The sequence below is a fragment of the Saccopteryx leptura genome, chromosome 7 (genome assembly GCF_036850995.1).
Source record: "Saccopteryx leptura isolate mSacLep1 chromosome 7, mSacLep1_pri_phased_curated, whole genome shotgun sequence".
Lineage (NCBI taxonomy): Eukaryota > Metazoa > Chordata > Mammalia > Chiroptera > Emballonuridae > Saccopteryx > Saccopteryx leptura.
The window spans coordinates 57,444,650-57,733,007 of record NC_089509.1 but is presented as its reverse complement, the minus strand read 5'-3'; the positions used below and the strand labels follow the sequence as shown (position 1 = coordinate 57,733,007).

The window sequence follows — 288,358 nt, the reverse complement described above, 5'->3', positions numbered from 1 at the left end:
GCATTGACCTTGAGGATTGTAAGGAATACCTGTCCTCAGGTCAATTCCAAAAGTCTGACAAAATATAGTAAATGCTTTTACAAGTAACACTCCTATACCTTTTAAAACATTTGTACCCTATTAATTAATAAGCAATTTAGAGAGCACATAAGGCTGAAAAAATCCAGTATGACCTTCATTATCTTCCCATTGTAAAAAACTGAAGAGCTTTGTTAGGGAAATTTACTTTTTCCTAAGCCTCCCAGCTCAATGACTGCTGCATAAGTGGGCCAAGAAGAAGAAGGTCAATGTTGCCTCTGAATTTATGCTTTTGCATTGTTAGTTCCATTTTAGGGCAGTAGAAGAGCCAAATTCCCAACTTCCTTGGGGCCCCTTTTGCAGGATGTGGCCTGACAAGTAGCTAAGTGCCTGAAGCAGCTTGAGACAAATTCTTGAAATGACTTATCAGGCCCTGCTTAACTTTGCTTAATTCCTCTGTTTCATAGACCTGAGTACAGCTTCACACACAAACAAGACAATCACAGTACAGAAACACATAACTTTGATTAATCTTAATACCTGAGTTGAACACACCTTAAAAAGCACCAATCAAATTAGTAGGTCTTTAGGATCCACATTCCATTCTATTTAAATTTAAATGAGTGTTCCTTACAAGTTCTAATATTAAAGCAAAAATGTAGGGATGAAACTTTAATTTTTTCAAAATAAGAGCTGGCATTTCCAATTTTTGCATGCAAAAACTTAATTCAGGCCTTAAAAGCAGACATATTTTGGACAGCATTAGACAAAAACTAAATAGAAACTAGAATCAGACAAACCAGACAGTATCAGGAAAAGCTGTAATTTTCCTAATACCTGAGTCTCCTATCCTTTCTCAAAAAGATGGCAGACTAATGTCACAAGTATGATTTTAACAATTGGATGTGGGCAGAGTTTTTGTTTTCTTTTAAAAATTTCCATTGATTTGAGAGAGAAGAAGAAAAGGAGAGGGGGAAGGGTGTGAGAGAGAAGCATCAACTGGTTTCACTTAGTTGTTCCATTTAGTGTGTACACATTGATTGCTTCTTGTATGTGCCTTGACTAGGGGTCAATTCCATGACCCCTGGGATACTGGGTTGATGTTTTATCCACTGAGCAACAGGGCCAGGGCTATGGGAGAAGTTTCTATAAGTAGGCGGTAGGAGGGGGAAAGAACAGAACAAAGGAATTGAAAGAAGGAGGTTGAGAGTTCTCTGTTGAGGAGACTACATACAACTCAGCACAGGATGTTCAGATAAATGGTTGAAGCTTGGCAATCTCACAAAGCTTAAACTGTCTTGAGGTTGGAGTCTGCTTCTTTTGAAATTCATAAGCAAACAGGTTATTTATCTTCTGTTATATATTAATAGGTCATCACTGACAGAAACAATGTTAAAAGAATAGTGGGGTGTGTTACTTCAGTCCTCCAACTTTGTTCTTTCCTTTCAATATTGTATTTGAATATTGCCTCGCCAAATAAACTTTAGAATCAATCTGTCCATATGTACAAAATAACTTGCTGAGATTGGGGGGGGGATTGCATTACATCCATAGATCAAGTTGTGCAGAACTGGCACCTTGAGTTAGTCAACATTGAATGCTCTCTGTATTCAAAAATACCTAATCTAGTTCATTAAGCATTTTACAAATTAAGTGTATTATACAAAAAGTCATATTTTGTAAACAAATATATACAGAAACAAAAATGTTTAGTTATGGAGTATCAGGCAGCATAGAACTAGAAATGACCATTTATTATTCCAATGGACAATTGATTGAACCTAAAACTGAGCCCATAATTGAAAAGCCACAGCTGTATTATAAAAGAGACTATTTGAAATCACGATGGACTTGGAAAATGAATATGTAGTTGCTATACTTAACCAAGATTGTATAATTCTAGGCCTAATTTCTAGATATTCTGAGTAAAGGAATGTAGGAATTTTATACCAGCACTGATCTGAAATATCTGAAGAACAATGGACATTACTGTAATGTAGGTTTGTACAAACAGCTTAACACTGTTGTGTGTGTCTCTGGCTTGCAACTATAATCCAAAATGTTCTGCACATGAGCTTGGTTTGAGCACCTTCACATACAATAAATATGGGCCAATCCTAAAATGATCTGGAATATTTTCCCTCTGAACCACTTCGTTCAATTACCAGCAATGGGCCCATTAACAAACCAATCATAGAGAAAGCATTCTTATGTTATGTAGGCAAAGCATAAAAATCTACTGTGATATGAAGGAAAATTTGACATCGGGTTGCCACTTGTCTGTCCTCAATGTTAATTCACTCATACACAAAATTTTAAAGACTACAAGAAAGAGAAAATATTTTTCAAACAGCACTTTTAGAATAAATTTTACAAAACTATTTCTGAGTGCTTTTTAAAAAAAGTTTTTCCCGAAACTCTGACCCTCAGACTAATTTAAAATGAAATCTGAAATGGTAGATACACAATGTGAAAAAAAAAAAAATGAGCCCAGCTTCAATTGTAAAGAATTATAGCCTAAAACCGGCCTTATTTAAAACAAAAACAAAAAACAAGAAACAAAGGTTCAACATAATTATGTAAATCTTAAATGCATCTGGCAGGAATAAACATCGCTCTAAACTATAGAATTCTTAGAGGTACTGTTGTTTTGGTAATGTTCCGTTTCGCCCACTCATCCTGAAGAGGCAAGGTGTCTTTTACATTAGTCAAGCTGCTTTTGGGCTGATTTGAAGGGAATAACAAACACCCTGAAAAGGGGCACAGTTCAAGTGCAACCGCTGGGCCACCTGTAGGCTCTCAAACACTGCAATCTCTACTCTACATGAGTATAACATTACAGTCTACACAACAGTCTCCCCGTATCCACGATTTTACATTTCATGGTTTCAATTACCCACGGTGAACTGCTGTCTGAAAATATTAAGTGGAAAATTCCAGAAATAAACAATTTGTAAGTTTCACAAGTTTTACACACTATTCTGAGTGGCGTGATGAAATCTCACGCTGTCTAGCTCCTTCATGCCCAGAACATGAATCGCCGCTTTGTCCCAACATCTCTATGCTCGCTATGCTTCCCACCAGTTAGCCACGTAGTAGCTGTCTGGGTTGTCAGATTGACTATCACCACAGTGCCTGGGTTCACATAACCCTTATTTTACATAATGATGACATGCTCACATAACCTTTATTACAGTATATTGTTATAATTGTTCTATCTTCTTCTTATTGTTAGTAGTCTCTTACTGTTTATAAATTAATAAATTTATAAATTAATCTTTGTCATAGGTATGTATGTATTGGAAAAAAATGTAGTCTATATAGGGTTTGGAACTATCTGCAGTTTCAGGCATCCACTGGGGGACTGGGAACACATCTCCCATGAACAACAGAGGACTACTGTAATCTAAACACTCAAATACTACAATCTCCAATTCAGGCGAGTAATAACATGAAGATCCCGCAAATCCCAGTGCAAAAGGTCGCTATAGGCAAATATTAGAGAGTAATTATTTAGTATACCATAGTTGGCCTAAAAGCAGCCACCCATTAAGAAAGCGTTCAAGCTCAACAACCTCCCCATCTTAATTACAAACATACTTAACAACTCCTAATACTAAAACTGGACTGTTTAGTATCCAGCAAACAGTACCGCAGAGCCAGTGACCACTCGGGCCAGTGCACTACTTTTTGTTTCCACCCTCAGCAGTTTCTCCAGCACCAACTTGAAATGTAGGAAAGAAAGGCTCTTAGCATAAGTAACTTTTAGCAGAACTTACTTTCTCTAAAACAAAGAGACTTTTGGCAGAATTTACTTTTTCTAAAAGACTCCCTATCCCTGGCCCTGAGGCTGGTTTTCCAGGCTGTGGCCTTGGGATAGTTCTGCAAGGCTGCAGATGTTCCCAGAATGTTTCTCCCTGAATTAATCTTACAGATAAACATTGTAAGAGAGCTTGTTACACTGCTTTGTTTTACTGCTAGGATTCCCCTCCTCCCCATTTCCCAATCAGTGTGTAATTTTGTCTTTAAATACCAGACCCAAACTGTGTTCAGGGACACATGATTTGAATGACTTAGGTCTCCCTGCAGTCGCTGGCTTTGAATAAAAGTCTCCTTTAAATTTGAACTTTAGTATAGAGAACATCTGTATACTCTCGCTGGTTTCCCTACAACAGAACTCAGATACCTCACAGAACTAAACTTTCAGATGAGAGGGAGCTTTCTTATTGGGACCTGAAGTTTCTTCTTGGTATGTCTAATATTACTCATTTTTTAACTCCAGGTCAGTGTTTTTTTAATTGACCTATACATTCAATCTGTGATTTATACTGAGTTACTCATCATTCAGAAACACTATATTCTGATTTGTATTATAAATAGTAATCATTTCTTGTCTTTCTTTTCCAAAGAATGTGGCTACACATAAGAGAGCAAATTTCATCAAAGCAATATTTTTAAAAACTATAACATTAAATTGGCAAGAATTTTTCAATGTCATTAATAAAGATCCACCCTACTCACCCATTCTCCCTTCTGCTCAACTTATGCTACCACCTTCACAAAAGTTGTTATAGAAACACCTCTCAGATTACTGTGGTTGGTTACAGTGACCTTATTTGTCTCTGCCTTGCAATGTCATTTGAAACCTTTAAATGATGTACTATATTATTTTCATTCACAGTGTCATATAATTAACAGCATTTTTGCACAGTAGAATACAAGAATAAATTTAGTGTTTCACATCCTCAAAACTGTAAACCTACCTTTAGCCTCACCATGTATATCTACTAAAATATATACGTGGATGTTCATAGTAGCATTATTCATATTAACCAAAGTGTTCATTAACTGATGAATGGATAAGCAAAATGTGGTACGTTAATACAATGAAATATTTGGTCATAAAGGAGTGAAATACACCACACACGTGCACACTCACACACAGGAATATCACTCAGCCTTTAAAAAGGAAGAAAATTCTGTCATATGATGAACCTGGAGAACATTATGCTAAGTGAAATAGCCAATTACAAAAAGAAAACTAATGTAGGATTCCAGTTATCTGAGATATCTAGAGTAGTCAAAATTGCAGAGACCGAAAGTGGAATAGTGGTTGCCAGGGGCTGGCGGGAGAGGGAGTGGAAGTTGTTGTTTAACGGGGACAGAATTTCGGTTTTACAAGATGAAAAGAGCTCTGGAGATGGGTGGCACAGCAATGTGATTGTATGCAATCTAACTGAATTGTACATTTGAAAATGGTTAAAATGGTATAGTTTATGTTATATGTATTTTATTTAACGAAAGTTGAAAAAAGAAAAAAAAAAGAATAAAATACTTAAATATACCATGACATGGATAAACCTTGAAAAGATTATGGGAAGCAAAAAAAGCCATATGCAAAATGTCCATATGTTGTTTGATCCCATTTATAAGAAACGGAAACAGGCAAATCCATAGAGACAAAAAGTAGGTTAGTGTTGCCATGCTGGAGGAAATGGGGAGTGGCTGCCCATGGGCACGGAGCTTTCTTTTGGCATGATTAAAATGATAAGGAATTAGAAAACAGTGAGTAATGGTGATGGTTGCAGAACTTTGTGTATATACTAAACACCACTGGATTGTATACTTTTAAAGGGAGGGTTTTATGGTATATAAATTATATCTCAATAAAGATGTTATTTTAAAAAATGCTCTAGTGGGTTTCAGAGCACATCAGTGTCTAGGACCCCAGTCCATTACATTCCCTGTGACGTGCAGTCTCATGGCTACCATGCGTGATACTCTATTACAATTGTATTTTTGGTGATCATGATAATAGATATCTAAAATACATTATGTGCAGCACTGAGCAAAGTAATGGACTAAGTAATTTCCCCAATGATTTCTTTTTCCAAGCTTCAGTCAGTGCATAGTCCTGAATTTCTCACTGAGATGGATGAGTTTTGATGCTGCTATTTTACTGCTGCAACCATTCTGATTCTAAGAGAGCAGAGGATATCAGTAGAAAATATGAAATGGTTTCAGATCCCCTTTGTGACCCTAACAAACATAAAAAGTACTATGAAACAACTTGTATTTTCAATTGCCGACCAGAACCACACTTACGCAAACCGCTACTGTCATCATCCTCACTTTGGGCAAATCAGATGGTAAGAAGGAAGGGTGGGACGTGCCCTACTGAATTAAGATGGGAATGCTTGTGGCTCACAGTACATGTTAATTTTTAAAGTTCCAGATTTACTAGTTTTAGTGGAATATAAACTAAAATCTATTTGAAAAAAAATGTCCCAGACAGGTGGAAGAGACAATAGAAGGGGATAGCGATACAAGTTAGACATTTCCGAAATCACTTTACTTAGACATTTAATTTTGGAATCATGTGAATGCTTTAGATGATTCAAATGAAATACCATAACTACAGACATAAAAAAATGAAAACAATGAACCCAACTGTGGATTGAGTAGGTATCTTAACCACATAGAGAACAGTTTCGAGGTATTTTAATACATAATAATTTGGAATGTATCTTGTGACCAAAAAACACAAACTTTAAAAATGAACAAACAAACTTAAAAGCTTTTCCAGTAGTCATCTTAGTCATAATATTGGTATAGTTATTCTCTATATATGTAATAGGAAAATGCAAAGAAATTTTGTTATATTTCATTAAGAGTCAAGATTTTCTATATAAAAATGTCATAAATATAAAATCAGAGAAACTAAATAAAAAGTATGTAATTCTCAATTTGAATTAGAAATATAAATGAATGGTGCACTTTATTAAACCAGTCTCTCTTTTTTGTATATGTCTGAAGTTTTTCATAAGAAATGGATTTTTGTTTTGCTCTTTTCAAAGACTAGTTCATCTTTTAGATTCATAGAGTAGGTCTGAATCTGTTTGGTATTTTCTGCTATTATATCTTTTTTATTCTCCAGGTCAGAATGGAGCAGAGGAATGGTGGCTTCACATTGTGCAGCTTTGACTAGCTCTCTCACCCTCTGACAAGTTACCTAAACCTTTTCTCCCTTCTGTGAGACCACATAGGTATGTGTCCAGTAGCCATTTGACATTCCATGTACCTTATGAAATGGCCATGGCATCCGAAGAACCATGAAAGATGGTTGTACACAGATTAAAAACAATACAGTTTTTGACTTCAGGGAGCTTACACTATCTTGGGGAGGTGATCATATACTTCATAATAAGTAAATGGTTATAATAAAGTAGGCACACAGTTTAAAGGGGCTTGAAGTAGGGATTGGTTACCTTATATCCTGGAGTGGAATTGAAGAAAGACTTCATAAACAAGGTGGACTTTGCACAACATTTTGAAAGAATGAAAATGTGTTTTCCAGGTTGACAACCTGAGCAAAGACAGACAGGCCTGGAGGAGTCCGGCACGTCGGGGGGTCTGAACGCTCAATGTCTCACTGCTCAGGAGGTGTCTGTTAGTGAAACGCTTGTGTGTTTCAAACAGTTACTGTCTTATTAACAGGGAACATGGGACAGGGGTGCATTGGGGGGACACTAGAATCTATGTAAACACAATAAATTAAAATCAATTAAAAAAAGGAAATTTCAATTCAATTCAATACATTTTCAGTTCAATTAAGTGAATACTTAGTCAAGCAAATGAGTAACTGAAAATATTCTCTCATGTAGGCACTTTCTGTGCTTTTATACTCTGCCAGTCTGTGGAGGGTCCAAAAGAAAAACATAATACACTCCTAAAGGATTTTCTGGTCTCGTTAGATAGGCAGGATTTACATGTGTGGAATAATTACAGAGAATGATCAGATAATACCTGCGGAAGGAAGAAGAGTTTCAAAGAGACTTAGGGTAAAAAATAGGCCAGGATTTTATTCTAAACTAATTCTGTCGGTAATGACGTTTAACACTGAGCGTTCCAGTACACGCCAGGCCATGTGTGATGCACTTATGCATATCACATAATTTAAGTGCATATTAATGAGGAGGAAAAATGTCTAGATCCCAGTGATTTACACAATGAATAGTTTTTTTCATATTTTAACTGTAGTTACTGAGAATATCATTCCCCACGTTCGCCTCACTTAACCTTACTTGGTCTGCAGGTTTACATGCATGTCTGCATTGGGGGTGAGGAGTGTGGAGAAGCTGGAGGGCTTATCAGGGGTGAGACTGACCCAAGTTGCTAGGTCCATGTGATTCCTTCTCCAGGAAAACTGATGTGCAGACACAGAAGGAATCCGATAGTTGGAAGAGGAGAGAAGGGAGCGGATACATGAAGAGCAAGAAGCTAAAGCACACGAATGGCCAAACACCGTGGGAAGTCCCTGCAGCCCAACCCACCTACCCGCTCTGCTTTTTCTAAAGTCGGATTATTTGGATCTTTTCATGTTTTTTTTTTTTTTGACACATTTCTCCCTTTATAGCTGGTATGAATTTTAGAGTCTTGGGATGCAGATGTACAAAGATGTTTTTTTCTAACTCAGCTGCTGTCCTTGGTTTCAACTCAGTCTCTTTTGAGTACTCTCACATCAAATATGAGATCCTCCCTTCCTCTTTTCCTTCCTTCCTCTCCGAGGAATATGGTTCCCATGTGGAGAGAAGTGGGCATGTTCCCGGAGTCCTGGCACAAAGAGGGAGCTCTGGTCTGTGCCATGTTTCTCCCTCCCCTGCCCACAGGGGGCCGGGGGTCCTGGGTGACATCCTTTCTTTTTTAATCACTGACTAGTGGCTCTAACTCTGACAGCTCTGAGACTGACCAGACACTGTGTCTTTACCTCCTTAAGTGGCCTAAGTAGTCACCCCCACTTCCTCTTGAAAGCTCTTGGTTGTATTCCCTGAACCATGTAGGAGTTCACTGGGTATGAGAGGGTACCCTAATCAACTCACAGAAAATCTAGAATCTTCCTGGATGCCTGCCTCGGCCATCACAGTCCACTCAGGAACAGCGCAGGATGGACCACTTCTCTACGAGACTTTTACCATGGGGGCCGGGCACAGCCCTGCTGTCCATGGAGACCCCAAATCTTAGCTTTCATTTAACAGTCTGCACTTCGTCACACATGATTTAGTCTGTGCTGAACGAAACCCATGCCTTGGAGGTGTTCTCCTAGAATCCTCTTGCCTATCCCCTGTTCAAAACTCCCCTGTGAGAGGCAGGTAACCTGCTCCGGTGTGTTCATACCTGCCTGCTTCTCCTCCCTGTGGGCGGGCGCACCGTGCTCCCGGGCACTGAGCCCTGGCAGGGAACACAACCAGTCTCTTCTCTCCCAACCGGTCTGACTCCTGCGTTGGAAAATTTACTTCCAGGACAAATTTCTGTTTCTTTTCTTAGTTTTAAGAATCTAAATTGCGACTCAAAGCTGAACAGTGATTTCATTGTTCTTTTTTTTTTTTTTTTTTTGTATTTTTCTGAAGCTGGAAACGGGGAGAGACAGACAGACTCCTGCATGCGCCCGACCGGGATCCACCCGGCACGCCCACCAGGGGCGACGCTCTGCCCACCAGGGGGGATGCTCTGCCCCTCCGGGGCGTCGCTCTGCTGCGACCAGAGCCACTCTAGCGCCTGGGGCAGAGGCCAAGGAGCCATCCCCAGCGCCCGGGCCATCTTTGCTCCAATGAAGCCTTGGCTGCGGGAGGGGAAGAGAGAGACAGAGAGGAAGGAGGGGGGGGGGGGAGAAGCAAATGGGCGCTTCTCCTATGTGCCCTGGCCGGGAATCGAACCCGGGTCCCCCGCACGCCAGGCCGACGCCGCTGAGCCAACCAGCCAGGGCCTGATTTCATTGTTCTTGACTTCAGACAGTCTCTTCTAATAGTGTGCATGGAAAGTGACCTGCTTGCTATATGAAGGGGAGAGTATAATTGTTACAAGAAAGCTTAAGAAGGAAACCTTAATTAATATTGCAAAATGTCACTTCGTATATTACAATACCCAAGTATCTTTTTTTTTTTTTTTTTTTGAGAGCAAGAGAAAGAGAGACAGGAACACTGAGCTGCTCCTGTATGTGTTGTGACTGGGGAATTGAACTGGCAACCTTGTAGTTCTGGACCAACTGAGCTTTCTGGCCAGGGCTTAATTTTTATAGATTTTTGAGAAGACAGAGAGAGAAAGGGAGAGGGGAGGGGGAAGGGAAGCATTTGTTGTTTTACTCAATCCTGTATCCTCGGTTTGCTTCCCATGTATGCCCTGACCAGGGATCAAGCCTGGAACCTTGTTTCAGGACGATGCTCTTAACCAACTGAGCTCACCGGCCAGGGCCCAATACCTGAGTACCTTGATGAAGTTTCTTGCAACCTGTGCAACACAGCACAGAAATCCCCTTTCAAATGCTGATATTTGAGCTCCAGGATAACTTATGGTATGGATTTCCTGTATTATACTGAGAAACTATCCACAGGTAACAATCTGACCTACATTACAGCCAATTCTTGAATTAGTGCCATTAGTAGATCTTTCTAAGTGACCAACTCTTTTCCATTTTGCATATAAGATAAGTAAAATCCACTGGTAACCTACTCACTTCATTTTTACCAGTATTTTCAACATCTATCTAAATATACCGTTTTTATGGGCATGAGCAATTATATCCAGTAAAATAATTAAAACAATAGTTTGGCATTTTCCCTTTTTGGCCAATCCTTTAGGAAAATACTAAGAAAGAAAGAAACAGAAAAAAAAAAAAAAGCCAGGACATGATAAAATGCTAGAAATTTTTAAAAATGACATCTATGCTGGGATTACAACTATGTAAAATGAATGCATAAAAATTCAGGGCAGAAAACAACTTAGATGTCTAATTTGAGGTCAGATCTCTTTTCACAGAAGACATTTTTTTTTTTTGGCATATGAACCCAGCACACGCCAGTGTCCCCTGCTTGTCCTCTCTGTGGATCGTGTGCTTATTCTGGGAAATGGAAGGATAGCACGGTTTGTAAACCAGCAGTTGTTATTCTTTGCCTGCATATCTGTTGGCTCTTTTTGTAAGAAAGATGACAAAAGAATATAAAAGTTTTTTGATGAATAGAAATCTTTATTTTTAGGAGAAAATGGCTGGAACAGTTTGAGGCTTTGGGGCTGCCTATTGCTCTGGTGTGGGCACTTCCCACTGCCTTGATTTTTTATTCCTGCGCACTTGGTGCCAGGATTTATACGGCTGCTGTGGGGAACAACTGGATTTAGCATAAGTAAGAATAACTGTTCTTCCCCTGGGGAGAGACAAAAAGAATAAGTGCGCAAGGCACAGAGACAATATTATCAGAAGTTATATTCCTGTTCGGCTCCTTTATTCATTCTGAATGCTGGATTCTGTTGCAAATAATAAAAGCAAGATGCCAGCTGGCTTAGAGCCAAAGTCTGGAATTAGCAGAAGAAACTATTTTATTTGGGGCTAAGTGTATGTTTGTCAGTGATGTTTCTATACATTACAGATATAGCCATTGGGGTGGGGGAGTGTGTTTTCTTTTTTTTGTTTGTTTGTAAATTGTACCACAAAAGTGCAAACTGATACTTTGAATTAGGCAGGAATCCAGATGGTGTTTTGTGCACAACTGTTACTGCTTGCCACACTTTTGCAGTTTACACTGGGATCTCAGAGTTTGGGTTGGATTTTTATTATTCTCTTAATCAACTGCATCTTTCTCTCTCCCTTATTTCAAATTGTGAGGTATTTTTTACTCTAACACTCTAAAACCAAATGACTTTTTTTCCTTTTGACTCTCATCACACATAACCACTCTTTTTCTTTTCATAAAATACATTGAATTGGTTGCAAGAACTCATTTTAAGTTTGAGCAAATGTGGGATTGAAATCTAGCTTCCCTGCATGCTTCCTACTTTTGTGGTCCTAGGGAAATCACTTAATTTTTATTTACTTTAATTTCCTCATTATAAGATGAGGAATAATAGCAGCATACAGCTCACTGAGTTTTGTGAAGACTAATGAAACAATACACAAGAAGCATTTTGCATTGCACCAATGTGTCCTCAGTAAAATTTTATTGATCATTATTGTGAGCTAAAGTGGTATTCAGAGGGAAATTTAAAGCTTAAAGATATAATAAATAAGAAAAGCTCAAATATTAAATAAACATTCATCTTAAAACATTAGAAAAAGACAAAGTAAATGTTTACATTATAAATATAATGATTTCCAGCATGGAACTAAAAATTCTGGATGAAATACATTTAAAAAATGTTTGACATAATAGTGAAACTAAGAGACATTGATAAGAGTGTGGTGGTTACAGGGGGGAGAGGGGAATGGGAGAGGGAAAGGGGGTGGGGAGGGGCACAAAGAAAACAAGATAGAAGGTGACAGAGGACAATCTGACTTTGGGTGGTGGGTATGCAACATAATTGAACGACAAGATAACCTGGACTTGTTATCTTTGAATATATGTATCCTGATTTATTGATGTCACCCCATTAAAAAAATAAAATTATAAAAAAAAAAAATGTTTGAGGGCCCTGGCCGGTTGGCTCAGCGGTAGAGCGTCGGCCTGGCGAGCGGGGACCCAGGTTCGATTCCCGGCCAGGGCACACAGGAGAAGTGCCCATTTGCTTCTCCAGCCCCCCCCCCCCCTTCCTCTCTGTCTCTCTCTTCTCCTCCCGCAGCCAAGGCTCCATTGGAGCAAAGATGGCCCGGGCGCTGGGGATGGCTCCTTGGCCTCTGCCCCAGGCGCTAGAGTGGCTCTGGTCGCCCCCTGGTGGGCAGAGCGTCGCCCCTGGTGAGCGTGCCGGGTGGATCCCGGTCGGGCGCATGCGGGAGTCTGTCTGACTGTCTCTCCCCATTTACAGCTTCAGAAATTAAAAAAACAAACTAACAAACTGAAATTAAATTAAAAAAAATGTTTGAGGACACTTGATTAACCTGTTGGGAAAAGGAGGAATATCCTTGCCATAGGTAATAAGAAAGTAAAAATTTAAAGAAGTACGTCCATCTGCTGCTGCTGTGTACCCTGGAGGCAGGAGGCTATCTTAGGAGGCCACATGGTGAGGAGATAGACAAAAATGTGAGGCCTGTAAAAGCTGAGAAGATGGGCTGGAAAATATTCCCATGAAGCCAGAATTCCAGGCAGGTAATATTAGGTTCATTCAAGAGGGTACTAGGTAGGGTGTAGTGGTCAGGGTGAGGGCATGAGAGAGAGAGAGAGATGGTGAGGTAAGTCACCTGTCATCGTTAGAGCTAAATAAAAAGTAAAACTGGGGAAAATATTTGGAGGATATCTAGCCGCAAATTTGTTATCACATATATTTGGGGTCAGGATCGATACCATTTCTTACATATCCCCTAATAAGTCTAAGCCAAATATTTGATTCAATGTGCTTTTAAATAATTGTCTAACAGGAACAGAACATCAAAATAAATCTAGGCCCTGGCTGGTTGGCTCAGTGGTAGAGCGTTGGCCTGGCGTGTGGATGTCCCGGGTTCAATTCCTGGCCAGGGCACACCAGAGAGGTGCCCATCTGCTTCTCCACCCTTCCCCCTCAACTTTCTCTCCATCTCTCTCTTCCTTTCCTGCAGCCAAGGCTCCATTGGAGCAAAGTTGGCCCAGGCAGGTGCTGAGGATGGCTCCATGGCCTCCGCCTCAGGCACTAGAATGGCTCTGGTTGCAACAGAGCAATGCCCCAGATGGGCAGAGCATCGCCCCCTGGTGGGTATGCTGGGTGGATCCCGGTCGGGCACATGCGGGAGTCTGACTGCTCCCTGTTTCCAACTTCAGAAAATACAAAAAACAAACAAACCAAAAACAAACAAACAAAAAACATTGCTGGGATGCTTTCCCCTAGAATACCTGGTTTAGTAGATCTGAGATGGAGTCTGAAAATTTGCATTTTTAGCAAGTTTCCAGTTGATGAAACATTGAGAAGACAGTCCGAGAAAATACAAGTTATCAAACACATTCCAGAGGATTTTATCCTGGGCCTACCTTGACCTACCAGCTCTGGGCAGCCTTAGTGGTAAAGGATCAGCATCTTGGGCTCACCTGTAATCCACACTGCCTATCATGTGCCTTGGCTCACCTGTTGGGAAGCTCTGTGCTAGGATTTGTACTCAGATATATTAGTTGTCTATTGCAGCATAAAAAATTACCTTCAGCAAATATGGGATGACAGAGGATAATTTGACTTTGGGTGGTAGGCACACAATAAAATATATAGATCATGGGTCATAGAAATGTACATTTGTAACCTATGTAATCTTATTAACCAATGTGACCCCAATAAATTTAATAAAACATAAAAAATAAAAAATAAATTATCAGAATTACAGCTTATATTTATTACTCACAATTTCTCTGGGACAGCAATCTGGGCGTGGCTTAGCTGGATCTTCTGGCTCAGGCTCTAAGGAGGCTGTGGTCAAGATGTAGGGAGGTGCTGCTGTCATCATCTGGGGCAGAATCTGCTTCCAAGTTAACTCACTTGGACTGACTTGGGTCAGTCCTCCCAGGCTGTTAGGCCGGAGCCCTCAATGTCTGTCGTGTGAGTCTCTCTGTGGCTACAGCCTGCTTCAACAACTTGCTTCTTGCAAGTAAGAAGAGACAGAGCGAATGAGAGCTAGGCAGAGTCAGTTTTTTGAAACTTCATCTCAGAGGCGACATCCTATGACTTTTGCTGTGTTCTATTGGTTAGGAGCTATTAGGTTTAGCCCATTTTTAAGGGGAAGGAATTACACGTGGAGGGTCAATGCATATGTTCAGCTTTCCTGGATAGTGTCACTAACTCTCTAACAGTGTATGATAGTTACCATTACTACAGACTCTCAGCAATACTTGCTATTGTCAGACTTTTTAATCAGTGTCAGTCTGGTGGGTATAAAACAGTAACTCATATTTCTCTAGTAACTAATGAGGTTGAGCATATTGTCGTATATTTATTTACCACCTAGATGTGTTCTGTGCAAGGCTGTTCATATTTGTCCATTTTATATTAAATTTTTGTCTTTTTCTTATTGATTTGAAGACACTATATCGCTGGATATTAACCCTGTGTCCACTATATGTGTAGTGAGTATCTTCCTCCAGTTTTGGCTTCTGTTTTCACCCTCTTGATTTCTTTTGAGGAACAGCAGTTTTATTATTTTAATGTAGTTGCATTTATGTTTCTAGTTTGGTGTTAAGAGATCCTTTGCTACCTCCAAGTTAGAAAGATAAATTCTACATAGTCTTCCAAAGTTTTAAAGTTCTGTCTTAAAGTCCTTTATCATCTAAAATTGATCGATTTTTGTGTATAGTGTAAGGTAGGAATTCACTTAATTTTCCCTTTATATGGCTAATCAATTAATATTTTAAAAATTATCTGTCCTCCTCCTCTTAATCTGCAGTGCGATAATTGGTGTCTTTACATACTCCTCTCTTTATGGGTCTTATTCTGGACTCTTGGTCCACTCTCTATCTCTGAACTAAAAATATGTTTATTATTAATGACTTCATAACATTTTAATATCATTGCTCTTAGTTGTTCTCCAAGATTGTTTTGGTTATTTCTGGCTTGTTGCTCTCTTATATTTTAGGATTGGCTTGTCAAGTTCCATGAATAGAATACCATTAAACCTTTAGTTCATTCTTAGGAAAATATTGTTCACATTTTCTTAATGTTCTTTTTTAAAAGTTCATGCTTTTCTGCCTAGATGGCTTGCAGATCTTTTGTTAGATCTATTCCAAGACGCCTTATATTTTTTGGTGCCTCTGTAATTAGCATCTTTCTTTTCTTATTTTATTTATTTATTTTTGCTTAGAAAATTAAATTTAATAGGGTGACATTGGTCAACAAGAGTACATAGATTTTGGGCAAACATCTCCACATCATTGGGACAGTCAATTATGTTGTATATCAGTCAACATAAGTCAGATCAATATAAGGCAATGGTGCATCTTTCTTGTAATCTTGACTTCTATATATTTGTTGCTGGTATAGATTTGCAACTATATATTTCTATTAATCTTATACTGGCCTGAAAGTTTCTCTTCCTAGTTCTTATCTGGTTTTAGTACCAAAGTTACTAAAGTAGCCTGAGATGATGAATTGGACCCTATTTCCTCTCTATTTTTCAAGATTTAATGTAAGATCGGCATAATCATTGAAATGTTTGCCTGTGCCTGCCTTTAGAAATAGCTAGTCCTTCTTATAGGGAGACTCATAACTACTATCAATAACTAAAATATCTTTATAGTAACAGTAGGGTTTTCTCTCTGGTGTACCATGTAAGTAAAGTGATGTGTTCTGAATGGGCTTCAGAGATTCTAAACCAGTGGTAGTCAACCTGGTCCCTACTGCCCACTAGTGGGCATTCCAGCTTTCATGGTGGGTGGTAGCAGAGCAACCAAAGTATCAATATAAATAAAAAGATAGATTTAACTATAGTAAGTTGTTTTATAAAGATTTATTCTGCCAAACTTAGCGAAAATCTGACATAAAGTACTTGGTAAGTAATTATTATTATATGCTTTAACTTGCTGTAACTCTGCTTTATAAATTTTATAAAGTCAAGTTACTTCCCTACTTTATAAATCACCATTACTGTGGAACCGGTGGGCGGTAGAAAATTTTACTACTAACAGAGATACAAAAGTGGGCGGTAGGTATACAAAGGTTGACTACCGCTGTAAACCCTCAGCCCTCCAAGGTAGGTAGCTGAGAAGGGACATGGGCTGCAGGAGCCCCTGGCCAAGATGCTTCTGGTCATAAGCATTTTCATCCCTTTACCCCACAGTGCCTTTGATATCTATCACTAAAGATTTTTTACTTTTTCATAAAGCGCTTGCTCATGTTTTATTGGATTTATTTTAAAGTGTCTTATAATTTGTTGTCATTGTAACTGGCATCTTCAACAGTCCTTTCTAAATATTTATTGCTAAAGTATTGATTTGCAATTATAGATTTTCTATTGATTTTATTTATGGTGAACACTCTTATTAATACTAATATATTTTCTTCTACAATAGCTATTGTATGTGTGTGTTGCATGATGGGAAGACAGTTGGGAAGCTTGCTTTAGAGAAAGTCTAGCCTTGGTTTCTTCATGGAATCGAAAGAGCTATCTGCTTCAAAGGAGTGTTATAAAGACTCAATGAGTTAGTCTAAATTAAGCAATAGAATAGTACCTTGGAAACAGTAAGTGTTTACCCCAGCTGTTATCCTTATTTTTACATTTTTCCTCTTCTTTACTTAAGACCTTGTGTTTCCTGCCCCCAGGCTCAACCTGATGCCCTAGGCCAGGGGTCAGGAACCTTTTTGGCTGAGAGAGCCAATAACACCACATATTTTAAAATGCAATTCCGTGAGAGCCATACAACGACCGGACTGTGTACCTTACGCATTATCCAATAAAAATTTGGTGTTGTCCCAGAGGACAGCTGTGATTGGCTCCAGCCATCTGCAACCATGAACATTAGGAAATGAATGGATTGTAATACATGAGAATGTTTTATATTTTTAACGTTATTATTTTTTTTATTAAAGATTTGTCTGCGAGCCAGATGCAGCCATCAAAAGAGCCACATCTGGCTCGCGAGCCATAGGTTTCCGACCCCTGCCCTAGGCCATCTTTTGTGGAGTCTTTTTTCCACAAAAGCTTTGGGTCCTTCCCCCAGGAAAATGCAAAAACACATAATTTCGCATATGATTTAAGGAAAGTCAAGATCCTCTTATCTATACGCAAGGGTCTCCCTCTGCCTCTGAAAGATTTGTGGAATCAGGCTAAGCACACCGCTGTAGAACAACCCTCCCGGTTTCCGAGAGGGGCTGAAGCTGTTCTGGAGGGACAGCCTGGGAGCTGGGATTACTTTACTTTGCTCCTAGTCTGGCTGTGACACTGTGATCCAGTTCTGACAAATGGGATTCAGTCCTGCTCTTCTGAGCCGCTTCTCAGCCCAGCTCTGGGGGTCAGCTCTTCCTTCCCTGTTCTTGAGCATGCGCCTTGGCAGACTGCTCAGGATCCCTAACTCCACTCCGCTGCTCTGCCATGTAAGCCTCTAGGGCAGGTTTTCTCAACACTGGCACTATTGACACTTTGTGCCCAATTGTTTATTGTGTGTGTCTGTGTGTAGGGGCTGCTCTATACATGATAAAATGTTTAAAGCATCCTGGCCTCTACACATTAGATGCCATTGGCATATCCCAATCATAACAACTCAACATCTCTCCAGACGATGCCACGTGTCCCCTAGGGAGCCAAATCACTTCTAATGGAGAATCACCACTCTAGGGTCTGAAGTCCTGTCTTTAAACTTCTGTTTAATGCATGGCATCATCTGTCTACTGACACACCTCCCTAATGTCAACCATAATCCTAGTTCCCAAATACAGCTTGCTCCTGGATTTCCCAAGTGCCAGGCTCTGCCTTCCTACAAAGAGGTAGGTCGCTGTCGTTCTTGCAGTATATTCCTGGCGCCATCAGCTTGCCTGGACTACCAATTTTTGTGTTTCAGAATACAGTTTTCTCTGGCTTGAGCAAATACTACCCCCCTCAGACACACACACACACACACACACACACACACACACACACACACACACACACACCAGCTAGCTTTTCTGCAGGGATGAGGTGGGACTGATTCCAATCTTTGGATCCAGTGCGTTCTCTCCGGAGTGTCTTGTGCCATGAGACAGGACAGTGAGAATGTGTTTGTTTTCCTTGGGAAAGTAATCTTCCCGGAGGTTTCATGTGAGAGAGCCCATCCTCTTCCTACGTACCGAGAGACAGAGTTTTCTGAAGGCAGTAAATTGCTCCATTCTACCATACAGAGAGTCAGTCAGGAATGAGCAGCACAACCACAGAATTGCAGCCTTAATAGACACCAGCAGCACAAAGGCGGTGAGCTAATAGCAGAGCCCTAGAGAGAGTGAGAGACATTGATTAATTGACTGAAAGCTGAAAGCAGAGAACAGAATGGGGAAAAGAACACTATGTAATGCTTTTCACAGAGAACATATCTAAGAACCGCAAGAGAGAGAGAGAAAGCAGAGAAAGTACAGAACAAATTGTACCTTGCAGGATGCGAAACCTGGCCGAGTTAATGAGAGCGGAATAGGGGCCGCTGGGAGGGCCCACCACCGGAAGGGGACTCAAGGGGCTAACACAGATACTGCCATTGGGAAAAAACCCACTCAAGTAAATAAGAAATGGTATTCGGCCCTGGCCGGTTGGCTCATTGGTAGAGCGTCGGCCTGGCGTGTAGAAGTCCCGGGTTCAATTCCCGGCCAGGGCACACAGGAGAAGCGCCCATCTGCTTCTCCACCCCTCCCCCTCTCCTTCCTCTCTGTCTCTCTCTTCCCCTCCCGCAGCCAAGGCTCCACTGGAGCAAAGATGGCCCGGGCGCTGGGGATGGCTCCTTGGCCTCTGCCCCAGGCGCTAGAGTGGCTCTGGTCGCGGCAGAGTGATGCCCCGGAGGGGCAGAATATCGCCCCCTGGTGGGCAGAGCGTCGCCCCCTGGTGGGCGTGCCGGGTGGATCCCAGTCGGGCGCATGCGGGAGTCTGACTGTCTCTCCCCGTTTCTAGCTTCAGAAAAATACAAAAAAAGAAAAAAGAAAAAAAAAAAAAGAAATGGTATTCAGTGGCTTTAACTAGTTTGAAGATTATTTCTGCCCCCTGTGAAAGTATTGTGGCTTTCCTTTGCAAACAGTCAAGGGCTCAGCAATTTCCCCTCTTGCTGCTCTAACATCTTTTGGGTGTTCTCCTCATCTTCATGACCAAGAAGGTTCATTTCCACACCAATATTCCCACTAGCAGCAAGGGAAAGAAGGGAAGACAAACCCCTTCTTGTTAAAGGCATAACCCAGAAGTTGCCCACATTATTGTAGCTCACATCCCATTGGTCAGAACTTAGCCATAGAGCCGTGCCTAGCTTCAGAGGAAGCCAGAGATTCTGGAAGGCCACCTGCCAAATAAACATCAGGGATTCTTGCTGAGAAATCTCTCTGTCAGGGATAACCTGAGTGCTTCTCGTCCTCGGTCTTCCCTCCAAATTCAATTTCCCAAGGGCCCCAAGAACCTGTCTGGTTGATCCGTCCTTGGAAGACAGATGATGGGAAGGAAAATAGTGGGCAAGGATCGAGTCCTTTTTAACAAAAAGGGGTTGCTACACACTCACATTTTGTGACATAAAAGAAAGGTGACTTTAAGTGTCATGCCACAGGCAGGCAAAGTGGCTGGATCTTGTGCTAAGACCCTATTTCTTTTTTTCTTTTTCTTTTTTTGTATTTTTCTGAAGCTGGAAACGGGGAGAGACTGTCAGACAGACTCCCGCATGCGCCCGACTGGGATCCACCCGGCACGCCCACCAGGGGCGATGCTCTGCCCACCAGGGGGCGATGCTCTGCCCCTCCGGGGCATCGCTCTGCAGCGCCCAGAGCCACTCTAGCGCCTGGGGCAGAGGCCAAGGAGCCATCCCCAGCACCTGGGCCATCTTTGCTCCAATGGAGCCTTGGCTGCGGGAGGGGAAGAGAGAGACAGAGAGGAAGGAGGGGGGGAGGGTGGAGAAGCAGATGGGCGCTTCTCCTATGTGCCTTGGCCGGGAATCGAACCCGGGTCCCCCGCACGCCAGGCCGACGCTCTACCGCTGAGCCAACCGGCCAGGGCCCTAAAACCCTATTTCTACTGGAAGAGTTGCCAGCTAATTATCTTTGGGAAATTCCAGAGGAGACTGGGGCCATGTTGTGGGCTCTAGGGCTGTGAGGGGACACATGCTTGTTGAACAGGGACTTGGGGTTACTGGTGTTCTAAGGCAATCGTCCTTAGAAATGCTTATTTTCTAGAGGGACAAAACTTAATTTATGTGTGCCAGCATCATTCTGTGACTGAACCCAGAGGGGAAATGTGTCTTTGGCCACACTGGACAAGGTGCTTCATTATCCTGAAAGACTTCGGACTGTGCAGGTTGTGGTCTCTTGGCTGGAAGCACTCAGCACTCCAGTCTTGCATAGCAAGGGGTCTGGAGGTCAGTGGTTTCAGAGCGTCACAGGATTCTAAAGCAGTAAAGGCAGAAACGGAAATTTTGAAAGAAATATAAAATATAAAAGATATTTAGACCCAACGTATAATTTTATAAGATTTTATTTTTTAAATTGAAATAAGCTTTTTAAGAATGGTAGTTAGATTTACAGAAAAACTGAGGAGTTCAGCATTCCATATATATCTTATTTATTTCATTTTCAGAAATAAAGGAGTGTATTATAGCACTTCAAGAAGCATGAACATATGCATATTTATATCTAAATTTAATTTAAAAATTAAATTTAACTGATTGCTGGAGAGATTGGAAGGGAGTGTGAGAGAGATACATTGATTTGCTGTTCCACTTATTCATGCTGTCATTGGTTGATCCTTGTATGTGCCCTGACCGGGGATCGAACTGGCAACCTTTGCACATCCAGACAATGCTCTAACCAGCCGAGCTATCCAGCCAGGGCTGTATCTCATATTTATAAATGAAGGCTTTTTTTATTCTGAACATTTACATAAAAAAATTAAGAAAAAAATTGGTCATTAGTAGAAAATAAAAAAAGGCACCAATTTCTCTGTTCTGCCACTTCCTGAACAAGAAATTTTTAGCAAATCACTTAACATCTTGAACCTCGGTTTTGTCACTTGTAAACAGAGATAAAAGTAATGTTTCGCAGAGCTGCTATGGGGACCACATAAGAAAGTACGATTGAAATGTCTGTATATGGACCTATTGTAAAGTCTGAAACATTGGTCAAGTTGTGGTTCTAGTATTTATTGTGCTGTGTTCTATGTCAGTGGTCCCCAACCCCCTGGGCTGCAGACCAGTACCGGTCCGTGGGTCATTTGGTACCGGCCCACAGAGAAAGAATAAGTAACTTATATTATTTCTGTTTTATTTATATTTAAGTCTGAACGATGTTTTATTTTAAAAAAATGACCAGATTCCCTCTGTAACATCCGTCTAAGACTCACTCTTGATGCTTGTCTCGGTCATGTGATACATTTATTGGTCCCACCCTAAAGACCGGTCCATGAAAATATTTTCTGACATTAAACCCGTCCATGGCCCAAAAAAGGTTGGGGATCACTGGCCTATGCTATTTTAACTGACGGCACACAGTGTGTGAGCTGACACGCCAGGCAAAATGGGCAGCCCCCTCGCTAAGGGAGGGCTGCTTAAAGGGATGTCAGAAAAAACTAGAAATCATCAATTAAATTTCCACTTGTGAGAGCAAGTGGAATAATTTCACTATAAAAATAAATATCATAAAAGTTTAGCTGATTTAATAATACCATTCTCTAAATAAAACATTTAGTATGACTGCTGAAGGATATGAGGAAGAAACTTGTCCCAATTTTCTACAACAAAGATGTGTTGGTCTTTTGTTTAAATGTTACATGTTGTCAGTATTCAAAGCAGATGGTAAGTTACCTTACTTTGTTAAAACAAAAACTGTTAAATATTTATTTCCTTTTTTCTGGTTAAAATAAAATGTCATGTTTCCCGGAAAATCCCACCAATTACGAAGCATGTTCTTTATACTTCAGATTCGTAAGATAAACCACCCATAAAAGTGGAAAGATTGCTATAGTAAATAGATGAAAGGGTATCTGCTTTATTTACTTCTGGGATTCGTGTTCCACCTCAGGTATAAAGCCTTGAATTCTCTTTCATATAATCACAAATTTTGAAAGATAACCTGCCTACAGGTACCTGGAAATGAGAGCAAACACTAAAAATACAGAGAAAACAATTTCTTTCAAAAGAAAAGTCCAAATGAAGTGGCTTGAATAAATACATTATTGAAAGTAGATATTCATTTCAACCCTGTCTATTTATGGAAGTCCTTGTGTTTTGAGAGCCCCAAAGTGGGACACAGGTATACCCAGGTGAAGGGGGATGTGAACTTAGCGCTTGCTTTTCCAGTGTGGTCCACTGACCGGCAGCATCAGCATCCCGTTAGACATGCGGAATTTCAGGCCCCAGACCAGATGTGCATTTTTTTTTTCTTCATTTTTCTGAAGCTGGAAACAGGGAGAGACTGTCAGACAGACTCCCGCATGCGCCCGACCGGGATCCACCCGGCACGCCCACCAGGGGCGATGCTCTGCCCCTCCTGGGCGTCGCCATGTTGCGACCAGAGCCACTCTAGCGCCTGAGGCAGAGGCCACAGAGCCATCCCCAGTGCCCGGGCCATCTTTGCTCCAATGGAGCCTTGGCTGCGGGAGGGGAAGAGAGAGACAGAGAGGAAAGCGCGGCGGAGGGGTGGAGAAGCAAATGGGCGCCTCTCCTGTGTGCCCTGGCCGGGAATCGAACCCGGGTCCTCCGCACGCTAGGCCGACGCTCTACCGCTGAGCCAACCGGCCAGGGCTAGATGTGCATTTTAACAAGCTCTGCACTTGACAGGTGATTTGTATTCACATTAAACTTTGAGAACCACTGATCTAGTAACCATTAGGCTAAGTTGTAGCTCCCCTACTTGACAATATTGGCTAAGAGATTCAGCTGTTAAGAGGTATTATGGAACGTGGAGTGTAGGTCATTTATGTCAGTACTTCCAAAAAGTTCATCTTTCTATTTGTTGATTCATTTAAAATCCTGCCTACCCCATGGTCGCTGGCTTGAACCCAAAGGTTGCTGGCTTGAAGCCCAAGGTCTCTGGCTTGAGCAAAGGGTCACTCGCTCTGCTGTAGTCTCCCGGTCAAGGCACATATAGGAGAGCAATCAATGAACAACTAAGGTGCTGCAATGAAGAATTGATGCTTCTCATCTCTCTCCCTTCCTACCTGTCTGTCCCTATCTGTCCCTCTCTCTGACTCTCTGTCTCTGTCTCTCTCTCTCTCACACACACACCCTGCCCAAACTGACCAGGGTAAATAGAAAAGAAGAGGTGATTATTCATAGAAATTCTCAGAAATTTGTGCAAAAATAAGTAAGTACACAAGAGTATTACAAAATTCAGTATTTTTTATAATAAGCAACACAATCTAATGTTAAACAATAAGAGATTTAAAAAATTGTGCACTTGAATCTATGTAAACACAAATTAAAATCATAAATTAAAAAATAATTGTGGTGCATCAAACAGCAGCACAGTCACTGAAAAAACAAAAACAAAATCCCCATGTCATAGAAGAAAGTTTATTGGCAGAGAAGATGTCTACATTATATTCCTGAGTGAACAAATGTTATATTCCCAAGTGAACAAGCTGGCTTACAAAACGTGGCCTGATTCCATATTCCTTTTATAAATATACATATATAACCAAGGAAAGAATAAACTGTAAAAGCCTGCCCCAATGTATTAACAGTGATTATAGGTTTATAGTGCTCTTTTGGTTTATTTTCATGTGTTTTTCACATTTCCTGCATCAAGCAATAGTTCTTTTATTTTTAATTTTTATTTATTTATTCATTTCAGAGGAGAGAGAGAGAGAGAGAGAGAGAGAGAGAGAGGAAGGGGGAGGAGCAGCAAGCATCAACTCCCAAATGTGCCTTGACCGGGCAAGCCCAGGGTTTTGAACCACAGATCTCAGTGTTCCAGGTCGACGCTTTATCCACTGCACCACCACAGGTCAGGCATGCAATAGTTCTTTTGTACAAAGAGAAAAAGAAGGGTGTCATAACAAAGAGTGGTTATTGAGACATATCCTGTATTTCTGGCCATAAACAGTAGAATATTCTTCAAATTAAAAACTCATTCCTACTTTGATTCCATTATAGACAATATTCAATGTGACACTGTGGGGAAAACAACCGTGTTAGGCTTGTTCACTGGCTTTCTGGCTGCTAGCACTTTGCCTGACTAGTGAGCGTGAGCACGCGGCAGCACCACATGCTTATAGCCTATCTAAGGCTACAGGTGTTTTCCCTCGGGACGATTCTCCCAGATCCCTCTCCCACCACTGCAAGGTGTGGTTTTCCTGATCCTTTGTCCTTCACTGTGAATGGCGGGTTTTCCTTTGTTTTTTCAATCGCCAGTCTTTGCGAGCCTCCAATAAACGGGTGAATGGCTTGATGTTTTCTGACGCTGCAATTCCTCGCAGGCATCCCCAAACTACGGCCCATGGGCCACATGCAGCCCCCTGAGGCCGTTTATCCTGCCCCCTGCCACACTTCTGGAAGGGGTACCTCTTTCATTGGTGGTCAGTGAGAGAAGCACTGTATGTGGCGGCCCTCCAACGGTCTGAGGGACAGTGAACTGGCCCCCTGTGTAAAAAGTTTGGGGACCCCTGGAACCACCAGCATTACAGACACTAACTTACTTTTGCATCCGAGCAGTGGTTCTCAATCCTGGCTGCTTGTTATTATCACCCATAGAGCTTTAAACCAACCAAATAACCAAATAAACGACAACACAAAATTATGGCTGGTTTCCAACCCCCAAACCCTGGGCACTAGTAATTTTTAAAAGCTTCTCAGAGTTCAGAACCACTGCTCAGTATGGATAAATTTCAGAGTTCATTTCTGAAAATCGTCACCACATTATCTGTTTTGGTTATGAAACCCTATGCTTATATATTTGGGGTTGTTTATTAAAGTATGGTTTTTATAGTCCTCTCGCTGTAATTTTATTTAACAATATTCAACAGACATTTACTTATTGAGAGACTAGATAATTTGTTCCTTTTGAGTTTCACAGTGACCCAGGAGGTCAGTAACAGAAGTATTAAGTTCATAACACAGAAAGGATATACCAGATCTCACGGTTCCTTAGAGAAAGGGCTCATTTCTGTTCTCAGATGCCAAAATTAGCGTTCTTTCTAGTATTCCACATTTATGTTCAGCTTAGAGAAGGCATTTTTAGAATTCATGATTCTATTTCTTTATACATCTCAAGCATGCTTAGAATGTTTACATCCGAGGGATGTGAGGTAGTCTTCCTCTACAATGAAAATCAGGTGGTGTCAGCTCAGATTTCTGAGGATCACAATCTAATCCTCCTTTGAGGGGCTTAGGTGCATAAGGGTTCAGGGCTTCCAAATCTGGGCACTGTGAGACAGAACAAGCAAACTAGAGACTTGATGTGACATCCCAGCAGAATCTGGATTTTGGCAATAGTGCCCAAGTAAACAGACCACTGGACCCTGCTGTCAAAAGATTCTTCCTCTTATAAAATGCAAATTGTTGCAAAATGTTTCTCTGAATATTGTAGATTTGACTTCCACTGAACCTTCATAATATAAATGTGTGTCTTTTTAAAAATTATTCACATGCCCAATGCACTTTGGGAAATAGGCATGTTTTAAAACTAAAGTATTTCACCAAGCATACTGGAAAAAGGAAAAAAGGGAAAAGAATGTGAAGCTGCTTATATCAGATATCAAATTATTATGTTAGTTGTGATTAAACCCAAGTAATTTTTCCACTGAAAATAGTCACGTTTTCTAAATCCCAGCACTAAAAGAAACAACCAAACCCACTTTCCAACCACAACTGCCCTGTGGTGATGAGGAAGTCAATGGAGGCCTCCGTTGCGGGTAAAGGCCACTGGCTGGTAGCCATGGAGTTGCTGCCACCTCGTGGATGTTCCAGATAGTGCATCCGGGGAGGTGGCCTCCTCAACGCCAAGCGAGTACGTGCTCCACAGCCCAGTCATACTTTTGATAATGCTTCAGCTGAGCTCACTTATTACCTAGAAAGACTGAAGGCTAGTGCGTTTTACTACGGGTTTATGGTGTTCAATTCTGATCCACAATAGTATTGTTTTTGATAAACAACTAAAAATTAAGGCTAATAAAGGACTCTGGGAAGGTGGACTGAATAATTTCGTTGGTTTGAGAACAAAGAAGAAAGTAAATAGTACCTGGATTCTCCAGTAATGACTCCATCGTATAAATTACTGTTTTCTCTTATTCCAGCTCACAGTCTGTCATTCTAGAAAGTATGATACATTAATTTTTCTTACAATATTTTGTATTTCTGTTGTGTCAGTTGTTATTTCTCCACTCTCATTTCTAATTTTATTTATTTGAGTCCTCTCTCTTTTTTTCTTGGTGAGTCTGGTTAAAGGTTCATTGATCTTGTTTACCTTTTCAAAGAACCAGCTCCTGGTTTCATTGATCCTCTGTATTGTTTCTTTAGCCTCTATGTCATTTATTTCTGCTCTGATCTTTATTATTTCCTTCCTTCTACTACCTCTGGGCTTTACTTGCTGTTCTTTTTCTAGTTCTTTTAGATGCAGGGTCAACTTGTTTATTTGAGCTTTTTCTAGCTTCTTAAGCTATGCCTATAATGCTATGAACTTCCCTCTTAGCGCTGCTTTTGCTGTGTCTCATAAATTTTGAGTTGATGTATGCTCGTTATTGTTCGTTTCTAGGAATTTTTTTATTTCTTCTTTGATCTCATTGTTAACCCACTCATTATTTAATAACATGCTATTTAGTTCCCAAGTGTTTGAATATTTTTCAGTTTTTCTGTTGTGGTTGATTTCTAGTTTTATGCCATTGTGATCAGAGAAAGTGCTCGATATGATTTCAATCTTCTTAAATTTGTTGAGACCGCTTTTGTGCCCTAACATGTGGTATATCCTAGAGAATGTACCATGAGCACTTGAAAAGAATGTATATTCTGGGCCCTGGCCGGTTGGCTCAGCGGTAGAGCGTCGGCCTGGCGTGCGGGGGACCCGGGTTCGATTCCCGGCCAGGGCACATAGGAGAAGCACCCATTTGCTTCTCCACTCCCACCCCCTCCTTCCTCTCTGTCTCTCTCTTCCCCTCCCGCAGCCAAGGCTCCATTGGAGCAAAGATGGCCCGGGCGCTGGGGATGGCTCCTTGGCCTCTGCCCCAGGCGCTAGAGTGGCTCTGGTCGCAGCAGAGCGACGCCCCGGAGGGGCAGAGCATCGCCCCCTGGTGGGCAGAGCATCGCCCCTGGTGGGCGTGCCGGGTGGATCCCGGTCGGGCGCATGCAGGAGTCTGTCTGACTGTCTCTCCCCGTTTCCAGCTTCAGAAAAATACAAAAAAAAAAAAAAAAAAAAAGAATGTATATTCTGCTGCTTTAGGGTGAAAGGTTCTGAAGATATCTATTAAATCGAGTTGATCAAGTATGTCCTTTATGTCTGCTGTTTCTTTGTTAATTTTCTTTCTTGAGGATCTATCTAGTGATGTTAGTGGGGTATTGAAATCCCCTACTATTATAGTATTGCTGTTGATCTCACCCTTTAAATCCATCAAAGTCTGCTTTATTAATTTAGGTGCTCCTATATTAGGTGCATAGATATTTATAACGGTTATATCTTCCTGTTGGATTGCTCCCTTTATCATTATGTAGTGACCTTCTTTATCTCTTACTATAGCCTTTGTTTTAAAGTCCATTTTGTCTGATATAAGTATTGCTACTACAGCTTTTTATTCATTTTCATTTGTGTGAAATATTTTCTTCCATCCTTTTTTCTTCAGTCTGTGCATCTTTTGTTTTAAGGTGTGTCTCTTGTAGACAGCATATGTATGGGTCCTGTTTTTTTATCCATGCAGCTACCCTATGCCTTTTGATTGGATCATTTAATCCATTTAAATTTAAGGTTATTATTGATATGTAGTTGTTTATTGCCATTTTATTCTGTAAAACTGTATTCCTCTTTTGCTATGTTCTTTTTCTCCTTTGATCTGTTTATAACAGGCCCCTTAGCATTTCTTGCATCCTTGATTTGGTTGTAGTGAATTCCTTGAGGTTTTTTTTGTCTGGAAAGCTTTTTATTTCTCCTTCAATTTTAAATGATAGCCTTGCTGGATAAAGTAGTCTTGGTTGTTGGCTCTTGTTCTGCATTACTTTGAATATTTCTTGCCATTCCCTTCTGGCCTCAAGTGTTTCTGTTGAGAAGAAGTTGGAAGTCATCCTTATAGGGGCTCCTTTGTAGGTGATAGTCTTTTTTTCTCTAGAAGCTTTTAGTATTTTCTGTTTATCACTTAGCTTTGGTATTTTAATTATGATGTTTTTTTGTTTTTTTTTCATTTTTCCGAAGCTGGAAACGGGGAGGCAGTCAGACAGACTCCTGCATGGCCCGACCGGGATCCACCTGGCACGCCCACCAGGGGGCGATGCTCTGCCCCTCTGGGGCGTTGCTCTGTTGCGTCCAGAGCCATTCTAGCACCTGAGGCAGAGGCCACAGAGCCATCCCCAGCGCCCGGGCCATCTTTGCTCCAATGGAGCCTTGCTGCGGGAGGGGAAGAGAGAGACAGAGAGGAAGGAGAGGGGGAGGGGTGGAGAAGCAAATAGGCGCCTCTCCTGTGTGCCCTGGCCGGTCGAACCCGGGACTCCTGAACGCCAGGTCGACGCCCTACCGCTGAGCCAACCGGCCAGGGCCATGATGTGTCTTGGTGTAGATTTCTTTGGGTTTCTCTTTAACTGAATATTATTTTTTTGTCTGAATATTTTATTTTATTTTGATTTAAAACTTTTTATTTAGAAAATTAAATTTAAAAGCTGACTGATCAGTAAGTGTACATAGGTTACATACAGTATAAGGGTTTTTTTTTGTTGTTTTAGATTTTATTTATTAATTTTAGAGAGAAGAGACAGAGAGACAGAGAGAGAAGGGAGGAAGGAGCAGAAAGCATCAACTCCCATATGTGCCCTGACCAGGAAAGCTCGGGGTTTCGAACTGGCGACCTCAGTGTTCCAGGTCAATGCTTTTACCCACTGCGCCACTGCAAGTCAGGCAGTATAACGTTTTTATAGCATTTGAACTGTTAATTATGTTGTATACCCATCACCCAAAGTCAAATCATTTTCCATCTGTAGGGAGAATGGCAGTGTTAGGCTTGCTCACTGGTGTACCGGCTGCAAGCACTTCTCTTAATTAGTGTGTGAGCCCATGGCAGGAGCACGTGTCCATAGCCTATATGAAGCTGTGGGTGCTTGCACTCGGGGGGGGGGGGTATTAGGGATTGCAGATGGAGGATTGTCTGCCTGCCACTGTAAGGGGCCATTTTGCTGTTTCTTTGCCTGAGAAGCAGTTTTCCTTGCCTGTTAGCTCATCTGCTGTTGTGTGACTATTAAAATGTGAATCGCCCAATGCTTTCCAGCTCCACAATTTTTCTACTCTCTGCCTGAATCCAATGTGGACATGCCTGATCTCGGCCACTGGCATTACACAGTCACAGTATATTTGTCCCTCTTTACACCCATCGCCCCACCCACTCCTCAGTACCCTTTCCCCACATCCCTTTCCCCTTGCTAACTATTTCACTTTTATCTAAGTCCATGAGTCTCAGTTTTATATCCCACCTATGTGTGAAATTATACGGTTGCTAGCTTTCTCTGATTCACTTTTTCACTCAGTATAATGTTCTCAAGGTCCATCCATGTTGTTGTAAATGGCAATATGCCATCATTTCTTATAGCTGAGTAGTATTTCATCGTATGTATGTATCACTTCTTCTTTATCCAATTCCCTATTGAGGAACACGTTGGTTGTTTCTATGTCTTGACCACTGTGAATAATGCAGTGATAAACATGGGGGTGCATGTGTCTTTATGTACCAATGTTTTTGAGTTTTGGGGTAGGTACCCAGTAGAGGGATTGCTGGGTCATATGGTAATTCTACTCTTAAATTTTTGAGGAACCACCAAACTTTTTTTTATAATGGTTGTATTAGTTTGCATTCCCACTAGCAGTGAATGACGGTTCCCTTCTCTCCATAAGCTCTCCAACACTTGGTATTACCTGTCTTGTTAATAATAACCAACCTAATAGGTATGAGGTGATATCTCATTGTAGTTTTGATTTGCATTTCTCTAATAGCTTGTAAAGATGAACATCTTTTCATATATCTGTTGGGCATTTGTATGTCCCCTTTAGAGAAATGTCTGCTCAGGTCCTCTCCCCATTTTTTAATTGGATTGTCTGCTTGTTTATTGCTAAGCTTTGTGAGTTCTTTGTATATTTTGGATATTAACCCCTTATGGGGCTGTTGTTTGCAAATATCATCTCCCATTTAGTCAGCTGCCTATTTGTTTTGTTGTTAGTTTCTTTTGCTGTGCAGATTTTTTTCTTTTATAATTTTTTGTATTTTTCTGAAGTTAGAAGCGGGGAGGCAGTCAGATAGACTTCTGCATGCGCCTGATTGAGATCCACCCTGCATGCCCACCAAGGGGCGATGCTCTGCCCATCTGGGGCATTGCTCCATTGCAACCGGAGCCATTCCAGCACCTGAGGTGGAGGCCATGGAGCCGTCCTCAGTGCCCGGGCCAACTTGCTCCAATGGAGCTTTGTCTGCGGGAGGGGAAGAGAGAGTTGGAGAGAAAGGAGAGGGGAAAGGGTGGAGAAGTAGATGGGTGCTTTTTCTGTGTGCCCTGGCCAGGAATCAAACCCGAGACTTCTACACACCAGGCTGATGCTCTACCGCTGAGCCAATTGGCCAGCGCCTTGCTGTGTAGAAGATTTTTAGTTTGATATAGTTCTATTCACTTTTTTCCTTTACTACCTTTGCTTTTGGGGTCAAATTCATAAATTGTTCTCTATGGCCATGGTTCATGAGCTCAGTACCTACGTTTTCAGATCTCATATTTAGATCTTTGATCTATTTTGAAATTTTGCGCAGGGGACAAACTGTAGTCAAGTTTCATTCTTTTGCATGTAGCTTTTCAATTTTCCCAGCACCATTTATTGAAAAGGCTTTCTTTTCTCTATTGTGTGTTTTTGGCTCCTTTGTTGAAGATGATTTGTCCATATATTATATATTTGGTTTTATTTCTGGGCGATTGGTTCTGTTCCATTGGTCTGTGTGTCTGTTTTTCTGCCAATACCATGCTGTTTTGATTATGTGGCTCTATAGTATAATTTGAAGTCAGGTAGGGCGATACCTCTGGCTTCATTATTTTTCCTCAGGATTGCTTTGGTTATTTGGATTTTCTGTGGTTCCATAAAAACCTGGTGATTTTTTTTGTTCTATTTCTTTAGAAAATGACATTGGGATTTTGATGGGGATTGCATTAAATTTGTATATTGCTTTGGGTGATATGACCATTTTAACCATGTTGATTCTTCCAATCTATTCACATGGAATATATTTCCATTTCATGTGTTTTTTTTTTTCAGGTTTTTTTCAATAATGCTTTGTAGTTTTCAGTAAATAGGTACTTCATATCCCTTTGCTAAATTTATTCCTAGATATTTTATTTTTTTGTTGCAATTGTAAAAAGAATTGTTTTTTCGAGTTCATTTTACCAAGTTTCATTGTTGGCATGTAGGAAAGCAACAGACTTTGGATTTCGATTTTGTATCCTGCGACTTTACTGTATTGGTTTATTCTTTCTAATAGTTTTTCAGTCTCACCCATGCTCCCATCCTTGAAGAACTAACTAGCCTGTCTTTTCACCACTTATTTACAATGTAGAGACAGATATAAGTCCACTTTTCCCCCCAAATCTCAAGGGCACATATTAAGCTCTCCAAGTTGTCCCCTGAAACTTCCTTTGGAATGAGGTGCCCTCCCCAGTCCCCATCTTGCTATGTACATGAAGGTGAATGGCTTTTGTTGAGAGAGAAATAGTAGAGTTAGGGCACTTAGAAACTAGGGAGGGAAGAGAGTAAGAAAACTGCCAGTGAACCGAAAAGGGGACATTTAATTCAGCCTAGGGCCCAATTCCACTGTCCCTACTGTCGATCCACAGGGGAACAGCAGCCTTCACCCGTTCCGCTGCCCCATGCTGGTTCTCTCTTGCCATTATAGTCTACTTATTTTGTGGATTAACCTTTCATAAACACTCAACAAATATCTATCTGGCCCTACCATAAGGCTGGCAGTGCAAACACCAACTCCTGAACACTTACAGAAGTCAGGGAGGGAGAGCCAGTGAGCAGTACATACAGTCTGATAAGAAGGGCTGGTGGCAGGAACCTGATTCTTTAAATTCCTCGAAGAGAAACGCTCCACCCAGACCAAGGGGTGGTGGGAGCAGGGGCAAAGGAGAAGCAGCAGGAGCCAGTGAGGGTTTTTCCTAGGTGAGGTCTATCTGAGTTTGAGAGGAGATGCTGAATTTAGCAAGGCAGATGTGGAGTGATATTTGGGTATGTTTGCCAGATCCTTACTATCTTTTAAGCAATTTCAGGGCAGAGGTTGGTTCTAAGCTTAGCAGTTAATATGCTATAGCAATATGGTATACTATATTAATATAACATAATATTGTATAGTATAGAATCATAGGCTGTACTATAATACTTTGGGTACTATTTGTATTTTATGAACTAATAAGTAACATTAGCATCACAAGATTTTTGCCCTCTACTTCCCTCTTCTATTCATCATCTTTTTTTCCCCCCTGAAAGAGGATATGACTTCTGTACTGAATATGAAAATGAACTTATCCCAAAGATATCATCTGGGACAAGATCTATATGCCTTTCTCAAATGGATATTAGATGATATTATGCACTTAATTTATTCCTAGGAAACACACACTGAAGTGTCTACAGCAGACTAAAGCAGATGTGAAAAATCCAAAATATAAATTATGATTGAACTGTTAGGGGTATATGTGTTTAATGTTCTACAGTTTAAAATAAAAAAAATTAAAAAGTTGGGACAATACAAATGGATTGCTCACTTGGAAAAAGTACTGAGTTGGTCAGGAGCCAGTTCCTTCAGAGTCTCGCCTTCACACGGTCGGTGCATGTTGTCTCACGTACCTATCTTTGTTTGTATTTGTTGTGTCTGTATTTCCATCGCAGAGTGTCAGGTTGCCAGAATACAATCTTATGTTCAGAATTTTTCTCTTTTCTAATGACACAAACCTGGACACTCAGACATTTTTAAGCAAAGATCACAATATTCCCTTACAACCTTTATCCTATAATGAAGGTCATACTCTTGCCTTTAATTGCAAAGTGTTTAAAGTTAGTATGTCTTGTACAACATTTAATTAGGCGAACAGTAAGTCGAAGCGGATAACAATCAAGGGCTGTACTTGGCGAGAAGTTGTAAAGGCACCTTGAGAAAGGCTGTTCTTTGATCAACTTTTTCAAAGAAAAGCAGTCATTCTGCAACTGCTTCATTAAAAAATAAACACACAAACAACAAAAAACCAAAAATATCTCTCTGGTTAAAATAAGTTAGTAAGATATTATATTGCATATCTTGAAGATTACATATTAGCATTTAAGTGTTGCAAAGTTCTGGTTTCTGGCAGTGAAAGAATAGCTTTCCACAATTAACAACCCAGAATTCTGGAGAAAATTTTTTTTTCTTTTTTGTATTTCTCAAGTTGGAAATGGGGGAGGCAGTCAGACAGACTGCCACATGCGCCTGACTGGGATCCACCCGGCATGCCCACCAGGGGGCAATGCTCTGCCCATCTTGGGGCATCGCTCTGCCATAATCAGAGCCATTCTAGTGCCTGCAGAGGTCACAGAGCCATCCTCAGCGCCTGGGCCAACACTGCTCCAATGGAGCCTTGGCTGCAGGAGGGGAAAAGAGAGACAGAGAGGAAGGAGGGGGGAGGGGTGGAGAAGCAGATGGGCGCCTCTCCTGTGTGCCCTGGCCGGGAATCGAACCCGGGACTTCCACACGCCAGGCCGATGCTCTACCACTGAGCCAACCGGCCAGGGTCGGAGAAAATATTTTAAAAAACTACCTGAAGGCACTGGAAAACAAAAATTAGACTAAAACCATTATTTGAAAGAAAGGAATGACACTGGGTTCGTTTCTATTTTTACTTTTTTTTTCTGAGGGAAGACCCTGATTTTTCTAAAGCCATTTAGTTGAAACAAATTCCTTGAAAAATACAATTTACCAAAACTGACACAAGAAGAAGATAATCTGAATATCCCTATATCATTTAAATAAATCAATTTCATTATCAAAAACATTATCAAAAACTTCCCCACAAAGAAAACTCCAGGTCCAGATGATTTACTGAAAAGTTTTATCAAACAGTATTAAATTCTTTCAGAAAATAGAGGAAGAAACACTTCCCTAACAACTCTGTAAAGCTAGCTTCATTCTGGTAGCAGAACCTGACAAAACTATTAGAGAAAAGGAAAGTTTCAAACCAATATCTCTTATGGGCATAGAAACAAAAAATCCTTAACAAAATTAACAGATTTAATTCAGCAATATATAAAAGAGGGAATGCATCATGACCTGGAGGAGAGTATCTCAGGAGTGAAAGTTGGTTCCATACTCATAAATCACTCAATGTATTCAACATGTTAACAGAATTAAGGAGAAAACCCAATATAATTATTTCAGTAGATGCAGGAAAATAATTTGACATAATTAACAATTTCATTCATCATTTAAAAAAACTTAGCACATTAAAACTTCTCAACCTGATGAAGATCATATATGACATATTTAATGATAATATATTGAATGTTGTTTGGGGTTTTTTTTTGTATTTTTCTGAAGTGAGAAGTGGGGAGGCAGAGAGATAGACTCCTGCATGTGCCTGACCGGATCCACCTAGCATGCCCCCTAGGGGACGATGCTCTGCCCATCTGGGCCGTTGTTCCATTGCAATTGAAGCCATTCTAGTGCTGAGGCGGAGGCCAAGGAGCCATCCTCAGCACCCGGGCCAACTTTGCTCCAAAGGAGCCTTGGCTGCGGGAGGGGATGAGAGACATAGAGAGAAAGGAGAGGGGGAAGTGTAGAGAAGCAGATGAGTGCTTCTCCTGTGTGCCCTAGCCAGTAATCGAACCCAGGACTTCCACACGCCAGGCCAACACTCTATGCTGAGCCAACTGGCCAGGGCCATATTGAATGTTTTTTTCTCTCTGATAGTGAACAAACAAAACAGATTCACCCAAACCAATTTACTGGTTCGCAACATTTTTAAATGTATCAAAAATTTGAGAAGGAATATTTGATGAATAAAGGAATAGATAGATAGAAATGTGATAAAGCAAATATAACAAATTATTAATTATAGACCCTAGGTGGTAAGTGTCTGCAGGTTCATTCTGTAATTCTTTTGACTTTTCTGTATGTTTGAGAATGTTCATGATATTGGGGGGAAAGTATGCAAGGTTCTAGATCAGAGAGAGCTATTTAACTTGAACTCAATGTTTTCCAAACTTCTTTTTCAATAAAGCAAAAAAACTTCAAACAAAACCACTTAAGGAATATGTAATAAACCCTCCAGAAATATTCTGTAAAACATTTTCTATTTAGATTTAGTCTATACCCATTTAAGTTTTAAAAATAATAATGGTGTGCTACACCCATTACTGCATCATAAACCACCTCAAAATACAGTAGTTTAAAATAACGATCATTTGTTATTTCTTTGTCTCTCACAGGTGGCCTTTAGGTGGTCTTGTCTAGACTGTCTCAACAGCATAATGGCCATTCTCCATGAGGAGTAAGTAAACAGAAGCTCTAACTTCTCTTCAGGCATGGGAGGATTCTCAGAATGTCATTTCTACATTCCATTGGTTAAAGGAAGCCAAAAGGCCAGTCTAGATTCAAGGAAAGAGGAAACAGACTCCACCTCCTGGTAGGAGGAGCAGCACGGGTATATAGGGAGAAGGGGAACTAATGATGGTCCTCCTGGAGATTATCACAGAGGAAATTTGGTACAAAATTTCTATTTGAAGCACAGATTGTATGCCTTATTCAAGATGTTTAAAATTTATAAATGGGCCCTGGCCAGTTAACTCAGTGGTAGAGCGGTGGCCCAGCATGTTGAAGTCCTGGGTTCGATTCCCAGTCAGGGCGCACAGAGAGAAGTGACCATCTGTTTTCCACCCCTCCCCCTTCTCTCCTCTCTCTCTCTCTCTCTCTCTCTCTCTTGTCTCCTCCTGCAGCCATGGCTCAAATGAGCAAATTGGCCCCGGGGGGCTGAGGATGGCTCCATGGCCTCACCTCAGACACTAAAATAGCTCTGTTGCCAAGCAGTGGAGCAGTGGCCCCAGATGGGCAGAGCATCAGCCTCAGACAAGGGTTGCCTGGTTGATCCTGGTTGGGGCGCATGTGGGAATCTGTCTGTCTCCTTGCCTCTCAGTTGATTTAAAAAATAAAATTATAATTAATAGGTGGTTGTTTATCTTTTTTTTTTTTTTTTTTCATTTTTATGAAGCTGGAAACGGGGAGAGACAGTCAGACAGACTCCCGCATGCGCCCGACCGGGATCCACCCGGCACGCCCACCATGGGGCGACGCTCTGCCCACCAGGGGGCGATGCTCTGCCCATCCTGGGCGTCGCCATATTACGACCAGAGCCACTCTAGCGCCTGGGGCAGAGGCCACAGAGCCATCCCCAGCGCCCGGGCCATCTTTGCTCCAATGGAGCCTTGGCTGCGGGAGGGGAAGAGAGAGACAGAGAGGAAAGTGCGGCGGAGGGGTGGAGAAGCAAATGGGCGCTTCTCCTATGTGCCCTGGCCGGGAATCGAACCCGGGTCCTCTGCACGCTAGGCCGACGCTCTACCGCTGAGCCAACCGGCCAGGGCGTGGTTGTTTATCTTATAAAAGCAATCTTTGATTTTTAGATTACAGAGCTTTGTTAGGTAGCAAATTTTCAAAGGGTCCTGTAGTGTTGATCTGAGGTGGAAAACCTCCTGAATTTAAGAGTCAGACGTTCAAGGTGTCTATTTGGACTTCTACTTACCAGCTGGGGAGCTTGGGCAAACACTTAACTTCTCTGAACCTAAATTCCCTTGTTTGTAAAGTGGTGTTAATGATACTTAACTTACTGAATTGTATGTAGGACCAAAAAGGAGGCAGAGATCTTCCATGATTCTTGAAAAGCAGTTCCCAGGAGACTGGAACCAGAACCCAAGCCGCCCTGAGGAATCCTCGGCAGGATCTCGTGGGTCTTTGTTCCAGCACCTGCCATGAACTTGAGTTGGCCACCCTTCCCAAGGCTGCTACACTGCTCACTGTGTCTCCATCATCAACTTCGAGTTCTCCTTCTTGACCATCAGTATTTCCTCTTTACCACATGGTTCTTGATCTCTCATCATTTCGGCCTACCATGAAGGGTCATGGCCAAACCCTGTAGTCCAGGCCAGGCATTGGCAAACTTAGGCCTGTGAGCCAAACATGGCCTGCACTCCTATCATAAATACAACTTCGTTGGAACACTGTCATACTCATTTATTTACTGTCGTCTGTGGCCTGTTAGCTACAAAGGCGTTATTGAGTAGTTGCAACAGAAACCATGTGGTTCACAAAACCTGTTTGGGTTTTTAGAGACAGGTCCCTGATGCCTCAGACACCATATGGTGTCTGATCAGATGGTGGTGCAGTGGATAAAGTGTCAGACTGGGACGCAGAGGACCCAGGTTTGAAACCCCGAGGTTGTCAGCTTGAGTGCGGGCTCATTCTGCTTGAGTGTCCTCTCACTTGAATGTCAGCTTGAGCACAGGGTCACTGTCTTGAGGGATCATAAACATGACCCATGGTCACTGGCTTGTGCCCAAAGGTCACTGGCTTGAAGCCCAAGGCCGCTGGCTTGAGCAAGGGGTCACTCGCTCTGCTGTAGCCCCCTGGTCAAGGCACATATGAGAAAGCAATCAATGAAAAACTAAGGTGCTGCAACAAAGAATTGATGCTTCTCATCTCTCTCTCTTCCTGTCTGTCCCTCTGTCTCTCTCTCTGTCTCTGTCATACAACAAATAAGGAAAGAAAGAAAAAAAGAAAGAAAGAAAGAAAGAAAGAAAGAAAGAAAGAAAGAAAGAAAGAAAGAAAGAAACAAGAGAGAGAGAAAGGAAAGGGAAGGGAAGGGGAGGGGAGGGGAGGGAGGGAGGGAGGAAGGAAGGAAGGAAGGAAGGAAGGAAGGAAGGAAGGAAGGAAGGAAGGAAGGAAGGAAGGAAGGAAGGGAGGAACCATGTAGTTCACAAAAGGAAGGAAGGAACCATGTAGTTCACAAAACCTGTTTGGCTTTTTAGAGAGATATTCCTGACGCCTGGCCTAGACTCTCTCTCATGGCTCCTATCTCTAGTCATTCGTTTAGCTTTTGTTTTCACTAACTCATTTTGCACGTAGTTCTCAGTTCAAAGTCCTAGAAGAGAAGTTGAAGTTCCTCTGAAATCCTTACGCCTCAATCTGAAATGAAGGGACCTCTTTTCATGCCAGGCCACCTCACCAGCTCTGACGAGGCTGTATATGGTGACGTGTTCTCTCCCATCCTGTAGGTAATGTGTAGTCAGGAAAACAGGGCTGCCTCAGAGGGGCTTAGGGCACAGGGGCACTACCACAACTGAAAATTAAGTTAAATGAGATAATACATGTAAAATGATATGGTAATGTACTTGAGTCATATATTTACAAAGTGTCAAAACTACTGGCCAATTAAAATCAATCTGAAATGCAATACAGTATCCCTGAGATTAATTATAAAAACCAGTGACAGAATGTAACGTAACATAAAAATTCAATTCACACACAATGTCACAATTCTATGGAATAATAAGACATATATTATGGTGTTATTACATGAAATATTATTAACATTTCCCAGGAGACAAAAAGTAGGTTAAAAAAGACTAAGTGAGAGGTTCAATTACAATTAGATGAGTACTGACACCACTTAGATGCTAAAGATCATTCTTATTCAGGAAATAAAAAAACCCCAAATTTGTCCATTATTAATTATGTACTTTCTCAAGGACAAGTAACTAGTAACTCAGAGCTTTGTAATCAGCAGCACTTTTCATGGGTTCTTCTTCCAAGCTTTTCCAATGTAAACTGCATCTGTTGACGCTGCCTACATCTGGCTGCCTGTTACACGACACAGCATGGCCCCTGATCCTTCTAGCATTGTTAAAGGTATGGTATTTACAGTACACTGAAGAGAGAAATCTGACAGCATTTACAATAAAGAAACTTAAAAAATATTCCATGGGAAATAAACTTTTAAAGCAATGCCTACACCTACTAGATTAAACAAATTGATACCAGAGACAAATAGATTCCAAAATAACTTTTATTACTATATAAAAACGAGCCAAGAAAAAATAGATGCATTTTTTTTCTACAAAATTTTAAAACATTCAGGCTAGTTAATATTTTTGCATAAATGCGCTGAGATAAAAAGACAAATTCAAATATAGAAATCTTTTCCAGGTACAATATAGGGAATAAAGAATATTAGTTTTCTTTCTTCTGTACTTCCCTATGTGTAGCTCTAAGACATAGCAGTAACAGTTTTCTGTTGGAATTATCTGAGAACGGTCCTGCCAAGATAAAAATTTTATCATATTGCAGTAAAATTAGCATAAAGCTCTATTTCTCTGAGCTTTTAGATTTGGCAGTTGTGGTCAATCAGCATTGCACTGGAATTTCCAGCTCAGCAGGGAAAAAAGCCTAATTAAAAACAAGACAGCTTCTTTATTTGGTCCTTTAGAAAACAGAAACCACTTGTCAATATCCCTTAACAGGTGCAATTGCCTTCCTTGTCATTTGATTATAAGGTCTGAGACGCTGTTTCTAATCATCACAGCCTAAATGAAACCACACAGGAAAAGGAAAGAAAGTGTTTTGGAGGGTGGATTCAGTCTGACACAAGGAGCACAGGAAGCTGTCCACTTTAGAGAAATCAAATCAAAAAGTATATTCATCTGAATTTCTCAATAAATGCTTCCAGAGAAAAGACTTTAGTGTTGATTTGCACGAGTGTCGAAATAAAGCTTTACCCTCCCCCTGAAATTAGATTATGGAGTAAACCAAGCCAGATTATCTCTGCAGGTGATATAAGCTATAATTATTTGTGGAGATTTCAGTCACTGTTTTGGAATTGATACCTGAGGCTTTCTTCTCCCCTATTCTTTTTGTGGGCTTATTAATGAGATATTTTGGGGAGAGATGCTTTAGGTAGAAAATATTGGCTTTTGAAATATAAAGGTACAATTATCATTAGAATAAAAAGCCCATTATATTTTACTCTGTGCATTGTTTCCATCAAGGCTGAGAAGGAAAGAAAAGAAGATTCTATTCTATCTGGAAGATTACCCTCACATTAGCACACAAGAAAGGTAAAATAGAGGGCTAAAATGAGCGGTGCTCAAATACTTCGCAATGGAGCAGAATAGTCTAGCACCAGGTCCGTAATTAGCTTTTCACTAGCAACCTCCTTTTTGGCCTATAGAAAATGGAATGGCAGTTTCAATTTTAGAGGGTGTCACTGACCCCTCTCTCCAAAACTCTTGGAATTCTGGGCCTCTCCATATAATAAGACATCCATTTATCAAGACATTTGTATGTGATAATAGAATAACTCCTACTTAGCACGCTTCTACCAATATTAAATTGAATCGTGCCTACTAGGCACTGAGCCGAGCACTGGCAGTCCTTCTGACACTGTTACCAATTTGGGGAATAGAATTACATAAGAGGAAAACAGTGTTTTGGCGAGGAAATCGTGAAGGGTGATCCACGCAGCTTAAGGAATGTGATGGACTGTATTCAATATTTAATCTATAGAAGTAATTACTACTTATCTCAAAAGGAAATCCACCAAACACCTAAAAGGTCAAGTGTGTTCGGTATAAAACTGTAAGGTTTTTATCTATATCCACAATAAAATGCTACAGTTTAACACTGCAAGGAAACCAAAAATTGACCCCAAAATGAAAAACATCATTTCAGCACAGGCAGTAGCCCAGGTTTTCATTTAAGTCAGCCCAGAGAGGTCTCCGTGCACAAGAGTTTTCGCCTCTGAGTCGCAGTTCCCTACTAGGAACACAGAGCCCAAGCTATGCCCTGACATTCCACCTTACTCGGGAAGGGCGGACCATGCAGTAAGTCTCTCCTATCTTCAAACCCCTCACTGTTCAGCAGCTGAAACCATGAAGAAAAAACAGTGGGAATTAATTATCTGGAAAGCTACCCAAACCTTTCTTTGTCATCAAGACATAATTTTAAGAACAAAGAGACATCAAGGTAGGCCCTGGCTTGTTGGCAGAGGGAGGAAGGGTACACAGATCTATTCTCGGGCAGGGCTGGGCTCTTTCCTTCCGTTATCTGAGGGGGAATCTGTCGTGGAAAAGAGAATGCGAACAGGAACAACTCGACTGCCCTCCAGCAATTGGAATTTATTCAGGGGAGGGTCAAAGTAGGTGCAAATTAGTATAAAACAGAAAAAAAAATAGCATAGTGAAGTGGTTAGACTCAATCAAGGCCGGAGGAAGAGGAACCAGACTGGCAGGTTTTAATCTCAGTTCCACCACTTATGACCTTGGGGCAAGTTACTAACCCGTCTGGGCTTCAACTCTCTCATCTGTACAGTGAAGATAATAATAGCACCTACTTCATAAGGTTTGTCTGAGGATTGAATAAGCTAATATGTATAAAGGGCTTAGAATAGTGTCTGGTATATAGTAAGTGCCATGGAAGTACTTCTAAAAAATAAAAACAGAAACTAGAGAAAAAGTGCTCTTTTGAGGTTAGTAGAGCAGTTTAGGCGGCTTAAGAATTCAGGCATATTCTCATCCTGATGAGGTGTGGAATGTGGATCATTACACATACCAAACCCCAGGGAAGCCTTGGGACTAAGTTGAGTTTTGGAAAAACTTCCAGGGCTGCCAGTTTGTCAGGTTTACCGACCAGCTACACACTGTGAGAGTCTGTTCTCCGCCAGGCCCAGGAGGCTCCGGTCCTCAAAAGAGGTAACAGAACCACAGTTTACAGCCGTTATCATTCACACTGGCCATCTCTTTTCTATATAATTCAGGTAAGTTCACAGGCCTCCGTCAGCATAAACTCTTTTCAAGAAATCCTACTTTATGGTGAAAACAAATATTAATTTTATGGAGCATAATCATCTTATGGCCCAATAGGAGAACCTAAGCCGTAGAGCTAGTTTTTAAAAGCCAAGCTACACAGCTACACCCCTGCCACATTTTACATGGTGGACCTCTGCGCGGCCTCATCAAAGACCACGTTTCTCTTCCTGGCTTCCGCTTCATTGTTTAACTCGGAATCCGACTTGCCCATGCTGCCGAAGTTGATCGCCATGGCGCTTTCCACTCCCTCCGGAGCGCCTCCGTTTGGTTGAAGGAGGACAGAATTGGGTTCTTTAGGACGTTTCCATTGTGGTCTGGTGACTATCCAAAAAATGAGGGCCCCAAACACCAGGATCAGAAGACCGAGGGTATTTGCAAAAACACCTTCTGGTGGCAATGTACTGTAGGCAGGGTCCTTCCTACAAAAAAGAAAAGAAGAGAGTGTCCAATTACAAATAGAATGAGATAGCAACATGCCAAACAGTTTTGAATTTATCTGCTCAAATGCACATTGATATAGCTTCAATGTAAATTCCCTTAAAGTTTGACAGCAAGAAGAAATTTATGCTATAATTCACTCAAGGGAACAGTATGAAATTATTAAAAAAAAAAAAAAGCATTAGTATGAAAATAAATAGCATCTGGAACACCTGTATCACTTAAAAAATGAAAAAAAGATGATATAAAAATGTACATACATCATTATTACAATTAATAAAAACACATACATCAAAAATATTGTAAGGGCATGCATAATTTCAATAAATTTTTTCTAAATTTACTTTATTTTTTTATTTTATAGTTGTTTTAAGAGTAGCACAATTTGATGGTCTTTTTGGTTCTTCAAGCATTTAGTAATGTTATATTGTATAACATAATAAATTGCATATTATTATTTTTATTATTATTATATACAATGTTATATAATAGTATATGTAATATAAATGTTTTACGAATAACTATTATTTTTCATGTTTATTTTATTGATTTGCGAGAGAGAGAGAAAGGGAGAGAGAGAGAGACAGGAACATTAATTTGTTCCTGTATGTGCCCTGAACAGGAGTTGAGCCAGCAACCTCTGAACTTCGGGACAATCTTCTAACCAACTGAGCTATCCAGCCAGGGCAGAATAAATACTTAAAGTTTTAAATGTTAACATTTAAAAATTTTTGTTACATTTTATTAGCTCTTTCCAATGAATAAGTATTTAAAGACAGGAAGGGAGGGAGATAAGAAGCCTCAACTTGTAGCTGCTTCACTTTTTTTTTTTTTCTTTTCTTTTTGTGGAAACCGGGAGAGACAGTCAGACAGACTCCCGCATGCGCCTGACTGGGATCCACCTGGCACGCCCACCAGGGGCGATGCTCTGCCCACCAGGGGGCGATGCTCTGCTGCGACCAGAGCCACTCCAGCGCCTGGGGCAGAAGCCAAGGAGCCATCCCCAGTGCCCGGGCCATCTTTGCTCCAATGGAGCCTTGGCTGTGGGAGGGGAAGAGAGAGACAGAGAGGAAGGAGGGAGGGGTGGAGAAGCAAATGGGCGCTTCTCCCATGTGCCCTGGCCGGGAATCGAACCCGGGTCCCCAGCACGCCAGGCGGACGCTCTACCGCTGAGCCAAACGGCCAGGGCCTCACTTTATTTGTTTATTGATTTCTTTTCATATGTAACTTGACCGGGAGAGGAGGTCCTCAAACCAAGCCAGTGACCTTGGGCTTCAAGCTAGTGGCTTTTGGGATTATGTGGATGATACCCTGTTCAAGCCGGAGACCCTGAGCTCAAGCCTACGACCTGTGGGTTTCCAACAAGAGCCCTCAATGTCCCGGGCTGACACTCAATCCACACTGCACCACCACTGGTCAGGCAACAATATTTTAACATTTTATAGCTTAAGTATACAATTAGGAAAACTATGTAACTTACAAGGAGAATATCAGTTTCTCAGTCACTCCCATCAGTACTGTTGCAATCACTGTTCCAAAGATGAGAAGTCCAGAATACACGTGGATGGGCATGAGAACTGCTCGGAGAGAAAGTGGGGCTATAGGAAGCAGGAAGATGAAAAAACCTAGGAAAAGCTAAACAGGAACAAATGAAAAGGTTATTATTTAATTTTAAGTTTTAACTGCAGTCATTTTAAAAATTGTTATTTTAACAGCAACATGTGCAAAAATGAGAACACATTTCATATAGAACTAAGGGCATAAAATGAAAAGTAAGTTTCCTCACTGCAGTTCCACTACTCAAAGGTAACACTTATTATCACCTTCTAGCAGGGGTCTTCAAACTTTTTACACAGGGGGCCAGTTCACTGTCCCTCAGACCATTGGAGGGCTGCCAAATACAGTGGTCCTCTCACTGACCACCAATGAAAGAGGTGCCCCTTCCGGAAGTGCAGTGGGGGCTGGATAAATGGCCTCAGGGGGCCGCATTGTGGCCCGCGGGCCGTAGTTTGGGGACACCTGTTAAAAGTATCCTTTCAGAAAATTTTTGTGCCTATATAAATGTGTCTATACATATTTGTTTTGCATGTTGTGTTTTATTTTTTCATATCAACATATGATTATCTAGTTTATTCTTTTTAATGGCTAATATTCTATTTTAAGGATGTAATAGAAATTATTCAGTTCTTTATTTATAGATATTCCTGTTTCCAGGAGTTAAACTAACAAGACTACAGTGAACATTAAACTAGCATTAAACTAACAAGGCTACAGTGAACATTTCAGTACTTTCTTGTTTGTTTTTATCAATTTACTTAAGGTTGCTAAGTAGTAAGGGAAATAAAAAAAATTTTAAGTCATTAAAACTAAATACGACAGGACACATTCAGTCAATTCAACCTAAAAAACTACATGGAAATTAGTTGACAATTTTGTTTTATGAGGAAGAAATGAGTTGTCTTCATTTCCTTGTTAACTGATTCCCTAGTAAAGTACTTCTCTGCAGAGAAGCGAGCAAGATTCCTACGTAAACTGAAATCTTAACATCTTCTATTTTATTCTGTTGCCTGTTAAGTATTCTTTTCTTTTCAAGAAAATAAAGATGACTTATTTAAGTTTAAAAGGATATTTTTTCAAGTACCTGTTTAGGATCTACCATCCTATTAAAACAAGTATGAGAAGAGGAGAATGGGAAGAAACACTAATACACCATTCAGCTTTCCTGATGGAGATGCTAAGAGAATGGAGACAAAAGGAGTCTGAGGCCCTAAAACACGTTTAGAATCAATGCAGAGGCAATGATAACAAATGGAGTGTAATAAAAAAATGCATTTGATAGGCTGGTTTGCATATTATATTGTCCACTTAATGGTGAAAATGCCTGAATACATTAGAAATGGTTCAGAAGAGACTCCTTGGTGATTCAGAATGTTACTTCAGAGTCATCATTTACTTTCAGGTCCCTAAACTTAATGGACAGTTTTCAGACTTTATTTTCCATGACTTCTCAAAAGCATTGACACTCCTCAAACCTCTTCTCCCCTTTTAATGTTTTCTTTCTCATCCACCCATTTACTCAAGCCTGCAAGTGATTCTCTTATCCCTTAATGCCATTTCTTTCCCAAATCCCATTAAGTTGACCTCCTAAATACCATTAGAAACAATCCACTTTTCTCACTGCTGCTACCTGTCCAAGACACTATCATTTCTTTCTCTCTCTCTTTTTAAAGATTTTATCTATTCATTTTAGAGAGGGAAGAGAGAGAGAGAGAAGGGGGGAGGAGAAGGAAGCTTCAATTCCCATATGTACCTTGACTAGGCAAAGCCAGGGTTCCAAACTGGCAACCTCAGCGTTCCAGGTCAATGCTTTATCCACTGCACCACCACAGGTCAGGCTGACACTATCATTTCTCATTTGAACATCTGTAAATGCCTTCAAGTATTTTTTTTTGCATTTACTCCTGTTCAGTCTCCAATTCATCCTCTGTACCCTACTCCAGGCAGCCTGACCTCCTTCCTATTCCTCAGAGAAAGCAAACTTTTACCCACATTCTATTCTACATACTCTTTCCCTGTTCACCACCAAGCTCATGACTTCAAGTCTTGGTCTGACTTCCTTTATCCACTCTACCATATGAGAGCTCTCCCAGAACACTCAATACACACCCTGCCCACCAACTTGTAAGCTTCATGAGGGCAGAGAGCATGTCTCTTTGGGCCTATGCTTGTCTTGTGAAACAATGTTTCACCGATAGCCTAGCAAGGTACCAATACATAATAGGTAATTAACTCTGCAGAATAAATAATTGGATTCATGAATAAAATTTCACTGACAATAAATGAAGTTCTCGTCCATTAAGGTACCTGTGATCTATAGTGGAAACAAAAAATGCCATCTTCAGGTCATAGAGAAGCCTATCAAAGACCTACATTTCTAATAACAACAGCTGACCAGCATCATTCCAGTATCTTAAACCCTACACTGAGCCTTTCCATGTATTATTTGGCTTTGATTCTTATGATGTGAAGAATGTATCAAAAGCCTCAATTTATAGGTGAGCAAACAGTCCAAAAACATTCAGCAACTTGTCAAAATAGACAAACATAATTCAAACTGAGGTCATACTGATTCCAAGTCCTGAGATGTTAAACACGACCTGCTTTCTGGACCTGAGCGAGGAAAAAACCAGAGGTCAGACATGAAGTTGTGAAATGACATTTCTGAGAAGCCTAATCAGCACACAAATAAAACCACAGAAGATAAGAATCTGGATATTTCAGAGAGCAAAAGAGAATCCTGAGACAAATAAAACTGTATTTAATTCACCCAAGTTTAACGTGAGAAAGTCTGTGGATGTACTAACTAACAACATTAATAGATTAAAGAAAAAAAATCATTTCAACAGACACAAAAAAAGCATTCAATAAAATTCTACATCCATTTGTGACTCACAAAGAAAAACAAAACCCTTTTCACAAACTGCAACAGGAAGAAATGTGAAGCATCTCTCCTCAATAGTAAACTATTAGAAGCATTCTCTTCAAAATAGGAACCAATCAAGATTCTCATCTCTTCCTATTCTGTACTTCTTCAATACTGCTACCTATTTCTATATGCTTCAATTCTTCTATGCTCTTCAATTCTATATTGTGCAGAGGAAAAGATATAAGATAAACTGGCATTGCAGGTCAGTGGCAAGGACAGGGACAACTGAATAAATGGTGCTGGGGACACAGTTGATTCAAACGGAGAGAAGTGAAGTTGGATCACAACATCACATCCTACACTAAGTTAATTCCAGATGAATTCCATGTGAATTAAGTACTTAAAGATCAAAGACAAAGCATTAATACTCAATAGAAAAACATACGAGAAATTAAGATTTTCATTAATGTCACTGATGTAACCTTTTGACCATTTTTGGGCTTTTCTCTGAGACCGATGGTTCTCAAACATTAGAGTGCATCCGAATCACCAGAAGGGCCCACGAAACCACATTGTTCTGGGCCCCGCCATACAGTTTCTGACCTATGTCAGGAGAACCTGAGGACCTGTTTTGACTTCAGGGTAAAGAAGAATTTCATAAACAAGTCACCAAAATAAAATAAAATAACCTTAAAAGAAAACAATTAATTTGTTTTATTAACATCAAGAATTTATAACAAAAAAATACTAACAAAAGAGAAAATCACAAGCTTCAAACTGGAAGATATATGCAATATATATAAATTAAAAGGAATTTGACACAGAACTCCTACACATCTTCAAGGACAAGGAAAAGAAACTCATTTTTTAAATGGACAAAAGACACAAACAGGTGTTTCTTAGAAGAGAAACATAAGTAATCAGTGAAATGAACACTAAAACCATAAGAAGACATCACATACTAGTTTGGCAACAATTAGAATGTGTGAAAAGTAGGCATGTTGGCAAGGATGTGCCATATGGAAACCCTTACATGCTGCTGACAGGAACATAATCGGGGTGAACCACTTTGGAAAACAATTCAGCATGATTTTTTCAGGCTGAATGTATAATTCCACTCCTGAGTATACAACCAGAGAAATCTCTGCATCTGAGAACCAGGAAACGTGTATCTGAATGTCCAGTGCAGCATTGTTGGTGACAGAATATTGTAATTGAAAACAGCCCAAATGTCTAAAAGCAGGAGAATGAATGATAAATAAATGTGTAGTATTTATACAATGGAACACAAAAGTAAGAGTGAGCTAGAGGAAACAATGTAGTTGAATCAGTGCAATGAAAAGAAAGGTTGCAAAAGAACTGAAACATAGTTGCATTAGAATACATTATGAGATTTAAAAAAGTTAAAGCAAAAATAAACAGTGTGCTGTTTAAGGATTCACGGTATATAATAAAATTATTTTAAAAAACCCAGAGGCCCTGGCCGGTTGGCTCAGTGGTAGAGTGTCGGCCTGGTGTGCAGAAGTCCCGGGTTCGATTCCCGGCCAGGGCACACAGGAGAGGCGCCCATCTGCTTCTCCACCCCTCCCCCTCTCCTTCCTCTCTGTCTCTCTCTTCCCCTCCCGCAGCGAGGCTCCATTGGAGCAAAGATGGCCCGGGCGCTGGGGATGGCTCCTTGGCCTCTGCCCCAGGCGCTAGAGTGGCTCTGGTCGCGGCAGAGCGACGTCCGGGAGGGGCAGAGCATCGCCCCCTGGTGGGCAGAGCATCGCCCCTGGTGGGCGTGCCAGGTGGATCCCGGTCGGGCGCATGCGGGAGTCTGACTGTCTCTCCCCGTTTCCAGCTTCAGAAAAAAAAACCAAAAAAGCCCCAAAAAACCCAGAGAATGAGAAAAATAAAACTTCGGAAAAATGATTACCTCTAGGGATTGGGATAGGTAGAGAGATGTAGGATCAGGTAGGCAGCGGTTCTGTTTTCTAAATTAGGTTGGATGGAGGAATCATGGCAATTAATTTTATTATGATACATAACTTCAATATACACACAATAAATAGTTTGTTGTATTTATTATTATTATTATTTTATTTTAGTGAGAGGAGGGGAGGCAAAGACAGACTCCTGCATGTGCCCCAACTGGGATCTACCCAGCAAGCCCACTAGGGGGTGATATTCTGCCCATCTGGGGCTGTTGCTTTGTTGAAACCAGAGCCATATTTTAGGACCTGAGGTGGAGGTCATGGATCCATCCTCAGTGCCTGAGGCCAACTTGCTTGAGCCAAATGAGTCATAGCTGTGAGAAGGGAAGGGAGAGAGAGAAGGGGTAGGGGTGGAGAAGCAGATGGTTGCTTCTCCTGTCTGCCCTGCGAATTGAACCCAGGGCATCCACGTGCTGGGCTGACACTCTACCACTGAGCGAACAGGCTAGGGCTATTATTATTTCTTTTTTAAGTGAGAGGAGAGATAGACTCCCGCATGTGCCCTGACTGGGATACACCTGGCAACCCGGGTCTTGGCCAATACTCAAATCAACTGAGCTATCCTCAGTGCCCAGGGCCAGTGCTCAAACCAGTCAAACCACTGGCTGGAAGGAGAGAAGGGGAAGGGGGAGAGGGAGGGAAAGAGAGGCAGATGGTTGCTTCTCATGTGTGCCCTGACTGCGGATGGAACCCGGGGCTTCTGCACACCAGGCCAATGCTCTATCCACTGAACCAACTGGCCAGGGCCTGTTGTTTTTAAAAACTGCCCCAGAGGCTAGATCTTACAAGTAGAAAAGAATTTTACACTTGAAATGTTTTATAATCCATAGATATACATGAGGAAGTGTGAAGAACTTTCAGCTCTTTTTGGTTGTTTGTTTGCCTCCCCCCTTCTCTCCTTCTTTATTTACGGAAACAACCTAGACACTGGCACATTTGGCAGGTAAAGTCTGACTTTGCACATCATGGCTAAACCAGACCCAGTATCACTAAGGGGAGACGATAAACTTTTGACAGTCTCTCCCATGCTCTTCATATTCTGTGGCAGGTTTGCTTCTTGGGTCATACTGAGCGGGGAGTGCCCACTGATCTCACAAACTTGGACGAATGATCTGCACACCATTAGCTTTTGTGAGCGAAGTGCACAGCACCTGTGGCTTTGTAACCAAGCTGCAAGCAGGGTGCTTCCCTTGTTGTATGTGCAACTTCCTGCTCTCCACCCACGGTGGCAGCTGGGAGAACCTCCACTTAGAACTTGGCTTGTTCAGAAAGAGAAACTACTTCTCCCTTTTATTCTTAACCTAAGAAATCTGATAGAAACACATTTCTGTCAAAAGTGTATTTTTATGGCTCATGCATTTTTGCAACTAAGAATATGGAGGCAGGCCTGACCAGGCGGTGGTGCAGTGGATAGAACATCAGCCTGGGACACTGAGGACCCAGGTTCAAAACCCTGAGGTTGTTGGGTTGAGCAGGGGGACATCTGGCTTGATCATGGGCTCACGAGCCTGAGCATGGGATCATTGACATGAACCCATAATCGCTGGCTTGAGCCCAAAGGTAGCTGGTTTGAAGTCCAAGGTCACTGGCTTGAGCTAGGGGCCACTGGCTTGGCTGGAGACCCCCCAGTGAAGGCACTTATGAAAAAGCAATCAATGAACTACTAAGGTGCCTCAACGAAGAATTGATACTTCTCATCTCTCTCCCTTCCTGTCTGTTTGTCCCTGTCTGTCTGTCTGTCTCTCCCACAAATAAAATAAAATAAAATAAAATAAAATAAAATAAAATAAAATAAAATAAAATAAAATAAAATAAAATAAAATATGGAAGCAGAATCTCTGTAAATCATAATAAGGACAGAGCTTAGCTCCTATCACAAGTGAAGAAATAAGCTTACACTTGTTTTTTTTTCCATTGGGGGAAAAATTTTTTTTTTGCCTATTATATTTCTTTCTGAGCATACCAGGCTGATCTCTTGTTCTGTTACTTGCATGAATAAGCAATGCAAATACTTAAAAACAGCTTTTACGCAACAACAAGAACAAAATACAGCTGGAATGTAGTCATTTTTTTTCACAATAGGAATAGAAAACCATTCACTCGGTTCCTGAAAAAACAACCAGAAGGCACCAAGGATGACATGAGTGTTCACAGCTGTGGTGAGTGGACTGTTTACTTAATTTAGTTTAAAAAGTTATGTATGTATACTTTTTATGTAATGAGATTTACTTCTACTTCAAACAAAAGAGGTACGTGGTCAAGTCAAACAAGATAAATTTAAAAATTAATAATCCTTCCAACCAATCTCACTGTCCCACCATAACAGCAGTTTGCTATGTCCCCTCACCCTTTTTTACACATCTACACATATATGTGTTTTTTCTTTTTTTACTCCAAAATGGCATTTTCTATACACATTACTCTTAAGAATTTTTTACACTGAAGTACACAGGGATTTCATATTTAGCAGTAGATACAGCTACATTTTTTGTAATAGCTGTATAATAGCCACCAGTATGGATTTTACCACAAATTATTTAACCAATCATTCCCTTATTTGGGCATTTAGGGTGCTTCCTGTCTCCTGCCTATCATACAAACAATGCTACACTGAAGCATTCTTAGAGTTCCTTATGTGACAGTGTTTTATGCCTGCTCCCACCCGAATGTGCAATTGCTAAATCGATAGATATTAACAAACTACTTCCCTAAAATTTTGTGACAATTCCGTTTCTCACCAGCAAGTGTAAGACAGCGCCCTCAATCTCACATCCATGGCAACAGTAAATGTTATTGTTTGCTGTTCTGTCGGTCACAGGGGGAGAAATGACTTTTACATTTCTGCTCCCTAACTTTTTAGTAAAGTTAGACATTTTATCTACTTAGTGTAGATTAATTTTTCCTTCTTTAAACTGCTTATTCAAATCTTTTGTTCACTTTTCTATTAGGTTGCCTTTTTATTTGATTTTTTAGGAATTTTGTACATTAAACACATTAACCGTTAACACCTGATGAGGTTATTTCCCTATTTCTTTGTGTAGTGTTCATTGACTTTGATAGCTTTTGTCATGTTTAATATTTTTTTTAAATTGTATGTAGTAAGTATATATTTCTTTTCTTATAGAATTTTTGGTCAAACTTATGGCCTCCCCCTACCTCATATTATACAAATTATATGCCTCTTAATTATTTATCTCTTTTCACTGGCCTTGGTTGTTTTATATTTAGACCTTAATCTATCTGGATTCTTTTTTCTTTTTTTGTGCATGATGTACAGAGTCTGTTTAATTTCTCCTAAATTGATTGTCAGTTATGATGGTAACAGTTATTAAATAAACATTCCCCACTAAATTGATATATCATCATGTCATAGAAAAAGTTCTCATATACCCTTGGACTGTTTCTGTTCTCTCTGTTCCTTTCATGAATGTACTTATTTTCCTGTGTTAACAGCTTGTTTTTAATAAGGCTGGTCTCCCTTCAGTTCTTTTTCAAAATTTCCATGGTTATCCTGCAATATTTGTTCTTCTGCATAAAATTTAAGACTTCCAGTGGGCTAAAAGTTAATGTCATATTAAGCGTAAATATTAGTTGAAGAGGGAAAGATATATCTAAGTTAATTTTTCTTTTTTTAATTTTTTTTTTGTGTGTGGCAGAGACAGAGAGAGAGAGAGGGACAGAGAGGGACAGACAGACAGGAAGAGAGAGAGATGAGAAACATCAATTCTTCGTTGCAGCTCCTTAGTTGTTCATTGATTGATTTCTCATATGTGCCTTGACCTGGGGGTTACAGCAGATCGAGTGACCCCTTGCTTGAGCCAGCGATCTTGAGCTCAAGCTGGTGAGCTTTGCTCAAATCAGATGAGGCCACGCTCAAGCTGGTGACCTCGGGGTGTCGAACCTGGATCCTCCACATCCCGATTCCAACGCTCTATCCACTGCACCACCACCTAATCAGGCAATTTTTCTTTTTTAGTAACATGGAATCTCCTAATCATACAATGTTTTGTTTTTCAATATGATTTTTTTTTTTTAGTTGAGAGCAGGGAAGGCAGAGAGACAGACTATGGCATGCGCCCCAACCGAGATCAACATGGCAAGCCCCTATGGGGTGATGCTCTGCTCACCTGGGGCATTGCTCTGTTGCAACCAAGCTATTTTTAGCACCTGAGGTGGAGGCCATGGAGCCATCCTCAGCACCTGGGGCCAACTTGCTGGAGCCAATCAAGCCATGGCTGTGGGATGGGAGAGAAAGAGAGAGAAAGATAGAGATAGAGAGAGAAAGAGAGAGAGAGGGAGAGAGAGAAAGGGAGAGAGAGGGAAAGAGAGAGAGAGGGGGAGAGAGAAAGGGAGAGAGAGAGAGGGAGAGAGACAGAGGGAGGAGCGGGAGGGGTGAAGAAGAAGATGGTTGCTTCTCCTGTGTGCCCTGACTGGGGATGGAACCAGGGATATCTACATGCTGGGCTGACACTCTACCACTGAGCCAACTGGCTAGGGCCTCAATAAAATTTTATAGTATTTTACATATTTTATTCATAGTTCTTATACTCTAATTGTTCATTTTATTCCTAAGTATTTTATAGCTTTTTTTTTAAAAAAAAAATCCATATTATAAACGTATTCTCTCTCTCTCTCTCTCTTTTTTCTTATCAGGAGAGAGGCAGAGAAGTGGAGAGACAAACTCCTGCATGCACCTGGACTGGGATCCACCCAGCAACCCCCATCTGGGGCTGATGTTCTACCCATCTCCAGCTGCTGTTCCGTTGCTCGGCAATAGAATTATTTTAGCACCTGAGGCAAGGCTATGGAGCCATCCTCAGTATCTGGGCCCAACTTGTTCATTTGAGCCATGACTGTGGGCGGGGAAAAGAGAGAGAAGGAGAGAGTGAGAGAGAGAGAGAAGGGGGAGAGGGAGGGGTGGAGAAGCAGATGGTTGTTCTCCTGTTTGCCCTGACTGGGAACTGAACCCGAGACTTCCCCATACCAGGCCGATGCTTTACTGCTGAGCCAGTAGGCCAGGGCCTATACTTTATATTCTAAGTGGTTATTCTTGTATTGGCAAAAGTTACTGGATTAGGCATGGTTATCTTGTATCCAATCACCCTTCCAAATTCTCTTATTACTTATAATCATCTCTTGGGTTTTTAGACATATATTATTTGATCTTCAGACAGAAAAAATGGTCACAAGTCTTCTATTTTTTTTTTCAGTCTTTAAATTTCAGCTTTATTGAAGTATAACTGTCATTTAAAATTATAAGGTATTTGAAGTGTACTTCATAATGATTTGATATGCGTATACAATGGTATACAATGTGAAAGGATTCCCTCCATCTAGTTCAGGGGTCGGGAACCTATGGCTCGTGAGCCAGATGTGGCTCTTTTGATGGCTGCATCTGGCTCACAGACAAATCTTTAATAAAAAAAATAATAACTTAAAAAATAGAAAACATTCTCATGTATTACAATCCATTCATTTCCTACTGTTCATGTTCATGGTTGTGGGTGGCTGGAGCCAATCACAGCTGTCCTCCGGGACAACACCAAATTTTTATTGGATAATGCATAATGTACACGGGTTGTTGTATGGCTCTCACGGAATTACATTTTAAAATATGTGGCATTCCTGGCTCTCAGCCAAAAAGGCTCCCAACCCCTTATTTAGTTAAATAACACATTCCTCAACTCATGTATTTATCTTATTTGTCATTGTTAATACAAGTTCTAGTCTCTTAACATTTCAATTATACAATACAGTGCTATCACCACATTTTACATTTGATACTCAGGCCTCTTATATCTTATAACTCTAGTTTTACACTTTCCTAACCTCTCCCTGTTTTCTCCACTTCCATAAAATACTTATTCCTTCCCTAAAATCTGTTTCTGTCCCCGGCTTCCCATCTCAGTGACTATTTATCCATTTCACTCAAGCCAAGACCCTGAGTTTTTCTCACCTCTCATATCCAATCTAAAAGTGCATGATGTTAGTTTTATCTCCAGTACCACTTATAGATGCAGGCAAATGGAGGGATCAAGATTTTCCCTCAGGGGACCCCAATACAAGCATCTGCTTGGAAATTTTCTAAATCTGCCCAAAGTGCCTGGGATAAGTCGGGGCCGGCAGTGCCATACTTGCTGGATATATCACAGTCCCTGTTTCTCTCCTTCGGAGTTCTCTACGTTCCTTTAACATCCAAACTCACCTAGGTTCCATCAGCTGCCTCCAGAAGCTCTGAGACCTGCACCTGTGGAGTCATCCCCAGGCCTGGGGGCCAGGCCCTCATCCCAGTAGGCTATCTCTGATTCCAGTCCGCTGAGCAGATCTGTCCTCCAGGCCTCTGTAACGGGCCACCAGAATCAAGGTGATACACTGATTTGGACTGACTACCACTCGCGTTGGAAACAGGACAAGTTAAGGGCTCGAGATATGTTGTAGTTTATGTGTAGACTCTCGCCATCTGTGTTCTGATCAAGGTGACACCTCTGCTCTACACCACCTGGAAATGACAGGAGGGGGAGCGGCCATCCCCTAGCCTGGGTGTCCCCACTGCTGTCTCCCTGGGGGTCCCCACTGCTGTCTCCCTGGGTGTCCCCACCGCTGTCTCCTTGGGTGTCCCCACTGCTGTCTCCCTGGGTGTCCCCACTGCTGTCTCCCTGGAGGTCCCCACTGCTGTCTCCCTGGGTGTCCCCACTGCTGTCTCCCTGGGTGTCCCCACTGCTGTCTCCTTGGGTGTCCCCACCGCTGTCTCCCTGGGTGTCCCCACTGCTGTCTCCCTGGGTGTCCCCACCGCTGTCTCCCTGGGTGTCCCCACTGCTGTCTCCCTGGGTGTCCCCACTGCTGTCTCCCTGGGTGTCCCCACCGCTGTCTCCCTGGGTGTCCCCACTGCTGTCTCCCTGGGTGTCCCCACCGCTGTCTCCCTGGGTGTCCCCACTGCTGTCTCCCTGGAGGTCCCCACTGCTGTCTCCCTGGGTGTCCCCACTGCTGTCTCCGTGACACACATCAGGCAGGCGCTTCCTTACTTATCCTCTGCTAGGGCCTTCAGGTTTTGTCCCGCAATGCCAACAACCGATGTCCTTTCTTGCCTTCAGTTGCTGTGAGGGTCTGAGGTTTCCTAGGTTGGTCTTCAGTCACGCTTGATGACGGCTCCTTATACAAATAAGACTACTCTTAAGACTTGTCTTCTTGCTTTCTTAATTTTGTCAAGTTAGGATATTTAATTTAAAAGAATATATCAAATTTGCATTCAAAAGTAATCCTTTTTCTGTCTTAAAAATATTTGCCTATCCCCCCCAAATCATTAAGACATTCTTTGGTTTCCCCCCCAAACTCACAGTTTTCCCCTTTACATTTAGATCTACAGTCCATTTGGAAATGCTTTAGTGTCAACTTGGAGTCAGACTCATATTATTTTTATATGGCTATACAGTTGACTGAGCATCATTTATTGACAAGTATATTCTTTTCTCATTGCTTTGCAATGTCACTTAACATGTCATAAATCAAGTCACCATATTTATGTGTATGTTTGGTTTTGGCCTCTTTAATCCAATTTACTGGGCTATTTCTCTATCTTAGCATCAACACCATAATTATAGTAGCTTTTTAATAAATCTTGATATATGGGAGTTTAAGTCCTCTAACTTTGGTGCACTACTTCAACAGATTTTCTATTATTTATACAAATTTTTTTTCATTACCTTGCACATTAGCTAAAACCTTTAAAACAAAGTTGAATAACAATGGTAACAAATATCTATGATTTATATATTTAGTTATTTACTTTTTGTGACAGAGATAGAGAGAAGGACAGATAGGGACAGACAGACAGGAAGAGAGACGAGAAGCATCAATTCTTCGTTGCTGCACCTTAGAACATTGATTGTGTTCTCATATGTGCCTTGACTGGGGGGCTACAGCAGAGCAAGTGACTCCTTGGTCATGCCAGTGACCTTGGGCTCAAGCCAGAGACCTTGGGCTTCAAGCCAGTGACCATGAGGTCATGTCTATGACCCCACACTCAAGTAAGCGATCCAGCACCCAAGCCAGTGAGCCCACGCTCAAGCCACTGACCTCAGGGTTTTGAACCTGGGTCCTCTGTATCCCAGTCCAACACACTATCCACTGTGCCACCGCCTGGTCAGGTGCTTTATTTATTTTTTTAATAGAAATATCTTCAGTATTTCATAGTATTTAGTTAAGCAGATGGTTGCTGTTGGATGTTAGTAAAAATGTTTGTTTTCTTCCAGTGTACTGAAATAGTTTAAAATTTTTGTTTCTTAGAGGTCAAAAGTATAAAACAATCTGGACCTAAATGTCTTTTTTTAGTGATATATTTCAAATGACCTTACTAATTTCATCTAATGCAATTGGTCTGTTTAGGTTTTTCAGATATTCTTGGGTCAAATTTGATAGTTCATATTTGGCAAGAAAGTAATCCATTTTTCTTTCTTTAAGATTTTAAAGTATATTACTATATATTAAAATTTAATCATTTATCCTAATTTAAAGTATTATTTATATCTATGATTATATTTCTTTATCATTCTGAATGCTGCATATTTCATTTCTCTAAAATCAGGTTTACAAGGTTTTATCTAGTTTACTTTAGTTTTTTAAAGAACCAGCTTTTAATTGCATTTATTATTTCTTCTACTTTTTATTTATAATTGTGATAGGCTGAATCAAGACTCCCTCCCCTTCTCAAAATATATCCATGCCCATAATCCTTGGACACTGTGAATATATTATGCTACTGGTAAAAGACACTTTGCAAATGTAATTAAGGTTATAGATTTTATGATTGGGAGACAATCCTGGATTACCTGAGTAGCTCAATCTACTCACATGAGCCTTTTTAAAAGCAAAGAACTTTCTCTTGCTGGAGGAAAAAAAGATGAGAAGGAAGAAGATATCAAAGAGGCATCAAGCCATTGAGATGGAGTCAGTGAAACACTGCTGGCGATGAGATGGAGGGGAACACAGAGAGGACTATAGGAACTGAGGACAATCCTCAGCTGACAGCCAACAAGGAACCAGGTACCTCAGTCCTACAACTGCAAGGAACTGGATTGTGCCAATAACCTGAATCAACCTGCAAGCCGACTGTACTCAAAGTCTACCCATAAGAGCCCAGGCCAACCAACATCTTGATTTTGGCCTTGTGAGACCCAGAGCAGAGAAACCAGCCAAGCCAACCCAGCCTTCTGGTATACAGAAACTGTGAGGTAATAAATATAATATGTGTTGTTTTAAGCCACTAAGTTTGTGGTAATCTGTCATGGCAGAAATAGTAAATGCTAGTATAACTGTTTATAGCTTTTTGGAGAGGGAAGTCTTTATTTTTCCTGGGTTTTTTTGCTATTCTTTTTTAGTTTCTAAAGTGAACACTTAGTTTATGTATCTTAAGTTTTCTTCCCACCAAAGTTTATATTTTTCTGAGAACCATTTTCGCTAAGACCCATAGATTTTAAACTAAGTATTCTCCTGTTGCTAAAAGCTAGATATATTTTAATTTGACATATTAAGATACAGAGAAAAGTATAAATTTATTATAAAATCCGAATTAAAAAGCATAAATTTACTAATTAAAAAGGGCATATCTGGTATAGAAAGCTTTTTTAGCTTTTAAAGCTTATTATTATTATCATCAGCATTACTATTTTAGAAATACATGTGTATTTAGAAGATTCAGAAAGTAAAAAGAAAAATAATCAACTGGAATCCAGCTACCTAGAGATCAACAGTGTTAATATTCAGGTGCACATCTCTCCAGATGTTAAAGAATGCCTTTTCATTTCACTAACCCAGTAAAGGAAATTTTTAGTTCATTTTAGCCAGTACACTCAGAAGCACAGGAGCTGTGAAGAGTCTGGGTAGTTTCCGCTCGGTTCCTCAGAAATACAGCCCTCCACAGAGAGTGCTCAAACCCTGAGTGATCATGGGGACATCACAGGAACAACAGAAGCAAATGCTTGTGGGGAGGGCTCAGGGCTGGGACAGACCTGGGTCTGAGTCCCAGCTCTGCCATCAGCTGTGTAACCTGTGTGTCCTCAGCGTCTGTACAGGCTATGCCACTTAAAGGGCTACGTGAGGTAAGCAGAATGCTTCACCCAGAGCTCAGGCTCTAGAATTCTGCATTCTGAGGCGGTGCACAGGAAGTGGAGCAATGCCCGAGGGCGAGCCGCTGGAAGCACAAGAGACAGCTGAGAAAGATACTGAAGAGATGGCAGTAAGTTAGGAGTGTCCCCAAAGCAATTGTCAGCATGTCAACGTTTCTTACTGCTGCCATCCTACTCTCTAAGGAAGAGGGTCCACCAGCCGGTGGCCGTGGAGGAAGCTGCCTCTCAGATGTGTGGCGGTGGCTGAGAACACTGAAGGAACATCACCACGTGGGCAGCAGATCTGAGCTAGGCTCACCCATCCACTTGGGATATCTTCCTTGTTTCTTCTCTATCAGGATGATCATGTTTGATGAGGGTTCTCCCCAGGCTTCTCTCCTGTCTGGCACCTCTCTATTCCCCAGTCCCTACCTCTGGGCATGGTAATGCGAATTTAAACAATTAACAGTGTCCATATAGATATTAACTTTAATTAACATTCAAAAAGCCTTAAGCAGAAAAACGACAAATCAATGTCTGATAAGAGGTCCTTTTTTGGGAGGACATATATTCATATATTCACATATTTTTAAATATGCCTTCTTATTTTATGGACTCACTCCCATTTCTTACTTCTCCATCAACAGAAGACTTAAGTTCACAATGATGGTAGTGGAATATATGCTGTACTAAGTAAAGAAGGGAAGTAAATTAACATAGTTTACAAAGACTTTTCACCAAAGTGGTTAACGTCATAAAGACTTTTTAAAATTTACCTTTACTTTAGGGACCTAGAATAGCCCAATTCTGATCACACTCCATTGATGTGAGTTTAAATACGGTGTTGTCAAAAGTATGTGTTTTAGTAAGTGAAAACAAAGGGAAAATAAAATAAACACTGAGTCTTCAAAATCCAACAAAGAAACAGAGATATAAATTCATCTTTTCACTTTCATAAGTTAAACCTAGAAAAGAGAAGTGACAGAATGTGGAAATCTATATATAGCTCTTCTCTATGCTAGTTTACTCAGCATATGAAATGTGAAGTCCCAGTGATAACAGTCTTGATGTGATCTGATGACAAGTTCCCTATACACATATGCCCATATTCAGAATTTTACATTCAAACTCCTAGACTATGAATGCTGCAGTTTCCAAGCCCCCACAGGGGAAAATACTTATATTGGAAACAAGTGAAACAAGGTCTAGTGGGAATGAGAAGATGATTTCTAACAAACTATTTATGTATAGAAAACATCTACAGTATCTGAATTGAGACACTGACCTGTTGCACGTAGAGTATGACAGCCGTCAGTCCAATCCAGCTATGCAGACTGTACATGTTGGGGATGTTAAAGGTATTGTGGAAATCAAAAACAGCCACCAGAGAAATAATTGCAAGAATGGTTGCAACGGCGTGTAACCCTGCGTGGATGGATTTCATCAGGAACTTGCTGCATTTCCAGGTCCATGGCAATCTATATACAATGATGGCTAGAGAGAGAGAAAAGGGAACAGAATGTTTTGTTTTGTTTTTGAATCAACACAAGATAAACAGCTTGACATGCTGATCACTGCCTTCCATGAAACCCTCCTCTCCTGGCTTCTTCTCCCCTCTCAGTGGTTCCTTCCTGGCCTCTTTTGCTGGCATCTTCTTTACTCCCAACTCGTGAACAAACTTTAGTGCTCTTCAGGCGGTGCTCGGACTTTTCACCTCCACTCCACACTGTCTGCCAGTGATTTCATTCACTCTTTCCCGGAGATGCTACCTCCCTGGCAGGGACTCGGAAATCTTCATCTCTAGCCCAGAACTTTTTTCTGAACTCCGGATCCGCCTCATTTAACAGCTTCTTGACATCTCCATATATAGATGCCTCCCAAATATTTCAAACTTCACACATCCAAAACTAAATTCTTAATCTTATGACAGGTGGTTTCATTATATAAATGTTTTAGTTTGATAAGAAAAAAGGTAGACTAAGGATTAGAAAAATATGCCAAAAGATTAAATAGACAACAAACTATATCCAAGTGGTTAATAAACATAAGAAAAATATATAAGCATCATCATTCAACAGAGAAATGCAAATTTAAATCAAATGAGAATACCTTTACTACAGAACTAAATGGCTAAACACAGAATGTAAAGAGTATTAAAGAGGATGTGAAGTAATCAAAACTCTCCTGTTATGCTGATGGGAGCATACATGAGAATAAACATTTTGGAAAATTAACAGTATCTACTTCAGCTAACCATATGCATATTTTATAATCCCAGCAATTCCACTCCTGGGCATATACCCCCAAAAATATGTTCACCAAAAGATATGTATTAGAATATTATTAGTAGTACTATTTGTAGTGGCCCAACCTGGAATGAATAAATTGTCATAAAGTCATTCACATCATGTACTAACTAATACAGCAAAGAGAGCAAATGATTTATAAGTAGAACTCCACCCAGCAATATGGATCAACCTACAATGTCAACCCCAAGAAATAAGACATAGACAAGTATACACTGCACGATTCAATTTAAGTATAAATACAGGCAAAACTCATCTCTGCAATAAGAAAAGTCAGGATAGTGGCTGCCCTCCTAAGGAAGGGGTACAGCAACTGACAGAGAATGCACAAGACGTCTCCGCTAATATGCGCTTGCCCAGTCTGGATGCTGGTTAGGTACCTAGGTTCTTCAAGCTCCACATTTATATGCATGCTTTCCTGCATGTAGGTTAAACTTCAACAAAAAATATTTTAATAACAGATATTTTTTAAGTGTCCTGGTTTAAACAATGGATTATATGGCCACTTGAACCTGCCTGCAAATAATTTTTGCCCTGAAGACAATACCCTGCCTCTACCCACCCTCACCCACCACTTCAGTCCATGTCAGAGAAAATTTAGATACCTGGAAACGTACAGCAGATTAAAAAAGTTTAAAGAATGCTTTCTTGGAAGATGGATTCCACTATATCAGCTGTGTATCATGAATATTTCTTAACTCCAGCAAGAAAAATGAAAGCGTCTTCCCACCAAAGCCATGTATAATTTAAATATATGAAACTTTATAAGATCATAAAAATGTAAGGAATTATCTAGTCATTTTCAGACAGAAACACATCAAAACCTATGAAGACAGATGTGAAGTCGGCTTCTTTACAGCTTTTAGCACAGCTATCAATCTTCCTGTTCGGTTCCATTCCAAAACTTGACAGCCCTCACCATTAGGACAGCATTCCTTTGATCTCATCTGAACTCTGAATGATTGTTACTTATTAATTTTAGTGCATATATGGTCTCTTATAAATGTTAAATGATTATATTTCCTTGATGACATAGAAAATTTTGGATAAGCAATTCTATATTCAATGAATCTTTTCCAACGTTTTAATGAAACAGCTTCTAGAGCATAGTTTTAAAGGCTAGTTCAAGGCCTCTTCTGATCCCTACTTCATCCTCTCTGCGGGCAGAAAACTATGCCTTGCTGTTTATCCTTGTATCCTCAGAGCCTAGGACAGCCCTGGGCTCCAACTATGTAGTTCTATAAGTATTTTCTTACTCTTATTTTGAGATAATTTTAGATTCAAATGCAGTTGTAAGAAATAATACAGAGAGATGCCATATACTCTTTATTCAGTTTCTCCCAGGGGTAACATGTTACATAACTATGACACAGTATCACCACCAGGAAACTGATAGCAATATAATCTGTGTGACCAGGCAGTAGTAAAATAAAAATTGTGCAAATAGTTTTTTCTCTTTTTTGCTCAATCACTCTATCCATTCCCACCAAGAGAGAGAGAGAGAGAGAGAGAGAGAGAGAGAGAGAGAGAACTCATGCACAGACAACAGTGTTGTAATTGCTGGCCAAGGGGTGGAGGGGAGATAAATGGTGACAGATGGACACCTGACTTGGGGTGGTGAATGCACAATGGAGTGTACAGAGGTTGTACAGTTATGCACCTGAAACCTGAATAATTTTGTTAACCATCGTCACCCTGAAAAATTCAATAAAAAAGAAAAAATGTGCACTATATGAAGACCTAAGAACACCTCTCCCCGTGTCCTCATTTAACCTCTTTGATTTTATAAACGCCACACACACATCTATGCACACACAATGGAGCCCTTGCTAGGTAGCAGGCACCGTGCTAAGTGCTTTACATGTTTCCATTTTAATTCTCACCTCAACTCTGTGAGGAAGGTATGATTATGGTTAGAGTTGTACAGAGGAGGAAGCTGAGGTACAGAAAGGTTAAGAAACTTGCTCTATTTCAGTTAGTGTTTTAAAATTAATATTATTGTCATCCTCCTATCATCCAAGCTTCACCCTGAGGAGAAGGAATCTTAGATGCGGAAATTTGATAGGTACTCAGGATGGGTTTGCTTGAAAAGCAAATAATGAACAGTAAATCACAATAGCTTTTCTCTCTTGGTCTGAATCATATCACACCAAAAATTTCCAGAATCAGAACTAATCTCTGATGTTAGAAGTCAAGAGTAATAATCATGTCTGAGAGGAGTTATAAGGGTCCCCCAGGGGGCATTCTGCTGTGCCGGGATATTGTTTCCTGATCTGGGTACATGAGTGTATCCATGTTATAAAAAGACATCACTTATGATTTAAGAATTTTTCTGCGTGTATGTGGTTCCTCAATAAAGGGTTTACCTAAAAAAAAATAGTTATCAAAGATTCAAAGACAACTGTATTCCCAGTGAAGACCTTTTAACTCTTCTCAATCCTACTGGCTTCAGAGAAGAATATGTCAAATATTCCATAAGACTGAAATCTGCCCCTGTTGAGCATCAAAACTTGATTTTTTTTTTTTTTGTATTTTTCTGAAGTGAGAAGCAGGAAGGCAGAGAGACAGACTCCTGCATGCACCTGACCGGGATCCACCGGGCATGCCCACTAGGGGGCGATGCTCTGTCCATCTGGAGCATTGCTCGGTTGCAACCAGAACCATTCTAGACCCTGAGGCAGAGCCATCCTCAGTGCCTGGGGCCAACTTTTGCTCCAGTGGAGCCTTGGCTGCAGGAGGAGAAGAGAGAGAGAGAGAGAGAGAGAGAGAGAGAGAGAGAGAGAGAGAGAGAGAGAGAGAGAGAGAAAGTAGAGGGAGAAGGGTAGAGAAGCAGATGGGCGCTTCTCCTTGTCCTCTGGCCGGGAATCAAACCCCGGACTTCCAAATGCCGGGCTGACATTCTACCACTGAGACAACCGGCCAGGGCAAAACTTAATTTTTAAGCCATTAGTTTACTCAAATGTTTTCAAATTGGTTGCACCCTAGCTTTCCTTCTCCAGCAGTAGCATGGATGGAACAAATATAATTCAATCTTTTATTTATGATTTGGAGTAATCAATGAAACATATTGTCTTAGTACTGTGAGAGTCAGCTCTTAAAGGCTTCTGCAAGAAGAGGGGTGTTTGTCTCTGACCCAAAAGGGCTCAGACAATTATGGATTTTTTTTTTTTTTGTATTTTTGTATTTTTCTAAAGTTGGAAACGGGGAGGCAGTCAGACAGACTCCCGCATGCGCCTGACCGGGATCCACCCGGCATGCCCACTAGGGGGCGATGCTCTGCCCATCTGGGGCGTCGCTCTGTTGCATCCAGAGCCATTCTAGCACCTGAGGCAGAGGCCATGGAGCCATCCTCAGCGCCTGGGCCAACTTTGCTCCAGTGGAGCCTTGGCTGCGGGAGGGGAAGAGAGAGACAGAGAGGAAGGAGAAGGGGAGGGGTGGAGAAGCAGATGGGCACTTCTCCTGTGTGCCCTGGCTGGGAATCAAACCTGGGACTCCTGCACACCAGGCCGACGCTCTACCACTGAGCAAACCGGCCAGGGCCAGACAATTATGCATTTTTAGCCCCTTTGTCTAGTTTAGAGTTTTTCTTTCTCTTCTTAGTTTCTTGCTCAGGTTAGGGTAATTCCTCCATCCTGCTTTATCTTTTATTCCTACCAGCTTTAATTTCTTGCTTATAAATTTTTATGTTGGCCAAAGTCTTTACATTTGTTCAATTTAGGTGGTGAGCACATAGCGACCTGTTTATTATTTTCTGTATGGTTGAAAGAATTCGTAACAGTTCCAAAGTTAAAACATTTTTGTAAGCTTGCAAACCCATAGCAAACTAGTCTAAACAACTAAATAGGCAGCTTGTGGAAATCTGAAGGGCTCTGATGAACGAGGCACGGAATTTTCAGCATCCATCTGGCAATAAGGAAGTTCTTCTGGATAGCTGAATTTGCTTCAAAACGCTCTCTGGATAAGTGAAGGATAATTGCAAAATGCTGCATTTGCAAAAGGTGTGTACCTGCTTTAAAAATGTATAAATACCCAAAATGTGGTGGACTTCAAGAGAAAAGGGCAAGCTTAACAAATCAAACCACATTCTTCAACAAGACTCTAGTCTCAACACTAAAAACTGCCTGGAGAGCAGTATTTAAATATTTCTTGCTTCTTTGGCTTGGCACTTACCTAGACAACAACATTCCTGAGGTTTAGTGGGAAAGAAGAAAAAGGTCTCACAAGCTTATGGGGAGGAGAAATGCTATCAAACAGCTACTTGTGACTGAAACAAGAGTTTTCTGTTAGAGATCCTAGTTGGCAAGACCCTCACTTCCCCCAGAAAATGAAGGGAAATATGAACACATACAGATGCCTGACTTACAATGGAGTTACATCTTAATAAAGCCATAAGCTGAAAATACTGTAATGCATTTAATTCAGCTAACCTACTGAACATCATAACTTAGCTTCGCCTACCTTAAATATGCTCAGAACACTTAGGTTGGCTTACAGTTGGGCCAACTCATCTAATACAAAGCCCACTTTATGAAAAAGTGCTGAACATCTCGTGTAATTTATTATGTGTATCACTTAAGCACTGTCATCAAGTGAAGAATCATAAGTTAAATCACCACCAGCTGGGGACCATCTGTATATGTGAGAAACACATTTAAAATCTTTTTCAAAAAAAATATTGATAGTGGGACATGCTATTGTGATAAATTTAAAAATAAAAAAAAATAAAAAAGAAATTGGGCAATGAAAAGGAAAATACAGCAACTTGAATTCTAATATATTATTATTATTTTTTAAGTGAGAGGAGGGAAGATGGTGAGACAGACTCCCACATGCACCCTGACTGCCTCAACCAGGATCTACCCTCAGCTCCCGTGGCCAGGCTTGGACCAACCAAGCCACTGGTTACAGGAGAAGAAGAGAGAGAGAAAGGGGATAGAGAGGGGAGAGAAATAGATGGTCGCTTCTCTTTTGTGCCCTGACCAGGGATTGATCCTGGGATGTCCATATGCCAGGCCAACGCTCTATCCACTGAGCAAACAGGTCAGAGTCTGAATTCAATTATTAAAAAAATTTCTCAGTTACTAGCTTGACCAAGTGGTAGCACAGTGAACTGAGCCTTGAACTGGGAAACTGAGGACTTAGTTTCAAAATCTCAAGGTCGCTGGCTTGAGCGTGGGGTCACTGACTAAGTTGGAGCACCCAGGTCAAGGCACATATGAGAAAGCAATCAATGAGCAACTAAAGTGACTCAATTATGAGTTGATATTTATCATCTCTCTCCCTTTCTGTCTGTCTATCCCTCTCTGTCACTCCCCCCCCCAAAAAAAATCTCAGTTCCTACATGAATAATCAGCTCAGGAATCTGAAAATATATATTCTCTAAGATGCAATAATCTTTGGTTTGACACCTGCTTTCAAGCCACATACCATTACAAAACTAACTATATATACATTTATCTCATAGCAGGTAATGCATATTTAGTATCTGTCCAAGCTTATGTGGGGAGAAGACTTTTTTGAGGGAGAAAAATATCCCCAAACACAGAAAACAGTTTAACTCTAGTTTTTTTTCACCATCACATCCCAGCATTTAGCACAGAGCCTGGCACATTGTAGGGGTCAGTGTGTGCTAAATAAATACATCTTAATAAAGTGCGCCAATTCATTCAACATTCTCCAGCAAATAAGCAGGTCCTCTTTTCAAATGCAACAATAACAAAACCTCAAGACAATCTGTACTGCTGACCCAAGTGTTAGCTCACATAAGACTAAAGGGCCCTTTCAAATAAGTAAAAAGTATTCTGCACTTAGACCCACCTAATAGATTCAGGTAAGCATTAAGTAAACCCTAAAATAAAATAAGAGTAGATTACTCAGTTTTAAATACACTGGAAATTTAAGACACTTATAAATTCTACTTAAATATGGTGAACCCATCACACTTTCCTTAGCTCTTTAAATAAAGTATTATTTTGCCTTCCTTGGTAGAACGGTCAGAGCAGTGTTACCAAGCTTTATAACTAATTTCCCTATGCACCCAAGAGTCTATCAGGACCTCAAGTTTAAATGTAAAAGCAGAGAACCCTCTTTACATAAACTTCTTGAAAAGATTCCTGCAGTGGCTATGGAAGAGAAACTGAACTTTGAAACATGCCTGTGCATTCATACTGCCTCAAAGCATAAATACCATGAAAAAGAAAACCTCTGGAGAATCAAAAAAGAAGGAAGTGATTGGGTGATTTGGAAGAATTATTTTAGCATCTTAGCACTAGAAGCATCTCTTTGAAATGACTGAAATCCTTATGAACTTGACTGGTTGGTACCAAATAGTATAAGAAAAGAGAAAAATTCAATTAATTAGCTAGACATATACAAATACCCCTTTATATGCTGCCCTTGGTTTAAAAGATTGGCCAAACTTTAATTAATTTAGTATATATTTATTGAATGCATATTATGGGTTATGTACTGTTCTATACACAATGAATATAGTAGTGAAATAAGCTCCCTCCTTCAGGAAGCTTACATTCTAGTAGGGAAAGATAAGCAATAAACGAATAAATAATTTAAGAAGTCAGTGGTCAGAATTTAGATAATATTGTATTTTGAATTTGGAGTCTATATAATTTGCTGATGAATTGGATGAGAATTATGGAAGAAGAGGAATCAAGGATGACCGCATAGCTTAGTCATAAACAGCTAGATTCTAGATTTTCAACCTTTTTCGTATCATGGCACACATTAATTACTAAAATTCTCTGGCACACTAAAAATAAATTTTTTTTTGCCTATTTGACAAAAAAAATTGGTATTATTTTAATTTACAAAAAAAATAATAATAGTAATTACTAATACTTTTTGCTTCAAAGTGACTTTTAAAAAAAATCAAGTGCCTATACTTACATATAAGGATTTCTGGTACCAAGAATTAGCCAATAAGATGCAACCTTATTATGTTGCATCTTAATAAGGTGCAATTCTGTTATATGATCTATGTACGTATGGGTCAAGACAGGGCATTCACATCAGATGGTTACTGTTGTGTTGGCTGTGGTCATTTTTCTCAGTTGACAATCTAAGGGTAAAGAGGTCCGTGTCACTGACTAAAAAGTCAGGTATTGTGTGTTTTAAAAACTCTGTGGCACACCAGTTGAACATTGCTGATCTAGAAGAATGAACTTATCGTCTACTGAGGTGGGAAGGCCTATGGGAGGAGTTGTTTTGGGGACATGAGGAAGATTGAGAGTTCAGATTTGGACATGTCTATGTGACATCCAAGTAAAGAGTTTGAGTAAACAGATGAATATTTGGGCCTGGAGTTCAGGGGAGAGATCCAGACTGAAATAAAAAAAAAAAACCCTAGAAGGTCTAATGAATAGATAGTGTATAAAGCTACGAGACTGGATAAGCTCATCACAAGAATGCATGTATCAGGAAAGAAGTGGTCAGAAGACGGAACCTTGAACACTCGAACCTTAAGTGATCAGGGAGGTGAGGAGGAGCCATCCAAGGAGACGAAAAGGAGTAGCCAGTGAGGAGAGAGGAGCCCAGAGAGCTGGGTGTCCTGGAAGTCAAATGAAGAAAGTGTCCCAAGGAGGAGGAAGCGGTCAGTTATGCCAAATGCTGCCTTCTGGTCAAGCAAGACGAGGACTGAGAACTGACTACTGGAATTAGCAATGTGGAGGCCATTGGCTACTCTACTAAGAGCAATTTTGGTGGAGCAGTAGAATAAAAGCCTGGCTAGAGCAGGTTCAAGGGCAAACAGGAGAGGAATTGGAAACACTGGTCCTGACAAAGAGTCCTGTGGTAAGGCAAGCAGAGGATTGAGGCAGTGCCTGAAGGGCAAATGTGGGGTCCTGAGTAGGGTTGTTTTTTTAAATGATAAAAATTATAACATGTTAAAAATAATTCATTTGGGAGAAACAATGACTCAGAAGGGAAAAGGAGAATTGATGACATGATGTCCTTAGGTAGGCAGAGGAGGCACAGATTGTAATTGGGCAGTACCATTTACAAGCTTGCGAACTTTAAAAAAAAAAATTTATTTTTTTATTAAGTGAGTGGTGGGAGATGGGGAGGCAGAGAGACAGACTTGCATGCACCCCACCAACCCACTAGGATCCACCTGGCAAGCCCCCTACAGGGGGATGCTCTGCCCATTTGGAGATGCTGCTCTTGTTGCTTGGCAATCGAGCTATTTCAGTGCCTGAGAAGAGGTCATGGAGCCATCCTCAGTGCCTAGGGTCAGACTGCTCAAACCACTAGAAACATGGCTGCATGAGAGGAGGAGGAGGAAGAGGAGGAGGAGGAGAGAGAGGGAGAGAGAGAGAGAGAGAGAGAGAGAAGGGGGAGAGGGAAGCAGTCACTTCTCCTCCTTGTGCCTTGACCAGAATCAAACCCCAGACTTCCACACCTCTGGTGGATGCTATGCCTTTGAGCCAATCAGCCAGGGCCATCCTGTGACCTTTAGAATAAAGATTTGTCTGTGATGTGATATAATGCCCATTATTTTGTGAGGTTGACTAATTGCTTCCAAACTTGCTCAACAGGAGACTCACTGAGAAAAAGAGAGGGTGCTTTTATTTTAAATGTTACTATCATTACACATGAGTGGCTGCAAAGTTGCATTTTGTTACTACCAATTTAAAGATGGTACAGAAATAATCACTCATTCTTTTAACAACTACTTATTGGCCTGCCATGTATCAGTTCTAGGTGTCATTCTAGGTGCTGGGGATACAACAGTGAACAAAACAATCACGTCTAAAACATTTTTATTAGTCATGTTATAAAGAGATCTTCATGCACATATTTGTAACAACAAAAAGTGTTTTGGATTGCTTTGCATTATCTCTTTATACTTTGTGAAAACCCTTGTTTCCCTAATATTGAAAGATTTTATTATCAACTGCATCCACATGGCTGGTTTTGGAGTAGGTATTTGGGACACTTTCTCCTTTTCTTCTTTGCTATGTTTTACCCAAGAGCTCTTTCAAATATATTTAACTTGTCTTAAAATTTGGTCACTTTTAGATGCGTTATTAGGATATCCCAACTGCCTTTTAAGAACTACTCTTAACTTCTTTTTGTTAGTCTTTGAAATGTTACTTAAGAATAGCTACATTCTCTCACAAAACCAACTTGGTATCATTATACTATTCAATTTCCCTTCCTTCAGTTTATACAGTAAAAAGAGTTCTACAAGTGGAAAAGTGAGGAGTGTAGAATTGCTGAGATGTCTTTTGCTAAACGTATAAACTTGAATTTTCTACCTTTTACAAAAGGACACATTCCACCTTGTCGAACCTTTTAAAAGGTCAACTGCCACTTTGAGAGTGCTCATTTGTTTCAGTCTTCTGTGGCCTTCTTTTCAAGGTTTGTTTCTCTGATTTCCTGGCAGTATACCTATTTCATGGGAAACATTCCTTTTAGAGAGGCACAAAGCCTCTTCTAAAGTTCTCTTTGAGACTCTTCCTCATTCATGTTCACTAGATTTCCTACTAGTTTAAAATTTTATTTTGGTTTTCAATATTCTATAGTCTGTCATACTTCATTTTAGAATACAAATATTTTTCCAAAGTATACTTAGAGAGGGAGCAGAGACATTTATTTTGTAACTCGACGTTAGCCTTGCTTTCTTTAGACTTCACTTTTTAAAGGTGTTTCAAAGGCCTCGCACTTGTTCTCACCGTTTCAACTACTGTTTACTGTTTAAGCATTTTAGGCTTAATCATTTGTATGTACTTTAGTTTTTCCTTCCTCCTCTCTAAATACTTGTGTATCACAGAACTCAATTATATCATATCCATTATTAGAGATCTGAAATAGCATAGCCTAAACATTTTCTCCCTGAAGCAAGCAATGCCACATAGAAAAAAAGTCTGTTACAACACGACTACTTTGTAACATTAAGTGTTTCTCTCCTGGCCTATAAAATCAACTATCTATTCCTAACCCCTCCCTGTATATAAGGAGGTGAAAGTAGGCCAAGATTTATAAGAACTTGAGAGTACTATGCATGTGCCTATATGTATGAAAAAGTTTATGTTCATGACAATTAAATGTACTAAATGTTTAAATGCTTTGCAAATCTGGAATCTAAACAGTAAACAGGATAGGTAATGTTGACAGGACAAACATTCCAAAACTAATACAAATAGAATAATGAAGCTAAAAGAAAACTAGGTTACTAGAAAAGCAGATGAAAATTTCCAAAACATACACTTAAACATTTTTTTGCCCCAAGTGAGGATAAACATATTAAGAAAAGTCCAAATTTTAAAGAACTAGAAATCCTTTTAGGAAAACTGTAATGAACTCCAATATGAATGAAATGTTCCAAAATGTATTTTAAATGAAGCCTTTTACTTCTCTAAAAAGAATTATTTTTCAGAAAATAAGCATATTTCCATAAAAGCAGAGAAATCAACCTTAAAAATAAGGCCATGGAAAAACACACTACTTCTGAGTGTTAGGTGCTTAACTGCTCTGTGCCTCAGTTTACACTTATATGTGTAAAATAATGCACTTAGTGAGCACACAGAAAGTACTCAATAAATGAAAACTTGTTTTTGACTTTGTCTCTCCTTTGGTTAAGTCAGGATACAATTAGTACCACCTGTGCTTCCCTTACCCTCAATTATGAAAAGACAGTCCACAACAGTTTGGAAGGTTTCTTGGTATTAGGAGCTGCTCTGAACAGTTGGCTGGAAGAGATGAAGAGATTGCTCCTACTACTTGGAGTAAACAGAGGTGGTGACAGTGTTGGCCAAACTTAAGGGCTCCCCCATAAGGAAAGAGTGCTTTTGATGACAGCGACTTTGGAACTTGAGTATGTGTTTTTCATTTTAGCTTAATGAGAAATGATAGGGACATAATGCAATGAAATAACTCACAGCCCAATGCCAACCTCACGCAGGAAAGCATGCAGACGGCGGCTAGGCATTAGCAGCAAGGTCCGTCACTACATCTCAGAGTGGGAGAACGGGGCGACACTGCCAAAGGCTGCAGCACGAGTTTTAAACAAAAACTAAAAATCTTTTCCGTAGGAATGAGATGGGCACTTTTTTGTTCGCTTGTATGTTGAAAGTTAAATATTGGTGAAGAAGTCAGCCTCCTCTGAGGCAAGGCTCGAGGGTGCAGCCAGTGGGTTCAGGTTTCCAAACCCCGTTCACTCCTCCCCACACCGATCCACCACATTCTAGCTTTTTCTAAATACTTCCTCTGCCAGGGCCCTGACTTAGTGCTTGGAAAGTGGTTTCGAATAAATAGCATTTGCACCACTAGCTAGACGTTCCTCCAGGGAAGGAAACTTAGGACATTGAGAGACACTATGCGATAACAAAAATTGCTATTCATTCTTGGTTGCCAGAGGAGGGTGGGGAGGGGGTAGGCAGGCGAAACGGGTGAAGGAGGTAAAGAAATACAAACTTTCAGTTACAAAATAAACAAGCCCTACGATGTACTACTGTACAGCATGGTGACTATAATTAACGATCAAGTATTGTGTTACTGAAAATTGCTAAGAGAGTAGATCTTAAAAGTTCTCAACACAAGAAAAAAATTTAAAGCTATGTGTGATAATGGATGACAACTAAATAGACTTCTTGTGGTGATCATTTAGCTGGATGTATATATATAATGAATCAATATGTTATATACCTAAAACTAATATAATGTTATATGTCAGTTATATGTCCAAAAAAGTAAATAAACTCCCATCGATTATAAGCCCTTCCTCCCTCCGCTCCCGCCTCAGCCGAGAGAATGCAGGCCCGGAGCTGGCACACCGCGCGCGGGCCCAACTCCAAAACGCAGCAATCTTCAGAGACATCCTGGCCAGAGGCCACGCAGCCAGGGACCCCTAAGGGGATCTTCCGCCCCGAGCTCGTGGCAAGCGCCCAAGAGGAAGCCCCGAAGAAGAAATGTGCCATCGTAGCCACATAAACAAGTTGGGCTTAAGACTGAACGAGGACCAGACGTGGGGCCGCGGAAACGCCTTTCGGAGCCCTGGCTGCTCCCCGGCGCGGCTGAGTGCGCGCTCTCTCAGGAGTGAACACGGAGCGGCCGCTTCACGCAGGCTCCACCGAGACGCAGCTCCTCGCGCCTCCGTCTCCCCGGTCGCCTGGTTCTCTCCATCTGGGGCCCCGAGCAAGTTCAGCGAAAGGCCTCCCCGAAAAAGCGGCTCTGCGCCCTGGCCGCGCAGGCCCCTGGCTTTCCCCGGCGCGTGGGGCCGCCGCGGCGGGGCCGGGCCGCACGGCGCTTCTCCACTCGCGTTTCTGGTGTGGCCGGGGCGCCTCCAGTGCGTCCCAGGCCACTCGCTGCAGAGGGTTAACCAAGTGGGGCTGCGCCCCCGCCGCCGCCCCCGCGATCGCCGACGTCGCCCGGTCGCGGCTCCGCGCGCCCCCGCCCCCTCTCCGGGCTCCCGCGTCCGGCCGAACCCCACTCGCCTCCGTCCCCCCGCCGGCCCCGGCCGCGCCCCGCACCACGCTCCCCGGCCCCCACGCGCCCTGTATCCCGCTCGGTTCCTGCGCGGGAGCCCCGGCCCGCGCCTCCCTCCCCGCCGCCCCCTGGGGGCCCAGTACCGATGCCCTGGATGAAGACGAAGCCAGTGACCACGAGCACCGGGTGCCAGTTGAACTCGAGGGCAGTCCCGTCCCAGCCGAGCCCCTCGCGGTAGTGGAGGACCCAGACGAGGGTGAAGATGACCGACAGGAAGCCGACCAGCAGCGCCGACACCAGCAGCCCCAGGAAGCCCCGGTAGCCGTCCATGGCCATCAGCGCCCCATGCTCCGCGTCGCGGCAGCGGCGTCGGGACTGGCCGGGCGGCGGTCGCGGGCCTGGACTCCGTGGAGCAGTCTCCGCCCGGGGGAGGGGCCTTCGTGACGGCCTGCCGGGGCTGTGGGGCCTCCAGGGGGTGGGTAGTGGCCCGGACTCAGAAACCCGCCCCTCCTCGGGGACCTCGTGGCGCCCGAGAGCGCTGGCTGCGAGGTGGCCGCCCTCCGGCTCGGCACCCAGGTTGCAGAGGACTGGGACATCCGATCCAGTTAGTTGCTGAGAGTGAGAGCTCGGAGGATTCCATACACACCTCTTTCTTTTAACTCTTCCCTTGTCTCTTATGGTGGCGTTGTGTATGTGATTTTGATTAACGAAGCGTTCTGAACCCCAGTGCTGGAGGACCGGCCGTCTTTGATGCCAAGAATGTGCCAAGGAGGAACCTTTGGGATGGGCTGGGCTTGACCCGGCCCTGGCACGGAAACTTCTTGCAGTTTGCGCTTTAGAGAGAAACCCTGGGCTTGCGTATGTAATGTGATAAAAGGGATCTGAAAAGCACCTCCCAGTTCAAACCTACCTGGACCAAAACCCCACCTTGATGAAGTGAAGGTCACCCCTGCCCTCTTCCCAAAATTATTATCACCCACTTTTACTGGACAAGTGTCTGTGTTACCTTTGCTATTAAAGAAAACAGGGCTCTGGCCGTTAGGACTTCTAGATTGCATTTGGGAACGTTCACTTCTAGACTTCTGTTGTAGCTCTTTTCCAAAAACTAGTTTACCATAGTGTCTTACTGCCATTTTGGAAGACCTTAGAATGTGTGGAAAATGTATAGGGGTGATTTTCAATGGAAAAGACAGGTTTTAGGCCATAAAAGTAAGAGTGCAAAACCCTAGTAGGATTGCAGGGTTAACAGCTAAGAGTAAGAGGATGCAGACCTCCTCCATGTCATTATTTTTCCCTTGGAGAGAGAAAGAGAGGAAAAGAAGCACATGGAATAGAAGGACCCTTCCTCAGAGTACAAGGCTTTATGTGGTCTGGGCCAGCCTAGCCTTCCACTTGAATCCTTCACCACAACCTGACTGGCCCTGATTCCTCTGCTGTAAACTTCTCTTCCAGCTCCTGACCACTCCCTACCACGTCCCTGCCTTTAAATTTGCCTAACCCCATCTCCACCCAGAAACCTCCACTGAATCTACCTATGTCCCCCACTTCTCCATGCAATCAATGCCTGTCTGCATCATTCTTTTTTTTTTTTGGATGGTAACCAAGTAATAGTTTACTCAGATTCAGCACACTTCCAAAAACAAGTAAATAATTCACAAATAAGAATAAGTAGTCAATGAGTGGGACAACAGATGTTGTCCTTCTCCCTCACCTTTCTCTCCCTTTTTCTCTCTGTCTTTATAAAAATTAATAAAAATTAAGCCCTGGCTGGGTAGCTTGGTTGATTGGAGCATCATCCCAGAGCGTGGAGGTTGCCAGTTATATTACCCCGTCAGTGTACATAAAGGAGCAGCTCCATGTTCCTGTCTCTGTCTCTCTCTCCTTCTCTCTCTCGGGCTCCAGTGGAGGGAGGGCTGAGAGGACTAGAGCTATGAGAAGAATGTGAAGGTGGTGGCCCAGGGAGAGACCCCGGGGGGTGGGGGGCAGCCACTGGAACTGCTGTACTGAGTCATTCTCCAATACTGCAGTTGCCATCTTTCTTGGGTAGAGCAGCTCTGGCATCACTTTTCAAGATGTGATATAACCATCTGTTCCTGTGGCTGTCTCCACTTCCCATATTGCCCCTTGAGGGTATTAACTGTCTGATTTATCATTTTATTCTCCTTGATACATAGTTACTCAGCAAATGTTTGCTGGGAGATGAATGGGACTGAATGTATCAGTCAGGGTTCCGGCAGGAAACTGATGGCACATTTCAATTGGGCAATTTAATAACGAACAGAACTAGTATATACAAAGTTGTGGGCAGGGTGCGGGGAAACCACAGCGTTTTGCAGTGACCAGGCCTGAAGGGGAGAGGGCTACTGCAATCCAGAGAGATAGGACCTTGTGGAGAGGTAAGTCTGTTTGGGGCTATGGCCTTGAGTTGAGGGATGCAGTTAGCCTGCAGGGACCCCACAGGGAGAGAGAATGGGAGCCTTACTCCCCTCCCCTCTAATCTCCTGCCCAGTCAAATGACTTAATTTAATCAGAAGCCAGAGGGCATTTGTATGGCCAGCACGTTGTGGTCATTCACACTTAGGTTCTCATTAGATTCAGGCAGACAGTAAAGAAACAGTGGAGCCAAAGAATGGTGGGCCATTCCTTTATTCAAGTCTTGCACCGGCCGACGAGCAACACACAGAGAAAACACTTCCCTTTCACTAAGGGCTTCCAAAGCCACTGACACATTATCTGGTTCCACAAACAGAAAAATCTTCTCCGGTCCCTCCTAGAATCAAAGGCCCCACCTGTCTCAGCGGAGCTTGCAAAAGCCCCTCAGCTCTGGTTCCCCATCTGCACACGTTTTCCTCTCTCTGCACAAACTGGCTTCTTCCTCAGCACTCTGCATTCTCTCCTCTCTCACTCTGCAAACATGGCTTTCCTCTTCCTCTTCTGTTCTCCAAAAACTTTCTGGCATGAAAACCTCTGCTCCAGCAAACATTAGCAAAACAACAGCTCTTCCCAAGCAGGAAGGTAATTGGCAATTTCACGGACCCACAAATACCTGGCGCTGCCCAGCCCCCAACTCAAACTATAAGTAAGGAAACGTGAAAATCATATTTTACAAACTTATTTGCCCAGCAGCAGTCGATGTAGTCCATCCAGTAGGTCGCCTTCCCAGGGCACACAGCAGAGTGGAGAAAGGTAAGAGGAGATCTGGAGGAATAAAAGAAACTCACTGAATCTTCCAGTTTGATCTTTTCAGACATTTTTTTTTTTTTGTATTTTTTTCTGAAGCTGGAAATGGGGATAGACAGTCAGACAGACTCCCGCATGTGCCCAACCGGGATCCACCCGGCATGCCCACCAGGGGGCGATACTCTGCCCCTCTGGGGCGTCCCTCTGTTGCGACCAGAGCCACTCTAGCGCCTGGGGCAGAGGCCAAGGAGCCATCCCCAGCGCCCGGGCCATCTTTGCTCCAATGGAGCTTTGGCTGCGGGAGGGGAAGAGAGAGACAGAGAGGAAGGAGAGGGGGAGGGGTGGAGAAGCAGATGGGCGCTTCTCCCGTGTGCCCTGGCCGGGAATTGAACCCGGGACTTCCGCACGCTAGGCCGACGCTCTACCACTGAGCCAACCGGCCAGGGCCTTTTCAGACATTTTTGGTTCCTGAGTGCTACAAAGAGTTTGTTTAATTTTATGCTGCTTCTCTCTCTCTTTTGGAACCCTTAGCTAGTAATTTTTAACAACAATGTCCCCTATCCCTATTCTTTTCTCTACAAGTATCTAGTCCTTGTCCTCAGTTAACTTCTTCACCCCCTTGACCCAACACCTTCACCCAGCTCTTGAATTAATTTGCTCTGTAGCAGCAGCGAATAATTTCTGGGATCCCAGACCCCACTTCACTAAAGCATAGCCGAATGGTATGGATAGTGTTGACTCATCTTGAAGTTATGAGCTAAACTGAGAGAATTTCAACTTTTGAGTTGTCCTTTTAGGACCTAACTTTGATGAAATTTGTCACTGAAACAGGAAAATTTTCACTAAATATTATTGTAATGTTAACAGCGTTTTAAAACAAAGTTGTCGATTACAAAGTTTCACTCAGGATATTCTGTCAGCAATACTAAGAATTCCTGATACGCGTGTAGAGGGAGAATGGGACATGGGGAAGGAGCATTGGACAACATAGCCTTCCTAGAAATCTGTGGTTCTGGAAACACGTACATGTTGACACAGATTTTTATTGTTCCTGATACAGACATTGAATGCAGAGTGAGGAGATAAAGTGGGAAAAGGTGAGAAAAGAAAATCCAGATGCCCCGTGCGGCATCTATAAACTTCCATGCAGTAATGTGGTGTTCTTTTGGTACAGACATCCAGTATTCTAATGTAAAGTACAGTAAGTTGTGCATGGTTGTTTACTTTGTTGGTTAAATGCAGAGGTGGATTTAACCAGGGAACACTGGGTGCACACCCTGGGCCCTGACTTCTGAAGGACCCTGCAAAACCCCAAACTTCACACTTTTTTCTAATGACACCAAGTTTGGTTTCATATGTGCTATTTTAACATTATTAGTACATAATATTTTTTATTTATTTAAAAATATGGTTAACATGTATTTTTATTTTCTCTATCTCTCTCTCCTTTTTTAAGGAGTCCAATATTTTCTTCTGCGCCCAGGGCCTCAACCACCTTAATTGGCCTCTGGTTAAATGGGCCATTTTTTAAACTTTTTTTTTTTTTTTTTGTATTTTCTGAAGCTGGAAACGGGGAGAGACAGTCAAACAGACTCCCGCATGCACCCGACCGGGATCCACCTGGCACGCCCACCAGGGGGCTACGCTCTGCCCACCAGGGGGCGATGCTCTGCCCCTCCGGGGCGTCGCTTTGCCATGACCAGAGCCACTCTAGCGCCTGGGGCAGAGGCCAAGGAGCCATCCCCAGCGCCCGGGCCATCTTTGCTCCAGTGGAGCCTCGGCTGCGGGAGGGGAAGACAGAGACAGAGAAGAAGGAGAGGGGGAGGGGTGGAGAAGCAGATGGGTGCTTCTCCTGTGTGCCCTGGCCGGGAATCGAACCCAGGACTTCTGCACGCCAGGCCGACGCTCTACCACTGAGCCAACCTGCCAGGGCCCATTTTTTAAACTTTTAAATGTTAACTGTGGCCCTGGGGGGGGGTATGCTCAGTGGATAGAGCGTTGGCCTGGCATGCAGATGTCCCTGGTTCGATCCCCTATCAGGGCACATATCAGAAGCAACCATCTGCTTCTTTCCCCCTTCCTCTTCTCTCTCTCTTCCCCTCCCACAGGGGCACTGACGATAGCTCAGTTGATTCAAACATTAGCCCCAGATGGGGGGAGGGTGGCGGGTGGGTCCTGGCTGGGGCGTCTGTTTGAGTCTGTCTCACTAACTCCCCTCCTCTCACTTAAAAAAATGTTGATTGTTCTATTCTCCACCTTTCTTTGCTTTACTGTGTGCCCTGACAGGTTCCTTGCCCACTGGCTTTCAGAGGGCAGGAAGAGAGGTCGAGCTGTATGTCCCACTGTGCCTCCTTGCCAGAACAAGATTTTTGCACTGGTTGCATTCCTTTTGCCACAACTTTCAAATGTCGCCTCTTCCACAGCTACAGCTCTCCTGGGTCTAGTAACACCAGGAGCCCTTGCTTCTACAGGCGTACGTGACCACTGGCCGCCTGCTCTCACTTGTGCAGGGTCTTCACCCTTTTTTGTTGTTTTTTTTTTTTTTAAGTCTGTTTGCACCTCTGTAGCTAGTCCTTTTATTAAATTCTCTTCCATTACATCCTTTGTGTAAACCAGCTGTTTCCTGCAGGACCCTGACGGAGAGAAATAGAAAAATACTCTTGCCTAATGCTGTTTCCTGAATCCCACTCCATTATCAGTGCTTTCTGAGGATACATTATGAAGGAAAGAGTATATGAAATGAGACAATCACAAGCAAGAGAAATAAGCTCATACAACTTCCTATCCTTCCTTCTACTAGACGAGAGACTTGAGGATTAGAAAGCTGTCCCGGATGACTAAAATAAAGCAATTTACAGCTGATCCCAGATGACTAAAATGAAACAACTAAGGTGACACTGTGACTCATGACATAAGCCAAGCTCAGACAATGGTCAAAGACTCCTTAGCAAAATAAAGCGAGAGTTACAATTTTGAAATGAACACAGTCAACTGATGTTAGTGGAGGAGTATACATTCCTCATGTGAGGCTAGACTGCTTTGTCTTCAGGGAGAAAACCCAGTGTCAGCTTTGCTGAGATGCTTCTCCCCTGAGGGCACTGGTGAGGAGATGATCCCCAGCACTGCCTGTGTGAAGACTGGTTGTGGAAGTGACCTCAACCACCTCCCAAACTCAGGAGGTTCTCAGGGTCCATGCCCCTAAGAGGGCAAGGCTGAAGCAAGCGAAGATTTCATTCGCATCTGGCTACAGCCCAAGGAAATCCAGTTTGGAAGCAGGCAGGAAGTAAATCTTTTTCCCTAGGGAGCAAAACAGCACACAGACTGGGATGCAGACACAAGGAAAAGCGGATGCCTGGGTGATCATGGAGAATGAGGAGAGCACTTTCAAAGGTGCCCAAGCAAAACACCTAACTCAGCAGAGCCTCTTCCCCTGCTACACTCAGGGTGGAGGGGGCTGGGGACTAAGAATAGGTCAAACCAAAGCATTACTTCTGTTCCTTCCGCACTATAGCACTTCGTAAGATCTACCTGAACCTTCGTTCAGTTTTTAAAATTGCTTCCATCATCATCCTCCTTAAGTTAGGTTTGGGGATAACTACCTGGTGAGGCAGAAAGCACTTAGGAAAGAGATTGATAACTCTTTCTAATTATCTTACATCTTCCTAATCTTCAGGCAAGACAAAATTACAATGACACCAACCCTCCCCTACATTATGAGCCCAAACTTGGTGGAGGTGACATTGATCAATAAAAGTATTGAATATATAGGTTTTAGGTAAACATTTCTATAGCATTCAAACTATTGATTATGTTATGTACCCATCACCCAAAGTCAAATCATTTTCCATCACCGTATATTTGTCCCTCTTTACTCCCTTTCCCCCACCTCTTACATTCCCCTCCACCTGGTAACTACTTCACTTTTATCTATGTCCATGAGTCTCAGTTTTATATTCCTCATGTGTGAAATCATACAGTTCTTAGCTTTCTCTGATTTATTTATTTCACTCAGTATAATGTTCTCAGTGTCTATCCATGTTGTCGTAAATGGCAATATGTCATCATTTTTCATGGCTGATTAGTATTTCATTGTATATATGTACCACATCTTCTTTATCCAGTCCTCTACTGAGGGACACTTTGGTTGATTCCATGTCTTGGCCACTGTGAATAATGCTGCAATGAACATGGGGGTGCATGTGTCTATATGTACCAATGTTTTTGAGTTTTGGGGGTAGGTACCCAGTAGAGGGATTGCTGGGTCATATGGTAATTCTATCCTTAAATTTTTGAGGAACCCCCATGCTTTCTTCCATAACAGTTGTACTAATTTGCATTCCCGCTAGCAGTGAATGAGGGTTCCTTTTTCTCCATATCCTCTCCAACACTTGTTATTACCTGTCTTGCTGATAATAGCCAATCTAACAGGTGTGAGGTGATATCTCATTGTAGTTTTGACTTGCATTTCTCTAATAGCTTCTCTAATAGCGTCTTTTCATATATCTGTTGGCCATTTGTATGTCCTCTTGGGAGAAGTGTCTGCTCAGGTCCTTTCCCCATTTTTAAATTGGGTTGTTTGCTTGTTTGTTGCTGAGCTTTGTGAGTTCTTTATATATTTTGGATATTAACCCCTTATCAGAGCTGTTCTTTGCAAAATATCATCTCCCATTTAGTTGGCTGCCTTTTTGTTTTGTTGTTATTTCTTTGGCTGTGCAGAAGCTTCTTAGTCTGATATAGTTTTTTTTTTTTTTAATACAGAGACAGAGATAGTGTCAGAGAGGGGGATAGATAGGAACAGACAGACAGGAACGGAGAGAGATGAGACGCATCAATCATCAGTTTTTTGTTTTGACACCTTAGTTGTTCATTGATTGCTTTCTCATATGTGCCTTGACCACAGGCCTTCAGCAGAACAAGTAACCCCTTGCTTGAGCCAGTGATCTTGGGTCCAAGCTAGTGAGCTTTTTGCTCAAGCCAGATGAGCCCGTGCTCAAGCTGGCGACCTCGGGGTCTCAAACCTGGGTCCTCCGCATTCCAGTCCAATGCTCTATCCACTGCGCCACCGCCTGGTCAGGCTAGTCTGATATAGTTTTATTCATTTATTTTTTCCTTTACTTCCCTTGCCTTTGAGGTCAAATTCATAAATTGTTCTTTATGGCCATGGTTCATGAGTTTAGTACCTATGTTTTCTTCTATGTAATTTATTGTTTCAGATCTTATATTTAGGTCTTTGATCCATTTTGAATTAATTATTGTGCAAGGGGACACACTGTTGTCAAGCTTCATTCTTTTGCATGTGGCTTTTCGATTTTCCCAGCACCATTTATTGAAGAGGCTTTCTTTTCTCTCTTTCTCTCTCTCTCTCTCTCTCTCTTTTTTTTTTTTTTTTTGGCCCCTTTGCCATAGATCAGGGGTTGGGAAGCTTTTTGGTGGAGAGAGCCATGAATGTCACATATTTTAAAATGTAATTCCATGAGAGCCATACAACGACCCGTGTACGTTACACATTATCCAATAAAAATTTGGTGTTGTCCTGGAGGACAGCTGTGATTGGCTCCAGCCACCTGCAACCATGAACATGAGCGGTAGGAAATGAACGGATTGTAATACATGAGAATGTTTTATATTATTAATGTTATTATTATTATTTTTATTAAAGATTTGTCTGCAAGCCAGATGCAGCCATCAAAAGAGCCACTTCTGCCTCGTGAGCCATAGGTTCCCAACCCCTGCCATAGATGATTTGTCCATATATATGTAATTTCATTTCTGGGCTTTTGATTCTGTTCCATTGGTCTGTATGTCTATTTTTCTGACAGTACTATGCTGTTTTGATTATTGTCACTCTATAGCAGTGGTCCCCAACCTTTTTTGGGCCACGGACCGGTTTAACATCAGAAAATATTTTCATGACCGGCCTTTAGAGTGGGACGGATAAATGTATCACGTGACCGAGACAAGCATCAAGAGTGAGTCTTAGATGGATGTAAAAGAGGGAATCTGGTCATTTTTAAAAATAAAACATCGCTCAGACTTAAATATAAATAAAAGGGAAATAATGTAAGTTATTTATTCTTTCTCTGCAGACCGGTACCAAATGGCCCACGGACCAGTACTGGTTTGCGGCCCAGGGGTTGGGGACCACTGCTCTATAGTATAAATTAAAGTCAGGTACTGTGATGCCTCCAGCTTCATTCTTTTGTCTCAGGATTGCGTTGGCTAATTGTGGTATTTTATGATTCCATAAAAAATCTGGTGATTGTTTGTTCTATTTCTTTAGAAAATGACGTTGTGGTTTTGATGGGGATTGCATTAAATTTGTGTATTGCTTTGGGTAATATGACCATTTTAACTATATTGAGTCTTCCAATCTACAAACATGGAATATTTTTCCATTCCATTTTGTCTTTTTCAATTTCTTTCAATAATGCTTTGTAGTTTTCAGTGTATATATGTTATGGATGCCTTGCAATGCTCTTGGCAAATATTGGAAGAAAAGAAGTCGTCGACCTTGCAGACTAGCCTGGACCAATTCTTTAAGAAGGTGGAGAGGCCTACAACAAATCCTGTACCGTCTACATCAGCTGCTTCTCAAGATGAAACACCTGTAATACAAGTGAAATTGCCTCCAGCGTCTCCTGCATGTTCCTTAGGCAATCCTGATTCACCTGACCCAATAGCTCCAGCACCTTCTGCAGATTCTCCTGCCTCCCCAGCTTCCTCCTCCCAATAGGTCACTCTCTCCCACCTTCCAATGCCCCTTCCAGTGTACAAACCAACCACAGGAATAACAGTAAGGATTTTTTTCAACTCTTTTTTTTTCTGTTACTACAGTATAGTGTACAGCAGGGGTAGTCAACCTTTTTATACCTACCGCCCACTTTTGTATCTCTGTTAGTAGGAAAATTTTCTAACCGCCCACCAGTTCCACAGTAATGGTGATTTATAAAGTAGGGAAGTAACTTGACTTTATAAAATTTATAAAGCAGAGTTATAGCAAATTAATGCATATAATAATAATTACTTACTAAGTACTTTATGTCAGATATTTGCTAAGTTTGGCAGAATAAATCTTTATAAAACAACTTACTATAGTTAAATCTATCTTTATATTTATACTTTGGTTGCTCCGCTACCGCCCACCATGAAAGCTGGAACGCCCACTAGTGGGCGGTAGGGACTAGGTTGACTACCACTGGTTTACAGTATAGTATATTTATGCCCTTTTCCTCTTTCTGTGGCGTAGTTATGTTTTTATGTTCTAGATTATGACTTGACAACTATGTTTGGATTCATAAGTGACTTAAGCTAGGGTGTGTTTCTTTTTTTTTTTTTTCATTTTTCCAAAGCTGGAAATGCGGAGGCAGTCAGGCAGACTCCCACATGCACCCGACCGGGATCCACCCGGCATGCCCACCAGGGGGCGATGCTCTGCCCCTCTGGGGCATTGCTCTGTTGCATCCAGAGCCATTCTAGCACCTGAGGCAGAGGCCACAGAGCCGTCCTCAGTGCCCGGGCCATCTTTGCTCCAATGGAGCCTTGGCTGCGGGAGGGGAAGAGAGAGACAGAGGAAGGAGAGGGGGAGGGGTGGAGAAGCAGATGGGTGCTTCTCCTGTGTGCCCTGGCCGGGAATCGAACCCGGGACTCCTGCACGCCAGGCCGACGCTCTACCGCTGAGCCAACCGGCCAGGGCTAGGGTGTGTTTCAACCTTTGGGCTCAAGCCAGTGACCATGGGGTCATGTCTATGATCCCACGCTCAAGCTAGTGATGCCGCATTCAAGCTGGTGAGCCTGTGCTCAAGCTGGATGAGCCCGCGTTCAAACTGGTGACTTCAAGGTTTTGAACCTGGGTCCTCTGTATCCCAGGCCAACGCTCTATCCACTGTTCCACCTACTGGTCAGGCAATCATAATGTATTATTTTTTTAATGTTTTGTTGTATTTGATTTGCTAGTATTTTGTTTAGGATTTTTGCATCTGTATTCATTAGAGATACTGGTCTGTAGTTTTCTTTTTTTGTGTTGTCCTTGCCAGGTTTTGGTATCAGGGTTATGTTGGCCTTATAAGATGTGTTAACAAGTATTGCTTTTCTATTTTTTGGAAGACTTTGAGAAACAAAAGTACTAAATCATCTTTGAATATTTGGTAGAATTCACTAGTGTAGCCAATCTGGTCCTGGACTTTTGTTTTTGGAGAGGTTTTCGATATTGTTTCTATTTTCTCCCTGGTTATGGATCTATTTAGGTTTTCCACTTCTTTGTGATTCAGTCTAGGAGGATTGGATAGTTCTGGGAATTTATCCATTTCTTCTAGGTTGTTGAATTTGTTGGCATATAATGTTTCATAGTATTCTACTATAATCCTTTGTGTATCTATGATGTCTGTGGTAATTTCTCCTCTTTCATTTCAGATTTTGTTTATATGAGTCCTTCCTCTTTTTTTCTTAGTGAGTCTAGCCAGGATTTTCTCAGTTTTATTGATCTTTTTAAAGAACCAGTTCTTTGTTGTGTTAATTTTTTCCATGGTACTTTTGTTCTTTATTTCACTTAGTTTTGCATTAATTTTTACTATTTCCTTTCTTCTGCTGACTTTGGGTTGCCTTTGTTCTTCTTTTTCTAGTTCTTTAAGGTGTGATGTTAGGTTGTTTACTTGGGATTTCTCTTGTTTCTTTATATAAGCCTGTAATGATATAAACTTCCCTCTTATTAGTGCTTTCACTGCATCCCAGAAATTTTGATATGTTGTGTTGTTATTTTCATTTGTCTGTATATAGCTTTTGATCTCTGCTTTTATTTCTTCTTTGACCCAGTCATTTTTTAAGAAGTATGTTGTTTAACTTACACATTTTTGTGGGTTTCTTTACTTCTTTTTTGCAGTTGTATTCTAACTTCAAAGCCTTATGGTCAGAAAATATGCTTGGTACATTTCAATCTTCCTAAATTTGTTGATGTTAGGTTTGTGGTGCAACATACGGTCTCTCCTGGAGAATGTTTCATGAACACAGGAAAGAATGTATAATCTAACATTCTGGATGGAATGTCCTATAAATGTATATTATTGTCCATTTGGTCCTGAGTCATTTACGGTCAATATTTCTTCATTGATTTTCTGTTTGGATGGTCTATCTAAACTGTTAATGGTGTATTGAGATCTCCAAGTATGATTGTGTTTTTGTCTGCTTCTATTTTTCGATCATTTAGTAGATATCTTATATATTTTGGTGCTCCCCCATTTGGTGCATATAAATTAAGAAGTGTTATGTCTTCTTGATACAATGTTCCCTTTCTTATTTTGAAATGTCCATCTTTGTCTCTGATTACCTTTGTTGTCTTGAAGTCAGCATTGTCAGATACGAGTATGGCTACACCTGTTTTTCTTTGGGTATTATTTGCTTGGAGAATCATTTTCCAACCTTTCATTCTGAGTCTGCTTTTGTTCTTGCAGCTTAGATGTGTCTCTTAAAGGCAGCATATGATTGGTTTTTGCTTTTTGATCCCTTCTATTGCTCTGTGCCTCTTTATTGGTAAGTTCAGTCCATTTAAGTTTAGGGCAATTATTGACATTTGAAGATTTCCTATAACCATTTTATGTTTTGTTTTCTGAAAGCTCTGTGTATTGTTTGGTTCTTCTCTTATATTTCTGTCAGTTGTTTTTGTCTGGTGATATTCATACTTCTTTCCACTGTTTCTTCTTTTTTTAAGCTGTGTTTTTTGGTAGTGGCTTCATAGTGGGTGGTTACCATTAGGTTATTAAGAGAAAAATTGTCATATGCACAAGAATTCTTTGCTTTATGAATGCTTCTGCACTCCATCCTTCTTTGTTACTGCAGATCTTTATCCTCTCCCTTTTTATGTTATTGTTGTCACAGAGTATACTTGTTGTATTTTTTTATTTGTTTTGTTCTTTGTTTCTGGCTGAATAACCCCCGTGAGTATTTCCAGCAGTAGGGGTGTTCTGGTGATGAATTCCCTCAGCTTTTGTATATCTGCAAAGGTATTTATTTCTTCTTTGTAGTTGAAAGATAACCTTGATGGATATAGTATTCTTGGCTGGTATTTCCTTTCTTTCAATACTTTAAATATTTGGGTCCACTCTCTTCTGGCTTGTAGAGTTTCTGCTGAGAAGGTCAATGATAACCTAATGGGCCTTACTTTATATGTTATTTTCTATTTTTCCCTAGCTGCCTTGAAGATTCTTTCTTTCTCGCTGATTTTTGACAATTTTATTACATTGTGCCTTGGAAAAAGTCTGTTTGGCTTGAGGTAACTTGGCATTCCATTTGCTTTTTGGATTTGAGGATCTAACTCCACAGGCTTGAGAAATTCTCATCCATTATTTGTTTAAATAAGCTCTCCATTTCCTTCTCCCTCTCTTCTTCTTCTATATACCCATTATTCTTATATTGCTTGTTCTGATGGAGTCAGACAATTCTTGTAGAGCTCTCTTATTTTTTTAAATTCATAAATCTCTCTCCTCTTCTCTCTGTAGCATTTCTAGTTGCCTGTCTTTGATATCACTGATTCTATCCTCTACTGGCTTGTTCTATTAGCTAAACTTCCTACCTCAGTCTTCAATTCATGTACTGACTTCTTCACCTCTGTTTTTAAAGTTTCAATCTCCTTGGTGAGGTATTTGTTTTGTTCATTAATTTGTTTACTGAGCTCATTAAGTTGCCTATTGGTGTCTTCTTGCATCTCAATAAATATTTACAGAACTTCAATTTTGAATTCTCTATCATTTAACTCCCAAGTTTCCATGTGATTGAGATTTTTCATTTTCTTCCTGAGCCATGTCTCTGTCTTATGTAGCCATGGATTTTGATTTCTTCTTCCTTGATGGCATTTGTGGGTGGTGTTGTTAAGAAACCTAACAAAAAAAAACAAATAAACAACAAAATCCAAAAACTAAGAAAATGAGAAATGAAAATAAAAAATACAATAAAAATTAAGAAAATTATGACAAGTAAAATAGAAAAACCACAGAAAACAGAATAAGAACCAAAAAGAAAACAAAAACAAACAAAATACCTCCCCAAAATAAGAATAAAAATATAAAAATTAAAGAAAATGAAATCAAAAGAGAAAGATGAAAAGAAAGGGAAGAAAGAGAGGGAAAAAATTTCAGTTTTGAGAGGTTACTGTTTTCTTTCAGTATATGTCACTGTATTACAAGTTTTAGCTCTGTGAAATTCTTGGGCTGACCTTCACTGAGACATTGCTGTCACAATGATGTAGCCAGGGCCACAGTCATATTGATGGGTAGGATGTGTTGTGAGAGCTTTATGGCTTTACAGATTTACCAATGGTGATCTCCAGGTGCTCTTTCCCACATCTCAACAGACCAGGAGACCAGACGCAGAGCACCTCTGTTCTTCAAGGAAGAGAGTGGCTCTGGAAAGTTAGCTTTGGGGTCTGTCTCTGCCACTTTCTGTACCCATGAGATGAGGAAAGTGGGATCTGAGAGGTTGTGTGACCACAGTTTGGTTTTCTCTGTCTCTGTGCCAAGTGTGGGCTGCGGGTTGACCATGGGAATACTGGCTGTGACCCCTCATTCTACTGCCACTTTAGTTTAGTATCTCCCTCTCTGCCCCTCAATCTGTCTGCTCCTTCCAGCAGGAGGCCCAGTCACTCCAGGCTTCTCTCTGCATATCCCCATCAGACAAAAACCAAAAAGTCCAAACTTCCTTCCTCACTGTTGTCCAGTGGAGAAAAAGAACCTCGTCTCTCCAGTTTTTCTCCAGAGTAGACCTCAAGTGCATTTTATCTTCTGCCCCCCTTTTCAACCCTTCTCTCCTTTAGTCGATTTGGTGTGTGGATCTTTCAGGCATGCCTGAGACCCAACTGGGGTTCCTTCACTGTGTTATACTTGTTCAAGTTGTTGAAATTTCAAGGGGAAAGATCAGGAGTATCTCTCATGCCACCATTACTCTGACCAGAAAGGTATTTTAGATAGGGATAATTTCTTCTTATCCTGTGCTTCAATGATTAGTAACACCAGGACAATTCATGTTAGATGTCTTCCCTGTGTTTCACCCCCACTGCCCACCACCACCACTTCTCATCTCTCCCCAACCCTCATCAGTTCTATTTATTTTAGAGCCCTTATTCCCATGCAAACTTATAAACCCTTTTGAAAAGTTGACACTGGTGGAGCCATTTTCTTTTTGTATTTTTCTGAAGTTGGAAACTGGGAGGCAGTCAAACAGACTCCCGCATGCACCCAACCAGGATCCACCTGGCATGCCCACCAGGGGGCGATGCTCTGCTGCAACCAGAGCCATTCTAGAGCCTGAGGCAGAGGCCATAGAGCCATCCTTAGCACCCGGGCCAACTTTGTTCCAATGGAGCCTTGGTTGCAGGAGGGGAAGAGAGAGACAGAGAGGAAGGAGAGGGGGAGGGGTGGAGAAGCAGATGGGCGCTTCTCCTGTGTGCCCTGGCCAGGAATTGAACCCAGGACTCCTGCATGCTAGGCCGATGCTCCACCACTGAGCCAACTGGCCAGGACCTGGTGGAACCATTTTTTTTTTTTTTTTTTTTTTTTTTTTTTTTTTTTTTTTTTTTTTTTTTTTTCATTTTTCTGAAGCTGGAAACAGGGAGAGACAGTCAGACAGACTCCCGCATGCGCCCGACCGGGATCCACCCGGCACGCCCACCAGGGGCGACGCTCTGCCCACCAGGGGGCGATGCTCTGCCCATCCTGGGCGTCGCCATGTTGCGACCAGAGCCACTCTAGCGCCTGAGGCAGAGGCCACAGAGCCATCCCCAGCGCCCGGGCCATCTTTGCTCCAATGGAGCCTTGGCTGCGGGAGGGGAAGAGAGAGACAGAGAGGAAAGCGCGGCGGAGGGGTGGAGAAGCAAATGGGCGCTTCTCCTGTGTGCCCTGGCCGAGAATCGAACCCGGGTCCTCCGCACGCTAGGCCGACGCTCTACCGCTGAGCCAACCGGCCAGGGCCTGGTGGAACCATTTTTAAAAAGAGCCAGAGCAGCCATACCAGAACTGCTTGCACATCTTGCTCTTTGAAACTTTGGAATGCTTGAGATGGGCAAAATAACTTTTAAACTGGGCCAAACCAAATTGTCTTCCAAACAACTGTTGGTAAAACTAACAGGAAAGCAGATATTGTGACCATCAGGACTGATGATTATGCACACTCTTTCTGAAGATGAAATCAGCAATCAGTGGTAGGTAGCTATAGAGTAACTCAGTTTATTAACACCAGTAGAAATTTTTTTCTTCTTTTTGTGTAATTATTTCCTCTCCTCTTGTCATTAAAAAGCCTCTTGCTTTCACCCTATAATTGGGACTTAATTCATGTTTCCTCCTGTATCTGTGCCCCTGAATTACAATTCTGTGATCTCAAATAAATGTTTGTTGCCTCTCACTTTGGCTTTTTATTGTTAGGTTAGCATCCTATATTAAAATATATGTTCCTTCAAGGTGAGAATTTGGTCCGTATTATTTGCTGCTGTTCTTCCAGGTCCTACTATATTTCCCCATGTATAAGACACTTCCATGTATAAGGCAAACCTTAATTTTGGGGCCTGACATTTGAAAGAAAAAGTATTACATAAAGTTATTGAACTCAAGTTTTATTCATCATAAAATTTATACAACTCCTCATCACTGTCAAAACTCCCATCCATTAGCTTGTCCTCATCTGTGTCTGATGATGGATCATTGTCTTCAGATACTGCCTTGTGCTTAGTTCCATCTATGGCATTTGAAATGCCACACTTCTACAAACACTATATAAGATGCACTCAGTTTTTAGACCCCAAATTTTTTGGAAAAAGGTACATCTTATACATGGGGAAATACGATATGTTCTAAAGAATGTGCTGGAATTTTTTTAAAGCAGTTGTAGGATAACACACGGACACAAAAATGCTTGCCATAAGGGATGAAGTTATTTTTTAGTACTCATAGTCCCGTGGAAACAGGAGGCATAGCATGCCATGCACTGCCACACAGGAATGGTCCTACACGAGATGATAAGGCAGGGAGAGAGGAACTGCTGGCAGGAGCCTTTATTGTAGTTTCTGAGAGAAGAAATGGCAGATACAAGGTAAGTAAGTGGAACAAACTTATAACTGGGTATTTTGAATAATTCCAATGGACTCTTGAGTAACAGTGTGGTCCACATTTCCTGGTACCTGGTCCTATAGTGTTTCAATCAGGGGCTGATGTCTCAGACTGTATATATTTCATAAAAGGAGTTAGGTAGGGGAATGGACTCAGAATTGGTTGTTCTGCATATCAAAGGCATTCTGGCAGGAAAACCATCACTCTAGGAATTAGTTAACTCTAAAAGGGGTAGTAGTTTTCCCAGTCCATAGGACCCAAAAGCATAAAAAATACAGAAAAAATATATAGTTACTACAACCTAGAACAATTATTGACAGAGGAAAGGCCTTTAAAAACACATTCATGGCCTAACAGACTGACTAGAAGTTTATATTGGAAAGCCTCAGATAAAATTAGAGAATTAGCAAGGGAAGGAATGCTCTGGAACACTATTCTCATAATCAAGCTTTCTTCTATATAAACCAGCTTTTATATGTATGCGGGACATTGTGTTATGTGAAGACCTGGGTGATACTATAATTAATGAGTAGCCAACAACATCATTTACCTTCAGAGAACTTTTATTGGGTGCTTCTTTGTTTAGCTCTGTAATAACAGGTATAAGTGCTCTAATTACAGTCCTCCCTGTCACTGATGCACCTTTTTAAATGGTGTTCACAGTCAGAGCGTCTCAGAACTAGATTTCCAAAATTTTGGCTCATGAATCTCATCTTACTAAGGAGCCAAGCAAGGTAGACCGGAGCCACAGGGCACGGAGGGAGGCGCTGAGTCCTGAGCACCCATGCTGCTGACGCTGGCCTGGGCGCCTTCTTCTTCTCCAGCCCTTCGTGCTCTGCACCTGGGACTGCACGGAGCATGCCCAGAATAGCCTGACCCGGACTGCGGGATGATCCGCACCGGGGCGCTCTCTTCAGCGCAGGCTGTGTTGGCCACCGGGTCGGGGTCGACATCATCCGCTACTGTAGAAACATGGTAAGTGACAGGCACTGGCTTGCCGGAGACTATGTCTGGTTTTTGAGTCCATGTATGGTCTACGACACCTATACCGTGTACCTCTGTGAATGGTACTGAACCAGAGAACAGAACCGCAGACACTCCCTCACCATTTTTCAAAACTTCCTAAGTAAAAACTGCCTCATGATAACGCACCATGTGGTCATTCTGTTGGCCCTTGTGCCAGTTGCACAGAGGCCTAGGGGAGACCTGGGGGACTTCTTTGTTGGCAGAACTGAGCACTCCCTTTGTGTAGCTGGGCAGAATTCTGATTCAGCTAAAGCAGCCGCACACCCTTCTGTACGAGGTGGAAGGAATCCTCTCACTAACCACCTTTATTTGCTGTGGGATCTTCCTTTCTCTTTTCCTGTACTGGTCCTATGGCTGACTAAGCCTGCTCCAATTGCCTTCCTCATTGCTCTCCGGATCTACTGTTCTCTTTGCTATGCAAGAATGCAGCCTGGCTTTCACACTGCCCCAGATGAAAACAGTGGATGAGTGCTCCCACGAGTCAGGCAGGAGGCTGTCTCTTCACACTAGCCGTCTCTTCTACTCAGTAGTCCATGGACCAAATTGTGCCCTGGGTGGCCTCAGCCTTTTGGGTATTGCTAAGCAGATAGCTTTAAGTTTTTCTAAATAGTATTTATGTTACCTCCTAACCTGCCCTTTTGCAAAAGTACTTTTTCTTAGTAACAACTATTGCATCCTATCAGACCTCCACTGGCAGCAAGGTGGTTTTAATGCAAGCCCAAGCATCTTCCCTTGGGTCCTATCTCAAGGGCTCTGGAAAGTAGAGCACCGGGTGTGGAGATAGGTGGAGCAGGATGATAAGAGTCTGGACCCTAATATTGGCGGCTAACCACCTTTCCAAATGCTCAGAGCAATATCCACATATACTGGGCCAGCAGAAGCAAGTGATGACTTGGTTCTTGAAATAATTTCTTACATTGTTGGCTTGGGAAAGTCATTGTGAGTGGGTAGTGTTTTTGTTTGTTTGTTTGTCTTTGTTTTATTGTTTACTAGATAATCTATTGTTCCTTTGCCACATCTTTCAGCCATGTGCCAACACTGAATTCTCATGTCTACTAACTTCCAATCAGAAGTCTATTATGTGGGCTGGAGGGCAAGAGGCAGAGACGGGAACCCGAAGCATGTGAGTAAGAAGGGAGGCTAATATGTCAGCATCTTAGCAGGCTGACTTTGCAGAACCATTGTCAAACTTGTGAGTTTGTTGTAAACAGTCACAAATGCTACTCCCTTTTTAACATATCCTTTCAAGCCCAGCTTTCCCCATATGCACAAACACAGGATGCTCTTGTTAAAAACTGTAGAGGTAAAGTGAAAAGATGACTAGTGAGCTATTTACTGGGTAATCCCACTCTTTGACACTATTCTTTTCACATGAAGCAGAAATGGACTTCTATATTTCAAACCATGAGAAGTTGCATCCAGACTGCCTCCTGATTAAGTCAGAGCTTGTGGTCCAAAACCTGTTTTTAGGTGAGTGCACCACCATTTAACCACAGAAGGCTGGAGGGCAAGACAGCCCTGACCAAAATACGTCCTCTGGACTGACCCCTTCACTACCATTTGCAAGTAGGATTCTCCGGTGCCAACACTAACCGTTCCTTATCAGCTAGGATGAGTCTTAGTAACCATGCTGCCATGAACTATTTTTCAAGTAGTGAAAATCTAGATTTTAAAAAATGCCTTTTAATTCATTGTTGTCCATGAACTTTTGAAGCACTGAATATATGACAGTGTCTCAAATTTTGACACACAAATTTCTTTAGCAGGCGCTATTTTAAAAATGCAAAGTGCTATAATTTTTTTTACTGTTTTTTTTTTCTCTGTCAGTATATCTTATATAAATCACCCCTGTGGTGATTAAATGGTACTAATATTTCCCAACTAATTCTTATTTGTGAAATACATCAATACTGACTTCCTTCAAAAAAAGAAAAAGAGACCTTATTGAAGTATGAAAGACTCATGTGTGTCCAAAAAAAAAAAAAAAGAAAAGAAAAGAAAAGAACTCTGAAAGTAGACTAGAGAGGCTCTCTTAATTGGCCACATATTTGGTGAAACAAATTTTACCTGCAAACAGCTTACACAGACCTTACTGGATTTCAGGAAGCCTTGGTTATAATTTCTGTTAGCAGGTAAAGCTCCTTTTAAACAGAACACCTACTAGTATAAGTCCAAATTTTACTTTTGTTCCAAAATAATTTCGCTTGGCTTCTGTTATTTATATTTTGCTTCTAAGCCTAGATCCTTGAGATTTTAGTCAATAGGAAGCAGTTTGGAATGAGGGAATATACACTCTTCTTGGTCTTCAATCTGCTACTAGCTTGCTGTATGTGTAATAGGACAATTTACAGGGACCAAAACATGAGTTACAGTTTGCTAATCTGTGACAGGAGCACTTCATACACTTAAGATCAGGGTTCTTAACCTCGTATCTATGGATAGAATGTGAACTGGGAAAAAAATTGCACCTTCATTTTCATTAACTTATAACTGAAATTAAGCAATTTCTTTAATTATCTCATAAATGCAAACCTCACCAGTGGGTATGACTTTTTCACCAGTACAAATCACTGAAATTTTCTTGTCCCATTAAGAGTTGTTGTAGATATCTCAATTTATCATTTATGCTCAGTGTTTCTTCAGAGGAGCAGCAATTATTAGACCTGTAGCTAGATTTTAATGCATCAATAATGAAGCATGTATATCATTATATCACAAATTCAGTTTTTAAAAACTGCTAACTTCTTTTAATTGGAATTGGTTTCCTTTGTAATTCTTTTTTTTTCATTTTATGTATTTTAAAATTTAGTTTTATTGATTGATTTGATTTTTTTTTTTTTTTTTTTTTTTAGCATGCATCAGAGAGAGACAGGAAAGGAGAGAGATGAGAAGCATTAACTCATAGTTGGGCACTTTAGTTGCTCATTGATTACACTGGGGAACAAAATTTTTGTTGCATCCACAAAAACACATGTTCTTACCTAATTCAAGTGTGCTGATCTCAAATCTGACATTAGTTTTTCTCTGTAAGCTACAGGTTTTTTGCAGTTCAAGATTTTAGGTTTTCATCTTATTGTAAAACTTTCAACATTTATTTTAACATAATGAAGTAGAATGTCTTCTTGGGAATCATCTTTGTGAAAATATAATAATTTATATAATGCAGTAAAATACATTAATACACTAAAAGATATGATTGCATCAGAATTTGTCTACAATTTTGAAATAGAACATATTAAAACACTTATTTTAATCATAAAATTTGCACAAAACTTATTTAAATTCTATTCAGGCAAAAATTTGTGTTTGTAGCTCTTGCATTTAAGTACTTATTGAGGACAATCTCATTTGATGCTCCAGCAGTAGTCTGCTCATCACTAACAGCTCCAAGATTTTCGGGAAACTTATCAAAGGTGACTGTTCAGGAAGTGAATCTTAACACTCATGTTACATCCAATGTTGCAGAAAGCCAACAGCATCCTTTGAACCAGAAGTTCATGGTTTTCTGCTTTTTTGTTGCCAGGGAAGTTCTTTGTAACTGCCACAAAAGACTGCCATGCTGCTTTCTCCTCCTTATTCATCTTTCTGGCAAATTCTTTATCATGTATGAGGGTTCAAATTTTTTTTGTTGTTGTTGTTGTATTTTTCTGAAGCTGGAAACGGGGAGAGACAGTCAGACAAACTCCCGGATGCGCCCGACTGGGATCCACCTGGCACGCCCACCAGGGGCGACGCTCTGCCCACCAGGGGGCGATGCTCTGCCCCTCCGGGCATCGCTCTGCCATAACCAGAGCCACTCTAGCGCCTGGGGCAGAGGCCAAGGAGCCATCCCCAGCGCCCAGGCCATCTTTGCTCCAATGGAGCCTCGCTGCGGGAGGGGAAGAAAGAGACAGAGAGGAAGGAGGGGGGGGGTGGAGAAGCAAATGGGCGCTTCTCCTATGTGCCCTGGCCAGGAATCGAACCCGGGTCCCCCGCACGCCAGGCCGACGCTCTACCGCTGAGCCAACCAGCCAGGGCTGAGGGTTCAAATTTGAGGTTCATTGAATACACCTGCTTTTATCTTCTCGAAAGACAAGGCAGGAAAAGCAGAAATAATATGTTGAAAGCATTCACTTTCTCTATTCAAAGCCTGAACAAACTGCTTCATTAAGCCAAGTTTGATGTGAAGTGGGGGAAAAATGATCCTGTCTCAATTAACTACAGGTTCATTCACAATATTTTGCATCCCTACTTCCAGAGCTTCACCTTTCGGCCATTCCTTCTGTGTCCAGTGTTTCTCCCGAGCTCGGCTGTCCCACAAACACAGAAAGCAAGGATACTTCGTGAAACCTCTCTGTTGTCCTACCAGGAAATTTACCATTTTAAGATCCATACAAATGATCTAGTTAAGTTCCTCATACTTTAGAAAGTTGAGGACAATTTTTATGTCATTCTTACTAAGTCATTTAATTCAGGTTGGCTAAACTGCTGAGGGGTTAATGACTGCTTAGCATCAGAAGAAGACCCTTCAGATTTTACAACCATTTCCTCATGCATCTTATCAAAATACACTTGATCACCATGTTCACTTTCTTCATCCTTAGAAGAAATAAAACCATTGAAAACTGGAACCGGGAGTGTCTCAGAGTGTGGGATAGGTCATATTGCTGAAGGAATATTAGGATATGTGATCATATGCCGTTTTTTCTTGCTGATGCCCTTTGTATGGATCAGACAGAAATAACAGTCACTGCTGTGGTCCTTAGGTTCACACCAAACCATGGGAATACCAAAAGGCATTCCTTTGCATTTTCCTTTTGTCCAGTCATGAAGCATTTCCTCACAATTATGACACACAATATGAGGAGCCCAATTCTTGTCTTGATTGCCAGGGGGAACTTGAAAATAGGCAATATATGCACGTGTCACAAATGATGAAGTATTGCGCCTTTGACATTGAAGTGTGTAACAGCCACATATATAACAGAAGGTGTCAGGACTATTCTTACATTTAAGCCTACTCGAAGAAGCCATGATTCAATCTTAAAACAAAATAAGAGGGTGTTTTTATCAGATAATAATTTTTTACATTTATAAACAACTACAATTATGTAAAAGTGATGTCTGTAAAACATTAATTGCCTTGTGGTTATGTTCAATCCAAGAGTCATTGCCCTTTAACTCCAATTTAAAAACCAATGCATGCCATTAACTGTAACAAAAAGAAATTAAAATTGCATAAAAACTAGAGCATGCACCAAAAAACGATTTCAGATTTGGAATCAGCAATGCAGAAATATATAGAAACAGTTCTAAAACCTCATGCAACAGAAAATGAAAAAAAAATTTGTTCCCCAGTATTACTTTCTCATATGTGCCTTGATCAGGAAGCTTAGCTTGAGCCAGTGACTCTTTGCTCAAGCCAGTGACCATGGGGTTATGTCTATGATCCCATGCTCAAGCTGGCAACCCCGTGCTTAAGCCAGATGAGCCCACACTCAAGCCAGTGACTTTGGGGTTTCAAACCTGGGTCCTCAGGTCCCAGGTCAATGCTCTCTCCACTGCAACACCAGTGGTCAGGCTCATTTTGTGCACTTTAAAACAATATTTGGAGGAGAGGTCTATTGGCCTTTTTAGTCTGTTTTTGCCTCTTTTATTGAAATATAGTTTGTTAAAGGAACGCATACACCCCAAGACTGAGAATCCCCAAGCCAAATGACCTCTAAGGCTTATTTCTGCCTTTAAATGTATACTTTGTACAATTGAACCCAGAAACTCAGAGGAAGACTATCAACTAAATCAAATTCAGATCTTAACAAAGTATAGTCACCATCCTATCATGATAGGAATGTAAAAAACAACAATTGAAGAACTTGATATAGCCCTTGGAAAAACCAACCTAGGAAACCTTATATCTTTTAAATCCAGAGCTATTGTTAAATGCTAAGTTGTCCAGAGCATTGTACTTCCTTGAGAATAAAAAGCCTGTCTCTTGATTGTTTAATCTTTATTTAGTGATGACATGGTCGAGGTGTTCTATAAGTATACTTAGGCCAGGCAAGAGTCTCTAACAGATCCTGTTTGTTATGAGTATCCTGGTGTCCCCCACTTTTATACCTTCTTCCACTATTTTGGCTCTTCTCTTCCCCAGCACCCACATTTTGTACAAGACCCCCAACACTCAGACTACCATCTACCACCATCAAGTTCTTGGATGGAAAATTAACCTTCCTTCACCTTCTACCACTATGGAGTAGTACAAGTTTTTTTCATGCTAAATAGTGATATTGACTGGTCATCTTAACCACGAAAATTATGAATACCTATGGATCACCTGGGATGTGCCAGGAGTAGTTCTGTGAACTCTCCATGCATTTATTAATTTATTCTCATAACAACCCCACTTTATAGATGGGGAAACTGAACCACACAGAAGGTAGGCAATTTGACTATGGAAGGAAAGAATTTGGGATTCGAAATCAAGTTGTCTGGCTCCAGAGTCCTTACTGGCAAACACTTGGCTGAACTGCCATGATTTATTTAACAAATTTCCTATTTGTTGACATTGACATTTATGCTGTTTAGAGTTTCACGAGTAGAAGTTGTCATCATAAAAGTCTTTATATATAAATAATTTTACACATTTTTAGTTCTTCAGAGCAAATGCCTAAAAATGAAACTACTGTGTTAAAATGTTAAAACAAATTGCTAAATTACCTCCCAGAAGATTGGGGCAATTGACCAGAACTGTATGATCATGTACCTTCACACCATTGCCAATAAAAGGTATTACTTTTTAATTTTTTTAATTGAGAGCAGGGGAGGCAGAGAGACAGACTCCTGCATGCACCCCACCCTGATGGGAATCCATCTGGACAGGGATCCACCTTGCAAGCCCCTTACCCGGTGACATCTGGGGTGTCTCTCCGTTGCTTGGCAACTGAGCTATTTTTAGCAACTGAGGCCAGGGAGTCATCCTTAGCATGGGGTGGAGGGCAACTTGCTGGAACCAATCCAGCCATGGCTGTGGAGGGGGGAGTGGTGAGGGAAGAGAGGCAAGCAGATTGTTGCCTCTTCTGTGTGTCCTGACAGGGAATTGAACCAGGAACATCCACACGTCCAGTTGATGCTCTACCATTGAGCAAACTAGCCAGAGCCTTACTTTTCTATATTTAAAAAAATGTCTGCTGATCTGATAAGCATAACATGATATTATTTTATAACTTTCAATTTAGTATACATTTTTCATGTATTACTAGCCATTTTTATATCTTCTTTTATGATTACTTCTTTGCTTTGACCATTTTCTTATTTTGTGTAATATTTCTTTCCTAATAAATTCTTAACATGGTGCTTTGGAAAGGTTTAATTGAAAATAATAAATGTTAGTTCTTCACTGAGCATGAGAAGACTGAGATTCCTCAATGTCTGACAATGTTTTAGTGTTGTGAGACCTGGGGAATCATTTGTGTTAATCCTTACCTCTATTTGAGTACGTTTGTTTGAGCAAGGGAACTCTTTCTGTTCCTGTATTTTATCCTTGGGGTTATCAAATTGCTTTTCTTCTGATTGCAATCTTACTGCAATAAGAAAACAGGAAAAATGATTCCCTACTAGGCACATTCCTCCTATCAACCTTTCTCTTGGTTTGTTTTGTATTTTTCTGAGGTTGGAAACGGGGAGGCAGTCAGACAGACTCCCACATGCACCTGACCGGGATCCACCCGGCATGCCTGCCAAGGGGCGATGCTCTGCCCATCTGGGGCGTTGCTCTGTTGCAACCAGAGCCATTCTAGTGCCTGAGGCAGAGTCTATAGAGCCATCCCCAGCACCCAGGCCAACTTTGTTCCAATGGAGCCTTGGCTGCAGGAGGGGAAGAGAGAGACAGAGAGGAAGGAGAGAGGGAGGGGTGGAGAAGCAGATGGGCGCTTTTCCTGTGTGCCCTGGCCAGGAATCGAACCCGGGACTCCCGCACGCCAGGCTGACGCTCTACCACTGAGCCAACCGGCCAGGGCCTATCAACCTTTCTCATACTGTTACCTTTTAGCAGTACTGATTGCTATTATCCATTTTACCTTAAATTACTCTTCCACAGAACATCAGTTTTGTACAATATGAGAGTCTACTTTCCATTTTCTTCAGAAATCACTGGGGAGAGCACCTCTTGTTTTTGAGGTTCTCTCCCCTTGTTAGCTCCTACATCCAGTTGATGGGTTTATTCCACCCCCTAGAAGTCATTCCTTTCTGTCTGCTTTAGCGCTGCTGCTTTGGTTCTAGCAGCCCTCATATCAAGTCTACATTAGCAAACAACCATCCAGTTTGTTTTCTTGCTTCTACCTCCTCCAGGCAATGCATGTCCCTATACTAGATCAAAATCTAATCCTAGAATTTTCAAGATGATCATTTCATAAGTTATAGAAATGTCTAGTCCTCATGTTGTACACCTGAAACTAATATAATATTGTATGTCAACTGTAATTGAAAAAAAATGTTTAAGATAATCCCAAAATACAAAGCTGAGTACATTTACCTAATTAAAAGTCTTTGAGTGGCACCAGGCTTAATGAAACCTCCCTTGGTAAGCCTGTCCAGGTAGTGGTGCAGTGGGTAAAGTGTTGGCCTGGGAAGATGAGGACCCAGATAAAAACCCCAAGGTCGCTGGCTTAAGTGCAGACTCACCAGCCTGAGCACAGGGTTGCTGGCTTGAGTGTGGGATTACAGATATGACCCCATGGTTGCTGGCTTGAGCCCAAACATCCCTCGCTTGAAGCCCAATGTTGTTGGCTTGAGCCCAAGGTCACTGGCTTGGGCAAGGGGTTACTGGCTGAGCTGCAGTGCCCTGGTCAAGGCACATGTGAACAAGCAAGTAATGAACAACTAAGGTGCTGCAGCTATAAGTTGATGCTTCTCAGCGCTCTCCCTTCCTATCTGTCTCCCCCCCCCCTCTCTCTCTAGAAAGAAAGAAAGAAAGAAAGAAAGAAAGAAAGAAAGAAAGAAAGAAAGAAAGAAAGAAATAAATCTCTCTTGGCATGGCATGCAAGGCCATTCTTTTTTTTTTTTTTTAATAATTTTATTTTTTTAATGGGGTGACATCAATAAATCAGGATACATATATTCAAAGATAACAAGTCCAGGTTATCTTGTCGTTCAATTATGTTGCATACCCACCACCCAAAGTCAGATTGTCCTCCGTCACCTTCTATCTTGTTTTCTTTGTGCCCCTCCCCACCCTCTATCCCTCTCCCTTTCCCCCCTCCCCCCCGTAACCACCACACTCTTATCAATGTCTCTTAGTTTCACTATTATGTCCCACCTACATATGGAATAATACAGTTCCTGTTTTTTTCTGATTTACTTATTTCGCTTTGTATCATGTTATCAAGATCCCACCATTTTGCTGTAAATGTTCCGATGTCATCATTTCTTATGGCTGAGTAGTATTCCATAGTGTATATGTGCCACATCTTCTTTATCCAGTCATCTATTGATGGGCTTTTTGGTTGTTTCCATGTCCTGGCCACTGTGAACAATGCTGCAATGAACATGGGGCTGCATGTGTCTTTACGTATCAATGTTTCTGAGTTTTTGGGATATATACCCAGTAGAGGGATTGCTGGGTCATAAGGTAGTTCTATTTTCAGTTTTTTGAGGAACCACCATACTTTCTTCCATAATGGTTGTACTACTTTACATTCCCACCAACAGTGTATGAGGGTTCCTTTTTCTCCACAGCCTCTCCAACATTTGCTATTACCTGACTTGCTAATAACAGCTAATCGAACAGGTGTGAGGTGGTATCTCATTGCCGTTTTGATTTGCATTTCTCTAATAGCTAAAGAAGATGAGCATCTTTTCATATATCTGTTGGCCATTTGTATTTCTTTCTGGGAGAAGTGTCTATTCATATCCTCTTCCCATTTTTTTATTGGATTGTTTGTTTGTTTGTTGTTGAGTTTTATGAGTTCTTTGTATATTTTGGATATTAGGCCCTTATCTGAGCTGTTGTTTGAAAAAATCATTTCCCATTTAGTTGGCTTTCTGTTTATTTTGTTATCAGTTTCTCTTGCTGAGCAAAAACTTCTTAGTCTGATGTAGTCCCATTCATTAATTTTTGCCTTCATTTCTCTTGGCAAGGCCATTCTGATCAAATCCTTTCTAGTTGCCCCAGCCTCATTTCTCTCACCTCCTGAATTGATTATTGTGTCCCCTAACGGCCATGCTTTCTCCTATCTTTTTTTAATTTTATTTATTTATTTATTTATTTATTTATTATTTTTTTTTTTTGAAGCTGGAAACGGGGAGAGACAGTCAGACAGACTCCCGCATGTGCCCGACTGGGGTCCACCCGGCACGCCCACCGGGGGCGATGCTCTGCCCACCAGGGGGTGATGCTCTGCCCCTCTGGGGCGTCGCTCTGCCACGACCAGAGCCACTCTAGCGCCTGGGGCAGAGGCCAAGGAGCCATCCCCAGCGCCCGGGCCATCCCCGCTCCAATGGAGCCTTGGCTGCGGGAGGGGAAGAGAGAGACAGAGAGGAAGGAGGGGGTGGGGGTGGAGAAGCAGATGGGCGCTTCTCCTATGTGCCCTGGCCGGGAATTGAACCTGGGTCCCCCGCACGCCAGGCCGACGCTCTACCGCTGAGCCAACCGGCCAGGGCTCTCCTATCTTTTTTTAAATGGAGATACAGATTTTATATATTATTGTACTTATTTAAATTTCACCTTAAAAACTAAATATAAGTATATGTTGGCTTTATGTCCAGATTTTTGAAATGTAAGAAGATAAACGGATGGATGGCTTTAAGAATGTGATATATTAGACACTGTATGATATAGTAAACAATTAAAGAATCTCAGCAGTGGTAAAATTCTGTCTATACATATTTTTACATTTAGTGGCACAAGTAAATTCTACAGGGAGAGGAACACATATGTAAAATATTGGGCTGTAATTGGAAGAAAAACCTGTACAGGACCAGACTGAAAGTTCTTTGGTTGCCGACAGAATAATTTCCCTCTGATGTCAGACTTTAGACAAACTAAGTCTTTGTCAGTATACAAAAAAACCACTTCACTGTACAACATCCTTACTAGTCAGGAGAAATAGTAGCAACAGGTTAGGTTCATAAATTGGCTCATTCCAGTTTGGATTGTGAGGTTGTCCAGTCTGAAGCGAGCACGGCTGTCTGGAGGCTGAAAATTCAGATGGATGTTGCAGTTTAAGTCCAGGACATACTTGTAGGGTAGGTCAGCAGGCTGGAAACTCAGTCTAGGGACAGAATGTTAGTGCATTCCTCAAACTTCATTGTTTTTCAGACAAATTCCTAGGATGCTTTCCTTGAACAGGGTCTCTTTTCTTCTGACCTTCTTTTGCACACACTGCTACAGATAGCAATTTGGTGATGTCTTCTGATGACTTAATCCTGCCTGTATAAATAGTTATAAACCAGAAAGGGCAACTAAAATTGAATCATGAGTCTTTCGCAAGTATGATCATGTTTCTCACCACTCTGATTAGACGTAGTTTTGAGGTCCATAGTAAAATAGTTAAGAAAATAACTGTGAAATGAATAAGGTATTTTTCCCCTAAATAACTGTTAATTTGATATAGCAAAAAAAAAAATTATAATGTTGAGGGGAAAAAGTGGAGTGATAAAAATAGTGCAGAGAGAGAAAGGAGTCCTTTAATCTCAGATCATATTCACTGTTTTAAATATGCATCGTGCTCACCTCAGCTATGCTAAAAACAAAGAAATAACATTCCAGTTTCTCACGGTTTGGATTCTGTTAGGATTACACTGGTGGAAATGTGGGATACCTACATAGGTTAAGATTTCAAAATCAAGCATCTGCATAACAAGGGGCAGATTATTTTCTTTTAAATCACTCTGTTCCAGGTGATAGCTTAATATATAATGAGTTGAGCATTTCTGAGTTAGAATTGTTGGTCATAGTTTGATCAGTTCAAGTGCATCTTATGCATATTCAGATTGATAGAGGGCAAATATAAATGTATAAAAGGTCACTTCATTGCAATATAGTGACTAATTAAAAACCTTCCTGCATGCATGGAGTGTATAATAAAAAGTAAGCGCTGTCTCCCCGGGCCAGTTAGCAGCCTAAATGAATAGCTTAGTTCTGCAGGTAGATTTGGCGCAGGGATGGCTGTGAGCTGCAGCGGTAGCCCAGTGGAAGACTGCAGTGCCCAAGAAGTGGCAGGAGAAATGTGTACAAGTACCTGTGAGACACTGCCTGGGAACCCCCAGAATTTGAGAAGCATAGATCATTTTAAAAGGGTCTAAGCTCTGCATAAAATGGGCATGAGCTAACAAAATTGAGCTTTCCTCCCCCTCACCCTTTAACCCCCACACTTTTGTCCATGTTGCTGAGTCTTATTTTTATGTCCCACCTATGTATGGAATCATATAGTTCTTAGTTTTTTCTGATTTACTAATTTCACTCAGTATAATGTTATCAAGGTCTATCCCTGTTGTTGTAAATGATCTGATGTCATCATTTCTTATGGCTGAGTAGTATTCCATAGTGTATATGTGCCACATCTTCTTTATCCAATCACCTATTGAAGGGCTTTTTGGTTGTTTCTATGTCTTGGCCACTGTGAACAATGCTGCAATGAACATGGGGGTGCATGTGTCTTTACATATCAATGTTTCTGAGTTTTGGGGATAAATACCCAGTAGAGGGATTGCTGTGTCATATAGTAATTCTATTCTTTTTTTTTTCTTCCAGAGACAGAGAGAGTCAGAGAGAGGGATAGAGAGGGAGACAGGAATGGAGAGAAATGAGAAGCATCAATCATCTGCTTTTTCATTGCAACACCTTAGTTGTTCATTAATTGTTTTCTCATATGTGCCTTGACCGTAGGCTTTAAGCAGACTGAGTAACCAGCGACCTTGGGTTGAAGCTGCTGAGCTTTGCTCACACCAGATGAGCCCGCGCTCAAGCTGGTGAGCTCAGGGTCTCGAACCTGGGTCCTTCCGCATCCCAGTCTGACGCTCTATCCCCTGCGCCACCGCCTGGTCAGGCAGTAATTCTATTCTTAAATTTTTGAGAAACCACCATACTTTCTTCCATAGTGATTGTACTAATTTGCATTCCCACCAGCAGTGAATGAGGGTTCCTTTTTCTCCACAGCCTCTCCAACACTTGTTATTACCTGTCTTGTTGATAATAGCCAATCTAACAGGTGTGAGGTGGTATCTCATTGTAGTTCTGATTTGCATTTCTCTAATAGCTTGTGAAGATGAGCATCTTTTCATATATCTGTTGGTCATTTGTATGTCCTCTTGGGAGAAGTGTCTGCTCAGGTCCTCTCCCCATTTTTTAATTGATTTATTTGCTTCTTCATTGCTGAGGTTTGTGAATTCTTTATATATTTGAATATTAACCCCTTATCGGAGCTGTTCTTCGCAAATATCATCTCCCATTTAGTTGCCTGCCTACTTGTTTTGTTGTCAGTTTCTTTTGCTGGGCAGAAGCTTTTTAGTTTGATATAATTTTATTCATTTATTTTTGCCTTTACTTACCTTGCCTTTGGGGTCAAATTTATAAATTGTTCTCTATGGCCAAGGTCTATGACAGGGGTCAGCTACCTATGGCTCGCAAGCCAGATGTGGCTCTTTTGATGGCTACATCTGGCTCGCAGACAAATCTTTAATAAAAAAATAATAACATTAAAAATATAAAACATTCTCAGGTATTACAATCCATTTATTTCCTACCGCTCATGTTCATGGTTGTGGGTGGCTGGAGCCAATCACAGCTGTCCTCTGGGACAACAGCAAATTTTTATTGGATAATACATAATGTACACGAGTCGTTGTATGGCTCTTACAGAATTACATTTTAAAATATGTGGTGTTCATGGCTCTCTCAGCCAAAAAGTTTCCCAACCCCTGGTCTATGAGCTTAGTACCTGTTTTCTTCAATGTAAGTTGTTGTTTCTTATCTTATATTTAGGTCTTCGATCCATTTTTAATTAATTTTTGTGCAGGGAGACAAACTGTAGTCTAGTTTCTTTCTTTTGTATGTGGCTTTTCAATTTTCCCAGCACCATTTATTGAAGAGGCTTTCTTTTCTCCATTGTGTGTTTTTGGCTCCTTTGTAAAAGATTTGTCAATATACATATATGTGGTTTTATTTCTGGCCTCTTGATTCTGTTCCATTGGTCTGCATATCTGTTTTTCTGCCAATATCATGCTGTTTTGATTATTGTGGCTTGATAGTATAATTTGAAGTCAGATAGTGTGATAACTCAGGCTTCATTCTTTTTCCTCAGGATTGCTTTGGCTATTCAGGGTTTTTTTTATAGTTTCATACAAACCTGGTAACTTTTGTTCTATTTCTTTAAAAAATGACATTGGGAAATTGATGGGGATTACATTAAATTTGTATATTGCTTTGGGCAGTATGGACATTTTAACTATGTTGACACTTCCAATTCATAAATGTGGAATATTTTTCTATTTCATTGTGTCTTTTTCAATATTTTTCAATAATGTTTTGTAATTTTCAGCATATAGGTTCTTCACATCCTGTTAAGTTTATTCGCAGGGTTTTTGTTTGTTTTTTTTATTGCAATTGTAAAAGAAATCGATTTTTGAGTTCATTTTCCAAAGTTTGAAAAATCGTTGGCATATAGGAAAGCAATAGATTTTTTTGTATATTAATTTTGTATCCTGTGACTTTACTGTATTGGTTTATTGTTTCTAATAGTTTTTTGGTGGAGTCTTTGGGGTTTTCCGTATACATGATCATGTCATCTGTTAAAAGGGATACCTTTACTTCTTCTTTCCTGATATGGATTCCCTTTATTTCTTTTTCTTACCTGATGGCTCTGGCTAAAACTTTCAGAACTATGTTGAATAAGAGTAGAGAGAGTGGGCAATCTTATCTTGTTCCTGATTTTAGAGGAAAAGCCTTCATTTTTTTTCACCATTTAGAATATTAGCTGATGGTTTGTCATACATGGCCTTTATTATGTTGAGGTACTTTCCTTCTATTCTGATTTTATTGAGTGTTTTAAACAGAGAAAGGGATATTGTATCTTATTGAGTGCCTTTTCTGCATCTATTGATAGGATCATATTTTTGTTCTTTGCCTTGTTAATGTGGTATATTATATTGATTGATTTTTATATGTTGAACCATCTTTGTGCTCCTGGAATGAATTCCACTTGATCATGATGTATTATTTTTTTAAGATGTTGCTGTATTTGACTTGCTAGTATTTTATTTAGAATTTTTGCAAATGTATTTGGGATATTGGTGTGTAGTTTTCTTTTCTTGTGTTGTTCTTGCCAGGTTTTGGTATGAGGGTTGTGTTGGCCTCATAAAATATGTTGGGGAGTATTTTTTTTTCCTATATTTTGGAAGACTTTGAGAAGAATAGGTACTAAATTTTTGAATGTTTGGTAGAATTCACTAGTGTAGCCATTTGGTCCTAGACTTTTGTTTTGAAGAAGTTTCTGATAGTTGTTTCTATTTCTTCCCTGCTTATAGGTCTATTTAGGTTTTCCACTTCTTTATGACTCAGTCTAAGAAGATTGTATAGTTTTAGGAATTTATCCATTTCTTATAGGTTGTTGAATTTGTTGGCATATAGTGTTTCATAGTATTCTACTATGATCCTTTGTATATCTACGATGTCTGTGGTAATTTCTCCTCTTTCATTTCAGAGTTTGTTTATTTGGATGCTTTCTCTTTTTCTTCAGTGAATCTAGCCAGGGTTTTCTCAATTTTATTGGTCTTTTTAAAGAATCAGATTTTTGTTGTATTTTTTTGTTCTGTTTCATTTAGTTCTGCTCTAATTTTTACTATTTCCTTTCTTCTGCTGACTTTAGGTTGCCTTTGTTCATCTTTTTCTGGATCTTTTTCTGCTGGAAGGAGCAATGAGACAGAGGGACAAAAGGGGAAAGAAACCAAAGTAGCCAGAGCAAGGTTCATGCCTAGTGTTCCCATGGTCTTCCTGCAGCCTGCACTCAGCAAAGACAGAGAAAGCTAAAGTGTGGACCCCCAGCCTCCAAAATTCTGCCTTTCTCAACTCACAGTATGGACAGTGGCAGAGACAAACCCCACATCTGGCTCCCCAGAGTTTCCTTCTCCATACCCCTGAGACAAAATCTAGGGAGCCTGAGCTTCCCTCCTCCCTGTAGTCCAAAAGAGAAAAAAAAACCCAGTCACTCCAGGTTTGTCTTCTCTTCTCTCCAAAGCCCACCACAAATGTGTTTTATCTTCCACCCCTCTTTTCACCCCATCACACCTTTAGTCCATTCAGTGCATGGATCTTTCAGGCACGCCTGTGAGCCTAGCTGGGGTTCCTTCACTGCATTACAGTTGTTCAATTTGTTGAAATTTCAAGGGAAGAGATCAGGAGTATCTCTCACACTGCCATTACTCTGATGTCATCTAAAAATCACCACTTCAAGGAGACTAGCTTCAGACAATTGCCATCTAAAGACTACAGCCTGCTATATCCTGGTCAACTATGATTTTTACAGATGCTTAGCCAGTGTGAGTGACAAGGGTCTGTGTTTTTCCAAGACTCTGTATCTCAAACCAGTGGGATTTCCTCAAGAACTAACCTTTTACTAAGATTTTAACTTCTTTGAATGCTCTATCCCTAGCCCTGCCCACCTCAGGTAGCTCAGTTGTATAGAGTGTTGTCCTAATACACCGAGTTTGTAGGTTTGATTCCCTAGTCAGGGCACATATAAGAATCAACCAATGCATAAATAAGTGAAACAACAAATTTTCTCTCTCAAATCAATCAATAAATAAAAATTTAAAAAAAGAAAACGAAAGCTCTATGACTAGAAAACTCAGCCCAATCATTGTCAAGATTTCTGACTAACCAATATCATTCCTCAGGGAATGACATAAGGTTGGAATTTGAGGGACAAAAGAGTAAAGTTGTCCTAGAATTTAAAAATTAGGATTATGTTGTGTGATTTATAAAAGATCAAGCCATTCCCTATACTGAAGAAATTATTTCAACATATTGAGACTACTATGTGCCAGGCATTCTTTTTGACCCTTGATATACAATAGTCAACAAAACAAAGGCTAGTACCCACATAAAGCTTACATCCTAGAGGTGGGGATGGAAGGAACGCAGGCTTCACCTGAAGAGTAAAGTTAACATTGTTAATCTCCAGATGCCTGCCAAATACCTGGAGAAAAGGTCAATCCCTCAGAATGGAACCCAGGGTTGGAGTCCCAAAACAGTCACAGCGGCCAGTGTCATGTCCAAAGATATAATTGGTTCATCTCCCATGTTGCAGGGCACCAGGTAGTCCCTCTATGTGAAAAAAGACTAGAGCTGCAATTTTCAACCGGTGTCAGAAGAATTTTTAAAATATCCAATTACAGGCATCCCCAAACTACAGCCCACGGGCCGCATGCAGTCCCCTGAGGCCATTTATTCAGCCCCTCACCGCACTTCCAGAAGGGGTATTTCTTTCCTTGGTGGTCAGTGAGAGGAGCACTGTATAAGGTGGCCCTCCAATGATCTGAGGGACAGTGAACTGGCCCCCTGTGTAAAAAGTTTGGGGACCCCTGATCCAATACCTAACTATTTATTCAGGGACACCAACCTCTATTTCTATAGATTGTCAAATAAAAAAATGACAACAGCCAATACAACAATAGCAATTCAGTGTGAATAAATCAAAATTATACCCATTTTTTTTACAGGGGGTTATTACACAGCGACTTTATATTTATTTTATTATTCATATATACAGAAAACAGTGCTCTAGTTGGTCGCCTCCCATCCATCAGCCAATAGTGTGCCATGTACAATCTCACGTGGCAAACTAGCTCAAGCAGAAGCGGCTGTAGCTGCATTTTCCATACGTGCAAGTTTTTGTCTACTCATCTGCTGTACACTATGTATTTTATTTTGATTTAATATTCTTTTAACATGTTTTAATTTATATTTTTTATTATTTTTTCAAATTTTAGGCTAGAAAATGCTTATTTTACCACAAATTAAAATAATAAATATAAAAATACCTATATACCACAAAATTCCTGCAATATAGCAAAAAATTTGCAATACAAAATTAGATATATACTATTTTAAAATCTGCAATACAGTGAGACTGCAAAAAGTGAATGGTGATATGGTGAGGGATGACTGTACCTTATTGGTTTTAGCTTATCCTGTAGGTTCCCAGTTTGAACCCACCCTCTCTTACTTTATGTGCATCTTCCCTTCTTAACTGTTGCCCTGCTGACTTCAGGCCTCGCACTAGCCAAAGGGCTTCAATCTTACATAAACTGTTCCCACAACTAGGTCCTACAACTAGTTCCCACAACTGTGTATAGTCTAATCTCTACACCAGTCCCTCTATACCACTCATAGTGGTTCTTTTTTTCTGATTAAACCCTGACACACATTCATAAATATTTTCTAGGTAGAGATATAGTTCCTTTCTATGTTTTCTTAAATATTTCCTTTTTTGGTAAAAATTCCAGCTTATTTTCTACTCTATTTAAAAAATCAAAATACGGCATTTTTGTCCACATTTGCTTTAATGGCAGAGCAGTGGACCACTGAAGTGCAGTTCCTGTGGCAGCAGCAAGAATCCAGAGGAGGTGAAATTCAAGGGAAGGTGGTCAGACTCACTTGCTGAATCACCCCTGATGACACCCCAAGGGGACAAACTTTAAATTTTTTTTTTTTGTTGTTGTTAAAGATAGAATTTTTTTAATGGTTCTTGCTGTTGTTAAGATTATATCTATTGACTTTAGAGAGAGGAGAAAAAGAGAAGAGGTGGAGGAGCAGGAAGCATCAACTCATAGTTGCTTCTCATATGTGCCTTGACCCAGCAAGCCCAGGGCTTTGAAACAGTGGCCCTAGCACTCCAGGTTGGCTCCATGTCCACTGCGCCACCACAGGTCAGGCTATGGTCCATCTTCTTAGGCTAGAGTCCTGCCTCTGAGTTCCTAACTATTGGTAGACCTCTGTTCTGTATCCCTATACCGATTGGACAACCATTTATTTATTTTTCCTGCATTTCCAGTGTCTGTGTTTGGTCTACATATTGAGACATACCATCTATGTACATGACACCATCTAAGGTTGTGCAGTGTATATGGACAGCTATATGTGGTAGCCTGGAGCAGATTTAAGTTACCCCAGGTTGCATCTTCCTGTTGCTGACTTGGTCTTTTTTAACTGCTGTTTGCGACCATAGCTTTTGGGTATCATGTCCTGTCTGCTGGCTGGACATCTACCTATGGCCATCATGGGTTAAGTCAGTTCCCTCAGTGTCTTCTCTAAACTGTAGGCAGATTAACTCTAGGAGTCAGCAACTAGAGCAATCAGTGCAGTGCATCCCAGACCATTGCAATTAACCAGGCCAAATCCAGGTACAGCTGTGTTCCAAGTTACAACAAACAGAAACTCCACTAAGCCTTTGTTCCTATATCTAGGTAATAAATGTGCATTTAAGGTGTGTTAAGGTGAGTACTTAAGTCTAAAGTGCTAAAACAAGGTTCTAGTAACCTCCTGGCTTCCCTTCTGTGACATCATAAAAGCTTTCTTTGCTTATGTACAGGTCATAAAAGCCACTAAATTGAGGACTTGATTTGGCTTGTTATAGATTCCACTATCACAACACGTTCTGACAAAGATACTACGTGCCAACTATGAAATGAGTTGTATTTCTTTCTCATGTTTTCGCTGACTCAGATCTTGACCAAATTTGTCTGTCTGGGAATAATCTATTTGGGGTAATTAAGAACTAATGACTTTTTAATTTGCATGACTCACTCAGGTTCAACTTATAAGGTCTTTTATGAAAATGTATACTGATGTGAAAGTCCAGATTTAGTTCTCTGGTTTGACATCCACATTGAAAATGAGAATACATCTATGCCTTAAATAGTTTTCCAAGATTAAACTTATAATGCTTTACATTGACTATAGGGTTGTATGGTTTTAGGGGCAAGAATATTTGCCATCATCCTTAAATTTGGAGTGGCAGCCTTTTAAGTGCTGGTTCTCCATAAGCATTAGAGTGACTATTTTAGTTGTTCAGAATTTCTTCTTAATTACTTAAATCCAGCTCCAAAGAATAAAAGGTTACTTTCCTTATATGATTGCTATCACTGGGGTCTTTTGTACATAAACAGTGAATCTTTGAACAGACTGATGATTCTATTAAAATGCTAGAATCAAACGTACTCAAAAAGTCTTGTATATTTGAGCTGCATTTATCTGTTGGACAGATCACAATATCTCTTTACAATTCCTCCATCCTAAAATAATTTAATCTTTTAAAAAGTAGTAGAGTGTCAGCTCAGCGTGTGGATGTTCCAGCTTTGATTCCCCAGTCAGGGCACACAGGAGAAGTGCCCATCTGCTTCTCCACCCCTCTTCCTTTCGCTTCTCTCTTTCTCTGTCTCTTCTCTTCCCCTCCTGCGGCCATGGTTCGATTGGAGGGAATTGGCCCTGGGCAGTGACGATGGCTCCATGGCCTCTGCCTCAGGTGCTAAAAAATGGCTCTTGTTGCAACAGAGCAAGGGCCCCAGATGGGCAGAGCATCCCCCAATAGGCTTGCTGGGTGGATCCCAGTCGGGGCGTAGGCGGGAGCCTGTCTCTGCCTTCTTTCCTTTCACTAAAAAAAATGGTATTTACCTGTGGCCCAAATGTTAAAATGTCTATTAGGTTTTCCAAGGACAAGTGATAAAGAGTATATATATTGTAAATTTAGTAACTTGAGATTAACTCTCAGATTTTCTAATCATAGTGTTAAAGTTAGTTAGTTTGGATGTATTCAAAAGGAGAACTGTCAAATCCTGTGTGGTTTAATCATATATAATGCAATCAGTAGCTCAAGCATAGAAAGCATAAGATACTCTGCTGGTCAAATACATGTAAGTTATCAGGTTCTCAAAGACATAAAAAGTCTTTGAAACAATGTGAGTGTGAACTAAGTTTACCTGTAGATATTCTGCAGTAGATACTGTAGTGTCTTAAACTGGAAAACCTGGAAGACATGAGAGTCCTTTCCTTTGTTTGCTTGTAAGGGAATATATACTACTCACAAAAATTAGGAGATATTTCAAAATGAATTTTTTTTTTTTTTATTAAACAAGAACATAAGAAAAGCAAATGACAAGTCAAAGAAAGTTGTTCAATTGTGCAAATCAGATGCAAAACCAACTTTTATTTCATTGGTGAAAATGCACTGTACAAAAGGCTGAAAGTACTGGAGTATCTGCACGTTCCCTGATCCCCTAATTTTTGTGAGCAGTACTATTCATTTCAGTTAATAATGTCATAAGTTAATAATTAGTATTTATAGTCTTAAGGTTTAACTACATTTAAGTTTATGAATGCTGAAGCTAATTTTCTACCATAAAAATACCACTAGTAAGTGCTATTAACTTTAAATGCAAAGGAGATAATAGAATGTGTTACCCATTTTAGTTATGTACCTTTAATTCCATGATATCTAATCTCTTATAGGACTTCAGACTTGCATCTTAAATTCATTTCAAATCAATGATTCACAAATTCATTAACTAGATTAAAAGCTTGGTAGTAATAAATCTTTGTAAAGCTTGGTTCTTGAAAGGGTAAGAAAAATAAGATATTATTTCATTTGTAAAAGTAATATTTGGAACACTTGAGACTTGCTTTATGGGCCAACATTTGATCAGTTTTGCTAATATTCCATGTATATTTTAAAGTTCTACTTTTTCTCTAAATTCAATAAAACTCTCCTTTGAAATGAGTTCAGTGAAATATCTAAATTGCAATACTGCATCTATGCTTTGTTAAAAGGTATTGTGGTCAGCCCTGGCCAGTTGGCTCAGTGGTAGAGCATCGGCCTGGTGTGCAAGAGTCCCGGGTTTGATTCCCGGCCAGGGCACACAGGAGAAGCGCCCATCTGTTTCTCCACCTCTCCCCCTCTCCTTCCTCTCTGTCTCTCTCTTCCCCTCCTGCAGCCAAGGCTCCATTGGAGCAAAGTTGGCCCGGGCACTGAGGATGGCTCTATGGCCTCTGCCTCAGGCGCTAAAATGGCTCTGGTTGCAACAGAGTGACGCCCCAGATGGGCAGAGCATTGCTCCCTGGTGGGCATGCCGGGTGGATCCTGGTCGGATGCATGCGGGAGTCTGTCTGACTGCCTCCCTGTTTCCAACTTCAGAAAAATACACACACAAAAAAGGTATTGTGGTCTGTTTTTTTAACTGCATAAAGCAAATGTTCTATGTATATTTCAGTATTTATTAAAGAATATTCTTTGAACAGAAATATGGCAGTAAAGCAACAAGACCTGCAAACTTTAGGATGTGTAAGAATTACCTGGAAAACCCAGTAGCAATAAAGGCAAAGAGTAGAATCATAAGTTCATAGAAAAGGAAAAATAAATTTCTATTAGGTCTATATGAAAATGTACTGAATCTCATTCACAGTAAAAAAAAAAAGCAAATTAAAATTGTGAAATCTCATTTTCATCTATCAGATAGAAAACTCTCAGTTTTATAATGCATTTGGTGAGAATTTGAGAATATAGGCAAGCTCCAACATTTTCGGTGAGAGTATAAATTGATAAACCTCTCTCTAATGGGGCGAGGGGAATGTGAACCAGTAATTTTATCTCTAGGAATTTATAATACAGATATATTTATATAGGTGTAAAATGATACTGCAACATTGTAAAAACAAATGATTAGATATAATTTAAAGGTCTATTATTGGGGAACTGGTTAAAAAAATTTCATACAATAGATCATTATTCACCCTTATAAAAGAACAAGAGGCTCTATATATAGTGACCTGGAGCAATACGCAAAATATATTATTAAGGAATTCCAAATACATTATTGATTGATTGAGTACAAATAGGTATCCTTCTGCTAAGGAACAAATATACCTTAGCTAGGACTCATTTTTTTTGAGGCATTGTTGGTTTCTTAAGAGATAGGGGAGGTCTCTGAAGACCCTGCCCCTCCAGGACCAAAACAAAATCAGAGTTGTACTGAGAGACATGATGATACTACGTAGCAACACTGTTATCAGGATACCGAGGCTTTGGCTAACCCATGGTTGGGAAAGATGAACAAGCCAAGAACATTTAGTGGTCCTGGGATGGTGGCATCCTTGTCTACAAGCAGAAGCAGAATCACATCCTCTCTGCAGGAGAGCTTTTCCAGTTTGGGGCTATGGGACTCTCACAGATTTAAGATCAAGCAATGAACTCACAATCAAAGATCATCAAGCTCATGCACAAGAAGGTAAGGCAAGCCACCATCAGTTAGAGTGTGCATAAACAATGAAAATATAGAAAAGCAATGGAAAAAAAGTTTAATAAACAAGGAACACAAAAGTCAGTTTCAGGTAGAATAAAGACCCAGAAAGTAAAGGCAAAAGTATAATGCTCTTAGAAAAAAAGTAGTAGAATATCTTCATGGTTCCAGGACAGTTAAGAATTTATTAAAGAAGGTGCAAATTATAACAATTGTAAAGATTAAAATTAAAATTAAAGAACTTCTGTTCCTCAAAAGACTCCATTATTATTAGGTATTATTAGAATAAAAAAGGAAAAGGATAGGAGAAGATATTTGCAATGCATATAATCAGCAAAGCCTGGTAAGCATTACTATGACAGTCTGATGGAACAACCAGCTAAATAGAAAGATGGGTAAGAGACTTTAACAGGTACTACACAAAAGGTGATCTCCAAATGACTAATATAGAGACAAAGAGGAACTCTACGTCTAGTCCAGGGGTCCCCAAACTTTTTACACAGGGGGCCAGTTCACTGTCCCTCAGACCATTGGAGGGCCGGACTATAAAAAAAACTATGAACAAATCCCTATGCACACTGCACATATCTTATTTTAAAGTAAAAAAACAAAATGGGAACCAATACAATATTTAAAATAAAGAACAAGTAAATTTAAATCAACAAACTGACCAGTATTTCAATGGGAACTATGCTCCTCTCACTGACCACCAATGAAGAGGTACCCCTTCCGGAAGTGTGGCAGGGGCCGGATAAATGGCCTCAGGGGGCCACATGTGGCCCATGGGCCATAGTTTGGGGACCCCTGCTCTAGTCATTAGAGAAGTACAACTTAAAACCACCTATCAGATTGGAAAAAAAATTAAAAGTCTGACATTATTAAGTGTTAGAGAGACAATGAGGCAACAAGAACTCTCAAAAACTGCTGGTGGGTGGTAAATTGGTATATATTTCTGAAAAATCACATGGCATCTAATAGAGTTTAATGTATACATACTACCTGACCCGGTGATTTAAATCCAAGATACACACACACACCTTAGAGAAATATATGCATATGTGCATCTGGATGTTTTACAAAAACATTCATGACAGTATTGTTAATAACTGACTTCAAACTGAAAGCAACCCAAATGCCCATCAACTGTAGAATGGATAAATAAATTTTGATAAAATTGAATATCATACAATAATAAAAATCAACTAAAATGTGACAAAAGGAACAAGGTAGAGCTACAGACAAAAACAAATGAATCGTATTTACCTAATGTTGAATGAAAAAGCACAAAACAATATATGAAATGTAATTATAGACTTAAAGTTCAAAAAGAGGCAAAAAACACTCTTCTCTTTAGAGAGGCACAGAGGTAGCACATTCATAAAGAAAACCCGAAAAATTACTATAAGCTAGAATAATGGTTACACTATGAGGGAGGGATAGAATTGTAATCAGAAAAAACATAGACATATGGCTTCTAGGGTGCTGATAATATTCTATATCTTGACCTGGAGGATGGGTTATGTGGTTGGTTGTTTTGTAGCTATTTTTTGAATTATGCTTTTTCTAATATGCACGTTATATTTTACAGTTTAATTAAAAAACACACCCAGAAAATAAAGGAAACCATCGCTAAGATAAATAAACCATAAGAGAGCATCAGAAATGAACAGGCAAATTGGGGAGAAAAGCAGAACTTTTCAAGTACAAGTGGAAAATTTAGCTATATTGACCAAATACTGGACTATAAAGCAAGTCTTAACAAATTTCAAAGAATCCTTAGATATTAAAAGGTCACAAAAGGATATTATAAACAAATTTATTATAACTTTAAAAAATTAGTGAAAGGGACAGTTTTCTAGCAAGACCCAATTCTCCAAAATTGACACAAGAAGAGAAACCAGGTAATTTAGAAACTTTTAAATAAGCTGAATCTTCAATTAAAAACCTTCTCAATGAAAAGATGTTTCAATTATTAGTATTGTCTCTTGGTCACTGATTATTTTTTCTGCTTCTTTATATGTCTAATTTTTTTATTATATGACAGACCATGTATGTAAAAGAAGGCTCCAGCTGTTATTGTCCGCTAATGATGGGTCCCCCTTTCCTCAGTTAAGCAGATCGATTGAAGGACAGATCACCTCAATCAAATCAGTAGTTGAGTTGACTTAGGGTTTTTAATTAGGTTTGCAAAGCCTTCATTTTCTTAGACTGAAAACCTGTAGTTCTATCTTTCTGTGGTTTGAACTTAGCTCTTTAGCCTCTAACCCCATGCATATGGTTAAGTCCTGGTTAAACTCACTTAATAATTTGATTATTAATCTGTAGATTTTATTTTCTAAGAATTTAAATAATTCATTTTTATTATGTCTTCTATCTTTAATCCTTTTTTTCCTTATTATATTGGCTAACACCTCCAATATGTTCCCAATTTTAGAGGAAAAGATTTTAACATTTTATCATTAAGTATGATGTTTCCTGAAGTTTTTTCATAGATACCCTTTAACAAATTAAAGAAGTTTTCTATATAGTTTGCTAAGAGTATATTTTTAGGACTTCATATAGAATTTTATCAATAAATTCTGATATAAAGCCTAAGACGAAAAAAGTTAATAACTGCTCAATAAGTCATACAAGCTTATAACATCATCACTATTTTGCTGTCACCTATTATAGTCAATGTATAAAATAACTATTGAATAGTATTAATTTCATTGGATCATGTAGTGTGTTCACTCATTGTAGGAGCATGTGAAAATTACATCCCTCTGAACTTTGGGGGGACATCCTTAAGAATTATGGAATAGATAACTGGACTGGTATGTTGTCAGTACCTTCGTATTTCCCTCACATTTCCTCTTAGTAGTGGATGAACTTACTCCTTCAGCTCTGCATGAGGCCAGTGGCTGCAGCATGTTTCACAGCTCCTACTGGGAATGGGATCCCTGCAATGCCCCTCATAGGTCTCATGCTCACCCCGCTCAGGGAAGTTCCCAGATTCACAGTTGTGAATAAACTTAGAATCAAACTGCTACTTGTTTTCAAACTGAATATTAGAAGGAGGAATAAGGGAATTAGCTCCTGAAAGTCTAAAGGTAGATGATATATGTAAGTATGCTAAGAAAGATAAAAAAAAAATACATAAACAGTATTAAAAAGGAAGCCAAGTTCCATTAAGAGTAATTACTGCCTGACTAGGCAGTGGTGCAGTGGATAGAGCATCGGACTGGGATGCAGACGACCCAGGTTCGCAACCCTGAGGTTGTCGGCTTGAGCACAGGCTCATCTGGCTTGAGCATGGGCTCACCAGCTTGAGTGAGGGGTCGCTGGCTTGAGCATGGGATCATAGACATGACCCCATGGTTGCTGGCTTGAGCAAGGGATTACTTGCTCTGCTGTAGTCCCCCTCGCCCTAGTCAAGGCACATATGAGAAAGCAATCACTGAACAACTAAGGAGCTGCAATGAAGAATTGATGCTTCTCATCTCTCTCCCTTCCTGTTTTGTCTGTCCCTATCTGTCCCTCTCTCTCTCTGTCTCTGTCAAAAAAAAAGTAATTACTAATACTGGTGGTTTGTTAACACAACAAACAGGATAGAAGTACAACTTTTTGTATCTTTTTAAAAGATGACTTTAACCATTGAGTGAAGAATTATCTCCCATGTCACTGTATGTGTAAATAGGCCAACTATATCTCTCTATATAAGCCAAACTTTGCCCAAATTTGTATAGTCATCTAAAATTTAAAATACTTAACTAGTATTTTCCTATGTACCTAACATTATAATTGTGAATATGTTATATATAGGATAAAATAACATCTTTTGCCTTTTGAGAGCTTCAGAGGAAATTTGGCTTAAGTTTTTGTCAGCCAAATCTGGATGTTTCCCTTCCCTGAACTTATTTGTGTGGGACCCTGGGCAAACTAACTTCTGCAATCCTCACTTTCCTCACTTGTATAATGTAGTTCATACCTCAGCTAGTTTATTTTGAATGTTGAAAAAATTCATTTTGCATGTATCATAATGACTGGTAGATAGAAAGCACTCAATAAATACAACTTACCATTTAAAAAATGTACAACACAAAACATTCAATTGGTGGAAGAATGTGGAGTACCTTAATTTGTTTAAATAGAACAATATCATCTCCTCACTAGGTAGTTCAAATAGTAACCAGCATAGGATTTCTTTTGTTTTCCACCAATATTGTGAGAAATGTTTTAGACTATCAAAGAACAATAATCTTGCTGCATTGATACTGTGAAAATACAGAACCTTAGGTCAAGGTGTGAAATGCGGAAATATTACCTCTTATCAGCTTAATACAAGGATGTGCTGAAAGAAGCCACCCTGCTTTACCCAGGCTTGCATTAAACGCTCTAAAATGTTACCCCATAATGATTTCTGCCTGGCGCTGGCACCTGTTAAGTAGGTGGGCACACAGTGAAAGTCTCCAACACAGTCAGGTAAAGAGAGGAGGGTTAAGGTGGGGTAGGAGACTAGTAACAGTAACTTCCCTTCACTGCCAGGAGAATGACAGTCTCATGCCTGGCAGGTGGCAGAATGAGCAGCTGGGTGCTACCCACCATGGGGAGCTGGGAAGCCTATACTTTCCTGGGAAGGGTGCTATATTATCTCCTGATTTATGTGTCATCTGTAAATTTCCCATATTCTTTGCTATCTTCTGTATCTTTTGCCATGTTTTTATCAACCAGACTGTTAACCAGTATGCAGCCCACATTCCCACATAATGTTGATATTGCCCGAAACTAAATAGTAGCAACTTGTCCTTGTCCTTTCAACTGGGGCATAGCCCTCCGGTTTGTCACATGGCCCACAATTCCCCACTGTTTTTCACACTATGTACATTTCCTGCCTGGCCCATATGGCATTTGGATCCTGGTCTGGTTTAAATGAGGCAGTGGTGAGACATTAGGAGTTTCTTAGTGGTCAGCTCAGACCTAGACTAAAGGTATGCCCCCCACCCCCCATGGAAAAAGCAGATAGGAATCTTGGTTCTCAGATGCCTTTATGAGTAGAAAGTTCCTTTCTAGCATTTCATAAAAGGCAATAACTTAAAGGAGGAGAAACTCAGTAAACCTCTCTGAAAAAAATCTGACAAGAATTTAAGTCTTAGGACATCCTTTTCTGAAACACTCTTGGAAACAGAGTAGGCTTTACCTTCATCTGCTTTGAAACCAACACAGCACAACACTGCTTTCTTTCTTTTCTCTGGTATTTTTAATTTATTCTCTCTTTTTCAAGATTTAAATTAACTAGGCAAAACCTGGTTCTAATTGGAAGTTTGGGGCTATATCTAGCACAATGAAACTATTCAACTGCTTTGTAATCACAGCATGTCTCTAAAATGCTCTGAAAGCTTCAAATATTAAGTAGCACTATTTTTTTTAAAGAATTTATTTATTTTTATTACTTTTACTAGGGTGACATCAATAAATCAGGGTACATATGTTCAAAGATACATGTGCAGGTTATCTTGTCAATCAATTATGTTGCATACCCATCACCCAAAGTCAGATTGTCCTCTGTCACCTTCTATCTAGTTTTCTTTGTGCCCCTCCCCTTCCTATCTTCCTCCTCCCCCACCCCATAACCACCACACTCTTATCAATGTCTCTTAGTTCGTTTTTATGTCCCACCAATGTATGGAATCATGTAGTTCTTGTTTTTTCTGATTTACTTATTTCACTTTGTATAATGTTATCAAGATCCCACCATTTTGTTGTAAATGATCTGATATCATCATTTCTTATGGCCGAGTAGCATTCCATAGTGTATATGTGCCACATCTTCTTTATCCAGTCTTCTGTTGAAGGGCTTTTTGGTTGTTTCCATGTCCTGGCCACTGTGAACAATGCTGCAATAAACATGGGGCTGCATGTGTCTTTACTTATCAATGTTTCTGAGTTTTTGGGGTATATACCCAGTAGAGGGATTGCTGGGTCATAAGGTAGTTCTATTTGCAGTTTTTTGAGGAACCACCATACTTTCTTCCATAATGGTTGTACTACTTTACATTCCCACCAACAGTGAATGAGGGTTCCTTTTTCTCCACAGCTTCTCCAACATTTGCTATTACCTGTCTTGTTAATAATAGCTAATCTAACAGGTGTGAGGTGGTATCTCATTGCAGTTTTGATTTGCATTTCTCTAATAACTAATGAAGATGAACATCTTTTCCTATATCTGTTGGCCATTTGTATTTCTTTCTGAGAGAAGTGTCTGTTCATGTCCTCTTCCCATTTTTTTATTGGATTGTTTGTTTGTTTGTTGTTGAGTTTTATGAGTTCTTTGTATATTTTGGATATTAGGCCCTTATCTGAGCTGTTGTTGGAAAATATCATTTCCCATTTTGTTGGCTGTTTATTTTGTTGTCAGTTTCTCTTGCTGAGCAAAAACTTCTTAGTCTGATGTACTCCCATTCATTTATTTTTGCCTTCACTTCCCTTGCCTTTGAAGTCAAATTCATAAAATGCTCTTTAAAACCAAGGTCCATGAGTTTAGAACCTATGTCTTCTTCTAGGTACTTCATTGTTTCAGGTCTTATATTTAGGTCTTTAATCCATTTTGAATTAATTTTAGTACAAGGGGACAAACTGTAGTCGAGTTTCATTCTTTTGCATGTGGCTTTCCAGTTTTCTCAGCACCATTTGTTGAAGAGGCTTTCTTTTCTCCATTGTGTGTTGTTGGCCCCTTTATCAAAAATTATTTGATCATATATATGTGGTTTTATTTCTGGACTTTCTATTCTGTTCCATTGGTCTGAGTGTCTATTTTTCTGCCAATACCATGCTGTTTTGATTGTCGTGGCTCTATAATATAGTTTGAAGTCAGGTATTGTAATGCCCCCAGCTTCGTTCTTTTTCTTTAGGATTGCTTTGGCTATTCGGGGTTTTTTATAGTTCCATATAAATCTGATTTTGTTCCATTTCTTTAAAAAATGTCATTGGAATTTTGATGGGAATTGCATTAAATTTGTATATTGCTTTGGGTAATATGGCCATCTTGATTATATTTATTTTTCCTATCCAAGAACAAGGAATATTCTTCCATCTCATTGTATCTTTTTCGATTTCCCCTAACAATGGTTTGTAGTTTTCATTATATAAGTCCTTTACATTCTTTGTTATGTTTATTCCTAGTTATTTTATTTTTTTTGTTGCAATTGTGAAGGGGATTATTTTTTTGAGTTCGTTTTCAAATGTTTCATTGTTGGCATATAGAAAGGCTATGGAATTTTGTATGTTAATTTTGTACCCTGTGACCTTACTGTATTGGCTTATTGTTTCTAGTAGTCTTTTTGTAGATTCTTTGGGGTTTTCGATGTATAGGGTCATATCATCTGCAAAAAAGTGATAGCTTTACTTCTTCTTTTCCGATATGGATGCCTTTTATTTCTTTGTCTTGTCTGATTGCTCTGGCTAGAACCTCTAGCACCACATTAAATAAGAGTGGAGTGGACAACCCTGTCTTGTTCCTGATTTAAGGGGGAAAACCTTCAGTTTTGTGCCATTTAATATGATGTTAGCTGATGGTTTATCATATATGGCCTTTATCATGTTGAGATATTTTCCTTCTATACCCATTTTGTTGAGAGTCTTAAACATAAAATTGTGTTGTATTTTATCGAATGCCTTTTCTGCATCTATTGATAAGATCATGTGGTTTTTGTTCTTTGTTTTGTTGATATGGTGTATTATGTTAACTGTTTTACGTATGTTGAACCATCCTTAAGATTCTGGGATGAATCCCACTTGATCATGATGTATTATTTTTTTAATATGTTGTTGTATTCAATTTGCTAGTATTTTGTTTAGTATTTTAGCATCTGTATTCATTAGAGATATTGATCTGTAGTTTTCTTTTTTTGTGCCATACTTGCCTGGTTTTGGTATGAGGGTTATGTTGGCCTCATAAAATGTGTTTGGAAGTATTGCTTCTTCTTTAATTTTTTTGTAAGACTTTGAGTAGAATAGGAACCAAGTCTTCTTTGAATGTTTGATATAATTCGCTAGTATAACTGTCTGGGCCTGGACTTTTATTTTTGGAGAGGTTTTTGATAGTTTTTTTCTATTTCTTCCCTACTAATTGGTCTGTTTAGGCTTTCTGCTTCTTCTTGACTCAGTCTAGGAAGGTTGTATTGTTCTAGGAATTTATCCATTTCTTCCAGATTGTTGAATTTAGTGGCATAAAGTTTTTCATAGTATTCTAATTCTATAATAATTCTTTGTATATCTATGATGTCCATGGTGATTTCTCCTCTTTCATTTTTGATTTTGTTTATATGAGTTCTTTCTCTTTTTTCCTTGGTAAGTCTTGCCAAGGGTTTGTCAATTTTGTTGATCTTTTCAAAGAACCAGCTCCTTGTTCTATTAACTTTTTCTATAGTTTTTCTGTTCTCTATTTCATTTATTTCTGCTCTGATTTTTATTATCTCCTTTCTTTGGCTGGTTTTGGGTTGTCTTTGTTCTTCTTTTTCCAGTTCCTTAAGGTCTGAAGTTAAGTGGTTCACTTGGGCTCTCTTTTGTTTGTTCATATAGGCCTGAAGTGATATGAACTTCCCTCTTATCACTGCTTTTGCTGCATCCCATAGGTTCTGATATGTTGTACTGTCATTTTCATTTGTCTGTATATATCTTTTGATCTCTGCACTTATTTCTTCTTTGACCCACTCATTTTTTAAAAGTATGTTGTTTAGTTTCCACATTTTTGTGGGTTTTTTTCCTCTTTTTTACAGTTGAATTCTAGTTTCAAGGCTTTATGATCAGAAAATATGCTTGGTACAACTTCGATTTTTCTGAATTTGCTGATGTTGTTTTTGTGGCCCAACATATGGTCAGTTCTTGAGAATGATCCATGTACACTGGAGAAAAATGTATACTCTGTCACTTTGGGATGAAATGTCCTGTAGATGTCTATCATATCCAGGTGCTCTAGTGTTTTGTTTAAGGCCAATATATCTTTATTGATTCTCTGTTTGGATGATAGTAGCACTATTAAATATGCATAAAACGAGAATGGATTTTTCAATTAGTGGATAAAAAAGTATTCAAATTTAATACATAAAGATAGTTTTATTGTCTTGCTCATGAGGTAATCACCCCTACTTTACCAAATGGTTATAAAAAATAGGATCAGATTCAGAAAGATTATATTTTTAGCCCAAATATAAATGTTTTTCCTTATTCTAAAATGTTACCAATTTTCTTTTCTGTGGCAAAAAAGATAATTTTAGGTTTGTTCCCTTTATTTCTTTTAAATTTATGAACTCCTGCTACTTATTTCTTGACTTTTAGAACATCTAATACCTCTCTCTCCTCAGCCCTGTTGATAACAATAAGCTTGAAATTTATCTGCAAACCAATTCACATCATTCTTAACATGGGATCAAGCCAAAATTGAAGGATTTTTATGTAAATCATCCAAGCTAAAATTCCTTACTTTTTAAAATTAAATTATTATTATTTTAGGTGAGAGGAGGGGACATAGTGAGGCAGACTCCCACATGCACCCTGACAGAGATCCATCCATCTGGGGCTGATGCTCGAGTACTGAACTATTTATACCACCTGAGGCTGATGCACTCCAATGGAGCTATCCTCAATGGCTGGGGCCATGCTTGAACCAATCGGGCCACTGACTGTGGGAGGGAAAGAGGTGGAGAAGAGGAAAAAAGAAGGGGGAGAGAAGCAGATGGTCGCTTCTCCTGTGTGCCCTGACTAGGAATGAAACCCGGGACATTCATACAGCAGGCCAGCACTCTATCTACTGAGCCACTAGGCCAGGCTCATTCCTTATTTTAACCTTATACTGGAATCAGCTATGATTTTTACTGCTGTTTTCTCTCCCTCTATTTTTACTATTCTTTTGAAACTAAATCAGAAAAATGTGCTGAATATGTGCATTGCAGGCAATTGGATTTCTCAAACAGAAAGCACAAAGAAATATTTTCTCCTTTATATTGCTTTTATTTAACACTCTGAAGAATGATTATCTGAATTCAAGAATCAATTCTAACAAAGTAGAAACACTACTCATTTCACAACTAAGATAAAGCCAAGTCTTTTCTAGCTAAGTAGTTAGTTGCCAAGGTTCTCCTGGAACTACCTTCTCTTCTACAAGGAGCAGAATTGATGGGACCCGGGATACCTTTATCTTACTGCCTAGGTATGAAAATATGACTACACACAATTGGAATACACAACAAATAAGAAGAATGGTAAAATAAGTATAGCATTTTTAATAATTAAGAGCTAAACAGGCTACACATTGGGAAAATATTTACTTAAAGTTTGCTTGTAATCTTTTACATTAGTCTATAATAGAAACGCAAATAATCAATGGGAACATCAAACCAAGAGAACAAATCCATGGAAGAAAAAATAATTTTTACAAATACAGAACAAAGATACATATATAAGATTAAAAAGAAAACAGTGATGACACATTTTTGGGTCAAAAGTATTTCACATTACGTATCTCATTTCTTATCCTTAAGCACAGTTTGGTCTAGAGGACACAGGATTTCTTTCTATATTTTTGTATCTTTCTTTTTATCTTTCCCTTCTACTCTTACCAATCAAATTTTTTTACATCTTCTAAGAGCCATGTTGAACACCTCCCCATCAATGACCTTCTCCCTAATGACTGAAATTAAACTGTTCTAAATATTTTATATTTATGTTGCCACCTAGCTAAAAGATCTAAAATGCTAGACCTCTTGGGAAAGCATTCTAAAAATCCTTGACATAAAAAGGTCTCACCATCTTGTATGGCAAGAGTTTTTAAAAAGAAGTCAGAGTCACCTGAAGTGGACACAAGATCTTTTCTGGAAAATACTGGAGAACTTGTTATGCAGGTAATAAAAGGGAGGACTGGACACAGTTGTTGGGGTGTTTGGCTAAAAGTCTCATATGTTATATCTCAAAATTTAAAATTATCTCACTCTTTTTCTCAACTTCTGTTTGTGGTTTCTTCTTCTTCCCCAGGGTCACATACCATCTGGTAAACATAGCAGCTGAAGACCCTGCTGGGTTTCTGTTCTATGTGTAGTACCAAGTCTCTGTCAAAATAAACTTCATGGCTATATGTCTGCAAAGAAAACATAGTCAAATGTAATCTCTCTCTCTCTTTCTTTTTTCTTCTATTCCAAATGAGAGGAGGGGAGATAGAGAGACAGACTTCCACATACACCTTGATCAGGATCCACCTGGTAACACCCGTCTTGGGCTTATGCTCTGCTCATCTGGGGCCATGCTCACAACCAAGTTATTTTTAGCACCTGAGGTGGAGGCTCCATAGACCATCCTCAGCACCTGGGCCTATGTGCTCAAACCAATCAAGGCATGGCTCTGGGAGAGGGAGATGGGAGGGGGAGGGATAGAGAGGCAATGGTGGCTTCTCCTCTGTGTCCTGACTGGGAATCAAACCCAGGATATCCATATGCTGGGCTGATGCTCTATCACTCAGCAAACTGGCCAGGGCTGGAATCTCCTCTTTTTATTACATTTACTCCTGTGTCACTAAAATGTCATAGCACCAATGCTAGTTAGGGATCTATACACTTGGAGGCAAAATAGTTGCCAGAAACGGTTTATTTTCATTATTTGTAGATATGCAGATTAGTTATGACAAAAGCATGACACAAAATGTTAAGAATGAAAAGAGCCCTGAACCTGGGAGTCCAAACACACAGATTCTATTGCCAGCACTGCAGCTGTTTTACTGTGTAACTCTGGGCAAGCTGCTAAATCTCTCAGGTTCACCACTGATAAAATAAGAATTGGATAAAATAATGTCTACTATTTCTTATAATTCTTATATTCTATGATATTCAGAAGAGTAGACAAATGCTTCTAAGAGTGCCTGGAAACTCCACATGCTTAGGTATGGTTTCTATTAATTAATTGTGGGGATTTAATACAGTATATTTTTATTTTTTTAAATATTAGCAAACTTTTAAAATGAAAGAAAACCCAAAGACAATGGTAAGGAAACAGCATATCTCCAGAAAATATCATAAAGCTTTATCTTTAAGGCCATTGGTAAGGTGACATACTCTAGATCAGGGGTAGTCAACCTTTTTATACATACCGTCCACTTTTGTATCTCTGTTAGTAGTAAAATTTTCTAACCACCCACCGGTTCCACAGTAATAGTGATTTATAAAGTAGAGAAGTAACTTTACTTTATAAAATTTATAAAGCAGAGTTACAGCAAGTTAAAGCATATAATAATAATTACTTACCAAGTACTTTATGTCAGATTTTCGGTAAGTTTGGCAGAATAAATCTTTATAAAACGACTTACTATAGCTATAGTTAAATTTATCTTTTTATTTATACTTTGGTTGCTCTGCTACCACCCACCATGAAAGCTGGAACTCCCACTAGTGGGCGGTAGGGACCAGGTTGACTACCACTGCTCTAGATCTTAGGGGAGAAAGTCTTACAGTATTCTGTCCTGCATGTAGTCTAATAACCTCTTTCATGTGGTCATTGGTCTAGGTGATCTTGGACTGACACAAACATAATAACATCTGACTCAGTAAATGCCACCTACAGAGAACTTTTACAACTTTGTATTCCATGAACTCTACTCACCACGTCCCATGACTCCACTAGTGGAATGCTTTTAAGTAAAGTTCCATATTCATTACAGTGGAAATCCAGGTGAGCTTTCCCTTCAGCATCTATTTGAGTAACAGCTACCACAGAAAGTAAATCCAATTCATCTTCATAGTCCACAATTTTGAAAGTCTTGGGGAATAGATGAATAAGGCAGAGGAAAAGAGGGACAAATCCAGTTATTCACTTAGGATTATCTCTACATTTGTAGTTTATTCTTTTACTTATAAAAACACGTAGAAAAAAGAATGAATGAATAGGAACAGAGGGAAAAATGTGTCTCTATCTATATGCCTAGTCAAACACCAGTCAAAAGGTTTTTAAGACCTAACCAGTATCCTACAGATTTGTACAAGCAGAACCAAGTTTTTGTAGATCTCAGCCAAACTAGAGCTGAAATTCTCTATTATGACAGCAAACCAAGGCTTCCCTGAATTCAAAAGAGGTATTAAACTTCTGTCTCTGACATGTGTGTTCACTGGTTCCCAGATACAATTAAACATATAGCTCAGTTAGGAAACCTGAACTTGCTCTCTGTGCTTGTAAGGTTCTTATGACAAAAACAAGTCATTTCAAGAAATGAAGTATACTATTTATGACTCCATTCATAATCTTTTTTTTTTTTTAACCCTTCTTGGTTCCTAAAGGAAGCAAAAAATTGCTGCTTATACTTGAGCGGGAAGATTAAGAACTGAAATCCAACCCACAAAACAAGAGTGAGGCAAGAGATGTTAGTTAGATTAATGATGGTAAAGACTTAAGGGAGAAAAGCCTAACACCAGAACTATGTCTCAGGGAAGATAACCTCGGACTCCGGTGGCCTCAAAGGGCAGCGGATCTGTGCCCAGCCATCCAGGGACAGACCACAGACAGACTCATCCTGACAGGCACAGCAAATTTCTCTTAATCCCACCACATACAAATCCTTCACTTACATCTGGTCAATTGCTTTTTAATTCCTTTACATTTTCTGCCTTTACCACCTATAACATAAAAATTTACATAGATTTATGACTCATGGTTCCTTTTCATTTACCTTTTTGCCTTAATCTAAACCTTGTCAAACTTCAAATGGTGCCTGCTTGAGTGAGTGTCAGTAATTTTATGGATTTTAGTCACAACCTCTTTCAGCTTTTCTTTGGTAGGCTAAAAGATTTTGTCTTCTCATCTTATGATGTAGAGTATCTCTCTCTTTGTTACTACCTTCTCCTTTATTCTTGTAACCTTTTGGTGATTTTAGTCTTTCTTGAATATAGCTTTATATACAGCCAGGAAACTTTTGCTTTGTTCTCAACATATTTCTGTGGTTCAGAAGAATAAATAAATATTTTTTCTTTTTTGACAGTGGCCACATACTGAGCCACCTCCAACCCATTTCTTAAAAATTTCAGAAACTATCCTTAGAAGGCTATGGTAATATTTCTACCTAGAAATAGTTACAGATACATTATAGTTTTATGGTCTCAATTGTTTTAGTATTTATGCAATGGTTATATATTCAAAGAATGAAAACTGTCGGTTGATTTCAAAAGTCTTTTCAATGACTCTTTTAAAAGAAAAGGATAAAAATGTATTAGCTCAGTGACTAGTAATGTCAAGTTGAGGCCCGAAGCTGAACCAATTTACTACACCTTCATACCCTTCTCCCCTGGCCCATGAACATTAACAAATATTACCCTGACTAGTAGGTAAAAAACAAGGCAAAACCCATAAAGTCATCAGGATATAACTCAAGAGTTTTCTATTAAGAGATTTCCCTAGAAAGTGTACACATTAACCAAACAAAACAAAACAATAAGCTAATGGTGTTTTCAAATTATCTCAGTCCTGTGAATCTTCCTGCAAATAAAATTTTTGCAGGAAGAATGATGGAATGAATAATTCCAATCTGAAAAGAGAGGATAAGGAGGATGCATTGGTTGAAATGGTATGCACAACCCTACCAACTAAGCCTGCATGGAGCTTACCCTGAACCTCTACCCCAGGGTCTCAGAAGCATAATTTAAAAACCATAGGGCAAGTACACACTAGTTTGCTTTGTTATCTCTGGCAAAAGTAATACCTCATGTTCTGGGTCGTCATCCAGAAGGGTATATTTTTTTTTTACCACCCGTCCAGAAGCAGTAACAGTGGGTAAATTTTCATTCTATCATGTGGAGAGAAAAAAAAATATATATGACAAGTCCTATTATATGCAGTCAATAGCAAAATTATATTAACAAATTTAGTTAAACTAAACAACCTTTCAGCATCCACAATCCTTTTTTTTTTTAATTGTTAAATTATTATTATTTTTTTCTTCTTTTTCCAAGTGAGAGGGAAGAAAGATAGAGAGACAGACTTGTGCATGCACCCTGACCAGGATCCACTCAGCAAGCCTCATCTGGGGCCGATGCTCTGCCCATCTGAGCTATATTTAGCACCTGAGGCAGAGCCTCCATGGAGCCATCCTCAATGGCCGCAGTCAATGTGCTCAACCCAATCAAGCCATGGCTGCAGGAAGGGGAGAGAGAGAAGGAGGTGGAAGATGGGGAGGGGTAGAGAAACAGAGGGTTGCTTCTCCTGTGTGCCCTGACTGGGAATCAAACCTGGGACAACCTAGCCTATGCTCTACCCCTGAGCAAACCAGCCAGGGTTTTGTTAAATCTTGAATCAGACTTCTGATCCTCCAATTACAAAAAATACTTCTTACAGTAAAGTTCTTAATGGATAAAATGCTAAAATAGGCAAAAATAAATACGAAGGTTACAGATTTGTTACTTCACTCTCCCTTTTGAGGTCTGCTTTATACAGCAGCGAATAGAATGGATCTGCTTTGGGAAATTTCTTTCTGCATAATTTTCTTCATATTCTGAATTTGTATGCAAAAGGAAAAAACCCATCTGGAGTGGTAAAAATCACACAGTATGTGATTTTTAAAGATTTATATCCCAATTTACTCTAAGTTTGCACAATTAGTTAAATCCAAAGTTCAGTAATTTACCAATAAAAACTTAAAGAGAAACCTGGAAAGGAAATAGAAATAAGCAAGAAATAAACTCAGTATAATCAACTTTCTTCAAATCTCATATGTACATGGGGCTAAGACCAGCTACCCATGTAGACAAAATGAACAGACTTTTATATAGGATTATGCTGTTCTTTTCAGCCACTAGAAAAGGCAAATTATACTCTTATATAGAAAGACAGTGGTATACAAAAGATTTGAAAATATTCCTGACTTACTTTGTTCTCTCTATTGGCCAAAATGACAAAATCTTCAGAGATCTGATGCTGGGCACTATTGTTTTCTACTTCATTTAGCTTTAAAACCCTGAAAAGGGAAAAAGGATTCTAAGAACCCAAGACTTCAGCACACCATCAAAATGCCAAAGTTGAACTACTGAAATGAAACTCAACAAATGAAAATTATAGCATCAATACTTGAGTTAGTTCTCCTCTCCTGATTAGTCTCAAATACTAATGTCTAATCACTTAGGTGTCCACAAACTCTTTCAAATTCAGGTAGGTAGTGTAGTAGGGTGCTGAGGCTTAAGCCATCTTCCAAACTGGCTTAATGAAAGTTACCTTTAAAGATCCTCCTATCTGCCATCCTGCAACAGGTCTTTAATGTTCCAGCTTTAACAATGGCATTATAGTACAGGCAAACCTCGTTTTATTGATTTTTGCTTTATTGTGCTTCATAGATGTTGTATTTTTTTATAAGTGGAAGGCAAGACCCTTCTCCAGCAAAAAGATCAAGACTCATTTTATTTCAATAGTAGCTTTATTGCTGTCGTCTGAAACTGAACACACAATATATCTGAGGTACGCCTGTAGATATTTGCATTTTTACTTCTAAAGATAGAATGAGGTATCGATGAACAACATTTGGAGTTAAGTATAAGACAGCCTGGATTAGCAACTAAGTCTAAACTAAGAGTTTCATGATAGAATAAAGTTTAAAAACGGCAACTGACTTAATACTTTTTTTCTTAGGATTATATCTAAAGATTTGGGTTTTCTGAGTGCAAATGGTCTCCCTGGATCAAAATAAAATAAAATAAAATAAAATAATTATGTCACCACCCACACAAATCTGTTCACAGCACTTACAAGCATCAAAAGCACAATGTTCTCAAAGCTTAAAGTCTTAAATGCCAGCAAAGAGAACAGCAGGGAGAAGCAGCTACTGTAGGAGCCAGAGGCCTTAGCATTTCCCAGAGACAGAAAAATCAGATTAATTTAAAATTACCTAATTAGTTATCTTAACTAGTGCTAATTATATTAAAGTGGCTATCTCTTAAAACCTAGCAAAGGGCACACATTTTTTGTGGACTTTATTTTCTTAAATTCAAACTAATGTAATAAAAGATGGGTGGTAACAAACATTAAAAGTAAGATTTGCTAAAGCTGAACCACAGTTTTTAAGACTTTTTGTGAAAGTTTACAATCTTATTTCATTAATTCCAGTCATCTTTCTTATACATAATCCAGAGGAGACTAATTAACACGAAGCATAAGGAATACCGAAGGCAGACACTGCCCTTCCTATTCAACACTCACTGAGCACCTCAGTCTGTGCTATATGTACTGTGTTCAGTGCTGGGATTACCGGAGCCAGAAAAAATGACTCTTTCCTGTATTTATGGAGCTCATGATTCCAAAGCTAGATATCTAAACAGATATTCACACAAATAATTAAAATTGCTGTAAGTTTACAAAGGAAGATTACATAGTAGGTGCAATGAAAATATGATGAGAGAGTTAATCTAACAAGGGTGTCAGGAAAGGAGACTGAAAAAGGGACATTTACGCTGAGGCATTAAATATGAATAGAAATTAGATAGGAGACTAGCTAAGGGAAATCAACTCCAAACAGTGGGGACAGTCCTCAAGCTTTCTGAAAAGAGAGCATGGCTGAAGTAAACTGAGTTGGAGGAAGGTTTTCTAGACCATGCCAAGAGCAACAGGAAGTCATAAAAAGGTTAAAGCAGAATTCACGTGGTTAGGTTTCTGTATTTGTTAACATTTCTAAAAATCACTTAGCTGCTGAGATTAAAAAAAAAAAGAGCACACACTTAAAGAGTGCAAAGTAGATTTTTGGAGTCCTGTAAGAAAGCTATTAAATTACTATAGTCCAGGCTAGTGATGAAAATGGTTTGACTAAGATGGTGACAGTGGCCAAGAGCAAAAAGAGGCAGATCCAAAATAATATTTAGTAGCAAAATAAACATCACTGATAGAATATATGGTGTGCGTGCGTGTGTGTGAGAGACAGAATATGCACATAAGAATGTTTAAATATATGAACTTTGATAAAACACAAGAAGGTTAAAAGTGCCATGAATGATTTCAGATTTCTAATGTGATCTTAGAGGAGAGGTTTAGGCTAGGATAAATATTTTGGAGTTTTGTATACGTGATCTATGAAGCCAAAGGAATATAAAATTCTGGAGGGGGACAAAAAAAGTAAGAAGAAAGGGTCCAAGTCCCAAGGACACCTAGCTGAAGTCCGAACAGAAGAAGAGCCTGGAAGACCACAGGCAGAGGAGAGCGCCGAGGAGAACTGTGGTGTCAGAGAAGCGAATGAAGAGTGTTTCAAGAAAGGATAGGACAACTGGAAGATGTGGGTGAACAAAGCAAAACAAGGGTTTGGGTTTTTTTTCAGCCTACTTCTCCTGTGGTAGGCTGTCATTTAGAACAAAGACAAATCATGTCCATCCTCATTAACCTTGGAGAACTAAGACCTGATGAGGGCGGGCCAATCCATCATCTTCTTTCACTTATGTATCACCCATCAAAGAGCTTATTCAAATGTAATACACACGTACAAATGGTAGTGACAAACTGAAAGGAATCAAGTCAGGCTTTCTAGATGCTAGTCTCTGAGAAAGCACCCTACAAACTGCTAATTATTTCCATAAATGGCTCAATACTTAGCTGGCAAAAAATAAAGATGCCAATACTATCAAAAGCTACTTTTAATTTTAAAGTAACTAGTGAAATTACTCACTTGACCTGTTGTGGGCCAACATGTATTATTCTACCTGAAGCATCAGGATGAAAATAGATCCAGTCAGATTCTAGAGAACAACACTCCATTTCTTGGATCCCATTTTTTGCCTGAAGTTGGGAAAAAACATTGAAAATAAATATTTAAGAAAAAATATATATTTTCAAATCTAACAGCAGTGACAGATCAGTAAGTCAAAGGTATAGGGAAGAGAAAATATTAGCTAGTTGACCTGGGATGTGTGTAAAGGCTGAATTAAGACATTCAAACTTGAGAAATTCAGAACACATAAATTCAGAAATCGTAGATTTACTCTGTATCATGTATTATATTTCACAAATATTAACTTCGTTACCCTATCTCAAGCACGACTAATTTGTGTCTGGCACTGCATTAGATGTTTTACAGTCGATCTTAATAACATTCAAAGCCTATATCGTTATCTCCATTTTATGGATGAGAAAACAAAGAATATAAATCACATGTTCAAGGTTTTGTACCTGCTAAACAGCAGGTCTGACTCCAAAGTCTATGAACTTTTCATTATATAGCTGCCACAACTATGCTCATGCAGTTCCCTTCAACTCCTTTCTCCCTCCTCCATCCCTAACAGACTCCCTCAGAAGAGTAGGTAGGATGAGAACAAACATGCAACCAAACCTAGAATCTCAGATACAGATCATATGATCTCCTTGGACAAGTCAGATATAACTCTAATGCTGACGACATGGTCTAATACTGCTTAGCCCTTAAGTAAGTGGAGAGATTTATTTCACATTAATATAGTTAGACATTAAAATAAAGATAAAGATACCTCCATGGTGTGATCACATATATACATAAATGCTTTACCTTATACACAGGAGCACTGGGAACTAATATGAGTATGAATACATTAACTTCACTATTTTATCCAAGTCATTTAAATTCTTTAAGTTCTCCAATTTAAAATGATAGATACCATATTTCCTATTTGATACTCATAAAAGATTTTGCAGTATTAGTGTATTTATTCTATTAACATATATTGACAGCATGCTATGCTTTAGGTATCACACTAGGCATTTGAACCTGACATAAATTTAACATAATCCTTGCCATCAAGAAGCTCATAATTAAAAGGGGAGGCATAAAGTAAACAGAGAATAATAAGGCAGTGTAGAAAACATAGTGATTGAGCCATGCACAGGATATTATTAAACATCTAACCCAGGTGAGCAGAATTTCAGGAAGAAAAAGCTTAAACTGAGCCTTGAAGGATGAACAGAAAATGATTAGATGGAAGAGACAGAAAAATCACAAAAACACATAAGTATTAATCTATATAGTATGTATGTGCATAAACATGAGTAGCAGCCAGAATTAAACTGAGACTGAGCAAGATCTTGAAAAAAATGGGTGTGGAATAAGCTGAGTTTGCCTCAAAAAAGTAAGTTCATTTGCTATAGCTGAGGTCACTGGTTCAAAATTCTGGGCTTGCCCGGTCAAGGCATGTGCGAGAAGCAACTACAAGGTGATAGAGCAAGTGGTTCCAGAAAGAAACAAAACTAAGTCAGCAATACAAAACAAAGATGGAAGCCTCTCCTCTGTGCACTTGCTCTTTTGCACTTACTGTACTTAACAGACAGCATCTAATTCACTATATGTTTGCTTTCTTTTGAGAGTATAAGCAACTTGAGGGAAGGAAGTGTGTCCTGGCCATGTCTGACATATAGTAGGCCCTAAACAACGTTTATTAAATGACAAATCAATGCCTAAATCACTTTTTAAACGAAGAAACACTGGTTTAATGGATAGAAATTTCTATTGTCTTATCATGTTCCATTTCTTCCTATTTTGCCATAGAAAACTTAAGACTAGCCTTGAAAGTTCAAAGTATTTCATGCTTACATTGTGAACATCAGAGTTATATCTGGTTCTGTTCTGGAAAGCAAATAGCAACAAGAACCATAAAAAAGCAGAACCAACAACACACTCCATCAGCACTTTCTGAGGCAGCCTGAACATATTGCATCAACAGTTCCCACCATGAGGCTTCAGAGACCTTCTGCATGGGACCTCTTGCTGGGAGATAGATAAGGATAAAAAAACTAAGTAATCTCTGGAGCCCTAAGAATGTTCAAATGTTAATGTTTTTAAATTCTAGGTAGTACATACAAGCCTTTGCTTTATTCTTTGTACTCTTCTGTACTATATACATTATTCACAAATTAATACAAACAAAAAAGCAATTCTTTAGGAATGTAAGATTAGAGAAATAGAGAAGAAAGAATTTCTGATGCTAATAAAAGGTCTGATCACTCATGATTTACCAAGGAATTGTCTTTAAGGGCACAAATATGGAAAACTCCTTTCTGTTTCTTCTTATTAGGTGTGATGATGTAGTGCCAAGGGTGGCCTCCAATCTGAAAGGCATTCTCCAGGGAGGAGACCTCAAAGAGCAGAGCTGGCGCGTCTGTGGAGATGGACAAAAGGAGTTTGTTAGCTTTCTCTGTTCTGGAACAGTACCCTTGGCACACAGTCATGAACTGAGTTCAGCCTCACTTTGCATGCATCATCTATGAGTTCCATTAATGAACAATTACTATGTTTAAGGAAATAAAACACAATTAGGAAAGAGGCTTATTGCTAAGAAAAAAGAAAGCTGGTAGGAAACAGATGTTAGGCTATGAGTCAACTTTCTAGACAGCTGTTTTCAGGGTATATGTGACTTGTAGCTGAGTGACGGCAAAATGACAAAAGCACAACCATTAACGCAGCTGCCATTTACTAAGCATCTGTTGTATACAGACTGGGTTAATACTATTTCTTACTCTCATAATAATCCTACAAGGTAATCAGGTACAATTCCTTCCAATGTGAGGAAGACATCTTCCATAACTTAAACTAACAGGTTGTACATAGCAAATTTACAAGAGCAGTCTTGCTTAGGATTTCCAGTGTAGAAGTGATATTAGTCATAAAGAATGTTACAAGTTAGGATAAGTCCTGTCACAACTGAAGCTTTACTAAAGGCTAGCCAGTACTACTATATTAACATTAGACAAGTTAACTTTAAGATAGTTTATGTAAATCCAGCCGTCATTTTCCCCTTTTAGAGATTGACACTGTATAGGAAATAAAGGCAAACCTTGTTTTACTGCGAGTTGCTTTATTGTGCTTCACAGGTGCTGTTTTTTACAAACTGAATGCAAGACCCTCCACCAGCAGAAATATTCTGACTTGCTTTATTGCGGTACTTGCTTTGATATGGTGGTGTGCAGCTGAACTCACAGTATCTCTGTGGTATGCCTGTACTTGCTTCAGTTGTGATGGTCTAGAATTGAACCCACAATATCTCCAAGGTATGCCCATATCTGTTGGAGTTTTGTAGTCTTCTCCTCTGGTGACAATTTTAGGTAGAGTGAAACAGTTTACTCTTAGAGAAATATGTAAGTGGAAGGTACAGCAGCTTTAGCTCAGAATTCCTTTTAGGCAGCCTTGTGAACCACCACATGGTCTGTATGGGCAGGTGACTAATCTATGGCTTCCTTGTTTACTCCTTTAATTGAGAATTTAATCTTTGGTTTATGAGGCCACCAATGTCAGTAAAGGGGTTTATCTTAAAGAAACAATTTCCTCGAGTCATGTTATTATAGAAATGTGGGATTTATTAGGCTTCTTCATAAGCACAATATAGTACTTAGTGCTATATATAGGGAAAAAGAACCCTAGGATGGGTCCTTGCTAACCTTGGGGGTATGAACCCCTAGAGCCCAAATTTTGATCTCTAATACTATTCTCAATTTTCAAAAAAATGTCCTAGAAGTTCTCAGAGAGTAGTCTTGTGGTGAGAAAATTCTAGGATAGGTGTAAACCATCCAATTGTGATTATAAAGGATATATCTACAAGGACATCTAGGTAGTGTTAAAAGAGTAACAGAGTCAGCAAAAGGGGCTCCTACTGGTTAGACTGTGAAAAGAGAGGCTAAAGATAAAATAATAATTATTAATTATAATGCTTTGAGTCTGTGAAAGATCAAACAATGATACTTCAAATGGAAGTTTTAACATAAAAGTGTTCAAAATGATTGTTGCATTGTTTATAAAATAAGAATATAATAAGATGTAAATTTTCTATAATTTTAAAACGGGGTAGTTACAATTGTTATTTTGTACACATGCGAATATATCTGGGATAAATTCTTAGAAATGGTATTGCTCAATGGGTATATATATATTTAAATTTTTGAGGTCCCAGATTCGAAACCCCAAGGTCACTGGCTTGAGCAAGGGGTCACTGGTTTGGCTGGAGCATCCTGGTCAAGGCACGGATGAGAAACAATCAATGAACAACTAAAGTGATGCAACTACAAGTTGATGCTTCACATCTCTCTCCCTTCCTGTCTCTCTCTTGCTTAAAAAAAAAATTCTAATAAAGCCTGCTACTTTTCTTAGCCAAATGTCTGAAAATTACTGATTTATAATGTTTTACAATGACAATTGACTTCATAGATTATGTTTTCAAACATTATTATTTTAAAGTTGAGAAAAGTGAGGCCCAAAGCAATTAGGCAATTTGCCTACAATGACACCACCAGTTAGTAAGCCAGGTTTCACTGTTACTAGTAGCAGACCAAGATCCTAATCCCAAATTCAGCCCACTGTCTATAAATAGGGAGCTACCTAAGCTAAACACAATCCTTCAGGTTCTATGAGTTTGTCCTTATAACCCTATTCCTTGTTTTACTAACATCTTCATTTCAACAAGAACAATGCTACCATTTTGGGAAATTCTTTTCAAAATAACATTTTTAGCAACCATTACAGCCTTTAGTTTTAAACTGCTTAATAGATTCCCGCTGGAGTGTCTGCACTGAATACAGGAAGTATTGCAGGGCGGAGCTATCACAAAATTGCCTAATTCAGCTGGTCCAACTTATTTAAAAACTTGGCTAACTTAATTGGTTATATCAAACTCTCAGTAATTTTTATAGTTTTTCATTTATTACTAAAAAAAAATCTTTCAAACAATTAAATTTATTTCTATTTCTTGATCTGTTGATATGATGTTAAATAATGATAGAATAAAATTCTAGTCTTATTCTGCCTATCTTAGAAAACCCTTTTGTATATCACCTAAAAATTTGAAGTTTATTAGTTGGAAATACACATCCTCAATATAATAAGAAATGACTCTTAATAAACTAAGAATAAAGATAACCAGATATCAGGATTATAAAATGTATTTTTAAATTTACTCATGTGATTTTAATATGTCTGCAAACATTAAACCATCCTTGTATTACTAAGATGAACTTTGGTCAGACATTGTTTATTTACTATAAAATACTCTGCTGAATTTGAGTAATATATTTTTTAAAAGATTCATTTATTTATTCATTTCAGAGAGGGGGAGGAGAAAGGTTGGGCGGGGGAGCAACAACCCTCAACTCCCATACGTGCCCTGACCAGACAAGCCCAGGGCCTCCACACCGGCAACCGCAGGGTTCCAGGTCATTGCCTTATCCACTGTACAACCACAGGTCAGGCCTAATATTTAATTTATTTTTTATTAAACTGCTAAATTTGATAAGCTAGTTAAATATAGAACAATTATATTTGTATAACTGTGTATAATTTTCTTTTTTGAGCTTCGTCATCCACTAAGTATGCTAGAGGTTCTCTCTGTGACTAAATTCTATGTTGACATAAATGGTAATTATATTTTCCTTGGGAAATAACTTTTTTAGAGGTGTGTGCAAATTTTATAGACTTGTAAAATAGTAAGTGATAAGGGAGCAAAGATAGTATCATTTGCTGCAACTCATCATTTTGTAGATAAGAAAATCCAGACTAGAGAGGATAAATAACTTGCCAAAGGTCACTGATCTCTGGCCAAGAAAGGCCCAGCATCTCCAAGCCCTCTGTTCAATGAATAAATGATAGATTTTTGTTGACACCAATTCAAAAGCAAGGAGTATGCTGTATAAGAGTAATAATATAAATTGAGTTCGTAATTAACTTATAAGAAAAACATTTGGATGTTTACAATTAATAATTTACATAATCACTTATTTTTAAGGTGAAAAATACTATATAGTAGCCATACCTGTGATTTTAATATTACAAGGAATGCCAAAAGGAGCCTCTCCTACAGTTCCAGTAGTCCCACCCCATCTGCATGCACACCCTAAGTCAAGTTTCTGTTGCATGAACTAAAAACAAAACAAAACAAAAATGGTGTCTTTAGCAGCTACTTATTTGTTTTCTGCAGAGAGAAAAAAATCAAATTCACATGTGTATGACAGAAAATGTCTTTATTGATTCAAGGGCCTTTCTGGTTCTCTTCCCACCCCTCTACTAAAAGTTAATCTGTCTTTCTGCATTTGATGGTTTCATAGAGTAGACATTTATACACGTCTTACTCTAAAAGCATCTCATTAAAAACATCATACCTTAGGCCAAACCTCAAGTTAACTATTAATATGGCAAATTCTAGTTGTCTCTACCTGTTCGGTGATGGCTTGGAAGCTATAGAGTCTGACCAGTCCTGAGCTGTACATCACAATCAGTATTCCATGAGATAAGGTAGCATCTGTAACGTTCCCGAAAATCTGAGGGGAAAGGTAGATATTACCTGAGAAAAGACCAGAAGGCCAATCCTCTGAGTGTTCACAGTGGTCTGTGCATTTGCTTACTATACAAGCTGTCACTTTAACACTGCTGCCTAGCCTCATATAGTAATTATAATTTAGAAACTTGAAATAAGGTGTTATCAGAGATGAGTGGTAAGCCTCCGGAGTCACAGACTGAAGTTCTAATGGGAGATGCTGCAGCATTCATTTCTTCATCCATTTGCTTCAGTTTTGTCAATAGCTTTTAATATCAAACTGCATTCCTAAATGAATATTTACTCTACCATGCATATCCGGTCAGAAACCTATTCTTTATGCTAACATGTTATTTATAAAGAGACTTTTTTTTAGCTTATTAGAGGAAGAAAGATTGGATCTAAAAAAGTAATTTTAATAAGAAACAGCCAGCTCCAGATTTTTATAATTACCTTGTTCTTTAAATCTTTAATAATGTTTAACCTCTAGTCATATAAAAACATAAAAAGTTACAGACCAAACACCTACTGAGCCATTAACTTGGCTAATCTTGAGTAAGGCTTTGGTTCACTGTTCTCTTTGTGTGCACTGGGTCCTGCCATAATTGTCCACAGAACTCTGAAGGAAGAACTTGATCTTATGCCTAGTTTAATAGTTAACAAAAGCCAACATAGACAAATATTCACAGCAATGAAAAAATAACTAGAAATTAATAATCTGTTTCTATTTCTACTCAAGACAAACTTAGTAAAGATTTACTACCCCAATAAATAGCTTAAAATATATTCCTGGGTAGCCTTATTATGCATGGAATTAGGTGAAAGATACACTTCAAGTCCACGTAACAAAATCAAAACCAAATTCCTCAAATGATAATCTGGACATGTGTGAATAAATAGACACAACCTATGACTCTGTAGACTGTAATAAGCATATACCATTACTTAATCTGGAAGCACAAAGAGAATAATTACATTCATGAGCACATAATGTAATTATGTGCTTGGGTCATCTCTTACAAGGTAAATTATAGTTTCCTTTGATCTTGACTAGCTCATGACTTTTTATTCACTGAACCTCCTTCTTCACTTTGAAGGAAGAACTTTTGTAATACAAACGTAGTTTCATATAGTGCTATAAAAAAGTAGCCACTCTATTTTAAAATTTGGCTTGTACTTTGGAATCAAATCTAGGTTAAAGTTCCAGCTCCTCCACTTACTACCTGCTTAACTTCCTAGTTGAATAATTTTGTTTTAATGTAAAATGCTCAAACTGCTTGGTACAAAACAAACAATTAATAAATAACTAATATTATTCTTTAGCCCTTATGCAGTTCAGTATATTATGCTTATACAATATAGACTTTAAAAAAATATATTCATCATGTTTGCTAATGAATATTAGTGGACCCTCAAGATCTGTCCTCTATATTATTTTAGGTGCTTAATTACAGACTAGTAGAATAGATCAACAAATAACTATTGACTCAGAATAAGTGATAATTTTTTTAAAAAAGAAAAGAGACTAATATTATATTTTCAGGGATTATTTCTATAGTTCATAAAAAGAAAAAAAGACTATTGATTCTTTTATTAAAAGGAAATTTATCCTTTCTTTCCTCCCATATAACCACCCCACAAATCAGAAGAATGGCAATAACAATAAACCCAAAACTGAATGAGTTGGAAGTTTAATTATAAGGCTTGTTTATATATCATAAGTTTTAGATATATACATTGCAATTAAAATGAGACATTTTGTTGTAGCTTTCTAGCTTTATTTTTTTTTCTAGCTTTATTTAATAATCATTTTCACAAACTTTGGAATAATCTCCTGAAAAAATACCTTAATCATTTCATAATTTTATAAAATAGTGGTTTGTGAATGCCCACAGCTATTTAACACTATCCACATGAGAGGCATAAAAACATGCAGAAAGATGAAGGGATGATTAAGCTCTCTTCCCATGTCAAATGTTCTCATATATTTTGAAATGAAATAAACTAGGTCAGCAAGCTTTTTAGAATCATGAGAACATTTCCAATCAAAACACCTAATAAACAAAAAATTAAATAATGACATTACACCTTATTGTCAAAATTAATGTTGCAATTAAATAAAAAACAAGTTCTTACCTTTTTGTTGATCTCCAGAATCCCTATGAGTGAAAAAGGTAGAACATGGAACACTGCAAGGTACAGCAAAACTGGCTGCTGAATGCCTGCCTAAAAGGAAAGACTAAACTTACAGGCAGCTCTCACGTGTGTTTCAAAAACACTGTTTTCATAAACTGAAAAACATCCATCTGTCCTAGGATGCAGTTATATAGATGTTTCCGTGGATTGAGAACATCCATCTATCTACACTGTACACTTATTTAAACAGGAAGGCATACATGTTCAAAATGTGCCGTCACATATATGCAAAGACACACAAAAATTTATAGAAGTAAACATAACACTAAACATTTCTTAGCAACAAAATAATTTTATATACTGTACAACAAAAATTTCATATACTGTATAACAATATATATTACATATCATATAACATTATAATATAAATTAACATATATTTTGTTGGTATAACATAACAATACTTTTTAATATAATGAGCATGTTATATTTTAATACCATAAATTAATGTATGTTTTAATATATTATAATAATTTATATTGTAAATTGGATTTCTAACAATAAAGAGCCTGATTGAAAGACACATAGTTAGCATGGTCATATGATCTGAAAGCATGTGACATAGTTATATGAAATGAAAAAAATATCAACAATAAAAGCTTGAGTAATTTCTCTGCTTGAAGAGGACTGCTCCTTACTTTGAAGAGCAAACTTCAGTCACTTTCTTTCTACTATGGAATATAAAATAATCGGTACTATCCTAGAATGGCTTAAAAGAAATTTCTTAAATTTGTGCCAAACAATTTTATAGTGTTTTTCAGAAAACAAAGGTCATTAGTTCTTTCATGAAAAGTCTCCAGACAAATTCCTATAAAAAAATTCTTCATTTTATTGAATGTTTAAAGATGTCTACCTGCTGGGCCAAAGCTGAGGCTTTGTTCTGAGCTGATTTGACTGCAATGACTTCTTGAGGAGTGTCCCAGCTCAAATATCTTTTAACAAAATGAAGCAAAGTTTATTCATTTGGAAATGGGGACAGGTTTCCTTGTATTTAAAATCGATATATAATAGGTATATTATAAGCAAAGTGTTTTAGTTACTTAAATTATAAAAGCAATTTATTTTAAAAACAAATAAATAGCTAAAAGAATTCCCTGTCAATCCTTATATAAATATATTCCTATAAAAATATATAATTTTAATCCTTCCAAACTTTTATGAATAAAAATTGTTTGTTGTAATAGTATTCAAAACTTAGAAAACAAAATAACAATTCTTGCTTTAAAATGAAAGTTATAATAAGCATAAAAATGCTATTTTCACATTTGAAATGCACATACTCACTCCAAAGCTTTACATTTAATTGATAAAACTAGTAGTTAAAAATAACAGTTCTTTGATTACTGGAGGCAGGTAAATTAACTGAAACAGATTAGTCTTCAGGAAAATCTACCATAAAGTATATTCTACATATAGAATATTACTTGTAGATGGAAAACACAAATATTATTTTTCAGTTTATCTACCAGCTACTATAGGTTACTTATGATACAAAGGAAATTAGAAAGGGTCTGGTCTCTACCCTCAGATCTTCAAATGCAGTCATGAGGAGTGAAAAGGAGAATAGGTTTGGAAGTCAAGATCTAGGAATACAATGGAAAACTTAAAAAAAAAAAAAAGCTTTGAATTTCCTGGGCCACAAGTATCAAATTTTTATAATAAAATCTTGGAAATAAAGTCACATATAGTACCTGAATTTACAATACGAAGCAAGATATATTTTCTCAAGGACTTTTCCCGTAGTTGCTGATATTCGAAGTAGCCAGTTATGAGCAGTCAGTGCTATGAGTGAGGATTTATAATCTGATGGGTTGGGCAGCATTTCCCCCTAAAAAACGAGATGTAAAAATGAAATTACTTGGCATGAACGATCTGCAGTATTCAATGTCCAAAGAAAACAGCTAAAGACTTAAAGAAATAGTCAATTCAGTAAACCAAAAAAAAAAAAAAAAAAGAAATAGTAAATGCTCAAATGTACAAATAGAGAATTAAAACAAGGAATGGTAAGACTGTAGGTAATAATATCCATCATTAACTTATTGAATTTATTCAGATAAAGCATTTAACAGTACATGAAATAACTTTTCACTTATTATTTATCATTAAGTATTCAACAAATGTTAACCAATCATCGTAACAGTAGTATCACTAATGCTGCTGCTACATAGAATAGCATAGCAATTAAGAGTTATCACTAGAATAGATGTTTCTTTATTCTAAGATTTGTTTTGCTTTTGATATAAGTCAAAACAGCAAATTATCCCATTATTCACTGTGGCTCTATTCTAACTCCATATGAAAAGCTAAAATCCAGAATTCAGTCAGCCAGACAAGAACAGAAGATGGACCTGGTTTTAAAGACAACCTATGTCACCAATGAACTGCACCCCTAAAAGGAAGAGAATAGCTGCCTGGGTGTACCTGCTACTGAACAATTACCACAAGGTGGAAGTCTAAGGCAGGAAGAGAAAGCAACCAAACGGTTCTACTTTGATTTGTGGAATAAAAACAAAGTTCTAAGAGGAAAGTTAAAAATAGGGAAGTTAAAATTAATCTAGTATTTGCTTAGGCTATAAAGGCTATAAGTGAAGAGGAAAAATGAAGGCATAGTTATTTTATACTTGCTCCTAAAGATTTGCCTTCTCTTTCAAATGTTGAGAAATGAAATGTTTTTTTTAAATCAATTTTTTATTATATAGTATGTTATATAAGTATCATCTCACAGAGATTTTTAAGTTTTTAAAAATGTACTATTTATACCTTGTATTAATATATTTAAAAAAAGAGTATGAAGCAGCATACATAAGTTTGAACTATTTTTCTAAACCAAGTTATATTCCTTCCACACACTGTCTCAGAAAAGAAGGGTGCTAATTTAAAAAGTTTCACATCAGTATGTTTTCTTTTTCAATTTAAAAATGTTTTTTTAAAATTTGGTCTGAGAGAGAGACAGACAGGAAGGGAGAGAGATGAGAAGCATCAGTTCTTCATTGCGGCATCTTAGTTGTTCATTGCTTCTTTTTCATATGTGCCTTGCCAGTGAGCCCTTGCTCAAGCCAGCGACCTTGGGCTTCAAGCAGGTGACCTTTGGGCTCAAGCCAGTGATCTCACACTCACGATGGTGAGCCTGTGCTCAAGCCGGCAACCTCGGTGTTTTGAACCTGGGCCCTCAGTATCCCAGGCTGACACTCTATCCACTGCACATCCTGATCAGGTTCTTGTCAGTATGTTAAAAAACAGTGTAATATGCTTCATAGTTTTTCTTAATGGAAAATCTTGCTTCACTTCAAATGAGTACAAAGTATCTAACGAGAAGTGAGACTAGGAACTAGGTTACCTGAAACTCTATTTTTACAGGAATGCTCTCTTTGGTGCTTTGTACTAGTGTCTTCAAAACTTTTCTCAGTTAAGAAATTGGTCATCTTCCTCCCAACACCAATTAAAATGGATGCAGAAGCTTTCAATGTTGGGGCGCAACAGTTATTTTTAGCTTTCAATAAGGATTTGGGGAAGAAAACTTAGATTTAAAGCTTTCTTATTTTCAAAATGGAGCCTTATGTGAACAGAAAATAAGTGTACAAGGAAAAATAAAGCAATAGCTACAGAAAACTAGAACTTTATGTAAAAACAACAGGGTTTTCTTTTTAATGATTTTATTTATTTACTTTTTTTTGTGACAGAGAGAGAGAGAGAGAGAGAGAGAGAGAGAGAGGGACAGACAGGAAGGGAGAGAGATGAGAAGCATCAATTCTTCATTGCAGCTCCTTAGTTGTTCACTGATTGCTTTCTCATATGTGCCGTGTCTGGGGGGGCTACTGCAGAGTGAGTGATCACTTGCTCAAGGCAGCGACCTTGGGCTCAAGCCAGCAACACTGGACTTCAAGCCAGCAACCTTGGGCTTCAAGCCAGCGACCCATGTGGTCATGTCTATGATCCCACACTCAAGCCCGTGACCCAGTGCTCAAACTGGGACCTAGGAGTTTTTAACTTGGGTCCTCAGTGTCCCAGTCTGACGCTTCATCCACTGTGCTGCTGCCTGGTCAGGCTAAAATGATTTAGATAGCCTATGAAAAATATAGCCTTCTTATCCTTTAAACATTATTTTTAGTCACATATTGTGACTTCTGTTTTTCCTAAAAAACAACAAACCAGATTCAAATACCTGATTAATCTGTTGTGGTATTTCATAAGTGCATATCTTATTACACTGATTCCATGGAAGACTAATATTTAGAAATGTTCCTCAAAAAAAGAAAGTTCTATGATTAAGAGTTTGGGAAAACAGTTTGACAATCACCATGCACTTTAGTAGTATTTTAGGCATTATTACTATTAAAAGCTCTGATAAGTAATTCTACAAATTTGTTTAACCTTTCAAAATCAGAATATCCCAAACTTAGGTGTCTATAGCCTAATTTCCCCAAGCTCCTTTAGCAAGTATAAGATATATTAACATCTAATGAAAACTGTGTCCTGAAAAATATACACTAGAGATACACTGATCTAATGGAATGAGCCTATCTTATTATTTTTTAATTCTTATCTTATGATTCTCCTAACAAGATTACTGAAGCAAACTCTTAAGAATCCTCTTTCAGCCTGACCACGCGGTGGTGCAGTGGATAGAGCAGGGGTCCCCAAACTATGGCCAGCAGGCTGCACGCAGCGCCCTGAGGCCATTTATCCTGCCCCGCCGCACTTCCAGAAGGGGCACCTCTTTCATTGGTGGTGAAAGGAGCATAGTTCCCATTGAAATACTGGTCAGTTTGTTGATTTAAATTTACTTGTTCTTTATTTTATATATTGTATTTGTTCCCGTTTTGTTTTTTTACTTTAAAATAAGATATGTACAGTGTGCACAGGGATTTGTTCATAGTTTTTTTTATAGTCTGGCCCTCCAATGGTCTGAGGTACAGTGAACTGGCCCCCTGTGTAAAAAGTTTGGGGACCCCTGCGATAGAGTGTCAGACTGGGATGTGGAGGACCCAGGTTCGAGACCCCGAGGTCGCCAGCTTGAGCATGGGCTCATCTGGTTTGAGCAAGGCGCACCAGCTTGAGCCCAAGGTTCCTGGCTCACTCGGTCTGCTGTAGCCCCCCGGTCAAGGCACATATGGGAAATCAATCAATGAACAACTAGGAACCACAATGAAGAATTGATGTTTCTCATCTCTCCCTCTTCCTGTCTGTCTGTTACTATCTGTCCCTCTCTCTGACTCTCTTCTGTCTCTGCCACAAAAAAAAAAAGAAAAGAAAAAGAAAGAATCCTCTTTCAAATAGCCATGTAATATAACTATTGCTCATAACATGTAACAAAATATTTTGTTTCAATATTGTTAAGTAGAATGACTTCTTAACCCCTAAGAATATCTACAAACTAGTTTTTATTTCTTATGGAACTTTTAATCAACTCATAACTTTTTCTAATTTTCAAGTTTTACAAATGATATTACATTTAAAAAATATATTTATAATATCATTATTTCATGAGGAAAAATAATAATCAAAAGATAAACTCTTTTGATTCAAGATTCTGGAATCACTATGATATTTAAGTTTTATTCCTTTATACAATATATTAAAACCAATCAGTGTAGACTAAAAACGCTTTAGAAACAAATGTCTAGTGCTCGCTTCGGCAGCACATATACTAAAATTGGAACGATACAGAGAAGATTAGCATGGCCCCTGTGCAAGGATGACACGCAAATTCGTGAAGCGTTCCATATTTTTTGATATTTTCAAACAACAGCTCAGATAAGGGCCTAATATCCAAAATTTACAAAGAACTCATAAAACTCAACAACAAACAAACAAACAATCCAATAAAAAAATGGGAAGAGGACATGAACAGACACTTCTCCCAGGAAGAAATACAAATGGCCAACAGATATATGAAAAGATGCTCAGCTTCATTAGTTATTAGAGAAATGCAAATCAAAACTACAATGAGATACCACCTCACCCCTGTTAGATTAGCTATTATCAACAAGACGGGTAATAGCAAATGTTGGAGAGGCTGCGGAGAAAAGGGAACTCTCATCCACTGTTGGTGGGACTGTAAAGTAGTACAACCATTATGGAGGAAAGTATGGTGGTTCCTCAAAAAACTGCAAATAGAACTACCTTATGACCCAGCAATCCCTCTACTGGGTATATACCCCAAAACCTCAGAAACATTGATACGTAAAGACACATGTAGCCCCATGTTCATTGCAGCACTGTTCACAGTGGCCAAGACATGGAAACAACCAAAAAGCTCTTCAATAGAAGACTGGATAAAGAAGATGTGGCAGCCTGACCAGGTGGTGGCGCAGTGGATAGAGCATCGGACTGGGATGCGGAAGGACCCAGGTTCGAGACCCGAGGTTGCCAGCTTGAGCGCGGGCTCATCTGGCTTGAGCAAAGAGCTCACCAGCTTGGACCCAAGGCCCCTGGCTCCAGCAGGGGGTTACTCGGTCTGCTGAAGGCCTGCGGTCAAGGCACATGTGAGAAAGCAATCAATGAACAACTAAGAAGTTGCAACGCGCAACGAGAAACTGATGATTGATGCTTCTCATCTCTCTCCGTTCCTGTCTGTCTGTCCCTGTCTATCTCTGCCTCTGTAAAAAAAAAAAAAAGATGTGGCACATATACACTATGGAATACTACTTAGCCATAAGAAATGATGACATCAGATCATTTACAGCAAAATGGTGGGATCTTGATAACATTATACGGAGTGAAATAAGTAAATCAGAAAAAAACAAGAACTACATGATTCCATACATTGGTGGAACATAAAAACGAGATTAAGAGACATGGACAAGAGAGTGGTGGTTACCAGGGGTGGGGGGAGGGAGGACGCAGGAGGGAGGGAGGGAGAGAGTTAGGGGGAGGGGGAGGGGCACAGAGAAAACTAGATAGAGGGTGACGGAGGACAATCTGACTCTGAGTGAGGGGTATGCAACATAATTTAATGACAAGATAACCTAGACATGTTTTCTTTGAATATATGTACCCTGAATTATTAATGTCATCCCATTAACATTAATAAAAATTTATAAAAAAAAAAAAAAAAAAAGAAACAAATGTCTAAAAACAAATCTTACCACTGGGCATTCCCATAATAAAGCATCCTCTATTTTTTCTGATTTGGAACATTTTGGCATTTCATAAAGTTTTCTTGGCTCTAATGCAACACTAGGAAAAAAGAAATATAACTGATTAATTACTATTCATCTTGATAACTGAGACAGTGTTTGCTCGGGTTTGAGTAATGTCTTTTTTTCCTATTCAGAGATTCAGACTACCAAAATACAATTTATTAGCTTACTTTCTTCTTCTTAATTACATATTAACATTTTTCTGATCATAAAATTCATAATAGTCATAGAAAAAAAAATTAAAACTATAATAAAATTTAGGCCCAGGCCAGGTAGCTTTGTTGGTTGGAGCATCGCCAATGTGCCAGAGTTGCAGGTTCGATCCCCACACAAAGCATATATAAGAATGAATGAATAAATGCATAAATAAGTGAAACAACAAATCAATGTTTCTCTCCCTTTCTTTCTCTCTCTTAAATCAAAAAATAAAAAATTTAAAACCACATATATAATAAAATTTAAATAGACTTATACTATAAAAATACCAAAAATAGCCTGACCAGATGGTGGCGCAGTGGATAGAGTATTGAACTGGGATGTGGAAAGACCCAGGTTCGAGACCCCGAGGTCGCCAGTTTGAGCGTGGGCTCATCTGGTTTGAGCAAAAAGCTCACCAGCGTGGACCCAAGATCGCTGGCTTGAGCAAGGGGTCACTCGGTCTGCTGAAGGCCCACAGTCAAGGCACATATGAGAAAGCAATCAATGAACAACTAAGGTGTCGCAACGAAAAACTGATGATTGATGCTTCTCATCTCTCTCTGTTCCTGTCTGTCTGTCCCTATCTATCCCTCTCTCTGACTCTGTCTCTGTAAAATAATAATAATAATAATAATAACCACTATTTTTTGGTTCATTTCCCTTTAGTTTTTCTTTATATATGTATACCTACCTACCGATTATTTTCTAGAACAAGATTATGAACATTTACTATGCATATGTCAGTTGAATTCCACGGTGTTCATATTTGTTACTTGAATACTTTTTAAATGAAAATAAATTAGTAAAGAGTCCTATTATTTTAGAGTGAAAATTAGCGAATAAAAAAGGAAACATTCCACCTGATCTGTGGTGGGGCAGTGGATAAGCGTTGACCTGGAACACTGAGGTCACAGGTTTGAAACCCCGGGCTTGCCTGGTCAAGGCACATATGGGAATTAATGCTTCCTGCTCTTGCCCTCCCTTCTTTCTCTCTCCATATATATATAATCCTCTCTCTAAAATGAATTAAAAAAAAAAGGAAACCTCTTTTAAGGGTTTTTTTCTCCCAAAATGCCTTTCTGAAAAGTTGAACAAATTTATACTTCTGCTGATATTGAACACTACATTTTTTATGTGAAAAATAGTCTCTTACCTTTAATTTATACTTCTCTGATTACTGCTGAAATGTGCTCATAAATGTTTTCATTTTCTTAATTGATGAACTTTAAAATTAAATTATTATTTAGACACAATTTTGAGGGTAACAATTTTATTTACTTATGATGTTCTCTTACTGATTCAAAAGTTTAAATCAAACAGAATTTCATAGGAATGAAAGTAATCTCAGCCTGACCTGTGGTGGCACAGTGGATAGAGTGTTGACCTGGGACACTGAGGTCCCAGTTTCAAAACCGAAGGTCACTGGTTTGAGCATTGGCTCATCCAGCTTGAGTGTGTGATCATCGACATGATCCCATGGTCACTGGCTTGAGCCCAAAGCTCAGTGGCTTGAAGCCCAAGGTTGCTGGCTTAAGCCCAAATTCTCTGGCTTGAGCAAGGGGTTACTGGCTCAGCTTGAGCCTCTGGTCAAGGTACATATGCGAAAAAAATCAAGGAACAATTAAGTGACACAACTACAAGTTAATGCTTCTCATCTCTCTGGCTTCCTGCCTGCCTGTTTCTCACTCCCTCTTAAAAAAAAAAAAAGATTTAGCCCTGGCCGGTTGGCTCAGTGGTAGAGCATCAGCCTGGTGTGCAGGAGTCCCGGGTTCAATTCCCGGCCAGGGCACACAGAAGAAGTGCCCATCTGCTTCTCCACCCCTCCCCCTCTCCTTCCTCTCTGTCTCTCTCTTCTCCTCCCGCAGCCAAGGCTCCATTGGAGCAAAGTTGGCCCGGGCGCTAAGGATGGCTCTGTGGCCTCTGCCTCAGGCGCTAGAATGGCTCTGGTTGTAACAGAGCAACACCTCAGATGGGCAGAGCATCGCCCCCTGGTGGGCATGCCGGGTGGATCCCGGTCAGGCACATGCAGGAGTCTGTCTGACTGCCTCCCCGTTTCTAGCTTCAGAAAAATAAAAAAAAAAGATTTAAAAGACTAGAAATAATGCAAAGTATGCTCTCACACCTCAGTGAAATTAAATTAGAATTCAGTAACAGAAAGGTAGCTGAAAAATCCCAAAATATCTGAACATTAAATGACACAATACTAATTAACACTAGTCAATGCAATCTCAAGAGAAATTTAAAAATATTTTGAACCAAATTAAAATATATAATATATCGACATTTGCTGGATGCAGCGAAAACAATGCTTAGAGGGAAATGTATAGCATGAAATGTCCAGGAGTGGGCTAAAGTAGGTTTATAGTTGCTCATATGGAAAATAATACAAGAGTTAATAAATAATACAAGAATAAACTGTTTCAGGTACTCACAACTGTAAACCTAATTTTGCCCACTCCTGTATACATGAGAAAAGGATAGGAGCTTCTGGGTTAGGGAACATGGGGGGAGATTCAGGGAGCATGGAAGCTCTGAGGCCCTTCCCTCATACCTTGCCCTATGCAGCCCAAGTTCCTTTATAATAAACGGGTAATCTACTAAGAAGTCAGTCACAAAAGAACACATACTATGTGATTCAATATATATGAAATAGGTGTATCTATAAAGACATAAAGTAGACTAGCAGTTGCTTAGGATTGAGGGTGATGGAAGAATTTGGGAAGTACCTAAAAATATAGGATTTCCTTATAAGGTAACAAAAATGTTCTAAAATGAACTGTAGTGATGTTTGCCTATATGAACCACCATTGGTTCCTCAAATTCATATTCATTAAATATGAACTTCAGTGAATTAAAAAAATAATTGAACTGTATATTTATAGGAGGTGAATTGTATATGTGAATTATATTGTAATAAAGTCATTAAAAAATGCCCATACATTTTAGAGAAGCAAACTTAAGTATAGCATGATGTTTAGAATATGTCTTAAAATTCTTAGCAAAGAGGAAGAGGAAAAGGAATAGGGAGAGGATGGGATGGATAAAGCAAATGTGGCTAATGATAGTTTTTGAATCTAGGTAATGGGTATATGGGGGCTGACTATAATATTCTCTACCTGAGCAAATTTGAAAATTTCCTCTTACACAAAAAAGGCAAGTACTGCCACAACAAAACACAGACATTCTTCTCAAAGCAGCGTCCAATTATTAGGTACCTGACTCTCCTGACTCTGACTACAGGGTACTCTGAGAGCTATTTATCATTTCGTCTGCACTACAAAGCGGTTTCATTTTAAATGGTATTTACAAAGATGAAACCTGGAACTTTAGATTTAACAAGATTTTCAAATTACATGCATCTTACCACCTATTTTGGATACATTTTTCCATTCTCCTGTTTCAGTAAGCTCTAATGTAGGCTTGCGGTTCTATAGAAACTAGAGTTAAGGTCAACAGTGAGGTGGTTGATAGGAAAAAAAAAAAATTCCCCCCAAAGATACCTGCTAACACAGCACCGATAATTATCAAAATATATTCTTCCTCTCTCATAGGCTATAGGTGACTTGGAATGAGTAGTCCAAACATTCTTAAACTTAGTACTTTCCTGAAAGACACAAGAATTTCGGTTTAGGAAATAACTCATAAGCCTGTGCACCAATTTAATGATGGATAAATTTAGGGTTTTCAAAGAATTTTACGTGTTATATAAAAATATTATGTTCAGTTCTTCCTCATTCTGACTCACTTTCACGTTTTGGTTTAAGTTGGGTGAACAACTTTTATAAAGATTACTGGGAGACATAAAGAGCTTAAAAAACTAAAAGCATTCGGCGGTCCTATTAATACCTATTTACGAATCCCCCAGGTTCGGGGCATCGATGCCCCTCGCCATCACATAACCACCTTCTTAAAAGGGGGCTCTGCTGCGTAAAACGTGCACCCCAGAAGGCTTGCCCACCAGGCTCCCGCAGCCCTTCGTCCCGCGCCCGGCCAGCAGGCGGTCACCTGGCACACCAGCGCCCGCAGGATGCCCAGGTTCGTCCTCTGCACCACGCCTGAGTCGCGCGAGAAGAAGCCCAGCGCCCGGCGACTCAGGCGGTGGCACACGTTGGGCTTCCGGGCCTGGTCCATAGAGGCACCGGCCGGGCCGCGCTCCGGGGTTGGCAGGGCCCAGGAGGGGCGCGCCCCTAACTCCCGCGCGGGGCAGCGGCCGCCACCTCGATACCTGCGGGGACCAGGAAAAACTAACACGAGGTGCCAGGCATAGGGCGCACGGACATGGAACAAGGGAAGACAGCTGGCACCGCCTGGGAACCAAGAAGAGGGATGGAAAAGACCCCCCACTTTCCGGCCTGTCCCCAAACGCTCTCCGCTTCTAGACCCGGCTGCGGACTGCGTCGGCCCACCGCGTAACGCGCAGCCTGACGGGGCCGTTCCCTCTTCGGGAAATGTAGTTCCCGGTGTCCTCTGAGGGAGCGGGGCTTGTTCGCAGAACTACAGTTCCCATCATGCCGCAAGCACCCAGCCCCGCCCCGGCCGCCCAGCCGGTCCTCCGCGGCCCGCCCCGCCTCTGCACCGTGAGGCTGGCGCGGTATCCGGTCGGCACGCGGCGGGGGCGGCCCGCGGAGCGCGTTGCCGCAGCCTCCGGGGCTCTGTGCTCTGTGCGCGGCCTGCACTTGCGGGTCTGTCCCTAACCACCCGGTTCCCCTACGCCTCTCATCCCCTGACTTTCGCGGTGAGAGGCGCTGTATCCTGTGCTAAAGGTACGCCCCGCGATTTTCCCTTCAGTGGCACTTAGAACAATGTAGATGAGATTTCGCGGTTAAACGTTTATGGTCCATGAACCTTATGCTTTTGTATTATGAAATGGTGGTGAAAGATGCCAGGCCTTTCCACCGAACTAGGGTTGAATTTCTCTTTCCCAGAGCCCGCCCTTCTGCAGCTTGCAAGGACACAGGCTGGTTTTGCGATAATTGCTGCATTTTTCTTTCTCTCTCCCCTCCACCTCAATTGGAGTAAAAAAAAAAGGGAAATGTTTACATTCTTACTGGACTGCCTAAACATTCCACTTTGATTCCTCTAAATAAAACTACAGTAAAATATCTAGTCCTGCCTGTAGGGTCAAAGTTGCCACTACGCTGCATTTTCAGTAATCGTGCCCCCTTGCTCTGCTTGGCCCTTGAGAGTGCTGTCTTGGCACCTCCCACGTGGGCTTGGCATGATACCTCTTGTTCAATACATACACAAGGGAGACAAGACACCTGACTGACAGCAAAAAGTACAATACTGAGTGGGTGCGTTGGGTCACAAAGGAAATGTTGAGTAAAAATTTGCCATATCTTTTTAACCCTGCTGAATTTCCTTAGGGGCCGGGCTCTTGCTGATTTTTCATAACTTATTTACAGCAGACTGTGGAGTGCTTTGTGTATTTTTAGACAGCGCTATAATAGTTAATTTGGTAATTCATGAAGGCAGCTGTCACTGAGAAAACTGGGACTCAAAAAAATAACTGAATTTTCTTTGGCTGAAATGAAATTCAAATCATTGCTGAATTGAATCCATCATCTCTTTTCTCTCTCCTTCTCTTTCACGGCCACTTATTTGTCTTCCTGTGGTATTTACCTCACCATCTAGTCATTCAAAGGACAGTCATCCTAGATGCCTTCTTTTTCCTCACCCACAACCAAGTCCGTTTGATTCTAACTCTTGTCCATATCCTCATCTACCCCCTGAGTAATTTAGAGTCTCACTATTTATCATATTATTTTATTAACAGCCTCCTTTCTGTCTGAAATTCTTTTAATTCCACCCCTCTACACTGCTGCCAGAGTGATTTTTCTAAAGCACAAATCTGCCAATTTTTAATTAAAATCTTTGAGTGGCTCCCACACAACCAGGCAGAATTTCTCAAACCCAAGTAAATAACCAGGATTCTCTATTGTTAAATTAAAATATTTTCAGTATGTTAAATATTTGCAAATATAAAACTACATACATATAATATAAGTTCCTTATTGTATCTTCTATGGAACTATAACTTATTAATTCAATAAAGCAAAACTTTGAAAGAAATTCAAATGAATACTATCCATTGTTAGCAATGAGATGTTTTTGCTGAGCCTAAGACATTCTAAAAACGAATGTTCTCTGTCCTCAGTGTTATAACTTCCTTATAGAAAAGCTTGCCCATACTGCCTTTGTGTTGAGAGATCATTCAATGCTCTCTTTTCTTTGTTTAAAACACTGTAAAACTTTCCTTTAATGCAGGGGTAGTCAACCTTTTTATACCTACCGCCCACATTTGTATCTCTGTTAGTAGGAAAATTTTCTAACTGCCCACCGGTTCCACAGTAATGGTGATTTATAAAGTAGGGAAGTAACTTTACTTTTAAAATTTATAAAGCAGAGTTACAGCAAGTTAAAGCATATGATAATAATTACTTACCAAGTACTTTATGTCAGATTTTCGGTAAGTTTGGCAGAATAAATCTTTATAAAACAACTTACTATAGTTAAATCTGTCTTTTTATTTATACTTTGGTTGCTCCGCTACCGCCCACCATGAAAGCTGGAACGCCCACTAGTGGGCGGTAGGGACCAGGTTGACTACCACTGCTTTAATGTGTAATGATTTTATTTGACCTTCACTTGACAAACATCATCATTCACATAAAGTAGTCCCCCTTGCTTTCTCATTAACTTATACCAGTGACAAATGGTGCCACTTGTTTACCAGTGCACTCCTAAACATAAATGTGAACTGAAATCTTGTGCAATAATTGATTAAAAGGTTGCCATCCAAGTGAACCAGTGACCTTTTGTTAAGAAAATTTTTTGTTTAGATTTTTGTCAAATCGAAAATAAAAGATTTCTCTAAGAGAAATTTCTTGGCCATGAGGTTTGTTGGGAAAACAGCTGTGTTAGGCTTGCTTGCTTGTACTTTGCATGATTAGTACATGAGTACTTGGCAAGGCCACGTGTCTATAGCCTATGTAAGGCTCTGGCTGCTTGGGCAGATGCTGATTGTGGATTGCCTGCCCACCACTGCGAGGAGCTGTTTTGCTATTTGTTCAAAGCTGCGATGAGAGGTGGTTTTCCCCTGCCTGTTTGCTCATTCACCGTTATGAGACTAATAAACAGGAATGGCCCACTGCTTTCTGGCTTCAAAGTTACTCTACCATCTGCCCAAATCCCATGTGGACCTGCCTGGCCTCTGCCACTGGCATTACATCTGGCGTAGTGGGCAGGATTCAGATCACATTGATTGGAACCACCAACACCCTTGAAGGTTGGGATAGAGGAGTGGCCATTGTTCCCTAGCACATGGTTCCTGGTGGCTCTCCTTTTGAGGGCTGTGGGCTGGGTGTTTTTTACAGCTCTGCAGGCAGAAACTGAAAGCTCTGTGAGAAAGGCTGCATGAGGTCAAAAGCTCCAGGATGAGCTGCAGACTGAGTACTGACAGTGCCTTGAACTGGAACAAGTGCCAGAAAAGGAGGCCAACTGCTATTGAGAGCTCCAGTGTGAAATACAGGCTGAGCACCAACAGTGCCTGGAACTGGAACAGTTGCTTAAGAAAGAAATATGGGCCCGAGAGCTGCAATTTGCCCTAGAAGCAGGATGCTGGCAGTGACAGTTGTTAGAGAAACAGCTGCGGGTTCAAAAGCTTGAGTTCCAGCTTCAGGCTGAGAGCTGGTAGCTTCAAGAGCCGAAGTGGGCACTGAAGAAGGAGCTGTATTCTTGGCTCTGACTCAGTGGCAGCCAGCATTGCCAGCTCCTCTGAGGAGGAGGTGGTTTGGGCTGAAACTGCTGTGGGCAGACTCAGAGCCCATGTCGGCAGACTCAGAGCCCAGCCACTGATCACCCAGAAGGTAAAAACCCAGCAGCCAAGAGTGCCTCAGGGAGAGGCACCCACCACCTTCCGCTAGTAGTTGAGCACTCTGTGGTCTGGCCCTACATTCAGAAAGAGTTGATTTAGTTAGGGGCAAAATTCAGGCAGAAAACCACCAAGTTCATGGCAGCTTGGTTGCTGCCATTGTGGACATAGGGGTGGATGGCATCATGCTCTCTGGAACAGAGATGGAGAAATTAGTTGCCATTATCACTCACTCCTCCTTAAGGCATCTTCAGAACTGCCATGACAACCCAGAAACCGTACCCTGTTAGAATGGGTGATGGCTGCCATTCGCACAGACTGGCAGAATGCTGGAGACTTGCTGGAGATAGTGAGTTGGTGGCAGTCATATACTGAGCTGTAGCAGGTCCTCCAGGAACTGGTTATGAGGAATACTGCTTTCAACCTGAGGTCCTGTGGGCCAGGTGAGGAAGTATTTACAGCAGGGATAAGGGACCTTCTTCCTGTAGCAACCTGTCAGCCTTTTTTGGGTCACTAGTGGCTATCTTGAGCCCCTATGTGGGACAGCCCGTCAATGTGGTTACACAGATGGTGGCAGGTTTGGGGGAACTGGAGGCAGCACAAAATCATAAGGCTATGCCGGCTGCTGCTTGTGGTGCCCGACCTCCCTCCTAACTCCCGACTAACAAGAGAAATGGGCCTGTAAAAGTTACCCAAATACAGATGTGGGTAGATTTGATTGCCGCTGGGACAGATAAAGAGAAATTAGATGGCAGGTCTAATAAAATTCTTTTAAAGCTTTGGCAGCAGCTTGAGCCGAACAGAAGTTCCAGCTTCTGAAAAAGCAGAGAAAGTGGGCAACCTGGCAGCTGCCAAGAAAATGGCTGGTGTTTGGGTTGCATTGTTGCAAGATTATATGATGTAGACAGCTGTGGGAGAGGAGGATTCCCCCAAGACCTGTTGTTCCAGTTTGAATAGGGGGAAGGCCGAGGGACCTATCTAACAGTGATGAGGGGGGCCAAAGGCCCCATCTGAAATTGGCAATCCACTAGTCCTCTTCTGATGTGCAGCAGATATTGGCCTTAGAACATAATAGGTGCTTTTTTGCAGCAGCAACTAAAAGAGCTGTTAAGGTGGCATAGGCCTTGAATGTGTTTGATCCCACCAGACCCTGTGAGCTTGGTGAGGAGTTTGGGTGGCGTTTGTGGCAATGGACAGAGCACTTAATGAAAGGCACTGAGGTCTGTTATCAAAGAGCTGGATGGCTAGTTACCTGCAATGGACCTTCACCTTGAGTGATTTGTACAGACAGCTGCACTAATCATTGAGTGTGTAAAGCAGTGGTCCCAACCTTTTTTGGGCCAGGGACCGGTTTAATGTCAGAAAATACTATATTCACGGACTGGCCTTTAGGGTGGGACAGATAAATGTATCACGTGACCGAGACAAGCGTCAAGAGTGAGTCTTAGACGGATGTAACAGAGGGAATCTGGTCATTTTTAAAAAATAAAACATCGTTCAGACTTAAATATAAATAAAATGGAAATAATGTAAGTTATTTATTCTTTCTCTGCGGACCGGTACCAGTCCGCAGCCTGGGGGTTGGGATATTTCAACAAGTGGAAAATATCTACTTTACAGTTAGAACATTTGAGATTTAGTATTTCTTCTTACTAATATTGTGGTTTCTTACTGATTTAAAGATTAAAGGGAAACTAAATCTGCATCTATGTTAAAAATACTTGGGTGATGGAAAAGATTATATATATATATCATATAATATATATATACACAAACATTGTCTTTAGAGTAGCCTACTCATTCAACATATATATGCATCCTTAACACACTGCCTAAAATATGGTTACTGCATATGTATGTTGAATAAATGAAGGATGTCCATAAAAACAATGGTGGAAAGTCAAATGACAATTCTAACATAGAGCCATGACCAACACATGCAGAGTGACATGTTAAAAGAAGGCAAGGCTATAGCTAACAAAGGGGAGGGTGTCAGAAAAAGTGTCAGAGTGGAGCTGGGATACCTGGGATGAGTCTTGAGATAAGTAAGAGAAGGAGAGGAAGGGAGCTCCAGGAAAGAAGTTTGAAATGTAAATGCACACTGGCTCGAGCAATTGAGCAATATATCAGAACACAAGAGCAAATGTGAAGTATAGAAAAAGAGATGAGGCTGAACTGTGGGCAAGACGCCAATAACAGAATTCTCTATAACGACACCAAGGGATTCAGATTTTGTCCTATAAGGTATCTATCTATACAGACCCCTGGAACATAGATGTAGTCTTGTAATGCCAGTGGCCGAAGTCAGGCAGATCCACATTGGATTCAGGCAGATGACAGAGGAACTGCGGAACCAAACCCGGGGGTAAAGGACTATGACAAGAGAGGGGCACCGGCTTCCTTGCTGGACGTACATGCTCTTGTGTACTGAGAGACCCTGATGGGAGGGCCGTGGCACCTGTGGAGGCCCTCCTGCACTGGGAACTGCTCTCACCCAGTTGCAGATATGCACCGAGGACACTTTACGTCTTCAATGGTCATAGCCCTGGACTACACAGGCCCTCCCACCTACTATGTGGTAGGGGGCTAGGTGGGCTCCAGTTAACTCCCTGGGCAGAGTGCTCAGGGAGACAGTGTGAAGGGCACCTTTGTAACTTCTGTTGTTTTTAGTATAGCTTGCACTTTTGTTGCTGTAGTCTCTGCTGTTTCTGTGATGTAATATACCTCACTCCTCACAGAGAGAACAGAGTGGAAGATACCTATCACGTAGATTGTGAGGTGAGCAAGCCTAAAGGGGTGGATTGTTGGGAAAACAGCTGTCTTAGGTTTATGTGCGTGCACTTTGCATGATTACTGTGTGAGCACGTGTGTATAGCCTTTGTAAGGCTACGGCTGCTTGGGCAGATGCTGATTGTGGATTGCCTGCCTGCCACTCACTGTGAGAGGCCATTTTGCTGTTCGTTCGCCTGCTGCCATGAGAAGCAGTTTCCCTTGCTTGTTTGTTCATCCGCTGTTGGGAGGCTGTAATAAACGGGAGTGGCCCGCTGCTTTTGGTTCCACAGTTCCTCTGTCATCTGCCTGAATCCAATGTGGATCTGCCTGACTTCGGCCACTGGCATTACAAGACTACATCTATGAGTTCTAGGGGTCTGTATAGATACCTTATAGGACAAAATCTGAATCCCTTGGTGTCGTTATAGAGAATTCTGTTATTGGCGTCTTGCCCACAGTTCAGCCTCATCTCTTTTTCTATACTTCACATTTGCTCCTGTGGTTCTGATATATTGCTCAATTGCTCGAGCCAGTGTGCATTTACATTTCAAACTTCTTTCCTGGAGCTCCCTTCCTCTCCTTCTCTTACTTATCTCAAGACTCATCCCAGGTATCCCAGCTCCACTCTGACACTTTTTCTGACACCCTCCCCTTTGTTAGCTATAGCCTTGCCTTCTTTTAACATGTCACTCTGCATGTGTTGGTCATGGCTCTATGTTAGAATTGTCATTTGACTTTCCACCATTGTTTTTATGGACATCCTTCATTTATTCAACATATGCAGTAACCATATTTTAGGCAGTGTGTTAAGGATGCATATATATGTTGAATGAGTAGGCTACTCTAAAGACAATGTTTGTGTATATATATATTATATGATATATATATATAATCTTTTCCATCACCCAAGTATTTTTAACATAGATGCAGATTTAGTTTCCCTTTAATCTTTAAATCAGTAAGAAACCACAATATTAGTAAGAAGAAATAACTTTTTAAAAAGTTAAATCTCAACTGTTCTAACTATAAAGTAGATATTTTCCACTTGTTGAAGGTCAAATGGCATAACAGATCTACCTAGTAGCTTAGGATTTAGGACATTTGGTCTTTTTTTCTTTTTTTTTTTTTACAGAGACACACAGTCAGAGAGAGGGATAAATAGGAACAGACAGGAACGGAGAGAGATGAGAAGCATTAATCATCAGTTTTTCGTTGCAACACCTTAGTTGTTCATTGATTGCTTTCTCATATGTGCCTTGACCGTGGGCCTTCAGCAGACCAAGTAACCCCTTGCTCAAGCCTGCGACCTTGGGTCCGAGCTGGTGAGCTTTGCTCAAACCAGATAGATGAGCCCGTGCTCAAGCTGGCGACCTTGGGGTCTCGAACTTGGGTCCCCTGCATCCCAGTTTGACACTCTATCCACTGCGCCACCACCTGGTCAGGCTAGGATTTAGAAATGACTTCTCTTAAGTTTGGGCGTAAACAAACATTAGTACCCCCCTTTTTTTTCAGTCTGTGTCTATGTGATGTTTACAGAATACATAACCATTTTTTCCATGATATTTTTAAAGACAGGAAGAGGAGATATGATATCAGAAGTTAATAAAATGCTTTTTGTTCATGTTTTATTTATAGAAACATGGTATAACCTAATAAATATATAAAACATTCAGATTACTAAACTTGAACGTTTGTTCAGAGACCAACAATATTTGAACCAAGGTCATTCATTCAACGTGTAATTATTTTTATGTACAATGTTCTGGGAACTACTTTGGCATAGAGTATAAGAGGGAATAGGGCAGACAAGGACCCAACATGTTGGGGGAGATGAACAAGATAGTAAATAAATACATTTTAAAAATAAGATTTCAGGTAGTGGTAAGTGTTGTGAAGAAAATAATACAGGGTGATGTGCTTGACAGAGTAGTTGTGAACCCTGCTTTAGTCAGAGTGGTCAGGGAAGGCCTCTGAATAATGGACTTTGAGCTGAACCCCAAATGATGAGAAAGAATCAATCTGCAAAGAACTAAAGTTAGACAGAGAGATTCTTGCTTGAATGCAGGGACTCAGAGGCAATAACAACTTTGGCTTATTCTAAAACTGTCAAAAGGCCAGTGTGGCTCTTTATTGTGCATGAAAGGGATGAAGTTGGAGAGCTAGGTTGGAAACAAGCTATGTCAGATGTAAGGAATTTCAGATTTTATTCTGTTAAAATGGGAAGCCATTGAAGTAGGAGAGTGATGTGATCTAATTTGTGTTATAATATACGGTTATAGTTGTAGAGGGGCAAAAATGGAAGCAAACAAGTGGCTATTCCATTGGTCCGGGTAAAAGATAATAATGGTTGGGCTGGAGTGCTAGCAGGTAAGCTGGAAGGAAGTGAACAGATTCAGGATATAGTATTTTGGAGGTAGAGATGACAGGACTTCTAATGTAGTAGTTATTAATGATGAAGAAAAAAGATTAAAGTGAAATCATGATAAAGTAAACCACACATAAACATCCCCCAATTCCCCAGAACAAATGAAAAACAGAAAATGATGTGTGTCAAAGAACAATGCCTACATTTTACTAAATGTACACATTAGTATTTTAGACATTAATGCTAAAGAATGTAGGATCTGTTGTGTGGCTGGGGCATGTGGAAAGAGGGGAATAAAATCAGTTCCCAGAAGTAGGCAGGGGGTCAGATCATGTGGGATCAGTGATGCAACAATTCCCTTTAAGACATAGTTGGGACAGCATCAGGAACAAGAGTGACATAGACCAGTGAGCAGGTAATTGTAGTAGTCCAGGTAAGAGTCACTTTTGGAAATTTATTTAGAAATTATTGAGGCTTTTAACCACAAGTTTGGTTCTTAAGTTTCTCTTTATATATTTTAATTATATTTATCTTAACATGTAGTACATTGATACATATATAAAAACCAGAAATATTTAGGCTTAAAGGATCAATAGCAAAGTTTGCAAACTATTCCTTTTATTTAAAAAAGCATTTTATTTATTTAAAGAATGTGTATAGATAACATAGCATAATACATAAATAATAATTATAAAATGAATATCCATATATTGTCAACTTAAAAAACAAACATTATTTAAACCTTGGCATCTCTTATGTTCCCCTCCTGATGCCCAGATCTCTTTCTCCTCTTTATGTAAATAAAATATAGCTGTTTTTAATGTTTTTGAACATCATATAAATTGAATCATACTGTATGTATGTGCTTTACTGCATATTGCTTATTTCTTTCAACATTATACTCGACAAAGTACCTTAGTTCATTTCATTTATTTTTAGTACTGTATAGTATTTCATTGTATGTATTTACCACAAATTATCCATTACCTACTGGCTAGGCTTTAGTGTTTTTCTGGGTTTTTATTCCTAGAAGAGTGCTGGTATAGACATTGGTAAACCTGCCTCCTGATATACTTGTTAACGCATATATTTGTTTTCTGTTGCTGTGTAATAAGTTATCAAAAACAGCATTTATAAACCAATACCATTTATTATCCCTATTTTTTTCTACATGAATAACCACTTGTCCCATTTTCTGAGGTGATTATACAATTGTTTTTATTAGATCTGATAATTTGGTGAGTTACACAAATACATTTTCTAACATTAAACCAAACTTGGGTTTATTTAGGGAAATTGTGATGTGTTTGGTTTTTTTTTACATTGTGGGATTTGGGCAGCTGATGGCATCAGTTTTTTTTTTGTGTGTTTTTTTTTAATAATTTTTTTAATGGGGCAACATCAATAAATCAGGATACATATATTCAAAGATAACAAGTCCAGGTTATCTTGTTGTTCAATTATGTTGCATACCCATCACCCAAAGTCAGATTATCCTCTGTCACCTTCTATCTAGTTTTCTTTGTGCCCCTCCCCCTCCCCCTTTCCCTCTCCCTCTCCCTCCTCCCCCCGTAACCACCACACTCTTATCAATGTCTCTTAGTTTCACTTTTATGTCCCACCTAGGTATGGAATAAGATGGCATCAGTTCTTACTCGGCTTTCTGGCCTTGGCTAACTTTTGGTCTCTGAAGATTTATTGTTCCTTCTTGCTAACTCAGTGATATAGTTAACAAGATATATATTTAAATGTATTTAACCAGCCTTTTAGGAGTATTTTATAGCAGAAAGGTTTTTGGAGTGTGAAGTTCAACAAATTATCAGAACTAGAATTTCACTTTCGTATATTTTTAGTGTAAAAGTTTCCATTAATGTAAGGTATGATCACTTACCATCCATCATTTCTGTCTTTCTTCTTGTCTCCATGCACATCCATTTCCCTTTCTACTGAAAACAAGGAAGCAGCACTGTGTAGTAGAAAGAGCCTCAGATCCCGAGTTAAAAGGCACAAGTTATAGTGTGCCAGCACCACCACTTAGGGAGATCTTGACCAAGCCACTTATTCTGAGTTTCATTCAATCATCTGCTAAGTGGAAACACTCAGGATTGAAATGAGAATCATATGAGTTTATAAATGTGAACACGTTTTGTAAGGGAAGAGGATGAGAAGGGATGATGTCAGGTATACTGTCTGTTAGGAAAATGTAACAGAAATGGAGTTTGGGGAGGGGAGAAGAATTGATTAGTAGAATGGAGGATTTTTTTAGGGTGTTGAAATTATTTTGTGTAATTCTATAATGATAGATACTTGCCACTATGCATTTGTTAAAACCCATAGAGCTATACTGCACAAAGAATAAACCCGTATGCCAAATTTAGAGAAATAATTAAGGGGAAGTAGGGATTCCAGGATGGAACGCAGACTATAACAAAAGAATCTAACTGTATTACAAATGTATGCAATACCTCACTGAAAAGGGCTAGAGGAAAGGTGCTGATCTCAGTAACTTTGAAAATGAAACTGTAAGACTGAAGACGATAGGAACTATAAATATGTACTGCACTGTACTTGATGGTTTCCTACAGAGGTTTGGGTTAACATTCTGAAACTATATATGTGTACGGGAATTGAATAATTAATAACTGGTTGGTGGATCATGGGAACCAGGTTTCTTCCTGCTGGTCTGGGAGGTTATAGACAAGCAAGAGGTGAAGGCTAGAATGATGCATCCACGTGATAATGGATTAGGGTTGGAGACATTAGTGTGAACTCTAATTTAGTTTATTATAGATACAGATGGATACATAGAGAAACATTTATAGATAAAGACATGTGTATGTCCTTGATTTAAAATACACAAAATATTTTTTTGCTTTGTCCATTGAGAGGATCTAGAAGCAACCTGGTATCAAGGAGCACACACAGTACCCACATAGTACTCCAATAAAAGGAACCAATGCTTTTTGGAGAAATAGCTGATTCTATGGGTCAAGGCATGTATAACATGAACCTGTAACATCTTGTAGTGCCAGAAAGTGAGGAAGTGCTAAAAAACAAAAACACAATGATGGGAGTGTGTCAAAAGGATATAGGATCCAACTGAAATAAATAAAGTAGTATTGGGTTATAATCCAAAATTTAAAATCCAAAGTTTAAAATAATTATCTATGAGTCGGTACAGATATATACAAGTGATTGAATAAATAAATAAATGGGGGAAAAGAGACAAATTTCCCATGTCAAAGAATTCTAGGCCCTGATTGGTTGGCTCAGTGGTAGAGCGTTGGCCTGGTGTGTAGGAGTCCTGGGTTCGATTCCCAGCCAGGGCACACAGGAGAGGCGCCCATCTGCTTCTCCACCCCTCCCCCTCTCCTTCCTCTCTGACTCTTCCCCTCCTGCAACCAAGGCTCCATTGGAGCAAAGTTGGCCCGGGTGCTGAGGATGGCTCTGTGGCCTCTGCCTCAGGCGCTAGAATGGCTCTGGATGCAACAGAGCGACGCCCCAGATGGGCAGAGCATCGCCCCCTGGTGGGCATGCTGGGTGGATCCCGGTCGGGTGCATGCGAGAGTCTAACTGCCTCCCCATTTCCAGCTTCAGAAAAAATACCAAAAAAAAAAAAAAAAAAAAGAAAAAATTCTAAATAGTTTATGTAGTTACTCTTACTTTGAAGAAATTGAGTATAATTCACCACTCCTTAAGTGTGGACTGTGCATAGCCATTTCCTTCCAAAGAATTCGGTGTGGAAAGGGGGAAAACAACTTTACAGTCACTACCTCAGCCAAGTGATCAAGGTTAATATCAATGGTAATAAGTTATGTTCATATCAGGTACCCTTGATATGACGTGGTAAGAATGGCAGTTTACCTCTGTGGTTTTCCTCCCTAAAACACATACTTCCAGTCTAATCATGAGAAACACATCTGATGAATATTTATTCAGCAGCATTCTACCAGATACCTGATCAGTACTTCTTAAAAGTAACTGTCAAAGTCATCAAAAACAAAGTCTGAGAAACTGTTAGAGCCAAAGGAGCTTAAGGAGGCCTGATGACTAAATTAATGTGGTACCCTGAATAGAATCCTGGAAGAGAAAAAGGACATTAGATAAAAATGGAGGAGAGATGAATAGAATATGGATTTATGTTTATAATGTAATGTATTAATATTGGCTTAATTATAACAAATATGCTAATGTGAGGTCTTAATAATGGGCAAGCTATGTCAGATAGATGGAACTCTGTACTATCTACAACTATCCTGTAAATCTAAAACTGTCCTAAAAATAAATGTATATTCTAAAAATACAACAAAAATGAAAGATACCACTGGATAGCAGCAGCATAGTGTTAATGATTGAGAAAATGAATTCAGATACCAGCCTGCTTGGGTCCAGATCTCAGCCTCACTATTTACTAGTTTGTGCAACCCTGATTATCCTAAATAACTAGAATTACTTAACCTCTCTGTACCTCAGTGTCCTTGTCTGTTAAATGGGTTTTTGGGAGGACTAAATGAGTTACTACATGTAAAGCACCTAGAGTATACCTGGCACATAGTCTGCACTATGTAATTCTTTGATTCTATTTATCATTTCTACTTTGCTTTGCTCTTTAGTTTGGGGGATCTCTGTGAGAATAGCTGAATTTTACTGAATCACTCTTCTTCTGCATACTGATTTTTAGCTTGGCACTCCAACAAAACAGTATCCATAGTGCTTTGTTGACAAGGGGGAAATCATTAAGATTATAAAAATTAAAGGGGAAGCAGGGCCTGAACTTAAGGATTCCCAATGCTGGTTGCATGCTGCATGACTAAGTGAATGCAGAAGCCAGAAAGCCGGACAGGATCTACTGTTCTGTGGTCATAGACATGCCATATCTAGAAATGCTGGAGGTCATTTTATTTGGTTGTCAGGAGATTCCTTACTAAAATATCCACTTCCTTTGTTAAACTGATGTTCCTTCAGGACAAAGCACTGCCTCCAGTTCAGACTCCTCAGATTTAGGATTCAGCATCTAAAATTTTGGCATTTGAAACAAAATGAAACATATTATAGAAACATATGTTTTAGGCCTTTTATTTCTCTGCCTAAAATACATACCAGCTCATTAGAAAACTCTTTCTAGATCAGCAGCACAGATAGAATAGTGTACCAAGTAGAATGTGGAATTTGGAGTTAGGAGGCCTGCTCAGAGTGTGACTCTGGCATGTGTGTGAACAAGACAACTGCCAGAACCTCTTTGAGTCTCATCTCCTCCATCTGTAACATGTGGTAATAAAAATGCTTGTCTTGCCTTCCTCCCTCAATTATAGGATTATTGTAAGGTGTAGGTGTACAAAGGAAAGCTTTTTGAAAATTGTAAAACCTATACAAATATTCTTATAGTAATTCTCAAGTTTTCAACTAGAATAAAACTCTAATGGGACTTTATAGTCATATTAAATGTTGCAGTCATCTGTATACTTTTATTTTTTTTTCTTTTTTTTTTTCTTTTTTTTTTTTTTTTTGCATTTTTCTGAAGCTGGAAACAGGGAGAGACAGACAGACTCCCGCATGCGCCCGACGGGGATCCACCCGGCATGCCCACCAGGGGCGATGCTCTGCCCACCAGGGGGCGATGTTCTGCCCATCCTGGGCGTCGCCATGTTGCGACCAGAGCCACTCTAGCGCCTGAGGCAGAGGCCACAGAGCCATCCCCAGCGCCCGGGCCATCTTTGCTCCAATGGAGCCTCGGCTGCGGGAGGGGAAGAGAGAGACAGAGAGGAAGGAGAGGGGGAGGGGTGGAGATGCAAATGGGCGCTTCTCCTGTGTGCCCTGGCCGGGAATCGAACCCGGCTCCTCCGCACGCTAGGCCGACGCTCTACCGCTGAATCTATATACTTTTATTTACTGATTTTGTAATAAGGTAAAGTCATTTGAATTTAAAGTGCTTTCGATGGTATATTTTCTCATAGGACTTTAGTTTTTATTACGTTTTTCTTTAGTGTAAAGAAAAAAGGCATTGTTTTCATCTGGAATTGTCTCTTGGGGGGAGGTGCAGTTTGAGGAAAAGGTTTCCAAATGCCACTGAAATTAGCTTTATAGAGAACACAAAAGTCTATCCCTGTGGTTTGGAAGTTTTCTCCTTCAGACGAAGACCCTCTTGTTCTGGTGTGGAGCTGACCGGCAGGGGGTGTGTGAGCTTTCCCGGAGTTAGGCGAGGTGGACCTGGCTGGTGCCGGCTGTGCTTGTTTCCTCCTGAAGATTAACAAATGCTTTAAATGAAAAGGTTCTGGCACATCAGAAACAGTTACCAAATGGAAAGAGAGAACAGCCACAATGTCAAACAATAATGTAGCAAGTAGGAAGTACCTGCCATAGCTGGTAAATAGGAAGTTTCTGTGTAACTGGAATTTGACATTCTAGTATGGGTTGTTTGTTTTCCACCTCCTCCTGCTACTCTGCTTTTTTCAATAAGTTCTTTCTCTTTCAGGATTCATTGCCCTACCTGCACAGCATCTGCAGTTGTCTATCTTACCTGGTCTAACTATGGGACCTTTTAAAAGTAGCCTTTCTCTGGACTTCTTTTTTTTTTTTTTTAACCTGACTTTTTTCCCCATCTAATAAATAATGGACTTCTTTACATATGAATAAATTTAGGTTTTAGCAACATTTGAAGTGCCTATATAATCTTCTATATTTGGATGTACAATAATTTAGTCAATCCTGTAGAGATGAATATTCAGTAGATTGGAGTTTTTCATTATAATGTACAAACAATGCTGTGACAAATCCTTAAAATCCTTCTGATTATATTATTAGGAGAATTTGCTATAACACTGTTACTTTAAAACTTTCCGTTTGTATTGCCACAGGTCCCGCAGGAAAGGCTTCAGTGTGGTCTCCCCTGACAGTGACTGAGGATGCCTGTTCCTCCATCCTGCTGATCACAACGTCTCACCTTCGCCAAAATGACGGTAAGCCACTGCAACTGTTTGTGTTTTCTTAATGTGGACTTTTCACTATCCATGTCTCCCCAGAAAATTAAGGCAGTGGTTCTCAAGCTTTTTGTTCTCAGGACCCCTAGACACTCTGAAAAATTTCCCCTAAGAGCTTTTGTTTATGTAAATCATAGTTAACCATATTCATTGTATTAAAAATTAAACTGAATCAAAGATTTTGGCCCTGGCAGGTTGGCTCAGCGGTAGAGCGTTGGCCTGGCGTGCGGGGGACCCGGGTTCGATTCCCGGCCAGGGCACATAGGAGAAGCGCCCATTTGCTTCTCCACCCCCCCCCCCTCCTTCCTCTCTGTCTCTCTCTTCCCCTCCCGCAGCCAAGGCTCCATTGGAGCAAAGATGGCCCGGGCGCTGGGGATGGCTCCTTGGCCTCTGCCCCAGGCGCTAGAGTGGCTCTGGTCTCGGCAGAGCGACGCCCGGAGGGGCAGAGCATCGCCCCCTGGTGGGCAGAGCTTCGTCCCTGGTGGGCGTGCCGGGTGGATCCCGGTCGGGCGCATGCGGGAGTCTGTCTGACTGTCTCTCCCTGTTTCCAGCTTCAGAAAAATACAAAAAAAAAAAAAAAAAAAAAAAAGATTTTAACATTTATTGTTATCTAAAAATAACAAATAGTACTAAACTCATTGCATGTTAGCTCAATAACATTTTTTTTAATTTAAAAAGAAATTAGAAGAATGTCATAGTTTTACATTAATCTGGCCTAAGAGAAGATGACTGGTTTCTTTTATCTATTGATATTTGCTTCTGCTAAGTCTGTGGTTGATATATTTGAAGAAAATGTGTTCTCATACAGATATATAAGGAGTTAGAAAGGAGGGGAGTACTTTAATAGTCTCTTCTGATGAGTGTGAATCTTCTCCTTCGATGCTACACCAAATCCTAGTAAGTGGTAGTTTTTTTTTTTTTTTTTCTGAAACTGGAAACGGGGAGAGATAGTCAGACTCCTGCATGCGCCCGACCGGGATCCACCCAGCACGCCCACCAGGGGCGATGCTCTGCCCACCAGGGGGCGATGCTCTACCCCTCCGGGGCGTCGCTCTGCCGCGACCAGAGCCACTCTAGCGCCTGGGGAAGAGGCCAAGGAGCCATCCCCAGCGCCCGGGCCATCCTTGCTCCAATGGAGCCTTGGCTGCGGGAGGGGAAGAGAGAGACAGAGAGGAAGGAGAGGGGGAGGAGTGGGGGAGGGGTGGAGAAGCAAATGGGCGCTTCTCCTATGTGCCCTGGCTGGGAATCAACCCGGGTTCCCCGCAGGCCAGGCGGACGCTCTACCGCTGAGCCAACCGGCCAGGGCGAGTGGTAGTTTCTTAAAGGTTAATTACAATATAACATTTGAAATGACATGAGTGAACTTTTCATACTGTTACATTGAAATCCATTGCTCTGTCTTGTACTTTGAACAGATCTTCTACCCATGCATGATTGTGTGATACCATGTATTGGTCATCTGAAAAATTTTGTTTCACTGAATTGTATAGGTCTTCCTATTGTTGATACATTTCCATATACAATATCTCATCAGAATAGTGTTTAAGTGTCAGAAAGCTTTTAAGCTTACACTGGTGAATACACAGGTTTTCCAGAATCCTAACTTTTTGTTTAAAAGTTTGAATTTTACCAATGGCAATAAATGATGTCTGTTGTTATCTTGACAGACTTACTTTGTTTATTTCTGAGAAAATGCCAAAGTGAAAATGGTGTTCTATGAAAAAATATTTTTAATGCTTAGTCAACAATATACTGAAGTGAAACTGGCTTTTCTTATTTTATTTTCTGTGAATGCGCATGGTTAGTGAAGAAGACAGTGACTTCTCCAGTGCAGTGTGGTGCCACTGCTTTGAATCAGACTAAGGTGTCAATAATTTTTTGTTGTTGTTGTTTTGGTTTCTTTTTCTTTTTTTAAGATGTCAACAATTTTATCCACCATTGCCTGTGCACTATCAATGCAAATGTCACCAAAATCAAAAAAGGCATAATAATGTACAAACATGTTATTAAACATGTTATTTTATAACATGTTATAAAATAATTAAAATAATGTTATTAAATAATTAAAATTATTTTAATTAAAATTATTTTATTAAACATGTTATTAAAATAAAATAATTCTGACATTATTAAAATAATTATTATTACTAAGATAATTATTAAAATAATTCTGACATTTTGCAGGCCTTGTAAAATGACCTGGGGTGTCCAGGGGTCCCTGGACCACACTGAGAACCTCTAGTCTACAGTAATCATAGAAACCAATTCTCCCAGAGTCTGATTGAGGACTAGTTTGGACCCAGTCTTGCCAGTGAAATTTGAGAACAGGTCTATTGAGGAATTTGTGAGAAAGTTCCCTCAGCCTTAAAAAAAGACATGAGAAAGCGATGGTCCTTTCTTTCCTCTGGGTGTTGTCGTGTCAGTGTGATGCCTAGAACCACTGTAGCCATTTTGTAACTGGCAGAGGGAACCAGCCTTAGGTGAAGGTAATGCTGTGAAGAACAGGATGGGGAAATGGTAGGAACCTGGGTCCTTGATGACATTTTGAAACTGTAGGCCCAACCTCTGGACTTCCAGTTATGAAAAATATTACTACCTTATTATTATTATTATTATTTTGCATTTTTCTGAAGCTGGAAACAGGGAGAGACAGTCAGACAGACTCCCGCATGCGCCCGACCGGGATCCACCCGGCACGCCCACCATGGGGCGACGCTCTGCCCACCAGGGGGCGATGCTCTGCCCATCCTGGGCGTCGCCATGTTGCGACCAGAGCCACTCTAGCGCCTGAGGCAGAGGCCACAGAGCCATGCCCAGCGCCCAGGCCATCTTTGCTCCAATGGAGCCTTGGCTGCGGGAGGGGAAGAGAGAGACAGAGAGGAAGGAGGGGGTGGGGGTGGAGAAGCAAATGGGTGCTTCTCCTGTGTGCCCTGGCCGGGAATCGAACCCGGGTCCCCTGCACACCAGGCCGACGCTCCACCGCTGAGGCAACCGGCCAGGGCCTGGCCAGCCCTTTTTGCATCTCCACCCTTTCTGCCAGTCTCTATTGGTTTCTTTAAATCCTTGGTTAATAAGACTTCTCTTCAGCTAGTCTTCAGCTGGTTATTCAGGATGATTTTTCTCCAGTTGAGTTTAAAAATTTTTTTTTTTAATTTCTCCAAAATCTTTTTTGAATTTTGATTATAACTAGCTTAATTTTATGGATGGTTTTGGTGAGAATTTATATTTTTAAAATATTGAATCTTCAACTCCGGAAACCCATGTACTGTCTTCCTATTTATTAAAATTATCTTCCATGCCCCTCTGGAGAGTTGAATAGCTGTCTTTATATCCATCCTGTACGTTTCTTTCTGGCTAAGTTTATTCCCAGGTATATCTATTATTATTATTATTGTTATTGTTTTGCAATCATAAGAGGGACCTTTCCTTCCGTATATTTTTTATTTTTGCTATCAATTTATTTTTAAAACTTTAAATTAAAAAAATGTAGCTCATATTTTCAGATAGTTTTGGCTTCTTAAAAAAGAATAAGCAAAAAGGATACTATCATTTGTGGTAGTACAGTTTGTACTGCATGAAGTTAATTTATGCGGTATGACTGTTTAAGACTGTTTAAGGAAAGGGAACATACCAGAATACCAGAAGCTGTATCTCAATGAATATGATTTTTCCAAGCTGGTTATGTTGGAAGTCTATACATTTATGACAGCAAGAACAACAAGCTACTCTAAAGACAACAAAGGGTATATATCTTAAAGCAAAGAGTTTGCCACCACTGAGGATATAAAAAAGAATCAATAAACTTGCTGCGTGGACATTACCTGAAAATGGAATTTCAAAGATGTTTTACTATTATTAGAGTAAATAGTAATTTCTTAAGGTGACTTATTTAAAGGGACAACACTTATTTTGATATACAGGTCTAATTTTTAGTTAAGTAACATAGCTTTATACAGACACCTTATCTTACCAGGTGGCAAAAAAATGGCTGGTAGGTATTATTGGTTTTTGTTTGTTTGTTTTAAAAGAATCATTTAATCAGATTGGTTTTGTATTAAATAAGATTCAAGTCGCCCCAGGCAGTGTTTAAGCTATTTGGGAAAATGGAATTTGCCAGTTTTCTAAGACCTATTAAAATAAACACATTTCTTTTCATTCACATGGATTTTTTAAAATGTGTGGACTACCCTGGTATCTTAATCATCACTTAAAATGTTTCTCTAAAAATGTGGTTCTGAGCTCTTAACAACTGACTTACAAATGATCTTAGAAATAAGACCTTTTATAGATTGAAGATTACTAAAGTTTCTCTACATGACATAGTCCTTGGAGATTACGATTACAACATATTCTCAGTTATTCTTAAGCATCTTGCTGTGGCATTATTTTTCATACCCTTTTAAAGAAATCTGTGTTAATGTTCATGTAAGAAACATCTAAACCTGTAGAGAATTTTTATAAGTTTATTTGAGCTAAAACTGATGACAACTGCTGGGAAACAAGATCTCAGATGCTTCAAGATAAACAGTTTTGCAGTTTCTTTTATGCATTTTAAATTAAGAAGAGAACATAAGGAAGATTACATGAAGATTGCAGAAAGCAAGGCAGGATTGCATTACAAGATAGTTAGTACAGGGTAGCTACATCTTCAAGGGGTATTACTTCTGGCATTTCAAAGGTGTGTTAACCTAGATGCACAAGAACAATGGACAAGGCTTGCTTAAAATTTTTTCAGTAAAGAAGTTATAGGCGTGGGCATGACTACCCACCATAACCTGTCCAGTTAGGAATTTATGATCAGATCACTCTGTGAGGTTACTTTCCATAGCAGGCTCTAGGTTAGACTCCTGTGAGTGATTTTTCAGGCCTGGCCATAGGCAATTACAAGACTTTTCCTGGAAGACCTATGGGGAGAAGCTGCCCCCCCTCACACGCACCAGAATTGGTACACAACCTGTGCATAACAGCGCACTGGAGGGACTGCAGTCAGTGCCCCTTTGGGCAGCCATGTTCATATGCATGTCTGCATTCTGATTAAGTTCATCCACATATCAGGACCCACAAAGTGGTGGTTTCTACAGAGCCTGGCCAGCCTGTGCTTTCAGGAAACAGCTGTCAAGGAAACCTACCATATACCAATCACAATCCTCCAACTCAGTATTAGCTAGTTTACCTTATTTTAGAAAATAGGACCTGCTAGCCTTATGAGGAAATCCCTACCCTCCTTGCCAACCATGCATGCCCTATTTTCTTGTTGCCTCTTCTCAGGCTCTAGAATATTCTTTTTTTTTTCTTTCTAAAAGACAATTTTATTAATTAACATTTTTGAAATGCAACTTATTACCTACATTATATAATTTGTAACAGGCCTCCACAATTTTCCCCAATTTTTCTTTCATGATTTATCATTCACTGTATCCTATCCCCGACCCTAACTGCTTCATGAGGGCAGGGACTTTGTCTTGTCATTACTATATTCAGCTCCTAGATTAGTGTACAACATAACAAAACTTTGCTAAATGAATGAGTTGACCAATCACGTAATCTTTCCCTAGTTACTGCATGTATATTAATGACACTTTATCCTTGCTTATACTATTCCATCATCCTGAATCTTTTCCAGTGCTTCAGTCCCGTCCTTTCTGTAAGACCAAGCTTACATGCCAATTCCTTTTTCTGTATTCCTACAGATTATATTTCCATATCTGGTAAAATAGTAGAAGATATAACCCTTGTCTCACTCATTGCTTCCTGACCTTTAACACCTACCTAGAGCAATTCACACAGATAAGACAGTAAATGTAAAATTTAATCTAAACTTCACAGACATTGCCAGCTGTCAGCTTTTCTTAAGCTTCCGTTTGTGTCTACTTTTTTTTTTTTTTTAATAATTTTGTTTTTTTAATGGGGCGACATCAATAAATCAGGATTCATATATTCAAAGATAACATATCCAGGTTATCTAGAATATTCTTGCTCTTGCCCCAAGTTCCCCAGGAAGAGTATGTTCCACCTCTTGGGAGGCACTGGACTCCCGTGAATGGAAAAGGGGTTCTATGCAAAGTAACCTCACTGGATGATCTGATAATAAATTGTTAACTGAGCAGGTCATGGTTCTGCCCCAGGCATGTAACTTCTTTAGTGAAAGGTTTTAGACCAAAGCTGCCCATTGTTCTCGTGTATCTAGGTTAATACACCTTTGAAATACCAGAAGTAATACCCTTTGAGGGGTTATTAACCCCAAAGAGAACACATAATCCTTAGTTCAATCCCAGCCTTGCCCTCCCAACTCCTCCCCATCCCCCAGTATATGTCATCAGTTTGGCTCAAATAAACTCATAAAAATTCTCTACAAGTTTTGACATGTCTTATGTCAACATTCCCAATCCATGGATTGGTTTCCCTTGAGTAAAGGACTTCTTGCTTGTTACTAAATTGTTTTAGTTCTGTCATTTGACAATTCCTAGCCCAGATGGCTGCATTCAGAGGGCTCCGTTGGGGGCCTCTGCTTAGACACTCTCTCCACTTTGGCCCAGTACCATTCTACTTTAGCTCTTTCCCTTTCCCCACACCCTGGACCATGGGCCATAAAACGCCAGGAGCCTTTTTTATTCAGGGCTCCTGGGTAATGAGACAATTTTCCCCATCTGTGCTGCGTCTACTTGATCCTTACCTGGTGCCATTCCACACGGGAGAATGGAGCGCTGGTGAGCTCATGCCTCTTTGGGTCTCTTGCGTACACCGTTACAGTAAATAAAAGGCTTGATTGTTCCTTTCAGTTTTGCTTTTTGTCCTAATTAGCCACCTCAACACTTAATTGCTCAGCAGTGCGAGGTAGGAATGGTATTTGTTCCTAATTATTTATTCTGTGGGGTTTTTTTACTTTTTAAGCTTTAAGAGGTGACCTTTAGGAATGTTTCTGGAATTCACTGAATAATAATTTGACCTTATATATATTTTTATTATTATTTCATTTTTAATATTTAATTTATTGTGTTGACATGGTTTTAAGTGTCCCACTAAATATAGATTTGACTTTACATTTATGAAACGCTATATTGCTTGTAATGCTCTTCGTAAAGACTTTGTGACTAGGGAATTATCTCCATTTTACAAATGATCCTATAGGCTCAGGCTATAAGTGACTTTCCCAAAAGTCATGTGTATGGTCAGTAGCTGCTATCCTCGCGGCCATTCACATGCAAGTTCCCTTTGAATTCGAGCAGACAATAAAGAAACAGTGGAGACAAACATTGGGGGGGGGGCATTCCTTTATTCTAGCCTCGCCCCGGCTGGTGAGTAAACACACAAAGGGAAAAACACTTCCCTTCCACTCATTCAGAGCTCACAAAGCTACTGACACATCCGGTTTTTCCTAGAATCAAAGGCCCCCACCAGTCTCAGTCACCTCTGGTTCCCCATCTGCCAACATGGCTTGTTACTCTGCAAAACTGGCTTCTCTCTCCTTCCCTTCCATCTTGGCTTCTGTCTTTTTCTCCTTCTTCCTCCTTCTAAAACACTACCTGGGTCCACAAAGACCCCTCCTCCAGCACACATTAACATGACAATGACCCTTCCTAAACAGGAATGCAATCCTCAATTACCTGCCCTGCTCTGGGGGCAAGCACACATGTGGTTGCCCAGTGCCATTTTTAACAATAAAAGTGAGCAAACTCAAATAACACAAATTTTACAAACTTATTTGTCCAACATCATGATTAGTGGATAGCTGAGCTAAGATTTGAACTTGAAGCTTATTCTATTCTGAATATTATTATATTCAACACTTGCTACTGTAAGAATGAGATGGCACTCCATCACCAGGTGTGCAGGCTTTATTAGAGGAGAAAGACCTGCCGGGGCACTCCTCCAGGAGAAGAGCACCGGGTTACAGACTAGGGGCGAGTTATATAGAGCCTGAGGGGATACTGAGGCAAAAGTCCTGGTATGTCCGGAATGCTCCTCCTTGGGGGGCTTCGAGCATGTGGGTGTTGAATCAAAAGTCCTGGTATGTCTGGAGCCCCTCCTTGGGGCAGCTTGTCAGCTTTTTGGAATTTCCTCTGTCTCAGGGGCAATAGTCCAGTAAGGGTGAGGTCTGACAGATAAATGGAACATCAAGAGGGCAGTTTGGAATACACATATCTGTCAGCTACTATACCACCACAACTTCATTGGTAAATTAGTCTCTCACCTTCTTGGGAATCTAGGATTACTTAGGGCTGTTTAAACTTAGAAGTGCAATGACAGGTTTTATCCTATGGTATTCATGAAGCCCTGTGGAAATTGTAAGAAGAACCAAACTAAAAGTAACCATAATAGGAACTAAAAATTTTTGAGCACTTACCAAGCACCCAGGCCTACGTTACAAATATGCTATATAGATCACCTCCTGTAACTTTCCTATACTTTGAAATAATCTTATTAGCCACATTTTATTAAGAAAATTGAGATCAGCAATGTCAAATATCATGTCATAGGTTATGTGATAGCAGGAGTCAAAGCCTGCATTCAGATTAGTCCAAATCCTTCACCTCTTCACCTGAAATTGCTTTCTAAGGCAAACTGAGCTGAGTATACCCTTCTTGGGGTATTTCTGCTACTACGGAAGAATAAGAGTCGAGTAGAAAGCTCTGGAACAGAATCTTCTAATACTGTATTTCTCAATGTTGAAAAATGTATAAACATCCATTTAAAGAAAAAAATCTCAGACCTCTGGGTTGACTTATTTTTGATATATTATTACATAAATTCAGATATATGTTTCTTGTGCATAGAGCTCTTATTCAACGATAAAATCAAAATAAGTGGATACAACCACAAGCCAATAAAATTCAAATTAATAGCATTGTAATGTGACCACTGATGTTTTACCACAACTAAGTTGCAGTGCTCTTTTACCACCACTACACAGGTTCTTTCTTTTTTAACACACTATATTGTGTGCTATGGTCTTCTCACTTCCCTCACCACTTTCCTCTATTCAAAATACTGCAGGAAAAGATTCTTTTCTAGTGTGCTGAATACTCAAATGCATCATTCCATACTACATCCATGCTGCTTGTTGCCAATAAAATCATAAATGCCAACGCAGGCACTGAAATCAAGTAGCAGTTTACAGTTGCTCCAATTGATTTTTTAGATTATTATCATAATAAAAACACAGTTTAAAAATTTGTTGTGGGACCTTAGTTTGACAAACCCTGTTTTAATAGATGTGTCCAGTGGGAGAGTGTTCCTGAAGAGGGAAGGTGGGAGAGCGAGTATAATGACCAGGAAAAACCAGGTGGTGGATGACAGGCCGTGTTTTCAGCATTTGTTCAAATGTTTCTGTTCCTTAGGTGTTTATGGCTTTGTGGTCCTTTCTAACCACACTGTGAGAGCCTCCCATTCAAAGCAGGATTTCCTTCTCATGATTAATGTTGCTGTTTTTGTTACTAGGAGACATGGATTATTAAACTCAGAAGGCCTAATCACTATTAACTAGGATCTTCTATCTGTCTTCCCTTCCCCTTATTTCTGTTAAACCCAAACTTCAGCCACATCAAGTTCAACACCCCCACCCCACCCCCTGTCTTCTTCATCCCTCCTTCTCCTCTCTCCTCTTTATTTTTTTATTTCTGGTCACTTGGGGCTTACTTCCTCAGTTATATTCTCTCTCAATTCCATCATCCTAAATCACCACTTTCTGTACTAGGAGCCTGGCTTGGCCTAATCTAGATAAAACCAAATATTTTGCCCCTGGACTGCTAGGTGGCAGAAGAAATCACATAATTTTTCCATTAGGTTATCTTAGGTTGCAGATAACAGAAAACTCAGACAACTGAGGGACTGTTTTGGCTCAGTAACTGAAAAAACCAGAGGTGGGACTGGTTTAAAATGAAACTTAATCCAACTATTTAACAATGGTGGTAGATAACTTCTTTTTCTCTTCCCAATCTTCCTGCCTCAGTTAGTTTCATCCTAAAGTTGTACCATGACATCCTAAGGCCGATCTCACACAGGACTGGCTCTAAGATGGCTTTTGTTACAGACTGAATCGTGTGTCCCCACTTCCCAAATTATATTCCTCAGTTGGGTTTGTCTGATGTTCTCGTGATTCGACCAGGGTTAAAAGTTTTGGGGAGGAGGAAGACAGAGGGAAAGTGCCCTTCTCATTGCATCATATCAGGAGTACATTCTTCAACATGAATTTCCACTGTTGCTGTTAGCTTTGACCACCTGACTGAGGCAGTGGTGGTCAGGTTTCTCCACTATAGTTACTCTTTCCTCTCCATACTGTACTTTTTAGAAGGAAGTCACTATGCACAGCCCACATTTAAGGGAGGAGGAGTTATGTCACACCTCTTTGATGGCAATGCCTCCATAAAATATTTGGAATGCTTTTGTATGAGAGATTTGTCTTTTCTTCCCTATTTAATTTATTTACTTAATCAATTAATTATTTATATCAGTGTGAACCAATGGATTTATTTTATATTTTGGATTATAATCTAGAACTGTTTTGTTTTGTTGCTTAAAGTGTTTCCGCTTTGGCCATGGAGCTCTTTCATTTGGCTTATGTGTGTCTTTGACATAACCCTCTCTTTGTGGACGTTTTGGTGCATTTGGTGGGGGGGGGGGTTGTGAGATTTTTGTTTGTTTGTTTGTTTTGGTGGTGGTTTTGAGCAGTTTCCTCTTTTTGGCACTACAAGATGCTATAGATTTGTCTTATATTCCCTGCCCAGTACTACAATCAGCCATTTGTCCAAGGTTCCCTGGTTTTTTTTATTAGGGAATGGTGTTAGAAAACAAGATCTGGTGCTTGGTGGTTTTTTTGTTTGTTCGTTTTCTCAATGGGGTATGGTTACTTCTAGGCTCTCTGTGCTGGCACAGTAAGGAATATATATATTTGTAATTATATCTATATATTTGTACTAACTGTATACAGTTAGAATTATAATTATATTTTTATATTTATACTACACACACACACTAAATATGCATGTATATATTTATGCTGGTGAGAAACTTGGTTCCCACTACCTACTGTCTGTTTCTGAATTGTTCAGTTCCAGTATATGTATCTATATATACTGGTTTGAGAACTGTTGCCCTTCTGTCAACTACTAATTAAAACTCCTATTGCTTTTAGTCTTACAGACTGTACTCATTTCCTATGTTCCTTTGCATATTTTTTCAAATTATTTTTTATTTTCTGAACATACCATACACTTTCACACTTCTTTGTCTTTATTTGTGCTAATCTCAATGCCTGAGATGCCCTGGCTTTCACCCTTATCTTCTTGGAATAGCCCACTTGTTCTTCTAGACCCAACATGAACGTTGCCCCACTAGGGAACTTTTCCTAGCCACTATCAATAGACTTACTCATTCCTCTGTGCTCTGCTAGCACCTTCTACCTACCTCTGTTCTACATGTAGAGGACCCTTTGTTTGTATCTCATTCTTCTTCCCTTGATGGTGAGGTTCTTGAGGGCAGGAACCAAACGGATTTGTCCCTGGATTTCCAGGACTTAACAGTAATGGAAATTATTTGTTAGAATCCTCCTAGATGAAAATAATAGAAAACTTAAGAGTGGCTAAAATATATAAGGGTTTATTTTTCTCACCTAGCAAGAAGTCCAGAGGAAGGTTGTACCTATCAGTGGTTTACCTGTTCAATGATGCCATCAAGAACCAGGCCCCTTTCCTCCTCTGTACACAGTGTCACATCTAAGTTCAGGAAGCAGGCGAGTGTGTTGGTGCCTGCAAGCTGTCCTCCAGCCCCTTTCCCTTTAATCAAAGGTTCTATCAGGTCCAGTAGTTTTCTGTCTGAGACTTTAGGGTTTTCTATATACAATATCATATCATCTGCAAATAATGATAGTTTTACTTCTTCTTTTCCAACTTGGATGCCTTTTATTTCTTTTTCTTGTCTGATTGCTGTGGCTAGGACTTCCAGAACTATGTTGAATAAGAGTGGTGAAAGGGGGCACCCCTGCCTTGTTCCTGATCTTAAGAGGATTGCTTTTAATTTTTGCCCATTGAGTATGATGTTGGCTGTGGGTTTGTCATAGATGGCTTTTATCATGTTGAGGTATGTTTCCTGTATTCCCACTTTGTTGAGAGTTTTGATCATGAATGGGTGCTAGATTTTATCAAAATGCTTTTTCTGCATCTATTGAAATTATCATATGGTTTTTCTCCTTCCTTTTGTTTATGTGATGAATCACATTGATTGATTTGCGAATATTGTACTAGCCTTGCCTCCCCAGAATAAATCCTACTTGATCATGAACGATGGGACATAAAAATGACACTCAGAGACATGGACAAGAATGTGATGGTGCCTGACCTGTGGTGGTGCAAGTGGGTAAAAGCGTCGACCTGAAATGCTGAGGTCGCTGGTTTGAAACCCCAGGCTTCCCTAGTCAAGGCACATATGGGAGTTGATGCTTTCTGCTCCTCCCTCCCTTCTCTATCTGTCTCTGTCTCCTCTCTCTAAAATGAATAAATAAAATTAAAATAAAAAAAAGAATGTGATGGTAATGGGGGGGGGTGGAGGGTGGGGAGGGGGCGAGGAAGGAGAGAGGGGGGGTGGGGGGAGGGGAGGGGCACAAAGAAAACCAGATAGAAGGTGATGCAAGACAATTTGACTTTGGGTGAGGGGTATGCAACATAATCAAATGTCAAAATAATCTGGAGATGTTTTCTCGGAATTTATATACCCTGATTTATCAATGTCACTGCATTAAAATTAATAAAAATAAGATTAAAAAAAAAAAGGCTTTAGGCAGAACATAGTCACATGTCTTCTCCAGCTGTGAGAGTAGCTGGGAGGTGAGTTTTTAGGAAAACTAATCTTTTGAATAAGGAGAAAATGTTGAAGTTAAGTTCCAAGTAATCACAAGGCCACAGGAGATCAGGGATTTGTTTCCCATTGGATTAAAGGCCTGAGGACAGACAGTAGAATAGGCCAAGGTGATTGATTCATCAAGTCAAGAGGAGAAAAGGAACCCCATTGGAAGCAACATCTGAGTTGTAGGTAAGAAGCACAGGTGCATCTAAGGAGGAATCCAACAGACTCTGGCCTCCCACTCTCTAATCCTGTGAATCTGTATGCTCTCTGGAAACTTTCGACTTACCTGTTCTCATGTAGAAATTGTACCATTGTTAAGAATTTTACTTTTTATTCTCTGGTCCCTTTTCTGATGTGTCTTGCCTCCTGTGATGTGACAGTAGAATTTTACCTGACAGCCCATAGTTTAGTTTACCTTGCTCCCCCCCACTCCATCAAGTTATAAGTACTTGTGATTCTTTTTTTTTTTTTTTTTTGTATTTTTCCAAAGTTGGAAATGGGGAGGCAGTCAGACAGACTCCTGCATGCGCTCGACCGGGATCCACCTGGCACGCCCACCAGGGGGCGATGCTCTGCCCATCTGGGGCGTTGCTCTGTTGCAACCAGAGCCATTCTAGCGCCTGAGGCAGAGGCCTTAGAGCTATCCTCAGCGCCAGAGCCAGCTTTGCTCCAATGTCCTTGGCTGCGGGAGGGGAAGAGAGAGACAGAGAGGAAGGAGAAGGGGAGGGGTGGAGAAGCAGATGGGTGCTTCTCCTGTGTGCCCTGGCCGGGAATCGAACCCGGGACTCCTGCACACCAGGCTGACACTCTATCACTGAGCCAAGGCCCTACTTGTGATTCTTTAAAATAGAATTTATACGGTGCTATAATCTGCCTATCTAAATCCCACATTCTTCTGACATTATGAAAATTTCACTTTTATTTGGAAGTGAAATTTGGACGCTTGTATTTCCTAATGTTATATTTCAAATGCTTATATCTAACATCCATAATGACTTGAATTTTTAATATTCCATTTTGTGCCAGGGAAGCCTTATTGATTCTTTAGTCCAAACATGACTGCAGAGGCAGATTAAAGTCATTTGAAGCCCTGGGAGCAGAAGAAAATATTGGGTCCCTTAAAAAAAAGAGACAAGGAAAATAAAAATACATGTTAAACATATTTTTAAATAAATATAAAATATTATGTACTATTAATGTTAAAATTGCAGATATGAAACCAAACTTGGTGTCATTAGAAAAAAGTATAAAGTTGGAGTTTTGCAGGGCCCTTCAGAAGTCGGGGCCCAGGGCGCATGCCTGGTATGCTCACCGTTAAATCTACCTCTGCATGACTGGGTAAATCATGTATACAGATACAAGCATCTCCTTTCACCTAGTATACTAAGGGACCTTTGCAATGAATAAGAAAGCATAAGTCTCATTAAGGGGAGAACTTCATTAATCTCATCCATGTGAATTTTTACTGGAATGTGTAAGGAATGACAATGCATAAAGTATGAATGTAGCTTACTATGCTTTATCAGCCCACCAAATCTGATGAATGCCTCCAGAAGTTACTATAGCACACACAGTGTGAAATGCCAGGTGGATGATGAGTTAAAGCAGATTTCATTCTGGTCCAGCATAAGGTTTTTGGAGACAACTTCCAGAGTAATTAGAAGAGTATACCCTTCAGATATTTTGGATTGAGGCAGGTTTGCAATGGGTTTACAGGACATACCTTACAGAAATAACTTGTGAGTCCCAGTAGCCTCTTTTTGTGCAAGTACACGTGATGGCCACCTTTAAGAGGGGTCACGGAGAGCAAACACTGAGTATTTGGAAGCTGCAGAGTGACTCACCTGAGAGTGCGATCAAAGTGCTCTGTAAATACTTACTATAATTATGGTTGTTGTTCTGTTCTTGCTAATAATCTTATTCATACCCCGAAATTATTGTCATCCAAAGGAAGATTAAACAAGATGTATGAGTTGCTAAATTGTTTGCCTCACAGATAGTCACCCTCGGAGTTCACTGAAATTTCCAGGATTAATTGATGCTTCGGTTTTTTGTTTGTTTGTTTGTTCTTCTTTTTCCAAGTGAGAGGAGTAGAGATAGAGAGACAGACTCCTGCATGCACCCCGACTGGGATCCACCTGGCAAATCCCGTCTGGGGCCAATGCTCTGCTCATCCAGGGCCATGCTCATAACCAAGCTATTTTTAGCACCTGAGGTGGAGGCTCCACAGAGCCATCCTCAGTGCTTGGGGCTGATACACTGGAACCAATCGAGCCATGGCTGCAGGAGGGTAAGCGGGGGAGAGGGAGGGATTGAGAAGCAGATGGTTGCTTCTCCTGTGTGCCGTGACTGAGAATCAAACCCAGACATTAACACACCAGGCCGATGCTCTACCACTGAGCCAACTGGCCAGTGCTGAAGCTTCAGTTTTTACTGTAGTGCACTGATACTTCAGTGTTTCTTACCTGTTGACTTTTGCTATCCAACACAGTACTACAATAGCACTTTAATTTCTCTCATTAATTCTAGCCTCTTAGGCAATATTAGTACAGCTTTATCTAGAAGATGCTTGTTCCTCTGAATGAAAACTTTGTACTCGCTTCCCAGCTGAGAAGAAAAGCTAAACAGTTACAAAGGTAAACACATGAATGTCTCACTAATTTACTTAGTTAAAGGATTCTCAGAACCCAGGAAATATTGAAGGGGAGTTAACTTTTAAATGGAGAACAGGCATTAAGTGTATGATTAACAGCAGTTTTGTTTTTTCCTGAGATTCCAGTGAGCTACACAACTGGGGAGCCTTAAAAATGGTTTTCACTCAGAGCCAGCTAAGTGCTCCAAGTATAATTGTTATAGAGTCACACAACGAGCAGTACTTTTTGCTGTAGTTCTTTGGTGTTCTGCTAATAGTATTGAGATTTGAGAATGAAATCTTAGAATCAAGCTTTAGTAGCAAGGGAAATAAGTCTTTCTTTGCCTCTACTCCTCTACTGTATTAAAGTAGAGCAGTTGAAAAGAATTGGGTGTTGGCCCTTGCAGGTTGACTCAGTGGTAGAGTGTCAGCAGGACATGTGGATATCTCTGGTTTGATTCCTGGTCAGGGAACACAGGAGAAGCACCCATCTGCTGCTTCTCCCCTCCCCTCTTACCTCTCTCTATTTCTTTCTCTCTTCATCTCCTGCAGCCATGGCTCGACTGGAGTGAGTTGGCCCTGGGTGCTGAGGATGACTCCATGGCCTCGCCTCAGGCACTAGGAAGAGCTCAGTTGCTGAGCAATGGAGCAACATCCCAGATGGGCAAAGCATTGCCCCCTGGTGGGCTTGCTGGGTGGATCCCAGTTGGGACGCATGTGGGAGTCTGTCCCTGTCTCCCCTTCTCTCACTGAATCTAAAAAAAAAAGAAAGAAAATGAACTGGGTATTAAATGCAAGAGTGCTTTGCTTTTATCTTGAGATTTGAGTACTTGAAATAATAACTGCTCTCCCAAATTTGGAGACTGGTGTCTCGCAGTGGCATTACTTGCTGTTAGATTAAGGCCCTAGAGAAGAAACAGAATTGAGAGAGATGAAGGGAGAAAAGGAATTTTAGCCTTCTTAAATCAGTTACAACAAATTAGCATCCCCAGTACAGACTGGAGAATCAGTACTGTGAGCCTTCTTGCACATATAATGTACAAAAGTGGAATGTAGATGGCTGAATTGTACGTGTGTGAATAACAAAGATTTTTTTTTTAAAAAGTGGAGTGTGGGCTCCAGTTAGACTGCTTGGGTTCCAGCTGACATTCTATCAGTTAGTGAATGGGTGACTTTCCATGTAACTTCTTCCCATATGGGGTTTTCCTCTGTAATATGGGTATAAAAGCAGTACCCCTTGATAGGGAAATAGATGTTAAATAAGATAATATATGTAAAGTGCCTAGAACAGCATCTTACACGTGGTAAACATTTAATTATTTTAAATTCAGATTTACTTGAAAAATAAGTTGGAATTGGTGCTTTATTTCCTCAAAGATTTTTTCAATTTGCAAAATATAGTATGGAGTACTTTCTTTTAACAAAAATCATCTTTTTTATTTAAAAGATACTTAAAACTGTTATTCTACAAAAATATAATTTGCAGTTATTTAAGAAATGCTTTCAGCCCTAGCTTTGTGGGTCAATGGATATAGCATTGTCTCGGCACACCGACTTCACAGGTTCAAGCCCTGATCATGACACATATGAGAAGCAACTAATGAATGCACAACGAAATGGAACAATTAAGTAGGACAATGCATTGATGCCTCTCTCTCTCTTTTTCTCACTTGCCCCCTCACCCCCTTCCTCTCTCTCTCAAATCAATGGAAGATATTTTTTAAAAATACTTCCATGTTTGTTAACATGAAATATATTTGTACATGAAATATATTTTTTACCTATTCTGGTAGCGATACTTATAGTTTATTAGAATAGTGAGGCAGATATGTGAATCATTGTGAAAGGGCTCCATTTTAATGGAAAGCAAAGCATCTAGCTCAAATTTGGAGATAGAGCAGAAATCTTTCTCTTCAAGTCGTTCTTCTATACCAGGTGCTGTTCTTTAGTTACAAGTACAATGTGGTGGTAGTGGTGGGCCCAGAAAACTGCTAAGTGTTAAAGCCATCTTCTCCTTTGCTTGTTATGCTACATGCAAAACCCAAGTCATTTTATACATTTGTTCTTTTCCTTGCATTCTAAAATGGGCACACACTTACCAAGAGCTGGCGGGAAGTCTATCAGCTCTTCATGGCATACCTCTGTATATTTGATAGCATAATAAATGCTATTTACAATGAAATAATGTTCTGGTACTCATATCAGCTTTAGTTCTTTTCTGGATCTATTAATCAGTGAGTGCATTAGCCAGTTGACTATTCATGACAGTCTTGGCATTAAGTTCTCAGAGGGCCATGGCCCTGAAGTCATTGAGAGGAGACAGCGGGAACCTATAGGCAAAGTAAGTAAAAGAAATACCACTTGATTATATGGACAAGAATTTGATATGACAGAATTAGTTTGAACTAAATTAAGTGAAGAATCAGGATCATAATCATTTCAGTTGCTTTCAATGATAAGTAAAAACTCGAACACCTAACAAGGATTTGTAGAGATTCTTCTTGCCTTCACATTTCTCTGCTTTGAACTGGAGTAATTCAAACTAAGTATCAGCCTTAGCAACAAAAGTACATCAAGGCTAGAAAACCTGTTACCCAGGTTTTAGATGTCCTCAAGTTTTACTCTGGACAATCACTTGATAACTTGAAAGTATGAGGAGAACTAAGTCCATGGGAAAATTGCATTGTAACAATGTGGCCAATATTTAAACATTCATTTTATGCAAATGTAATACTTATTTGGGTTATGCTGGCCTCAATAGAAACAAATTGAGAAGTGTTTTTCTCTTATTTCCTTAAAGAGTCTGTGAAATATTGATGTTATTTCTTCCTTAAATGTTTGATATTCACTAGTGAAGCTATCAGACCTGTGATTTTCTTTGTTGAAAGGTTTTGTTGTTGTTTTGTTTTTATATTGTGGTAAACTATACATAAAATTTACCATTTTAATCTTTTTCTAAGTGATACAGTTAGCTATAGTGACATTGTTGTGCAAACATCACATTCATCTTCCCCAGCTGAATGTCTGTACCCATTAACACTTAACTCTCCATTCCCCTGTCCCCACCAGTCCCAGACAACCGCCATCTACTTTCTGTTTCTGTGCATTTTTGACCTCTCTAGGAACTTCATGTAAGAGAAATGATACAACATTAGTCCTTTTTTTAAAATGGTGGACTTATTTCACTTAGCATAATGTCTTCAAGGCACATCCATGTTGTACCATGTCAAAATCCTCTCTTTTTAAAGGCTGAATAATATCCATTTTATGTATGCATCATATTTTGTTTATCAATTCATCTTCTGATGGATACTCGGGTTGTTTTTACCTTTTGTCTATGTGAATAATGGTGCTGTAAAGGTGATATGTAAATATCTTTTCAGGTTCCTGCTTTCCCTTCTTGGGGGTATACATCCAGAAGTAGAATTACTGAATCTTATGCTAGTTCCATGTTTTCATGTTTAGTATTTTGAGGAACTGCCCTTTTGTTTTCCGTAGCACCTGCCCCATTTGATATTCCCACCAGCAATGCACAGAAGTTCTCATTTCTTCACATCCTTGCCAACCCTTATTTTCTGTTTTTTTTTTAAAGTAATAGCTATTGTAATATGTTTGATGTTTGTTTTCCCTTTAGTTATAAATTTCATTTATTTAATAAATTTAGCGCGATTTAAATTTTTTGTTGTATTATTTTGATTTGTTATTGGAAAATTGTGTTTTTTAAGGCATTTGTTCCATCTAATAAATAGAATAAAATGGTTTATAATATCCTTTTATTAATTTTTTCTACATTGATAATGGTCTGTAGTGATGTCTTCTTTATTCCTGTTATTAGAAATTTGTGTTTTCTGCAACAGTGATGTTTGAGATGAGTTTTGCCAGAGGTTTATTAATTTCATTAATTTTTTCAAAGAACCACCTTTTCACTTGGATTTTCCCTGTTTTATCCATTTTCTGTTTCATTGATTGCTGCTTTTTATTACTTCCATCTTTCTACTTACTTTGCATCTAATTTACCACTTTTCTGCTTTGTTAAGATTTAAGTTAAGATCATTGATTTGAGCCCTGGCCGGTTGGCTCAGCGGTGGAGCGTCGGCCTAGCGTGCGGAGGACCCGGGTTCGATTCCCGGCCAGGGCACATAGGAGAAGCGCCCATCTGCTTCTCCACCCCTCTGCCGCACCTTCCTCTCTGTCTCTCTCTTCCCCTCCCGCAGCCAAGGCTCCATTGGAGCAAAAATGGCCAGGGCGCTGGGGAGGGCTCTGTGGCCTCTGCCTCAGGCGCTAGAGTGGCTCTGGTCGCAATATGGTGACGCCCAGGATGGGCAGAGCATCGCCCCCTGGTGGGCAGAGCATCGTCCCATGGTGGGCGTGCCGGGTGGATCCCGGTCGGGCGCATGCGGGAGTCTGTCTGACTGTCTCTCCCTGTTTCCAGCTTCAGAAAAATGCAAAAAAAAAAAAAAAAAAAAAATCATTGATTTGAGATATTTCTTCCTTTCTAATAGAAACATTTAAAAGTATAAATTTTGCTCTAAACATTGCTTTGGTTACATCCCCTAAATTTTGATATAAAATTATAATATAAAAAATAGTGCCTGACCAGGCGGTGGCGCAGTGGATAGAGCGTCGGACTGGGCTGCGGAGGACCCAGGTTTGAGACCTGGAGCTCGCCAGCTTGAGCGCGGGCTCATCTGGTTTGAGCAAAGCTCACCAGCTTGGACCCAAGGTCACTGGCTTGAGCAAGGGGTTACTCGATCTGCTGAAGGCCCACGGTCAAGGCACATATAAGAAAGCAATCAATGAACAATTAAGGGGTCGCAATGAAAAACTGATGATTGATGCTTCTTGTCTCTCTCCGTTCCTATCTGTCCCTATCTATCCCTCTCTCTGTCTCTGTATAAAAAAAAAAAAAAGATTTCATTATAACTCAGTTAACATACTTTCTAATTTACCTTAATGTTTACTAACTCATGTAAATCTTTGACCCATAGGTTAATAAGAAGTATGTTGCTTAATATTTAATACAGTATTTACAAAACTTTTTAGATATCTTATTATTTTAAATGTATATAAAAAAAGCAAAAATCAACAGTATGTTTCTTTCAGAGAAGCACTTTAAATGTAAACACAGAAACACTTTAGTTTAATTTTATTACTTATTATTTTTCAATTATAGTTGATATACATTATTATATTAGCTTCAGGTATATAACCAAGTGATTAGCCATTACTTTTACTTACTAAGTAATCATCCTGCACAAATACATTTTTTAAAAAGATATACCGTACACAAAACTGTATAGGGCATTTGGTAGGGTTATATTAGTATCAGACAAAAGTATAGGTTAAGAAAATTACTGTTACCGGAGATAAGGAAGGCTATTTATAAATGAGTCAATTCGTTGGAAATATTGCCATTTAATATTACCATGGAAGGAAAGCATACTCTGTATGATTTTAATACCTTGGACTTTATTGAGATTTGTTTTATAGCCTAAGATATATGGTCTATCTTGGTAAATGTTCCACGTTTACCTAAAGAGAATGTATTCTGCTATTACTTGATACACTGTTTTTTCTATAAATGTCATTTAAGTTGGTAATGTTTAAATTTTTATATGCTTTGTTGATAGTTTGTTTCTGAGTGTTATTCCATTTATTGCTGAGAGAGGGAAATTAAAATCTCCAAGTATTACTATGAATTTTTAAATTTCTTTTTCTAAAACATTCTGTCCATTTTGTTTTATGTATTTTAAAGCTTAGTTATTATGTACATGCACATTTAGAATTGTTATGTCTTGTTGAATTGGCTTATCATTCTTAAATGTCCCATTTTAGCTCTGTAATAAGACTTTTTTTAAAGTCTACTTTGTCTATTAATATAGCTCCACCAGTATTTTTCATGTAGTATTTGCATGAAATCTCTTTTTGAAATTTTAATCTATTTGTACCTTTATATATATTTTAAGTGCTTCTCTTTTAGACAGTATATAGTGGGTCTTGCTTTTTTTCATACAAATTAATGGTTTATGTCTTTTAATTAGAGTCCATTTACATTGAATGTAATTATTGATATGGTTAGGTTTAAACATGCCACCTTGGTACCTGGTTACTAATTGTCCCATCCGATTTTATTTCCTCTGTTCTTCCTTTCCTGCCTTCTTTCAGGTGAATTGAATATTTTTTTATCTATACTTCTTTGTGTTATTTCAAATAAAAATACTACCTACCCATACAGCTTCATTTTGCAAATAATATCTTAGTTAAACCTGTATTCAAATTAGGGTATACCAAAAGAGAGTTAAGAGAGGATATATAAAGAGCTTGGGACCCTGGCCGGTTGGCTCAGCGGTAGAGCATCGGCCTGGCATGCAGGAGTCCCGGGTTCGATTCCCGGCCAGGGCACACAGGAGAGGCGCCCATTTGCTTCTCCACCCCTCCCCCTCTCCTTCCTCTCTGTCTCTCTCTTCCCCTCCCACAGCGAGGCTCCATTGGAGCAAAGATGGCCCGGGCGCTGGGGATGGCTCTGTGGCCTCTGCCTCAGGCACTAGAATGGCTCTGGTCGCAACAGAGCGACGCCCCAGAGGGGCAAAGCATCGCCCCCTGGTGGGCATGCCGGGTGGATCCCAGTCGGGCGCATGCGGGAGTCTGTCGGACTGCCTCCCCGTTTCCAGCTTCGGAAAAATGAAAAAAAAAATAAAATTAAAAAAAAAAAAGAGCTTGGGGTACAGGCAGGAGAAAAAAAGAGAGTGAGTCACTTTGATAGTAGGAACCAGCTTTATTCACCAGCGTTCTGGCTAACCCTGCGCTTCCCTCCTTTTCCTATCACAAAATGGAACCAGGGCTTAGCAAACATTAAATTACCATGATAGTCATAACATGAAGCACATATTTCTTAATCACTGTAGTCAGTATAACTGGAGAGCTGCCTGTGTACCATCACATTCTTCTGTCACTTCCTTCTTCCACACTGTAAGGATCTTAGGAGCCACCCTGGAAAAGATGAAGTAACTTCCTTCTAATTAAATTTATGTCAGACAAGTATCATTTTTATGTAATCAGTCAATCAGTTCATGAGCAGCATGGTATTGCCCTTCAAAGCTTGCAGTTTACTTGAGAAGGTGGGTATGTAATTATATTATGTATTTATATTTATTAATAAATTTGTATATTTATATAATTTAAAAAGATAAAGCTCAGTGCAAGGCTGTGACTCTTACAGATAATAAATAAAGTATATAAAAATGTTTATGTGGTTAATTAGAAAAAACAGCTGCCTGAACAAGACAAATTGCCACATATTTCGGTCCTGACCACACTAGACTCTCTCTACAGGCTAGCAGCGTGCAAGGCACACACATCTCTGACGCTTTCCTGAAATGCCTAATCTCCAGTCTAGTTATGACTCTTTGTCTCCAGCTGTCTATAGAGGTTTTTGGTCATTTATAGTGAGAGAAACTCATATATTATTTTTCTCTCTATTCCTCTTCTACATATAGATAGATATCACAAGGTTACATGAAGGATTGAAATTTCATTTTGATTTGCTTTCCTGGGTGGAATACGTTTGCATCATTATGCACTTTTGAGCATGAATAGCCTCTCTTTCTGAGTGTAATCAGTTTCTACTTTTCAGCATACAGACAATTTTATGAGTAGTATTCCATGCAGAAAGAGAGCTCTAAAAATAATTGTGCAAGTAGGGTTTTGTTAGTCTTACGTGGCACACTGCAGGAGAAAAGAACAAAGGCACATCAGAGGGAAGGTAGTGTTAGGTGGAGCATTTAACTTACTTTGCTTCCACCAAGGAGCTTGCATTTGTGGAAAAGGAAAAACAAACAAGAGACAGATCAGCACTAGCTATTGAATGTTTCGTTTCTCATTACACTGTTAGTCACATTTGAATAGAACCATTACAGGCTTTTTGGTGTGTATAACTAAGCCTTTTTTTTTTTCATTTTCCAAAGGAAAATCTTGAATTTTATGTTCAAAAACAATGAAATATTTTTGACATTCTGTAGTTCATTTTGGAATTCACGGTCTTAAAACCCATTGACTTTCAATAAGGTGGTAAAGAGTGTACAATACATGTCATTTTTATGCCTAATAGCACCTTGGATAGTCCCTAATGCGTATTATGTACACACACCTTATAGCATCTGTTTCTACCTGACAGCTTACAGTATTAGGCTGACTGTTGTGATGAACAACTGAATGGGAGTGAAATGCCAAGCAGTATTACAATGGGTTCTTACTGGAAAAGTAAGCTCTTTTAGAGCTTCTTTTTGATACTTTTCCATAAACATTTTAAACTGACATATTTGCCAATACATAATTAAGATGACATACTATTTAAATGTTTAAATTATTCTTCCAGGAATGAGGAGGGATTTGGCTAGTCAACTGATGAGCTAGAATTAAAGCATGTGTTTTGTACAGGGGAAGCCTATTTTGCAAGTGTATTGCTGTTTTTAAAAGTATATGTATATAAAGTTATTAGAGTTAAGAATTGCTAGGATCATATCTTAATATAGTATATCTTTATTTATTTGACTAATTTTCATATTATTTAGCTCAGCATGAGACAATAGGTTAGTTATCTTATTCTGCTACTATACTTGAGTTTTGGTCTAGTGGTCGCAAAATATCTCCTAGAAATATGTTTTCCTAGAATTCCAAAACAAAAATAATAAAATCATTTAAGAAAACTTTGTATTTTCTATTATTTTTTTTAATTAAGTGAGAGCAGGAGAGGCAGAAAGACAGATTTCTGCATCCCCCCCAATCAGGGTCCAGGAGCAAGCCCCATAGGGGGCGATGCTCTGCTTATCTGGGGTGTTGCTCCGTTGCTTGGCAACTGAGCTATTTTTAGTGTCTGAGGCAGAGGCCACGAGATTCATCAGGGGCCAACTGGCTGAAATCAGTTGAGCCATGGCTGCAGGAGAGGGGGTGGAGAAGCAGCTGGTTGCTTCTCCTTTGTGCGTTCATGGGGAATTGAACCTGGGACATCCACACACCCAGCTGATACTTTACCACTGAGCCAACTGGCCAAGGCTTAAGAAAAAAAATTTTTTTTTTACAGAGAGAGAGAGTCAGAGAGAGGGACAGAGAGGGACAGACAGATAGGAAGGAAGGGAGATGAGAAGCATCAATTCTTCATTGCAGCATCTTTGTTGTTCATTGATTGCTCTCTCATATGTGCCTTGACCAGGGGGCTACAGCAGAGCAGGTGACCCCTTGATCAATCCAGTGACCTTGGGCTCATGCCAGTGACCTTAGGCTTCAAGCCAGCGACCATGGGGTCCTGTCTATTATCTCATGCTCAAGCTAGCAACCCTGCACTCAAGCCAGATGAGCTTGCTCTCAAGCTGGTCACCTCGGGGTTTCAAACCTGGGTCTTTTGAGTCCTAGTTCAATGCTCTATCCACTGTCCTGCTGCCTGGTCAGGCAAAAAAACCTTTTTAAAACACAAAATCCAGATTCTGGGCTTATATGCTTTGGCCATGTGCTAAAAATTAAATAAGCAAATACCAAACAAAGCAAAGTTGGTCAAGGCTGTGACTTATAAAGGATGCCAGCCAGGCCCTGGCTGTTTGGCTCAGTGATAGAGCATCCCTGGTGTCCAGGAGTCCTGGGTTCGATTCCCGGCCAGGGCACACAGGAGAAGCGCCCGTCTGCTTCTCCACCCCTCCCCCTCTCCTTCCTCTCTGTCTCTCTCTTCCCCTCCCGCAGCCGAGGCTCCATTGGAGCAAAGTTGAACCAGGTGCTGAGGATGGTTTCATGGCCTCTGCCTCAGGCGCTAGAATGGCTCGGGTCGCAACAGAGCGACGCCCCAGATGGACAGAGCATCGCCCCCCAGTGGGCATGCTGGGTGGATCCCGGTCGGGCGCATGCAGGAGTCTGTCTGACTGCCTCCCCGTTTCCAACTTCAGAAAAATACAAAAAAAAAAAAAAAGAATGCCAGCCAATGTTGCACACTCTAATTCTTTTCCCTTCTCTTAGCCTGAAAATATTTGAGAGAAGCTATTATGTCCATCTTTACTTAAAAGTACAGTATTTAGTTTTCGTGTTCTTTCTCAGGTTGTAAATCTTTTGGATCCGTTTTTGCCTATTAGATAAACATATATTGTTTAATCCATATTAACTAATTATTGTTTATAATTTTTTAGGTACTTATTAGGGTGAATATGATTTGGAGAAATTCTGTTTTCTGTCCAAGAATAAGAAATGTGCCACACAGATACCAAAGTGGTTATCACCCAGTGGCCCCTCTGGGATCGAGGATTTTAACTGACCCAGCCAGAGTTTTTGAACACAACATGTGGTGAGTTATCTTCTTAGGTCTGATATTGTGTGTGTGTGTGTGTATGTGTGTGTGTGTATTAAATACCACCAGTGGTATTATTTTCATTTGGTGCCAAGAAAGGAGTTTTAATGCTGATCACTTAACTTATGTGGTTGGGCTAACTGATCCTAACTTAAAAGCTGCCAATTCTAATTTCTATGCAAATAAAATTGAAAAAAATGAAACTTCCCAAGTGCTTCCTCTGCTTTGGGCTTCTTGCAGGCCCTCCCTGCTCACCCCGGATCCTGATTGGTTAGTGTGTCACTCAAGGCCATTCTACTTTTCTAAGTAGAATCTTCCTCCTGCCCCACGTGCCCTTCTTCTTTTCTACACTGCTCGCAAAAATTAGGGGATCAGGGAACATGCAGATACTCCAGTACTTTCAGCCTTTTGTATAGTGCATTTTCACCAATGAAATAACAGTTGGTTTTGCATCTCATTTGCATAATCAAACAACTTTCTTTGTCTTGTCATTTGCTTTTCTGATGTTCTTGTTTAATAAAAAAAAATCAAATGCTTTTCTTTGTTGCTTTATATTCATTTTGAAATATCCCCTAAATTTTGTGAGAAGTACTTGTCAATCAGCAAATGTGTGTTCAGTATTTGCTGCTTACTAAACACCAGAAAGAACACAGTGGTGTCATTCTAGTCCATGCTTTTAGGAAATCCACCCTCTATTTGGGAAAAAGTGTAGATATTAATGGGAAATTTTGATAACTAGCAATATAAGACAACGAACTGTAACATCCCAGCAAGTTCTTAATAAAGCATATAAGTATATAGGTATATGCCTTGTAAAAACAATTTAGTGGCCCCAGCCAGGTGGCTCAGTAAATAAAAGCATTGCAGGTTCAATCCCCACTCAGGGCACATACAAGAAGCAATCCATGAGTACCCAACTAAATAGAATACCTAAATGGAACAATGAGATGGTGCTTCTGTCTCCCCCTTCCTTCTCTCTCAAATCAATAGAAAATTTTTTTTTAAAAAGAACAATATATTATAACAATGCAAAAGCACTTCTGTTTTGGCATAGTGAGGAAGATTTCTTTCTTATTTTTGAATTTCAGCTCTATTGAAAATAAATGACTTATAAAGGAAGATTTCTTTAAGTGAAAAAGCTGAGATTAGGATTATTTTTTCTGTCTGTAGTACCTACTATAGTGTCTGACACATAAAATTTGTAGAATAATGACCTGAATAGGTAAAGCTGGAATAGTGGGAAGAAAGTCATAAGACACAGAGAAAAGGAAGTATAGGGCATTCAGCGAATAGGATAGTTTGCCAAAATAAAGGCTCTTCTAGGAGATGGGTGAACAATAAGGTTGGAATGATATAGGCCAGGTGTAGGGGTGAGAGGAAGATTGTGCATGGTCCTGAATTCAAAGCTGAGGTGCCTTATAGAGCCACTGAAGAGGGAAGACTTCACACAGTTTAAGAATATGTATTTGATGACAGTATACTGGACAGACCAGCAGGTGGAACTATGAGGAGGAAGGGGCCAGTGAGAGAAAAATCTCAAAGGAAGAATTTTTCTACTTGTTGCTTTTGTAGAATAAAGGAAAAGGAAGCATTAAATCAAGAAATATATATATTTTTTATTTTGGAAGAAAATGGTGATTTTTTAGATATTTTGAACGGGCTCTGGGAGCTGAATATTCTGGGGAAAATGTCCAGAGCACCGAGTGCTGCTGGGAAGAAGCAAAGGGGTCAGGGCTGGAGATGTGAAGTTGACTTTGGTATCTGCAGGCAAATTATAAATTGTTTTCTGACTTCCTTTGGGCACAGGGTCTCTAGAGCCGGGAAAGTGATTTGTGGGCTTTTTATATTCTTATTAACATAAAGACAGAATAAGATTTTTTAAAGGAAATATATTGACCATTTATTAATTAGTCCTATACCAGACAATTTGGTAGTCACTAGCCACATGTGCTTATTGAGCACTTGAAACCTGGTTAGTCTAAATTGAAACATTCTGTAACATTTTGAAGACTTAATACAAAAAAGATAATATCATTTATTAATTTTTATAATGAATTATATGTTAAAATGATACTATTTTAGGCATATTGAATTAAATGAAGTATATTATTAAAATTAGTTTTTCGCTTTTGTAATGTGGCTACTAGAAAATCTTAAATTACATTTGTGCCTCGCGTTATACTTTTTATGACAGTTGATGAATTAAAGCATTTTGACTACCGTCACCAATATGGACAGTTGTAGTAGACTGTGCGATCATTGCTAGGCAGTTAAACCTCTAGAGGCTCTTCTGGTCCTAGGCAAGCTCCTTGTTTACCAGTTGCTTTTTCCTTATTAGACTCTAGTGATTTAGCTGTCTGTGTTCTCTTTTTCCATCTGCTACCACGAACTCTTTCGCCCAAGATTCCTGCCTACCCATTTAAGTTCTGTTTTGTCATGGGCTGTCTGGGAAGCAAGGGTCACCTGGTTCAGTGGACTAGCTCTGGGCTGCTGCACAAGAACCCCTTGGAGAGTTATTATTTCACTAGGTCTAGAGGTATGGCCCGGAAATTTGTAATTTGAAAAGGCCCTTTTAGTAATTCTGTTGAACAACCAGGCTTAGGAATCCTTGATCTGGTGTAATGGTTTTCAAACTTTTCTTTAGCAGCAGAATTATTTTCCCCAAGTGAAGTCTTAACATAGAATTCCAATATTTAAAAGGCAAAAACAAACCTACTCTGAATGAAGTGGGCATGGAGACCTGGGAAATCAACAGCTCCACCTCCCTTTTCCTCTCCCGTTCCTCATCCCTCACTTGAGCAGCTAGGAGGACTTTCAGGGTTCCGTTGTTCAGAGTTTGAGAAACCTTGATCTAGCCTTGACAGCCATTCTTCTTCATAGCATACCCACAAGAGGTTATCCAGTGAACTCTCCAGAGGAGAGAGTTATATACTGTTGTTAAATACCGTAACAACAACGTAGGAGGAAAGTAGTTTCTTCAAACAACTCAAAACCAGAAGACTGGTTTACTGATTTACTTTTCCCTTCCTTCAAGTCCAAACTTCTATCCAAAAGTTCTCACTTCCTTCCTTATTTTGTCTTTATATTTAAGAGTAATGTTTCCACTTTTGCTGGATTTTTATTTTAAAAAAATTTTCACTAAATGTACTGGGGTGACATTGATTAATAAAATTATACAGGTTTCAGGTGCACAATTCTACAACACATCATCTGTACATTGCATTGTTTCTGTCAGTTTTCTGTCGGAGGTGTTAATCAGAATTGCCTACAGTTTTATGTTTCTCTTTAGCCTTTAGTTTAGTTAATAAGGACTATTTATTCTAGATATGGCCCCCTTTCTAAAAAATAGATACTCTTTTTTATTCAATTTTTAATATCCTGAGAAAGATTTGCCCTCCGAATTCTGGATATTTGTATTATTAGTATTTACATCTACCTGTAGGCTTTTATTTTTAAATAATTTGGTGAAGTGAATTTCACATAATATAAAACTAATTATTTTAAAGTGAACAATTGGTGGCATTAATTACATTCACAGTTTTGTGCAACCAGCACCTCTATCTACTTGCAAAATATTTCCATCACTCCAAAGTAAAATCCTTCACTCATTAAGCCGTTCATCCTCACCCTGCAATCCTCAGCCCTGGCCACCACCAATCTGTGTTCAGTCTCTATGGATTTATCGCTTCTGCATATTTCATATACATGAAATCATATGATATGTGACCTTTGGCTTCTTTCACTTAGCATAATGTCTTGGAGGGTTATCAACATTATTGCATGTTATCAGTGCTTTATTCCTTTTTATGAATAAATAATATTCTGTTGTATGTATATATTACAATTGGTTTACCCCTTTACTGGTAGAAATTTGGGGTCTATTTTCACCTTTTGACTCTTGTGACTAGAGCTGCTGTGAACATGTGTGTACACATACTTGTTTTAGTTGTTTTCAACTCTTTGAGGTATATGCCTAGGATTGGAGTTGCAGGGTTGTATAGTAATTCTAAGTTTAAGTTTTTGAGGACCCATCAAACTGTTTTCCATAATGACTGAACCATTCTATATTCTTTTGATAGTCTTTTAATTATACTTAGTACATTTATCAATTTGGGAGGACACTGACATACAACTCTGTTCAAAATACTTTTGAGAAATGGCCCAGAGATTTGTCTATATTAAGCAGCTTACATATAGAAGTTACTTGGAAAAATCACTCCTCATTCCATGCTTTTTAAAGTGTAAGTGTATAAAAACTTCTCAGGGGAACCCTGAAATTTATAAGGAAGCAATAAGCTCTTGTATTATCGGATGACTAAATCAGCTAGGCCAGTGGCTTTCAAACTTTTTGGCATGATCTACAGTAAGGAGTATAGCTTATATCATGGATCAGTATATGTACAGATAACATCTGCACATACACAAAACAGGAACAAAAGTTTCCTGTCCCATTTTAGCATGTGAGACATGCACAGTTTTCATTCATTCTATTCTACTCTGCTTCTGTTTCTTTCTTTTTTTAATTGTTGGTTAGACTAACTAAATTGATTTCATGACTAAGAGTTGTGATCTTTAGTTTAAAAAATACTGAGCTAATCCATTCTCTGTAGAACCTATATCGGGGTCCCCAAACTTTTTACACAGGGGGCCAGTTCACTGTCCCTCAGACCGTTGGAGGGCCAGACTATAAAAAAAAACTATGAACAAATCCGTATGCATACTGCACATATCTTATTTTAAAGTAAAAAAACAAAACGGGAACAAATACAATATTTAAAATAAAGAACAAGTAAATTTAAATCAACAAACTGACCAGTAATTCAATGGGAACTATGGGCCTGCTTTTGGCTAATGAGATGGTCAATGTCTGGTTCCATATTTGTCACTGCTAGCTGTAACAAGTGATATGATGCGCTTCAGGAGCCGTGATGCGTGCGTCCCGCGTCACCAGAAGTAGTACTGTATGTAAGTGATGCCGCGCTTTGGGGCGCTGCCACATACAGTACTCCAGGAGCAGAGGATGCGGATGTATCCTATGCTCCTCTCATTGACCACCAATGAAAGAGATGCCCCTTCCGGAAGTGCGGCGGGAGCGGATAAATGGCCTCAGGAGGCCGCATGCGGCCTGCAGGCTGTAGTTTGGGGATCTCTGACCTATATGTTGTGAAATGACTTTCTAGTATATAAGCCATTTAAATAACATACTGTTTCAATAGTATTGTTAACTATAATCACCATGCTGTACATTACATCCCCAGTATAGTTTGTTCATTTTTATTGCCAATAAAAGACTCATAATCAGTATATATACAAAAGCTCTCCAAGTTGAATAATGAACCCAATGAAAATGGGAAAAATATTTGAATAGACAGTTCACCAAGAAGATACAAAGATAGTAAATAAGCACATGGAAAGGTGCTGAACATTAGTCATTATGGAAGATAAATTACAGTTACAGTGAAATACTACTATATACCCATTAGAATAGCTAAAATTCAAAATACTGACAATACCAAGTGTTGGTGAGGGTGTATAGGAGCTAGTGGGAATATAAAATGGGAAAACTGCTTTGGAGAACAGCTTGGCAGTTTTAAAAAGAATTAAACATATATCTAACATATGATTCAGCCATTCCATTTTTAGATATTTACCTAAGAGGAAACGTATGTTCATACAAATACTTATACATGATTGTTCATAGTGGCTTTATTTGTAATAGCCAAATTTGGAAACAACCCAAATGTCCATCAAGAAAATGGATAAACACACGTTATTATATCTATAATGGAATACTACTCAGTAATAAACAAGAAAACTATTTACACACATCACAGCATATGGATGAACTTCAAAATAATTACGCTGAGTAAAGAAGTTAGAAATAAAGAGTTATACAGTGTTCTTAGTGTACTGTACTAGAGAATGCAAATTAATCTACAGGGGTCCTTGGGTTACAACAATATCGACATGACGTTTCGAGTTTATGACACTCACTCCCATAAAAACTTAAAAAAACTGAGATGTGAGGGTTTCGACTTACACTGTTAGCGTTGTACTTACGGACTACGTGGGCGAACTAGTTTGGTTGCACGTGGTGGAAGAATACACAGTAACATGGCATGTTTGTGTTTTATGTTCTAGATTATGATTTTACAACTATGGTAGGATAGGTAAGTGACTTAAGCTAGGTTGTGTTTCAACTTATACCAAAATTTGGGTTACATCACTGTCATAGGAATAGAACTGTGTCATAACCCAAGGACCCTCAGTATAGAGAAAGACAGTTCTGGCCCTGACCAGTTAGCTCAGTGGATAGAGTGTTGGACAGTGTGCGGATGTCTCAGGTTTGATCCCCAGTCGGCACACATGAGAAGTGGCAATCTGCTTTACTTCCCCTCCCTCTCTCCCTTCCTTTTCCCCTTCCTCTTGCTCTCCCCATCTCCCTTCTTTCTTTCTTTTCCTCTTGCGACCAGTGGCTCAATTGGTTCGAGCATAGGCTATGGCACTGAGGATAGCTGGGTTGGCCTGAGCATCGGCCTCAGGCACTAAGGATAGCTCAGCTGATTGGAGCATCAGCCCCAGACAGGGGTCGCCAGGTGGATCCCAGTTGGGGTGCATGCCAGAGTCTGTTTCTCTATCAACTCTCCTCTCACTTCAAAAAGAAAAAAAAAGAGAAAGACAGACCCATGGGACAGGGGGTGATAAGGAGTGTGAGGGAAGAATTCTAAAATGGCACAGAGAAATGTTGAGGATGATGGATATGTTTATTATCTTGATTGTGGTAATGGTTTCATGAGTATCTGCATATATCAGAACTTACCCAATTGTGCATTTTAATATGTGGAATTTACTGTATGTCAATTACAGCTCAATAAAGCCATTAAAAATGGGGTTACATCTACACATTAGAAAATAATATAGCAGTTAAAATGAGATCTACATACTATAGCTATGATATCATTAAACAAAAAGAGCAAGTTACAGAAAAGTATCTCTATTATAGCCTCATCTTTATAAAGGAATTCTTATCTATATACTACATGTATATTGACATATTTTTATTTATATAGAAAAGTCTAGAAAGGTCCACACCATACTGATGACAGTGTTTATCTCAAGGGTGGGCAGGGGGATGAAAGGTAGAGATGTAACTTTATATTTTATATATGCTTATATTAATATAACTATATATTTTATATATTTTATAGTATTGTTTGAATTTTAATTTTTTATAAAGAAGAATGCCCTCATGCAACCATTTCATCTTATTTTCTCCCTGATAAATTCCTTATTCTTTTTTTTTTTTTTTTGTATTTTTCTGAAGCTGGAAACACGGAGAGACAGACAGACTCCCGCATGCGCCTGACCGGGATCCACCCGGCACGCCCACCAGGGGCGTCGCTCTGCCCACCAGGGGCGACGCTCTGCCCACCAGAGGGCGATGCTCTGCCCATCCTGGGCGTCGCCATGTTGCGACCAGAGCCACTGTAGCGCCTGAGGCAGAGGCCACAGAGCCATTCCCAGCGCCCGGGCCATCTTTGCTCCAATGGAGCCTTGGCTGCGGGAGGGGAAGAGAGAGACAGAGAGGAAGGCGCGGCGGAGGGGTGGAGAAGCAAATGGGCGCTTCTCCTGTGTGCCCTGGCCGGGAATCGAACCTGGGTCCTCCGCACGCTAGGCCGATGCTCTACCGCTGAGCCAACCGGCCAGGGCCAAATTCCTTATTCTTTAATAAGCAATTACATCTCCTCATCTTCTCAACAGTTTTGAATTCTACCAAATCTTCTCCATGTCTGTATCTCCAATTCACAGCCCAGTACCTAATAGATATAAGTTCTCAACACATGTTTTATGAAGGAAGTGGGTAATGTTTCTTCTAGCAGCTGTGACTTATATTCCATTCTATGTGGAAGTGGGAAGACATTCTTTCTGTTTTTGTCTTTCATAAATCACTCAATACTTAGTAGGAAACTTATTTACTGATAAAAATAATCAACTGAAATATTTATTATAGCCAAAAAGGGAAGTGGGCAGGAGTCAAAAGTATAAATTAGGCCCTGGCCCGGTGGGTCAGTGGATAAAGTGTTGTCTGGGCACATTGAGGTCCCTGGTTGGATCCCTGGTCAGGGCACATACAAGAAGCAATCAATGAGTTCACAAGTAAATAGAACAACTAAGTGGAATAATGAGTTGATGCTTCTTTTCCTCTCCCTTGCCCCCTTCCTCTCTCCCTTAATCAATGGGGAAAATAATTTTTAAGTATAAATTAGTGTCAACTGTAGAAAAGATTTAATTGAAGTTAGTTTAATTAGAGACATGAGTCTCTCTCTCTCTCTCTCTCTCTCTTAAGTGAGAGAGGAGGGAAGATAGAAAGACAGACTCCTGCATGTGTCCTGATTGGGATCCATCCAGCAGCACCCCACCTCCATCCCCCATCTGGAGCCAGTGCTTGAATCAGCTGAGTTATTCTCAGCACCAGAGTCTGACGCTCAGTCCAAATGAGTGCCCAGGACCAACGCTCACACCAGTCAAGCCAATGGCAGCGAGAGAGAAAGAGAGAGAGAGAAGGAGGAGAGGGAAGAGAAGAGAAGAAGATGGCCACTTCCCATGTGTGCCCTGACCTGGGATCAAACCCACTTGCCAGACCAACATTCTATCCACTGAGCCAACCAGACAGAGCCATTAGTCTCATAACAGTGGGTATACATTCAGAGAAATGCATCATTAGGCAATTTCATTGTGTGAATATCAGAGTGCACTTACACAAATCTAGATGGTATAGCCTACTGCATACCTGGGCTATATGGTATAGCTTATTGCTTCTAGACTACACACTTGCACAGCATGTTACTATGATGAATACTGTAGGCAGTGGTAACACAATGGTAAGGATTTGTGTATTTAAACATACTGAAATAACATGAGATTAAATCAAGCAGAAGAGAAAATGATGAACTGAGGTAAAGATGGGATTGCTACCAACGTAACAGCATATTGGGGGTTTTTGGGTTATTTTTAATTTTTAGAGAGGGAGACAGAGAAACATCGACTTTTTGTTCCACTTATTTATGTCATCATTGATTCTTTTTTTATTAAGTGAGAGATAAGGAGGCAGAGAAACAAACTCCCACATGCGCCACCACCAGGATCCACTTGGCAATCTTCTAGGTGAGGGGTGCTCTGCCCGTCTGGGGCTGCTCCTTTATTGCTCAGCAGAGGTATTTTAATGCCTGAGGCTAAGCCATAGAGCCATCCTCAGTGCCCAGGGCCAACTTGCTCAAACCATTTGCACCATGGCTGTGGGAGGAAAGAGAGAGATAAGAAAAAGAAAAAGTGGGAGGAGAGGGGTGGAGAAGCAGATGGTTGCTTCTCCTGTATGCCCTGACCAGGAATTGAACCTGGGACTTCCACACGCTGGGCCAACGCTCTACTGCTGAGCCAACCAGCCAGGGCTCATTGGTTGATTCTTGTATGTTCCTTAACCGGGGATCAAATCTGCATCTTTGGCATGTCAGGTCAACACTAAAGCCAACTTAGCTACCTGGCCAGGGCAGCATACTGTTTTATAGCAAACTATTTTTAATAAATAGAAAAATTACGCTATGAAATAATGTTTAAAAATATAGTAAATATAAGGTCTACCAGAAAGTTCTGTTCGTTTCTATCACAACAAGTTTGGACACGTAAGCACATGTTTATTTGGCGCATGTGTGCCTCTATTTTTATCACTTAATGTATACATACTGACGTAGCAAATTAACTAAAACAAAGTTTAGAAAAGAGGCTGGCGATGTTCAATAGGAAGAACATCATACTGCATCATGATAATGCCAGGCCACATGCTGCTTTGGGGACTCGTCAAAAAATTGCAGAACTAGGCTGGAAAATTCTGTTGCATCCACAATATTCCCCGGACTTAGCACCCTCCAACTATCACTTGTTTTTGTCCTTACAAAATTTTTGAAGGGCAAAAAATTCAAAAATGAAGAAGATATCAAACAAGCACTGGTTCAATTTTTCACATCAAAAGAGAAAACATTTTTCAAAAATGGGATATACAAATTGCCCTCATGTTGGCAAGAAATCATTAATAATAATGGCAATTATATTATTTAATAAAGTTTATTGATGGCAAGAAAAATTTGTATTTTGTTTTATTCCAAAAACGGACAGAACTTTCCGGTAGACCTTATACATAAACCAGTAACATAGCTGTTAATTATCAGCTATTATGTATTTACTATACGTAATTGTATGTGCTATACTATTACACAGCTGTCATCGCAGAACATTTGTTTACACTAGCATCACTGCACATGAGTGATGGAATGCATTCTGATATTGTAACAGCTATGATGTCACTAAGCAATAAGAATTTTTCAGCTCCTTTATAATCTTATGGGGCCACCATTGGATATGTTATCTGTTATTGACCTAAATGTCCTTATGTGGTACATGACTGTATTAGCTGATATACCTGTAACAACTATATTTCATTCATTCTGAGACTCACATTTTTTAACCGATTAACATATATAAAATCGTGATACTCCTTACAATTGATGGCATCTTACAATTATAATTGCAAATGTTTGTTTTTTTTATGGAAAATAATGGTATCTTAGATTTGATCAAATAAGATAATTATACCTTCAGAGTATTTAATCTTTTTTTTTTTTTTTTTCAAAGAAGCTGTCAGGTCACAGGAAGAGAGGCTCACCCATGGGGTGACTTGGGGGTATTATCAGGTGTAGGGGAACAAGCACCTTGGTTGGCCCAAGTCTGTGGGATTTTTCAGATTGCTGATTGCAGTGCTAAAACCCTGACATGTTACTACTGGCACATATGAGAGAGAAGGTTTCCAGGATGGTCTCAAGGCATACTGAGACCATTAGAGTGGCACCATTAAAGAGAATCTCTTTACCTCCCAGCTTTCATTCTTCAATCCCCTGCCTTGTGAGCTCTGGGCTGAGGATGTCATCCCCTATCTGACCTTTCATACCTAGCAGAGAGCCTCTGTCTTTTTTTCTTGGTGAGTCTGGTTAAAGGTTCATCGATCTTGTTTACCTTTTCAAAGAATCAGCTCCTGGTTTCATTGATCCTCTGTATTGTTTCTTTAGCCTCTATGTCATTTATTTCCGCTCTGATCTTTATTATTGCCTTCCTTCTACTACCTCTGGGCTTTACTTGCTGTTCTTTTTCTAGTTCTTTTAGATGCAGGGTCAAGTTGTTTATTTGAGCTTTTTCTAGCTTCTTAAGGTATGCCTGTAATGCTATGAACTTCCCTCTCAGGACTGCTTTTGCTGTGTCTCATAAATTTTGAGTTGATGTATGCTCATTATCATTTGTTTCTAGGAATATTTTTAATTTCTTCTTTGATCTCATTGTTAACCCATTTGTTATTTAATAACATGCTATTTAGTTTCCAAATGTTTGAGTATTTTTCAGTTTTTCTGTTGTGGTTGATTTCTAGTTTCAGAGAAAATGCTTGATAAGATTTCAATCTTCTTGAATTTGTTGAGACCGCTTTTGTGTCCTAACATGTGGTCTATCCTAGAGAATGTACCATGAGCGCTTGAAAAGAATGTATATTCTGCTGCTTTAGGGTGAAAGGTTCTGAGCGCTTGAAAAGAATGTATATTCTGCTGCTTTAGGGTGAAAGATATCTATTAAATCTAGTTGATCTAGTGTGTCCTTTAAGTCTGCTGTTTCTTTGTTTATTTTCTTTCTTGAGGATCTATCTAGTGATGTTAGTGGGGTATTGAAATCCCCTACTATTATATTGATAGTATTGCTGTTGATCTCACCCTTTATATCCATCAAAGTCTACTTCATATATTTAGGTGCTCCTATATTAGGTGTGTAGATATTTATAATGGTTATATCTTTCTGTTGGATTGCTCCCTTTATCATTATGTAGTGACCTTCTTTATCTCTTACTACAGCCTTTGTTTTAAAGTCCATTTTGTCTGATATAAGTATTGCTACCCCAGCTTTATTTTCATTTCCATTTGCATGAAATATTTTTTTCCATTCTTTTACCTTCAGTCTGTGTGCATCTTTTGATTTAAGGTGTGTCTCTTGTAGACAGCATATGTATGGGTCCTGTTTTCTTATCCATGCAGCTACCCTATGTCTTTTGATTGGATCATTTAATCCATTTACATTTAAGGTTATTATTGATATGTAGTTGTTTATTGCCATTTTATTCTTTAAAGCTGTATTCCTCTTTTGCTATATTCTTTTTCTCCTTTGATCTGTTTACAACAGACCTTTTAGCATTTCTTGCAGCATTGGTTTGGTTGTAATGAATTCCTTGAGGTTTTTTTTTGGTCTGGGAATCTTTTTATTTCTCCTTCAATTTTAAACGATAGCCTTGCTGGATAAAGTAGTCTTGGTTGTAGGCTCTTGTTCTGCATTATTTTGAATATTTCTTGCCATTCCCTTCTGGCCTCAAGTGTTTCTGTTTTGAAGTCGGAAGTCATCCTTATGGGGGGCTCCTTTGTAGGTGATAGCCTTTTTTTCTCTAGCAGCTTTTAATATTTTCTCTTTATCACTTAGCTTTGGTATTTTAATTATGATGTGTCTTGGTATAGATTTCTTTGGGTTTCTCTTTAATGGAGTTCTCTGTGCTTCTTGAACTTGTGAGACATTTTCCTGAATTAATTTAGGGAAGTTTTCAGCTATAATATGTTTGAACAAAGTCTCTATCCCTTGTTCTTTCTCTTCTTTTTCAGGAACCCCTATGATGCAGATGTTATTTCTCTTCATGTCGTCACAGAGCTCTCTTAGAGTTTCCTCAGACTTTTTGAGTCTCTTTTCTTTTTTCTGCTCTACTTCCATGCCTTCATTTATCATGTCTTCTAACTCACTGATTCGATCCTCAGCTTCATCCATCCTGCTTTTAATTCCTTCCATTGTGGTCTTTATTTCTGATATTGTATTTGTCGTTTCTGACTCTTTTTTTTTATTATTTCAGTGTCTTTTTTTATATTTGCTATGTCTTTATTTAGGTGTTCGTAATGACCATCTATTGTTGTTCTAAGATCTTTGAGCATCCTAACAATTGTTATTTTAAACTCTGCATCCAGTAATTTGGTTATATCTGACTCACTCAGTTCCTTTTCTGGGGATTTCTCTTGATTCATTTGTGTTGCATTTCTCTGCTTTCCCATTTTGTCTGTGTATAAGAAGGTTTTGGCCTCTGGAGTCCAATGGGTGTGGCCTCTGTGCTCCCTAGGTGTGGTCTGTCTGCAGGCCCGCCACCTCCTCTGCCTTTGCTGCCTAGGGTGTTCCAGGTACCAGCCTGCTGGGGCTGTCGCTGGGGTTTCCGCCTGTCCTCCATGGGAGGGGCTCTGATCACGTGCCTGGGTCTACAAGCCTGGGTGGCCTTGGCCTTTGCCTGCCCTCACGGGTGGGGTCATGCACTGTGTGGCTGGAAGCCTCCCCACTGCAGGCAGCGGTGAGCACCTTTGCTGAACTGCGGGGCTCCGCCTGTTTCCGGGCTTTCACCCACCCTTGCGGGAGGATTCCACCTGGGTGGACTGCAAGCCTTGGCTCTGCGGGCCTGGCCATGTGGGGTGCGCACCCTCCCCCCTCCTCAGTGGCGGGACTCTGCCTGTTCTGGGCTTTCGCTCTACCCCCGCGGGAGGAGCCTGCTTGTGTGTCTGGCAGCAAGCCTTGGTTCTGCTAGCCAGGCCCAGAGTATTTAATCTTACTTATATAGTTTTGAGAGCTATCACTCTTATTTTGCTAAATACAAAAACAGACAGAATTTTAATGATTTTTTAAAAATTTATTATTTTGAGAGAGAGAGGGAAACATTGACTTGTCCCACCTATCTATGCATCATTGGTTGATGCCTGTATGTGCCCTGAATGTGGATGGAACCTGCAGCCTTGGCATATTGAGACAACACTCTAACCAGCTGCGCTACCAGCAGGACCTAAATGATTTTCTACTGCCATACATCAAGGCTAACATTTGAATATTTGTTGTATTGTTAGAAAAGTATGAAAACCTTTTGTTAAATGGGAAACAGAAAGTTGATCAAGGAGGAAGTACATGTGAACATACGGAAAATATACAATGGCAAAGGAAATACAAATTAAACAATACAGTACCTTTTGAGGCGGAGGGGTGGGGGAGAGACATTTAAGATAACATCAAATCCTGGTAGCAGTATGAATTAAACAGTGTTTGGTTATCAGGTGGGTTTTTTGTTTGTTTTGTCTCATCTGTTTTTTTCTGTACTGGATTTTTAGCTATACATTTTTTGGTATTATATTTTAGATGTTATTCTAGAGGACTGATTTAAAACATTTTGGTCTCAGGACCCCTTTATACTCTTAAATCACCGAGGACCCCAAAGACCTTTTATTTATATGGATTACATCTATTGATAAATTCCATATTAGAAATTAAAACTTAAACATTAAAAGCATTTATTAATTCATGTTAAAACAACAATAGGCCCTGTCCAGTTGACTCAGTGGTAGAGCGTTGGCCCAGTGTGTGGATGTCCTGGGTTCAATTTCCATTCAGAGCACCCAGAAAAGCACCCATCTGCCCCCACCCCCACCCCTTGCATCTCTCTCTTTCTTCACCTCCTCTCCTACAACCATGTCTCTAATGGAGTGAGTTGGCCCCAGGTGCTGAGGATGGCTCCATGGCCTCTGCCTTAGGTGCTAAAAAAATGGCTCCAGTTACAACAGACCAGCGGCCCCAGATGAGCAGAGCATTGCCCCCTAGTGGGCTTGCAAAGTACATGTGGGAGTCTGTCTCTGTCTCCCCTCCTCTCATTAAAAATAAAATAAAATAAATAAAATAAAAAACCTATTACATGTTCACATAAATTACATATTTTAATTAAAATATCTATTTGTTTGCAAAAATGTAGTGCAAAGAGGGGCATTGTTTTAAATGTTTGCAAGTCTCTTTAATGTCTGGCTTAATGCAAAAGCTGGATTCTCATAACTGCTTCTTTATTCAAGCTGTTGTGATTTGCTGTTTAGGTTGAATTATATGAAGAAAATTTGGCCTCACACAGATACGTACCTGTAAAGGCACAGAGTTTTTTAAAAAACCTTTTAAGATTATTATATGTAATTTTCTTGATGTTACACTGTCAATATTCCATATTCGGTGGTAGAATTTAGCCAATTTGCACTGGTTTGGCAGAACCAATACCTAATTTTTTGTTGAGTTCGGCAAACCAGTTGTTAAAATGTCACTTGTAGCCTGGCTTGTGGTGGCGCAGTGGATAAAGCGTCAACCTGGAAAACTGAGGTCTTCAGTTCAAGACCCTGGGCTTGCCTGGTCAAGGCACATATGGGAGTTGATGCTTCCTGCTCCTTCCCCCTTCTGTCTCTCTCTCTCTCTCTTCTCTAAAATGAATAAATAAAATATTTAAAAAAATTATAAAAAAAATCACTTGTAATCAGAGTTCTCTCTAAGGTGGGCGCCTGGGCAGCTGCCCAATGTGGAAATCACATATTTACATCCTTTACTCTTTTTTTAACGTTTATCTGTGCAACAGTGTATTCTAAGTACCCACAGTAATGTTTATTCTGTCCATAGGTGAAAAAAATTGCAAGTGAGGATGCCAATCAAGAAGCAATATGGAAATATCTTAAATAACAGTTCTATTGTTTTTTGTCAGGTGTTATTTAATATTTTTCATTAATATTTTAAAACTCTTATGACATAATCTAGTTTTGTGTACCTCTTTTATTGTTCTTATTTAAATATTAAGTGCATGAAATAATAAACTACCTTTTGGTATATCTTTTTTTATACTTAAAACGGTCATTAGGGCAGAGAACCGGTTGTTAGATTATTAGAATCCCACCACTGTCCATATTGTAACTAAGAAACTACCACTAAATCTATTATGGTAGTTTTTTAGTTTCACTATGATTGAAAAACCATATAAAAACAACAACATAGTAATGAACTTTTGGTACTCTGCTATATTGTAATCCATTGGCACACCATGCACTTTGAGTGGATCTTTACCTATGTATCATTTTATAACATCAAGCATGAATAATTTGGAAAGGTTTGGTTCTATGTTTGATGTCACTCTTCCAAATGCCACTAATTTGATTATACAATATTTAAAAATCACATTTGTAGATATCACTACTGTACTCACCATGAAAAGTCTCTAAGTATTGGAAAGCTATCTAAATTATGGCTGTGGACATAACTTCTCCAAAATTCTAATTTTTGCTTGAAAGCACAAAATTTATCTTTGGCAACTAATCATGTCATTTGTTTCTCTTATTTTTTTTATTTTACTTTTTTAAGTGATAGATTTGTTTCACTTACTTCTAAGATTGCCAAATACCCACATCTGAATAACTATAGTTTGTCTATAGTTGTTCTTTCAAGTAAAAATAGAAATCCATGGGAGGAAAAAAAGAAGACAGTTTAGTTCACAATGCAAACATTTATACAAGTGCATTTCTACAAGTCAGTCATCATACTTCAGTACGTATACAGTGGAAGTGCTTTATGTGTACTTCCCATGTTGTTATGTAGCAAATTAACATATGTGTACCCAAGGCTCAGTATTTTATAAAATAATTTTTACTGCTTCTTCAAGCACATTCTTTAATGAATTGAATTTTTATAAACAAAAATTGGGTCTGAGCTGCGGTGGTACAGTGGATGAAGTGTCGACCTGGAATGTTGAGGTCACCCATTCAAAACCCCGGGCTTGCCCTGTCAAGGCACAAACTAGAAGCAGCTATTATGAGTTAATGTTTTCTGTTTCCCGCCTGCCCCCTGTTTTCTCTCTCTCTCCTCTCTCTAAAAATAAATAAATAAATAATTTAAAAAGTAAACAAACAAAAAGAATTGTTTTATTCTTTATTGCCTACTGGATGGTGGTATAGAATACAATGGCCACTAGTGAGTGCTTCCACCTTTTTTCATACTAAGGCAGTTGCAGTTTTACCCACTATTGTTTTCATACCAGATGTCAACACAATGAAAAAGGCAAATAACGGTATTATTATGAAAACAGTTTTGACTTAGTGGACCACCTGAAAGAGTGGACCACACTTTGAGAACCACAGTTCTAGGGATTACAGTATGCTTCCTCAACTTAAGCGGTGTACTAAGAATTAATATTGTACCACATAATATAAAATGTAAGAACCTTAAATAATATGATTCTGCTTATCCATCCAATTATAGTGTTGCCACATAGTTTACTTCTGTATATGTTATAAGCTCTATAATTCCTTGTTATTCTTGCTATATAGAGTTACGGTGTTTTTGTTAGAAATTAAGAAAGAATTAAAAAATGATTGGTTTTTTAATTACCTACATATTTGTATATCATGTCTGGTATCATTTCCACCCTGTAGATCTGAGTGTCTGTTGTGCCGTTTTCCTTAGCCTATGGACTTTCCTTAACATTTCTTGTAGTGGGGATTCTATGGTAACAAATTCTCTCAAATTTGTTTATCTGAAAATATCTTTATTTTAAATTTTTGAAATAGTTTCATTACATATAGATTTGAGGGTAACAGATTGTTTTTTTCAGCACTTTAAAACTGTCATTTCTTTGTGTTCTGGTCTCCATTGTTTCTCATGAGAAGTCAGCTGTTCTTTGCATTGCTTTTTTCCTGCAAATTATAGCTCCTTTTAAGATTTCTCTTACTTTTGGTCTTCAGTAGTTTTCTGTCTGTTTATCTTGCTTAGGGTTTGCTGTGATTCCTGTATTTACTGGTTGTCTTTTTTTTTTTTTTTTAAATCAAATTTGGATAAATTTTGGCCAGTGTTTCTTCAGTTTTGGTTTGTTTTTTTAATTAATGACCTCTTCGATTTCTGGGTCTTCAATTTGTATGTTTCTTAGACCAATCTGTATTATCCCATAGGTTACCAAGGCTCGTACTTTTTTTTTTTTTTTTTTTTTTAGTGAGAGAGAGAGAGAGTGAGTAAGGGTGAGGGAGAGAGAGAGACAGACAGGAAGAGAAACATCAACTCAGAGTTGCATCACTTTAGTTGTTCATTGATTGCTTCTCATATGTCCCCTGATCGGGAAGCTCCAGCTGAGTTAGTGACCCCTCGCTCAAGCCAGCGACCATAGGATTGTGTTGATGATCCCACTTGAGCGACCTCATGATCAAGCTGATGAGTCCACACAACCTGGTGACCTCAGGGTTTCAAACCTGGGACTTCATTGTCCAAGCAACACCACCAGTTAGGCAAGACTCATATGTTTTTTTCTTTTTTTTCCTCTCTGTTTTTCAGTTTGAATAATTTATATAGCTTTAAGTTTTTAAGTTTCCTGACCTTTTCTGAGGTGTCCATTAGCTGTTAAGCCTACACAATTCATTTTTAATTTCATATAGTATATAAGTGTTAGTTCTAGAATTTTCTCTTAATAGCTTCCATTTCTTCATGGAGATATCCCCATGTATTCATTCATTCTGTCCATCTCTTTCTTTAAATCTTTGAACATATTTTGAAAAGCTGTTTTAAAATCCTTATATACAAATTTCAACATTTGGATTTTTGCAAAGTCTGTATTTTACTGCCTTTCCCCTCGATTAGGGATCACATTTTACTGCCTCTTCACATGCTTATAGTTTTGATTGTACAGTGTGTATTATAGATGATCTTGTATGAATATGGATTATGTTTCTTTCTTTAAAGTTGAGGTGGCGCTGGCCAGTGGCTCAGTGGATAGGACATCGGCCTGGCATATGGACGTCCAGGGTTTGATTCCCGGTCAGGGTGCATAGGAGAAGCAATCATCTCCTTTTCCCCTGCTCCCTCTTCTTTTTCTGTCTCTTCCCCTCTCATAGCCAGTGGCTCTGTTGGTTCAAATGTGGCCCCAGGTGCTTAGGATAACTCCCTTGGAGTGCATCAGCCTCAGGTGCTAAAAATAGTTTAGTACTCAAGCATCAGCTTCGGATGGGATTGCCAAGTAGATCCTGGTCTGGACACATGTGGGAGTTTGCCTCACAGTTTCCCCTCCTCTCACTTAAAAAAAAAAAGTTTAGGTGTTTTCTGGCAGGTGGTTAAATTACTGCCAAATCTTCTTGGTCAGGTTATATTTAATATGAAATGTTGTTAGGATGAGATATTTTGGTATTGTCCTGAATACAGTATGGCTCTTATTCCTATGGCATGGCATTTCTAGGGTCTTAACTGCATACCTGGGGTATTCAGAAAGGTCCTGTCATTCTGCCTTAGCCAGAACTCGGATCTCCAAGCACTGAACTGCCTATGTCCAGTCAGTTCTCTTTTTTCTACCATCACCCCCAAAATCTCCTCCACTGTGCCCAGTGGAGTCTGCCTGTGTGGGAATAGCCTACACTAGCCAAAAACCCTAAGAGAACTCTCTTGCAGACTTCAGGATCTTTCTACTCTGTCTAGCTTCCTCTTCTTCAATATTCCGCTGTACAAAGTTTCACCATCGTCTCTAGTCACAAAACTGCCATGCCACTCAGTGAGACAGCTTCTCTCTGCTTGGACTCTGCCTCTGCACTGCCATCTAGAATGTGTCCCCTGGCAGAAAGTTGGGGTGTATGTGGAAATTGGCCTTTTGTGTTTATCATAAGGATTACAGTCCTACACTGTCTGAAATGTAGCCCAATGCCTAAAAAGAATTGCTTTATATATTTTATCCAGTCTTATCATTGTTTATGGCAGGAGGGTAAGCTTCTTATCAGGTACTGTCAGGGCCAAAATTGCAAGTCTTATATAGAAGTTTTAAATCATAATTATGAAGATTTTGTAACTATATAGAAAAATATTTGTTTGTATATATATAAATACAGGAAGGGAACTTGAAAAATTACCTAACTGTTAATGTATTCAAATATTTAAATGACAGGCAAGACTTTTTCTCTTTTAAATTTTTTGTTATTTTACCTATGTAATAAATATGATTTTATTATGGAATTAAGGATTATTGAAATAGGTTTAAGCTGAAACTAATAAACTCTACTTCTTTCTTGTACCTAAATATATTTATTTTTATTCACTAGTCACCTAATATATTTGTTAAAGTTGTTTTTAAATTTTTTTGTATAATAAGATTTTTACGAAGAATTGATGCTTCTCATCTCTCTCCCTTCCTGTCTGTCTGTCCCTATCTGTCCCTCTTTCTCTTTCTTTCTCTGTCTCTGTTTCTCTCGCTAAAAAAAAAAGAAAATTAATAAGATTCTTAGAAACCAGAAAAACATTCCATCCACATAGCTTACACTGGGTGCTTTGGTTTACATCTGATTGTTAAAATTATAACAGGAAGTGACACCACATTCAATAGAATTTTCTATAGGCAGAATGATAAAAAACATTAGTAGTCAAGATAATTAATTAATATGTATATATGTGTGTGTGTTTTAACTTTTCCAAGGCAAGCCAAATGCACAATTATTTATTTATTTATTTTTTTCTGAAGCTGGAAACGGGGAGAGACAGTCAGACAGACTCCCCCATGCGCCCGACCGGGATCCACCCCGCACGCCCACCAGGGGCGACGCTCTGCCCACCAGGGGGCAATGTTCTGCCCCTCTGGGGCGTCGCTCTGTCGCGACCAGAGCCACTCTAGCGCCTGGGGCAGAGGCCAAGGAGCCATCCCCAGCGCCCCGGGCCATCTTTGCTCCAATGGAGCCTCGGCTGCGGGAGGGGAAGAGAGAGACAAGGAGGAAGGAGAGGGGGAGGGGTGGAGAAGCAGATGGGCGCTTCTCCTGTGTGCCCTGGCTAGGAGTCGAACCCGGGATCCCTGCACGCCAGGCTGACGCTCTACCACTGAGCCAACCGGCCAGGGCCCAAATGCACAATTATTTATACTGTTATAATCATCTACTTAAAGCTAAAGTAAGGAATCATCATTCAGTTGCATCATTCAATCTGTATAGAGGAATAGGAAATACACACACACACACACACACACACACACACACGTACTGAGGTCACAGGACTTATGACTACCACAAACTTATACAACTAATTCTACTGCCATTTTATGAAGATTTCTTTTTCGCAAATTTTTTTCAAAAAATTCAGTATATTTTATATTTTCTGCTCAATTCTCCTTTACGTTTTTTAAGAAAGCATCTCCTCCTTTTTATTATAAGGATTGCTGGATTTTCCCCCAAGAAGGATGATGTAAAGTTGTAATGACCATTGTTATTTGTCTTAAACATACAGTATTGTTTATGTAAATATAGTTTTTAAAAAGTCATCTCTAGTTGATTCAGCTTTATAATATTAAGAAAATTTTAAGAGTTATCTCTTAATTTTACTATTCTAACATAATTATTTCACCCAATATATATGTAACTTCATATTGCTGTGATTATAATACATATAATTTTGGAATCTGCTATTTTTACCTCATGTTATTTCATAAACATTTTCTACATTGTTATATAACCTTCATATTTATCATTTTAAATGTTCGTATAACGTTCCTTTGAGTTCATCATAATTTTTTATTACCCTATCACTGAAATTGTTTTCAATTTTTGATGTTAGGTTTGGTATTCCAGTGAATATCATTGTACAGATACTTCCCTGTATATAACTTCTCTGTTTTTTTGAGTTACTTTGTTACAGTAAATTCCCAGAAGTACAATTCATAAGCTAAACAGCGTAAGCTATTTTTCCCCCTTGGGTAGTAGTGGTGGTGGTGGTTGTTTTACCTGCTTATTTTCAGTTTGTTTGTTAGTTATTTGTTTCTATGCTTAAATTATTTTGCAATTGTATTTATTACTTACAAACTTGAATGATTCTTACTGTTGTCTTTTGGGTTTTATTATACATGAATCAGACCTTTCTGATAGAAAGAGCCCATAAAGCTGCAGGTCTGGAGGAAGTCCCATAAATACAGTAGGAACATTTTATGGGTTCAGTGGTGATTCTGTAACTGTACAGTGGAAAATCTGTTCTGCAGTGGCTTAGGGTATGATATTACCCTCACTTAGCAGTTAAGAAAATGAAGCAACATAAAGAACAGTGTAAGGAAGTTAGAGTAATTTAAGAAATAACCAGATCTATTAAATACTCAGGTAGAAGCAGGTTAAATAATTTAAAACATTCTTAAAGCTAAAAATCATATATACTCTCATTGTCTCAGAGCTTGATTCTTTATGGGGAAATGAATTGGTTTATTTTCTTTCTTTTATGTTATAGAAATTTACAAGTGAGAGACTTGTCCCTAGCCTTAATAATATACATACTATTTTTAAAGTAAATGATGTGTTACCTTCAACAATATCTATAGACAAGGTGGGGCACAAGTAGGTTTACAGTTGTGAGTACGTGAAATACAGTTTATTCTTATATTATTGTTCATTAATTATTGTATTACTTTCCATATGAACAACTAGAAACTACTGTGCCCTACCCTGTAGTTTATATGTACAGAATATGAAGTATAATTGCCAGCTCAAAGTTAATATAAGTGATTGTTCACATATATTAAAATAAGTCAAAACAAAAATCTATTCTAATCTTATTCATTAAAGCAAGTAACAAAGCTACTTAATGATTATTGGGGTTGTAGATAATTAGGTTTTATTTGAAATAATGGTGGTTAAAGTTTAATATGTGAAACTCTGAGTTTTACATTATCATTTGCTTTTCCTGGTTACTTCAGTAACCAGTTTTAATCCTTCCTTTAAAAAAAGCAGTTTCTCACCTTTCAATGGTGTATTTATAGGCAGATCACTGGAATACACCCTCTCATATCTGATTGCATAGACATTACTTAAAATAGTACCAAGCTTATCATAATTTTACCCAAACCAACTTCTTATTGTTACCCCTAGTTTTCTTGATATTCTGTTTTACTTTTTTTAATTTGGAAATTAAATTTAATGGGGGTAATATTGATCTCTAGTAGTACATAGGTTTCAAGTAAACATCTCTATAGCATTTGAACTGTTGATTGTGTTGTGTGCCCATCACCCAAAGTCAAATTATTTCCCATCACTGTATATTTGTCCCTCTTGACTCTCTCCCCAGTTTTAATACCTTTAAATTATTCCTGACTCTTCTTACTCTGCTCCCCACAATATCTAGCAAGTGTCCAGGACATAACAGATTTTATTTTTCATTGTCTTTTCTTCCACTCTTCCTTTCTGTTTTTCATTGTCACCACCCTAGTCCTGGGACTCATTATACCTGGATCACTGCAACAGTCTAATTGACCTCCCTTCCTCTAGTCCCCCTCAGATCATTGTGCCTTGCACACTACTAAACTGTTTACATTTGAGCTCCTCTGATTCTGGCCGTAACCAGCTCCTAACTTCGTCTGCAGTTATCCAAGAAGACCAATCAGAATGGATATTTTTCTTGTTTCCTGTATAAACTGTCCATATTCCCAGCTTCATACACATACCAGTTAATGTTTAACAGTTACCATAATGATGAACCTCAGGAATTTTACCCCTTTCTCCTCAGTGAGATGACTGTAACTATCATATATTAATGTTAGTGATTTTTTTTATAATTATCAATAAGCTATATAGTACCAGAATTTTTATGTATGTGATTTCGTTATTGTTTAGAAAATAGTTTATTCCAGGAAATCACATCAGTCACTATGGTTTCATCAATTGCAAAAAAAGGAAAGGCAAACTCTGTAAAAACAAAACCAAAGAAAATCACCTTTTTAATAAAAACGCTGCTTTTATTTCAACAAAGACAGTTTCTCAGCAGAAAATAGTATCTTCTCATATAAGGAAAGTAAATTATGAAACAAAAAAATACTTAAAGGAAGTACCAGATTTTAGAAAGGTGATCCTTTTATATGCTGTATCAAGTAGTCTATATAATTTAAATATACATTAACCCACTTCCAGAAATTAAGACAGCTAATAAGAAAAGTCTAAAGTTACTTTAAAATTTGAGATAAGGCCCTAGCTGGTTGGCTCAGTGATAGAGTGTCAGCCCAGCATGTGGAAGTCCTGGGTTTGATTCTTGTCAGGGCACAGAAGGAAAGCAACTGTCTATTTCTTCACCCCACCCTCGTCTGTCTGTCTCTCTCTCTCTCTCTCTCTCTCTCTTTCCCTCCTATAACCTTGGCTCAGACCGTTCAAGCAAAATTGGCCCAGGCGCTGAGGATGGCTCCATGTCCTGGGCCTCAGGCACTAAAATAGCTCAGTTGCTGAGCAACAGAGCTACTACTTAGCTGGGCAGAGCATTGCCTGGTAGGAGCTTGCTGGGTGTATCCCAGTTGGGGTGCATGCAGGAGTCTGTCTCTGCCTCCTTGCTTCTCATTTAATAAAAAAAAATTAAGGATAAGTACAAAATATTTAACAACTGTTATAAAAAGATCATTCAAAGATTACTAAAGAATGCCCTGCTCATAAGTCAACAGAATGGCAAATGAATTCAGCCTTAGAGTAAAATACAGTAAACCATACCAGCACCCAAATAATCATGCATCGTACTACTGCTTCTGGGACATTAATTCAGCAATCATTTCCAAAGGTGGCTGGGGCTTGCAACACAACCAGATTTAAACAAAGAAACCATGGGAGTCTAAGCGGTATACCAGCACTTAATTGGAAAGAACATCTGGACCCTGGCTGGTTGGCTCAGCAGTAGAACGTCGGCCTGGCATGTGGAGGTCCCCAGTTTGATTCCCAGTCAGGGCACACAGGAGAAGTGCCCATCTGCTTCTCCACCCTTCTTCTTCTTCCTCTCTATCTCTCTCTTCCTCTCCCACAGCCAAGGCTCCATTGGAGCAAAGTTGGCCTGGGCGCTGAGGATGACTCTATGGCCTCCGCCTCAGGCGTTGGAATGGTTTGGTGGCAATGGAGCAACGCGCCAGATGGGCAGAGCATCGTCCCCTGGTGGGCATGCCGGGTAGATCCTGGTCAGGCACATGCAGGAGTCGTCTGACGGCCTCCCCGTTTCCAACTTCGGAAAAATACAAAAAAAAATCCCCAAAAAATAAAAGAAAAAAGGCAGGAACATCTGACACAAAATATATTCAGTGGATTATGAAATCAGTTTGTATCATCTGTTGTTGAGGAATCTAGACTGGCAGATATATCCCCTGCTACCCTTTTTCTGCCTTATTCAGTAATAAAGCATGTTTTACAATCATTTTATTTTTTAATAGGGATCATATGCAATGGTCAAAAGAAGAAGAAGCAGCAGCCAGAAAATTAGTGGAGGAAAACTCAGTTGTGCGAGTCCTTCTGAAAGAGCAAGGTAGGCGACTGCATGTTGTAGCTCCTGGACCCTGGCTTTTCCACTTGACCTTCCACTGCTTCAGTTCACACCTTAGTCTCTTTTCCTCCTAATTATGTCGTTACTTTGGAGTTCCTTGCTTCTACCTATGCCAGTCTGCTCATTCTATTTGGGAGAATTCCCATTTTCAGTATAATGGGACCAAAGTTAATGAAATAAATTATGTGCTCACCTTATAGTTGCTCTTTTTTTTAGTCATATTGTTGCTTTTTCTGGGAGATTCACATGGTGGCATTTCAAACAAGATATGAAAATGTAACTTCAAAATTTCTCTCTTGCTGTGAGTCTTCTATTATGCTGTTGTTTATTTTGCTTGTTGGGAATGTTCAATAAATTCAAAAACTTTGAGTAAAAAGAAGGTAAAATATCAAAATATTGCTAGTCTTTAGGATAAACGTAAAGTTCCAATAAGGATTTAAAGTACTTTCTTGAAGGCCAGTGATATTTAAAGTTTAGGTAAGGCCTTGCTAACCTTCAAAAGTATCTTCTAAAAATATGATCTGTGGTATCACAGAAACAGAAAATGTGTTGGTGAGGACATAGAGAAATCGGAACCCTTATGCATTGTTGGTACAACTGTAAAATGAAAGCACTATGGAAGCTCCTTAAAATATTAAAAATGAAACTACCATATATGATCTAGCAATCTTACCTCTGGACATCTAGCAAAAAAAAAAAAAAAAAAAAGAGAAATTGAAAACAGGGTCTTGAGAGATATTTGCACAGCCATGTTCATAGCAACACTACACAAAAGGCAAAAAGTAGAAGCCCCCCCAAAAGTCCATCAATGGATAGGTGGGTAAAAATGTGGTATATCCATATAATGGATTATTATTTAGCCTTAAAAAGGAAGGAAACCCTATCACATACTATAACCTGGGTAAACTTTGAGGAAGGACATTATGTAAAGTGAAATAAGCGAGTCACAGAAAGACAAATACGGTATGATTCCACTTATATGTGATATCAGAAGTAGTCAAATTCGTAGAAACAGAAAGTAGAATGGTAGATACCAAGGCCAGGAGGACCGAAAAACACAGGTTGTTGTTTACTGGGTATAACGTTTCAGGTGTGCAAGCTGACAAAGTTCTAGACCTCTTGTTTCATAATAATGTGAATATACTTAACACTATCATACTGTACACTTAAAAATGGTTAAGATGATAAGTTTTACATTATGTGTTTTTTACCACAGTTTTTTAAAAAGCACCTCCAAAAATGGTCTTGGCCTCACTGTATTGCTGGGAACACAGACACTTTGCCGAACACCTACACTCTCTAGATAGGAGTTTTAATTTTATTTTTCTTTTTTAAAACAGCTTGGGTCCTTTTTTTTTTTTTAAGTCTTATAAGGTCTTTTTACTTTTTTAGATTAATTTATTGTGTTAACATGATTTCAAGTGTTCCACTCAATAGAATCCCCTTAACCCCTATGACATGCCACCCATGCCCTGTGCAAAGGTCGTTTTTCTCTTTTAAAAATATAGTTTATTGAAGTACCAAATACAGAAATTTACACAACTTATAAATTAATTCTCACAAAGCTCAATGAATTTTCTACACATCAGGAAACAGAATATTACCAGTAACCTAGAAACTTCATGTTCTGTGCCGATTACAGTACTTCCCCCAACCCCTCAGACCCCACAACAAGCAACCACTATTCTGGCTTCAAACATCATAAGTTAATTTTGCCAGAACAACTTGGTTCTGGTCATGACCATTTGTCTTTCGCTCTTGTGGCAATATCCCATTAGATAGGGCAAGTGTCAGCAAACTATGAACACAGACCAAATTCAGGCCACTGTCTGTTTTTATAAATAAAGTTTTATTGGAACACAGACATACTCATTTGTTTACGTATCTTCTAGGGCTGCTTTTGAGCTATGTCATCAGAGCTGAATCATGGCAACAGAGACCATAGGTAGCCTACAGTGACTACTTACTCTCTCGCCCTTTACAGAAAAGTTTGCCAAGCCCTGAGATACAATTTTCAGAACAGATTGATCAGCTGTCCATACACTCTCTCTAGGGAAAGATGTTTACATTCCTCTGTGCAAGCCAAGCATGGTGAAAATTGCTCAGTCTACAACTGAGGCTAAAGTTTGAAGCTGTGGAAACGGAGCTCATGAGACAACCTCATTAGCTGCCCTTAACTGGTGAAGGGGACAGTGCTGCCACCTTCTCCTCTGGCATCTGCTATTCCTTGGAGCTTGTTCTCTTTTCCCTAAGCTTGAATGTATCCTGGAAGGGGGGCAAGGAAGAAGAGTCCCTGATCCATAATGGGCCCGGTCTTTGTTTATGAGCACCCAGCCGTGCAGCCCAGAGTGGGATATGCCGTGAGTGTTGGGGCGGGATTTGAGGGTGCATACCAGTGGCGATTCTGCGCACAGACCAGCCAACATTGCATTCCTTTGCAGGAACTCTGTCACCCTGTTTCTGAGGAAGTATAATTTTGCTGCTTTGCCAGCAGCTGCACAGACATATTTTCCACATGACTCAAGCTTCTTCTGCTAGTGGCCACCTGGATGTGACAGAAAGATTCAAGCCTAAACTGGATTAAAAGTTATCAGTCATCTTAATTTGTTTCTAGGAAGTTAAATATTATACACAGTGTATTTCCTGATCATTTGAAAAACCAAGCATTTTTTTTCACACGCTTTTGAATATTTCTGTTTAGAACATAAATAGATGAGCAGTGCTGATAATGTTCCCTTACAGTGCTCTGCACGCGGCTGCCTATTATGGCCTATTTATGTTAACAATGAACTTGAGTGAAGCTAATGAGAAGGTTATTTTAGGGCCTTGGAAACTGCGGTAAAGGAAAATGACAGTTCCCACAGAACCATAGTGTGACTGAAATAGAAAGGTGGTGACTGGGCTCTCTGTAGAAGCAGGAAAGTCAGGCCGGAGAGGACTGATGATACTGCTTTGAAGCATTTGGTTTGCTTATTAGCATGTCCAGTCTCTTTCTGAGCAAGCTTTCTGGCTGCTGCAGAGACACACAACAAAAGATTCCATTTTAAAATGACTCAAAGTGACGGGGTTTCTGCTGGGTCCCATCTGCATTCCCCCCTATAACCCTGTTCACTGGGGTAGACCTCATCTGTGTCAGGGAACAAGGAGAGGGACACACAGGGAGGGTGACCAGTTCATCACACGTAAGCTAGGTTGCACAGAGCAGCAACTGAGGCTGCTGTGAGGGTGGCAAAGAACGAACACTTGTTCCAAGGAACTGTTGAGTGACAGGACATTACAGTGAGAGTAAATGCCAGCCCGGCCCCCCAGTCCAGTCTCTGCCAGCGATCCTGGAGCTCTAGTCTGCAGAAGCCCTAGGTGAGGCTTCCAATTTGATGTTTACTGTCTCTGATGAATATGGGTCAAGGTGAATAGATCCATTTAAAAGCTCTACTCCCAAACTTAGTGAAAACCCAAAGGAAGCTCTGACCCAGTTCTCCCAGTGCCTCTCTGTTACCACCATCTCCTCTTACCTAGGAGAGTCCTAAGTCTTGACGAGAGCCGGTTTTCTCCCATAGCGAAGTATCCCTTTTGCAAATTATTATACAGCGGGAATGCTGTTTATTGATCTTACCGCACTTATTTTAACGCCACTGGGAAGAAATACTGGTTGTTCTCCCATGCCAACCAACTCTCCAGCACATTCCTTTTGGTCTCTTCATGTGTGTCAGTCTGTGCTGTCATTCCTTTATTCCATTCCTCACCCATTGTCTCCGCTGTTGGTGACAATTAAAGTCAGGAAACACCCGCAAAATTCTGAAAATAAGAACTTATCCATCACAAATAACAGCCTTTGCTGCTGTGAGATGTTTGACATTTCATTTTTGTGATTAAAATGTATAGCATCCAGGCTCTCATGAGCAGTATTTCTTTCAATTAGATGTCCAGATTAATAATTTTTGATTCCACATATTTTTTGGTAATTTCTTCTAAATTTTATTAGAAGAAATAGCTCATATTTCTTTCAAAAGCAGGTTAATTAGAGAAATGAGAAAGACTCATTTGGCAGCTTTTGAGTTAACATGATTATATTTTATAATTTTCTAAATACATCGCTAGTGGTGTTATATCTCAGCTGGTTATTAGCAAATGTAATGGGTTTTTAAAACTTAATAACAAAAGCAGCTGCAATTTTTACTTTAAAATATCTGTGTAAATAACTACCTAACTAGGATGAGTTATCTGTGTTAAACAAAACAGTAACAAAATCCCATTATAACTTACCTTGTGAATACCTTATCATTTGAGAGTATACTGTGTGGGAAAAAAAAATAGCTAAAAGTTTTGTGAACTGATAAATTTAGGCTATTGTTTATAAGTCAGCGTTGGTTGTTTAAAATTTTATGCAGTGTTCTTAGAAATGTATTTTTCATTTCATAACTTTAAGAGTTTTCTTTTATTAGACAGTGATCTTTATCAGTGACATGGAAATTTCCAACTTTGAGAGCTCAGGTGTTTGTGTAATTGGTGTACAGAAATAATTTTAAATTGCTTTTTCTTACGCTACAATTTAGAATAAGCTTTCATAATTCACATTAATAATATTATATATGTTAGATACATAAATGATTTAATTGATTTTCTGAGTTGTGCTTTTCAGTGTGATTTAGGGTGAATTCTGAATATTTAAGTATGGTGAGTGTGGCCTGGGCCTTCTTCCCCTCAGCAGTACTGAATTAAGTGGATAATTGAGAAGTTGCTTCATCTGGCTGTGCTTAAGCAGATCACTACATCCCTCACTGCCAGTGGCTTGGAGCAGTTAACTCTTTGAATTGGCAGCCTAGGAATGTGAAAAGAAAAAGGGCTCCTCCAAGAAAAATTGATTAATATTCCGGTTTAGAAGGCCATTTGGAAAAGATAAAGACAGGGCATATTTTCCACACTATGTTCATCTTATCATCATTGGCCTGAACTTGAGATAAGTTAACAGCAGTTTAAACTGAATGTTTCACTCATGGTCAAGAAAGTAGCTTTTTCAAATCCCCTGTTATCACAGATACCCTTGCAGTTCAGGTAATTAAATCAGATGCTGAAGGTGTTTATGTTGTCTCATAACCATAAGTATGAGTATGATTGAGCCCTCGGGGGGTCTCAGAAGCTGTCACCCATTACTGGTAACTATGGAGTTGCCAGAATTGATTGGAGATACTGCTGAAAACACAACTTTAAAAAGAAAATAAAGTTTTCCAGCCCGTTAACCTTTCCCAGCCCATCCTGGGTGCTATTTCTGTTTTGTTTCCATCCCACACACGTATCTGTTCTCACAGCATTTTGTACTGCCATTCTACACCATAAATCCATCATATAACCTTGCATGATTTATGTTTTATATAATTCAAATCGGGTTTAATTAATTCTGTATTTTGGGCTTGTTTTTATGAACGTTCACTCCGATCAGCATTATTTTTACAATTTAGGTATACTGGTCATGCTGAGGTTTTAATTTTTACTTGGTGCTTCATAATGAGAGGAAAGTACAGAATCAGAAAAAGAGATTAATTTGCAAAAGCATGGGTGGACCTAGAGGGTATTATGCTAAGTAAAACAAGCCAGGCCGAGAAAGACAAATGCCATATGATATCACTGTATGGCCAGTGTAAAGAACAAAGTAAACAAACAAAATTGAAACAGACTGACAGGCACAGAGGACGTACTGGTGGAGGCCAGAGGGAAGGGGTATTTTCGAATGGGGTGAAATAAAGTGATGGGATTAAAAAGTGCAAATCAGTAGTTACTGAATAGTCATGGGTATGTAAGGTAAAGCATAGGGAATAGAGTTAACAATATGGTACTATCTATGGTGCCAGGCTGGCATTTGAATTACCAGCAGGAATATTTTGTAGCCTATATGAATATCTATCTGCTATGCTGTACACCTGAAACTAATACAAAATAGTGTTGAATGCAAAAAAAAAAAAAATAAAGTATCAGCAGAAACCTGAAAAAAATATTTTTAGAGATTATTTTGGAGGGAGGTTACTAGTGATTTTGTGTTAGGAAGGCAGTGCAGTGTTAAGAGCATGAGCTTAAAGCTTGATAGACTTGATCCAGGTCCGACTCTACTGGACCTTAGAAAATTTTTTATCACCTCTGACTTTGAATTTCTTTGTAAATTGGAATAATAATATATCTATTTGAGAGGTATTATTAGGATTAAATGGGAAGAAAAATCCAAGTAAAGCATTTAATGTACTGCCTGGCACATAATCCACATTCATTTTGTGTAGTTGTTATTTTTTAATGATGTTGTTACTGGTATAATGTTTATGTAAATGTTTGGGGGTTCTTTTCCTCCTAATTCATGAGTAGGAAATACTTGAAAAAGGTTTGAAAGTATATGTATATTAACAGACCTTGACCATTGTCTTCTAATAGTAATCCGATCCTTCTTAAAGATTTCATAGGCCACAGCTGAATTTAGATGCTTGAAATATTTGGTATCTGAACCAAATCCCAGTCAACTACTGCAGATTCACCTTCTTTATAAATCTTAGGAATTAAAACAGTAATATAGACTCATATTTATGACAGCAATTTTATCCAAGATTTTGTAGTTTATAGAACTGATCATGTTTAATGTTCTCCATATGTTCATGAGGTTTAATAGACTTTTTAGAGCTTGAACACAGAGGTATATTCAAACCCTTATCAAATGAGGAAACTGTGTAGGGAAGTTGAATGAAAAAATCAGCTAAGATTATTTATCTTTATGTAAGTTGTAGATAAAACTTTGGAAAAGAAAGAACTATATAATAATAATTAAATTGTTACCATCACTCCAAATTTTCATCTGATTGTAATAAATGAATACAAAATAAATTTCTGAGTAGCAGTCAGTGTATAGACCATTCTCTGTGAATGTTTTCTCTTATTATCTTTTAAATTTTAATTGCTATGTATGTAATGTATGATTACTCTGTTTTGACCTGCATGGTATATGTGGGCATGGTTTGTTGGCTATTTGAAATTCTTTCCCTTTTTCCTCTTAAAAGTAGCACTGCTTTTAATATCTTTTCTTTCAAGTTACACCCCTGCTGTCTACTTTCCTACACTCAATTAATTCTTAGGGCAGGGGTCGGGAACCTTTTTGGCTGAGAGAGCCATGAACGCCACATATTTTAAAATGTAATTCCATGAGAGCCATACAATGACCCATGTACATTATGCATTATCCAGTAAAAATTTGGTGTTGTCCTTGAGGACAGCTGTGATTGGCTCTAGCCACCCGCAACCATGAACATGAGTGGTAGGAAATGAATGGATTGTAATACATGAGAATGTTTTATATTTTTAACATTATTTTTTTTATTAAAGATTTGTCTGCAAGCCAGATACAGCCATCAAAAGAGCCACATCTGGCTCGTGAGCCATAGGTTCCCGACCCCTGTCCTAGGGGAATATGCTGCAAATTATTGAGATATATAAAGTATTACATTCTATATACTGATAGTTTCAAACTCACTTCACAAGTAGTTTGGTATTGGAAATGGAGATACTAGAGATTTGACTAAATGTAGGTCTTGTTAGGTGGTTGCTTTTTATTAAGCAGAAAGACCTTCTGCCAGCATGGAGTGAGTCCAAAAGAGAGTTTTTAAGGTAAAAGGAAGAAGACAAGATACAAGAAGACCCTGGGGAAATTAGACAATTTCCTAATCCCTCCCAAGTCTGATGTTCAGAATGTTGTTTTGTTTTCTTTGTATATCAGATATACTCTGATTTTTTTTAATTAATTTTTTATTCCTATGTTGTAATCAATTTGTATGGGAAACAATTTTTATCATATCTGAGAATTTTGCATTTCTATTTCTAAGTTGTGTCTTTTTAAATTTTTACTGATTTTAATTTATTGTGTTTACATAGATTCAGTGTCCCACCAAATATATCTCCCCCCCGTGTTCCCCTTGACATCCCCCTTGCCCCCCCAACACCTTCCCCCCTTCCCTCCAAGATTTGCTGTCCTGCTCTCTATAACGCTGTGTTATGTATATATATTTTCACTAATCTCTTTCCTTTCTCTGATTTCATTCTCTTATCTGCTTTCCCTCTGACTGCTTTCCCTCTGGTCCCTTTGATCCCACCTCTGCCTCTATTCTGTTCCTCAGTTCACATTGTTCATTAGATTCCTCAAATGAGTGAGGTCATAAGATATTTTTCTTTCTCTGTCTGGCTTATTTCACTTAGCATAATAGTCATCCATGTTGTCGCAAAAGGTAGGATTTCCCCTTTTTTCATGGCCACGGAGTATTCCATTGTGTATATGTATCACAGCTTTTTTTCTTTTCTTTTTTTTTTGTGTGTGACAGAGACAGAGTCAGAGAGAGCAACAGATAGGGACAGACAGACAGATGAGAAGCGTCAATTCTTCGTTGCTGCACCTTAGTTGTTCATTGATTGCTTTCTCATATGTGCCTTGACCAGGGGGCTCAAGCAGACCAAGTGACCCCTAGCTTGAGCTAGCGACCTTGGGCTCAAGCTGGTAAGCCTTGCTCAAACCAGATGAGCCTGCGCTCAAGCTGGCGACCTTAGAGTCTTAAACCTGGGTCCTCTGCATCCCAGTCTGACACTCAATCCACTGTGCCACCGCCTGATCAGGCTGTACCACAGCTTTTTTATCCACTCGTCCACTGACAGACACTTGGGCTATTTCCAGATCTTGGCTATTGTAAACAATGCTGCAGTAAACATGGGGGTGCATATCTTCTTTTGAATCAGTGATTTGGTATTAGAATATATTCCTAAAAGTGGAATATCTGGGTCAAAAGGCAATTCCATTTTTAATTTCTTGAGGAATCTCCATACTGTTTTCCACAGTGGCTGTACCAGTCTGCATTCCCAGCAGCAGTGCAGGAGGGTTCCCTTTTCTCCACATCCTCTCCAGCACTTATTCTGTGTTGTTTTGTTAATGAGCGCCATTCTGACTGGTGTGAGGTGGTATCTCATTGTGGTTTTAATTTGCATTTCTCTAATGATTCGTGATGTTGAACATTTTTTCATATACCTATTGGCCATCTGAGATATGCTCCAATTTTTAAAGTAGAGATGGGACTGTTGTAAAGATAAATATGTAGCATTTTTAGATTCATCGTAAATAGGCTTCCATCCATTAGAGTGGATGTCATGTCTTAGATTTCTACATTGTTTGTTACAGAGATCTACTTTCATTTCTCAGGCCTTAAATATAGAGGGGAGTTTTTGTCTTTATAGCAGCACTGCTGCCAGATACAGTACAGCCTCGGTGGGAAGGAAGTCTTGTGGACAAATGGGTGGAGATCCATGGTACAACACTATAAAGATAAAAATGGAAAGAAAAGAAAAACTGTAAGGGCTTCAGAACAGGGCTCTGTAACAAAGATGAAACTGACTATAAGCACTGCTTGTTCTGAGGGTAGAGGCTTCTTTAAAATTATGAAAGAAATGAGTTTGTTATTTTTATTTTTGGCATATAGTAATTTCAATATCAAACTTCAAATGGAAATTCTCAAACCACCAAGTTCCCCCGTTTTGAAGCAACCAGTATTACTAATTATGTGATTATCCTTCCAGAACTATTCTGTACATATACAAGTAAATATGTTTATATACATGCATGTATGTTTCTGTGTATGCACACACATGTATTCTTTTTTTCCCCTAACCAATGGTTGCATTATAACATACTATTCTACACTTTGCTTTTTTATCTAACATTGAATCTTAGAAATCATTCTCTATCGATAGGTTTTTTTATTTGTTGAAAGCATTTTAAAAAGATCATGTGTCTATATTGAGTGAAAGTAATTCTTAACCTATAGATAAAGCCTAGGGAGTAGGCCTGATACATAAGAGTATCCAAGAAATGATTGTTGAATGAATGAAGGAGTGAATGAATTATTTTATTAATTTAAGGTACATATAGAAAGAGGTAGAAAGCTAAGAATTCCCTCAAGTTTTGGGACTCTTTACCTAACCCTGACCCTGGCATTCAGTGAAAACTAAGGGATGACATCACAAAATGCACATCTCTTTTAAAAAAGCATCAGAAATTCTCTGTAAGTCTTCAAATTAGGAGATGTCAATAAGAAGAGATGCCTCTGGAGGTGAGGGAAGAATGCAGTGATGCGAGGGCCCCTAGACTCCAAGAGTAAGGATACATATGTGGTCCTGGTTCTGTGATGTGACTCTGGGCCCTAGAACAGGTGGGCTCATCTGTACTGTCTTTCTTCCAATGCAAAACAAGGAGTTGGAGTAGATTGTTTCAAAGGACCATTCTAGCTCTAAGATTATGTCGATTATAATGCCAGAATTTCCTATCTGATTAGCAATTTGCACAGGCATCATGTTGAAACGGCATTCACACAGAAAAAAAATAAGATAATAAAGAGCCTTATAGATTATTGGTAAATGTGATTATTAAGATTCCAATATTAGCCCTGGCTGGTTGGCTCAGCGGTAGAGTGTTGGCCTGGCATTGGAAATTCCGGGTTTGATTCCCGGCCAGCGCACACAGAAGTGCCCATCTGCTTCTCCACCCCTCCCCCTCTACTTTCTCTCTGTCTCTCCCTTCCCCTCCCACAGCCAAGGCTCCATTGGAGCAAAGTTGGCCTGGGCGCTGAGGATGGTTCCAATTGCAGCAGAGTAATGCCCCAGAGGTGCTGATCATCACCCCCTGGTGGGCATGCTGGGTGGAGCAATGCCCTGGTTGAGAGAATTAATACTCTGTAATTTTAAGATGTAAGAATTTTTAAAAATTAGATAATTATTATATTAAAGTTATTCCATAATAAATGTACTTATTATAAATGTATATGTATAACATATTTAACACATTTAACTATTAAATACTGTATAGTATAGTTATTAAAAATAATAACTAATAGTAAATATAATTCATAGTAAAATAAATCTTTTTTTCTCTTTATTTTAGTTAAGTATGAGAGTGAAGCTAATAAATATTGGGACACATTTTACAAAATTCATAAGAATAAGTTTTTCAAGGATCGTAATTGGCTGTTGAGGGAATTCCCTGAAATTCTTCCATCTGATCAAAAAACTGAAGAGAAGGCAAAAGAATTGTTGTGGGATCATGGAAAAACAAATGCTGCAAATTGTTTCTCAAGAAAGCACCGCCCTACTATGCCTGAAGAAAATTATAAGAAGAGTTTTGGCTTGTCAGATGGTCAAAGCAAAGCAGAATCTGATTTTTTCAACCCAGACTCTGAGGAACACAGAAGAGGACCTCCGAGGACTGAGCTATTTCCTGGTAGCAAAGCGACTTTTAGAATCCTGGAGGTACTGTACTGCAGAGGCAAAGATGGGAGGTGGAAACTAATTTTTAAATGTGCATTCCATATTACTTTATTGATCCAGATTTCTTTAGGGGGGAAAATGATAGAATCTAGGTAAATAAGATTTCAGGCTACTTTTATGCATAAAAAATTTTAAAGGACTCATATCTTTAAATTAGTCTGGTTTTAAGTTTGTGATTTTTTTTTTTAAGTTGTCTGTTTTAATTTCTAACTTGAAGACAGTTTTAAATACCAATAAAGTTTTGGTCTTAATTTCTGTCTCCTTTGGTTATTACCCCTTTTTAGGTAAAATAGAAACAAGTGAGATATATACTTTAGTATAAGCTGGTGTAGACCTGGATTTTCTATTTTTAAAAATACACTTCTACTTCTCATTATAAAGGCAGAATGTGCAGTGGTCTCTTGTCTATGGCGGGAGTTAGGTTCCGGAACCCCTGGCGGCAGGCGAAAGTCTGCAAAGTAGCAACTATACCTGTATTTATTTTATTATTTATATATATTTTAAGGCTTTATAAACCCTCCCTATAGTCTTATAAACCTTTCCACACTGTTATTAACCTTTCCCACACTCTTTTTATATTGTTCTCAATTTTTTAGACTAGAAAATGCTTATTTTACCACAAAAATAATTAAAATAATAAATCCATAAAAATACCTATATACTGCAAAATCCCGTGATCTAGCAAAAAATCCGCCATACAAAATTGATATATACAATTTAATAATCTGCAATACAGTGAGACCACGAAAAGTGAGCCACGATATGGTGAGGGACGACTGCAGAGAATTTACTAGAGTGGTAAGAGAAATAAAATTACCTATAATACCACTATTCACATCGTACTGACATGTTCTCCTTTTGTTTACACGATTTTATATAGTTGAGCTATTCTCTACCTGTATTTTTAGGGTCTTGCTTGTCTCTACTTAACGTTATATCATAAGCTGTTTTTCCTATGTTTAAATTTTTTCTATAAACATTTTTATGGCTGCAAAATATTTTACTATGTGGAGTACTATAATTCTACTGTTTTTTTTCACTACTAGGCATTTAAATTGTTTTCAGGTTTCTACAGAAAACATCTTTGGGTATAGACTTTTCTGTATTTTATTATCTTGGGTTAGATTTACTAGTTCATAATTTATAAAAATGTTTAACACTCTTAAGATATATTGCCAAATTGCTTTCTTTTTCTTTTCCTTTTTTTTCCCTTCTTTTTCCAAGTAAGAGGAGGGGAGATAGAGAGACAGACTCCCACTTGCACCCCAACTGGGATCCACCCGGCAACCCCCATCTGAGGCCAATGTTCTATCCATCTGAGGCCATGCTCACAACGGAGCTACTTTTAGCACCTGAAGTAGAGGCTCCACAGAGCCATCCTCAGTGCCTGGGGCTGACACGCTCAAGCCAGTCAAGTGATGTCTGCAGGAGGGGATGAGAGAGAGAGAAGGGAAAGGGGCGTGGAGAAGCAAATGGTTGCTTCTTCTGTGTGCCCTGACCAGGAATCAAACCCAGAACATCCATATACCGGGCCGACACTCTACCACTGAGACAACCGGCCAGGGCCCAAATTGCTTTCTAAGAAGTTGTACTAACACTAGTTTGCAGTTCATGGCAGTATGTGTCTGTTTCATCACACCCTCATTGATTGGGTATTCTTATTTATTTAGTGCTTTCTACTTTATAAGACAAAAATCATACCTTGTTTTTATTTGCATTTCTTTGATTATTAAATGAATCATATAGTTTATCAAATGTTTAGAAGCCATTTGCATACTTCTTTTGTGTTCTCTTTATTTTCTTTGCTTATTTACCTATAATTTGTTTTTTTAATGAGTTCTCCCTTTATCATATTTATTGCAAATGGTTTTTCACAGGGGGTTGATCATCTTTTAATTGTTTATTTTGGGTTTTGCTGTGTAAAAGTTTAAATGTTTCCATAGTCAAGTTTCTCAGTATTATTCTTATGTTTTATTCTATTACTTTTGAGTTTAGAAAACTTTTCTGTACCCAGATTCCCAGTAAATTTCTTCTAGTTTTTTTTTTTGTTGTTGTTGTTTTTATAAAAAAACCTGACATTAGTGGGGAAAATTTAACCTTGTTTTCATGATATTTGTTTGTTCTTTTGATTTTAGGTTGGCTGTGGTGCTGGAAATAGTGTTTTTCCGATTCTAAACACTTTGCAGTGAGTTCTAGAGTTTTCTACTACAAAATTTCATATATGTGCCCTGGCCGGATAGCTTGGTTGATTCGAACATCATTCCGAAGCATAAGGTTGCGGGTTCAATCTCCGGTCAGGGCACATATGAGAACAGGTCAATGTTCCTGTCTCTCTCTCTCTTTCTCTATCTCTCTCTCTCCTCTTCTCCCTCCCCTCTTTCTCAAATCTTTTATTGATAAACATTTTTAAAAAGCAAGCAAAATAAAAATTTTATATATATACTGTATATATGGGATGTTGAGAAATTCTAGGAAAATGTTGTCATGTGTATGTCAGTAGTGTTCCTGTTCCCATATAAACAATAACTAAGGCGAATTTCAAAGGCACTGTTGTAGTATTAGAGTCTAATTTCAAGAGAACTGGGAATTACTCTGAAAACAGCGTTTCATAGCCAGGGATTATCTACCAAGCACTGAAGTATTCTTTTTAAACTGGTGTTTATATGAGTAATTGAATAAGAAAAGAGCAAGAGATCTGCTCCCTCCACTAGCTATGGATTGCTAAATTGTAGAGAGTTGCTCATTAAGGATACATAGGTGTCATTTTATGTGTAGAGAATTGAGTTTAAAGTTTATACTCTAATCCTCATTTTATTTTGTCATTACTTCTGGAGCCACACCCAGGATAAAACTTGGGATGTCAAATGATTGTCTCTAGACTTGAAATTGTTAAGTTTACACAATAGCTTTTACATTACTTTTTCCATTTTAAAATCAACATAAGAACATTCCAGAACATTACCATTAGAGGAAATGAGAGTTGGGAGGGGGATCACCCATCATCTCCATTATCCTAACATAGTTGCTGACAGAATTGTTGTTGTAATTCTATTCAGTCTTTTCTCTATGCATGTTTTTCATTTAAGGATGCTATTTTTTAATTTTCATTATGAAAATGTAAAAGCATTCAGAAAAGTAAAGAGTATTACACAGTGAATACCCAGGTACCCACCACCTCAGTTAAACAATTGTTAATGTAATGCCAGCATTCTCACACTTTATCTTTAAATATGATGTATCTCAAAAAAATATCAGGACATTCTCCAGTACTATTATAAACCTAACATAATGAATATTAAGTAATTCCCTGATAGCATCAAATAACCAGTTAAAGTTGCCAGGCAGAAGTGATGCTGGCAAATTTGCAATTCTGAATGTCCTTTTTCTTTTTGTACTTATTTCATTTGTTTTCCCTTTTCCAATTTCTGGACTGAGATTTCCTGTTCTTTTATAGCACAGAGCCAGGTTTCTTCACTCCAGTGATCTCCAAGCTTTATAACGCACATAAATCTACTACATGGCAGTCGATTATGTGTTACTTTATAACTCTTCTCAAGGTATTATTTAGCATGTCACTTGTTTATGTCTTATCGCTCCAACCACTGTTTGTATTCCTTGAAGGAGAGAGCATATTTTACCCTAATCAGATTTTCCAGATAGATGAACAGTACAATATAGATAGTTTGAGCTCAGTGCATATTAACTCATTAATACCTCCGATTCCCCACTTGTTAATTCTAGTTTTCCCTCTCTACTTCTCCCTTCAACTAATAATTGTAGGCTCTTGCTTCCTCACTCCCTGGTTCTTCTTGTCTATCTTTTCTTTTCTTTTTTTTTTGCTTCATATCCACATTTTAGAAATCATTGTAGTTCAGTCATCAGAGCTGATTCATTCATCTTTCATCTTTATTGCTTTTTTTTTATTTGTTCATTTTAGAAAGGAGGGAGGGGAGAGAGGAGAGAGAGAAGGGGGGAGGAACAGGAAGCATCAACTCCCATATGTGCCTTGACCAGGCAAGCCCAGGGTTTCAAACCGGCGACCTCAGCATTTACAGGTCGACGCTTTATCCACTTCACCACCACAGGTCAGGCTCATTCATCTTTAAAAGGCAACCAATGATTAACCTTCCAAAAGGAATATTAAATCCCCCCCCCCCCACCTAAGACATTATATTTTATTTCTTTTAGAGAATATAGGGTTAATGTTTTTCATTTTCAGAATATTTTACCATAATTAGACCTTCAGAATTGAAAAGTCGTATCATCCTCCCAAGGTTCATTTAATTCTTAAACCCTCTGCCAGGAGTGTGCTTGGTGGTGTGGTGCTAGCCGTGATGTTACACCTGCTTGCTGGGAGGAGGGCCAAGGCAGTCAGCTGACTGTGCCGAAGAGCCCTGTAAAATCATTGAGTGGTCACAAGACTTCGACCTGGGCTGCTGATGCAGTGGGACTTCAGTCTCAGAGGTCATGTTGCCACCCTGATAGGACACGTGGCGAATGACCCGTGCTCTCCTTTAGCAACAAGACTTCTGTATCATGCGGGTGTTTAGTAACCTCTGCACAAAGGTAGGCAGCATACCTTTCATGATGAGCTAGTTTTTAAGTTCCTGGAAGGCAGAGGGAGATCTTCCTTTTATAATGTGATAATGATAATAATGACAGCAACAACATAATAATGACTAACATTTATTAGGTGCTTAGTCTAAACTAGATAACTTTCTAGAAATTTTACTTATAGAGGCCCACAAAATTCAAATTAGACGGCTGCCCACTGACAACCATCATCCAGCCACTATTATGAATTTCAGATAAAGGCCAAACAGAATTTTTCTAAGCTCAATGGAAGCTACTTAAAATTAGTTAAGCTTTTCATATGGGTAACCTTCCCACCACACCACACCCTTGAAAAAAAGCTAAATTTCAACTGAATCTTGAAGAAGTTAAGTCAAATTCAGTTAGTAAGTGGCATATCCAGGAATCAAACACAGATCTATTTGATTCTATTTTATTACACAATTTCATTTACTACTGGATATTCAAATGCTTGGTACACATATGAGTCTCAATAAAAGTTTAACAATAACGTGAAAAGATAACTAAGAATTAATGTATTAGTATTTTATGTTTTAAAATTTTTATTTACATGCTGCGTGTGTGTGTGTGTGTGTGTGTCTTTGTGTGTATTTCTGCCCTACCACAGCATCAGGGCCCAGGAGCCAGTTGAGTTATGAAGACAGGAGGAGGAATGTAGCAGAGTTCCGAGGGTCCTTGGAGGAGGGTAGAAGTGGCCTAAACTAAAAGTAGCTAGAGGCCGTGGCACTGGAGGCAGAGAAGAAGGGGTGCCTGGAAGGTCTGGAGGAGGATGGATGCAGATGGATGACCTTAGGAACCTCCTGCATGAGAGTAGGATGGCATCTAGGGCAGGTGGGCTTAGGAATAAAGAGCCTTAAAAGCAGGACAGGAATTTGAAAATCCAGTAATTAATACGTGAGACAATATTGGTTCAGAAGCACCATGAACGCTACCCATAAACCACTATAGAGAGCAATATCTACAAAGAACTGAGAAGCCAAGTGTCATTCAAAATTCTATTCAGGAAGTACTTACTAAACTAGTTCAGACCTAGTTTTCTTTCTTCTGTATAGCTGGATTCTAGATTTAAATATTTCTTTTTTATTTTCATAGGAATGTTCCAGAGTCCTTTCTTTATTGTTGTGATTTTGCTTCTGGAGCTGTGGAGCTAGTAAAGGTATGTCTTATATTTTCTTCAGCGAGAGGCATATAAGAATCTGATTTATTTGCTATTGAAGTGATTAGGCAGGAGGTGGAGTGGGGGAGGTTTCTACATCAGATGTTATCTGTGACCATTTTTAATTGACCTTTTACTATTTCTGGGAATCAGACCATCTATTGATGCTTAAGATATGACCCTAAGACAATAAAAGGTGTTTTGAATTTAACATAGAGTTGAAGGGACCGGTACACCTAGAAAGGCAACAGCTCCCACAAGGTAATCTTGTTCCTTTGTCTGTAAAGCCTTACACACAGTCCGGCACATAGTAGGCATTCATTAAATTAAAATTTAGGGGGAAATGTCTGAAAAGGCATATGTTACAAATCTGAAAGGTACTAGAAGGCAAGGAAAACAGTGGGGAACGTGGACTTACTTGACCAGTCCCAAGTGCTAATGAGCACGACGTTAGCAAGAAGCAGTAATAATGTTAGGAAATGGAAAACAAAGTAAGTTCTATGAGCAAAAATGTATAGTAAACACATGGAACATAATTTCTGATAATAAGAGTAATAGTCATTGTAGACATTTTCTAAAATACTGAAAAGCCTAAAAGGAAAGGTAAAATTTACTTACAAGCACACTTCCTAGAGTTGTAGAATCAATATTAATATTTTGGTATATAGCCCTGGAGTGTTGTTTCTGTAGGTGAATTGCATATGTGTGTTTGTGTGTGTACTCTTGCTATTTTGTATATAGTTTACATACCCTAAAACTTACCATTCTTAGTATACAATTCAGTGATTTTTAGTATATTTACAAGTTGTGCATATCTCATTCTGATTACATAGTAGAGGACATTTATATTTTAAGCCGAAGGAGGCAGGGAACAAGCTGTGGGGGAGAGAGCTGCGGAGCCCCTCTGTGCCTCTTAAATGCAGTCCGCTGCCGGCTGACTCACGGAGACGCCCGCTCCACTTCTAAAACCAGAGAGGGCTGGAGAGCTAGCACAGAAAGAATATTTGCTATCAAGTCCGAGTGTTAGACTTGATTTTTTTTTTGGAAGCTTTTGAAGTAAGCTAACAATACTGAATCGGAAATAAAGTGCATTCAAGTTTATAGAGGAAAAGCTCTTGGAACAGTAAAAAAAATTGACCTTTTTATTTTAAATATATAGTATCAGTCTCCTAACTACTTATTTTCCCCACTCCTTTTCTTCCTTCTTCATGACAGTCGCACTCATCCTACAGAGCAGCCCAGTGCTGTGCCTTTGTCCACGATGTCTGTGACGATGGCTCACCCTACCCGTTTCCGGACGGGACCCTGGATGTCGTCCTCCTTGTCTTTGTGCTCTCGTCTGTTCACCCTGACAGGTGAGTGAGGACAAAAGAGGCAAAGCGAATGTGGAAAACCCTTTTATCAGTAGTAGTTTTTAGAACGATCAAAGCAAAAGTGACAATTCTTGAATTTATTATTTAGTGAACTAAGTTATATATAATATGCAGCCTTTTAAGTGCAGTTCTCCTTTTCTTCAGACTTTTAGAAAGAAACTGGTCACACTGCTTCATTAGTGAGCTTTCTGTCACTGTCAGAATGAAGTGAGCACATTCTGGCAAGACACATACCTATTAAAAGTGACAGTGCTTCAAGGAAATTACAAATTCAGAACAGCCTAATAGACTCCTAAGAGGGAAATTGTACTTGGTGATCAGCAACAAACATGTTTAATTTAGCATCATACTGAACGTTTGTGAAGAGGTGGGCTGTGAATCTATTTGGCTTCACACAGGTCTGTTAAGGGGCTTTAAAAAATTGTTTTAAAGAAGTCCAGTAGGCCTTCTAGTGACTAGGGGATTAGAGGTTATCAAGATTTGCCAGATTAACCTTGGACCTTTATAATCTACAGTTGGCCTAGTGGCATTATTTAAATATTTATGACTGCCCTGGCCGGTTGGCTCAGCGGTAGAGCGTCGGCCTAGCGTGTGGAGGACCCGGGTTCGATTCCCGGCCAGGGCACACAGGAGAAGCGCCCATTTGCTTCTCCACCCCTCCGCCGCGCTTTCCTCTCTGTCTCTCTCTTCCCCTCCCGCAGCCAAGGCTCCATTGGAGCAAAGATGGCCCGGGCGCTGGGGATGGCTCTGTGGCCTCTGTCTCAGGTGCTAGAATAGCTCTGGTCGCAACATGGCGACGCCCAGGATGGGCAGAGCATCGCCCCCTGGTGGGCAGAGTGTCACCCCTGGTGGGCGTGCCGGGTGGATCCCGGTCGGGCGCATGCGGGAGTCTGTCTGACTGTCTCTCCCTGTTTCCAGCTTCAGAAAAATGAAAATAAATAAATAAATATCTATAAACATAGCTTTTCTACAGATTGGAAGCATAAAGAGCTAACCAGCAATTTAAAGGATCACTTTTCTTAAAATTCTGCCACCTCATATGTATTAAGGCACATGTGTGGTGTCAGGAGTTGTCCCTTTATAAGGTTTCTTAAAACTGAGTTTTCTACTATGATAGTAGATTTAGCTCCAGGAAAGAGCCTCTGATAGTAGACACAGACTTGGCATCAACCACTTTTTATTTGATGAATGAGAACTTTTCCCAAAGAAGCCAAGTTACCAGGTGCTTCTTTCTTTGCAATTACGAGGTCAGTAGGACCCTTGACAATCCTTTGACTGCTCATGCAAAGATGAGCACTTTGATTACTTTTGGAAAAAAAAATTAGATTTCAAAATAAATCTGAATGAAAGATATATTTGTGCTTAGTGAGATCTGTCAGGTTCCATGAAGTTACTTTTTCCTCCCATTTTCTATGACATAGGTTTCTGCTAATCTGTTTAGACTGTTGGTATTATTCAGTTACTAGTTGAAAGATGTCATCTATGTGTTTTGCTTCATAGTTAAAAGGATGGAGTAGGTGGATAGAGAACAAGATTTTTCTATTTGACACCCATAACAGGAAATGTTTAAATTCCAAATAAGACCACAAAAAGACTATTTGAAATTAATTTAGGTAATGTATTTTTTTCATGATTTAAATTGGATGTTAGAGAGAAAGGAAAGCAGATGTTTTGAGAAGATTGCTTTTATAGTACAGTATGTTCATTCTATTTATTTATTATAGAATAATTTCAGATGTATCATGTCAGTAACTAGACTTTCTTACCTACATGGAAGTGATCTAAAAATAAGGTGAACAAGTAGAAAGAGGCAATAGTAAGTGAAAAGGCAAAGCAGTATCTTTAGGATCATTTAGGACTGTGGTAGCAGATTCAGCCCCAGGAGAAAAGTAGCTTCTTGCCAGCTTGGAAAATCCATGAACAAATGAACAGCAAGCAGTTGAACTAGACCTTGAATCAGGAGGTTCTAGCTTAAATGGGAATAAATCATAGGCGACTACAAAAGAAGAGCTAGCTGTCCTTCTTGTCGTTAAAATAAAAGAAAATATAATATGTTTACCACAGATCCAAGGATAGAGTAGGCAGTCAATACTCATTTTTAAAAATCTCTTTCTTCTCCTCTTCCTTCATCCAGAGACAGGTAAGGATAGCAGAGTTGGCCCCAAGTCAGGTAAAGAAAGAAAAGGGGCTTTCTCCTGTCTTACACTGTCCCTCTCATGGCCAGCCCACTCCCATCCGCGGTTCTCAGGAACTGGCCTTGAACCTGCATTATGAACCAAGATGGATGACCAAGAAAGCAGCTCCCGTCCGCAGCCTTTCCCTACCACCCCAGGCCTTAAAGGATAGCTGGGGAGAAAGTGTGTGCAGAAGAAGGTGGCTACACCTTGAAGTATAGTTGATAAAGTACATTTGACCCTCAACAAGGCAGGGATTAGGGCTGCAGACCCCCCACACAGTCGAGAATCTGTGTGTGACATTTGACTCCCCCAAAACTTAATTATGATACTAATACCCTACTGCTAAGAAACCTTACCAATAACATAAAGTCAATTAACATATAATGTAGATGTTATATATATTATACTGTATTCTTACAATTAAATAAGCTTGTGGAAAGAAAATATTGTTAAGAAAATCGTAAGGAAGAGAAAATACATTTATAGTACTATACTATTTTTATTGATACTACTGTATAAGGTTACTTCATCTGTTTACAAGCTAGATTTTTAGTACTTACATTAGTATTATCTTACATGATACAAAACACTGTAGAGGCCTGACCTGTGGTGGCGCAGTGGATAAAGCGTCGACCTGGAAATGCTGAGGTCGCTGGTTTGAAACCCTGGGCTTGCCTGGTCAAGGCACATATGGGAGTTGATGCTTCCAGCTCCTCCCCCCCTTCTCTCTCTCTGTCTCTCTCTCCTCTCTCTCCCTCTCTCTCCTCTTTAAAAATGAATTTAAAAAAAAATTTTAAAAAAACCACTGTAGATGTTATACATATTACTAACATTAGACATCAAAAATGAAAAGATATTGTGAAAAAGAAATTCATATTTATTTATAGGTATAGTGATTTATGCGTTGATAATGGAGAAGCAGCAGTATGATTGCTTTATGGTAGCTTAGTGTAACCATTACAGTTGCTTCACAGTAGTAAGGAAATCTCCAAAAAAGTGTCCATATAATTATTGAAAAAAGTTTCTGAATAAGTGGACCCGTGCTGTTCAAACCCATGTTGTTCAAGGGTCAGCTGTATTTGGCTCTTTGGCTTTGTTTTGCATTTTTGTTTCATGCTTATTTTTAGTAATACTTACAGAAAGAGACTTTTCTCTGTATGTAAAATATTTATTCTGAAAGTGAGTTATTTGAAGGTTTTGGTATACCTAGTTTTATTGCCAAAACCTAAGGATAGTATAAAAAAACCTAATAAAATAAACAAGGAAAAATACTTTTTTTCCCCCTTTCATGTACTTACATTCCAGTTTTTAAAAAAGAGCTTGTCATCTAATCATGCCACCTCTGTGTGTTATATCTCTCATTTTCATAGTTATTTTCAATTTCTCTTTATCTACTTCCTTCATAACCTGCTATAATCTGGCTTTTCACCCCATTATTCCACTGTACAGTATTTTAATTGGAAGGAATGTACAGATTATCTGATCCAAATCCCTCGTTTTTAAAACAAGAAACTCTCAGAAGTTTTAGGTAGTGTGGGTAAAGCGGAGATGCAAGGACTTAGCACACCGGCTACCATTGACCACTCTCTGCCCAGGGCAGACAGTGATAACTGATTTTGTACTCTGATCATCATTCCCACGAGCCCTAAGATCTCTTTTCAATAGAGCTCTGTAGGCAGTCAATGTCAAACACTGGGCATTGATAGAAGATCTGCAATATTTGTCATCTCTCCTCCATAATCACACATAAGTTCATGAACATTTAAACCAAAATCATTAAGTCAAGGGCAGTCACAAGGGGTCAAATTTGGTGGGAAACCAGATGATTAGAATAAATAATAAAAGAAAGCAAAGATTTCCCAGTGTTGAGCTGGGGCTTGCAGTGTGAATAGAATTTAAATAGGCGGAGAGTAAGAAGAGAATTCTTTGAGGGGAAACCGTATGAACAAAGGCATGGACTGCTCAGAGCCAAGAATATAACAGTTTGGCTAGAGCTGATGCTTCAGATTAAAATGTAGTGGGGAAGAGGCTGGAAAAATGAATTCAGCAAAGCAGTGATTTGACAAAACCATCATTTTAAGCAGAATAATTCATCAATAATATGCAGGAAAATTTGACAGGGAGAATAATAAAGTAGATTAGGAAGCTGTTCTGTTTCCGTGCCTAAGGAGTTAATGATTTGTACTAAGGGAGTACCAATAAGAAACAAAAGAGAAAAAAAATATCAAAGATGTTATTTAAAAAAAACATAGAATTTGATGACTAAGTGGTTTTGGAGAGGATAGTGGAAGAAGAGAAAAATAAAAGGGATTAATGATATCTCTGAGGTGTTGCACTTTGGTGAATGGGGTACCTTTGAACTAAATGACGAAGTCAGGATAAAGCTAGTGTTGGAGGGGATGTGACGATCTCTCTTTACATATGTACAGTTGGAATGCCTCTGGCATATTTTTTATCTTACAAGAAATATAAAGCAACATCCGTTTCTGTCTGCCTTGGAACTACCTTAATGTGTTATAAATATCAGAAAATATCCATGTGCTTTTGTAGTTGAGTTTTGACCTCATACATCAAGCTCTATGAAGTTACTACTCTGGTCATTTGGGTGATTTCTTGATACTCTAGGCCTTTTGAATCCGATAATTTAGCAAGTTTGTGCCCTTTTTCTTTTTATACAAAACATTGTTTGTTTTTATTGCTCTTATTTTGGGGTTTCTTTGGTCTTATTAAGCTTTTCTTATTTTATCTTTAAGAAAGTTAAATGTGGCATATAAAACAAGATTTCTAGAGAGTATCTTGCTTTGTTTTCAAAGGATGCAAGCTGTGGTGAACCGATTGTCCGAGTTACTGAAACCTGGAGGTGTGCTCTTGTTTCGGGACTACGGGAGATACGATAAGACTCAGCTTCGCTTTAAAAGGGGTAATATGATACTCGGTTTCAAGTTATTTTCATGTGTTTTAAAGAATGCCTCATTTTATAAATTCTTTTTATTTTAATTTTATTTATTCATTTTAAAGAAAGAGAACAAGGAAAGGAGAGAGGGAGAAAGGAACATCAGTTTGTTCCACTTACTCATGCATTCATTGGTTGATTCTTGTTATGTGCCCTGACCAGGTGTACCCACAACCTTGGTGTATTGAAATGATCTATTAACCAATGGAGCTAGCCAGCCAGGGCCAAAAATGCCTCATTAATATTTCATGTCAAGGTTTTGTTTTTGTTTTGTTTTAAGGAATACTAAGTCTCTCTTCTCACAATTTTTTTTTTCAGGGCATTGTTTATCTGACAATTTTTATGTTCGAGGAGATGGTACCAGAGCATATTTCTTTACAAAAGGTATGCTTATCTGTAAGAAGAAATCATTAGCTATAAAAAATATTTTTCGTTAATGTTTGCAGAGAGAAAATTTGAAAGCTCTAAAAATGAGGCTTCAATAGTTGATTACACATCGGATGTCTTCACACTTTGGTGACTGTACTGTTCTATATAAAAGCTTAAAAATGGTGTTTTTGCCTTCTAATCTTTTTCCAGTCAAAACTGCTTTAAATAATCACTTGTTCCATTGTTACTCCCAAATGAAGGGATAGTCTGTTCCATTTTGGAGGTACTGTTAGTCCAGATATGAAAAAAATTGGTACATGCCACAGCCAAAGAAAGGAATATGATTTTAAAAGTATCTAGAAAATTAGTTAGCTCTTATCAATTTCTCATTTTTAAAATGTATTTCAAATGAATTCTGCATTCAAGGACTTTCCCTAAACTTATATGAATACTATTATAATGCATCATTTGGGGTCTCTGCAAACCAGCAAAAACTCAAACAGGAGGTATCTTTCAAAATATTGAAAGCTTGGCCTGACCAGGTGGTGCCACATGTCGAACTGGGATGCAGAGGACCCAGGTTTGAAACCCTGAGGTCGCAGGCTTAAGCATGGGCTCACCAGCTAGGGTGTGGGGTCACTGATTTGAGCGTGGGATCATAGACATGACCCCAGGGTCGCGTGTTTGAGCCCAAAGGTTGCTGGCTTGAACAAGGGGTTGCTCGCTCTGCTGTAGTTCCCCCCTCCTTGTCAAAGCACATATGAGAAAGCAATCACTGAGCAACTAAGGAGCCGTAACAAAGAATTGATGCTTCTCATCTCCCATCCTGTCTGTCCCTCTCTATCTGTCCTTCTCTCTGACTCTCTCTCTGTCTCTATCCAAAAAAAAAAATCCAAAGCTTGGATTCACATGTTTCCTTCACCAGTTTGTACTAGAGTATTTGTTAATATAAATGAAATTTAGATGTTCAGTTATTCCATTTAATGTTCCTTGTTCATGACTGTACCCTCCCCCCGTCATATGTCATACATTTGATTGCTATTTTTGTCCTACAGGGGAAGTCCACGATTTGTTCTGCAAGGCTGGGTTAGACGAGAAGCAAAATCTGGTTGATCGTCGCTTACAGGTTAATAGGAAAAAACAAGTGAAAATGCACCGAGTATGGGTTCAAGGCAAATTCCGGAAACCATTACACTTGACTCAAAAAAGCTCCAAATTGGTATTTTCACTCCTTTCTCATAGCTGAACTATGTACCGTATTAAGGTACAATCCAGAGGACCACACTATTCAAAGACTTCTATAAATTTTCCAGTTTTGAAAGACAGTCAGAAGATAATTTATAAATCTTGCTGTTTGTTGTGGGTGAGCTCTTTTGTGTATTTTAAAGACATGTAAGTGATTTGGAAGCGTGCGCCATATTCTGTTTTCAAAACTTACAGTCAAACTTGTTTGGGTTAATGATATCTAAACATTTTTGTTTGTTGTTTGAATTTTGTAAATTAAATTACTCTCATAAACCAGATGATTCTGATAAGCCATAATCTTCCATTTTCTACAAGTAGAAAAAATCACCTACTCTCTTTATGTATTAGTCAGACACAACTTCCCAGTGTTATCTGGTAGCAGAGGCAGCTTGCCTTACTTCCAGGGAAAAGCATATGCCTTAGACAGAGGTATATTGTATTTTGCATAGTTGTCTGTTGTCCTCAAAGCTTTTTTTTTAAATTCAAAAACTGATTTCTGAAATAGAATTTTAGTTTCTCTTTCCTTTTCTAAAATTGGGGAAGTATGACCCATGCTAACATATTTTCAGACTATCAGGCATACAGGTCATTGTATGTTCTCTTTAAAACAACTGTTTTACCCAAGAAAATTCTTAAATTGTAGCAATTAAAAATGTCTTTACCACCTTGCCTCCAAAAGGATATAATTTGGCTTGTATATTGCACATGATAAGAATGGCGTTTCTAAGATTGGTGTTTCATTTGTTACTAAGTACTTACCTTGTGCTGAATTATAGGAAAAATGCAATAAAGACCCAGCCCTGTTTTCGTTGAGTATAAATACTATAGTATCTAGCTAGCAAAGCAAAATATGTACATCCTAAGCCTCTAAATCAAGATTTAAGATAATATATGAACAAGTACTCAAATAGGAAGCTTAACAGCTGGAGGACTTTATGAGTCACAGAAATTTGAAAGAAATGGACACTCTCTTGAAAGGACCACCATTGGAATAATTCCATTCCTACTGTTTTTCACTTTTGAATTTGCTTAAAATTCAACTTCCTAGAAGAATGTGATTGGTCCAACTTAGGTTATAGATTATCTCTTAATAGGCTGGGGCAGGGCAGCTTAATTGATGGCACCACCAGAATGTATAGAATGGAGGAGAATTCCTCAAAGGAAAAATCAAGACACTGTTATTTAAAAAAAGAGGGGAGGGCCCTGGCCAGATAGCTCAGTTGGTTAGAGCTTCATCCTGAAGCTCGGTCAGGGCACGTACAGGAACAGATCAACGTTCTTATCTCTCTTTCTCTCCCTTCCTCTCAATAAATAAAAATTTAAAAAATAAAAATATAAGTAAAATTTTAAAAAAGGGGGGAGGTATGCTACCCAGTCACTAACAGTGTGTTCCATGGTGGTGGTCACAGTTTTAATAGTGGTTCCTAAAAGAGAGCAAGATCCTTTTGGGAAGGAAGGGGGAAGAATTGGGGGTCTGGGAGGGGGGTGGGTCTCAGGCTAGTCCTTGAACATATACGCTCAGGAGATGGTGAGAAAACAAATGTGTTTGGCGTGGGATGTTCATGATGAGGAGCAGTGGAGAAAAGGAGAGGGTCAGCTTATAGACGGACTAGAGTAGAGGGCACAATGGATCTAGTCTCTGGACTGGAGCCATCTGAGGTTTGTTTGTTCCTGTTTTTATGGCATGTTATAAATGTATTGAAGAGAAACTGACTAAAGGGTCAGCTACAGAGTGGAATGCAGTGAGGTCAGAGATCAGGAGCAGGGAAGACCACATGCAGGTTTCTGTACGCATTTGCCTTGGTAGCAAAGTCTTAAGAAGTACATTATCAAGGTTTGTTTAAACATGCATTAAAATTTGCCTGAGACTCGTAACTCAGTTGTGTTTCATAATTAAAATGCACATCTAAAAGCCAAACTAGTAATGAAAGTATTACATACAACAAGGGCAGTTAGATAAGTTAATGTTGCTATGGGAACCTCAGCAGATCTTTTTGTGTCTCAATTTAAAAATCATGGCCCAAGGTGGTTTTAAAAACAACAGAAGGTAAAATTATTCTCACATTCTCACACATGTAAATTGTACTGCCTCTCTTAGTCCTAAATAGTAGATTCAAGCCAGCCTCTTGACTGGCACAGTAAAATTCAGCTTCGTGTCTTTCTGTAGTATATTACAGCATGTAGTTAACCTTTAGAAACTTCAAAAATACATCAACCAAATGTGGACTAAGACAAACTGTCCTCTTGGGCTCTGTCTGGCATAGACTTCCTATTCCACGTAACTGCTCGGTAGGGCATTTCTACCAGTGCCTTAAGCTTGGTGGTCAGTCTTTGTCTCACTTAACCTACCTGAATCAACCCAACCTCCTACTTCAAGTTTACTGCTGGACAAAATGTAGATTTTGGCAGAGAAGAACCTGATTTTAGAAATCATAAAGTGTTGTAAATGTATCTACTTAGGTATTAGTTTAAAATATTTGATAATTGTATACAACTCTAATTTCCCCCTTATGTCTGTTAAGGTAGACCAGCTAGTTAAGTAGAGTTTAATTTTTTTTTCTTCTTTTTCCAAATGAGAAGTAGGGAGATAGTTTCCCGCATGTGCCCCGAGCAGGATCCACCCACCAACCCCATCTGGGGCCGTGCTCATAACCGAGCTATTGTTAGCACCTGAGGCAGAGGCTCCACAGAGCTATCCTCAGCCACTGGGTCCAATGCACTTGAACCAATCAGAACCAATCAAGCCATGGTGGGGAATTAGATGGTTACTTCTCCTGTTTGCCCTGACTGGGTATCAAACCTGGGACATCCACATGCCGAACCAACGCTCTACCACTGAGCCAACCAGCCACGGCCAGAGTTTAATATTTAAAACTTTATCTTCTGAGAGAGCTAGATTTTAATTTTTTTAATTAAATTTTTAATTTACTGTGTTAACATGGATTCAAGTGTCCCACTCAGTATAACACCCTCACCTCCAGCCACACATTCCCCATTCACCCCTTTTGTCTCCCTCCCCCTCACTCCCTCCACCCGCCCTCTGAGGTTGAGGGAGCTAGGTTTTATAAAGACCATTTTCTTTCTAACAGAAAAAGATCTGCTCCTTCATCTTCTTCGAATACAGAAACAATGAAATATGCTATATTAAAAATCCACCTTCCATTTTTTTTCCATTTCTAAAAATTCACTTTTGAGCATTTTCCAAATGTAAAAATTCTCACACACATGAAGAACTGCTTGAGAAGGTTGTGAGAAAGCCCAGGTAGCAGTTTCTATTTTTAAGTTTTGCATGCAGTATGACACATTTGTTGTATTGAAACACCCAGTTAATATTGACTTCTGAGAACTTATTTGCTGTTTGTCTTCGTTCCATATGCTTTGTCTCTAAATTATGAACGCATTGAAGTTTCTACCATTATGCAATCTAAATCATTGCTATACTCTAATTTATACTTGAAAATTCACCCATATGCAAAAGGCTGCCCTCCTGGACATCTGAACCATTTAGACTGTTAAACTAACTGAAATTCTTGCCCCCAAACTCCAATGGTATATGCCTGTGGCTTTCAGACTCATTAAAGCCAAGTTCTGAAGCCCAAATGTATCTTGCATTATTACTTCTAATTGGTTTTAATGTTTATTATGCTCCTCACAAGTACAGATTACTTCACATTTGAATCGCTAATTGACCTTTCAGAATTTCTGCTTCTCTGCTTCCTGCCTCTTAGTCATCAGTAGACATGTTGGGTTGGGTATTTTTTCCCCACTTGTGAAAATGCATTGTAAATTCTAAAGCACTGAATATGGGTGAGGTATTAGTAATAAAAGTATTTACAGTCTACAAGGCAGCAGACTCAGTACTCCAGCAACAGAAACTTTTCCACTGGTTTTATGAGGCCTTCTGAGGAAAGACGGACGCTGAGCTGCAGTGGAAAGGCCTGGTCCCAGCGGCAGGCAGGAAGCACGGGTCCCAGCTCCTGCTGAACTGCTTAGCTAACCTTAATCTAGCTCTGCGTGTTGTTTTCTTGTCTTTTTCTTTTTTTTTTGAGTTGATTTTAGAGAGAGGGGGGAAGAGGAGGAGAAAGAGAGAACATCAGTTTGTCCTCAAATTCCTATAAATTAGTTTTTATTATAACTATTTAACAGATGAGAGGAAGACTCAGATGTCGGGTAACTTGCTCAGGATATCACCCCTAGTCAGTGACAACCACAGTTTGTACCCAGAACTGTCTGACTCCAAAACCTCTACTCTCATGAGTGCGCTTTTCATTGATAGGCTCAAATATTGCTCAGAAAGCTGCTGGAGAAGAAAGAGTTTCTGAGTAAAACAGGAATGACAACGATGGAAGTTTGGATCAGACAACCTTCACGGTTACTATTGCTCATTCTAGATCCGGTGAAATAAGTAGGTTGCACTTATCCACAATAGCGAACTGGGAAGGAAGAGAAGAACAGGAACTGAGGGGGTGAGGAAGTTTGGAAAGCTCTCTATCCGTTATTTTTCAGCATTCTGTGTGTTTAATTCTGCTCTCGCCCCACCCACTTCAGCCGTCAGTCTTCCACTTGGCTGCCCTCCGAGGAAGCAGAGCCCCAATACTTGCAGACTCCACTTAAAGAAAAAATGTTTGTACAGCAAGGGAGGGAAAGCCTTCAAAGGGATTCAGCTCTAGCATAATCTAATACATGTGAGTTCAAGGAGTGTCAATAATAAAATATGAGTGAAAACATCTTTATCTAAAACATTGTATGTACATTAATGCCAGTTCAGGCGTGAAATATTGGGCATTTCTTGGAATATGGTTTGGGATTTGAGAGGCACAAAGGTACCAGAAGGATAGCTTTGGTGTAGTTATAAATATGAATAGAAGTAAAATAACAGTTGCATCTTCGTTTATAATGAATCGATATTGTGGCCTCAAAGCTGTAGCAAAGAGTGGATGTTAAAATCTGTCTTTTGTTAACATATGCCTACGTGACAGGGAAGAATGTTGAAGACAAAATTTCTTTTTCCTCTGAGTATGAGTCAGCAACATGCAGTAACAAGCAAGTAATAATAGCTCTGCTGTGAGCGCCTGTCGAGGGTAAGAAAAACGGCATCAAACTGCAAAGGCGAGTGCACCTGCAGGGGGGCTCAAGGAGGCTGTGAGCACAGCTTCCTTGAGCCCCCCCGAAACACCTCAGAGCACAGTGACCCCTACTTTGGTAAGCCAGGTTGGCATGAGATCGGTGGAGCATATTAAAACCTCCAGGTGGTCCAAGACAGCCCACCCTCAGCTGCTCCTGCACCTCGTCAGAGGCAAGAGGCAAGCTACAAAGACCACCTTTCTCCAAGAGTTTAAAACAGCTACATGGATGCTACAGTGCCTGTGGTTTCACAACACTTAACCTAAGGAGCAGCTAGGGGAAGGCGAATGAGTCAATACACATGAACACTTGAGGGAGAGGAAAAAATACTTTTTCCTCTACCCTTCTAAGTCCTTGGCTAAGACAGCTCTGTAGTAAAAAGATAGATTAACAGTAGAAAAACAAGTTTAATAACAAATATACCTTCTGTATACATGGGAGAGACCCCAGGAAAACTGGATAACTCTCCAAAATGGCCCAAAGCCATCACCTTAGATGCCATCTTCAGCTAAGGACAAAAGATGTCTGGAATGGGAGCCAATTAAGGGAAGTGAGCAGGAAAAGCACAGTAAACAAGGATAACAGTTGTGCAGATTTAAGTTCTTGCTTTCTCCATTGATAAGAGTTTCTAGATATTTAAAACCATCCCTCTCTTCTTGATACAGAGAGAGAGACATCCTTACAATTGGAGACTTCCCTTATGAAAATGTCTCTTTAAAAATGGTAACAACTCAGCCCTGGCTGGTTGCTCAGTGGTAGAGCATTGGCCCAGTATGTAGATGTCCCGGGTTCAATTCCCAGTCAGGGAACACAGGAGAGGTAACCCTCTGCTTCTCCATCCTTTCTCCCTCCCCCTTCTTTCTCTCTCCTTTCTCCTCCCACAGCCATGGTCGATCTGTTCAAGCACATTGGCCCTGGGCACTGAGGATGGCTCCATGGAGCCTCCACCTCAGGTGCTCAAAATAACTCGGTTGTGAGCATGGCCTCAGATGGACAGAGCATTGGCCCCAAATGGGGGTCACCAGTGGATCCTGGTCAGGGCTCATGCAGGAGTCTGTCTCTATCACCCCTCCTCTCACTTGGAAAAGGAAGGGGAAAAAAAAGAAAAAAATTATAATTTCTCAATTTTCAGAGCTTTTCTTATATCTGCTATTTCTTAAAAACAACCTAAAATAATTCTTATGCCAAAGAGGCATATTTTGGGGTGACAAATTCTGCTCTTCTTTACATTACATAAGGAGAAAAAACAATCAATACTTTAAGAGCACATGGGCTTCATATAGTTACAAATAGTGTAACTATATATATCCTTGGCATCCCAGTGATTTGTATCTTTATCTTTGATTTTCTCCATCAGACAGGAGCTAAGTAGAGCCTGGGCCCCAGAAAACACATGTATTTCTATCACCTGTTAACTACCAAATCAGGTGAACCACTGATTGCCTCCTAAAAAGCCCCAACCATTATCTCTCCCACTTGGGCCAATGGAATTTGGTCCAGGAAAACTAAGAACTTTGTTCTCCTTATACAAATTCTTCAGCAGTTACTTCCTAGCTCACTGTGGAAAAAGCGGAAAATAATTTTCCTCAATTAATCTATAGATACAGATTATTGGTTGTTTTTAAAAAAAAATATGGGGAGCCCTGGCCAGTTGGCTCAGCGGTAGAGCATCAGCCTGGCGTGTGGAAGTTCCATATTCGATTCCCAGCACACAGGAGAATTATTCATCTGCTTCTCCACCCCTCCTCCTCTAGCTTCTCTCTCTCTCTCTCACTCTTTCTCTCTCTCTGTGTCTCTCTCTGTCTCCTGCAGCCATGGCTCAATTGGAGCGGGTTGTCCCCAGGTGCTGAGGATGGCTCCATGGCCTCTGCCTCAGGCACTAATAAGAGCTCAGTTGCCAAGCAACGGAGGAACACCCAGATGGGCAGAGCATTGGCCCCTAGTGGACTTGCTGGGTAGATCCCAGTTGGGGCACATGCAGGAGTCTGTCTCTGCCTCCCCTCTTCCAACTGAATAAAATATGTATATATAGGGAACAGCAGTAACTCCTGTGTGTGTTAAACCCTTTTTCATTGGAAAAAAGTGCTAAAACCGAGTGACTTCCTAAAATGATGAGATCCTGTTGAGTCAATTGCTTTAGTTTTGTTTTGTTTTTTTCTTCATCTTTTCCAAGTGAGAGGAGGGGAGACAGCATGTACCCTGACCGGGATTCACCTGACAACCCCTGTCTGGTTCCAATGCTCTCTGCCCATCTGGGACCATGCTGTCAACTGAGTTGTTCCTATCACCTGAGGTGGAAGCTCCAGGGAGCCATTCTCAGTGTGTGGTGGCAATGCACTCAAACCAACTGAGCCATGGCTGCAGGAGGGGAAAAGAGAGAGAGGAAAAAAAGGGGGGCGGAGAAGTGGAGAAGCAGATGGTTGCTTCTCCTATGTGCCCTGACCTGGAATTGAACCTGAGACATCCACATGCTGGGCTCATGCTCTCACTGAGCCAACTGGCCAGGGCCTGTTTTAGCTGTTTTTTTTTTTGTTTTTGTTTTTTTTTAATGTTATGTACTTAACATAGCAACACGGTGCAATTGCTGCCTCATTTCTCACACCTCTTGCCTCCCAAGAGTAATGTGACTTTCTCCTGAGGCTGTCCTGCTGAACAGAATGTCTGGTATAAAGAATATGATAGCTCCTCATACACCTTTATATGCCCCACTCCCTCAAGCGAGCTGAGACAGTGTCCTTTCAAGCAGCATTTGGAACTAGCACCGAAAATCACCTAAGAGAGAATGGCTGAAATTGCCAACATCATATGCTGCATTGAAGGAAGAAAATTTGTCTCCAAGGATAATTACTTTTCTCATTGCTCATACTTCTTCCTTCATAGCCCTCATTTACTTTATTTTAAAGTATATATTCTACTTTATGAAAGGTATTTTTACAGATTTTTAAAAAACATCCAAATGAAAGATGAGATTCCGGATCCAGAAAAGTATTTGTTCCATGACTGTATCTTTTCCATGAATGTATGTATTCTTAATCAGCCAGTCTTTCTGTGGTCTCTTCATTTGCAGCTTTGTCTCCGGCTAGAACACTTGGACTCTGGAGATTAGTGAAACAAAGCTTCATTGTAACCATCTTTGACATAAAAATGCCCAAACCTGTACAGAATTTTTATGAGTTTATTTGAACCAACCTGATGACAAATGCCAGGAAGCACAATTTCAATGGATTGAGAAAATCCTCCAGAGAAGAGCAGTTTTGCATCTTATTTTATCCATTACAATCAGAGGAGCAGGCCTAAAGGAGTTACATGAAGTCCACTGGTGATAGTTTAGGGAGATGAGAGAAAGAAAAGCAGGGAAATCTCAGGGACAGAATAAAAACTAACACGGATAGACTGATACTTCTTTTACACTGGTGGGTATAGGATAGTTAACAATTCACCTTTGCAGCACAGAGAGATGGTATGCGGGGCAGAAGGTAACAGTGAGGGGCTCTGTGGGTTTGTGCCCGGAGAGATGTGAATAAAGGAAATGACCCTGACGTCCAAAGGTATGTTATTGTAGATGCAAAAAAGACAATAGGCAGGCTCAGTTAAGGAAAAGATTGACCTTTGTCAGGGAAGATAACCGCGTAGGACATGGCTACCCGCCATAAACTCCTTTTAGCCAGAACATTTTAATTTCGGACCATCCTATGCGGTTACTTTGGGTCTCTGAGTGTGTAAGGCTGCCATGCAGGCCTCCCCTGAGCTTGTCAGGTTAGCATGTGGCTCCGTTCTCATCCACATCATCCTTGTTTTACTCCCATTTCTGAAATGCTTTCTCTTCCTAACTCACTCTCCAGGTGCATCTTTCTCTTGCCAAATAGTGCAAGGAAATACTTTTGCAGATTTTTTGTTTACTTTAGAAAAAAATCACTGATCCAGGCTTCCCCATTTAGGAGTGCTGCTCATTTCCTGACTGGCCTTTGGAGTTTGGCTCAGTAACAACTTGGGGATTTGTTTTCTACCCAGAGTGAAAGGAGCCTGGTGCCCAGCGTCCCCAGGCTGGAATGAGAAAGAAGTTCTGCTCACTCCCTGGATACACAAGCTGACGTTTTTCTTGTAGATTTTTCCCCCTACTCCTCAAAGTTTTAATGTTTAGTCACTTAGCTTTGCCTTTTACAAGACATTTTAGTAAGCTTGTTTCTCCTCCAAGTGAAATCTGATCATATGCACAAGGAAACGCTGAGGAATACTGAACTCCCGTTTGCTGTTCTTCACCTACAACGCGACGTGCTGCACAGCTGTTCAGGGCTTACTCCTGCTGCAGCTCTGTTGCCAGCTGTCTGGCCTGGTGTAGGAGGAGCTGGAACACCGACGGAATTTGACTTGGGCTACTTCACCTTCTAGGTGCCCAAGAGTGCTGAGTTAATGAAATTTTGGTTATTATTCACTTGAGCATTGTCTTATTTCATGTAAGTTCTGTAAATCTTTGGTGCTTTCTTCTCTTTGGCACATTTACATTAAATTTTATTCTAGGTATGCAACTACACTGCTCACAGAAATTAGGGGATCAGGGAACGTGCGGTGCAGATACTCCAGTACTTACAGCCTTTTTTTTGTATAGTGCATTTTCATCAATGAAATAAAAGTTGGTTTTGCATCTCATTTGCATAATTGAACAACTTTCTTTGACTTGTCATTTGCTTTTCTGATATTCTTGTTTAATGAAAAAAAAATCAAATGCTTTTTTTTAAATGCTTTTTTTTGTCGTTTCATATTTATTTTGAAATATCCCCTCATTTTTGTGAGCAGTATATATCTATACTATAATATGTTCATGCATGAATATAAGCTAATCTTGGTTCGTCCTACCTTAGGGATTTTATTCACAGTTTGTTAATAACTTTCCAAAGAGACAGGTTTTCTAAACCTAGAGCCTATAAATTTATGTAATTAATGCATTTTTACATTAAAAGATGTTTGGACTAGGGGAGTTGAATAATAAAAGTAGAAAACACTGACTGAGATCTGGGGTAGGTATTGTCTTTCTTTAAGGCCTTAATCTATAATATAAAGTAATATGGCGAATAAAACGCCATATTTGGGGAGGTAAGTACAAAGACAAAGCTATTGACATAGACAAGGTCCAGTTGAGGACATGTACCATGTTATGATGACACGGAATCTAAGGTCTGTTGTTCCTCTAAAGTTCAGACAGGCACCACTACCAGCAGACAGGCCACGCTCTGGCCTAGAGAAAGTAGGTAGAGCGCACAGGCATATTAGCCAAATAATTCCACTGACCCAAAAGAAAATACAAGGTCAGAGAAGATTGTGGCAAGAGTGACTTGTAACTGAATCTCAGAGAACTGGCCTGGAAGCTTAAATACCCCCTAGCCAAGCTCAGAAGAGGCAAAGTAAGAGCCTTGGGAATAGGAGGGCTGCAGAGGCCACGAGCTCTTTTCTGCTTACCTGAATTATACCACAGAAGTGGCTAGAAAGATAGTGTGTTCTTCATACTTTTTAGAAGAGCAAACTCGCCTTTTACCTGATGCTTTCTTTTGATTCTGGAGCTCTTGTGTTTGTTTTCTACCGTGACGTTACAAAATACGAGTTTATCTTCAAAAACCTGGAAATGGGGCACAGTTTCAGGAGAAACACACCCAGAAAGATGCAGGTAGAAGGGAACATTGCTCAGGCCAGAAGATTGCCCACATTCCCCAGTGTGGCAGAGGAAGGTCTAGCTCATATTTTGCAAAAGGGAACAGATTAAGTATCAGTATGTATCATGGACTCAACCAGTGTTTCAAGATCTGCTGACCCTCTGCAAGGGAAGAAAAGGAGGCAAGTGAAGACTGCAGGCCAGAACAGCCTATGTGACAGGACCACAGAGCACAGCCGCTGCCCTCTGGTGATGTTTGAAGGCACCCCAATAAGTAATATCCCTTTGTTTCCTGACAAAACTTTAAACCAACCAAGAGAGACTAAGGTGTCAACCAATAAAGATTAATATGTGAGTTTCATTACTAATGAAGCTGATATTGGAGAAAATGGTCAGGATGCATGGAAGCAACGGCCTTCCTCGGATCGATCCCAGGAATCAAGACTCACAGCTGGACCACTGCAGGACTCGGCCCCTGTAAAGCCCTTTACAGAGTACCTAGCTTCCACAAGAGAGCGAAGGCAGACTGGGTTAAACATGCCTAGTTCATCTCTCAATTCACTTATTAGATCACCTCTCCCAAGAATGAGGAGGTCGGAACTAAAAAGACCAAGTCGTGTCCTCCTACATGGCAAGAAACAAGAATGGGACTTACCTGAATCTTTTCCAAGTGCTGAGGAAAGCATAGTCCACATGTACCAAAGCCCCAGCATTGAGGAAAGGGACAAAATGCTTAGTTCCTTTGTCACTTGCTGAGTTGTCTGCTCAGAAGGATACACGGTCAGTGGTTCTTAGCATTTCCCTACAAGCCCATGGCAGCTTACCTGATCTGTCAGCATCTGCCTTAGTGATGGATGGAACCTGCAGGGTACGCACAGACACTTGTCCCTGGCTGGAATGCTGGGAGTGGCAAACAAAACGAATTTCCAAAGTTACAACCAGTGACTTATTCTGGGGACCCTACTACACGTAAATCTTTACTAGACAGCTAAGTAAATGGCCAAGAGGCCCAGCAACTCTGTTGAGCACCATTCCTACAGCGACTCTCAAACCCGGTAGCTATGGCTGTAGACCAGTGCTTCTCAAACTACAGAAAGTGAAGGATCCGCGGCTGCTTTTTGTTTTGTTTTGCCCATTTCCAACTTGTCAGAGACCAATACTTTTGTAAAACACAATAAAGACGAATTACTGGGGGGGGGGGGGGGAGATGTCCTGGTCTCTCCATGTTACCTCCCAGTGACTGCATTCAGGCACCACTCAAGGTTTTGGGGACGAAGGGATGGACAGGAAAAAGACAATATACAAGCCCAGATTTTTATTAGATTCAACAGATCTAAACTTACTTGGTTTCTCTACTTATCACAGACTGGGAATGAAACAGCTTACAGACCAGCACCTGCCCACAGCCCACAGGTGAGCCGCTCTGGGAAACTGAAATTCCATGTGATAGTAATTGTTCTGCTTTGCCTCATGAGCCCTGTTGCCTCTCTTCACCTTGGGCTGTACAGTGGCAGGACCTGGGCTATGGCACCTAGAAAATATTTGTTCCAGGTGCTCAGTGCTTTTCCCTGGTACCCATTTCATGCAATTGACTGTGTGAAGCATAGGAAACACCTGAACACCCATCTCTCACCATGGTTCCTGGTGGTTATTGTCCCTTTTATTTCTTCGCCTTTAAAATTTTGACTTTTTTTGAATGTGTAAATAGGTGCAAAATAGTTTATATGCTGACTTAAAATGGAAATGGAGATAACTATTTTTTTTTGTTAAAGTCAAAACTTATGATTCTTCCCCCACTGAATGTTATTTTAAAGGCTGGGTAGATGCCAAACTTAAAGAGCACGGAGAACTAAGGGGAAGGCCAGAGACAGATAAAAGATTATTAATTGTTTATAGGAGTCATGATTAAAGATTGAAGAAAGTAAGTTTATTTACCCAGAAGGAAGAACATGTTAGAAGATGAGAATGATAACACCCAGATAGAAATGGGTAGGAAAGAATTCTCAGAGGACAAATGTGAGATCCATTTGGATATAAATCCTAGATTCATGCCCTAGACGGGTAGTTCAGTTGGTAAGAGTGTCATCCCAATACGCTACAACTGTGGATTTGATCCCCAGTCGGAGTATAAGAACCAACTGGTGAATGCATGAGTAAGCGGATCAACTAATCGATGTTTCTCCCTCTCTCTTCCCCTCTTTCTAAAATCAATAAATAAAAAATATTTTTAAAATCCTAGCTTCAAGACACTTAATATCTCTGAGTCTTAGCATCCCCAGCTATAAATTGGAGATGATATTGCTTATCCGAGAATTGTTGCAAGGACTGAATATAATGCACAGCTAGTGCAAGGCATGATGACTGGTGCTTAACAAGTAGTAATATCATCACTAATAGATTTTTAATTTTTATTTATTTATTTTTGTGACAGAGACAGAGTGAAAGAGAGGGACAAACAGGAAGGGAGAGAGATGTGACGCGTACACTCTTTGTTGCTACTCCTTAGTTGTTCATTGATTGCTTTCTCATATGTGCCTTGACTGGGGGGCTCCAGCAGAGCAAGTGACCCCTTGCTTGAGCCAGCAACCTTGGGCTCAAGCTGGTGAGCCTTGCTCAAACCAGATGAGCCCGCGCTCAAGCTGGTGACCTCGGGGTCTTGAACCCGGGTCCTCTGCATCCCAGTTCAACACTCTATCCACTGTGCCACTGCCTGGTCAGGCACTAATAGATTTTTTTAAATGAAGGCTTGTGATTAAGACTTCATCTCTTTTTTTCAAATTAATTAATTAATTTTGACAGAGAGAGGAACAGATAGAGACAGACGGGGAGAGAGATGAGAAGCATCAATTCTTTGTTGCAGCTCCTTAGTTGTTTATTGATTGCTTTTTCATATGTGCCTTGACTAGGGGGCTATAGCAGAGCTAGTGACCCCTTGCTCAAGCCAACGACCTTGGGCTTCAAGCCAGCAACAATGAGATCATGTTTATAATCCCACGCTCAAGCCAGCGACCCCTCGCTGAAGCTGGTGAGCCTCTGGTCAAGGTGGCGACCTCAGGGTTTTGATCCTGGGTCCTCTGTGTCCCAGTCCAACGCTCTAAACACTGTGCCACCGCCTGGTCAGGCAGTCTTCATCTCTTTTGAAGAGAAGAGAAAGAGATTTCTCCAGTATTATAAACAATTTAAACTAGCTGTAAGTCCTAATGTCAACTGATGGGTCTTGGTGCCAATTCAGCTCCAACAGGAATACTTAATTTGAGGTGCAGTTAAGAAGAAAACTTTGTTCAGTGCAAACAATGGTGCAGTATGGCTGTGAAACAGCACTGCTGTGGAACTGCTCAATAGCACTACAGCACAGCTCTGAAAACAGCACAACCATGGAACAGCTCTGGAGCTGGGCTCCTCTGGCTAGACAGCTCTGCTCTGCTCTTCGGTGGTCTTCTCCAGGGAAACATCTTTCCCCTTCAACTCTAGCCAGGTAAATGCAGTCTTTAGTCTAAGGTGGAAAGAGTGCTCTCTGAGCCAAAGGGGAGCTGGTTTATGTGAACAAAAGTCCCTGCCCCTGGTTCCTGATTGGCCTGTCCTCATGCAAATAAGGGCAACAAGTCCTTGCAGTTTGATTGGTACAAAAGGCACTGTTCTGATTGACAGAACAGAGACTCTCTGATTGGTCAGAGCTGTGCAGCTCTGGTTGGATGGGGAAAGCTTCAATCCTACTGCTTGAAATAGGATTCCAGGAAACCTTTATAAGGGCTGGCTCAGATGGGGAAAACACAGTAGAGACAGGCAATTCAACACAAGTGCTTTTCCGTGAAGTATAAGTTGAATGACAGGCACCTGTGCAAAAATGACTGCTATGCTGTTTTTTGTTTGTGTTTTAATTTGAGCCCAGTTCAGTTACCCAGCAGGAGCTCTTCTTAGTCCTCAGGTTCACACTAATTATAAAGAGTTGCATTTTCTTATTTAAGAAAGTCATTGCTATTTCCTTGGGTTATGTTCAGTTCAGTTCAAACATTTATTAAGCATCTACTATGTGTCAGAAACTGTGTTGGACACAGAATATTGGAATGAATAAGACTTGGTGCTTGTACTTTAGATGCCTACAACTTAGAGTAGATGCCCATTTGTCTGAGATGTGGTATCTTTTACTTAAATCTATTGGCTTCAGCAGGCCACCACCATTTGGACTACCATAGTCTACCCAAACCCATCATATCAATTGGCATCCTCATTGATAGACCCTTTTCAAGGCCCCCCATGAATAAATCGTCATGTGCTACCAAGCAAACCCCAACAAAGCATGTGAAACAAGTCCTCAAGGTATCACCAATGTGCCACATACCCTCTGGTGTACACAATCACTTTTAATAATGTTGTTCACACCTCTACACAGATCACCTCCTGTCACAGAATTTGGGGCTTCCACTCACAATAGCTCTCAATACCATTCAGCATTACCACAATCCCTCCAGCAGGATCACAGCTGAAATGAGTTCTGGGTTGCCTTCAAGGGATCTGCAAGACTCCCCCTAATAATGCTACAAAACCCCATCTCATGCACCATGCACCATTCACCTGAGTTGGTCATCCAAAGGAGGAGGAACCTGATTTGGCTTACCTCTTGCCGCAATCATCACCTGATTGTCACATAAACTCAAAAATTAACCCCTCAAACTAGAACAAAAATCTAAATGTAAGACCCACAGTAAGGCCAGTAGCCACGGCCACCATCAGAGCTACCTGGCCCGTGCAGGTTCACATTTGATTCGGACAGATGGTAATGAAACAGTGGAGCCAAGAACTGATGGGCCATTACCTTTAATCCTAGCTCGCACTCGGCAGGTGAGTAAATACACACAATGGGAAAACAGTTCCCCTTCCATTCAGGGCTTCCCAAAGCCACTGACTCATCCGAGTTTTCCTAGAATCAAAGGTTTCTACCCCACCGGCCTTATTCACCTCTCTTCTCCATCTCCCTCTCTTTGCACTAACTCTGCATAAACTGGCTTCTCCTTCAGCACTCTGCCATCTTGGCTGCCTATCCTCTGCAATGCTAATGGCAGGAACCAAGCAAGAATGCCCCTGGTCTGCCTCATTTTATAGTGTAGAAATTAAAGCCCTTAAGCCAATATATAAATAAGGAAGTCTCTGATACAAAGCCTCTGATCTGAGGCATAAATAGGATTCCTCATAAGAGTGCACCACCCCACATCATGCAACAGTCAAGAATGTGGGGAGAAGCTCAGTTTTGAGAAGATCTTAGTATTAAAAGGTGGGAAAGGCGCCCTGGCCAGTTGGCTCAGTGGTAGAGTGTCGGCCTGGCGTGCGGAAGTCCCGGGTTCGATTCCCGGCCAGGGCACACAGGAGAAGCGCCCATCTGCTTCTCCACCCCTCCCCCTCTCTTTCCTCTCTGTCTCTCTCTTTCCCTCCCGCAGCCGAGGCTCCACTGGAGCAAAAGATGGCCCGGGCGCTGGGTATGGCTCCTTGGCCTCTGCCCCAGGCACTGGAGTGGCTCTGGTCGCGACAGAGCGACGCCCCGGACGGGCAGAGCATCGCCCCCTGGTGGGCGTGCCGGGTGGATCCTGGTCGGGCGCATGCGGGAGTCTGTCTGACTGCCTCCCCGTTTCCAGCTTCAAAAAAAAAAAGGTGGAAAAGGCTTAGTCTTAAAATCAAGCCTTAGGCTATAAGGACCTTGCCAACCTACAGCCTGTCTCCCACACCCAATGTAAACTATAAGCGAGCAAACAAATATAGCATATTTACAAACTTATTTGACTAACACCCACAAACTGGGGAAAATATTTGCAAAGTATTTGATAAGGGGTTAGGATTCAGAATATGTAAAAAAAACTCCTACAATTCAACAATAACAAAAAAATGAGTAAAGGATTAAAATAGACATTTCTGCACCCAGTAAGCACATAAAAAGATGATTGACATCACTAAGAAAAAGCACAATGGGATAGCACCTCATACCCATAAGAATGGCTATTACCAAAAAGAAAATAAGTCTTGGTGGGGATGTGGAGAAATTGGAACCCTTGCACAATATTGATGGGGACGTAAAATGGTGCAACACCTATGGAAAATAGTATGATGATGTGGGATCCAGAATGAGCCATTGCAAGGTGTACCTCAGTATTATGCAGATTACTTTGAGCTAAAGGCACTTTTAGCTTCCAGCTCAAGAGAAATTTCTGCCTCCCCCACCCCATTTAACTACCCAGAAGAATTTGAATTACAGGCCTTGCCCATAAGAGATATCAGAGGTAATGTTTGATCTATATGTAAGGAAGGGCAAACTACTAACTACTAAATGTCCACCGTGTGTGTGTGTGTGTGTGTGTGTGTGTGTGTGTGTGTGTGTGTGTGTGTGTCTTTCCGAAGTTAGAAGTGGAGAGGCAGACTCCTGCATGCGCCCAACAGGGATCCACCCGGCATGCCCACCAGGGGGTGATGCTCTGCCCATCTGGGGCATTGCTTTGTTGCAGCCTGAACCATTCTAGCGCCTGAGGCGGAGGCCATGGAGCTGTCCTCAGCGCCTGGGCCAACTTTGCTCCAGTAGAGCCTTGGCTGTGGGAAAAGAAGAGAGAGACAGAGAGGAAGGAGAGGGGGAAGGGTGGAGAAACAGATGGGCACTTCTCCTGTGTGCCCTGATCGGGAATCAAACCTGGGACTTCCACATGCCAAGTCGACACTATATTGCTGAGCCAACCGGCCAGGGCTTTCTGCCCTTTTTATCCTATAATGACCTTTTGAAGCCCCAAGGCACTTTACCTCTTTCCTAGCTCAGGATGTCTTATATACCTCAATCCCCCTGACTATCTCTGACTCTGTCATGCACATAAGGTTCCTGTATACATGGGGCTAAATTTGACTTTCTCTTGTCAATCTGCCTCCTGTTGATTTGATTATTCAAATGCCCAAGAAGAACCAGAGGAGGGAAAGGGAAACTTTTTTTCCCTTCCCCACAGTGGTTTCACAAAAATTAAAAATAAAATCATCATATGACTCACTGGATAGGAAAAAAAAATTGAAAGCAGGGACAAAAGATATTTGTACATCCATGTTCATAGCAGCATTATTTACAATAACCAAAAGGTGGGTGTAACCCAAGTGTCTATCAACAGGTGAATAGGTAAACAAAACATGGTATAGGCATGAAAAGGAATATGATTCAGTATAAAAAGAAAAGGAGCCTGACCAGGCGGTGGCGCAGTGGGTAGAGTGACGGACTGGAATGCGGAGGACCCAGGTTCGAGACCCCGAGGTCACCAGCTTGAGTGCAGGCTCATCTGGTTTGAGCAAAGCTCACCAGCTTGGACACAAGGTCACTGGCTTGAGCAAGGGGTTACTTGGTCTGCTGTAGCCCCACGGTCAAGGCACATATGAGAAAACAATCAATGAACAACTAAAGTATTGCAACGAAAAACTGATGATTGATGCTTCTCATCTCTCTGCATTCCTGTATGTCCCTGTCTATCCCTCTCTCTGACTCTCTCTCTGTCTCTGTAAATAAATAAATAAATAAATAAATTTTTTTAAAACCACATGAAAAAAAAGGAAAGGAAATTCTGACTTATGCTACAAGATGGATGAACCTTGAGGACAGTATGCTAAATGAAATAAGATAATCACAAAAGAACAAATATGATATGATTCCACTTATTTGAGGTACCGAGAGTAGTCAAATTCACAGAGCATAGAAGGGCAGTTGCCAGGGGCTGGATGACAGAAGGAGGGGGATTTTTGTTTAATGGTGTAAAGCCAGTAGGCACAGCCACCATCACAGCCGCCTGGCCCATGCAGGTTCGCATTGGATTCGGACAGTCGGTAATGAAACAACAGAGCCACAGACTGGTAGGCCATTATCTTTAATCCTAGCTTGCACCCGACAGGCAAGTAAAAATACACACTGGGCTCTAAAACCCACTCATTCAGCATTCACAAGCTACTGACTTATCCGAGTTTCCTAGAATCAAAGGTTTCTAGCTCACTAGCCTCATTCTCCTTTGTTCCCCATCTCCTTCTCTCTGCACATACTCTGCACAAATTGGCTTCTCTTTCAGCACTCCTTCATCTTGACTGCCTCTCCTCTCCTCCACGTGGCCTTACTCTGCTCTCTAACCTGCTTTCTGCTCTAATGCTAATCTCAGGAACCAAGAGAGAGCAAGCTCCAAGTCTGCCCCACTTTATAGTGCAGAAATCAAAACCCCTTTAATCCAATATACAAAATAGGGAAGTCTCTAATACAAAGTCACTTATCTGAGGCATGATGGGATTGTACCACCCCACATCAAAAAGGGTGGGAAAGACTTAGTCCTAAAACCAAGCCCCAGGCTACAAGGATCCTGCCTGCCCACAGCCCGCCCCCAACACACATTAATATCACCTGGGCGATGGTTTTCCACGTGGGCAGCGCCATCTTTAACAAAGTGAGCATAATATATTTTATCTGCCCAACAAATGGATATAGAGTTTTAATTCTTCAAGGTGAAAAAGAGCCCTGTGGGTGGGTGGTAATGATGGTAGCACAACAATGTTAATGTACTTTATGCCACTTTGCTGTATTGCAGGAATCAAAGGAGGACAAAAACGCCCAGACAACTTGATGAAGGAAGTAGGATTTATTTAGCTGGCGGAGCAGCATGACCCCAACAGAGGCAACCAAACCACGTGCTCCCAGAAGTTAGATTTCTTACATCTTATATACCTTTACAGCTTTAGCTTTCATGTGACAAATGCCAGATTTCTATGACTTCTTTGTTTGCAGGCCTACGTGACTTTCCTGTCTGAGGAAGGGGAAGGGGAGAGGAGGCCGGAGGGCCTGCCCTTGATAATCCCATCACTCATTCTTCTTACTGGAGCTGCAGTTCATTTCAAGGAACTGATCACAAGCAAGGTCCACACCCGTGGTTTGATATTTTTCAAACTTTTCTGTCTGCCCTTGTTCCCTCAGTCAAGAACACTGAGGTCACAGGCTGGAGTGTAAGACCCCAGACATTGCAGACCCCCATCTCCTCTGCATTCTTCTGGGTTCTCCTCCTTCAGCTGTACGCTAAAAATGGTCAAGATGGTACATTTTACCACAATAAAAACAAACAAACAAACAAACAAATTTAGCCCTTACATTTAATCTGACATTACAAAATCATGAACTTTTTATCTACGTTTTATCTCTAGCTATCTTCCCCTCCCACCCTTCAGTGTTCATATATATCACCGTTTTCCCCCATTCTTCACTCCACCCAACCCACTTGGAATCAGCCTAGCACTTTGCATACACTCTCATTGCCCAGTCCCAGGAGAGAGGGCTTCAGTACAAGACCTCCTGGATTCCCATCGCCACAGTACCTTTGTACTCCCCACCCCTAAGTGTGTGTTGGTCAAATAAGTTTGTAAATATGATGTATATGTTTGCTCGCTTATAGTTTGCATTGGGTGTGGGGGACAGGCTGTAAGCAGGCAGGGTTGTTATACCCTAAGGCTTAGTTTTAAGACTAAGCCTTTCTCACCCTAAGTGACTTTGTATCAGAGACTTCCTTGTTTGTATATTGGATTAAAGGTTTTGATTTCTACACTATAAAATAGGGCAGATTGGGAACTTGCTCTCTCTCAGTTCCTAAGATTAGCATTAGAGGAAAGAGCAGAGAAAGGCCACATGGAGGAGAGGAGAAGCAGTCAAGATGGTGGAGTGCTGAAGGAGAAGCCAGTTTGTGCAGAGAGAAGGAGATGGGGAACAGAGGTGAATAAGGCTGGTGAGGTAGAAAACTTTGATTCTAGGAAACTCGGATAAGTCAATGGTTTGGGGAGCTCTGAATGGAAAGTGAAGTGTGTTCCCACTGTGTGTATTTCTTGCCCGTCGGGTGCAAGCTAGGATTAAAGCTAATGGCCCACCAGTTCTTGACTCTACTGTTTCATTACTAACTGTCCGAATCAAATGCGAACCTGCACAGGCCAGGCAGCTGTGATGGTGACCGCAGCTACTGGCTTTACAGTGTGGATCACCAAAACCCGGCACCAAGCTGACCTGGAAAAGTTTCATCACTCCCATTACCCCTGTGGAAGTGATGGGTAAGCGGAGAGAGCCATAGGTGTTACATTTGACTCTTCCCTTACAATGTGCTGTCAAGACATAAAAGAACCCCAGCTGAAGGCCTTATGTGGGGCAGCTGTATTAGGCTTGATTGAGGGGTTACCAGCTGCAAGCACTCTGCTTGACTAGTACTTGAGCATGTGGCACGTGTGCACAGCCTATATAAGGCTATGGGGTGCTTCCCATAGGCCACGATTCTCCCAGATTGCTCTCCTGCCAGATTGCTCTCCTGCCACTGTGAGTTGTGATTTTCCTTGCTCCCTTGCCCTGACTGCAAATAGCAGATTTTCCTTTGTTTATTAGCTCTTTCACTTTTGTTGTTTATTTGCTCACCTTCAATAAATGGGAATGGTCCGACACTTTCCGACTCCACCGTTCCTCTACCATCTGCCCGAATCCAATGCGAACCTGCTTGGCCTCAGCCACTGGCATTACACAGATTAACAGGAGAAAATTAAATTTTATTACATGCACAAGGGGAATTCCCATAACATGAAATACCAAAGACAGTGAGGTAAAATTGGGTTTATCTGTCACTTTGGAGATAGCAGTGATTGGATTTCAAAGAAAGTAGGCAATTTACATGTACAGCTAGTGCTCGACTTACGACCACAGTTAGTTCCGACAGACCAGTCGTAACACGATTTGGTCGTGACTTGAGTAGGCTATATGTACAGTACTGTGAAATGATGTTATAAAAATCTTTAAGTCATATTTTGTCATAATTTTCTTTCATTATTGTTATATATCATAATTTTCTTTGTTTATTTTATGCCATTTGTATCATCTCTACACCATTTTGTTTCTTATCTTTACATTTGTCAGGTTTAAGTAAAACACTGCATTACCAGTACAACTGGTTTAATATTTGCAAAGACAATTTCCTCTTGGTAGACATCTTGGGAGGGTTTGATGAAAAATCTCCAAGACACAAAACACAAATTGCTGTACTGAGTCTGGAATAACAGTTGAAATGGTGCATGCGGAGATGGTAGTGCTGCTGGAAGCGGGTCCACACTGTCCTACGCCCAGCTGGGCAACGCTTGCGCTGCCAGGCGCAGAACAGTCATGGCTAGCGATTGTGGTCGTAAAGTCAAATGGTCGTAAGTTGCATAGGTCATAAGTCGATCAATATTTGTAGTTGAGAAAGAGTGGAGCATACATGGTAGGCACATTGTTAGGAAAACAGTTGTGTTAGGCTTGCTCACTGGTTTATCAGCTGCAAGCACTTTACTTGATTGGTGCATGAACACGTGGAAGCACCACATGTGGATAGTCTATGTAAGGCTATGGGGTGGTTGCGCTCAGGGCAGATTGCAGATGGTGGACTGCAATCGCCTGCCCACCTCTGTGAGGGGTTGTTTTTGCTGTTTGTTTGCCTGAGAAGTGGTTTTCCCCTGCTGGTTTGCTTGTTCGCAGTTGCAAGAATTTATTAAATGGGAATGGCCCCACACTTTCCAGCTCTGGAGTTCCTCTCCTGTCTGTCTGAATTCAAGGAGAACCTGCCTGGTCTCAACTACCAGCATTGCAAGGTGAAAGCAGGCAGTTGATAGTACAGATAAGAAAGTAGAATTGTGCTAAAGCAGTCATTTTTATTGGTGTGATACATTTCATGATGGAGTCCTAACAACTTAATTTCTCTGCCACAAATGTACCTTAGGTCAGTGGTCCTCAACCCTCGGGCTGTGGACCAGTACCGGTCCGTGGGCCATTTGGTACCAGTCCGCAGAAAAAGAAGAAATAACTTACATTATTTCCATTTTATTTATATTTAAGTCTGAATGATGTCTTATTTTGAAAAAATTGACCAGATTCCCTCTGTTACATCCATCTAAGACTCACTCTTGATGCTTATCTCGGTCACGTTATACATTTATCTGTCCCACCCTAAAGGCTGGTCCGTGAAAATATTTTCTGACATTAAACCGGTCTGTGACCTGAAACAATAAAGTACATAGAAGAAGACATAGGTACTAAACTCATGGACCTGGGTTTTAAAGAACATTTTATGACTTGACTCCAATGGCAAGAGAAGTGAAGGCAAAGATAAATGAATGGGACTATATCAGAATAAAAAGTTTTTGCTCAGCAAGAAAAACTGATATAAAAATAAACAGACAGCCAACTAAATGGGAAATGATATTTTCAAACAACAGCTCAAATAAGGGCCTAATATCCAAAATTTACAAAGAACTCATAAAACTCAACAACAAACAAACAAACAATCCAATAAAAAAATGGGAAGAGGACATGAATAGACACTTCTCCCAGGAAGAGATACAAATGGCCAACAGATATATGAAAAGATGCTCAGCTTCATTAGTTATTAGGGAAATGCAAATCAAAACTACAATGAGATACCACCTCACCCCTGTTAGATTAGCTATGATCAACAAGACGGGTAATAGCAAATGTTGGAGAGGCTGTGGAGAAAAAGGAACCCTCATTCACTGTTGGTGGGACTGTAAAGTAGTACAACCATTATGGAGGAAAGTATGGTGGTTCCTCAAAAAACTGCAAATAGAACTACCTTATGACCCAGCAATCCCTCTACTGGGTATACACCCCAAAACCTCAGAATCATTGATACGTGAAGACACATGTAGCCCCATGTTCATTGCAGCACTGTTCACAGTGGCCAAGACATGGAAACAACCAAAAAGCCCTTCAATAGAAGACTGGATAAAGAAGATGTGGCACATATACACTATGGAATACTACTCAGCCATAAGAAATGATGACATCAGATCATTTACAGCAAAATGGTGGGATCTTGATAACATTATACGGAGTGAAATAAGTAAATCAGAAAAAAACAAGAACTACATGATTCCATACATTGGTGGAACATATAAATGAGACTAAGAGACATGGACAAGAGTGTGGTGGTTACCAGGGGTGGGGGGAGGGAGGACAGGGGGAGAGTTAGGGGGAGGGGGAGGGGCACAGAGAACTAGATAGAGGGTGGCGAAGGACAATCTGACTTTGGGCGAGGGGTATGCAACATAATTTAATGACAAAATAACCTAGACATGTTTTCTTTGAATATATGTACCCTGATTTATTAATGTCATCCCATTACCATTAATAAAAATTTATTTAAAAAAAAATAAAATAAAATAAATAAACCGGTCTGTGGCCCAAAAAAGGTTGGAGACCACTGCCCTAAGTGATTGTGGGTCATTTTTAGGTTGGAATTTCTGGCTCCTAATTAAATATGTCATTAGGTAAGTCAATCCTTTTCTGCCTCAAATTATTTATTTGTAAAATTAGGAAGTTGTACCAAGAGTCAAGTCAGGATCCTTTCAGCTCTGAAAGTGTCAGTGATTTCCTGAATTCTCAGCTAAATTAATTATGTATTATTAAAAGGCAAAGACAGCATTTTTATTTTTTCCCAACTCCTGGTTTTGTTATCATAGGGAAAAAAAAAACAGAAATAAAGGCAATTAAAAGTAAAAAAAAAGAAAAAAAAAAGACTTAAAATTATGCCATCCTAACATCTCAAGTGATTTCATTTTATGTTTCATTCTAGTCCTTGAACATAAACCTCTTCTTTTTTTTTTTTTTTTTGTATTTTTCTGAAGCTAGAAACGGGGAGAGACAGTCAGACAGACTCCCGCATGCGCCCAACCGGGATCCACCTGGCACGCCCACCAGGGGGTGACGCTCTGCCCACCAGAGGGCGATGTTCTGCCGCGACCAGAGCCACTGTAGCGCCTGGGGCAGAGGCCAAGGAGCCAGCCCCAGCGCCCGGGCCATCTTTGCTCCAATGGAGCCTTGGCTGCGGGAGGGGAAGAGAGAGACAGAGAGGAAGGAGAGGGGGAGGGGTGGAGAAGCAAATGGGCGTTTCTCCTGTGTGCCCTGGCCGGGAATCGAATCCCAGACTTCTGCACGCCAGGCCGACGCTCTACCACTGAGCCAACTGGCTAGGACCTACATAAACCTTTATATTTGGCTCATTTCACCTGATATTGTATAATATTTTTATATTATTGTTATCACTCATAATTATAATTTAAATAGCTACATAGTATTTTATTTCATTGATGTACTATAATTTACTTAAGTACTTTCTATATTTGGGGATTTAGATTGCTTTCAATATTTGATAACATAAAGAACACTGCATCAAACTTTTTATTCATATGACTCTTCTTTTAAATTACTTTCTAAAGAATAAGTTCTAGGGGTGTGATTACTGAGTTCAAAGAGCCTTTCAATAATTGTAAGTGTTGACAAATGGCTTTCCTAAAAGTTTACATTGATTTACATGATCACAGTGATGTCTGAGAGTGACAGTTTAACTGCAGCCTAAGGAAGGGTGGGGCATGAAATGATATTTAATGTCTCAATGTACATTTCTTTGATTACGGGCAGTCCTGAACATTTCTCCTTTTGTGATTGCATTTCATCTTCTGTGAATTGTCTCATTGTGCCCTTTGCCATCTGGCAGTGTAAGCATGCGTAAGTCACTCAACTTCTCTGTGGCTCCATTTTCTATCTGTAAACAGGATAATAGTACCTGTCTATAGAGTTGTTGTGAGGTTAAATGGATTTCTAAATGTAAAGTATATAGAATAGTAACTGACACATGGAAATCCTACCCCCAAAAATGTTAGTAATAACATTGGTATTAGTTACCTAATAGGATAGTGGTGATTTTCTTTATAATTTATTATTTATTTTGGTCCTTGTATAAATGCATATATATCTTTGATTAGCTTATATGAGAGCTCTTCATATGATATTGATGTGACTTAATTGATCTGTTGGGTTTGGTAATGTATTTTCTCCAGTTTGTTGTTCTAATTTCTGTATTAGTTTTGCATATGTGTGTATATACCCACATACCATCAAATGTATGAGTACATACTTTCTCACAAGTCCAGAAACACAGTTTCTATGCTCAAGGGGCAGCTCATAAAAATGTTGATTGCGGACAGTGCTCAGAATGGCATGCTCAGCTCTGTTGAAGAACTGTTCAACCAAGTCATTTAGAAAAATAACAAGTAAACAAAACCAAAATCAAACTATATGCTTATACTTATTGACAAAACCCAAAATAAAAACAAACCATGATTACAAACAAACAAAACTATGGATGTTTTGAGCCAGAGAGATGAAAGAAAGCCAGGTGTATGCTGTGGAAATTTCTAAGAGTAATTAATTCTTTATGTGCAATCATTGCCTGATTTCTGGCATTCTGAGATCTAACTCTGACCACCCAGTGGAAAAACAAAAAGGTGGCATCAGTAAATTGCCTTTGGAAGTAAAAGAACTCGTGGAGTTCACAACATCATGGATAGAAGGAATCCTTAGAGAGGGATGAATTCACAACTCAGGAAGGCAAAGTTAGCAGTGTTCCAGACCAATGTTAATGATCACAGAGTGACTGAATTGAAAGAAAAAGATGAAGAGCAATAAGAAAAATAATATTATGAGTAATGGGACAAACTAAAGAAGCCCACTGCCCAGATGAGGATCGGAAACTATTTAAACTGGATAATTCAGTATGTGTTTTGGCTCTGAGAAAACAGAAGTTGAACTTTTGAGTGGTAATCAAAGATTTGGTCTCAAAGTATTTGCAAATAGTGCTGGTATGGAGAACAGATGCTGACACAATTGCCAATGGTAATCTCAATTTGATAGTTGGAGTGAGAGGTGGAAAGAAACCACAGGGAATTTTTGTGGAAACCTTGGCATTAAAAATGATTTATCATTGATTTAAGAAGGAGACAAAAAAAAAAAAGGCTACAGTATATACCATCTGACTGCTGTAGACAAAGGATATAAACAGCCATAGCTCTCCAACCTCCTGGAAGTCAGAGCTCTGCTCACATGGAAAGGCGCCAGAATGTTTGCCTGAGCTAAGTGCACTTCTTTTTTTAGTGTCTAAGAATAGTTATCCTCCTTTCCTTTCCCATTACTGTTTGGGTATCCTTAAAAATCCTCAGCAGCTAGTAAGCACTCTGGTATCACTGAAAGAGCTTTGTAGGATGCTGTATCACTCCCTAAAGATAATCAGAGGGACCTCGCAGAAGGCTCTCAACTTACAAGATGGCAGCTCTGTTTTGTTACTGTTGGAAATGTCAAGTACTTTTATTCTTGAAAACAGAAGTTGGAGGATTCAGGGAAGTCGAGTGAGTCTTCCAAAAATACCCAATGAAGTATGCTGAGAAGGTAGATCATGGTAGGAAAGATGTGACCATGTCTTAATGTCACTTAAGTTGTTTCTTCCTTCAAAGGACAAAGAATCAGCAGTGCCTCTCAGACAAGAAACAAGAACTTCTTGAGCTGTCCTATAGGGAGGTTGCATTTTGAAATGGAAAAGACAGACATGTTTTGCTAATGGCAGTAGGATTTTCATGTGAGGCAAAGACATGTGGGTGTTGATGTTGGGCTTTACCTCCTCAGAATCACTAGGCAAATGAGGCTCATAATAAGGACTAGGGATGAAAAGCAGCAACAAAAGAAGCATCTCCACAGGGTGGGAACAATGAGTTTTAATACCTGTCCAGTGACAGCACTTATTGAGGAGCCAAGGAAATAGAAGAGATGAATAAAGTAAAACTGGGCCTTGTGCCCAGGAACCTGTGCCAACTCAGCCAATCAGTGGCCAGATTTAAGTTAACTTAGGCAAATGAATCCAGTTTTTCCAACGTGTCTGTTTATAGGCATTCTACTTACACACAGATCTCATTAGCACCCTCCCTTTATTTCCTAGTTGAGTTTTCTTCGAAAACTTCTCAAAGACTCTACTTTCAGGGATCATTTTTATAATTCAAAAACTTCTCACCCCACAGTCTATGTGAAGACTGCAGGGATCAGTCCAAACCTGGACCAGAATAATCAGGGAGATCCAAGTCTACCCCAAGTCCATTCTCTGGTGGTGAGGGTGTCCCTGTGGGGTGTAGAGTCAGAGAACTGATATAGCCGGGGCAGATGGAAAGAAAGGATTCTCTATGTGCTTGCATTGCCCTCTCCACTCCTGTTTTCTAGGCAGAATCCTAATTAACATTCAGGAATCACTCAAGTGTTACCTATTATCTCCTTTCTCTCTCAACCCTGCTGATAAAAAGAGCTCTATTTCCATAGCATCTTGTGCAGAGCACTAACCATGCTTTAACTATGCACACTGTTTTGTAATAGTTTGCTTGTCCAACTTTATTACTAGACCGTCAACTCCATGATAGTAGGGACAGTATTTCATCTCTGTCTCTCCAGCCTTAACACAGAGCTTCACGTTCCAGTACAGTAGCCACCAGCTTATATTTGGCATTTGCAGTGTGGCTAGCATAAATCAAGACAGGCTGCAAGTATAAAATACATATCATATTTGATATATATATGAATAACAGAATGTAAAATAGCTCATTAGAAAATTTTATATTGATTACAGATTTAAATGATATTATTTTGAATGAGCAGACTTAAAGGAAACACTAGATCAACTCGATTTAGTAGATATCTTCAGAACCTTTCACCCTAAAGCAGCAGAATATACATTCTTTTCAAATGTTCATGGTACATTCTCTAGGATATACTACATGTTAGGACACAAAAGCGGTCTCAACAAATTTAAGATTGAAATCATATAAAGCATTTTCTCTGATCACAATGATATGAAACTAGAAATCAACCACAACAGAAAAACTGAAAAATACTCAAACAGTTGGAAACTAAATAGCATGTTATTAAATAACAAATGGGTTAACAATGAGATCAAAGAAGAAATTAAAAAATTTCTAGAAATGAACGATAATGAGCATACATCAACTCAAAATTTATGGGACACAGCAAAAGCAGTCCTGAGAGGGAAGTTCATAGCATTACAGGCATACCTCAAGAAGCTAGAAAAAGCTCAAATAAACAACTTGATCCTGCATCTAAAAGAACTAGAAAAAGAACAGCAAGTAAAGTCCAGAGGTAATAGAAGGAAGGAAATAATAAAGATCAGAGCGGAAATAAATGACATAGAGGCTAAAGAAACAATACAGAGGATCAATGAAACCAGGAGATGATTCTTTGAAAAGGTAAACAAGATCGATGCACCTTTAACCAGACTCACCAAGAAAAAAAGAGAGAGAACTCAAATAAATAAAATTAGAAATGAGAGTGGAGAAATAACAACTGACACAACAGAAATACAAAATATTGTAAGAAAATACTATGAAGAACTATATGCCAAAAAAACTAGACAACCTGGATGAAATGGACAAATTCCTTGAAACATATAATCTTCCAAAAATTAACTGGAAGAATCAGAAAACCTAAACAGACCGATTACAACAAATGAGATCAAAATAGTTATCAAAAAACTCCCAACAAAGAAAAGTCCTGGGCCTAATGGCCTCACAAGTGAATTCTACCAAATATTCAAAGAAGAACTAACTCCCATCCTTCTCTAGCTATTTCAAAAAATTCAAGAGGAAGGAAGACTTCCAAGCTCCTTTTATGAGGCGAGCATAATTCTGATTCCAAAACCAGGCAAAGACAACACAAAGAAAGAAAATTATAGGCCAATATCCCTGATGAATTCAGATGCTAAAATCCTCAACAAAATATTAGCAAACCGGATCCAGCAATATATGAAAAAAATCATATATCATGATCAAGTGAGATTTATTCCAGGGAGGCAAGGCTGGTACAATATTTGCAAATCAATCAATGTGATTCATCACATAAACAAAAGGAAGGAGAAAACCACACGATAATTTCCATAGATGCAGAGAAAACATTTGATAAAATCCGCACCCATTCATGATCAAAACTCTTAGCAAAGTGGGGATACAGGGAACATACCTCAACACAATAAAGGCCATCTATGACAAACCCACAGTCAACATCATACTCAATGGGCAAAAGTTAAAAGCAATCCTCTTAAGATCAGGAACAAGGCAGGGGTGCCCCCTTTCACCACTCTTATTCAACATAACTCTGGAAGTCCTAGCCACAGCAATCAGACAAGAAGAAGAAATAAAAGGCATCCAAATTGGAAAAGAAGAAGTAAAACTATCCTATTTGCAGATGATATGATATTGTATATAGAAAACCCTAAAGTCTCAGTCAGAAAACTACTGGACTTGATAAATGAATTCAGCAAGGTGGCAGGATATAAAGTTAATACTCAGAAATCAGAGGCATTTTTATATAGTAACAATGAACTGTCAGAAAGAGAAATTAAGGAAACAATCCCCTTCACCATTGCAACCAAATAAATAATGTACTTAGGAGTAAATTTAACCAAGGAGATTAAAGACTTGTACTTGGAAAATTATAAAACATTGATAAAAGAAATCACCTGACCAAGTGGTGGCGCAGTGAATAGAGCATCGGACTGGAATGCAGAAGACCCAGGTTCGAGACCCCGAGGTCACCAGCTTGAGCGCAGGCTCATCTGGTTTGAGCAAAAGCTCACCAGCTTGGACCCAAGGTCGCTGGCTCAAGCAAGGGGTTACTCATCTGCTGAAGGACTGTGGTCAAGGCACATATAAGAGAGCAGTCAATGAACAACTAAGGTCTCGCAACAAAAAACTGATGATTGATGCTTCTGATCTCTCTTCGTCCCCCTCTCTCCCTCTCTCTCTGACTCTCTCTCTGTCCCTGTAAAAAAAAAAAAAAAAAAAGAAAGAAAGAAAGAAAAAGAAATCAAGGAAGATACAAACAAGTGGAAGCATATACCGTGCTCATGGTTAGGAAGAATATACATCATTAAAATGTCTATATTACCCAAAGCAATTTATAAATTCAATGCAATACCAATTAAAATACCAATGACTTACTTCAAAGATATAGAACACATATTGCAAAAATTTATATGGAACCAAAAGAGAACACGAATAGCTTCAGCAATCTTGAAAAGGAAGAATAAAGTGGGAGGTATCATACTTCCTGATATCAAGTTATACTACAAGGCCATTGTACTCAAAACAGCCTGGTACTGGCATAAAACAGGCATACAGATCAATGGAACAGAACAGAGAACCCAGAAATAAACCACACACCTTTATGGACAACTGATATTTGACAAAGGAGGTAAGAGATTACAATGGAGTAAAGACAGCCTCTTTAACAAATGGTGTTGGGAACATTGGACATCTACCTACAAAAAAATGAAACTAGACCACCAACTTACACCATTCACAAAAATAAACTCAAAATGGATAAAAGACTTAAATGTAAACCGTGAAACCATAAGCATCTTAGAAGAAGACATAGGCAGTAAGCTCTCCGACATCTCTCAGAGCAATATATTTGCCGATTTATTTGCACAGGCAAGTGAAATAAAAGACAGGATAAACAAATGAGACTATATCATACTAAAAAGCTTCTGCACAGCTAAAGACAATAAGAACAGAATAAAAAGACAAACTACACAATGAGAGAACATATTCAATAATACTTCTGATAAGGGGTTAATAACCAAAATTTATAAAGAACTTGTAAAACTCAACACCAGAAAGACTAACAATCCAATCAAAAAATGGGCAAAAGAAATGAATAGACACTTCTCCAAAGAGGACATACAGATGACCAATAGGCATATGAAAAAATGCTCAACATCACTAATCATTAGAGAAATGCAAATTAAAACCACAATAAGATACCACCTCACACCAGTCAGAATGGTGCTCAATAATGAAAGAATACAGAATAAGTGCTGGAGAGGGTGTGGAGAAAAGGGGACCCTCCTGCACTACTGGTGGGAATGCAGATTGGTGCAGCCACTGTGGAAAACAGTATGGAGATTCCTCAAAAAATTAAAAATCAAACTGCCTTTTGACCCAGCTATTCCATTTTTTAAGAATATACCCCAAGAACACCATAGCACTGTTTGAAAAGAAGAAATGCACCCCCATGTTTATGGCAGCATTGTTCACAATAGCAAAGATCTGGAAACAGCCCAAGTGTCCGTCAGAGGACGAGTGGATTAAAAAGCTTTGGTACATATATACTATGGAATACTACTCAGCCAAAAGAAATGATGACATTGGATCATTTACAATAACATGGATGGACCTTGATAACATTATACAGAGTGAAATAAGTAAATCAGAAAAAAACTAATATTAGAGAAATGCAAATCAAAACTGCAATGAGATTCCACCTCACACCTGCTCGATTAGCTATTATTAACAAGACAGGTAATAGCAAATGTTGGAGAGGTTGTGGAGAAAAAGGAACCCTCATTCACTGTTGGTGGGAATGTAAAGTAGTACAACCATTATGGAAGAAAGTATGGTGGTTCCTCAAAAAACTGAAAATAGAACTACCTTATGACCCAGCAATCCCTCTACTGGGTATATACCCCAAAAACTCAGAAACATTGATACGTCAAGACACATGCAGCCCCATGTTCATTGCAGCATTGTTCACAGTGGCCAGGACATGGAAACAACCAAAAAGCCCGTCAATAGACAACTGGATAAAGAAGATGTGGCACATATACACTATGGAATACTACTCAGCCATAAGAAATGATGACATCGGATCATTTACAGCAAAATGGTGGGATCTTGATAACATTATACGAAGTGAAATAAGTAAATCAGAAAAAACCAGGAACTGCATTATTCCATACGTAGATGGGACATAAAAGTGAGACCAAGAGACATTGATAAGAGTATGGTGGTTACAGGGGGAGGGGGGAGAGGAAGAGGGAAGGGGAAGGGGGAGGGGCACAAAGAAAACTAGATAGAAGGTGACAGAGGACAATCTGACTTTGGGTGATGGGTATGCAACATAATTGAACGACAAGATAAACTGGACATGTTATCTTTGAATATATGTATCCTGATTTACTGATGTCACCCCATTAAAAAAAATCAATAAATTTTAAAAAATAAATAAATAAAAAAGAAAAAAACTAAGATCTATATGATTCCATACATAGGTGGGACATAAAAATGAGATCAGAGACACGGACAAGAGTGTGGTGGTTGGGGGGGGGGCACAAAGAAAACCAGTTAGAAGGTGACAGAAGACAATTGGACTTTGGGTGATGAGAATGCAGCATAATCAAATGTCAAAAGAACCTGGAGATATTTTCTCTGAACATATGTACCCTGATTTATCAATGTCATCCCATTAAAATTAATAATAATAGCCTGACCAGGCCGTGGCGCAGTGGATAGAGCGTCGGACTGGAATGTAGAGGACCCAGGTTTGAGACCCCGAGGTCACCAGCTTGAGCATGGGCTCATCTGGTTTGAGCAAAGCTCACCAGCGTGGACACAAGGTCGCTGGCTCGAGCAAGGGGTTAATCGGTCTGCTGGAAGCCCGTGGTCAAGGCACATATGAGAAAGCAATCAATGAACAACTAAGGTGTTGCAACGAAAAACTGATGATTGATGCTTCTCATCTCTCTCTGTTCCTGTCTATCTGACTCTCTCTCTGTCCCTGTAAAAAAACAAATTAATAATAATAAAAAAGACATGCTGCAAGTGTAAAATATATATCATATTTGATATATATATGAATAAAAGAATGTAAAATAGCTCATTAGAAAGTTTTATATTGATTATAGATTTAAATGATATTATTTTGAATGAGTTCAAATATACTATTAAAATTAATTTTATTTGCTTCTTTTTACTACTAGAAAGTTTAAAATTTTATACATGACTTCCATTATATTTTTATCAGACAGAAATGGTCTAGAATATAGCAGAGTCTTGTTCGAGTCAGGGTCTTAGCCAGAAAAAAAGAAGATATACTCAGTTTGAAGAGATGTTAACAAAGGGATGATTTATAGACACAAGAGCAGGTTAAGAAAACACAAAGGAGACTGAAGCACCAGAAGACTAGCATCAGAGGGGAGCAGTTCACCTTCAGCCTAAAAAAGAAGAGGAGGAGATGATGTCCCTAGAGCTGGTGAGCACTGGGGGTGCATTTAGAGCAGGGGTCTCAAACCCCTGCTTTAGAGGTTGCAGAGACACTTCTTTGTGTGTTTTATATTCCCAGCTACTTAAAATACTCTGCTAAAATACAACATGCACACCAAACATGTTAACTTATAAAATTTTTGAACACATTGGGAACAAGTCATTATCAACTTGTGCTGCCAGGTAAATATGGTTTGGTGCAAGCCTAAAATTAAGAGGAGTTCTGCCTCTTCTGCACTTTTTTTTTTGAATGTCTTAAATGTATCATTAATTAGGAAGGTTTAGGTCTGCATTAGCCTCTTATAAAAATTCAGGTCTACAATGTATCCACTTATATAAAATTGTACACATTAGTATACCACTGTAGCACATGTATATAGTGCCAGGCAAAGTTCAGGCACGTGTTTTCATGTCTCATCATGTTATATCATTTCAACTTATGTTTCTGTAAACCTGATATATTCATATTAAGGAAATAGTACAATTGTAGATATTGCCACATTGAAATGCACATCCGGCCATTGCATCTTCTGTTGCCTACACCTGGAAGTTTTTCCTTCAGTTCTCAGCAAGGTTGATATCAGAATGTTCATCAGTCCTTTTCCTCCCGTTCTCCTTTTTCTCTCAGCTGAAATGTTTACTCCTCAGGAAAAGCTTCCCTGACTACTTAATATCCTACTTAGGTTCCCTTCCCAGCCTCTTGTTCTACTGCCCCCCACACACTTAGCATAATTTGTAACTGTTTCGTTTAATTCTCTTTATTGTTTTAGCTGTTTCCTTAAAATGTGAATCTTATCATTGCAGAGATTGAATCCCTACATAGCATGGGTGGGAAGGATGCTATTCTAAGAGCTGTACCTATATTAATTTATCTACTCATAATGACTTTGTGAGAGTCTTTCTGACCCCCCTTTCAGAGATGAGGACACAGAGAAGTTAAGTAATCTGATAAATGTCCCATTGCTATCACATAGGAATGCCGGGATTCAAACCCAGGAGGTCTGACTTCAGTTCTTTTACTCAGTGAGGGTCCAGGAATACAACAGCATATTTGTTATTCAAAGCTTCAGGCTCCAGGTCCCAAAGTGCTAACAATAATAGTAGCTAACATTTATTGAAAGCTTCCTATGGTTCTGTGTTTTATGTGAATTATCATATTATTACAATAACCTTATGGGATAGGTACTACTGATATCCCTATTTTAGAAATGATGAAATTTGAACCTAGAGAAAGTAAGTACCATTCCAAAGATCATATAGCCAAAAAAATAATAGTAATAATTGGCAGAATAGGAATTTGAACCTAAGCTCCTAACCATGATGCTCTATAGTCTGCCTGGAATCATGATTCTGCTGCGTGCCACACCTTTCCATGGGAGGACTGGACATGTGTTTCTCGCCTATAATTTGGAAGAATATGCACTTGCTGAGCACATGTAGATGAGTTCATCCTGAGCAGAGGTCACCAGGAAGCCTTGTGCTTATTCCAATCTGAGTCCTCTCTAAATGCGGTTCCAGTTGTGCCCTCCAAACTGAGGCACTTTGATATTAGCATTTCCCTGTAGAAAGTTTGGGAAATTCACAAATACGTGGACTTTAAACACTGCCTTAACTACCAATGCGTCAAAAAAGAAATCAGCAACTACGTACTTTGAAATGGATGAAAATGAAGACACAGCATACTAAAATTTATGGTATGCAGCTGAAGCCTCATGTACGGAATATACATGCATGTTTATTTCTATCCTCTTCTTCACTTGATTCCCTTTTTTATTTATTTAACCAACACTTTTTGAAGGCCACCTCTGGACCAGGCACTGTGCTGGGGTTTGGAGATTCAGGAGCCAGAACACAAGCACAGCCCTCTAGGGATTAGCTAGGATAAGTGGCGCATAAACTGATTATACCAATTGGTTAAGTGCTTAAACAGCAGGATTCTGGTTGGCAAGGTCAGAAGAAGAGTGCTGCTATTTTGGTCTTTTACTATCTGATTTTGTCTTTTATTTCACTCTGGTCCAGCTTTCTTTTTCTCTCAAGGACTTCTTTTCTGGCTATCTCATGTCCCCTTTCTTTCCCTACTTTTTATTATTTGTACAGCCAATTCCAGACACTATGTTCTAGGGACTTGATGCAGTTAATGTTTGAGTCCCAACTACTGGAACCTCTCCATCAGGCCCCACCTCCAGCTGATGAATGCTCAGAGAGCAGGGATTAGTTGTAACCTTAGCCTAAGGAAAGTTGAATTAGACAGTCATTAGCTTTTCACTACTCCCTATTCCCTTGCTCTTTGCTGAATTTAGGATCTCTTCCAAGCTATACAGCAACAATTTTTTTCTTCTAAGATTTTTTATTTATTCATTTTAGAGAGGGGAAAGAGAGAGAGAGAGAGGGAGAGAGAGAGAGAGAAGGAGGGGAAGAAGGAGCAGGGAGCATCAACTCCCATATGTGCCTTAATCAGGCAAGCCCAGGGTTTCAAACCTCAGCATTCCAAGTGGATGCTTTATCCACTGCACCACCACAGGTCAGACAATTTATTTTTGTATTTGAATTCTCTGCTCAGCCTCCACTGGCACAGATACTTGCACATAGATGTCTTCTGACTTCTTTCACGCTGTCCCTAGAATTGTGGAATGTTGTTTTGAAATTCTTCTTTGGATTTTTATATCTAAATTTATATCCCCAATTCCTAGCATACTGTCTGGCATAGAATAGAGATGCAATAAAGATACGTGGAAATAAATCTCAAGTGAAAAGGGGGGTGGGGACAGTAAATCTCTTTTGCGTGAACAATTTTGCTGTATTTATTTATTTTTATTTATTTTCTTTTTAAAATCTCCATTTAATTTTTTTTTGAAGAAGCTTAACTTTAGTTGGCAGATATAAAACTTACACAAATGAAAGATCATGTACAGAACATGCCACATAATCCTATACTTAGTTTTTTTAAATATATTTTTTATTAAACCTTTAACTTTATTGTGTTAATGTGGATACAAGTGTCCCATTCAATATAACACCATCAACCCCCAACAACATGCCCCTTATTACACCCCCTTTACTCCTCTTTCCCTCTGGGATTTGCTGTCCTGTTATCTGTATCTATGTGTTATGTATATATAATTCTCTAATCCCTTCACCTTCTCAGATCCCATCCCCTCTCCCCCCTTCCCTATGACTGCTGTCCCTCTGCTCCCCATGACCCTGCCTCTGCCTCTATTCAGTTCTTCAGTTTACCATGTTCATTAAATTTTACATATAAGTGAGATCATGTGATATTTTTCTTTCTCTGCCTGGTTTACTTCACTTAGCATAATAATCTCCATGTTCATCCATGCCATTGCAAAAGGTAAGATTTTCTTCTTTTTCATGGCCAGATAGTATTCCATTGTGTATATGTACCACAGCTTTTTAATCCACTGGTCCACTGACAGACACTTCGGCTGTTTCCAGATCTTGACTATTGTAAACAATGTTATAATAAACATGGTGATGCATATCTTCTTTTGAATTAGTGTTTTGGGATTCTTAGGATATAGCCCTAGAAGTGGGATAGCTGGGTCAGAAGGTAGTTTCATTTTTAATTTTTTAAGGAATCGCCACAGTTTTCCACAGTGGCTGCACCAGTCTGCATTCCCACCAGCAGTGCAGGAGGGTACCCTTTTCTCCACACCCTTGCCAGCACTTGTGGTTTATTGATTTGTTAATGAGAGCCATTCTGACAGGTTTGAAGGGGTATCTCATTGTGGTTTTAATTTGCATTTCTCTGATGATTAGTGACGTTGAACATTTTTTTATATGTCTATTGGCCATCTGTATGTCCTCTTTGGAGAAGTGTCTATTCAGTTCCTTTGCCCATGTTTTAATTGAATTGTTCAACTTCCTGGTGTTGAGTTTTAGTAGTTCTTTATAAATTTTGGTTATTAACCCCTTATCAGACATATCAGCAAATATGTTCTCCCATTGTGTGGGTTGTCTTTTTATTTTGGTAATGGTGTCTTTTGCTATGCAAGAGCTTTTTTGTTTGATCTAGTCCCATTTGTTTATTTTGTCCTTTATTTCAACTGCCTGTGGAGATACATAAGCAAAAATATTGCTATGAGAGATATCGCAGAGTTTACTGCCTATGTTATGTTTTTGTGACTTAACATTTAAGTCTTTTATCCATTTTGAATTTGTTTTTGTGAATGGTTTATGTTATTGGTCTAGTTTCTTTTTTTGCATGTACCTGTCCAATTTTCCCAACAGTATTTATTAAAGAGACTGTCCTTATTCCATTATATACTCTTGCCTCCTTTGTCAAATATCAAATGACTGTAAAGACGTGCGTTGATTGCTGGGTTCTCTGTTCTGTTCTATTGATTTGTATGTTCTTATGCCAATACCAAGCTGTTTTGAGTACAATGGCCTTGTAGTATAACATGATATCAGGAAGTGTGATAAATCCCACTTTGTTCTTCATTTTCAAGATTGCTGAAGCTATTTGGGTTCTTCTCTGGTTCCATATAAAGTTTGGGAATATTTGTCCTATATCTGTGAAGTATGCCATTGGTGTTTTAATAGGAATTGCATTGAATCCATAGATTGTTTTGGGTAATATACACATTTTAATGATGTTAATTCTTCCTATCCAGGAACACAGTATATGCTTCCACTTGTTTGTATCCTCCTTAATTTCTTTTTTCAATGTCTTGTAATTTTCCAAGTACAAGCCTTTTATGCCCTTGGTTAAATTTATTACAAGGTACTTTATTTTTGTTTTTGTTGCAGTAGTGAAAGGGATGAAGGGGATTGTTTTCTTAATTTCTCTTTCTGACAGTTTATTGTTGGTATATAAAAATGCCACTGATTTCTAAATATTAATTTTATATCCTGCCACCTTGCTGTACTCATTTATTAGGTCTAGTAGTTTCTGACTGAGACTTTAGGGTTTTCTACAATATGTACAATATCATGTCGTCAGCAAATGATGACACTTTTATGTCTTCTATTCCAATTTAGATGCCTTTTATTTCTTCTTTTCTGATTGCTATGGCTAGGACTTCCAGAACTATGTTGAATAAGAGTGGTGAAAGGGGGCACCCCTGTCTTGTTCCTGATCTTAAGGGTATTGCTTTTAATTTTTGCCCATTGAGTATGATGTTGGCTATTGGTGTGTCATATATGGCTTTTATTGTGTTGAGGTATGTTCCCTGTATTCTGTCGTTGCTCAGAGTTTTGATCATAACTGGCTGCTGGATTTTATCAAATGTTTTTTCTATATCTATTGATATAATCATGTGATTTTTTTTTCTTCATTTTTCCAAAGCTGGAAACGGGGAGGCAGTCAGACAGACTCCCGCATGCACCTGACCGGGATCCACCCAGCATGCCCACCAGGGGGCGATGCTCTGCCCCTCTGGGGCGTCACTCTGTTGCATCCAGAGCCATTCTAGCACCTGAGGCAGAGGCCACAGAGCCATCCTCAATGCCCGGGCCATCTTTGCTCCAATGGAGCCTTGGCTGTGGGAGGGGAAGAGAGAAACAGAGAGGAAGGAGAGGAGGAGGGGTGGAGAAGCAGATGGGCGCTTCTCCTGTGTGCCCTGGCCGGGAATCAAACCCGGGACTCCTGCACACCAGGCCAACGCTCTACCTCTGAGCCAACCGGCCAGGGCCTAATCATGTGATTTTTATCCTTCATTTTGTTTGTGTGATGAGTCACATTTATTGTTTGTGAATATTGTACCAGCCTTGCCTCCCTGAAATAAATCCCACTTGATCATGATGTGTGATCTTTTTAAAGTATTGCTGAATCTGGTTTGCTAATATTTTATTGAGAATTCTAGCATCTATGTTTAGTAAGGATATTGGACTATAGTTTTCTTTCTTTGTCGTGTCTTTACCTAGTTTTGGAATGAGGAAAATGCTTGCCTCATAAAATGAGCTTGGAAGTCTTTCCTCCTTCTGAATATTTTGCAATAGCTTGAGAAGGATACGTGTTAGTTCTTCTTTGAATGTTTGGTAAAATTTACCTGTGAAGCCATCCAGTACAGACCTTTTGTTTGCTGGGAGTTTTTTGTAACTATTTCAATTTCTTTTGTTGTAATCGGTCTGTTTAGGTTTTCTGATTCTTCCAGATTGAGTTTTGAAAGATTGTATGTTTCTAGGAATTTATTTATTTCACCTAGGTTGTCCAATTTTTTGGTATATAGCTCTTCATAGTGTTTACTTACAATCCTTTGTATTTCTGTGGTGTCAGTTGTTACTTCTCAGCTTTCACTTCTAATTTTATTTATTTGGGTCCTCTCTCTCTCTCTCTCTCTCTTTCTCTCTTTTTTATGAGTCTGGCTAAAGGTTTATCAATCTTGTTTACCTTTTCAAAGAACCAGCTCCTGGTTTCATTGATCTTTTGTATTTTTTTTTTTTTAGCCTCTATGTCATTTATTTCCACTCTGATCTTTATCATTTCCTTCCTTCTACTTCCTCTGGGCTTTATTTGTTGTTCTTTTTCTAGTTCTTTTAGGTGCAGGGTTAGGTTGTTTATTTGAGCTTTTTTTTTTTTTTTTGCTCCTTAAGGTATGGCTGTATTGCTATGAACTTCCCTCTCAGGACTGCTTTTGCTGTGTCCCATAGATTTTGGGTGTTGTATGTTCATTTTCATTTGTTTCAAGGGAATTTTTTATTTCTTCCTTGATCTCATTGTTAACCCATTCATTATGTAATAGCATGTTATTTAGTCTCCAAGTGTTTGAATATTTTTCAGTTTTTCTATTTTAGTTGATTTCTAGTTTAATATAATTGTGATCAGAGAAGATGCCTGATATGACTTTAATCTTCTTAAATTTATTGAGACTTATTTTGTTTCCTAACATGGGGTCTATCCTAGAAAAATGTATCATGAGCACTTGAAAAGAATGCATATTCTGCTGCTTTAGGGTAAAATGTTCTGAAGATATCAAGTAACTCCAGTTGATCTAGTATGTCATTTAAGGCTGCTGTTCTTTGTTAATTTTCTGTCTGGAGGATCTATCCATTGAGGTCAGTGGGGTATTAAAATCCCCTACTATTATAATATTGCCTTTGATCTCACCCTTTATGTCCATCAAAATCTGCCTTATATATAGATATTTAGGTGCTCCTATATTAGGTGCATATATATTTACAATGGTTATATCTGCCTGTGGGATTGCTCCCTTTATCATTATGTAATGACTTTTTTTGTACTTTACTGTAGCCTTTTTTTAAAAGTCTATTTTGTCAGATATAAGTATTACTACCCCAGCTTTTTATTTTCATTCCATTTGCATAAAATACTTTTTCCATCCTTTCACTTTCAGTCTATGTGTATCTTTTGTTTTAAGGTGGGTTTCTTGTAGACAGGTCCTGTTTTCTTATCCATGCAGCTACCCTATGTCTTTTAATTGGAGCATTTTATCCATTTACATTTAAGGTTATTATTCATATGTACCTATTTATTGCCTTTTATTCTTTGAACCTACAATCCTCTTTCTCTCTATTTCTTTTTTTTTTCGCTCTTTTTATAACAGAACCCTTAATATTTCCTTCAGTACTAGTTTGGTTGTAATGAATTCCTTGAGGCTTTTTTGTCTGGGATGCTTTTTATTTCTTCTTCCATTTTAAATGATAGCCTTGCTGGATAAAGTAGTCTTGGTTGTAGGTTCTTGTTTTGCATCACTTTGAATATTTTTTTGCCAATTCCTTCTGGCCTCAAGTGTTTCTGTTGAGAAGTCAGATGTCATCCTTATGGCGGTTCCTCTGTAGTTAATTAACTGCTTTTCTCTTGCAGCTTTTAGTATTCTTTATCTCTTAAC

The 288,358-nt window shown here is 39.6% G+C and overlaps 3 protein-coding genes, 2 non-coding genes and 1 pseudogene across 9 annotated transcripts; 3 read left to right on the top strand and 3 right to left on the bottom strand.

The window, feature by feature from the left end:
* Positions 1–39,806: 39,806 nt before the first annotated feature.
* CYBRD1 (cytochrome b reductase 1) lies at positions 39,807–74,691 on the bottom strand. Its single transcript, XM_066346601.1, has 4 exons — positions 74,449–74,691; positions 60,844–61,052; positions 44,540–44,694; positions 39,807–43,040 (listed from the first exon to the last, which is right to left on the bottom strand). Exons 1-4 carry the CDS (start codon positions 74,639–74,641, stop codon positions 42,740–42,742), a joined length of 858 nt encoding a protein of 285 aa, XP_066202698.1. The 5' UTR covers positions 74,642–74,691; the 3' UTR covers positions 39,807–42,739.
* A 3,165-nt stretch (positions 74,692–77,856) lies between these two features.
* Positions 77,857–77,932, bottom strand: TRNAA-AGC (transfer RNA alanine (anticodon AGC)). Its single transcript has one exon. It is a non-coding gene; the product is annotated as a tRNA-Ala (tRNA).
* A 13,452-nt stretch (positions 77,933–91,384) lies between these two features.
* LOC136378998 (TLC domain-containing protein 3A pseudogene) lies at positions 91,385–92,950 on the top strand (annotated as a pseudogene).
* A 32,889-nt stretch (positions 92,951–125,839) lies between these two features.
* Positions 125,840–155,090, bottom strand: DCAF17 (DDB1 and CUL4 associated factor 17). Of its 5 annotated transcripts, none has more exons than XM_066346590.1 (14): positions 154,848–155,086; positions 154,123–154,226; positions 150,371–150,461; positions 144,974–145,110; positions 144,136–144,214; positions 143,223–143,312; positions 140,986–141,090; positions 140,586–140,691; positions 136,807–136,949; positions 134,495–134,604; positions 131,725–131,812; positions 130,562–130,645; positions 128,476–128,631; positions 125,840–126,964 (listed from the first exon to the last, which is right to left on the bottom strand). In XM_066346590.1, the coding sequence occupies exons 3-14, from the start codon at positions 150,428–150,430 to the stop codon at positions 126,827–126,829; spliced, it is 1,296 nt and encodes a 431-aa protein (XP_066202687.1). In that variant the 5' UTR covers positions 150,431–150,461; positions 154,123–154,226; positions 154,848–155,086; the 3' UTR covers positions 125,840–126,826. The 5 variants fall into 5 exon arrangements, with proteins under 5 accessions (XP_066202687.1, XP_066202690.1, XP_066202688.1 ...); XM_066346593.1 differs by having other exon boundaries at positions 154,628–155,075; XM_066346591.1 differs by lacking the exon at positions 154,848–155,086 and adding an exon at positions 154,469–154,610.
* Positions 148,906–149,012, top strand: LOC136379186 (U6 spliceosomal RNA). The gene has a single exon (XR_010746683.1). It is a non-coding gene; the product is annotated as a U6 spliceosomal RNA (small nuclear RNA).
* A 92-nt stretch (positions 155,091–155,182) lies between the features above and the next one.
* Positions 155,183–247,081, top strand: METTL8 (methyltransferase 8, tRNA N3-cytidine). The gene is made up of 11 exons (XM_066346599.1): positions 155,183–155,385; positions 170,487–170,588; positions 196,245–196,399; positions 221,505–221,596; positions 232,557–232,921; positions 235,075–235,124; positions 238,625–238,688; positions 239,904–240,043; positions 245,052–245,158; positions 245,510–245,575; positions 246,616–247,081. Exons 2-11 carry the CDS (start codon positions 170,583–170,585, stop codon positions 246,804–246,806), a joined length of 1,236 nt encoding a protein of 411 aa, XP_066202696.1. The 5' UTR covers positions 155,183–155,385; positions 170,487–170,582; the 3' UTR covers positions 246,807–247,081.
* Positions 247,082–288,358: the final 41,277 nt, after the last annotated feature.

Coding starts and splice junctions, on each gene's coding strand:
- CYBRD1 (XM_066346601.1), bottom strand. CDS start 74,641: ATGGCCATGGACGGCTACCGGGGCTTCCTGGGGCTGCTGGTGTCGGCG. Junction 44,695..60,843: donor TCATACTCTACGTGCAACAG/GTCAGTGTCTCA, acceptor GTTCCTGTTTAG/CTTTTCCTAGGTTTTTTCAT. Junction 43,041..44,539: donor GAGAAACTGATATTCTCCTT/GTAAGTTACATA, acceptor TCTTTTTTGTAG/GAAGGACCCTGCCTACAGTA.
- DCAF17 (XM_066346593.1), bottom strand. CDS start 154,753: ATGGACCAGGCCCGGAAGCCCAACGTGTGCCACCGCCTGAGTCGCCGG. Junction 130,646..131,724: donor TGGCCAATAGAGAGAACAAA/GTAAGTCAGGAA, acceptor TCCACATGATAG/AATGAAAATTTACCCACTGT. Junction 126,965..128,475: donor TAGTGGAGTCATGGGACGTG/GTGAGTAGAGTT, acceptor TTTTCTTTGCAG/ACATATAGCCATGAAGTTTA.
- METTL8 (XM_066346599.1), top strand. Junction 221,597..232,556: donor AGTCCTTCTGAAAGAGCAAG/GTAGGCGACTGC, acceptor TCTTTATTTTAG/TTAAGTATGAGAGTGAAGCT. Junction 235,125..238,624: donor CCGATTCTAAACACTTTGCA/GTGAGTTCTAGA, acceptor TTATTTTCATAG/GAATGTTCCAGAGTCCTTTC.